Source organism: Euleptes europaea, chromosome 18 (assembly GCF_029931775.1).
Source record: "Euleptes europaea isolate rEulEur1 chromosome 18, rEulEur1.hap1, whole genome shotgun sequence".
Classification (NCBI taxonomy): domain Eukaryota; kingdom Metazoa; phylum Chordata; class Lepidosauria; order Squamata; family Sphaerodactylidae; genus Euleptes; species Euleptes europaea.
In genome coordinates, this window is record NC_079329.1 from 16,447,420 (window position 1) to 16,715,874 (window position 268,455).

Here is a 268,455-nt window from a genome sequence, read left to right on the forward strand (position 1 = left end):
TCACCACCTTTCACTGGGCTCTTGGAATAAAGCCTGGGCTACTGTGGGAACAGGATCCCCACTGACATTTAAGGGGCGACTTCAAAAAAGGTCACCACTAGGAGCAGCCATGTCAGACGGACATGAGGACCTGATAAACTGGTGCTGGGAGTGCTAAAGGGCTTGTTAGGCAGTTAGGAGAGTTGGATTGTTAGTCTTCAGGTGTCTCCTTACTGGGAAGATAGGCAGAGTCTAATGGAGGCATTTACATTTTAAATTTTCCATGGGAAATCTTTGTGGGGCTTTCATTATTTCCGCTTTATTAATTGCTCCTTATTGTTCATCTCAGGCCTTAGAATAATGATATAGCATTTAGGGGAAAATATGCATCCCAGTAAACCAGCACTAGAGGCTAAGATGGAGAAGATCTCCACAGCCACCATGGATTTCCCTTTGCTGCTCAGGTACGTTGGCACAAAGGACAGCCAAACACTGCAAAAGACCAACATGCTGAAGGTGATAAATTTTGCTTCATTGAAACTGTCAGGTAATTTCCGGGCAAAGAAAGCCACAATCAAGCTGAGAATGGCAAGGAATCCCAGATAGCCTATCACACTGTAAAACATGGCAGCTGAACCCACATTACATTTCAATATGATTTCCTCATTCCTTGAGTGCATGTCTGTGTCTGGGAATGGAGGGGAAGTAGCTAGCCAAAGAGTACAAATCCCTGCTTGAATCATGGAACAGAAAGAGACAATAGAATTTGCTGTTCTTCTCCCTACCCATTTCTTCATATGAGATCCTGGTTTGGTAGTCACGAATGCCAGAACTACTGTGATTGTTTTGGCCAAAACAGTGGAGAGGGCTACAGAGAAGATGATACCAAAAGTGATTTGTTGGAAAAGGCAGGACACCTTCCCAGGCAGCCCGATGAAAAGGAAAGAGCAGAGGAAGCAGAGCAGGAGAGAGATGAGGAGGGTGTAGGTAAGGCTCCGGTTGTTGGCTTTGACAATGGGAGTGTCCTGGAACTTCATGAATGTTCCGATCACCAAAGCTGTGATCAGAGAAAAAGAAATAGACAATATAACTAAAATAATCCCTAGAGGTTCTTTAAAAGAAATGTAGGTTATAACTTTGGGAATGCACTGATTATGGTCCTCATTTGAATAATGGTCATCTGGACATCTGACACAGGCATCCATGTCTGAAAAAAAGAAAAGAAATAGGTGTTCAGAGCCTTTAATCAACTGTTTTGGCAAAAGAGTTCTATAATTTTAACAGCCAATAAAAAGACTGATTTTGTGTTCATGAAGTTCATAAATGAAATTGCGTGCGTTACGACAAGCTAGTATAATTTAGTTTCATTTAACATTACTGAGTTCAAGTTATGAATTCCCTGATTCAGATATCACCTAAGCAGCTCGTATTGAAATGTATCTCTGCCCTAGCCAGAACATGTAACGTGGCTTTAATATTGCAATAATAATGCTGACCTAATCTGCCATATTATTATAATACTTACTGGCAAAATGATATATAATTGTGAAGAAATGTTGTTATGGGTTTCTTGATGGTTTAAAAAAGCAAAAACAAAGAAAACAAATCCCGGTTTCTTTCAATGAACGGATGGGATGTGAGTTGTGTAGGATGCAATCCTAAACATGCTTTCTTGGGAGTGAAGCGCTCCATTAGGATCTCTCTAAATTGGGTCAGTATAAACAATGCAGCAAATGCAGTAAGATAATGGACATTGTGAAAAATAAATCACAGCTCTCCGTCAAATTCAGATTCAAATTCAAAAACCTTTATTGGCATAACAAGTCGTTCAAAGCATTCCAGAATTAGTCAAATGATAAAACATCAATATCAAAATCTATATCAATAAACATGGATGAAACAGGGTATGCCGGAAAGCAGCGAATATAAGGTATATTTAGAAAATGAGTATCTAAAATAACAGAAATAATACCTATTGGATTTTTTGTTTGAGCTTTATCATTAAAGCTTGCTTCAAAAACATGGCTACTATTTCTGTAGTTTCTGGGTCGTTCATTCATTAGGAGTCTAAACAGAAAGTGGGGGGAAGAATTCCTGTCCAGAATTAATGGCATTAAAAATTTAGTGCGTAGGCCCACTAGCATTTCACACTCAATAAAATATGATGAATGGAGTCTATCTGATTCAAGCCACAACCACAAATTCCCCTTTCCAAAGGGGTACCACTAAATCTCCCAAATAAAACTGCCGATGGGAAGGCGTTTAATCTAGCTAGCATAAAAGCCCTGCGGAGGGAGGGATCACTTAGAAAAAAGAAGTAACCCTGAAGCAATCCAAAATTGGCAGAAAGACCCAATTTGGATGAAGAACAAGATAAAGGAGTTGTAGGGAGAATTGTTTGTCTTTCATGGTCAAGTAGTTTTTGCTTAATAACTCAAAAAATTGTTTGGCTGTCCAACATCAATAAATTGTCTATATCTAATCCCAAGGTTTTCAGTTCGTGTGAGATAAGAGTGGACCACTCTGTATCTGCAGCTTCTTTTAATAAAAAAAGGGGTAAGGCGATTTTCATTTGGAAAAAAAATGTATCTTAATCCAATATTTAAAAGTTAAGAAACAAGCTTTGGTCTCTAAAGTCATCATTCCAGTTTCACTAAGGATAGATTGGAATGGGACGCAACTAGGAAGTCCTAGTATTTGGCGGAGGAAGGAAGTCTGTACAGCTTCCAAGTTTTTATTTAATGCTTCTATCCAGACAGGTATTCCTTACAGTAATCACGCCAAAATCTTAACCGTAAAAATGGGACTAGCTGCAGGTACATATTGGTTTCCTTTTAAGTAAAAAAATCATTTAATCTGTGATGCTGAACATTTAGCTAAATTGATGACATTATTTCCGTGAAATGTCCAAGTTAAATTGTAGTTAAAAGTGAGACCCAAGTATTTAAAAGTCTTGACCTGCTCTATTGGTACATTGTCAATGGACCATTTTGAAAGGTGCCAGCTTTTAGTGAAAACTAAAATTTTGGTTTTGGCATAATTAATTTGCAATTTGTTATGTTTGCAATAATCAGCGAACAATTGTAGATGTCTTAATAAGCCAACTCTTGTAAAAGATAAAATAGCGGCGGCAGCATAATGTAACAATGGAATTTTTAAAATTTCAATCTTAGGGGAATGACCATCAATTAAGTTAAAAATCTTTGGGAGATCGGCTAAAAATAAATTAAAAATATGCGGGGCTAAAACGCAGCCTTGTTTCACTCCTTTTGAGGTGGGAATTTTAGGTGTTAAGTGGCCTTCATCCGAGAATTTGACCTGGCAAAAGGTACCTGTATGGAGTTGTTTGATGAGATATAGAAGACGGGGATCCATGTTCAGGGACTCTAATTTGTTCCAAAGGAGGTTCCGATCAATTGAATCAAAAGCTCCTTTTAGATCTTTGAAGGCAACATATAACTTTTTTGTGCCTGATTTCATATATTTTTTAACTTGGCAAGATAAAAGACAGTGATCCACTGTGGAACATCCTTTTATAAATCCAATTTGTTCAGGACCAATGATTGTATTGTCATGTATCCATTTAACTAGTCGTTGTTCTAGATATTTGGCATAGATTTTAGATATAATACTCAGGAGGCTGATAGGGCAATAGTTTTCGGAACAGTCTAATCCTCCTTTTTTATAGATTGGTATTATTATTGCACTTAGCCAATCTTCAGGAATAGAACCAGAATTGTTAATGGTGATAAATAGTTTTACTAATGGATCTATCCACCAGTCTGCATTTTTTTTTTTAAAGAGTTCTGGAGGCAATGTGTCCAAACCTGGAGATATCCCAGATTTTAATTTCAAAATTATATCTTTTAAATCCTCTGGTCTCACTGGTTCCGGCTCTCACTCAAAGACAACAGGGTTTGTGCTTGCTGAAAATGAGAAAGGGACCTTGGGGTTATATTGGATAGCTCAATCAAAATGCAAACTCATGATAGAGGTTTATACAATTATTCATGGGGCAAAGTGCGTGGATAGGGAGAACTCTTTTCCCCTCCCCTAAATACTAGAACTTGATGGCATTTAATTACCTTGATGGGCAGAAGAGACTCAACGAACAAAAAGAAATCCTTCTTTATGTGACAAGTGATTAAATATGGCCAGAGCATATAGGGATGGACACAAGCACAGAGGGATTTAAAAGTGGATTTGACAATTTTTGGAAGATAGACCCATCAGTGGCTAGTTGCCATAGTGACTCATAGAACCTCCATGTTTAGAGGCAGTGAACTCTGAATACCAGTGCTGGGAGGTAAGATTTGTGGAAGGCATTGGTCTCTATGCGTTGTGCTTGGCCCTTCAGAATATCTATTTGGCCACTGAATGAGTCAGGATTCTGAACGAGATGGATGACTGTTATGATGCTGTATGAGTATGCCTTATTGAGTAAACTAGGACATCCCTTAAAGAGTGCCTGCTTAGTGTTGTTCCCCTAGTGCCAGTGTGGTGTAGTGGTTAAGAGCGGTGGTTTGGAGTGGCGGAGTCTGACCTGGGTTTGATTCCCCAATCCTCCACATGAGCGGAGGAGGAGGTTAATCTGGTGAACTAGATTTGTTTCCACACTCCAACACATGAAGTCAGCTGGGTGACCTTGGGCAAGTCATGCTCTCTCAGCCTCACCCACCTCACAGGGAGTCTGTTGCGGGGAGGGGAAGGGAAGGTGATTGTAAGCCGGTTTGATTCTGCCTTAAGTGGTAGAGAAAGTCAGCATATAAAAACCAACTCCTCCTCCTCCTCCTCCTCCTCCTCCTCCTCCTCTTCTTCTTCTTCTTCTTCTTCTTCTTCTTCTTCTTCTTCTTCTAGTTGCAGTGATGGGTAATCTCCATCTTTGTCTGCACTAGGGTATACTTTCCTTTTCTTGCTTGATTTATTCAGATCTTTTGATGTAGTTGATCATGATTTTTTTTAGACTTTAGCAAATATGGTTTGGGTTACTCGAGGACTGCTTTTGATGTTTCCAGTAGAGACACTGCAGTCTTTGCATAGCATTCAGCATTTATGTAACTATACTAGTTACTTATGCATGGTCAGTTCTCCACTGGATCGTGATCTTTTTTTCTCAACATTTGAAATAATACACCCACCAGAATGAAATGTGTTCAAGAGAAATATTCTAGAGAATTGCGTCTGAGATAAATATTTGGTTCAGAATTTCATTTTCAAGGAGGAGAGCTAAGGATTGGTTCATTTTCCCATCCCACCACTGTCTTAATTTGTGGGAATCATTATTTTAGGGTAAATAATTGAGCTGTCTTTACATCCTACCTATCTGGTCAGAGATCATCTCTTCTGGACATGCAGCACAATCATAGCAGCAAAATTTATTTCCCTTCTTCTTTTTCCTGATGTAGCCTGGATAGCAGTTGTCATTGCACAAAGAACGGGGCAAAACCTGTAATTGAATATAAAGGACAAGTGACTCATGAAGAAAATGTACACTAAAAATGATTGGTATTGAGGAAGTGGACTGCGGCATGGAATTAGTATTCCAAGGAGCTGAGAATATAGGCTTCCATTGAGCAGTGAGTTGTGTTTTGTCCGGTAATTTCCAGAAATCAGGTGACGTACATGATTATTAACTAATGCATGCTGTGTAACTGATGACCATTAACTGCTTTGCTGAAACTGGTGGCCAGAGAGAGAAAGAGAGATTGATAAAGTACATTGAAAACATAAATTTAAAAAAAATAATATCATGATTTCTAGTTGGAAAGTGGGATTGTGCACCTCAGAAACACATCCACTCCTCTCCAAATATACATTTGACACCAAATTTGCTGTATGGATGAAAAGATCTGCATTTCTGTCCCACCTGGTTGAAGCTTCCATGCCAGACAATTAGATCATCATTGAGGGATAACTCGTGGCCTTGCAGAGCCTGAGGGTCCAGCCTTCCCACCTTTTCTCTAACAAAAGATCCATTTGAGAAAGTGATCCAGTTGGTAACATCAAAAGCTTCCACCAATTCTCCATTTTTATTAAAATGCACAAAATCCCCAGCACTGTTGTTGAAGAACACGCTCCTTAGAAAGTGATGGAGCTGTGAGATACAAAAGAAAGGGATATTTCACAATGAAATGAAAATATCCTGGATGATTCTGATCACTTTACTATGTATAGCAGTAGTCCTTAGATTACAAAATGTATTGCAGTTTGCTTGTTTCTTTGTTTAATTGAATCATTCTAATAAAGTGATTTTTTAAATTCAACATGTCATTCTTAGGAAACCACAAAGAGGGTTCAATCTATCATGATTTTTTAATGCAGTCTTGTTCAAATCTCCTCCTTGGTATAGCCCCTATCTCATGCTCTCCAAAAATGACTTTTTGGGTGGTCAGAGGGTACCCAGCATCCTTGTCACCAGCAGAAAGGCTGGTTAGATCCAGTCTATCCAATCCAGACACAGAAACCTCTCACTGTATAATTTTGGGGTTGTTTGTTCCATATCTCTTAATATATAAGTAGTTTATTCTGAAAGCTAGCCCTTCATATTTATGAAGAACAATACCTGACACCTCCCTGATAAGTCTAAGGGAAAAGGTACATATGGATTGATATCAAAGGTTATACAGTCGAGCCAGATTCAATTCTCATTTTAATTTTTATAAGTAGCCTTTTGTTTTGTTTTTCCTTTTAGTTGGCCATTGATGATAGAAAATTATGTGTTAAATGGTGGGGGTTCACAATTATATATAGGACTATCAACTCGTGGTTGAGAAAATCCTGGAAATTTTGGTAAAGTGCCTGTGGATGATGCAGACTGAATAGACAATACTAACTTTAACAGACTGATCCTCTCATTCAACAGAAATTCTCTTTGTGAGTTAGCCTACCAGTTAGGCATTTGTCATAGATGTACAATTACCTGCCATGGCTGCAAATTCTCAAATGCCTTCCTGCCTCCTTCACTCAACCTTCTGTGTTTTAACCTGGATAAGTAGAAAGCATTCAAAGAATGTGCTACAGCATAGGCAGCATTATAGACATTGTAGCTGTGGCCAACCATTCTCATTTCAAACAAAATCCCAGGAAGCTTCTCCAGCTTCTCTTCCCCAGTGCACATCTTCTCATTCTCCTCAAGAGGATTGGAATTTCTCAAAGAACAGCTGAAGGCTTGCTCCCAAAATTCCTGAATAAAACCATCTCCTGGATCCCAGAAAGGTCTTATGATCTGAAGGAATTTTTGGAATCCTGGGGGCTGATTGGAGTGAACTGTAAATGATATGGCACCATGGAAGATTTCTATATCCCAAAACTTTTGTATGGACAGAGATTCAAAATCCCAGTGGGATGTAACAATCCACACTTTACCACCAAGGGGCAAGTTTTCTGACACATGGAGCAACATTCTCAAAGTGTGCATTGTTGGAGGCTCTCCATAGACAACGTATGCAGTAGATTTGCTCTCTACCAGAAGGGGAAATTGTTTCAGTAACTCATAAAGCAATATAATAAGTTCATCCTGATAGCTCCTTTGTGGTATTCTTAATATAAAAGAAGAGCAGATGAGATTCTGTGAAAGCAAGGAAACCATTGCCTCTAAAAATCTATCCCCATTATCATTATCAACAGCTATGAGACCAATCCATGACCATCTGAAATGATGAAGTAAATGTACGATTCCTATGTACTGATACATTTCGTCTGGGACCATTTGGTACAAAGACGGGAATAGCATTTTGTAATCTTGCCTTGAGAAAAATGATCCATACACAAGCTGAAAGAGATTGCATAAGTATTTTTGACATGGATTACAACAAAATGTTTGATTATGTTTCAAAGGTGTGAAAACTCCCTGCCACTCTATCAAATGGCCTACCTGTGGGATGTTGTAGAGGTATAAAAAGGTGGCCATGTTGACCGAGGTTTGAGGGAGAAGCCCTCCAATGACAGCCATCATATTTTTCTGACTGTCACATTTAAAATTGGGAACAAAACTCTGGTGTGAGGAAAGCAGGCTCATCGTGGCCTTATAGGTGACCTGTGCAAGGTAGTTGCAGTTCAGGATGTGAAAACCCAAAGTGATGTTCGGCAGGATTCTAGGATTCTCATTTATCTCTTTTATAGCAAATACAAAGGCCAAGAGGAATTGGTAGTGCTTTACCATGGACCTGCAGTGTCAAAATAGCAAAGTATAACCTTATAAAATATTATTTTGTTAAAAGAAATAACTCAATAAAATGCATATTATATGCATAAACACACAAAAAAGAGAGAAAACAGACTTTGTCTTTGAAGTACCAAGGGACATGATCCTGTGTGTAGTTCTGCCTCACCAGCCCCATAGGAAACTACATGCTTAATTCAAGCATGAGCTTGTGCAAGAGAACTTCTCAATAGACTTTGTCCAACAATCCACTGAAGAAAGCAAAGAATGTGATGGTCACACGGAAACATCTTCCAAGATGTGTAATAAAGTCAAAAGTATGTCTTACAGAGGCTCATTACTCAACATCCATTTGGGCTGGTGAAGGAAAGAGGGAGAGTTTGAAATCAAGAAGATGTGAGCAACCATCTGGCCAATGAGAAGATCACCTGGCTGATAAAATTCATGAGAAATAGGAAGGGGATCCTCCTTTTTGGAGCAAAGAATAGAATGTGTCTTGCAGACAGTATGACCCAGCAGTAGAAGCACAAGCAATATGATTAGCACCATCTTGATCTTGAATCTCTTCACCAGAAGGCAAGTGAAACAAAGTCACAGTATGAATCTAAGTGGAGAGGGGAGAGATGCAAATATTTAATGGAGTTTCTGCTTTTCAGTGTAAAATCCTATACCTGGAAAGATAATCTGGGGGGAAAAGCAAGATATCACATTTAAATGTCTGGATTTTTGTGTAAAGGCAATGCCATGGTTGAAAAGACTGGCAGAGAGATCCCTATCTGTAGACTAAATTCTAATCAAAAATGTGAGCTTTTTATGCAAGCCTTCAGGTGTGATGGTGGTTGTATTACTAGATGCCTCTGGCAATCCTTTGGTCAGGTAACCAGTAATTTTCACAATAATGGAGCAGATCATGACTTCCCAATGGATTAGCCTCTGCTGCACCATAAAACATGCCAGAAAACATTCTCTCTCTGCCCAGATGTACCAGCTTGCCTCTGGGGAGTAAGATATCTGCTGCCACTAACTTACGTGGAAGAGTTTCTGCCATGTTGAGCAACACAATCAGAATGTACAGGGTTGGAGGCTCTCCATATACACCATTAGCATTGGCTTTGCCCTCCAAGAAAACACAATATTGTTCCTCCAATGCAGTGTAATAAGGTCATCTATGAAAGTCCGTTTTGCTCATCTTATTGAGAAGGAATAACTAGGGCTCTGCATATCGGGTTTACCAAGCCACAAAGAAACCCAAATCATGTCATCTTGGATTTTTTGGGTTTAATTGCTGATGAAAAAGGGAAAAGAGGAATCCTGGCAAAGCCTGATAACCCCTTCCCGAATAACCCGAATAGGTATTTGGATTTTTTGGGTATGGCTATTCCCCTTTAGATCTGTGCTGCACACCTTCTCTGGAGCTGGAAAAAGCCCGCAACACAGATCTAGAGCACTTCCACACCGCACCGATTTGTGGGAGCTCGCTTGGTATTGATTTAGATCCATGCTGCCAGTGTTGGCAGCATGGATATAAGCGAAGCCTGCTTAGGAAGCAAGCCAAAACAATGAAAATGATAGAGGAGATGTAATGGGCTGGTCTCTGCCATGCCACCACACACAGCAAAATGGATAGAAATGTTTGTTTCCCTCACCCCCCCAAAAAAATCTGGTGTTCCTTTTAATTCGTCCTTTGATGTTTAAACTATAGGAAGTTGTGCGTGGCCGGCTAAATAGAGGCTGGAGTTGTCATGTTACATTCAAATGGGCCAGTCAACATTATAAATACAATTGAACAGAATGGGATGGGCATGGGAAGTTTATATGGATAAGAACTGTTAATGCAGGCCACATGGTATAAGAACATGAGAACATAAGAAAAGCCATGCTGGATCAGACCAAGTCCCATCAAGTCCAGCAGTATGTTCACACAGTGGCCAACCAGGTATCTTTTAGTCCTAAACAGTATCTACCTCACACGGTGTTCTTAGTTTAAATTGAATAACCCCATGAACTGAGCCACATGGAGGAAGGGTAGAATATGGGTGTGAAAAATTCAAGATGTCCACTCTCCCTATCCAAGGAGAAAGGGTAATTGGTGGCCTTGCTGACATCCTCTAGTGAGTGGATGCACAAGATGAGTTTTGAACTCGGTGTCTTGCATTTCAAGCTTCAACAGCAGTCAACTGGCATTGGAGGAACACTTTCCCAGAGGAGGCTTAAAACTCTACCTAACCCCCCCCCCTTATTCATTCCAATTGAAAGAATAAAGGACATTGAACCAATGAGTTGATTAATATTTTTAAAAGTTTATTTTCTGCTTTCTCCTTCCCATTCACCATGATCAAAGAAATGACCTTATGAAGCATCGCAGTCATCATCATCATGATCATCACCAAAACAGAAGCTGCACAATTCGTGTTTTGTCACTATCGCTTATTCAATGGAAAGCATGCAACTTTTTTTCTGCTCTCTATGTGAGAGCAGGATGCTTCTACATCAGCCTTCAGACATCAGTGGTGACATTTCCTTGCTGTTGTTATTAAACTTGGCTTGGTGTGAGAAACAGCAGCTGCACCCAAGGAGGTTGGTGGCTGACTTTGGCTCAGTCACACAGTTTCAACAACACTGATTTCACAGGCTGTTGTATGTGTGTGTATAATTCACTACAGGATTTGCTTAATATGCATGAATGTATATACTGAAATGGATACACTCTAAAAAATACAATTCTTATTGCGGCCCTGCGAAAGCTGGATATCAGAATAAAAGTATATATGAACAGCAATTTAATGACAAAAATTATACAACAAATGCATATTCATGACAAGCATTCAATATACAACATATTAATATATTATACAGGTATAAATACACATGCCCTGACCTGGATGGCCCAGGCTAGCCTGATCTCGTCAGATCTCAGAAGCTAAGCAGGGTCAGCCCTGGTTAGTATTTGGATGGGAGACCACCAAGGAATACCAGGGTTGCTGTGCAGAGGAAGGCACTGGCAAGCCACCTCTGTTAGTCTCCTGCCATGAAAACCCTAAAAGGGGTCGCCATAAGTCGGCTGCGACTTGAAGGATCTTTACACACACACACATAAATACACATATAACAGGTTTCTAGGTGAACAGAAATTTGGAAAATAGGCCTTCATCAGATATTGATGACAGTGTTCAGAAATGTTCATGCTTTCCAGACCACCCTTAAATTGCCGAAAACAATGTTGACCTAAGTGATACCTGAATCTAATGAGATATTAAAATATGCCAATTGAGAGAATCAGCCAAACAGATTCTTAGTGATGACACAACTTTCCTTTTTTCAAGAATCTCTGATTCATGTAAATATATATGTAGAGAAGTCAGGAGGGGGCACAGCTGTGGTGGTGTTTTTCCTCCAACTCTTCCCCCCACCAAATCATGAAAGTGGGTTCCTTTGATTCCCTGTGACCTCCACAATCACTGGGAAACTGGAACCTTCCCAATGGGACCTCCAGCTTGATGTCTCAGCCTCTTCACTGCTGAAGACTCAGAGGTGTCCTGCCCAGCCCGGCATCACTGCCTTTCCTTGGGCTTCTGGCATAAAGCCTGGACTTCTCTGGAGGCTTCACAGTGTTACTCTATACCCCAACCACAAGAGGGAGTTCAGAAAATTCCTGCCTGTTGGGAGAATGGTAAGCCAGACCATCCCACTGTTGCTGCCTAGGATATCACCAATGGGACTCCTACTTGATGTCTGTGCCTCTTTGCTGAACCAAGCTTCTGAGTCAGCAGTCCTGCTCAGGCTTTCATCACCACCTTTCACTGGGCTCTTGGAATAAAGCCTGGGCTACTGTGAGAACAGGATCCCCACTGATGGGGTTGACATGTAAGGGGCGACTTCAAAAAAGGTCACCACTAGGAGCAGCCATGTCAGACGGACATGAGGACCTGATAAACTGGTGCTGGGAGTGCTAAAGGGCTTGTTAGGCAGTTAGGAGAGTTGGATTGTTAGTCTTCAGGTGTCTCCTTACTGGGAAGATAGGCAGAGTCTAATGGAGGCATTTACATTTTAAATTTTCCATGGGAAATCTTTGTGGGGCTTTCATTATTTCCGCTTTATTAATTGCTCCTTATTGTTCATCTCAGGCCTTAGAATAATGATATAGCATTTAGGGGAAAATATGCATCCCAGTAAACCAGCACTAGAGGCTAAGATGGAGAAGATCTCCACAGCCACCATGGATTTCCCTTTGCTGCTCAGGTACGTTGGCACAAAGGACAGCCAAACACTGCAAAAGACCAACATGCTGAAGGTGATAAATTTTGCTTCATTGAAACTGTCAGGTAATTTCCGGGCAAAGAAAGCCACAGTCAAGCTGATAATGGCAAGGAATCCCAGATAGCCTATCACACTGTAAAACATGGCAGCTGAACCCACATTACATTTCAATATGATTTCCTCATTCCTTGAGTGCATGTCTGTGTCTGGGAATGGAGGGGAAGTAGCTAGCCAAAGAGTACAAATCCCTGCTTGAATCATGGAACAGAAAGAGACAATAGAATTTGCTGTTCTTCTCCCTACCCATTTCTTCACACGTGATCCTGGTTTGGTAGCCATGAATGCCAGAACTACTGTGATTGTTTTGGCCAAAACACTGGAGAGGGCTACAGAGAAGATGATACCAAAAGTGATTTGTTGGAAAAGGCAGGACACCTTCCCTGGTTGTCCAATGAAAAGGAAAGAGCAGAGGAAGCAAAGCAGGAGAGAGATGAGGAGGGTGTAGATAAGGCTCCGGTTGTTGGCTTTGACAATGGGAGTGTCTTGGAACTTCATGAATGTTCCGATCACCAAAGCTGTGATCAGGGAAAAAGAAATAACCAACATAACTAAAATGATCCCTAGAGGTTCTTTATATGAAAAGTAGGTTATAACTTTGGGAATGCATTGATTATGGTCCTCATTGGAATAATGGTCATCTGGACATCTGACACAGGCATCCATATCTAGAAAAGAAAAAAAGAAGAAATAGGTTCTATAATTTTAATAGCCAATAAAAAGCCTGGTTTTGTGTTCATGATGCTCAAAAATGAAATTGTGTGTGTGTTAAGAGCTAGTATGATTAAGTTTCATTTAACACCACTGAGTTCAAGTTATGTATTCCCTGCTTCAGATATCACCTAAGCAGCTCATATTCAAATGTATCTCTGTTTGAGCCTGAACTTTTAATGTGGCTTTAATATTGCAATAACAATGCTGACCCAACCGGCTTTTTCAGGAATGGCAAATCTGGCTTTGCCAACGTCCCGAATTTTGTGGACTTGGTAAACCCAATGCCGAATTTTACAGAATCTCCATTTTCGGTATTTTTCTGGTTCAGTTTTTACCGAATGAACAGCCCTACCTTCATGTTTAGAGACAGTGAACTCTTAATACCAGTGCTGGGAGGCAACATTTGAGGAAGGCATTGGCCTCTATGCCTTGTGGTTGGCCCTTGAGAATATCTATTTGGCCACTGACTGAGACAGGAATCTGGACGAGATGGATGACTGATATCATGCAGTATGAGTATACCTCATAAACTGGGACATTTATTGAAGTGTACCTGATTAGTGTTGTTCCCCTAGTTGCAGTGGCGGGTGATCTCCATCTTTGCCTTCACTAGGGTATACTTCCCTGTTCATCTTGCTTGATTTATACAGATCTTTTGATATGGTTGATCATGATTTATTTTAGACTTTAGAAAATATGGTTTGGGTAACTCGAGGACTACTTTTGATGTTTCCAGTAGAGACACTGCAGTTTTATCACATCATTCAACATTTCTGTTAATAAACTAGTTACTTAAGCATGCTCAAGCCTCCACTGGATCTTGATCATTTTTTCTCAACAGTTTAAATGATGCACCCACCAGAGTGAAATGTGTCCAAGAGAACTATTCAATAGAAATGTGTCCCAGATAAATACTTGGTTCAGAATTTCATTCATCAGGGAGGAGGGCTAAGGATTTGTTTGTTTTCCCACCCACCCCCACTAGATCTTGTATTGTGGGAACCATTATTTTACGGGAAATAATTGAGGTCTCTTTGCACCCTACCTATCTGGTCAGACATCATCTCTTCTGGACATGAAGCACAATCATAGCAGCAAAATTTCTCTCCTTCCTTCTTTTTCCTGCTGTAGCCTGGATAGCAGTTGTCATTGCACACAGAACGTGGGAGAACCTGTCATTGAATATAAAAACAAGTGACTCATGAAGAAAATGTACACTAAAAATGATTGTTATTGAGGAAGTGGACTGTAGCATGGAATTAGTATTCTAAGGAGCTGAGAATATAGGCTTCCATCGAGCAGTGTGTTGTGTTTTGTCTGGTAATTTCCAGAAATCAGGTGACATACATGATTATTAACTAATTCATGCTGTGTAACTGATGACAATTGAATGCTTTGCTGAAACTGGTGGCAAGAGAGAGAAAGAGAGACTGATTAAGCACATTGAAAAGGTGAATTCAAAAAGTTAAAATCATATCATGATTTCTAGTTGGAAAGTGGGATTGTGCACCTCAGAAACACATCCACTCCTCCCCAAATATACATTTGATACCAAATTTGATGTACAGATGAAAGGATCTGCATTTCTGTCCCACCTGGTTGAAGCTTCCATGCCAGACAATTAGTTCATCATTGAGGGTTAACTCTTGGCCTTGTGGAGCCTGAGGGTCCAGGCTTCCCACCTTTTCTCTAATGAAAGATCCATTTGAGAAAGTGATCCAGTTAGTAACATCAAAAGCTTCCACCAATTCTCCATTTTCATTAAAATGCACAGCTTCCCCAGCACTGTTGTTGAAGGACATACACCTTAGCAAGTGATGGAGCTTTGAGATATAAAAGAGAGGAATATTTCACAATGAAATGAAAATATCCTGGATGATTTTGGTCACTTTATTATATGTAGCAGTACAGCCTTATAATTCAAAGTACATTATAGTTTGTTTCCTTTTTCAATTGAATCATTCCAGTAAACTGTTCTTTTTAATTCAACATGTCATTCTTAGGAAACCACAAAGAGGGTTCAATCTATCCTGGGTTTTTTACACAGTCTTGTCCAAATCTCCTCCTTGATATAGCCCCTATCTCATGCTCTCCAACAATGACTTTTTGGAGGGTCAGAGGGCACCCAGCATCCTTGTCACCAGCAGAAAGGCTGGTTAGATCGAGTCCATCTAATCCAGACATAGAAAACTTTCACTGTATAATTTTGAGGGTGTGTTTCATTTCTCTTAATAGATAAATAAGCTTATTCTAAAAAGCTAGCCCTTCATATTAATGAAGAACAACCCCTGACACCTCCCTGAGAAGTCTAAGGGAAAAGGTACATATGGATTGATATCAAAGGGTATACAATCGAGTCAGATTCTATTCTCATTTTAATTTTTATAAGTAGCCTTTTGGGTTTTTTTTCTTTTTAGTTGCTCATTGATGGTATAAGATGATGTGTTAAATGGTGGGGGTTTGCAATTATACGTAGGACTATGAAATCATGGTTGAGAAATTCCTGGAAATTTTGGTACAGTGTCTGTGGATGATGCAGACTGAATAGACAATACTGACCTTAACAGACTGATGTTCTGATTCAACAGAAGTTCACTTTGTGAGTTAGCCTACCAGTTAAGAGTTTGTCATAGATGTACAATTACCTGCCATGGCTGCAAATTCTCAAATGCCTTCCTGCCTCCTTCTCTCAACCTTCTATGTTTAAAACTGGATAAGTAGAAAGCATTCAAAGCATGTGCTACAGCATAGGCGGCATTATAGACATTGTAGCTGTGGCCAACCATTCTCATTTCAAACAAAATCCCAGGAAGCTTCTCCAGCTTCTCTTCCCCAGTGCACATCCTCTCATTCTCCTCAAAAGGATTGGAATTTCTCAAAGAACAGCTGAAAGCTTGCTCCCAAAATTCCTGGATAAAACCATCTCCTGGAGCCCAGAAGGGTCTTATGATCCGAAGGAATTTTTGGAATCCTGGTGGTTGATTGGAGTGAACTGTAAAGGATATGGCACCATGGAAGATTTCTACATCCCAAAACTTTTGTATGGACAGAGATTCAAAATCCCAGTGGGATGTAACAATCCACACTTTACCGCCAAGTGGCAAGTTTTCTGACACATAGAGCAGCATTCTCAAAATGGGCATTGTTGGAGGCTCTCCATAGACAACATATACAGTGGATTTGCTCTCTACAAGAACGGGATATTGTTTCAGCAACCCATAAAGCAATATTATAAATTCATCCTGATATGTCTTTTGTGGTATTCTTAATATAAAAGAAGAGCAGATCTGATTCTGTGAAAGCAAGGATACCATGGCCAGTAAAAATCTATCCCCATTATCATTGTCAACAGCAATGAGACCAATCCATGACCATCTGAAATGATGAAGTAAATGTACAATTCCTATGTACTGATTCATTTCATCTGGGACCATTTGGTGCAAAGAAGGGAATAGCATTTTGTAATCTTTCCTTGGGAAAAATGATCCACACACAAGCTGAAAGAGAATGTATAAGTATTTTTTGACATGGATTAAAACAAAATGTTTGATTATGTGTCAATGGTGTGATCTCTCCCTGTCACTGTTTCAAATAGCCTACCTGTGGTATGTTGTAGAGGGATAAAAAGGTGGCCATGCTGACAGAGGTTTGAGGGAGAAGCACTCCAATGACAGCCATTGTATTTTTCTGACTATCACATTTAAAATTGGGAACAAAGCTCTGGTGTGAGGAAAGCAAGCTCATCGTGGCCTTATAGGTGTTCTGTGCGAGGTAGTTGCAGTTCAGGATGTGAAAACCCAAAGTGATGTTCGGCAAGATAGCAGGATCCTCATTGATCTCTTTTACAGCAAATACCAAGGCCAAGAGGAACTGGTAGTGCTTTACCACAGTCCTGCAGTTTCAAAATAGCAAACCAAAACCTTAAAAAAAATATTCTGTAAAAAAAAAACCTCAACAAAACACACATTATATGTATAAAGAGGAGGAAATGCAAGAAAACAGATTTTAGACTGATGTCAGCCAAAATATCTGAAACCCAATTTGGAAAAGATGAAGTCCTTTATTCTATGGGTGAGATCCATCCAGGTGTTCCACTTTTGAAAATGGGGAGTTCCCTTTAACCACTCAAAAAGGGGATTGTGAAACAATCATGGACAAAAGCCATATTCAATGGAGAGTTGTACTATGTAGAAGCATTGGACTGGACTGAGGAAGAAAACCTGCTTGGATCTCATCCTATGTATGCTGCTTATGACTATGCCATCAGGTTTTTAAAAACAATATACAATAAAATAGGGTCAGCCCAATCCAACTAAATCATAGTGAAGAGAATACAATTACTATATAAATCACGACACTGGTGGAAAATACAAAGAGGAACCCCACAACAATCAACGAACTCTTGTACACTTGGCAGCAAAATCCAGACATATGTAAGCAATTCCAGACGTACGTAAGCAAAGTTTTTCCCACATTTCTCACATTACTTCTATTGTAATGCAGTCACCTAAGATATTATTATTCTAAATCTCAAATGATAACATGTACCAGCTCATACAGACAATCTTTTGTTTGCATTTATGAATATAAGGTTTTCTGTGACTCACTTCCAACTGTGATTTCAATGAGAAAACTAGGTTTGCCCTTGGGTGATGTGTAGGAGGCCCAGAACTAAGCAAAGAAAATTACCAAAGCAAAAATGATATGAATAATAAGCCATAATGGTATTTAGTATTGGATGGAGGCAATTGGTGAAAGAGAGAGGAGGGGGCAAAGACAAGAGGAAATGCTGTGATGCAAAAACCTGTCTCTGAACTAACAAGAGACATGATCCTGAGTGTAGTTCTGCTTCACAAGCCCCATAGAAAACTACATGCTTAATTCAAGCATGAGTTTGTGCAAGAGAACTTCTCAGTAGACTTTGTCCAACAATACACTGAAGAATACAAAGCAAAGATTGTGATGGACACGCCCAAAATCCCAAATGTATTCTGTAATGCGTGAGAAAGTAAAAAGTATTTCGTACAGAGGCTCTTTACTCAACATCCATTTGGGCTGGTGAAGGAAAGAGGGAGAGTCATAAATCAAGAAGATGAGAGCAACAATCTGGCCAATAAGAAGATCACCCGGCTGGTAAAATTCATGAGAAATAGGAAGGGGATCCTCCTTTATGGAGCAAAGAATAGAATGTGTCTTGCAGACAGTATGACCCATCAGTAGAAGCAAAATCAATATGATTAGTGCCATCTTGATCTTGAATCTTTTCCCCAGAAGGCATGCAAAACAAAGTCACTGTATGTATCTAAGAGGGGAGGGGGAAGATACAAATATTTAATGGAGTTCAGTTTCTGCTTTTCAGTATAAAATCCTACACCTGGAAACATAATCAGGAAAAAGAAGCAGATATCACATTTCCACATCTGGATTTCTGTGTAAAGAGAATGTCATGGTTGAAAAGACTGGCAAAGAGTTCCCTGTATCTAGACTGAGTTCTAATCAAAATGTGGGTTTTTTTATGCAAGCCATCAGGTGTGATGGAGGTTGTATCCCTAGTTGCCTCTGGAAATCCTTTGGTCAGGTAACCAGTAATTTTCACAATAATGGAGCAGATCATGACTTCCCAATGGATTAGCCTCTGCTGCACCATAAAACATGTCCAGAAATGTTCTCTCTCTGCCCAATGAGGCATCTCTTTCCAGATGTACCAGCTTTCCCCTGGGGAGTAAGATAACTTCTGCCACCAACTTATGTGGAAGAGTTTCTCCTGCTAAAAGGATCTGTACTTCTAGCACACTTTAGGCTCCTCCCAGATGCCACATCTCCCAATTCATCCATATTAGCTACCATGGGGATAACCTATTGCAATTTTGAGCTTTAGGGTTTGTGAGCTTGACCACCCCCCATCCCTTTTATCATTCTTTGGAAAGAAGAACTGAATTAGATGTATTGTGGTTACCGAGATATAAGAACAATTAATAATTAATAAGAACAATGAATAAACAAATAAAAAGAGTGAACATGGTCTGTATAATCATCAGGCTGAGGAAACTCTGTAAATATGCACTCTTTGATAGGCTACATTGAATCTTCTCAACAATGAAAAATTCAAAAGTCAGCGGGCTGATGATATTTGTCAAGAAAATGCATTACCAAAGGAGCTTCAAAATTGAGATTCGTCATTGTATTACGACGTTTGGACAGCCCGTGTTTCAAATGACATTTTGTTGCTTCCACATAAAGATATTACATGGGAATATTAAAAAGTAAACAACTTTAGCAAATAAACAGAGAAATGATTTATGGTGAAAAGTTGTGGTTGTTGTTGTTGTTGTGGCTGAGTAGATGAGTAAAGGTCCTAATCTGAGCCTGGGCACAGTTAACACATCCATTGCACTTAGCATGACCCTTCAAACTAGGCAAAGCTTCTGCTGCTTTCAAATCAGCACTTCGTCTTCTACTTTATTGAACCATTTGAAAGTTTTTACACAGAGCTAGTGTGGTATAGTGGTTAAGAGAGGCAGTCTCAAATCTGGAGAACTGGGTTTGATTTGCCACTCTGCTACACATGAATCCTGCTGGGTGACCTTGGGCTAGTCACAGTTCTCTCAGAGCTCTCTCAGGCCCACATACCTCACAAGGTGTCTGTTGTGAGGAGGGGAAGGGAAGGTCATTGTAAGCCACTTTGAGACTCCTTAAAGATAGCGAAAGCAGGGTATAAAAAACCAGCTCTTCTTTTAATATTTTAATGGATGTGATAAATTTTGCAGATTTGTTGCGTGGTTGAATAGCCTACATCCTACTGTTGTGGGTTAGCCTGCTGACACCTCCTCAGATGAGGTGGTGGGGAAAGGAGTCAGTTGCAGCCCCGGGCTGATAACAGTCACAAGTAAGAGCTATAAAGAGCAGTCACAAGTAAAAGCTATAACAGAGAAACAGTTGCAGGCAGAAGCTCCTGCACTGTGCTCTCAGCCCTCTAGCGCAGGAACTCAAGCCCTGCCTGAAACCCAGCAGCTGTCAGTCTTACCTTTAGGATTGCCAGAACCTTTGGAATAATAAAGGAGGCATCTATGAAGGGAATGGCAGGAAAGATCGCAAAGTGGTTGCTGGCTCAGTAGAGATCAATCCCTAACAGCAATGCTGAGGCAGTGCTGATGAATGACACCTGGCTTGGAATGCCGGAATAGCCTAATTAACTACAGCTGGCTTATCTCTCCTGCCAAGTTAGTTTCCTATTTAAGCAGCTAGCAAAGAAAAGCTAGTGTGGGAACAATGTGTCAACACCCGTGCCATGGCTGCCTTTGTTTCCATGCTGCACTTTGGACTCTCAGTGAACCTGACTCTTCTGGACTGGACTTGACCCACAACTTTCAGATTTGCCTTCTACTGCTTAACACCTTACACTTTATCTGGGTTTGAACTTGGACTGCGTCCTCTGACCACGGTGTCTGTCTCCTGACAAAGCGAACTGCCTGACTCTGGACACCTACTATTCTCTTTTGGACACATTTGATATATATCAAGCCTTTCACAAAGCCTCCCTCTGTGTGTGTGTGTGTGTTATGAGCCATCAAGTCACTTCCAACTCATGGCAACCCTATGAGTCAATGTCCTCCAAGTCTTTAACAGTCTTGCTCAGGTCTTGCAAACTGAGGGCTGTGGCTTCTTTTATAGAGTAAATCCATCTCTTGTTGGGTCTTCCTCTTTTCCTGCTGCCTTCCACTTTTCCTAGCATGATTGTCTTTTCCAGTGACTCTTGTCTTCTCATAATGTAATCAAAGTACGGTAGCCAACATATGTTTTTATGTCTTCATGTGTCTGTTGTGAAAGGGAGGGGGCGGCTCTGCTTGCTCAGTGCTAGATCTTATTCCAAGATACTGAAATACTGGACAATTTTACCAACTATTTTGTCAGATTACACAGAGGAGCCATTGAAATTCATAAACATTAGCACAACTTTAACAGAAAAGAGTCACACAACACGGATAACCTACAAGAACCGATAAAAGCCTTTGACAATAGTTTTTCTTTTCTTTTTTTGCTGAGAATATGAGTAAAGGTCTTAATCTGAGCTGCCTGGGCACAGTTAACACATCCATTGAACTTAGCATGACCCTTCAAACTAGGCAAAGCTTCTCCTGCTTTCAAATCACCACTTCTTCTACTTTATTGAAAATTTATTGTTCAGAGCTATATGGTATAGTGGTAAAGAGCAGCAGACTCAAATCTGGAGAATTGGGTTTGATTCCCCACTCCGTCACATGACAGGCGGACTCTAATTATTATTATTATTTATTTAATTTGTACCCCACCCCACCCCAGCCGAAGGCAAAAGACCAACATGCTAACTCTTCTGGACTGGACTTGGCTCATGCCTTTCAGATTTGCGTTCTAGTGCTTGACACCTTAGACCTTATCTGTGTTTGACCTTGGATTGCTTCCTCTGACCATGCTGTCTGTTTCCTGACAAAGCTAATCGCCTGACTCTGGACACCTAGTATTCTCTTTTGGTCACATTGGTATATGTTCTTGAAGGTCACTTATGTATCAAACCTTTCACAAAGCCTCTGTGTGTGTGTGTGAAGTGCTGTCAAGTCGCTTCCAACTCATGGTGACCCTATGAATCAATGTCCTCCAAAATGTCCTGCATTAACAGTCTTGCTCAGGTCTTGCAAACTGGGGGCCATGGCTTCCTTTATAAAGTCAATCATCTCTTGTTGGGTCTTCCTCTTTTCCTGCTGCCTTCAACTTTTCCTAGCATGAATGTCTTTTCCAGTGACTCTTGTATTATCACAATGTAATCAAAGTACAATAGCCTACAGATATATTTTTACGTCTTAATATGTCCGTTGTGAAAGGGAGGGGGCGGCTCTGCTTGCTCAGTGCTAGATTCAGCCCTTACATTCTTTAATTCTTTCTCTTTATTAACTGCAGCTTGTTGTTCAGCTCAGGCCTTAGAATAATGATGTAGCATTTAGGGGAAAAAATGCAGACAAGTAAACCAGCGCTAGAGGCCAAAATGGAGAAGATCTCCACAGCCACCATATATTTCCCTTTGGTGCTAAAGTAAGTCGGAATGAAGCACAACCACACGCTGCAAAAGACCAACATGCTGAAGGTGATAAATTTGGCTTCATTGAAACTGTCAGGTAACTTCCTGGCAAGGAAAGCCACTATGAAGCTGACAACAGCCAGGAAGCCCAAATATCCCAAGGCACAATAAAACATTGCTGCTGAACCTGCTCGACATTCTAATATGATTTCCCCATTCAGAGATTGCATGTCCATATAGAGAAAGGGAGGGGAAGTACTTAGCCAGATAATACAAATAGCTGCTTGAATAAAGGAACAGCAAAATACTACCAAATTTGCTACTCTTTTCCCCACCCAATTTCTCATTCCTGATCCGGGTTTGGTGGCTACGAATGCCAGAACCACAGTGATGGTTTTGGCCAACACACTGGAAAGGGCCACAGAGAAGGTGGTTCCAAAAGCAGTTTGTTGGATAAGGCAGGTTACTTTTGCAGGCTGTCCGATGAAAAGGAAAGAGCAGAGGAAGCAAAGGATAAGAGAGATGAGGAGAACATAGGTGAGGTGCCGGTTGCTGGCTTTGACTATGGGCGTCGCTCTGTTTTTTATAATGATTCCAAGCACAAAAGCCGTAAGCAGAGAGAAAGAAGTTGCCAATATAATCAAGACGATCCCTAACATTTCTTTGTAGGAGAGGTAGCTTACATCTTTAGGAATGCATTGGCTTTGATAGTGGTTGGGGTAGAGCTCTTCTGGACATTTGACACAAGCATCCACATCTTAAAAAGAAAAGAAAAGAAAGGTCTGTTAAAATATTTCATGATGACACTAACATATGAACCAGTGAGGTGCCATTATGTGGACTAGCTAATGAGTCTGTAGGTTCTATAGAGCAGTTGTAAAGCAATATCAGATAAATGCATCAGTTATCAGTCCCTGATAATTTTTCTAAGTAACTTTGTGAATCATTTAGTACAGTGGAAGTCTATTGACTGCACAGGATTATGCAAGGGAAAGGACAAATGAATTCCCTCTATATCCCAGACTGTAATCTGACTTTGGGCGAAAACGCATGGTCGCTTTATCCTCCTTTAATCCCTGTTTCAGCCAAGGTTTCAGCCAGGATCGAAATCATGTGTTTTGCCTAATGTGCGTTTGATCCTGGCTAAAACAGGGATTAAAGGAGGATAAAGCGACCATGCACGTTCGCCCTTTGATTACTTTCATTTTATTGAACATTCCCTGTTACGGCCAGTGATTGATAGATATCTCAGTACATTGTGTTTCCTACCTTCCTGTTCTGAGATCATCCCTTGTGGACATGGAACACAATCATAACAGCAAAATTTCTCTCCCTCCTTCTTCTTCCTGCTGGAGCCAGGATGGCAGGGGTCATTGCACACAGAAATAGGCAACACCTGTCAGGAAGCATAACAACACAGGACTGAAGCTGCCTTATACTGAATCAGACCCCTGGTCCATCTAAGCCCGTATTGTCTACTCAGACTGGCAGCAGCTCTCCAGGGTGTCAGGCAGAGGTCTTTCACATCATCTACTTGCCTAGTCCCTTTAACTGGAGATGCCAGGGTTTGAACCTGGGACCTTCTGCATGCCAAGCAGATGCTCTACCACTGAGCCCTGGCCCATCCTCCATCAAAGGAAACACATACTTTAGATATATGTTTAATGTTTGTTTGCAGAACTCCTGTGATGACGTATCGCCCAAGCAGGAATTTGCTTTATGCTGCTGAGACGAGCTACTGCCTTGCCTTGTGAAGTTTTCAAAGCTCATGGTGTTGTAAGTAAGGATTTGGAATGGCTTATGTCTGAAGGAAGTGTTTGTGTGCAATTCACAGATGTATTTGTGTGTTGAAGTAGTTTCTTTGAAAGGGATGGTGTATACTTGGGTGAGTGTGGGGTTGGGGTGTCACAAGGGTATACTCTTTTAGGATCATTCCTCTTCCCATTCATTTTGTTTATTCTTCCACATGTTCCTTTTAATTTTCTTCAGTGTCCTTTTCCATATTGATTCAGTCTTTGGAGAAGAGCTGCCTTTCATTTGGCATTTGTTGTTGTTGTTTATATGTCCTATTCAGTAGAATTTGAGTTTTAATACTGATATACATGGAGAGGTGAGAAGGGTTCTATGGTAACTGGTAGTTTAATCAGTATTGCATTAGTGAACTAGATTATCAGTTCATTAATCTGAATTGATATTTCCACCAGGCAGGATTTATGCTAATATTATGTTGAGCTGGTGGTTTAGCCAAGCAGATGTTATGTTACAGTGAAAGCAGAGCTTGTATTATAATCACTTCATAAACAAATTTTGAGGTTAAAAAAAAAGAACTCTGATGGCTTGAGGGCCAGCGTGGTGCAGTGGTTAAGAGTGGTGGTTTAATCTGGAGAAGCAGGTTTGATTCCCAACTCCTCCACATGAGCGGTAGACTCTAATCTGATGAACCGGGTTGGTTTCCCCACTCTTACATACGAAGCCATCTGGGTGACCTTGGGCTTGTCACAGCTCTCTTAGAGCTCTCTCAGCCCCCATCTACCTCACAGGGTGTCAGTTGTGCGGTAGGGAAGGGAAGGTGTTTGTTAGCTGGTTTGATTCTTCCTTAAATGGCAGAGAAAGTTGGCATATAAAAACCAACTCTTCTTCTTGAATGGACCCTTGTCTGACTCAGCCATCTGAAGCTATGTCTCACCTGATTAAAGCTTCTATGCCACACTATTAGATCATCATTAAGCATCAGGTCTTTTCCTTCCGGAGCCCGGGGATCCAATTGTCCAACTTTGACTCTAACAAAAGAGCTGTTTGGGAAAGTTACCCAGTTGATAATATCGAAACCTTCCACTAATTCTCCATTTTCCTTAAAATGCACAGTGTCCCCGGCACTGTTGTTGAAGGACATGCTCCTTAAAAACTGATGGAGCTAGGTTGGAAGAGAAATGGAAGATAGGACTACTAGACATGGAGATGGTTACAATTCCTTGCATGATCTTGATCACTTTACAGCATATATAAATCCTGCCTTAACAAACCAAAAACATAATGAAAAGAACCATTAAAATAACTCATAACCCCTTAATTTCTCAAACAACTGAGAATAAAATTTAACAGCACAAACCTCATGTGTGTGTGTAAAGTGCCGTCAAGTCGCAACCTATTTATGGCGACCCCTTTTGGGATTTTCATGGCAAGAGACTAACAGAGGTGGTTTGCCAGTGCTTTCCTCTGCACAGCAACCCTGGTATTCCTTGGTGGTCTCCCATCCAAATACTAACCAGGGCTGACCCTGCTTAGCTTCTGAGATCTGATGAGATCAGGCTAGCCTGGGCCATCCAGGTCAGGGCACAAACCTTATACTGAAGCATAATTTGATAGGCATAGAGTAATTTGCAGGAAGAAAATTTTGGCTACAATTCCTTACTACCAAACAAGAATTGTCCTGGGATCTACCTGAAGGGCTGTATCCCAGCTTCTTTGATTGTTTCTTTCACTTCTAAAAACTCAAGATGGCACAACATTGTAATATCATCTCAATGGCTTCTGCTCAGCCTGAACAAATGTTCTCTAAAAGAATTAAAACTGCTAAGCCAAGAGGATTAAAGTTTAACTTAAGCCAGAAGCACACCCCTTGGTGCCAATTGCATGCTTCAAGTGACACCCTCCCTGACTCTATTCTGAGGACAGCATTAGAAATGCAGCATAGGAACTCAGATATAGATCTTAGAAAAGTAGAATGAATTGTTTCTTTGAAATGTGGTGTTGGAAGAGAATGTTTTGGATAGTGTGTACAATTGTAAGAATTTACAAAAAATAAATGCTCAAAAAATCAAATGTTATAATAGTACCTGTTTTGGCCAAGTTATGATTTGCTCGTGTTCTCAAAAGAATAGGGGAGCGGGACACCAACAGTGTGGCATGTCCCTTCTGTTTATCAAAATGTGTCATGTAGCAGTAAGTAAAGCTTACTAATTGGACACTTTTGGAATTTTGAGATAAGTTAATGAGCACTAAATTGAGGCTATCTTACTTTGGTCACATTATGAGAAGACAAAACTCACTGGAAAAGACAATAATGCTAGGAGAAGTTGAAGGCCGCAGGAAAAGAGGAAGACCCAACATGAGATGCGTTGACTCTATAAAGGAAGCCACAGCCCCCAGTTTGCAAAACTGGAACAAGGCTGTTAATGATAGGATGTTTTGGAGGATATTGATTCATAGGGTCGCCATGACTTGGAAGCAACTTGATGGCACCTAACACACACACACATGGTCTGAAGTGAATGGTAACTGTGGGGAAAATGTAACATTGTGGTCACATATTCATCCTTCTAGGACCCAATACAACCAGTCGATGCTTGATAGTTTAGTCAGCTTTTACAAATAAAATTGTGTCACAGACAGTCAATTACCTGCCATGGCGGAACATTCTGAAATGCCATCTCCCTTCCATCAACCAGTCTTCTATATCTATATCTGGATACATAGATATCATGCAAAGCATGTGCCACCGCATAGGCGGCATTGTAGACATTGTAGCTGTGGCCAGTCATGCTCATTTCAAAGAGAATTCCAGGAAGGCTTTCCAGCTTCTCTTCTCCAGTGCAAATTGTCTTGCTTTCCTCCTTCTTTTTATAAGGCATCAACAAACAGCTGAATGCCTGCTCCCAGAATTCCTGGATAAAGCCATCACCTGTTGCCCAGGAGGGTCTTATGTTTTGAAGGAATTTTTGGAAGCCGGGTGGCTGATTAGAATGAACTGCAAAGGATATGGCCCCGTGGAAGGCTTCGGTGTCCCAAATCTTTTCAATGGATAGAGATTCAAATTCCCAGTGGGAAGTAACAACCCATATTTTACCTGGAAGTGGCAATGAAACCAATTCTCCCAACGAAAGCAACATTCTCAAAATGTGCAGTGAAGGAGCTTCTCCATATACAAAATATACAGTGGCTTTGCTCTTCACGAGAACTAAATATTGCGCCTGAAACTTATAAAACATCAGGAATGCTTCATCCTCATAGGTCCTTTTTGGCATTCTAAGTACAAAGGAATAACAGATCTTGTTCTGGGAAAGCAAAGGGACCACTGACTGTAAAAATCTGTCTCCATTGTCATTATCCACAGAAATGAGCCCAATCCATGTCCATCTGAAATACTGAAGTAAATGTACAATTCCCCTGAACTGATAGTCTTCATTTGGGACCATCTGATATAAAGAAGAGAATAGCATTTTGTCATCTTGCACTGGGGAAAATGATCCATAGGAGAACTGAAATAAATAAAAGAAGCATGTTTTCCAGACAGCTTTAAATGCAGTGTTTGATTATGTATTAAAGGTGTGCATTTCTGAAACCCTGTGCATATGGCCAACCTGTGGAATGTTGTAGATGGACAAAATGGCGGCCATGTTGGCAGTGGTTTCAGAGACTAGTCCTCCAATGGCAGCTATGAGTTTTTTCTGTGGGTCACACATGAAGTTGGGAACAAAGCTCTGGTGTGCGGTAAGCAGGCTTAGAGTGACTTTATACATCATCCTTGGGAGGTAGTAGCCATTGAGGATGTGAAATCCCAAAGTGATATTTGGTAAAATGTTAGGAGACTCGTTCATCTCTTTAACAGCAAACACCAAGGCCAAGAGATATTGGTAGTACTTGATCACTGATCTGTAGGGCAATTGATCAATAAAGAGTAGTAAGCATTCATCACAACAGCAGGCTATAGAATTTGTGAGAGTTGAGCAGAATGTCTGGTAGAATCCAACCCACAATCTTGATAAGTTTCATTCACCCGCTTATTTGTTTAGTTAGTTATTTGGTTATTTATTTACTGTATATATGGTCTTTCTGTCTTGCTGATACTCAAAGCAGATTGCACTGTATAAATGGACAGCATTTTATACAAACAAACAAACAAACATATAATAAGAACAATATAGGCTGATACAATCAATATGAGGAGATATCGAACGGAAAATGTACGAGGACTTGGATTATTGAGATCTGAGAGAACATAACGTATTAGGCATGATACAGAGTGTGAATATAATAAAGAAAAATGGTATCCCATCAGTAGACGACAATCAAACAATAATAGGGTGATACATGCAAAAAACAAATAATACGTCCTATCCATAGTGGTATAATCCACAGTCCCTTTATAAAGCACTTTCCTAAATTATTCTGTTATAGCTTAGCCCTATCAACTTTATAGAAAAGCTCTCCTGAACAACTCTGCTTTGCATAATTAGCAGCACAACAGAAGCTTGGGTGCCTTCCTGATCTCCTCTGGCTGGCTGTTTCACAAGGTAGGGGCAGCAACAGGTGGTTGTTGATCTTGACTGCTTGCTGGGTGGCAGAAAGACCAGAACAGATGAGTAGAGCTGTTGTAGCAGAATATAGGAGGAGAGGCGGTCTTGCAGATGTGAGGGTCCACAGCCATGAAGGATTTTTAGTTGACAGTCAGTACCTTGAAATGAACCTGGTAGCTGACAAGCAGCTAATGGAATGACTACAGAATAGGTGTAATGTACATGTCCCATATAGAGCCTGATAACTAAGCTGTGGCATTCTGTACTAGTTAGAATCTCCAGGTTGACTTCAAGGGCAGACCCATTTAGAGTGCATTACTGTAGTCTAATCTCAGTGTTACCATGGCATGGATTCAGTTGGCTAGACTGGCTGAATCAAGGTGGGGGGGCCATCTTTCAGGCTTCATGAAGTTGGAAGAAAGCATTTTCTTTCATCTGCATTAACTTGGTTTTGCACCAGTAATGCTGGATACAGTATAACTTCTAGGATCTTAACTGTCAGCAAGGATCAGCTGAACTGCAAAGTACATTACCCTTCAGGGACTCAGTCATCTCAACTGGCATTATTTCAGTTTATCAGGATTCATTTTGCTTTTTCTCTCTTAGCCATTTAACCACAGCAGTCAGGCAGCACTCAGTCAGAAGTGGGGGTGTGCCACTTCTGTGCATTTCCCCCATGTTATTCTGGATGCTGGCTAAACACAAATCCAGAAAATGTGGGCAAAATGTACAGGGAGAGCCAGGTGACCTCTGACGGTCAGAAAATGCAAGCATAATCAAAGCAAAGTCCCGATGTTGGTGGGGCGACCGCAAGGAAACAGCCATGCATGAACGGCCAGGGCGTATATTTGGAAAATCAGGAAGAATCACTGCACCAACAAACACAACAAAAGAAGTACACAAGAAAGTGAGGTCCGTTCAAGGTAGCATAAACTTTTAAAGGCAGTGGAGGAAGTGTATTGGCTGAATGAACCCAGGTAAGATATTGCTAATGAGTACACTGAGGAGCCTTGTAAGATTCAAGAAAAGTATGTTCATTTAAAAGTAACATTAAGAAAAAATCCAAGCATTGTATTTTGCCTGGGGGCAAATTCACCCTAATATAGAACCCTACATTAACATATTTTCAGTCTTCACTGGATCCTGAAAGTGTAGCAACACATGAGGCTGACCTTGTCATTGTAAAGATATTTATCACTCAAATAGAATCAACATGGAACTGGGATTTGGTTTGTCTGCTCCAGTTGTGGCTTCATTGTGGGTTTTTCCCATTGAAATCATAGCGAAAGACTTTGGATTAAGCATGGATAATTCATGAAAACTGTAGTCAGAATAAAACATGGCAGCATTTTGATACGTAAAACATTATTAAATGGTAAATTATGGAAGGGTGGAGGTGACTTGGCCAGGACAAGGATGAAGGGAAAAGGTAAGAGGCAATCAAATGGTCTTCATAACTAAGGTCACAAACCTGTGTGTCATTCTTCTTTACAAACCTCATGGAAGTCCACAGATTCAATTCACTCGCATAGAGCCTGCACAAGAGAACTTCCCAGTGGATTGTATCTAACAAAGCCCCACTGTCTTCCATTATGCTATCTCTTTTAATGAGAACTCATCAGGTATGATTATGACTTCTTCTGACTTTTTTTCTTTGTGAACAAGCCAAGGAGAGAGATAAAAGAAAGAAATTCTTACATAGGCTCTTTAATCAACGTCTCCTTGGGCAGTTCCAGGAAAGAAGGAGAACCATGCATCATGAGAATATGAGCGACAATCTGACCGATGACAAGATCACCCGAATGATAGAACTCGTGAGCGATCGGAAGGGGGTTATCACAGATGTCGCACTGGGAATGCATCTCGCAGACAGTAGGACACAGCAGTAGAAGGAGCAACACAGCTACCAGTGTGGTGTTTATGACAAAACTTCCCTTCCAGAAGCAAATCTCCATGTTGCCTTGCGGCGCAGTATCTGGCTACTGTCACTTGTGTGGTGTCCTTTCTTGACAGGCAGATAATGGAGGCGATGCTTTCCACCAAGGGATCTGCAGCAGCTGTACAGTAGGCAAAGATTATCCCTTTTCTTCTTAGCTTTCACTGTACCTTACCTACAAGTTTCTTGTGTGTTAGAATGAAGTGGATGTAGCAGGATCTGAAAGATTCCTCAACACTCGTGTTGATTTTTGCTGCGATAGACTAGCCCACTGGAACTATGTGCTGCTAAAGAAATAGCTGGTGGCAGGATCACAACATGTATGAAAACTTTGTAAAAAAAAACCTTTGTTCAACAGAAGATGTACACAAGAGAGATTGTTAGTGACTATGTGTTTTAGGATGTACAGTTTGTCACTCTGAGAAGCCTTAGGTTATGTGTAGGGTGGTTACCAGTAATGTATTTTTGTGTTTAAAAATGGTGAAAGTGCCACCTTGATAAACAGTACCACATGAAAGTCTAACAGAGCCTTGCCTGTCCCTTAAACTACTTCTGAAAAAACACGAGAGGTTTTATAATGTTGTTCTGTTATGGATCTTGTGGGTTTTGCTAGCGGCCCTGGAAATCTGTGGGGTATTAAAAAAAAAAAGAAGGCAGTGATTTGATAATTATGGAGATAATTTAGTCCCCAGTGAGTTGGCCTCTGCTGTGGCATCATACATGACAAAGTTTATAGGATTTTTTTCATCTGAAATGGTACTAGAATTCTTTTTCCTTTTGAGGTAGTGTGAAGAAAGCTGCACATAGCTTGCTAAGGATGTGGAGTGGACATATTCATGGAGGAGAATGGTATTCATGGCTACCAGTCAAAATGGATACTAGTCATGATGCATACCTATTCTCTCCAGGATCAGAGGAGCATGCCTAATAATATTGAGTGCCGTGGAACACAGGCAGGACAATGTTGCTGCAGTTGCCTTGTTTGTGGGCTTCCTAGAGGCACCTAGTTGGCCACTGTGTGAACAGACTGCTGGACATGATGTTCCTTGGACTGATCCAGCATGGCCTTTCTTATGTTCTTATGTGCCTTACAGTATAACTGTATGGCCCAGCTAGCATGAGATATATATTTAAACATAGTGGACTATGCATGGCATTTTTACATGGGTAACCCCTTTACCTGTTGCTCCCATCTCCTCTGCTGTTGTCTTAATCCAGGTGACAGGATGTTGTGAGGATAACTCCATTTACAAAGCTCTATGGAAGAAGAGTGATCTACGGGTGTGATAAAAGTATGAGACCTCAATCACATTTTTAGATGAACCATTTTGTTGTAATTCATATGCCAATTTGAATGGATGTTTATTTATTTTGTTGTTCTCACATGCACACCAACAATTGGAAAGTGTGGCAAATCAGCATTTGATCTCAGAAATACATTGCCAAATGTCCACTTAGTGCCATGTGATCTTCCTTGCTTCAGTGCATTTCACATATTGCAGCTAAAGATGTTGATGGAGTGCTAAGAAATAAGTGGGACACCACTCGCATGCTGTACCAATTTTATGAGCCCCCATTTTTCTTCCATTGGGGGCCCATATAATTGGACTCCCTGACCCAATCTTTACCCACCTTGTGGGTTCTTCTAAGGAGAGTCACCAGAAGCTGGGCTGCAAATTTGGTGCCTCTGCCTTAAAACACAGCCCCCCCCTCCTCGAGCCCTTGAAAGATTCCCCACAAGCAATAATGGAAGGCTTTCAAGTTAAAATCCCCTAAACCCCCCCCCCCCATTGCTTGATATGTGCACTCCAAAGACCAGTACCCCTAAGAACATTACAAAGACTAACCGTGCAATTCTGAAGGGCGGGGGGGCAGGAGCTGCTTTGGAGCCGCCGTACCCCCGCACCTGTGTCCATGCCACTTGTACCATCCAAAGCGTATGGTGATTTACACTGGCTCTGAGGAGTAACCAGGCAGTGCAAGCCTCATGTGCCAGTGCTGCCTCCCCATAAATGTTTTTTTCTGGCACAAGTGCTCACACCAGCATACAGGGGGCTTTCCCAGGGGCGGAGATGCCTGCAGGCAGCTTCCAAAGCCGTTTCGATGTGGGAACAAGCCATTTTTGTGGTGTGACCCTGTGGCGTGACCCCGTGAAATTGGTGGTGTGACCCCTTGAAACTCAATGGGGGAGTTTCACAGGAATTTTTTATTTTGTTTATGGTTTATGGTCCAGGAAGCCTCTCAGGAAGCTAGGGTTGTCAGGTCCCTATTTGCCGCTGGTGGATGGTTTTGGGGGAAGAGCTTGAGGAGTGCAGGGTTTGGGGAGGGGAGGGATGTCAATGCCATAGAGTCCAATTGCAAAAGTGGCCATTTCCTCCGGGTGAACTGATCTCTATCGGCTGGAGATCAGTTGTAATAGCAGGAGATCTCCAGCTACTACCTGGAGGCTGGCAACCCTATAGGAAGCAGTGCTATCCTTGGCTGTCCCCGAACTACACTTGCCTTCAGGATTGCTATGTATGTCTTAAAGAAAAAATGCCTCTGTATGTGTACAGAGGGTCTTTGGACTGTAATAGAAGCTGACAGGATACAAAAATAGAGAAAGACTAATTATTTTGTGCATTATTTTTAGAAAATGCTCCATCGTTTCAGTTTAACATGCTCCATATCATACAACAACCATCAAAATCCATCCAAAGAGAGATTTCTTGGAAATACAAGTTACCCATCTCAATGCTCATTTGTACCCTATGAGACTGGCCAATGTCTTTTGATGATCATGGCAGTTTCCCATGACAGGAAAAACAAAACACCCAAGAGGCAATTGGTACAGTGGGATAATTAATTTTAATTAAGTTCTGAAACCCCTACACATTTTGCATGTGTTTCATCAGGGAAATCTAAAATATTATCATTTGAGCAGTTCCCACAACAACAGAGTTTGAGAACTCTGAAGATATGAGTCTATTGTGTGAACAATTACACAGGGGGAAAAACATATAGACTGAGTGAAGCTTAAATGTTTTTCTTCTTTCTTTGTATGAACTGCTCTCTCTTGTTCATCTCAGGCCTTAGAATAATGATGTAGCATTTGGGTGAAAAAATGCACCCCAGTAAACCAGTGCCAGAGGATACGATGGAGAAGACCTCCACTGCCACCATGTATTTCCCCTTAGTGCTCAAATAGGTTGGAAGGAAGCACAGCCAAACACTGCAAAAGACCAACATGCTGAAAGTAATAAACTTGGCTTCATTAAAAATGTCAGGTAACTTCCTGGCAAGAAAAGCCACTATGAAGCTGACCATGGCCAGGAAGCCCATGTAGCCCAAAACAAAGTAAAACATGGTAATCGACCCTTCATTACATTCCAGTATGATTTTCCTTGACAATGAATGCATATCTTTATCTAGGAATGGAGGGGAAGTACTTAGCCACAGAATACAAGCAGCTACTTGAATAAAGGAAAAGGAAACCACTACAGAGTAGGCCATTCTTTCCCCTATCCATTTCCTTACTCTAGATCCTGGTTTGGTGGCCATGAAGGCCAAAACCACAGTGATGGTTTTGGCCAGCACACTAGAAAGGGCCACACAGAAGATGATGCCAAATGAAGTTTGTCGAAGTAGACAGGTCACATCTTGAGGCTGTCCAATAAAGAGCAAAGAGCAGAGGAAGGAGAGAAGAAGGGAGATGAGGAGAATGTAGGTGAGGCTCCGGTTGTTGGCTTTGACGATGGGAGTGTCTTTGTACTTTATGAAGGTTCGAAGCACCAAAGCTGTGACCAGAGAGAAAGATATTGCCAACACAACCAAGGTGATCCCCAAAGGTTCTTTGTAAGAGAGGAAGCTTATATCCTTAGGAATGCACTGGTTTTGGTGGTAGTTTGCAAAGCAATCATCTGGACATTTCACACAAGCCTCCATGTCTGAAAAAGAGAAACAGCTGTATTTTTCATTACTTTGAACAACATCTTGGGAGAAAGAATCTCATAATTTTGGAACAGCAGATTGGAACCTCAAGTCTTGTTTTCTCCAAGTACATAATGAGCATGTGGGCTGTTCTGAAATGGTATAGGACAAAACTTCTTTAAAATGTTAGTTATGTATCGGGAACATCCTGATTTTAATGGGTTGGATCCAACCAGCTTTTCTGCTCATGGAAAAGGAAGGAGAGGTCCCCTTCACACATGAAAAAAGGCTATGTGGAAGATCATAAGATTTCTATGGACAGAAGTCGTGTTGGACGGGGGTGAGGAGGACAATTGGGTGAGATTAAGTGAAAAAGTTGGCTGGATAAAAATATTTTATGTTGCTGTATTCAGCAAGCAAATGCTTGTTACTATAAGCCACCTTGCCAACATGAGCACTGAAACAGGCCCGGTGATCATTTTAAAATAAATATATCCAGCAAATTAAAAGCTATTTGAACAGGACCATGGTACATTCAGTTTGCCAAGGCCTGACTGAGGAATGCTATGTCTAGATCAGTGGTTCCCAAAGTGGGCAGTACCACCCCCTGGGGGGCAGTAGGATTACCTAGAGGGGCACTAAGAGGCAAGGGGGCCGCAGGGGGGTGCTAGAGGTGGGCCCCTTCAACTGTGTTGTTCACTAATTTACAATAGATCAAGCTATGGCTCCATGCTGGCAAATTTGGTGGAAACTATCAGAATTTTTTCCCCAGACTTTGAAGAGCTGGGACCACTGGATCAAGTTCATCAGTTTTGTTGAATAAATTTCAACTAAAAAGTTTTAATTTGATTTTGAATAGATGTACAATTACTTGTTACTGTTTTGAAATCTTGTTATTATCTTCTTTAGTGCATCATGCACACCCCTATCTTGAATAATGTTTTTTATAGGATAGCGTAGGGGGCGCTGGGGTTGAGTTTGTGGAACCAAGGGGGCGGTGGCCGAAAAGGTTTGGGAACCACTGGTCTAGATCATAAAACTGAAACCATTACAGCATTTGGTCGGGGGGGGGGGATATTATACCTTGCCAAAAGCTGATGTTTGTAGACTTTGATGAGCATAACAGAAATTTATGCATGATAATCTCCTTAATCTAAAGGCAGAATCAGTGAGCAGCAGGTTTTCCCAGTCCCTGTGTGGCCCCCCATTGTATTAAATTTACTGAACATGATATATTATCGAAAATGTTTGACTCCTCTGTACATTAATTATCCTACCTATCTGGTCAGAGATCATCTCTTCTGGACATGGAGCACAATCGTAGCAGCAAAATTTCTCTCCCTCCTTCTTTTTCCTGTGATAACCAGGACGACAGTTGTCATTGCACACAGACAGAGGCAGTACCTGGCAGTAAACAAAGAAAAGAGGATATTATTGCACTGTGCACAGCAGAATATCCCAATTAGTTGCTACAATCATGGCCACAAAATGTAATCTTTTGCTCGATATCAAACGTATGTTTTCTGAAATCCTGTCATGAAATTATTAAGATGTTTGTGATATTTTAGCACAATGAAAGTCAAGAGGCACTAAAATGGTTTCCTAATTGGTGACAATTCCTCATCCCCACCCCCCAACAAAAGAACAGGAAAATAGTCATTTTGATAAGAATCCATGAAAAGTTATCATGATCTGGATAGTGGGACTATGCAGTTTGGCAAGCCAACTCCCAAATTCCCTGTCATAAATGAAAGCAACTCAGCAAATGCTAAAAAGGTTCCCTCCCTATGAATAAAAGATGCAGGCATCTGCAGCTGTACCCCACCTGATTAAAGCTTTCATGCCACACAATTAAGTCAGAATTAAGGGTTAATTCTTGCCCTTGATGAGCCTGAGGATCGAGTCTTCCCACTCTGACTCTAACAAAAGAGCTGTTTGGGAAAGTTATCCAGTTGGTAACGTCAAAACCTTCCACCAATTCTCCGTTTTCATTAAAATGCACTGTGTCTCCAGCACTGTTGTTGAAGGACATGTTCCTCAGATAAAGATGAAGCTATATTGTAAGAGGAGTGACCATTAGGGAAAGTTAGTTGGTTAAAAAAATGCAATGCAATTTAGAGTATTTTACAGCGCATTCCTGAATGGAATGCCTGCGCCGGGCTTAGGAGGCAACCCAGCAGCGTTACTCCTAAGGAGGTTTCGGCACCACCAAAACCTCTACCCGGCGCCAAAAACCCGTGCAACCTATGCCAGCAAAAAGCAAAAAGCTGGCGTATCTTGGCAAAAAAAAAACGGTCTTGGGAGGCTGACTAACGTTGGCCTCGCCCCCCGGCCAGCGCCGTTACGCCCCAGGAACGCCTCCCAGGGCGTCGGAACGTCTCCCCGGAATGCCTCCCCCGCTCGCCGCTGTGGCCTATGCTGGCAGATGGAGGCGAGCAGGAGGGGGCGGCAGCCGGAGACAGGCAGCCGGGCCTGCACGCTTGCACTGGGGCTACTCATGCTGGCGTGTGCCTTCCAGGCACTGGCGGTGTGGGCCCTTGCACCGCATGCGCCGTTGCCGGTCTCCTAAAAGCTTTCAGCATGGCTGCCGGCACATTTGAGGAATTCGCTGTTAATTAAGTTAGATTAGTTCATTGTGTGTAGCAATTCTGCTTTACAATATACAGTAAAAACAGAACAATGAATCACTGAGACCTGCTCAGCAACCCCATTCTTAACACATCTATATAAAGATGCATACAACTCCTCAGAAAACTATGGGTGTCAAAACCGACTGTCTGTTTCAGTATGGGAATGGAAGTTGTAATGCAAAACATGAAGGACATCCATGCTAGGACCTCCCCCACACACCCGTTTTGCATTGGAAGTCACTTTTGGAAGTCATAGTTATATAGTGTCGCTATGTTAGTTTGGCCCTGGCCTGGATAACCCAGGCTAGTCTGATCTTGTCAGATCTCAGAAGCTAAGCAGGGTCAACCCTGGCAGGAGTTTGGATGGGAGACCTCCAAGGAATACCAGGGTCGTGACACGGAGGCAGGCAATGGCAAACCACCTCTGAACGGCAACTTTATGGCACTTTACAAACAAACAAGTACCTGCCATGGCTGTACATTCAAAAATTCCAGGTGGCCTCCATCTTTGAATCTTCTTTGCATGGTTGTGGATATATAGATGGCATGGAAAGCATGTGCCACAGCATAGGCAGCATTGTAGACATTGTAGCTGTGGCCGGTCATGCTCATTTCAAACAAAATCCCAGGAACAGTCTCTAACTTCTCCTCCCCAGTGCAAATTCTCAAGTGTTCTTCTTGCATGTTGGAAATTTTCAATGAGCAGCTGAATGCCTCTTCCCAAAACTCCTGGATAAAGCCATCTCCTTTTGCCCAGGAAGGTTTTATCATCTGAAGAAACTTTTGGAACCCCGGTGGCTGATTAGAGTGAACTGTTAATGATAAGGCCCCATGGAAGGTTTCTGTGTTCCAGATCTTTTGAATGGACAATGATTCAAATTCCCAGTGAGATGTGACAATCCACACTTTACCTCTAAGAGGCAATTGTTCTGATGCAGAGAGCAGCATGCTCAAAATTTGCAGCGTCGGAGGCTCCCCATATACAAAGTATACATTGGCTTTGCTCTCCACAAGATGTGAATATTGTTCCTGCAGCCCTAAAAGCAACATTAAGGTTTCCTCCTCGAATGTCCTTTTGGGTATTCTTAGAAGAAAGGAATAACAAATTTTGTTCTGTGAAAGCAAAGAGACCACAGACTGTAAAAACCTGTCCCCATTATCATTATCCACAGCAATGAGATCAATCCATGTCCACCTGAAATGGTGAAGGAGACGCACAACTCCCATATACTGATAGACTTCGTTTGGGGCCATCTGGTACAAGGAAGGAAATAGCATCTTTCCCCCTTGCGCTGGGGAAAATGATCCAAAAGTGAACTGAAAGAAATTGTATAAGAATTATTGAAATCAACGAGAAGACAATTTTATGGCTGTGAAATCTCAATACCGTCAAGTATATGGTCTACCTGTGGGATCTTGTAGATGGCTAAAATCCTTGCAATGCTGGTAGAGACTTCAGTCATAAGTCCTCCAATGACAGCTATAAGATTTTTCTGGGTATCACACCTGAAATTGGGGATGAAGCTCTGGTGTGTAAAAAGCAGGCTGAGAGTGGCCTTATAGGTCATCTTCAAAAGATAGTAGCAATTGAGGATGTGAAATCCCAGAGTGATATTTGGTAAAATGTCAGGATTCTCATTGATTTCTTTTACAGCAAATGCCAAGGCCAACAGGTATTGGTAGAACTTTGTCACTGACCTGAAGTGAGAGACATAGCCTCTTGAACACATCAACCCCATTAGTCATACAGCTGCCATGTTGATACATTTCACCAACTGTTAACTTTGCCTTGCGACCCCTCTTAAAATTCTACTGCATGTCACAAGAACTAAAAACTGCAAAAATCTGCTTCTAGATTCCGATGTTTGGAAGATGTTTTCTTTTTTGCCATGCGGTAAAGCAACCTCTCCAGGCTTTCTATTCAGCTGGGCTCAATAAAAGGAAGACTATATAACAATATAGGTCATATCAAGGCATTGGCTGGGATGCAGATTACATTTTCCATCAGTGGAATAAAATTTTCCAGCTTCTCCTCTACAACTGCAGCCCACTGATCTACATGAAATGTTGCTTTTGGAGGATAGGGGACCCTGAGGAACAACATGGGGGTCTGCACCAAGAACGGGGAACCAGTAGCCTTTGCAATGTAGTCTGCATTCAAGCGAGTCTGAATTGTTCATTTCTATCATCTAAATCTCAGTGAAGGGAAGACATTGACAGTGTGAGACAGAAAGAAAATACAAAATCCTTACATTGGTTCCTTGATCAACATCTCTTTGGGTTGTTCCTGGAAAGAGGGAGAGTCATGCAAAAAGAGGATGTGACTGACAATCTCGCCGATTATTAGATCGCCTGGCTGATAGAATCCATGAGAAATAGGAAGGGGGTCATCGTGTACAGTGCAAATAGTCCCAGGACTCTTACACACAGTGTGACCCAGCAGTACAAGCAGCAGCATGATCATGATCATCCTGATCACAAGCCTTTCCTTCCAGATGCAGATTCCCATGTTTCCATCTGCAGCACTATCTGGCTAGCATCGTTGTCATTCAGCCTTCCTCAGGTTGCAAAGAACTCTGCTGGTCTTCAGTTGACAACCTTGGCCTAGGAAGAAGATATAATTCAGAGACACAAGAAGAAGAAAAAGGAGGAGGAGGAGGAGGAGAAGAGTTGGCTTTCATATTCCACGTTTCTCTACCTTTAAGAAGTCTCAAAGTGGCTTACAATCACCTTCCCTTCCCCTTCCCACAATAGACACCATGTGAGGGAGATGGGGCTGAGAGACTATCCCAAGGTTACCCAGCTGGCTTCATGGGGAGGAGTGGGGAAACGAATCCAGTTCACCACGTTAGAGTCTACCAATCATGTGGAGGAGTGGGGAATCAAGCCTGATTCTCCAGATTAGAGTCTGCCACTCCTAACCACTACACCACACTAGCTCTCAGATGGTCAAAAAGTAACAGAAATGATTTGTGTAACGCAGCAACAGGAGTACTGCTGCAGAGATCACTTTTATGTCCTTACTGTCTTATCTGAGGATGAATACTCATGTTTTGGCCCAAAGTGAGTTTGCTTTAAACAAAACTCTAATATAACTAAGAAACTGCTTATCATTAACTTTGCCTGGGACTACAAAAAAGCTAAGTGAGATTTTTTAACCAGCAATGCCATACAGTCCACTCTCCAAAGCAGCCATTTTCTCCCGGTGAACTGATCTCTGTAGTCTGGATATTAGTTGTCATTCCGGTGGTAACCCTAATTCATTGGTAGATGTGTGTATAAGAACGGTGAATGACGAATCAGTATGGAAACATACTCTAAAATGTAAATTAGAAGTAGAACCAGCAGCATAGGTCTCTCTCACGTCGACTGTCTCATCAAAATGTGGGTTTAATATAAGATGTGTCCCATTCAGTTGTTGATGGTCTTGCTAGCAGCCTGTGGGATTCTTTGGTGGCATGAAGAGAAACTATAATTCCTATAATGATAGAAACCAGTAATTTGGCAATGACATCTCCCTAGTGGTTTGGCCTCTGTTGTGCCATCACACTTGACAAAATAGTTGAGGAAAATGTACTCTTCACAGGGGCGTGGGTCAGTAACCCTGCCTCAGTTTTTGTTGGTTGGTTTTTTTGCTCCTAAAAGGATAACATGAAGAAAGTGGCAGGTGACTGAGCTGGAACATACTGGCATGCTAGTGCTACACTCAACTGAGCCAGTGAACATGATGAATCATTGGGCTACAGGGGTTAGAGGACTGAACCAGGATTTGGGAAATTCCGGTTTGAATCCCTCATCTGCTATGGTAGCTAATTCAGTTACCTTGGGCCAATCACTACCTCTCAGCCTAACCCATCTCACCAGGCTGTTGTTATGAGGATAAAATGGAGATAGGAGAACAATGTTGTAAAAATTAGTAGGTCCACATTGGAGGAAGAGCTGGGTATAAATATATTAGACCATCAGTTTGTGGCAGGTGTATCTCATCCACATATACAGCCATGAGCCTGAGAATTTGCCAGGATGATCTTGGGAGTGGCACTGCTAAACGTGAAAGGAATCGGAACATCTTCATCCATGCAATCCCCAGAAACCTCCACCCCCCTGCTTTTTGCATTGGAAACAATGGTTGTCTGTGGCAGGCATAACTTCTCTGAAAATAAAGCTAAGTTTCTCAAAATTAGCCACTTGCTTCAGAGTAATCATGGGTGTTGCAATCCTTCTCTGTTAGCACTGCCAGGTCCCTCTTTGCCACCGGCGGGAGATTTTAGGGGTGGGACCTGAGGAGGGGTGGTGTTTGGGGAAGGGAGGGACTTCAATGCCATAGAGTCCAATTGCCAAAGCAGCCATTTTCTGCAGGTGAACTGATCTCTACTGGCTGGAGATCAGTTGTAATAGCAGGAGATCTCCAGCTAGTACCTGAAGGTTGGCAACCCTACGGTCCGTAGAAAATTTGACCCCTTTTGTTTCTTTTTTGCTGTGGAAGCTATGGTTGTCTGTGGCAGGCACAACTCATCTAAAACTACATCCAGGAGCCTCAATAATTGGTGGCCAATTCTCAGACACATAGGACAAAAACACATGGTCGCTTTAGCCTCCTTTATTCCCTGTTTCAGCCAGAATTTAGCCAGGATCGAAAGCATGTTCGGCAAAACGCATGCGTTCGATCCTGGCTGAATCCTGGCTGAAACAGGGAATAAAGGAGGCTAAAGCAACCATGCGTTTTCGCCCATAGCTTTATTTTCTGATGAGTTATGCCTGCCAAATTAGCTTCCATTGAAAATAGCAAGGGGGCAGCAGTTTGTTGCAATGATCTAAGCAAGGACATTGTGGTCCCCTTCATCCTTCCATAATCATCCTGATGATGGGAGCCAATTTTGAGTGCACCTATAGTATGCATTACCACAAGAAACCAGATGAATAACGCTTGGAGCGTCTTCTAAGAAGCTGCTCGAAATCTACTCAGAACACTCCTTGTTTATAGGTTTCCAGAATCTATATATAGAATAATAGAATAATAGAATCATACAGTTCTACCCTGGTAGAATAATAGAATCATAGAGTCGGAAAGGGACCACTGGGGTAATCTAGTCCAAACCCCTGCACAATGCAGGAATTTCACAACTACCTCCCACACACACACCCAGTGATCCCTACTCCATGCCCAGAAGATGGCCGAGATGCCCTCCCTCTCATGATTTGCCTAAGGTCATAGAATCAGCATTGCTGACAGATGGCCATCTAGCCTCTGCTTAAAAACCTCCAGGGAAGGAGCACTTACCACCTCCCGAGGAAGCCTGTTCCACTGAGGAACCGCTCTGTTAGAAATTTCTTCCTAATGTCCAGATGGAAACTCTTTTGATTTAATTTTAACCCGTTGGTTTTGGTCCAACCTTCTGGGGCAACAGAAAACAACTCGGCACCCTCCTCTATATGACAGCCCTTCAAGTACTTGAAGATGGTTATCATATCCCCTCTCAGTCTTCTGTAATTCCCAACTGGAGCCACAATGGGGGGTGGGGAGATGGGACTCCCCTCTGCAAGTTTCGTGGCCCCCACTTGTTTCCCTTAACAGTGGTTCTTCCTGAGAGGGCTCACAATCTTATCTCATAGTTTTGGAGGCACAGACAAGATCATCCATGCGTATGTTTCTGTTAAAATTATATAAATGTTCTGTTAATCTATTCTTGCTATGTCCAATCATAGTTATGAGTATCAGAGCTGGTGATTAAAACCTGCTGTAGCTTTCTTCACCAACTTCTGATTTTGCTAGTATTTTCATATGAGCAGAAAGGAAAATGTCTAGCCTGATTTGGGGGCTTTTATATGAACTAGGTGGCCCGGCTTTTAATGTTATGGACCTAGATGTTATTGCCTTCTAATATCTGCAGACCAAAGTGTTACCAGTGGGAGAGGAACATAGGCTAGTTGTATGGTGTGTAGCCAGTTAAAAGCTATCTTGGTAAATGGTTAAATAGTCAATGATGAGGTCAAAGTTCAATTCATGAGATTGTGTTAAGAGTGCACAGTCCAGATCAATTTCCTGGGATCAGTTACCTCTTAACTAAGAGCCAGCATAGTGCAGTGGTTAAGAGTGGTGGACTCTAATCTGGAGACACGGATTGGTTTCCCCACTCCTCCACATGAAGCCTGCAGGGTAACCTTCGGCTAGTCACAGTTTTCTCAGAACTCTCTCAGCCATGGCTCAGTGGTAGAGCATCTGCTTGGAATACAGAATGTCCCAGGTTCAATCCCTGGCATCTCCAGTTAAAGGGACTGGGCAAGTAGGTGATGTGAAAGACCCCTGGAGAGCTGCTGCTGGTCTAAGCAAATGGTACTGACTTTGATGGGCCAAGAGTCTGATTCAGTATATGGCAGCTTCATTTGTTCATTTGTACCCCACAAGGTGTCTGTTGTGGGGAGAGGAAGGCAAGGCAATTGTAAGCCAGTTTGACTCTCCTTAAAAAGGTAGAGAAAATAGGGGTATAAAAACCAACTCTTCTTCTTTTAAATGTGAACCTTCTTTTCTACCCATACCTTTAGAGGCTAATAGATGGGGCTTTTCTTTGTTTTAAAATAATGTTTAATATGAATGACATTGGATTTTAAATATCCTGGGATTTATAAAATGGGCTCTTAATTCTGAACTACTCATACGCAATGTACAGTAAAGGGGTAGGGTGCAGTTTCTGCCTGTTCAAAGGTTCAAAGCCATTGTTAACATCACATATGAAAACACTCTGAAGGTTTTCTGTCAGCATCTCAGCATGAAAAAGTCACACAGAAACTAGAGGAAATAGGAAACTTTTTCCTTCATTGCCCAGGTCTGCTCTCATTGTTTATGTCGCTGCCTTGGCCACCAGCTGTGATGCTTCCTTGTTGATACGATTAACTGGGACTGTAAAAGAGGCAGCAGATGTGTCCAAGGAGGGTCTCTTGGCTTTCAATCCCACCTACTGAACAACTGGTTACTCAGCAAAGTTTGCTCCTAAGTTTAGAATACACACTTGCACTTGCTGGAACTGGGATAATTGTCTCTAATTGCAGGGGCCTGGTTGAATTAGTCCTTTAGGGAGATGACCATTCTAACACATTCATTTTCAAGTTTAAAAAAAAATAGGTTGCTAACTCAATGCAGACCACAATTTTCCATCCATGTTTTTCAAAGACGGTCATTGCCTAGGTCCCGCTGGACCTACGCTAAGATGAAGGCTGCCTTCCAGATTGCATTGTATGCCAAGAAAAGAAAAGAAAAAGAAATTGACCAAACAATTGGAGGGAAACAAGGAAGATTTACACATAGATTCTTTTACATTGTTTTCTTCTTGCCCTGTTGTCAGTAAAATGATATAAACAATAGTTAGTCGTTCTTTAGGCTTCTGGGTTTTTGCCATACAGACACTAAACAGAGATTACTTTAACTTGGTCACTAGGGCTGTTGATTCGGTTCGGTCTGAACTGAAAAACAGCCGAATTTCCCGCAATTCGGTGGTTTTTTGGTTCGGACGAACCGAACTCAAAAAGGGGGGGGGAAACCGGGGAGCCGAATTCGCTGAGTTTGGGGTGTTCCCGAATAAATTTGGCTAATTCGGCCTCTTTAAACCAGCTGGAAGGCGCAGATCTGTTTCCCCCCCTTTGGAGCAGATTTCTTGCCAGCCCCCCGCCAGCCCTGTCAGGAGTCCCGGAAGGGCTGGGGGGGGGGCTTTAAATAGATCTGTGCCTCCCAGCCGGGAGGCACATATCTGTTTGAAGACCCGCTGCGCGCCCTTTAAATAGATCTGTGCCTCCCGCCGGGAGGCACAAATCTATTTAAAGCCCCCCCCCCCAGCCCTGCCGGGACTCCCGACAGGGCTGGCGGGGGGCTGGAAAGAAATCTGCCAGATGAGGGATTTGAACCTGAATTTCCCAAATCCTGGTTCAGTCCTCTAACCCCTGTAGCCCAATGATTCATCATGTTCACTGGCTCAGTTGAGTGTAGCACTAGCATGCCAGTATGTTCCAGCTCAGTCACCTGCCACTTTCTTCATGTTATCCTTTTAGGAGCAAAAAAACCAACCAACAAAAACTGAGGCAGGGTTACTGACCCACGCCCCTGTGAAGAGTACATTTTCCTCAACTATTTTGTCAAGTGTGATGGCACAACAGAGGCCAAACCACTAGGGAGATGTCATTGCCAAATTACTGGTTTCTATCATTATAGGAATTATAGTTTCCCTTCATTCCACCAAAGAATCCCACAGGCTGCTAGCAAGACCATCAAAAACTGAATGGGACACATCTTATATTAAACCCACATTTTGATGAGACAGTCGACGTGAGAGAGACCTATGCTGCTGGTTCTACTTCTAGTTTACATTTTAGAGTATGTTTTCATACTGATTCGTCATTCACCGTTCTTATACACACACCTACCAATGAATTAGGGTTACCACTGGAATGACAACTAATATCCAGACTACAGAGATCAGTTCACCGGGAGAAAATGGCTGCTTTGGAGAGTGGACTATATGGCATTACTGGTTAAGAAATCTCACTTAGCTTTTTTGTAGTCCCAGGCAAAGTTAATGATAAGCAGTTTCTTAGTTATATTAGAGTTTTGTTTAAAGCAAACTCACTTTGGGCCAAAACATCAGTATTAGTATTCATCCTCAGATAAGACAGTAAGGACATAAAAGTGATCTCTGCAGCAGTGCTCCTGTTGCTGCGTTACACAAATCATTTCTGTTACTTCTTGACCATCTGAGAGCTAGTGTGGTGTAGTGGTTAGGAGTGGCAGACTCTAATCTGGAGAATCAGGCTTGATTCCCCACTCCTCCACATGATTGGTAGACTCTAACGTGGTGAACTGGATTCGTTTCCCCACTCCTCCCCATGAAGCCAGCTGGGTAACCTTGGGATAGTCTCTCAGCCCCATCTCCCTCACATGGTGTCTATTGTGGGAAGGGGAAGGGAAGGTGATTGTAAGCCACTTTGAGACTTCTTAAAGGTAGAGAAATGTGGAATATGAAAGCCAACTCTCCTCCTCCTCCTCCTCCTCCTCCTTTTTCTTCTTCTTGTGTCTCTGAATCATATCTTCTTCCTAGGCCAAGGTTGACAACTGAAGACCAGCAGAGTTCTTTGCAACCTGAGGAAGGCTGAATGACAACGATGCTAGCCAGATAGTGCTGCAGATGGAAACATGGGGATCTGCATCTGGAGGGAAAGGTTTGTGATCAGGATGATCATGATCATGCTGCTGCTTGTACTGCTGGGTCACACTGTGTGTAAGAGTCCTGGGACTATTTGCACTGTACGCGATGACCCCCTTCCTATTTCTCATGGATTCTATCAGCCAGGCGATCTAATAATCGGCGAGATTGTCAGTCACATCCTCTTTTTGCATGACTCTCCCTCTTTCCAGGAACAACCCAAAGAGATGTTGATCAAGGAACCAATGTAAGGATTTTGTATTTTCTTTCTGTCTCACACTGTCAATGTCTTCCCTTCACTGAGATTTAGATGATAGAAATGAACAATTCAGACTCGCTTGAATGCAGACTACATTGCAATGGCTACTGGTTCCCCGTTCTTGGTGCAGACCCCCATGTTGTTCCTCAGGGTCCCCTATCCTCCAAAAGCAACATTTCATGTAGATCAGTGGGCTGCAGTTGTAGAGGAGAAGCTGGAAAATTTTATTCCACTGATGGAAAATGTAATCTGCATCCCAGCCAATGCCTTGATATGACCTATATTGTTATATAGTCTTCCTTTTATTGAACCCGGCTGAATAGAAAGCTTGGAGAGGTTGCTTTACCGCATGGCAAAAAAGAAAACATCTTCCAAACATCGGAATCTAGAAGCAGATTTTTGCAGTTTTTAGTTCTTGTGACATGCAGTAGAATTTTAAGAGGGGTCGCAAGGCAAAGTTAACAGTTGGTGAAATGTATCAACATGGCAGCTGTATGATTAATGGGGTTGATGTGTTCAAGAGGCTATGTCTCTCACTTCAGGTCAGTGACAAAGTTCTACCAATACCTGTTGGCCTTGGCATTTGCTGTAAAAGAAATCAATGAGAATCCTGACATTTTACCAAATATCACTCTGGGATTTCACATTCTCAATTGCTACTATCTTTTGAAGATGACCTATAAGGCCACTCTCAGCCTGCTTTTTCCACACCAGAGCTTCATCCCCAATTTCAGGTGTGATACCCAGAAAAATCTTATAGCTGTCATTGGAGGACTTATGACTGAAGTCTCTACCAGCATTGCAAGGATTTTAGCGATCTACAAGATCCCACAGGTAGACCACATACATGACGGTATTGAGATTTCACAGCCATAAAATTGTCTTCTCATTGATTTCAATAATTCTTATACAATTTCTTTCAGTTCACTTTTGGATCATTTTCCCCAGCGCAAGGGGGAAAGATGCTATTTCCTTCCTTGTACCAGATGGTCCCAAACGAAGTCTATCAGTATATGGGAGTTGTGCGTCTCCTTCACCATTTCAGATGGACATGGATTGATCTCATTGCTGTGGATAATGATAATGGGGACAGGTTTTTACAGTCTGTGGTCTCTTTGCTTTCACAGAACAAAATCTGTTATTCCTTTCTTCTAAGAATACCCAAAAGGACATACGAGGAGGAAACCTTCATGTTGCTTTTAGGGCTGCAGGAACAATATTCACATCTTGTGGAGAGCAAAGCCAATGTATACTTTGTATATGGGGAGCCTCCGACGCTGCAAATTTTGAGCATGCTGCTCTCTGCATCAGAACAATTGCCTCTTAGAGGTAAAGTGTGGATTGTCACATCTCACTGGGAATTTGAATCATTGTCCATTCAAAAGATCTGGAACACAGAAACCTTCCATGGGGCCTTATCATTAACAGTTCACTCTAATCAGCCACCGGGGTTCCAAAAGTTTCTTCAGATGATAAAACCTTCCTGGGCAAAAGGAGATGGCTTTATCCAGGAGTTTTGGGAAGAGGCATTCAGCTGCTCGTTGAAAATTTCCAACATGCAAGAAGAACACTTGAGAATTTGCACTGGGGAGGAGAAGTTAGAGACTGTTCCTGGGATTTTGTTTGAAATGAGCATGACCGGCCACAGCTACAATGTCTACAATGCTGCCTATGCTGTGGCACATGCTTTCCATGCCATCTATGTATCCAAAACCATGCAAAGAAGATTCAAAGATGGAGGCCACCTGGAATTTTTGAATGTACAGCCATGGCAGGTACTTGTTTGTTTGTAAAGTGCCATAAAGTTGCCGTTCAGAGGTGGTTTGCCATTGCCTGCCTCCGTGTCACGACCCTGGTATTCCTTCGAGGTCTCCCATCCAAACTCCTGCCAGGGTTGACCCTGCTTAGCTTCTGAGATCTGACAAGATCAGACTAGCCTGGGTTATCCAGGCCAGGGCCAAACTAACATAGCGACACTATATAACTATGACTTCCAAAAGTGACTTCCAATGCAAAACGGGTGTGTGGGGGAGGTCCTAGCATGGATGTCCTTCATGTTTTGCATTACAACTTCCATTCCCATCCTGAAACAGACAGTCGGTTTTGACACCCATAGCTTAGTTTTCTGAGGAGTTGTATGCATCTTTATATAGATGTGTTAAGAATGGGGTTGCTGAGCAGCTCTCAGTGATTTTACTGTATATTGTAAAGCAGAATTGCTACACACAATGAACTAATCTAACTTAATTAACAGCGCATTCCTCAAATGCGCCGGCAGCCATGCTGAAAGCTTTTAGGAGGCTGGCAACGGTGCATGCGGTGCAAGGGCCCACACCGCATGAGTAGCCCCAGTGCCAGCCTGTCTCCGGCTGCCGCCGCCACCTCCTGATCGCCTCCATCTGCCAGCACAGGCCACAGCGGGGAGGCATTCCGGGGAGACGTTCCGACGCCCTGGGAGGCGTTCCTGGGGCGTAACGGCACTGGCCGGGGGGCGAGGCCAACGTTAGTCAGCCTCCCAAGACCTTTTTTTTTTTTTTGCCAAGATACGCCAGCTTTTTGCTTTTTTGCTGGCATAGGTTGCACGGGTTTTTGGCGCCGGGTAGAGGTTTTGGTGGTGCCGAAACCTCCTTAGGAGGTAACGCTGCTGGGTTGCCTCCTAAGCCCGGCGCAGGCATTCCATTCAGGAATGCGCTGTAAAATAATCTAAATTGCATTGCATTTTTTTAACCAACTAACTTTCCCTAATGTTCACTCCTCTTACAATATAGCTTCATCTTTATCTGAGGAACATGTCCTTCAACAACAGTGCTGGAGACACAGTGCATTTTAATGAAAACGGAGAATTGGTGGAAGGTTTTGACGTTACCAACTGGATAACTTTCCCAAACAGCTCTTTTGTTAGAGTCAGAGTGGGAAGACTCGATCCTCAGGCTCAAGGGCAAGAATTAACCCTTAATGCTGACTTAATTGTGTGGCATGAAAGCTTTAATCAGGTGGGGTACAGCTGCAGATGCCTGCATCTTTTATTCATAGGGAGGGAACCTTTTTAGCATTTGCTGAGTTGCTTTCATTTATGACAGGGAATTTGGGAGTTGGCTTGCCAAACTGCATAGTCCCACTATCCAGATCATGATAACTTTTCATGGATTCTTATCAAAATGACTATTTTCCTGTTCTTTTGTTGGGGGGTGGGGATGAGGAATTGTCACCAATTAGGAAACCATTTTAGTGCTTCTTGACTTTCATTGTGCTAAAATGTCACAAACATCTTAATAATTTCATGACAGGATTTCAGAAAACATACGTTTGATATCGAGCAAAAGATTACATTTTGTGGCCATGATTGTAGCAACTAATTGGGATATTCTGCTGTGCACAGTGCAATAATATCCTCTTTTCTTTGTTTACTGCCAGGTACTGCCTCTGTCTGTGTGCAATGACAACTGTCGTCCTGGTTATCACAGGAAAAAGAAGGAGGGAGAGAAATTTTGCTGCTACGATTGTGCTCCATGTCCAGAAGAGATGATCTCCGACCAGATAGGTAGGATAATTAATGTACAGAGGAGTCAAACATTTTCGATAATATATCTTGTTCAGTAAATTTAATACAATGGGGGACTGCACAGGGACTGGGAAAACCTGCTGCTCATTGATTCTGCCTTTAGATTAAGGAGATTATCATGCATAAATTTCTGTTATACTCATCAAAGTCTCCAAACATCAGCTTTTGGCAAGGTATAATATCCCCCCCACCAAATGCTGTAATGGTTTCAGTTTAATGATCTAGACCAGTGGTTCCCAAACCTTTTGGGCCACCGCCCCCTTAGTTACACAAACTCAACCCCAGCGCCCCCTACCCTATCCTATAAAAAGCATTATTCAAAATAGGGGTGTGCATGATGCACTAAAGAAGGTAATAACAACATTTCAAAACAGTAACAAGTAATTGTACATCTATTCAAAATCAAATTAAAACTTTTTAGTTGAAATTTATTCAACAAAACTGATGAACTTGATCCAGTGGTCCCAGCTCTTCAAAGTCTGGGGAAAAAATTCTGATAGTTTCCACCAAATTTGCCAGCATGGAGCCATAGCATGATCTATTGTAAATTAGTGAACAACACAGTTGAAGGGGCCCACCTCTAGCACCCCCCTGAGGCCCCCTTGCCTCTTAGTGCCCCTCTAGGTAATCCTACTGCCCCCCAGGGGGTGGTACTGCCCACTTTGGGAACCACTGATCTAGACATAGCATTCCTCAGTCAGGCCTTGGCAAGCTGAATGTACCATGGTCCTGTTCACATAGTTTTTAATTTGCTGGATATATTTATTTTAAAATGATCACCGGGCCTGTTTCAGTGCTCATGGTGGCAAGGTGGCTTATAGTAACAAGCATTTGCTTGCTGAATACAGCAACATAAAACATTTTTATCCAGCCAACTTTTTCACTTAATCTCACCCAATTGTCCTCCTAACCCCCATCCAACACGACTTCTGTCCATAGAAGTCTTATGATCTTCCACATAGCCTTTTTTCATGTGTGAAGGGGACCTCTCCTTCCTTTTCCATGAGCAGAAAAGCTGGTTGGATCCAACCCATTAAAATCAGGATGTTCCCGATACATAACTAACATTTTAAAGAAGTTTTGTCCTATACCATTTCAGAACAGCCCACATGCTCATTATGTACTTGGAGAAAACAAGACTTGAGGTTCCAATCTGCTGTTCCAAAATTATGAGATTCTTTTTCCCAAGTTGTTGTTCAAAGTAATGAAAAATACAGCTGTTTCTCTTTTTCAGACATGGAGGCTTGTGTGAAATGTCCAGATGATTGCTTTGCAAACTACCACCAAAACCAGTGTATTCCTAAGGATATAAGCTTCCTCTCTTACAAAGAACCTTTGGGGATCATCTTGGTTGTGTTGGCAATATCATTCTCTCTGGTCACAGCTTTGGTGCTTCGAACCTTCATAAAGTACAAAGACACTCCCATCGTCAAAGCCAACAACCGGAGCCTCACCTACATTCTCCTCATCTCCCTTCTTCTCTCCTTCCTCTGCTCTTTGCTCTTTATTGGACAGCCTCAAGATGTGACCTGTCTACTTCGACAAACTTCATTTGGCATCATCTTCTGTGTGGCCCTTTCTAGTGTGCTGGCCAAAACCATCACTGTGGTTCTGGCCTTCATGGCCACCAAACCAGGATCTAGAGTAAGGAAATGGATAGGGGAAAGAATGGCCTACTCTGTAGTGGTTTCCTTTTCCTTTATTCAAGTAGCTGCTTGTATTCTGTGGCTAAGTACTTCCCCTCCATTCCCAGATAAAGATATGCATTCATTGTCAAGGAAAATCATACTGGAATGTAATGAAGGGTCGATTACCATGTTTTACTTTGTTTTGGGCTACATGGGCTTCCTGGCCATGGTCAGCTTCATAGTGGCTTTTCTTGCCAGGAAGTTACCTGACATTTTCAATGAAGCCAAGTTTATTACTTTCAGCATGTTGGTCTTTTGCAGTGTTTGGCTGTGCTTCTTTCCAACCTATTTGAGCACTAAGGGGAAATACATGGTGGCAGTGGAGGTCTTCTCCATCGTATCCTCTGGCACTGGTTTACTGGGGTGCATTTTTTTACCCAAATGCTACATCATTATTCTAAGGCCTGAGATGAACAAGAGAGAGCAGTTCATACAAAGAAAGAAGAAAAACATTTAAGCTTCACTCAGTCTATATGTTTCCCCCCCCCCGTGAAATTGTTCACACAGTAGACTCATATCTTCAGAGTTCTCAAACTCTGTTATTGTGGGAACTGCTCAAACAATAATATTTTACAGATTTCCCTGATGAAACATATGCAAAATGTGTAGGGGTCTCAGAACTTAATTAATTAAAATTAATTATCCCACTGTACCAATTGCCTCTTGGATTTTTTGTTTTTCCTGTCATGGGAATCTGCCATGATCATCAAAAGACATTGGCCAGTCTCATAGGGTACATATGATCATTGAGATGGGTAACTTATGTTACCAAGAAATCTCTCTTTGGATGGATTTTGATGGTTGTTGTTTGATATGGAGCATGTTAAACTGAAACAATGGAGCATTTTCTAAAAATAATGAACAAAATACTTTTTGTCTTTCTCTATTTTTGTATCCTGTTAGCTTCTATTACAGCCCACCGTCCCTCTGTACACATACAGAGGCATTGTTTCTTTAAAACATACATAGCAATCCTGAAGGCAAGGGTAGTTCGGGGACAGCCAAGGATAGCGTTGCTTCCTATAGGGTTGCCAGCCTCCAGGTAGTAGCTGGAGATCTCCTGCTATTACAACTGATCTCCAGCCGATAGAGATCAGTTCACCCGGAGGAAATGGCCACTTTGGCAATTGGACTCTATGGCATTGACGTCCCTCACCTCCCCAAACCCTGCACTTCTGTAGCTCTTCCCCCAAAACCACCCACCAGTGGCAAAGAGGGACCTGGCAACCCTAGCTTCCTGAGAGGCTTCCTGGACCATAAATAAAATAAAAAATCCCTGTGAAACTCCCCCATTGAGTTTCAAGGGGTCACACCACCAATTTCACAGGGCCACGCCACAGGGTCACACCACCAAAATGGCATGTTCCCATGTCGAAATGGCTTTGGAAGCTGCCTACAGGCATCTCCGCCCCTGGGAAACCCCCTGTATGCTGGTGTGAGCACTTGTGCCAGAAAAACATTGATGGGGAGGCAGCACCGGCACATGAGGCTTGCACTGCCTGGTTGCTCCTTAGAGCCAGTTTAAGTCACCATGCGCCAATATCCATGCCACTTTGGATGGTGCAAGTGGCATGGACACAGGTGCTGGGGTTACGCCGGCTCCAAAGCAGCTCCAGCCCCCACCCCACCACTTCAGAATTGCACGGTTAGTCTTTGTAATGTCCTTAGGGGTACTGGTCTTTGGAGTGCACATATCAAGCAATGGGGGGGGGGTAGGGGATTTTAACTTGAACGCCTTCCATTATTGCTTGTGGGGAATCTTTCCAGGGCTCAAGGAGCGGGGGGGGGCTGTGTTTTAAGGCAGAGGCACCAAATTTGCAGCCCAGCTGCTGGTGACTCCCCTTAGAAGAACCCACAAGGTGGGTAAAGATTGGGTCAGGGAGTCCAATTATATGGGCCCCCAATGGAAGAAAAATGGGGGCTCATAAAATTGGCACAGCATGCGAGTGGTGTTCCACTTATTTCTTAGCACTCCATCAACATCTTTAGCTGCAATATGTGAAATGCACTGAAGCAAGGAAGATCACATGGCACTAAGTGGACATTTGGCAATGTATTTCTGAGATCAAATGCTGATTTGTCACACTTTCCAATTGTTGGTATGCATGTGAGAACAACAGAACAGTAATCCTAAGTGGCCTATTCCTAGGTTTGTAAATTAACTGAAGGTCATGCATGGAAGTTGGCTTGCCCTCACATCTAAACCTTCCCACACCTCACAGTGCAGATTATTTCTCAATTGATCCAAACATTTTTTTATTCTGCCTTTCTACAATTCAAGGGGCTGAAGTTGATGTAAATAAACATCCATTCAAATTGGCATATGACAAATTGGCAGACAGTGCAGAGGGTCTTGCCAGCCCTCCGCCAGCCCTGCCGGAAGTCCCGGCAGGGCTGGGGGGGGGTCTGGAAACCCTCTGCCGGGAGTCCCGGCAGGGCTGGGGGGGGGGGGGTTGAAAACCCTCTGTGCTGTCTGCGCAGACAGCGCAGAGGGTCTTGCCAGCCCCCCGCCAGCCCTGCCGGGAGTCCTGGCAGGGCTGGGGGGGGCTTCAAATAGATCTGCGCCTCCCAGCTGGGAGGCACAGATCTACTTAAAGCCCTCCCCCCAGCCCTGCCGGGACTCCTGGCAGGGCTGGGGGGGTATGGAAACCCTCTGCGCAGAGGGTCTTGCCAGCCCCCCGCCAGCCCTGCCAGGACTCCTGGCAGGGTTGGGGGGGGGCTTCAAATAGATTTGTGCCTCCCAGCCGGGAGGCGCAGATTTATTTAAAGGGCCGCCGCGCGCCTCCAGGGAAGCTCCAGCTGGGAGGCGAAGATCTGTTTAAAGGGTCCCCCGTGCGCCTTCAGGGAATCCCCCTGAAGGCGCGTGGGGGGGCAAATTTTCCCCCAAACTTCGGATCCCCCCGAATTTCCGGGGATCCGAAGCGGGGGAGTTTGGACTTTGGCACGGCCCGAATAAAAACAGGCCGAATTTTGCTGAAGCCGAACTATACCGAATTTTTTTTCAACAGCCCTATTGGTCACTACTCCAAACTTTGCCCTTACTAGCTGTTTTCTTTATTTTTATTAAGGTGTTTATGTGAGAGATTAGGGTTGCCAACCTTCAGGTACTAGAACGATCTGATACAATAACCAATGCTGAAATATATGTAGTTAAGCAATCAAATAGCAGCACCAACGCTCATATAATAACAATACAGTACATTGACTGGATTCTCACACTATAAAGTAAAATTTACTGAAAAACTCAGATATCAAAACTCTTTGTAAAGCATATGAATTGCAATAATAATATAAATCCAGAACAGAATATGTAGGTTACACCACCGTAAGGCTAAGAAAACATAATACAACCCTATTGTATCATTTGGACTTGTTTTTGGACTTGGGGTGACGCAACCCTTCTTGGATCCTAGCTTGGACCTTTCTCTTTGGTTAGAATTATTTTTGAGGTGGTGTAACCCTTATATTATGTTTTCTTAGCCTTACAGTGGTGTAACCCTCCTCAGGTTCCACCCCAAAAACCTCCCGCTGGTGGCAAAGAGAGACCTGGCAACCTTATGTACCAGGTAGAAAAAGTTTTAAACTTCCTGCTTCCTGCTGCTTTTCGCCCAGTAGTCGGATTGGCTGGAAATTTGCTGCCTGCCCCCTTCCCTCATTCTGGCCTGTGATTGGCCCGGCGAGCAGACTCCCATCAGCCAGGCTGATGCTGGATGGGTGACGTGGACGTTGGCCCGCCCCTTGAGCCTATTTAAGGCCTCATCACCCGGCCACTCAGCCTTGTTTCGGAAAGCAGCAGACCCACCCTCCCACCGTTTTATTAATGGTAGTTGTTAGGTATTTTGTCAAAGCTTGGACGGTTTTGGGCATCGGGGTGGATCCAAGTTAGGAAAAATGGCCTGAGTGCCAGCTTTCCCCCTTTTTGGGACCCCCATAAGGGATCTTGGGGTAGAGTCCTTTCATGGATTCCCAGCTCAGTGGCTGTCATTTGGCTTCACTCCAGGTGGTGAAGGGATCACTTAGAGATTTACATCCTAGTGGAAGCACTAGTGCGCCATTCTGGTTGCTCCCCAACACTCGGGTTGGGGATCATTTCATTTCCTGACAGGGTAGTCAGCCGATGCCAGGATCCGTCCCCATGCCTCGCCAATGCTCCATCCTGTTGTAATCAATAAAGCTGTGGCCTTTGTTCAACCCACTTTATTTGTGTGTTATTTCTTCATAATTTCCATTGCAGAACTGCTCTTGACCTGGGACCACAACTTAATAAAGGTTCAGGAGTAGTGAGTTACTCAATAAAAATTTGGGAATGGGCACATACACTCAAAAGTTACATTTTGCCTCATGTGAAGGTGTGTTTTCAGACTCAGGATGTTTTGGTATTGTCAAACACAATGAACTCTGGCACCACAATTTATTTTATTTTATTTTATTGCCACTATGGGATCTTTTTTACCACAGTATAGTAGATTTTTTGTCTTGGGGTAGAAATTTAAAGCCCAAAGGCAATATGTATAGGTTTCTTTTAGGTGGTTTGAAGAATAAGGGTAGCTAATCAGAATACCTGATTTTAAGCATTATTCATAAGGCGACTTCTTGTGTTAACCTGTGGCATCAGCACTGAGTGTTTAGCTGCTGGCAAAGATGGATTTCAATAATCATCAGACATTAGCAGATGCTATTTCTTAGAGCCATATCATAATATGCTTTATTAATTAATGACTACCGACCAAGAACATTTTTGGTCATTTGGGAACATTAAAAAAAAATCAAAAGTTGTCCAAAACGGGTATAATAACAGGGTTTTATTTTTAGCTTGTTTTTCCTTAAATCATTACATTTGCATGCACATATATTGAATTAATTTGTGCCCATTTCAACTGCCAATTGAGACCAAAAACAGCTCAGTCAGTACCATATAATTAGGAGGATGTGCCACAGTCATTACACTTGTGTGTTGTTGTTGTTTTGACACCACATTTCCAGGGGCCAAGAAAAAAATATCACTGCATATAAAATCCCCATGTATCAGCAGGACTTGGATGTAAAGAAGCAGGGATTCAAATGCTTTTTGCTTCCTCAAAGTTCTTTCTGGGCAGAAGAATGGATTTTAAAATGAGGCTTGGGTCCCCTGCCCATTCTTTTTAGGTTTTTTTTTTTTTTTTTTTGTAAATGAATTTTGGCTCAGCACTTGGAGTTACATGGCGGGGGACTTCTCTCTCCAAGAAAGAACTACAGCCAATTACAAAGTGACATTTCAGGGGGCAGGGACTGAAAAGCTTTTTGTTCTAAGCTTGGAGACTGCTGGTGAATAGCTTCGCAAGAAGAAAGTGTGGTCCAGCCAGCGAGCAACGAACCTTAGGTAAAACTCCCATATGGAAGTGACTTAAGTCTTCTCTGCTAATTCCCCAAACCAAAATGGAGATAGCCCAATTGGTGGAACTGTTTCAGGCATAGTTCATGGATGCAGCTATTTTCCTTTTCCTTTTATCCCTTAGAAGCTCCTTGATCAATTGATCTTGAGCAGCATATATCTAGTGTTGGAGGGATATAAGGACTGAAACAAATCTTGCCACTGACAATGTAGCCACAGTTATTTTAGAGGGGGTTAATTCTTAAAAGAAAGTGAGTCTGGTCAGAGCAGTAGCCAGTTTGTCCAGAGGGGAGAACATAAGAAGGAGTTGAACTTGTATTGTACAGAGTGATGAAGGTGAAGTGGGGGTGGGGGGAAGGAGCCATTAACTGAACTTTCTGCTGACATTTCCTTATAGATTAAACTTTGCTCAAGCACACCCCCAGATCTATTTACTGATCCAGGAAAAGTCAGAACAGAACTAATACTGATAACATACCACATGCCAACAGACATCTGTGAATGGGGGAAATGTTGATCACCAGGAAGATCTTGGTAGTATTGCTGCTGCTTCTATTGCTGGGCCATGCCGTATGCAAGAAACAGTCCATTCCTTGCACCACAGCTGTTGATCTTCTTCCTATCCCTCATGCATTTTATCAGCCGGGTGACCTGATTGTTGGTGCGATTGTTTCTCAAGTCTTCTACGTATACGACACTCCCTCATTCAAAGATCATCCTGCCCAGTTGTTCGTTTCTGAACCTATGTAAGACATTCATTCATTTTTTTCACTATTCATTTATTTAGCTAAATCATCAATGTGTATGGTCTTTTTAAACAGTAAAGGAAGATAAACTCTTGTCTTGTGAACAGATAATTTATACTTTGATACGTGGAAGACAACAGAAGGGAGGTTAATGCTAAAGGGGAAGAAAGAGCTTACCTTTCCATTGCCTTAGCCAGCGTGGTATAGCGGTTAAGAGCGGTGGTTTGGAGCGGTGGATTCTAATCTGGAGAACAGGGTTTGATTCCCCACTCCTCCACATGAGCAGTGGACTCTAATCTGGTGGACTGGGTTGGTTTCTCCACACTTACACATCAAGCCTGAAGGGTGACCTTGGGCTAGTCACAGTTCTTTCCAATCTCTCTCAGCCTCACCTACCTCACAAGGTGTCTGTTGTGGTTAGGGGAAGGGAAGGTGATTGTAAGCAGGTTTGATTCTTCCTTAAGTGGTAGAGAAAGTTGGTATATAAAACCCAACTACTACTACTACTCCTCTTTCTTCTTCTTCTTCTTCTTCTTCAAGAACTAAAGGGTTGTGCTTCCATACAAACCTACTTGGCCACAGCAAATACACTGCTTCAGATAACTTCAGTTTCTAATGTTAGAAGGGCGGCAATATGAGAAAGGGCCTTGTCTGTTGTGGCACCAAAATGATAGAATTCCCTCCAGAAAGGTACCGTACATCTTTCCCCCTCAGTAGTTGTCTTCCACCAGCAGCTGAAGACCATTCTGATTTGTCTGGCATACCCTTACTGATTCTTCTTCTTGCTTGTTTTTAATCATCAGTGTGTCCCTTTTAACCCTTTGTTGGCTTGAGGGCCCTAATTTGGTGAAAAGGCAGCATGCAAATGTTGTAAAATATATAAATGGATTAACAAATGAATAAAACAAATATTGCTCCCTCCTGAGAAACTTCTTATACTCAGGTGCAATAATTTACATTATTGCACATTTCATCTTGATTACAACAGCAAAAGGAAATAGTCAGACTACAACCATAACCCCCTCCCCCAAAGAAAAAAAAACCTACCCAAAGATGAATTTCATTGTTGCATTTCATACTGCTGATAGAAATAAGATTCAGGTGTTGACTTCTTAATTCCTCACCAAAAGCTGAAGTTAATTTCATTCCGATTGAGTAACCATTAAGATTGATAAATGTTTGGATATTGATTATGCTCATGTGTAATCATCCCAAACCAATTGGAAAATAGCACTTTTCATGGGAATATACATAATATAAAGAAGCCTTTCTTATTTCAGTGGCTCCCATATTCCCTGTTAATAGACAATTGCCTGAAATAAGATCACTCTACAAGATTATGGAGATACTTTCCAATCTATAGAATGCAGAGCTTTGACATAGACTGATCATGGTTAAGTTGACCCTACTGCTATAATCATAATGGCATTTTGTAGACGCAGATAAACACTGTATATATTCCATGGCATTTGAGATAAATATTATCACCTTTTAGTAACAAACCACTGTTAGAAACACAACTAAAAGGGGCTTAAAAATATTGTCAAAGGCTTTCACGGTCAGAGTTCATTGGTTCTTGTAGGTTATCCGGGCTGTGTGACCGTGGTCTTGGTATTTTCTTTCCTGACGTTTCGGCAGCAGCTGTGGCAGGCATCTTCAGAGGAGTACATTGTCCTTCAGTGTTACTCCTCTGAAGATGCCTGCCACAGCTGCTGCCGAAACGTCAGGAAAGAAAATACCAAGACCACGGTCACACAGCCTGGATAACCTACAAGAACCAATAAAAGGGGCTTGTTTGAAAGTAAGGAAGCATAGTGTGATTAAGGAGCTTGTTGTAGGAAGGAGGGATATTAATGAAAGGCATCTTTTTGTTGTTGGGCTACCAATCAATCTAATCTGTAAATCTCGTTATAGTTCGGTGCCAAAGAACTACCAGCACAATTTAGCCTTGGCTTTTGCTGTAAAGGAGATCAATGGGAATCCCAACATCTTACCAAACGTCACTTTGGGCTTCCACATCCTCAACAGCTACTTCAATGCAAGGATGACCACTAAAGCCAGCCTGGGCTTGCTTTTTTCACAGCACAAGTTTGTCCCCAGTTACAAGTGTGACACACAGAGCAATCCAATTGCAATCGTTGGAGGACTGAGTTCAGAAACGTCCGCTGAAATTGCCACCATGGTCACCATTTACAAGATGCCACAGGTAAGTCATCTGCACAGGGCTATGGAAATTCCACCTGCTTTGACACACAACTGAATGGTATGTTTCACTCTAATGGAGTAAAAATGTATACATTTTCTCAGATCACTTATGGATCGTTTCCCCCAGTGCAGGACAGTAAATCATTTCTTACTTCCATGTATCAGATGGTCCCCAGTGAAGCCAGTCAATGTATGGGATTTATCCGATTATTTCACCACTTCCGATGGACGTGGACTGTTCTGTTTGCTGCAGATGATAACAATGGGGACAGGTTCTTGCAGGTCATGGTGCCAATGCTTGCTGGGAATGGCATCTGTTTTGACTTCACTATAAGATTACGAAAACATATTTATTTTCAAGATGTGGTAAATGTGCATTTAAAGCAGCTGGAATATCTGATTGTTCTCACTCAAACCAAAGCCAATGTGTGTTTTGTATATGGAGAAAACTCATCCATGCTCAATTTGAGAATGTCATTATTTTTCGGAACCTTCTTTTCATATCCTCCCCTGCATAAAGTGTGGATTGTCACATGCCACTGGGACTTTGAATCCGTTTCTTTCCAAAGGGCTTGGGATGTAGAACCCTTCCATGGTGCTCTATCCCTTGCTGTTCACTCCAATCAACCACCTGGATTTCAAACATTCCTGCAGTCCATAAGCCCTTCCTGGACAAAAAGAGATGGTTTTATCCAGAGCTTCTGGGAGCAAGCCTTCAGTTGTTCACTGAAACTGTCCAGTGTCCAAGGCGACAAGGAAATGTGCACTGGTACAGAAAGGCTGGATTCCATTCCAGTGACCCTGTTTGAAACTAGAATGACTGGCCACAGCTACAGTGTCTACAATGCTATCTATGCAGTGGCACATGCTTTGCATGCCATCTATATTTTCAGATCGAGACACAGACAAATGGAAGTAGTAAAGAGACTAAAGTTTCAGAATGTGCAACCATGGCAGGTAATTTTGTTTCAAAGACGCCATGCTATTTTCACTGCAGATAGACTTTTCGGCTGCAATCCTGAAGGGGGGGGGTGAGCAAAGCTCCTTAGGAGCCCGCTAATTTTGGGTTTATTCTCAGTTCATGTTTGTCGATATGCACAGCCCTACTCATGACCAAGAAGGCCCTTTCTCAGGTTGCAACCCATGTAGTCTCAGATGATGGGGGTACCCAAAGCAGGGCCTCCAAAGATTACCATAGTAGTCAGGTAGGTTCATATGGCAGGAAGCTATCCTCAAACTGCATAAGGCTTTAAAGCTCTGCATCAACACCTTGAGTCAGGCCTGAAGGCAAATTGGGGGCCAGTGTAGCTTGACCAAGACTGGAGTGATAGGGGCCTTACGACTCACTCCAATCAGCACTCTGGAATCAGAATTCTGCCCCAGTTATACAGAATGGATTCTCATCATGGTCATTGACATGTAGTGCACATTGTTTCAGTCTAATCTGGATGTTGTCGATCAAACAATCCTGCACTTTCCTACAAACTAAAATGACTAAATTGAGGCTATAGTACTTTAGTCACATCATGAGGTCATAAGACTCACTGAAAAAAACCAGAATGCTAAGGAAAGTTGAAGGCAGCAGAAAAAGAGGAAGACCCAATATGAGATGGATTGATGCAATAAAGAAAGCCACATCCTTCAGTTTGCAAGACCTGAGCAAGGCTGAAAATGATAGGATGTTTTGGAGGTCATTAATTCATAGGGTTGCCATAAGTTGGAAGCAGCTTAATGGCATATAACACAGAATCTAGATGTTCCAGGGCATGCATCACAGTGGCAAAATATTTTTTCCCAGGAAAGGAAAGGTACTCCCAGTGACCTCCCTCTCCAGCCTATCTAGGAGCCCAAGTCCAACAGCACCCTCAACATATGAACCAACTCCTTTAGGTAGAGTGCAACCTCATCCATGTCATTGCCAGCTTCCAGGTGGGCCCAGTTTCACAAAGGATAATTTCCTCTAGAAAAAAACGGCTGCTTTGGTGGCTTGACTCTATGGCATTATACCCCTCTGAGGTCCTTCCCTTCTGCTTTGCTAATGGACAATGTTTTATTTTCTCTAAGGGATATGGAGGCAATGAACTCACAAATGTTGAAGGAAAACAGAATTTACTAAGACAGGTTCAGAGGATGACTCTGTTGCTCTGCAATAGATCAGCTAGATGAAAGTCCAGTAGAACCTTAGAGACCAACAAGAATTTTGGAGTATAAGCTTTTGAGAGTCAAAACAACCTTCTTCGGATGTGACAAAGGGAGTTTTGGCTCTCAAAAGCTTATACCACAAAATTTCTTGTAGATCTCTAAGTTGCTACTGGTCTCCAACTTAGATTTTAGTCCACAGAAGAAAGTCACATCTACAGAAGACCTGGTAGAATAAGATAAGATGCTTAGACCCTTCAGCTGTCAGCACTGTTCCACAGTTTCACACTGTGCTGAGGTTCAATTCTTACAACTAACTCCCAAGGCTTTATACACTATCTTAAGATCCTTTAGTTTCACCTATGCTTTTAATGACACATGAGCGACCTTGACAAGAGTCATACATCTCAGAGCATCCCGATGAAGAGGTCAACCTAGTGTGCGGCTGCTGTAAAAAAGGCAAATGCCATACTGGCCATAATTAGATGAGGAATAGAGAATAAAACTGCTGATATCATACTGCCCTTGTACAAATCTATAGTTTGGCCACACCTGGAATACTGTGTATAGTTCTGGTCACCACACCTAAAAAAGGATATTACAGAGCTTGAGAAGGTGCAGAAAAGAGCAACCAAAATGATTAGGGGACTAGAGCAACTGACCTATGAGGAGTGGTTAAACGCTTAGCTTGGAAAAAAGGCAGCTAAGGAGAGACATGATAGAGGTCTATAAAATTATGCATGATTTGGAGAGAGTGGACAGGAAGAAGCTTTTCTCCCTCTCCCATAATACTAGAACGTGGGGTCATCTGCTGAAGCTGGAGGGTGATAGATTCAAAACTGATAAAAGGAAGTATTTCTTCATACAACGCATAGTTAAATTGTAGAACTCCCTGCCCCAGGATGTGGTGATGGCTGCCAACTTGTAAGGCTTTAAGAGGGGAGTGGACATGTTCATGGAGGAGAGGTGGATTCATGGCTACTAGTAAAAACTGATACTAGTCATGATGCATACCTATTCTCTCCAGGATCAGAGGAGCACATTAGGTGTTGCGGAACACAGGCAGGATGGTGCTGCTGCAGTTGTCTTGTTTGTGGGCTTCCTAGAGGCACTTGGTTGGCTACTGTGTGAACAGACTGCTGCACTTGATGGGCCTTGGTCTGATCCAGCATGGTTTTTCTTATGTTCTTATGTTCTTAGGGCCAACTGATTAGATGTTGTATGTGACAAGCGTCCTATGTAGATATTTGTGCTCTCTTCTACTCCCATACCAGGTGCATGACTTTAAAGGAATAAACTATACTACCCCCCACCTCAGTACAGCAACTGCAGCTACATGCAAAGCAGAGATAAGTATTAAGGACTGCAAGGCTTCAGGCCTACAAGGTAACTCAGACACAAATGGGGAATGGTGGCACACCACCTGATCCCTCCCAATGACAATTCTCTTCCTCAGTTTCACTACACCCTTTCCAAACCCCACCCTCCTCAGGTTCTTCCTCCAGAATAAGAGACACCTTAAAGATCAATCCTTCCCCTCACTAGTAACACCTACATTTGTTTGGGATAAAGTTTTGGCTGTTTCCACAGCCTCCCTGGGATCGACTGGAAGCATGAGATAGAGCTGGAGATAAATGGGAAATGTGGTGCCAAGCACAGATTTCTTGAATCTAGACCCTGCACTACAGGAGATATATATCTGGAGCAACCCCACTGCTCCTTCAGGTCCTCAGAAGATGATGTTGACAGGAGAGCAGATTCATATAGTAGTAGACTGTCCTTATGTACCCTCGTCTTAGAGGTCTTTATAGGCAATAACTCTCCACTAATTTCTCTCTCTGCTAGCTGCATTATTTTCTAAGGAGCATCATGTTTAACAACAGTGCTGGAGACAGTGTGTGTTTTGATGAAAATGGACAACTGAGAGCTGTTTTTGATCTTACAAACTGGGTAACGTTCCCAAATGGATCTTTTGCCAGAGTAAAAGTGGGAAGGCTGGATCCTCAGGCTCTTCCAGGCAAAGAGTTGACCCTGAATGATGATCAAATTGTGTGGCACAGAACTTTTAACCAGGTGAGCCATAGAGGCAGATTCCTGTATAAAAGACTTAGGAGAGTTACACGTCATCTCTTTCATAGCTCTGCCTACCCTTGCCATATGGGTAAAGATCTAAAAAAACTGACCTCAAGGGCTTGATTCTACCACCTTTTCTACTGGTGAAAAAGGCTGGCTCCACAGGCTCCTCAAGACAAAGTGCTGACTCTTAATAATGATCAAATTGTGTGGCACAGAACCTTTAACCAGGTGAGCCATAGAGGAAGATTCCTGAGTGTATAAAATAATTAGGAAAGTTACATGTAAACTCTTTTTGACTTCTGCCTGCCCTTGAAGTATGGGGGTGAAGGTTAGAATATGTTTGATCTCATGGACTGAATCTAGCCATCTTTAGTGCTGGTGAAAAAAGGGGTACCCTTGGACCATCCAAAAAAGGCTGTGATGGGGATGATGGGACATGTACATACAAAAGCCAAATAAGATGGAGACTGTAGTAAGAGACAGAGTGAAAAAAGCTTCTTTCACTTTTTGTTGCTCTTACCAGTGTAGCGGGAAACCCGGGTTCGTGGGGGGTAAAAGAGACCTGAGACTGTTATCAAGAAAAACAGTTTTTATTGGCAGCTGGGCTCAGCTGCTATCAATAGGCTTGAAAAACTGAGCCCCGATTGTACTGGGGAAGACACTTTTATCCAAATCCATACTCTAACAGACCACGTCAACATTCCATGGTTATCAGGTTGTTTTACAAGACTGGAGCCCTTAGAGCTCCAGCGGTTACATCCAGTTCTCGTAATTGTTTAGCGTTCACCATGACTTTCCATGACATTTCCCCTAGTAGCATACACACACAGAGCTAGCTTGTATCCAGGCAGACCTCTCCCCCTAGATACAGGGTTTGTATCCAGGCTAATATTTTCCTCTGCTGCCACACCAGATTTATCAGCAGCAAATTATGACTGTGGACCATGCCAATGTTTTGGGACATTTGAACCTAGAAGTAGGAATTAAGGGATGTTATCTGGATGGCTTTAATTTATCCTTATGGATAGGTCTTAGAGGGCTGCTGCTGGAGAACAGTTGTCATCAATATGGGACTTGTTTTCTGGGGTTCCACAGAACTGAGTCTTATCCACCATGCTATTCAGTCACTAGGTAAAGCCTTTAGGAGAAATCATTCATGGCTTTAGGATTTAGATAAGAAAAGGCAAACAGATGATTGGTGCAGTAGGGAAAAAATCATTTATTGACAACCCCTGTGCATTTTGCTTTGCTTAGCTGTTGAGGGAACATCTGGCAACACTGATATGCAGAGCCCCCTGAAGAAGCATAGGCAAAAAGCACAGGGGTTGTCAAGGTCAAGAAATGATTTTTTCCTGACCTTCACTGACTCATTGAGCAACCTAGTGGTTATTTTGGATTGAGCATTTTTGCAGGAGAAGCATGGTAATTTTTGTGTGTGCCGTCACAGCTGACTTATGGTGACTCCATAGAGTTTTCATGGCAAGAGACATTCTGATGTGGTTTGCCATTGCCTGCTTCCATGTCATAAACCTGGGGTTCCTCGGAGGTTGCCCGTCCAAATACTAATCAGGGTGGCCCTTTCTTAGCTTCTGAGATCTGATGAGATCAGGCTAGCCTGGGGCACACAGCTGCAAAAATGCATTCTTCTAACTTCATTTAGTCCAGCCTTTACCTTGACTCAGCTGATCTAGCCACATAGATACATGTTATGGTTACATCAGCACTAGACTACTGTTATGCACTCTACATGGATCTGTCCTTAAAGTCAAAACTCCAGGCAGAACAGAAAACTACAGTCCAGTTATTATTGGGCACTAGACAGAACATGTATGTCACACCCATTGTATTACAAAGGGTATTGTTTATATCACCTTGCTTTTACTGCATTGCCTTGTACCTTTGTAACTCACTTTTTTCATTATGGTATGTCATGCCTAAGACAAAGTTTGTTGTGGTTGCTATTGTGGTTTGTATTGTTTCCAGTTCTGTAACCCTAGTCCTATTGCATCCAATTGTCTGATCGATGGTTCAGGAAGTTATCACATGCACAATTCTCCTTTCTGACAATTATCAAGCAAGTAAGTGCTCAAAATCTCCTCCATACAAGGAGAACTCTATGTTGCCACCTTTCCATATCAACCGTGCAAGTACTGCAGCAATAGTATTTGTTCTCAGTGAATATGTAAAAAAAGGTAAAGGTCCCCTGTGCAAACACCAAGTCATTCCTGACCCATGGGGTGATGTCACATCCCGACGTTTACTAGGCAGACTTTGTTTTACAGGGTGGTTTGCCAGTGCCTTCCCCAGTCACCTTCCCTTTACCCCCAACAAGCTGGGTACTCATTTTACCGACCTCGGAAGGATGGAAGGCTGAGTCAATCTTGAGCCAGCTACCTGAAACCAACTTCCATTGGGATCAAATTCAAGTTGTGAGCAGAGCTTAGACTGCAGTACTGCAGCTTACCATTCTGCGCCATGGGGCTCTTACCAGTGAATATGTACTGGATGCTAAACATCATTTTTGCTTATGGACAGGTGGTGCCCGTTTCTGTCTGCAGTGAAAGTTGTCATCCGGGCTATACCAGGAAAAAGAAGGAAGGGGAGAAATTTTGCTGCTATGATTGTGCTCAGTGCCCAGAAGGAACCATTTCTCAGGAGAAGGGTACGATACAGAAAATATACAGATTTCAGTCATATCCAATAAGATGATAAAAAGATTATGGTTCCCATTCTGTGATCTAGGGGGAGTAGGAACAGCAGCCTCTCACTTTTCTCCTCTTTGAATAAAAAGCTTCCATGTCATCTTGAACTCAGAAATGATCTGTGAAAATCAAGTTGCAGCCCATGGAATTTGTCTTTTGTTCGTTCTCAAAGTGATATATGTAGCGATGTCTGATTTCCAGTGGGTTCAGTTGATGTCATAATCACACTTTATACCACTGATTCATCAGTGATCAAGGGGTATTATCCAAGCCATTCATAAGAGTTCATACCTAACAAAGCATATCTGGTTAGACCTCAACTAGAGTACTGTGTTCAGCTTTGGGCACCACAATTTAGGAAAGATGTAGACAAGCTGGAACGTGTCCAGAGAAGGGCAACAAAGGTGGTGAGGGGTCTGGAGACCAAGTCCTATGAGGAAAGGTTGAAGGAGCTGGGTATGTTTAGCCTGAAGAGGAGAAGACTGAGAGGGGATATGATAACCATGTTCAAGTACTTGAAGGGCTGTCATATAAAGGAGGGTGCCGAGTTGTTTTCTGTTGCTCAAGGTCGGACCAGAACCAACGGGTCGAAATTTAATCAAAAGAGTTCCGTCTAGACATTAGGAAGAATTTTCTAACAGTTAGAGCAGTTCCTCGGTGGAACAGGCTTCCTTGGGAGGTGGTAAGCTCTCCTTCCCTGGAGGTTTTTAAGAAGAGGTTAGATGGCCATCTGTCAGCAATGCTGATTCTGTGACCTTAGGCAGATGATGAGAGGGAGGGCATCTTGGTCATCTTCTGGTCACTAGGGGTGTGGAGGGGGGATTTCGTTGTGAATTTCCTGCATTGTGCAGGGAGTTGGACTTGATGGCCCTGGTGGTCCCTTACATCTCTATGATTCTATGATTCTATATTACATACAAACTCGAGTCATGCACAATATGCATTTGTACATGTACATTATTGTTTCCCCATGTAAGCAATTTTTGGCTCCGTTATGTAGCCCTTACCCTGACCTGGACAGCCAGGCTGACCTGATCTCGTCAGATTTCGGAAGCTAAACAGGGTTGACCCTGGCAAGTATTTGGAGTGGGGACTGCCAAGGAATAGCAGGGTCATGATGTGAAGCAGGCAATGGCAAACCAAATTTGAATGTTTCTTGCTTTGAAACGCCCCCCCCCCCCCCCAGGGGTTGCCAAAAGTCAGATATGACTTGATGGCAAAAAAAAAGTCTCCCCTAGGGTGTGGTGTAATAAGCCTGATCTCAGGATTAGTGACAAAATGACTAAGAATGGCAGAGACATTGTGAAATGCTAAGGACACAGGATTAAATTGTAAATACCCCAAGGCGGCAAACTTTTCTAAAAAATAGTCCATTGTTTGCTTAACTGGCTAAGTAGGTTGGGGAATCCATGCCCTTGGTGTCAATCAAACATTTAGTTGTTTGGGAGGGAAGCTGCAGGAGGGGAATGGGTTCAGCACCATTCAATTCAGTTAATACTCATGCTTGGATAAACAAAGCTACTGGTTGAAGCCAAGGAGATGTTGCCCAAAGATGATAGTCAGAGCTGCCTTCATTGCAGCTTGCACTTAAAAGTGAATAGTTGGATGATACAGATCAGCCATTTAGTGAAAACTACTGTATCCCAGGTAATGCTGTCTCATGTCTTTGGGATGGATTTGCTGGTCAATTATAACTCTTCTATTGCCAAGAGTATAACTTGCCAAAGGCCACTGAGTTCATTCATGGCTGAGATTAAATCTGAATGAAGGGCAAACCACAAATTCATTTTGAATAGCAAGATTTTTTTAAAAAAAGACCTTACAAGTTTGTAACACATGGATGAAACTCCTCCTTTCCTTATATCACTTCTCAAAAACAACCATTCCTCTGAAGCCCTTCTTTGAAAATAATAACTATTAAACATTTTATGAATTTTCTCTAAGCATTGATCACAATCTTGAGATATTAAATAACTCCTTTTTTTCCAGACATGGATGCCTGTGTCAAATGTCCTCAAGACCGTTATGCCAACAACAACCAAAATCAATGCATCCCCAAGGTCCTAAGTTTCCTCTCTTACAAAGAACTATTAGGAATCACCCTGGCTACATTAGCTATTTCTTTCTCTTTGATCACAGCGTTGGTGCTTGGAATTTTCATAAAGCACCAGGAGACTCCCATCGTCAAAGCCAACAACCAGAGCCTCACCTACCTTCTCCTCATCACCCTCCTTCTTTGTTTTCTCTGCTCCTTGTTCTTCATTGGACAGCCTGTAAAAATGACTTGCCTTCTCCGGCAAGTTACTTTTGGCATTGTCTTCTCTGTGGCCCTTTCCAGCATGTTGGCCAAAACCATCACTGTAATTTTAGCATTCGTGGCTACTAAACCTGGATCCAAGATAAGGAAGTGGGTGGGGAAAAGGATGGCAACTTCTGTTGTCCTTTTCTGCTCCTTTGTTCAAACAGTTATTTGTGCTCTTTGGCTAAGTACTTCCCCTCCATTCCCTGATATGGACATGCACTCACTTTCAGACAAAATCATACTGGAATGTAACGAGGGCTCTGTTACCATGTTTTATCTTGTCCTGGGCTATATGGGCTTCCTGGCCATTGTCAGCTTCACTGTGGCTTTCTTTGCTAGAAAGTTACCTGAGAGTTTCAATGAAGCCAAGTTTATCACCTTCAGCATGCTTGTGTTTTGCAGTGTTTGGTTGTCCTTTGTTCCAACCTACCTGAGCACCAAAGGGAAATCCATGGTGGTTGTGGAGATTTTTTCCATCTTGGCCTCCAGTGCTGGCTTACTGGGTTGTATCTTTACCCCTAAATGCTATATCATTGTTCTGAGGCCTGGGCTGAACAATAGGGATCAATTAATGAGGAAGAAAGTGACAAAAACATAACATTATTTTCTACTCCCAGACATATTCCTTCAAAATGTCAGGAAATGACACTTGCGTATGCTACTTGTAGAAAATTGTGACAGTTACACTGTATTGCTTCGTCATTGGAAGGAGATTAAAGGGTGGTTCAGTGTCATGAAATATTTTCAAAAAAGGTCAGAAATTGTGTAATGCATAATGGGCAGAATCCCACCAGCCTTTCCGCTGCTAAAAAAGCAAAAATAAATCTTCTCTGATCACCCCAAAATGGTATGCTGTTGAAAAGCCATGTGAGTTGGAGACTGTCATATAGAAGGGAAATTGGTAAAATTAAATGAAAAACCTACCTGGATCCAACCCACTGTCTAGCCTCGCATTATAAAGTGAGATAGGGTTTTCTTTCATTTCTCTTTGCAGAACTTCAGCCCTTGGGTAACTTCAGCCCGTGCGATTCTTTTATGTCACACACCACACAGGGGTGCTTTAGCAGAGTATAGGAAGGTTTGGGAAGATATTTTCTGCCTCTGAGCATCTTTAGAGTGAAATTTTGTAGAACCTCCCTTTCTGCCCCTCCTTTCTTTGAATTTCTTTTTTTTTATCAAAATGAAATTGTTTTAGAAACAGACTTCATATTCCTAAAAAAGATTAAATTAAAGGCATTCTTGGATTTCAGGGGGAAACTGGGAAGATAAATTCTCTTAACAATGCTATTTGGTGACAAACTGTTTCCCTGTTTGGAATACAAAGAATCCTGAACCTCATCAAATTATTGGCTGACTGAAACCTATGTGATGACTAGGGTTGCCAACCTCTAAGTGGTGGCTGGAGATCTCCTGCTAATTCAGCTGATTCCAGGTAGGGTTGCCAACCTCCAGGTAGAAGCTGGAGATCTCTTGCTATTACAACTGATCAGCAGATAGAGATCAGTTCACCTGGAGAAAATGGCCACTTTGGCAATTGGTCTCTATGGCATTGAAGTCCCTCCCCTCCCCAAACCCTGCCCTCATCAGGCTCTGCTCCCCAAACCTCCCACTGGTGGCGAAGAGGGACCTGGCAACTCTATCTCCAGGTGATAGAAATCAGTTCCCCTGGAGAAAGTGGTCACTTTGGCAATTGGACTCTATGGCATTCCCCCCTCCAAACCCACCCTCCTGAGACTCCACCTGCAAAATCTCCAGGTATTTCCGAACCCAGAGCTGGCAACCCTAGGGATGACATTGGTTGGGAGGCTTTGATGATGAAACTTGCCTATCTGTATTGAGTCACAGCCCCAAGTTTTGCCTAGATAATGAGTGATTTGCAGCTCTTCCTTCAACTTATACTTACCTCAACACAACTCTGGTCACTTTTGCCTTAAGTGACTTTTGTTCTTAAGTGACATCTCCCCAGACAAATCAAGCCCAGCCCCTGCAATTACAGATAATTGTTACTATTTCAGCAACTGCCAAATGGGGCTGGTATCGGGCATGCAAGCATGCTTTGCCATAAACCTAGCCTGTAAGGCAGTTATTACGTAGATAATGCCAGAAGTTTAGAGGGCAGCTCGTCAGATCATGGGATGCGACTGCCGCTTCTCGCATTCTCCAACTTAATGACATCAAGCAATCAAATATCCCAGCAGTGAGCTGAAGACAGTCCCAAAGCATGAGCTGAAGAGAACCAAGAAGAAGAAGAAGAAGAAGAAGAAGAAGAAGAAGAAGAAGAAGAAGAAGAAGAAGAGTTCATTTTTATATGCTGACTTTCTCTAGCACTTAAGGGAGAATCAAACCTTCCCCTCCTCTGCCCACAACAGACACCTTGTGAGGTAGGTGGGGCTGAGAGAGCTCTAAGAGAGCGTTGACTAGCCCAAGGTCACCCAGCTGGCTTCATGAGTAGGAGTAGGGAAACCAACTCAGTTAAACAGATTAGCATCCACCGCTCCAAACCACTGCTCTTAACCACTACACCATGCCGGCTGGTGGTTTTCATATTTTATTCAGTGTGTATATGTATACATGTGCAGCACTGCAAACCAAATAATGCTGCAATGTTTGACAGTATTTGAACCTTTCTGATAATATTTTGGTGATCTTTGTGTGTTTTGGGGGAAAGAAACAATATTCCATAGTTCTCTTCTTTTGCAACCAAACACTGACCAGCTAACGCTATACATGGAGAGGAGATTCTGCATCTGGATGGAATGTTTACTCAACAGGATGGCGCTGGTACTGCTGTTGCTGCTTCTGCTATTGTGTGGTACTGTATCTAGGAAACATTCCATTAACTGCATCACAGATGTTGATCCTCTTCCTCTTCCTCATGAGTTTTATCAGCCTGGGGACCTTGTCGTTGGTGAGATAGCATCTCAGGTCTTGTATTTGTATGAAACTCCCTCTTTCAAGGAGCAGCCCACACAGATGTTGATTAATGAACCTATGTAAGGAATTATTTCTTACTCCTCTTATTAATTTATGTTTTGACCAGAATGTTCATAGATCTTTAAGAGCTTTTAGGTACTCACCCATCTGCAATCAGACCTAGCAAAACAATAAGGGACGACCATTCATGGGAGCATAAATGAATGAAAAAAAAAATACATTAAATATTTTATATTTTAATTGTACACTGTCTCGAAAAGGAATCTGAAGCAGCAGCAAGGAAGTATCCTAAATAACTAAATAAATGCCTTCATTCCAATTACAAGTCTTAATTTTAGTAGGACCACATGTATTTTTGCCCTGTTATGTAGACCCAATTACAGTGAATTTTGAGTGGAAATTGGAGGGGGGGCATGGTATTTTGTCACACTAGAGAAGAATGATGTGCCCATTTATTTGTTTGATTGTTTATTGCCATCATGTTTCAGCCAACCTAGGGTGACCCTGTAGGTAAGAAGATGTTCACAGGTGGTTTGCCATTGCCTGCTTCCATGTTATGACCCTGGTATTCTTTGGTGGTATCCAACCCCACAACTCCAGGCCTTCCTAAAGGATTCATTTTCTTTAGTCTGTTTGTCTAGGCTTCAGGCTGGCTATGGGAGGAAGATATCATTGGTGGCTTTATCCAATGATCTCTCTCTCTGAATGCAGACAAGTGTTGTGCCTCTTTTTGCTCTTATTGGAGTCATCAGCAGCTTTTGATATCATAGACCAAGGCCATCTTGTTGAGGCATTTGGAGGTAGAATGGCCTCTGCCTCAGAAAGTCAGGAAGGCTCCCACACTTCCATCATCCTGCAGAGAGTGCAAAATAGAAATGCACACGAGGACATTTTTATGAAAGGATTAGAACTGGGAAAGGGCCATAGCTCAGTGGTAGAGCATCTGCTTGGCATGCAGAAGGTCCCAGGTTCAATCCCTGGCATCTCCAGTTAAAGGGACTAGGAAAGCAGGTGATGTGAAAGACTCCTGCCTGAGACCCTGGAGAGCCACTGCCAGTCTGAGTAGACAATACTGACTTTGATGGACCAAGGGTCTGATTCAGTATAAGGCAGCTTCATGTGTTCACATGTTCAACTGTAGCAGAATAGAACAGTGCAGTAAGGTGACTTTATAATGGAAGAGGATGCAGGATTGCAGCATTATCTACTGTAATGATTATTCAAGATATTATCCTGCTTTTACTACATTGGCCTCTTGTAATTCCACTTACTACATTGTTTATACTAAATATTGTCTTAGGCTATTTGTTGTTGACATTGTCCTTAAATTCTGTTTTGTTCACTGCATGCCTTATGCTGTACTTTGCTTTTCTTCTGTAACTCAACTTGATTCTCAGCAAGAATAGTAGGCTGAAAATAATGTAAATCAATAAATAAATATGAATAAATTAATAATCAATCAGCAGCTCATTCACTCAATGCTGGAAAAGACTGTTATTCTTTATTTATCAAGCCAACTTGTAACTGTCATTGTAGATCAGTGCCCAAGAACTACCAACACATTTTGGCTTTGGCATTTGCCATAAAAGAGATAAATGAGAATCTCAACATCTTACGAAACATCACTTTGGGTTTCCATGCCCTCAACAGCTACTACAATGCAAGGGTAACCACTAAAGCCACCCTGAGTTTGCTTTCCACACAACCAAGGTTTGTCCCCAACTTCAAGTGTGGCATAGAGAGAAAACTGATAGCTGTTATTGGAGGACTGGATTCTGAAACCTCAGTCAATGTAGCCACCATTATTGCCAACTACAAAATGCCACAGGTAGGCAACGCACATGGCTAAAAGGAAATCACCCATCTTTGGCATATGATTGAATATTCTGTAGAAATACCTCTGAAATGAAATAATGCCAACATATTTTCTTCCAGTTCACCTACGGATCATATTCCCCAGCACGGAGTGACAAAACACAATTCTCTTCCTTGTACCAGATGGTCCCAAAGGAAGTCTATCAATACATGGGAGTTGTCCGCTTACTGCAGCATTTCAGTTGGACATGGATTGGGCTCTTAGCTGTGGATGATGACGGGGTGACAGGTTTTTCCAAACCATTATACCACTGCTGTCCAAAAATGGCATCTGCTTTGCCTTTGCTCTAAAATTACCAAACTGACTTATCTGAATGATTTGACAGACTTGGTTGTAAAGCAGGCAGAAAGGTCTTTGGTGCTTTTTGACAACAAAGCTAGCGTTTGTTTTCTATACGGAGAACCACCATCTCTGTATGTTCTGAGACTGTTGCTTTTCCTATTACCCTTACTTTCATTTCAACCAGTACACAAAGTATGGATTGTTACATCCCAATGGGATTTCAGATCAGTGTCCTATCAAAGGAATTGGGATATTGAAAGCTTCCATGGTGCCATATCCTTCACTGTTCAGTCCAAAGAACCATCAGGATTCCAAACATTCATTGAAGCCATAAACCCTTCCTGGGAAAAAGGAGATGGTTTCATCAAGAACTTCTGGGAGCAGGCATTCAGCTGTTCACTGACATTTCCCAACATTCATGCTGACAGCCAGAACATTTGCACGGGGAAGGAGAAACTGGAGAACCTTCCTGGGATTTTGTTTGAAATGAGCATGACTGGTCATAGTTATAATGTCTACAATGCTGCCTATGCTGTGGCATATGCTTCACAGGCCTTTACCTTATCTAGATCCAACCACAGAAGACAGGTAGAAGATCAGCTTCTGTTTTGGAATGTGCAGTCATGGCAGGTAATTCCATCTCTATGTGAAATTAGGTGGATCATGAGAGGGAGGGCAGGAAAAGTTGGAACAGTTCTTGGCTCTCATGGCCCTTTGTTACATACCTGGGGTAATGCCAATCACCACTATGGGATAAGGAAGCAATTTTCCACCAGGCTAGATTGGCCAGAGATCCTGGAGGGTTTTTTGCCATCTTCTGTGCATAGAGCAGGGGTCACTGGAAGTGTGGGGGGAGGTAGTTCTTAATTTTCTTCATGTACAGTGGGTTGGACTAGATGACCCTGGAAGTCTCTTCCAACTATATTTTGATCATTTTATAGGGTGATTCAGCTTCATGAAAGAATTTGGTTGTATCAGCCACAAACCTTTGTTTATAACTAATCACTGTTTTCTTACATGACTATGTACAAATGTCAGTCTCAGGCATTACCCCTAGTATCCTGCAAGCAAACTCATCCAGACAGGTAGATCTGAAGCAGTAATACTTTATTAGGAACTAAAAAGCAAAATAAAAGAACTGACTGCACGCAGGCAGGTGAGGTTAGCAATGGCGACCCAGTACAGGTTACCTGCCTAAAAGCATTAGGACTTGAGCATAAAATAACCATTGCTAGGCAAGAGCGAGATAAGCAGTTCCCATGAGGAAAGACAAAACACGCCACAGCTGTGATAACCGGTACTAACGAAGTATACACAGAAGCTTCCAAACCTGGGAACCAAGGTCTTGACTTGGGGCCAGAACTCGGCCTGAACTCCTGTCAAGCGCCTACCTGGATCTTGTGTTCAGTGAAGAACCTGACAACAAAGAAGAAAATGCCAGTGTTTCAAGAAAATAAAAACCATATCTATAGGAAGTGATCTGGATCTTGGCAAATTGAATTATTTCAACTTATTACTTGCCTTTTGTTCATTTTTTCCCCTTACCGATCAGCTGAATAATCTTCTAAGGAACATCACGTTCAACAACAGTGCTGCTGATGCCATGTATTTTAATGAAAACGGGGATTTGAAAGCTGGTTTTGATATTACAAACTGGGTAACTTTTCCAAACGGTTCCTTCATTCGAGAAAAGGTGGGAAGATTTGATCCTTGGGCTCCTCCAGGCAAAGAATTAACTCTTTATGATGATCAAATTGTGTGGCACAGAACATTTAATCAGGTGAGATACAGAATTATATTTGCTGAACCAGTTTTAAAGGGAGTGGGGCAGAGCCCGCCCCAGTCTCCCCAGCTGGCCACCCCCATGACCCAGGCCTCCCATAACACTTACAGGATCCGTGCTCACAATAAAGGCACAGAGACAGTAGCTGGATGAAAATGGCCACAACTTTATTGTTACAGCAGTAGGCATTGGCATGGCATTGGGGTGTGATCCTTAACATCGGCTCACCCAGTGAAGGCCAGTGAGGCAGACCTCCCAGCTCGCTTGCTGGGAGCAAATGAGATGGCAGTATCTGAACCCATGTGGACCGAAGCCAGCTGTGACAAGATCTGTCTTGTTTTTTGATGGCACCAGTTATTTTGAAATGGATGTATTCACAGATTTGGCCACACTGAGAATTAGATATACTGATGTTGATCTGACCATTGAACATATTTTTCTCTGCCATAAAAAGACTTCTGTATTCCATCCATTATCATCTATTTATCATCCTCTAACATCTTTGGGGATTTGTCAGTCCATCAGTAATATATGGCACATGAATCCTGTCAATAATTTACCAAGAAAAAATAAACTCTGAGTTGCTACAAGGTATTTATTTATTTAGATCTTGCAACCTGGATTCATGCCAAGCTAGCATCAAGACTAAACTACTGCAATGCACTTGACACATGTTTCCCCTCAAAGTCAATTGAGAGATTCTAGGTAGGTCAAAATGTTGCAGCTGGGTTATTATCAGGAGCAAGGTAGAACATGCACATCACTCCCATCCTGCAGTTACTACATTGGCTGCCCATCAATCACCAAGATTTTTTTTACTATCACCTTCGCAGCCTTTGTCTCTCGTATCTGAGGGGACTGCCTCTCTCCCTGTACTCTGCCATGTCAACTTCGCTCATCCCAGCAGGGCTTTCTGCAGGTACCATTCTGCAAATTAGTAAAGTCACATGAACACATGAAGCTGCCTTATGCTGAATGAGACCCTTGGTCCACCAAAGTCAGTATTGTCTACTCAGACCAGCAGCGGTTCTCCAGGGTCTCAGGCCGAGGTCTTTCACATCACCGACTTGCCTAGTCCCTTTAACTGGAGATGCCGGAGACTGGACCTGGGACCTTCCACATGCCAAGCAGATGCTATACCTCTGAGCCACGGCCCCTCCCCAAGTTGATAACCATCACTTCTGTTCTGGCCCCACCATTCTCTGTTGTGGCCCAAGATCAACCAAGGGAGCCTTTATGGCAGACTTATTCAACCAAGGTAGGAAAGCTTCCACACTCCTTGCAAACTATGCAAAATGAAATTATTCAAAAGGGCTTTTTGCACAGGTAAATAGAATTGTGCTGTAATGAAATGGGTAGAAAGTTGTGTTGGTAAAGGGATAGGGACTGTGACCTACACCATTGTATTGCTACCTAACACTGCAGGGATGTTCCAGACTTGGTAGTTACTACACCGCTTAACATATCATGTTAAAAGCTCATCCTTTGTTTCAGCTCTGTTTGAGATTTCTGTTTGTATTTAGATTTTGGTAGTCCAAACCCTATTGTATTGCTCACTGGATGGCCCATCCTGCTGGTTGTCTTGAGTCTCAGTGAGAAAGGTTGACTATAAATCACCAAGTAACAACAACAACATTACTACTACTAATAATAATAATAACAATAACAATAATTTACTATTTCACTCCCCCCAAGCAGTTATAACATTCTCCTTTCCTCCATTTAATCCTCAAAACAATGCTGAGAGGTTGATTAGGCTAGAGAGAATGACGAGCCCTAGATCAACCAAAGGTTTGCAGTGTTATTCGAACAAGGGTTTCCTAAATTCTACTCTAACAATCTAGCACTATACCTTGTTGGCTCTTCAGTGTTGCTTTTTTTGCCGATTTGCAGTTCCTAATGCACAGGTTGCGACTGCTAATCTCCCTTTCTGTTCATGGACAGGTTCTACCACTTTCCGAGTGCAATGAGAAGTGCCTTCCTGGCTATAGCAAGAAAAAGAAGGAAGGAGAGAAATTTTGCTGCTATGACTGTGTCCCATGTCCAGAAGGGATGATTTCTGAGCAGATGGGTAGGTGGAACAATGCCAATCAGATATTCTAATATGATATATTCCAAAGGAACAATGTAACAATGGTATGTACCTAGGGTTGCCAGCTCTAGGTTGGGAAATACCTGGAGATTTTTGGGGTGGAGCCTGATGTGGGCAGGGTTTGGGGAGGGGAGGGACTTCAATGCCATAGAATCAAATTGCCAAAGTGGCCATTTTCTCCAGGTGAACTGATCTCTATCTCTATCGGCTGGAGATCAGTTGTAATAGCAGGAGATCTTCAGCTGGAGATTGGGGGGGGGACCTGAAGAGGGTGGGGAAGGGAAGGGACTTCAATGGGGTATAATGCCATAGAATCAACCTTTCAAAGTGGCCATTTGCTCCAGGTGAACTGATCTCTGTCGCCTCTTAATAGACTAGTCTCTTTCTATTAAAGTAAGGTTTCTTTAATAACCATGATAATATTCATGATCAATATCCAAACTTTCAAAATCCCTTTTCCTTTTTCAAAGTCTTCAAATATTTCAACATATTTTTTTTTTGCAGACCTGGATAGCTGTACCAAATGTCCACAAGATCACTATTCCAATTATTACCAAAATCAATGTGTTCCCAAGGATATAAGCTTCCTTTCTTATGAAGAACCAACAGGTATCATCTTGGCAACCTTGGCTATTTCTTTCTCTCTTGTCACAACTTTGGTGTTAGGAACATTTGTGAAGTACCAGGAGACTCCCATAGTCAAAGCCAACAACCAAAGCCTTACCTATATTCTTCTAATCTCCCTTGCCCATTGCTTCCTCTCTTCATTGCTGTTCATTGGGCAGCCTGGAAAGGTGACCTGCCTTCTCCGACAAACTATTTTTGGCATTGTATTTTCGGTAGCTATTTCTAGTGTGCTGGCAAAAACCATCACTGTGGTTATGGCTTTCATGGCTACCAAACCAGGCTCTAGGATAATGCCATTGGTGGGCAAAAAACTAGGGTATTCTGTTGTCCTTTCCTGTTCCCTTGTTCAAGCAGGCATTTGTGTTCTTTGGACAAGTACTTCTCCTCCATTCCCAAATAAGGACATGCATTCACTGAAAGGGATAATCATACTGGAATGTAACGAGGGCTCAGCTGCCATGTTTTTCTGTGTCCTCGGCTACATTGGGTGCCTAGCCATTGTCAGCTTCAAATTTGCTTTCCTGGCCAGAAAGTTACCTGACAGTTTCAATGAAGCCAAATTTATCACATTTAGCATGTTGCTCTTTTGTAGTGTTTGGCTGTCCTTTATTCCAACTTATGTGGGCACCAAGGGAAAATCCATGGTGGCTCTGGAAATCCTGTCCATCTTAATCTCTAGTGCTGGCTTACTGGGTTGTATTTTTTCTCCCAAATGTTACATCATTGTGCTCAGGCCTGAGCTAAACAACAGGGAACTACTAATAAAGAGGAAAAGATGAATAGCAAACAAGTTGGTCTCTGTATTCTTTCACATGAACTCTCTTTAAATGGTAGAGACCTACAATTCCTAAGGCTGCTTATCAAAAACTATGGCAATTAAACTTCTATGGAACTGATTTACATTTGTCATGGAATTTTATTCTTTAAGCTGAAAGTCAACAATATTTTTTTTAAAAAATGCAGAGTGTCGCCACAGGTATTTATCAGAGTTTCATCGCCCTTTACTTAAGTGATCTCGCATCATTCCCTATCTGCTGTAAACATTCATTAAAAGGTGGAGAAACACATCTATTTGGAACTATGGTTGTTAATATACCATGATGGTTCACCTTTAACCCTCCAACAGCAATTTTCAACATGGCCAAATCTATGAATACTTAAATCTAGAGACTGGAGCCATGAACAGACAAGACAAGTCTTTCTACAACCTGAAATATTTCCCCAGGTTAGCAGAAAAATCAGATATAATATTTTTTTAAAAAGTGAGAAGACCCCCTAGACATTATAGAAGCAGCACCTGCAGCTTTAAGAAATAAATGCCCTCTCAAAATCATTCTAGGGATGGGAGGAAACCATAATAGTATTGCCAGCATACCAGGATTGGTTTCTATCAGTAAAAGCCAGGGGAAGGAATGGAAAATCAGGACCAGGACCAGCAGCAACCACTGAGCAACTTGACATTGAACCAGCTCCATGGCTACCCAGGCCCAGCTTCTTGCTACTATTCAACACCCCCATGAAAACCAGTATGGTGTAAGGGTCACATTTCAGACTAGTCTCTGGGAGACCCAGTAGTAGGGCTGCCAACCTCCAGGTAGTAGCTAGAGATCTCCTGCTATTACAGCTGATCTCCAGCCTATAAGGATCAGTTCCCCTGGAGGAAATGGCCGCTCTGGCCATTGGACTCTATGGAATTGAAGTCCCTCCCCTCCCCAAACCCTGCCCCCCTCAGGCTGTGCCCCAGAAACCTCCCGCTGGTTGCAAAGAGGGACCTGGCAACCCTACCCAGTAGGGTTCCAACCTCCAGATACTAGCTGGTGATCTCCTGCTATTACAACTGATCTCCAGCAGATAGAGATCAGTTCACCTGAGAAAATGGCCGCTTTGGCAGTTGGAATCCCTCCACTCTCCAAACTCCACCCTCAGGCTCTGCCCCAAAAACCTCCCACCGGTGGTGAAGAGGGTCCTGGCAACCCTAAGACCCAGGGTCAAATCCCTACTCTGCTATTGAGGATCACTGGATAACCTTGGGACAGTCATACACATTCAGCCTAACCTGATTTACATGATTATGATGAGGATAAAATGGAGGGGAGAACAATTATGTAAGCTCTTTTGGATACCTATTGTGGAAAAAGGTAAATGAAACAATACAAGTAGCTGAAGATGGGGAGCAGATAAAGGAAGTCTGATTGGTAGATGTGAAGCAGAAAAGGAAACAAGAGAAAAGTGATTATATGGGGATTGCCAGGAAGAGGAAAAGTGGAAATAACATGGGGAGGTGCACAGTTGGCAAATGAGGTGCCCCTGCAAATCTTGTGGGTTCCCCACTATGCAACAGAGCCCGGTCTGGCAGTGGCACTGTACAACTGGGCCAAGGTTTTCCTGAGGAGAAGCCGACCGGGGGAGAAAAGGAGGAAAACTTGAAGATGAAGGGCTGATATAGGTAGCTTGGCTTGTGGGTGGGAAGGAGAGAACAGAACAGGGAAAAGAGAGTGACTATTGGAGTCTTCGGCTCGTTGTTTTCCCGCCTTTTTTGAATTCGGTTCCATCCGAACTAGGAACCGCCGAATTGGGGAAAATTTAGCTGTTTTTCGGTTCTGGACGAACCAAATTGACAGCCCTACTGTCAACCTCCAGGTACTAGCTGGAGATCTCCTGCTATTACAACTGATTTCCAGACGATAAAGATCAGTTCACCTGGAGAAAAATGGCTGCTTTGGCATTTGGACTCTATGGCATTGAAGTCCCTCCCCTCCCCAACCCCCACTCTTCTCAGGCTCCACCCCCAAAACCTCCCACTGGTGGCAAAGAGGGATCTGGCAGCCCTATTCATAAGGTGACCTCATGGGTTGGTCTGTGGCATCAGCATTGCTACTTGCAAAGACAGATTTCAGTCATTATCAGACATGTCTGGCTGCCCTCGACCAGGGTCAGGCCTTTCTCTGCACTGGCCCTGGCCTGGTGGAATAGCCTTTCAAATGAGACCAGGCCCCTTAGGGAATTCCACAGGGCCTGCAATACTGAGCTATTCTGCCAGGCTGTGGTTGAGGTCAGCTGCAGTCTTCTCCATCAACGCTGGCCTCCCAATGCCTCCTTTCCTATGTAAATTACTCTTGTGTGTTTGTGAGGGGGTGGGTGCTGACTGGTTATCTCTGCTGCTGTTTTATATCACAATAAGTGCACCAACATGAGACTTTATGGGGCAGATTTTTTATTCAGGAATGTTTTAATATGATGGAATGGTGTTGTGTGCCGCCCTGAGCCCAGCTTTGCTGGGGAGGGTGGGATAAATATGAATGTAATAAAATAAAAATAAACAAATAAATTCGCAGATGCTATTTCTTAGAGCAATGCATTACTTATTAATAACTTTAGACCAAGTACATTTTTGGTCCTTTGGGAACACTAGAAAAATCAAAAGTTTTCCAATACAGGTACAATTACAGGGTTGCCTTTTTAGCTTGTTTTTTCCTTAAATGATGATATTTGCCTGCACGCATATTGAATTAAATTGTGCCCATTTCGACTGCCAGTTGAGACCAAGGACAGCCCAATCACTACTACATAATTAGAAGGGTGTGCCACAGTCATTGCCCTTTTTTTCTGCTAGACAACACATTTTCAGGGGCCAAGAAAAACATCACTGCATATAAAATCCAAATGTATCTGCAGGACCTAGAAGCAGGGACACATCAGGCTCTGTCAGGCTTTTTTGGTCATCATTTCTACTTTGTGTATATATTTAGGTATTTTCCCACTGATTCCTCCACACATTTTTACAAAAAACAAAAAACAAAAAAACAAAAACAAAACATACACACACACACAAGCTGAGTAAAAGTTGGATCCAACAAGAGTCGCTGCTAGTGACAAGTCAGGAGGTATCTTCTTTGACCAGGGAGAAAATATAAGGGCCATACCAGTCACTAAAAGGTAAAAAAAAATAAGGCCAAGGTCAATGGTGCAAGTAAATTAAAATTATATTTTATTACTCAGCTAAAAAACTCTCTTGCTTTGCTGCTGTTGAAGAAACACCGGAAGACTAACAGATTCCCCTGAAGAAGCTCACTGGCAAAAGACGTAGGGAACTTTTAGCAGAGTAACAGAACATAAATTGAACTCTGCACGCTTGCACCATCAGCCTTGGCCTTACCTTTTATCTTACTGGACCACATATAAAGGATATGTTAGGAATCACAGGACCTGCATGGCAACAGACATGTGAGGAGGGGGTTGTGGTATGGATGCAATTGGATGAAGTTGAGTGGAAAAACTAGCTTCATCAAGCATCATCTCAGCACAGGCTAGAGTCTACTCATTTGCTCAGCCTCTCATTTCCACTTCATTTTGGGGGGGAAATTTGTCATCATTGTTTTATCTACTAACACGCATGCAAACCACATTACTGTGGTGTCTCTTATAAAAAAAAATTGGGAGGGGAGGAGGGGAGAAACTCATTGCATTGTTTTGACTTTGGTCACTATTCTGCTTCTTAGACCATCAAAGGTTAGTTTTCCAATTTCCAACTTAAAAAGAAAATTGTTTTTTAAGATTTTAGCCCCTATTTTTTCATAGAATCATAGAGTTGGAAGGGATCACCAGGGTCATCTAGTCCAACCACCTGCACAATGCAGGAAATTCACAACTACCTCCCTCCCACACTCCCAATGACCCCTACTCCATGCTCAGAAGATGGCCAAGGTGCCCTCCCTCTCGTGATCTGCTTAATGTCATAGAATCAGCATTGCTGACAGATGGCCATCTAGCCTCTGCTTAAAATCCTCCTGGGAAAGAGAGCTTACCACCTCCTGAGGAAGCCTGTTCCACTGAGGAACCACTCTAACTGTTAGAAAATTCTTCCTAATGTCTAGGCAGAAACTCTTTTGATTTAATTTCAACCCATTGGTTGTTGTCCGACCTTCTGGGGCAACAGAAAACAACTCAGCACCCTCCTCTACATGACAGCCCTTCAAGTACTTGAAGATGGTTATCATATCACCTCTCAATCTTCTCCTCTTTAGGCTAAACATACCCAGCTCCTTCAACCTTTCCTCATAGGACTTGGTCTCCAGACCCCTCACCATCTTTGTTGCCCTCCTTTGGACACGTTCCAGTTTGTCTACATCTTTCTTAAATTGTGATGCCCAAAACTGAACACAGTACTCTAGCTGAGGTCTAACCAGAGCAAAGCGATACCATCACTTTGCATGATCTGGACATTATACTTCATGCCCAGACATAGTTCTTGGTTACAGCTATTTTAAAGGGGGGTGATTTCTTAGCAGAAATTTAAACTGGGCATTGCAACAGCCAGTTCAGAGAGAATAAAGTAAGGGAGAAAAGTATATTGTACAAAATGATGGAGGAGAGAAAAGGATCCCTTAACTGAACCTTCTGCTAACATTCCCTTATAGGTTAAAGTTGGCTCAAGCACAACCATAAACTCATTGACTGGTCCAGGAAAGTAAGAACAAAACTAACACATGCTAACAAACATCTGTGATTGGAGGAAAAGTGGTTCATGAGAGAAATGCTGGTACTGCTCCTGTTGCTGCGTTTATTGCTATGCCATGCCACATGCAAGAAGCATTCCATTCCTTGCACCCCACCTGTTGATCTTCTTCCTATCCCCCATGCATTTTATCAGCCTGGTGACCTGACTGTTGGTGGGATTGTTTCTCAAGTCTTGTACGTACATGACACTCCCTCATTCAAAGAGCACCCTGCACAGTTGTTCATTTCTGAGCCAATGTAAGATATTCATTTGTATTCTTTTTACCACTTATTTATGTTGTTCAATCATCAATCTGTATGGTAGTTTGTTTTTAAGTAAAGGAAGATTAGCTCTTAAAAAGTAAGGAAAGATTAGCACATGTGAGTGCATAGCCCAATCAAAAAATGAAGGGAGAAATATTAGTACATATTTTGGCCAATAGAATGGTGACTGAATTGATCGGTCTGGGAGAATCTTTCAAGGATGTGCAATAACCCTCCTTGCACCCCCAGAAATCATATCAGTGGAGCACCATAATGGACATGATTACACACAGAGCTATAAATCATAGTTACAACAGAAAAAGGGAATTGACAGTGGAGGTCAGGTCTGGCATCCCACTTGCCCCCCCCCCTTCCACATAACATGCTCAAAAGTAAATTTCATCATTTCATTGAACAGTGACCCCCAAAATAACAGTCAGACGTTATCAGTTCCTTGCCAAAAATGGAATATAATTTCATTCAGCTTAACTGCACTGTAAGATTGATAAAAAGGGAATTTCTAGATCATCTGTAATCATTCTAAACAGTTTCAAACAATTAACACTTTGCAGAGGAATATATCCTATGAAGACCCCTTTCTACTTTCTGTTGCTCCCTTACTACTTAGGGTTGTGGAAAAATAAATAATTTGGTAGATTTTGGGTTTATTGGGCCTGATTGTTTTTTGTAAACCTGGAATGAGCTGAATATCTATACTGGTAAAAGGGTATTTTGACTTAACCCCCCCCCCAAATGGGTCTATTATATTCTATGGGGATTTTTTTTCGAAGTTCCTGTGGGGGCATTTTTGGAGGTAGAGTCACCAAATTTGCAGCGTGGCTACAAGGGACTCTCCTTAGATGGTCAGCAAAGTTTGGTGAACTTTGGGATGGGGATCCAATTTTATGGGCCAGTGAAGGGGTCGCCCCCATCCTCCAGGCACTTGCAAGGCGAGCTGTCCATCAGTTTTCAGGTTCAGAAGTTCAACATTGCCAAGGACTGGCACCTCAAAGTCTGGGGGCTCACTTCATATTTGGGGAGCAATGGCATAATGTCCATGCAAATTAGCTTCCAAACAGAGGGAAAAGGCTTAAATGTAAGAAAAAAAAGGCATGGAAAACATTTCTTTTAATGGCAAATGACATCCTGCAAGCAGTCCTTTATTATAGTAATCAAAAATCTGATTTCAAGAGATGGTCACAATGTGGGGAAATGAAGCCACTACTCAGGGCAACCTTCTTTTTGAAAGCAGGTTTTCAATGGGGGGGGGGGCTGTGATATCGGAGCCAGCCGAAGTCTCGACCACAGGGACTGTCTGAAGGAGATTGCCCATCCATGTAGGAAGCCTGGTGGTGTGAGCAGCTGTTGAAGCCAGCTCTTTTTAGTTGGAAAGTATATCCCTCCAGAAAGGACTGGTGAACCCTGTCTTCTACATACCATTTGTACTTTATCCAGATCAACCCACTGAATGGTTGGTCAGACCAAGTTGGCTCTGTCTAAATGACCTCTACCTAAAAACTATGGGGCCCTAACAACACCAGTAAAAAAAAAGAAAAGAAAAAGATAGAAAAAGGGGATAAAGCACAGAGCCGTGCATCTGAGCAAAGATGAATAGCCAAACCCGAAAAAGCTAAATAACTATTTGGCTTTTTTGGGAATCGCCTATTCCCAAAATTGACAACATGGATAATTTTGGGTTTGTTTTCAGTTCAGGTATATCGATATGCACAACCCTAGTACTATCTGTTAACAAAACATTTTGTGAAATAAGGTCGCTCAATATTTCTGTACAGTTTCAACTTTTCAGTCTTTAAAATGAAGACCTTTGATGTAAGCTGATCATGGTCACATAGGGATTTATGCAATATTGATCATTCCAAATGACCTCTGCATTTTGCTCATGGTGTTGAGTTAAAAACAATGACCTCTGAATAGCAAACCATTGTTTAAAAAACAACAACTAAAAAGGGCTTGTTTTAAAGTAAAGAAATGCATAGTGTAACAGGAAGGAAAGAATATAAATATGAAGAATTAATGAAAGGCATATTTTTATTCTTTGATAATCAAGGTAGCCTTTAACTCTCATTATAGATCAGTGTCAAAGAACTATCAGCACAATTTGGCCTTGGCTTTTGCTGTAAAGGAGATCAATGGGAATCCCAACATCTTACCAAACATCACTTTGGGCTTCCACATCCTCAACAGCTACTGCAATGCAAGGATGACCTCCAAAGGAACCCTGAGTTTGCTTTCTTCACAGCACAAGTTTGTTCCCAATTACAAGTGTGACACACAGAGCAATACAATTGCAGTCATTGGGGGACAGAGTTCAGAAACGTCTCTCCATATCGCCAACACAGTCGCCATGTTCCAGATGCCACAGGTAGGCCATCCATACAGGATTATGGGAATGCTACTCCTTTCACATGTTTGAATGGTATGTTTCTTTCTATCTAAAAAAACTAAATATACTTTTTTCCAGCTCACTTATGGATCATTTTCCCCAGTGCAGGATAACAAATTACTATTTGCTTCCATGTATCAGATGGTCCCCAATGAAGCCACTCAATATAGGGGATTCATCCGATTATTTCATTACTTCCAGTGGACATGGACTGTGCTGATCGCTGTAGATGATAACAACGGGGACAGGTTCTTGCAGACCGTGGTGCCAATGCTTTCTGAGAGTGGCATCTGTTTTAATTTCACAGCAAGAATACCACAACAGGCTTACTTTCAAGATCTGGTAGATGTGTTTGTACAGCAGCAAAAGCATATTACTGTTTATGCTCACACCAAAGCCAATGTGTGTTTTGTATATGGAGAAAACTCGTCCATGTTCAGCTTGAGACTGTTGTTGTTTATAGGTCCCTTCATTTCATTTCCTCCCCTGCATAAAGTGTGGATTGTCACATGCCACTGGGAATTCGAATCTATTTCTTTCCAAAGGGCTTGGGATGTAGAAACCTTCCATGGTGCTTTATCCCTTGCCGTTCACTCCAATCAGCCACCAGGATTCCAAACATTCCTGCAGTCCGTCAGCCCTTCCTGGGCAAAAGGAGATGGTTTTATCCAGAACTTCTGGGAGCAGGCGTTCAGTTGTTCACTGAGGGATCCAGATGTTCATGGGGACAGCAAGAAAATGTGCACTGGCGAGGAGAAGCTGGATTCCATTCCACTCATTTTGTTTGAAATGCACATGACTGGCCACAGTTACAATGTCTACAATGCTGTGTATGCAGTGGCACATGCTTTGCATGCCATCTACATATTCAAATCTAAATATAGGACAACTGAAGAAGTAAGGCGGCCAGAGTTCTATAATCTGCCACCATGGAAGGTAATTGTATCATAAAGACATCCTCCTATTTTCAGTGCAGACGTCAATTAATTTTTTTTATTTTGAATATTTGAATATTCTGAATATTTTGTTTCAGTTTAAACATCTGTGTTGCATACCTCCATTTCAAGATGCTGGAATTATCTTACCAAACGTAAGCCCAATAAAGGCACAATATACCTAACATACAAAAATAATAAAGCCCAATGAAACAGCATGACAGGAGATACATTGCCGTTTCACCCCCTCCCTGCTTTTAACCGCAAAATATTTGCTGTTCTGAATTATTTTTTTTGGTTCATTCTTTCCATCTGCTTACACATAACAGCAAAACAATCAAATAAAAGCAGGTTATCGATAAAATCTTTAGCCTGAGAGACTGCGAAAACAAAACTTCTTGAATGATTGCAGATGTGGAGCCAAGCACACTTATTTTGGGTCGGACATCCAGAACCCAACACTACAGTGGGGGAAAGGACCAATATCTGGTCCTTCCCCCCCCCCTTAACTCTGTCAGTGAGTGAGCACAGATCAGATCCTCTGAAGATCAAGATGACTAGAGAGCAGGGTCATGTGTTGGTTAGGCTTTTCTTTAGGTAACCTGGTCTTAGTTAATTGGGGTTTTTACAGGTAAGAACCATTAACATATTGCATTCTGCTTCAACCAATCTCCCAGCCTGTGTAGACCTCTGTTATTCACTACTGCTATTGTGCCCAATGTATGTACAACCCAGGAGCAAGTTTCTCGCTGGAATATTAGCTAGGTTAAGCCTTTATTCTGATAAAGAGTAAATGATATGTCTTCTATTGGATGTTGATGATCATATAACTTACAATGGCACTGTATGGCCTGGCAGCAAAGAAAATAAAGGCCAAGGCTATCTCTTCAAGAGCAGTTATGTAAAACTGATTTTGTTTGCGGTTGTTGTTTGCATTGTTTTATCAAAAGTAATTATTTTAAAGTTGCTTATGTTTTTGTAATTCCAGTTTTATAACTTGAGTTTTATTATGTATATTTAGACTATAATGTGTTACATTTGCTGATGGTGTTTTGTAATGGCCTATGGCCTATACAAATCCATTCATTCATTCATTCATTCCACTACTGCTAGTGGATAGATGATAATACTACTTCACCAGAAGAAATTTCTGAACAACCTCCTCATGGAGAGCCACACAGAGTGCATTACATCTTACTTACTGGCAAGCAATTGAAGCATCAACCAGTTGTGACCAAATGATGCCTCTAAGGGCAGGGTCATACCTGGTGGACCAGTCACAATTGGTAAAAAGGACCTATGAACTACAGAGTTCTCAGCCTCAATTTGGCAACACACCCAAACTGTGACTTAATCCTTTGGGAGAGGAGCGTAAACCAGTCCAGAAAACACTAATTCCTCAAACCCAGATTTGCCTAATTATCAATGTAGAGCTCCACTGCCTTCTCTGGACTGTCACAGACATTTTTCTTGTATCCACAAATAACATTCAATGATTTTAGCCTCTCCACAACAATTCCACTAAAGTCATTGCCATGTAAATTGTACACTGTTTGGTTAAGACGTACAAGCTCAGAATAATCTATTCATACTTTGCGATCTTTGCAAAGATCATCGTAATTATTTCCACATTTGTGTGCTATTTCCTCTCCATTAGCTGAATTATTATCTAAGGAACATCATGTTCAACAACAGTGCTGGAGACACGGTGTGTTTTGATGAGAATGGAGAACTGAAAGCTGGTTTTGATCTTACAAACTGGGTAACGTTCTCAAATGGATCTTTTGTGAGAGTAAAAGTTGGTAGACTGGATCCTCAGGCTTCTCGAGGCAAAGAGCTGACCCTTAATGATGATCAAATTATATGGCACAGAACCTTTAACCAGGTGAGACATAAAGTCAGCCTCTTGAGTGTATAATTAGTAGAAAAAGTTGTATGTCATCTCTTTTAGAGCTCTGCCTGTCCCTCACATATGTGGAGAGGTCATAATAAGCATTTGACCTCATGGGTTGGAGTCAACCAGCTTTTCCAGGGGTGAAAAAGGTAGGATGAATTCTGTTTACCCACCCAAAAAGGCTATAATGAGTTTATGGGATCTGTCTATATTCCCATGTGGGAACTGGGCTGTAGTAAGTAGTGGACTTGGGCAAGATTGTGAGAAAATGTACTACCTCAAACTTTTTCTCTCAAAGTACTGTCTTCCCAACCACTTAATTTCCTTTTCTGCTTATGTGCTTCCACCACAAAAGCTAGTTTAACCCTTCTAAAATCATTTCCATTTTAATTGTGCTAAAATGCCACAGAAGTATTCATCTTATTTAATGATATTTTTTTCCTGAAAGCAAACAACTAGTTCCAGTGGTCTGCACAGATTTTATCTTTAACATCCAATAATATTTAAGGTTGAAGGTCCTCAAACACCATGGCCATTTTATTGGTAATCTGTATCAGTAATTGTTGTTATCAGTAATTTATTGCATGTGTAATTCTCTCTACTGACAATTATCAGGTAAGAAAGTACTCAAAATCACCATACGAGGAGAATCGTATCATGGAACGTTTCCATATGACCAGTACTAGAGCAGCCAGAATTTGTTCTCAATGAATATGTGCATGATGTTAATGGTCCCTTTTGCTTATGGACAGGTGGTACCCCTTTCCGTCTGCAATGAAAATTGTCATCCTGGCTACAGCAGGAAAAAGAAGGAAGGGGAGGCATTTTGCTGCTACGATTGTGTTCCATGTCCAGAAGGAACAATTTCTCAGGACAAGGGTAGGACTCACAACGTATGGAGTTATAATATTAAGTATATTAAGTTTTGCAGTCTATGATCTTGAAAGAATTGGAACACCAGCCAATCACTGTTTCTCCTCCTTGAATAATATGATTATCAAATGTTCTCTTGAACTCAGAAATGATCTCAGAAAACAACAGCAACAAATTATAACCTAAGGAATTTGTCTCTCCTTCTTTCCCAAAGTGGTATAACTTTGCTTATTATCAGATTTCAGCACAGCATCTGTCAGGTTTTTGTAACCTGCACCTCTTGCTGCTGTTACTTGCTCTACATTTGGATGCTCTTCAAGACTGTTCATACATGGTTGCAAAGTTCTATAACTGGGAGCTGTTGACACTTTTCAGATGCTACACTCAGTGTTTATTAGAAAGTCCACCACCATGCCAAGACCTTCCTGACATGTGTGGTCAGGTACTTCAAAAACCACCGTCCCTGTGACAGTGTTATGCCACTTACTCAGAAAATCGGGGCGTGATGTCAGAGCTCTCTAGGAATCTTTCAAAATTCTTTGTTTTACTATAGAGTTTCCAGTAATTCCTAGAGCAGCATGATATCACGCTTCGTTCCCCCCAGAAGTGATGTTAAGGAGCTGCAATTAAGCCCCTTGTTGTCTCCACTTTCCCCAAACTTCCATAACCCTACTTAACCCTGAATTAGGAATGACAGTAATAGCATGGACTGCTAAGAACACACATAGGACAAAACACTGAGTATCTTGAGGAAGCTAACTTTCCTAAAAAACAGACCATAGTTAGCTTTTGGGTTAGGGAATCAGCACCCTTGGAAGAAAACCCTTTAGTAGTTTCGGTCATAAGTTGTAAGAGGGAAATGAGACATGGCACCTTTCACCTAATTACCAGTCTATTATAAAGAAAGCTGATGGCAACACCAGCCAAGTTTTAAGCCAGGTTTGTGTTGCCAAAAAGTTGATAGTCCATGCTCTGCCTTTGTTGCAGCTTGCATATAAAAGTTAAGTGGGGGGTGGGGAGTTAAGAAAATAGTTGAATGATGCAGATCAGTCGTTTAATAAGATCTAGGTAAACTACAGTGCATTCCTAAGGAGAGTTGCTCCAGTCTAAGCCTATTCATTTCAAAGGGCTTAGACTGGAGTAACTCTCCTTAGGAATGCACTGCTAGGATGGCTAAATTTTCACCAACAAATCCCAGGAGCTTGGAGGGATGGACCCTGGGAGGGAGAATGCTAGTGAGGCTGTTACATCATAGCATCACCCATGGGGTGCTCTATAAATTTTCCCTGTCTCTATGATACAGACCATACCGTTTAGGGGGCATTCCTGGAACATTGAAGATGGTCACGTAGAAGTGATGTCAAAGCATCTGCAATACTGTCAAACAGCAGGCAACTGGCAACCCTAAATTTAACCCATTATAATGCTTCATGTCATTCGGGGGGATCATTCTGGTACAAGTATAATCCCTCTGTTATAGAGAGAGGGCTTAGATAATAGCTGTCCAAAGGCCACTTTGCGAATTTATAACTGAGATAAGATGTGACTGGAGGCCTCCCTGGTTCATGACTATACCCAGTGCATATCAACCATTCATTTGGAACACCAAGAAATAAAAAGAAGCCTCACTATTTCAGAACACCTGCATGAAACCCCTCCCTTCTTAATATCACATCTCAAAAATAGCCATTTCTCTGAAATAACTTCTTTCTCTGTATGTTCCTCAAAGTCTTGAGACATTAAATGACAATTCCTTTTTTTTCCCCAGACATGGATGCCTGTGTCAAATGTCCACAAGGCCATTATGCCAACAACAATCGAAATCAATGCATTCCCAGGGTCCTGAGTTTCCTCTCTTACAAAGAACTATTAGGAACCACCTTAGCTATATTAGGTATTTCTTTCTCTTTGATCACCATGTTGGTGATTGGAGTTTTCATAAAGAACCAAGAAACACCCATCATCAAAGCCAACAACCGGAGCCTCACCTACATTCTCCTTGCCTCCCTCCTGCTTTGCTTCCTCTGCTCTTTCCTTTTCATTGGACAGCCAGGAAAGGAGACCTGCCTTCTCCGGCAAACTACTTTTGGGATTGTCTTCTGTGTGGCCCTTTCCAGTGTATTGGCCAAAACCATCACTGTAGTCTTAGCATTCATGACTACCAAACCAGGATCCAAGATAAGGAAATGGATTGGCAAAAGAATGGCCAATTCTGTAGTCTTTTTCTGCTCCTTTATTCAAGTTGGCATTTGTACTCTTTGGCTAAGTACTTCTCCTCCATTCCCTGATATGGACATGCATTCAGTTACAGAGGAAATCATCCTGCAATGCAATGAGGGCTCTGCTATCATGTTTTACTGTGTCTTGGGCTATATGGGTTTTCTGGCCATTGTCAGCTTCATAGTGGCTTTTCTTGCCAGGAAGTTGCCAGACAGTTTCAATGAAGCCAAGTTTATCACCTTCAGCATGCTGGTCTTTTGCAGCGTTTGGTTGTCCTTTGTTCCAACCTACCTGAGCACCAAAGGGAAATCCATGGTGGCTGTGGAAACTTTTACCATCTTGGCCTCCAGTGCTGGATTACTGGGTTGTATCTTTTGCCCTAAATGCTATATCATTGTGCTGAGGCCTGAGCTGAACAATAGGGATCAATTAATAAGGCAGAAGAAAGTGACAAAAATATAACATTATTTTCTACTCCCAGACGTATTCCTCCAAAATATCAGGAAAGGATACCTGCGTATGCAACTTGTAGAAAAGTGTGACAGTTACCCTGCATTGTTTCATAATTGGAAAGAGATTAAAGGGGTGGTTCATTGTCCTGAAATACTTCCAAAAAAAGAATTGTGTAATGCATAATGGGCTAAATCCAACCAGCATTTCCGCTGCTAAAGTGATATAGTGTTGACAACCTCCAGGTGGGCCTTGAAGATCTCCCAGATTTACAACTGATCTCCAGAAGACAGAGATCAGTTCCCATGGGGGGAAAAATGGCTGCTTCATAATCTATGGTGTTATACCCCACTGATGTCCTTCTTCATGTTCCACTTCCAGATCTTCAGGATTTTCCAAACCCAGAGTTGGCAACCCTACTTCAGTAGCATACCACACAAGTAAAGTTAATATAGTGTCCCAAGTCAGCATGTATATAAGTGATTGGGACTGATCCAAGTTGGGGAAAATGACTTGTGTGATTGCCTTCCCCTTTTGGGGGGATCCCTATAATGGGTCTTGGGGTGGAGTCCTTTCATAGATGCCTAGCTCGGGGGCAGTTGTGTGACTCCACTTGATGTGGCGAAGGAAGCATTTAGAGATTTCCTAGTGGAACCACTAGTTCGCCAATCCGGTTGCTCCCTCAACACTCAGGTTGGGGATTGTTTCATTGCCTGACAGGGTGGTCAGCTGATGCCGGGTTCCATCCCCATGCCTCGCCAATGCTCCATCCTCTTGTAATCAATAAAGCTGTGGCCTTTGTACAACCCATTTTATTTGTATATGTGTTATTTCCTCATCATTTTCATCGCTGAACCACTCTTGCCCTGGGAACGTAATGAAGGTTCGGGAGTAGTGAGTTACTCAATAAAAATTTGGGAAGGGGCACATACACTCAAAGGTTACATTTTGCCTCATGTGAAGATGTGTTTTCAGACTCAGGATGTTTTGGTATTGTCAGGCAGCAATGAATTCTGGCACCACAATTTATTTTATTTTATTGCCTCTATGGGATCTTTCTTTTTACCACAGTACAATGGCATTTTGTCTTGGGGTAGAAAATTCAACTCGAAAGGCAATATGTATAGGTTTCTTTTAGGTAAGTTTGAAGATTAAGGGGTAGCTAATAAAGAATGCCTGATTTTAAACATTATTCATAAGGTGACTTCTTTTGTTTGCCTGTATCATCAACATTGAGTGTTTAGCTGCTGGCAAAGACAGATTTCAATCATCATTAGACATATCTGGCTGGCCTCAACCAGGGCCCGGGTTTTCTCTGCCCTGGCCCCAGCCTGGTGGAATAGCCTTTCTAATGAGTCCAGAGCCCTTAGGGAATTCTGCAGGGCCTGCAAGACTGAGCTATTCCACCAGGCCTGTGGTTGAGATCAGATACAGTCTTCTCCATCAATGCTGGCCAACCCACCCTCTTTCCTATGTATATTACTATTGTGTGTGTGTGTAGGGGTTCTGATTGGTTATCTCTTCTGCAGCTTTATATCACAATAAGTGTGCCAACGTGAGACTTTATGGGGCAAACGTTCATTCAAGAATATTTTAATAAAACTGAATGATGTTTTTAAATATGTTGTGTGCCGCCCTGAGTCCAGCTTTGCTGGAGAGGGCGGGATATACATTTGTTAAAATTAAAATAAATAAATTAGCAGATGCTATTTCTTAGAGCCATACCATAACATGCTTTACATATTAATGAATATAGACCAAGTACATTTCCAGTCATTTGGGAACATTAAAAAAATCAAACGTTGTCCAAAACAGGTACAATTATAGGGTTTTAGTTTTAGCTTGTTTTTCCTTAAATTATTACATTTGCATGCATGCATATTGAATTAAATTGTGTCTACTGTGACTGCCAATTGAGACCGAGGACAGCTCAATCAGCACTACATAATTAGGAGGGTGTGCCAGAATCATTAGAATTGTTGGGTTTTTTCCCCTGCTAGACAACACATTTTTAAGGGCCAATAAAAAATATCACTGCATATAAAATCCCCAAGTATCAGCAGGACTTGGATACAAGGACAGACAGGGCTCTGTCAGGCTTTTTTCTGTCATCATTTCTACTTTACACATATATTTAGGTATTTTCCCACTGATTCCTGCACACATTTCAACACCAACAAAAAGTGCACATGCTGAGTAAAAGTTGGATCCAACCAGAGTCACTGCTTGTGACAAGTTAGGAGGTATCTTCTTTGACCAAGGAGGAAATAAAAGAGCCACACCAGTCACCAAGAGGTAAAAAAATAAAATAAGGCCAAGGTCAATGGTGCAAGTAAATTAAAATTATATTTTCTTAATCAGCTAAAAAAAAAATCTCTTGCTTTACTCCTGTTGAAGGAACACTGGAAGACTAACAGATTCCCCTGAAGAAGCTCATTGGCAAAAGACATCAGGAACTTTTAGCAGAGTAATAGAACATAAATTGAACTCTGTTGCACCATCAGCCTTGGCCATACCTTTTATCTTACTTGACCACATATAAAGGCTATGTTAGGAATCACAGGACCTGCATGGACAACAGACATGTGAGGAGGGGGTTGTGGTATGGATGCAATTGGGTGAGGTTGAGCGGACAAGCTAGCTTCGTCAAGCATCAACGGAGCATGCAACTGGGTGAGGTTGAATGAAAAAGTTAGCTTCATCTCAGCACGGGCTAATCTAGAGAGCCAGTGTGGTGATCTGGGGAACCGGGTTTGATTCCACATGAGTGGCGGAGGTTAATTGGTTAACTGGGTTGGTTTCCCTGCTGCCACCCCTGAAGCCAGCTGGGTGACCTTGGGCAAGTTACTGCTGTTAGAGCTGTCTCAGCCCTACCTACCTCACAGTGTGTCTGTTGTGGGGAGGGTAAGGGAAGGTGATTGCAAGCCAGTTTGATTCTTCCTTAAGCGGTAGAGGAAGTCAGCATATAAAAACCAACTCCTTCTTTACACATTTCTTCAGCCTCTCACTTGTGCTTCATTGGGGGAAAAGTACATCATAACAGTTTTATCTACTAACACACATGCAAACCACATTACTGTGGTGTCCCTTACAGGGGGTGTTTATGGGGGGGAGAAACTTGTTGCATTGCTTTGACTTTGATCAGTGTTCTGCTTCTTAGACCATCACAGGTTTGTTTTCCAATTTACAATTTAAAATGAAAATAATTTTAAAGATTTTAGCACCTACTTTTTATGCCCAGGTTTAGTTCTTGGTTACAGCTATTTTAAAGGGGGCGATTTCTTAGCAAACGTTTAAACTGAAATTGCAACAGCCAGTTCAGAGAGGATAAAGAAGGAAGAAAAGTATATTGTACAGAGTGCTGAAGTAGGAGAGGAAAGGAAAGGATCCCATAACTGAAACTTCTGCTGACATTCCCTTATAGGCTAAAGTTAGCTCAAGCACAACCATAGATTCATTGACTGGTCCAGGAAAGTCAGAACAAAAATAGCACATGCTAACAAACATCTGTGAATGGAGAAAAAGTGGTTCATGAGGGAAATGCTGGTACTGCTCCTGTTGCTGCTTTTATTGCTCTGCCAAGCAACATGCAAGAAGCATTCTGTTCCTTGCACCCCAGCTGTTGATCTCCTTCCTGTTCCTCATGCATTTTATCAGCCTGGTGACCTGATTGTTGGTGAGATTGTTTCTCAAGTCTTATATGTACATGACACTCCCTCATTCAAAGAGCAGCCTGCACAGTTGTTCGTTTCTGAACCTATGTAAGTTATTCATTCATATTCTTTTTACCATCTATTTGTGTTGCTAAATAATTGAACTGAATGGTGTTTTTTTTAAAGTAAGGGAAGATTAGCTCTTGTCTTGTGAACAGAAAATTTATAATTTGATGCCTGGAAGACAGCAAAAGGAGCAGAGGGAGGTGGAGTGGAGAAAAGGGGAAGAATGAACTTGTACCTTGGCATGTACTTTGGCTTTGTAAATATCTAAAGGGTCATGCATGAGACTTCACAGAAGAGGGACATTTTGAGGTCTGGGAAGCATTTAGAAGCAAAAGGAACACCATGTCAACAGTGGTTTTCTGTGGAAGAAGAGACAGTTGTATTGGCTCAGATTGTGAGGCTGGAAAAATGAAGACTAGAGGCAGAGATATACCAGAGTATAGTAATGAAGCATTATGAGAGGTAGGGAAACCATGAAGGATTATGAGGATAAAGATGAGATAAGTATTTTGGATCCAGAAGATGAGCAGTAACCAACATAAAGAAATCAGGAATATCATTAATAGTAGAATGGATAAGAAGAATAAGTGACTTTGGTGACAGACTGCTGGTTGAAGATAGGAGTCCAGGTGTGACAACCAAAGACTAGAGAAAAGACTTCTACAGTCAAGGCAAAAAAGAAACAAATTAGTCAGACCATGTAAAATATATACGGATATGAGCTTGTGAAAATGGAATTTTGCTTCTGCAGTTGTGTTCCCTGTAAGGCAATAAGTTTATGTTGCATTCTGTTCACTGTTTATAAAGTATTTTTTTAAAAATGCCACAAGTTCATTAATGACCATTTGGGCAGTGGATGTTGTTGTCTCAACCCTTGCTAAATTTTTAAATTAAGTGCTGGACCTTATTGGTTGGGCAGTTCATTGGCAAGCCTATGGGAAGGTTCAAGGGGCAAACCATACAACCATAAACGTTGTGCTGTTATCCAACCATCCTAGCCAAGGTGACTTGGGATGAACTAGTTGCTTCAGGGCCTCATGCATGAATTTTTGAGGTCCTCTATGATTGGCTTGCTAAGTTACCTTCTTTGGCTTTTTCTGTTTCTTCTTGTCATGGGATAGGAAGGAATAAATAGGCCTGGTCTAAGTAGGCCATTCATTTTAAAGGAATAGGAAGGGTTGTTCGTAATGAGAGCTAATTGACAAGCACCCTGAGCCAACGGGCATGATCAAAGGAGTCATTCATGAATAGCCCATCATTCATCCCTACTCATTTCATTGGTTTAGCTTTCCGAGGAAATTTGGGGGTTGTCTTCTTTAACCTAAACACATGTGAGCTCATGGCCCCATCAAAAGTTGCAGGGAGAAATTTTAGCACAGATTTTGGCTAATGGAATGGTGGTGGCTGAAATGATCAGTCTGGGAGAATCTTTCAAGGATGTGCAATAACCCTCCTTGCTCCGCCCAGAAATCTCCATATCAGTGGAGTACCATAATGGGCATGATTACACAGAGAGCTATAAATCACAGTTAAAACAGAAAAAGGGAATTGACAGTGGAGGTCAGGCCTGGCATCACAATTGCGGCACCTTCCACATAACCTGCTCAAAGGTAAATTTCATCATTTCATTGAATAGTTCCACCAAAAATGCCTGTCAGATGTACACTTCCCAGTTCAATCAATAATGTATTTGCCGTCATAGACCATCAAATAAAGTGAATTTACATAGTTAAATAGTATAGGGTAAAACAAATACAAAATTGATTTGCTGTTAAAATGGATAAAAATGGCAAAATTATCAAGATACATAGCTATTTAATATCAAAACAAATACTAAATATGGGTAAAATTTGCCAAAGACTGAAGATAATTTCATTCAGCTTAACTACACTGTAAGATTGATAAATGGTAAATATCTAGATCATCTGTAATCATTCCAATCAGTTTCAAACAATCAGCATTTCGCAGAGGACTAGATCCTATGAAGACCTCGTTCTCATTTCTGTTGCTCCCGTACTACCTGTTAACAAAACATTTTGTGAAATAAGGTCACTCAATATTTCTGTACAGTTTCAACTTTTCAGTCTTTAAAACAAAGACCTCTGATTCTCTGAGGTAAACTATTAATGGCCACATAGGGATTTATCTAATATTCATCATTCCAAATGATCTCTGTATTTTTCTCATGGCATTGAGGTGAAAATGACCTCTGAATAACAAAACATCATTATTTAAAAAACAACTAAAGAGGGCTAGTTTGAAAGCAGACAAATTCATAGTGTGATGAAAAAGCTCCATGAAAGAGGGGATATAAAGTTGAAGAATTAATGAAAGGCATATTTTTATTCTTTGTTAATCAAGGTAGACTTTAACTGTCATTACAGATCGATCCCAAAGAACTATCAACACAACTTGGCCTTGGCTTTTGCTGTACAAGAGATCAATGAGAATCCCAACATCTTACCAAACATCACTTTGGGCTTCCACATCTTCAACAGCTACTACAATGCAAAGATGACCTATAAAGCCACCCTGAGCTTGCTTTCTTCCCAGCACACGTTTGTCCCCAATTTCAAGTGTGAGACACAGAGCAATCCAATTGCAGTCGTTGGAGGACAGAGTTCAGAAACGTCTATCCATATCGCCAACACAGTCGCCATTTACAAGATGCCCCAGGTAGGTCTTCCATACAGGGCTATGGAAATGACACTCCTTGCACATGTTTGAATGGTATGCTTCATTCTATCTCAAAAATATATATGCTTTTTTCCAGCTCACTTATGGATCATTTTCCCCAGTGCAGGATAACAAATTGCTATTTGCTTCCATGTATCAGATGGTCCCCAATGAAGCCACTCAATATATGGGATTTATCCGGTTATTTCATTACTTCCAATGGACATGGACTGTGCTGATCGCTGTAGATGATAACAATGGGGACAGGTTCTTGCAGACTGTGGTGCCAATTCTTTATGAGAGTGGCATCTGTTTTAATTTCACAGTAAGATTACCACAACAGACTTACTTTGAAGATGTGGTAGATGTGCTTTTAAGGCATCAAAAGTATTTTACTATTTACACTCACAGCAAAGCCAATGTGTGTTTTGTATATGGAGAGAACTCATCCATGTTCATTATGAGACTGTTGTTGTTTCTAGGTCCCTTCATTTCATTTCCTCCCCTGCATAAAGTGTGGATTGTCACATGCCACTGGGACTTTGGATCCGTTTCTTTCCAAAGGGCTTGGGATGTAGAAACCTTCCATGGTGCTCTATCTCTTGCAGTTCACTCCAATCAGCCACCAGGATTCCAAACATTCCTGCAGTCGGTAAGCCCTTCCTGGGCAAAAGGAGATGGTTTTATGCAGTACTTCTGGGAGCAGGCATTCAGTTGTTCACTGAGGGATCCAGTTGTTCATGGGGACATCAAGAAAATGTGCACTGGTGAGGAGAAGCTGGATTCTATTCCACTCATTTTGTTTGAAATGAACATGACTGGCCACAGCTACAATGTCTACAATGCTGTCTATGCAGTGGCCCATGCTTTGCATGCCATCTACATATTCAAATCTAAATACAGGACAACTGAAGAAGTAAGGAGTCCAGAGTTCTATAATCTGCCACCATGGAAGGTAATTGTATCATAAAGACATTCTCGTATTTTCAGTGCAGACGTCAATTAATTTTTATTTTATTTTGAATATTTGAATATTCTGAATATTTCATTTCAGTATAAAGATCTGTGTTGCATACCTCCATCTCAAAATGTTGGAAGTAGCTTACCAAACATAAGCCCATAAAAGCGCAGTATACCTAACATACAAAAATAATAAAGCACAATGAAACAGCATGACAGGAGACACATTGCCACTTTTTTTTTTTGCTGCTTTTAGCAGTTTGAGTGCTCTGAATGATTTTTCTGGTTCATTGGATCCATCTGCTTACACATCACAGCAAAACAAACAAATAAAAGCAGGTTATCGATAAAATCTTTAACCTGAGAGACTGCAAAAACAAAACTTTCTTTCCCAACCAACTGAATGATTGCAGATGTGGAGCCAAGCACAGTTATCTTGGGTCGGACATCCAGAGCCCGGTACTACAGGGGAGAAACGAGCCGATATCTGGTCCTCCCCCCTCTTCACTCTGTCAGTGGATGCACACAGATCAGATCCTCTGAAGATCATGATGACTGGAGAGCAGGGTTATGTGTTGGTTAGGCTTTCCTTTAGCTAACCTGCCCTTAGTTCATTGGGGCTTTTATAGGTAAGAACCAGGAACATATTGCATTCCACTTCAACCAAACTCCCAGCCTGTGTAGATCTCTGTTATCCACTACTGCTATTGTGTTCAATGTATGTACAACCCAGGAGCAAGTTTCTCGCTGGGATATTAGCTAGGTTAAGCCTTTATTATGATAAAGAGAAAATAATATGTCTTCTATCAGATGGTGATGATCATATAACTTACAATGGCACTGTATGCCCTGGCAGCAAAGAAAATAAGGACCAAGGCTATCTCTTCAAGAGCAGTTATGTAAAACTGATTTTGTTTGTGGTTGTTGTTTGCAATGTTTTATCAAAATTAATTATTTTAAAGTCATTTATGTTATTGTAATTCTAACTTTATAGCCTGACTTTTATTATGTATATTTATGCTATAATGTGTTATATTTGCTGATGGTGTTTTGTAATGGCCTACGTATGGCCTATACAAATCCATTCATTCATTCATTCCACCACTGCTGGTGGATAGATGATAATACTTCTTCACCAGAAGAAATTTCTGAACAGCCTCCTCATTGTGAGCCACACTGAGTGCATTACATCTTACTTACTGGCAAGCAATTGAAGCATCAACCAGTTGTGACCAAATGATGTCTCTAAAGGCAGGGCCATGCTTGGTGGACCAGTCACAACTGGTAATAAGGACCTATGAACTACAGAGTTCTAAGCCTCAGTTTGGCAACTCACCCAAACTGTGGCTTAATCCTTTGGGGGAGGAGTGTAAACCAGTCCAGAAAACACTAATTCCTCAAACCCAGATTTACCTAATTATCAATGTAGAGCCCCACTGCCTTCTCTGGACTGTTGAAGACATTTTTCATGCTTGCACAAATAACATTCAATGATCTTAGCCTCTCCACAGCAATTCCACTAAAGTCATAGTCATGTACGTTGTACACTGTTTGGTTAAGATGTACAAGCACAGAATAATCTAGTCATACTTTGCCATCTTTGCAAAGACCATCGTAATTTTTTCCGCATTTGTGTGCCATTTCCTCTCCATCAGCTGAATTATTTTCTAAGGAGCATCATGTTCAACAACAGTGCTGGAGACACTGTTTGTTTTGATGAGAATGGAGAACTGAAAGCTGGTTTTGATCTTACAAACTGGGTAACGTTTCCAAATGGATCTTTTGTGAGAGTAAAAGTTGGTAGATTGTATCCTTGGGCTTCTCGAGGCAAAGAGCTGACCCTTAATGATGATCAAATTGTATGGCACAGAACCTTTAACCAGGTGAGACATAAAATCAACCTCTTGAGTGTATAATGAGTAGAAAAAGTTGTATGTCATCTCTTTTAGAGCACTGCCTGCCCCTCACATATGCGGAGAGATCATAATAAGCATTTGACCTCATGGGTTGGATTCAACCAGCTTTTCCACTGGTGAAAAAGGTAGGATGAATCCTCTTTGACCACCCAAAAAAAGCAATGATGAGTTTATGGGATCTGTCTATATGAAAGCCATGTGGTACATGTGCTGTAGTAAGTAGTGGACTTGGGCAAGATTGTGAGAAAATGTATTACCTCAAACTTTTTCCTCTCAAAGAACTGTCTTCCCAACCACTTCATTTCCTTGTCTGCTTATGTGCTTCCACCACAGAAGCTAGTTTAACCCTTCTGAAATCGTTTCCATTTTAATTGTGCTAAAATGCCACAGAAACAGTCATAGTATTTAATGATTTTTTTTCCTGAAAGGAAACAACTAGTTCCAGTGATCTGAACAGATTCATCTTTAACATCCAACAATATTTTAGGCCGAAGGTCCTCAAAGACAATATCTGTGGCCATTGTATCGGTAATTTGCATCAGTAATTGTTGTATCAGTAATTTATCACATGTGTAATTCTCTCTATGACAATTATCAGTCAAGAAAGTACTCAAAATCACCATATGAGGAGAATTGTATCATGGAACGTTTCCATATGACCAGTACTAGGGCAGCCAGAAGAGCATTTGTTCTCCGTTAATATGTGCTTGATGTTATTGGTCCCTTTTGGTTATGGACAGGTGGTACCCCTTTCCGTCTGCAATGAAAATTGTCATCCTGGCTATAGCAGGAAAAAGAAAGAAGGGGAGGCATTTTGCTGCTATGATTGTATTCCATGTCCAGAAGGGACAATTTCTAAGGACAAGGGTAGGACTTACAATATATGGAGTTGTCATTCATAATATTAAGAAGTTTTGCAGTCTGTGATCTTGAAAGAATTGGAACACCAGCCAATCACTGTTTCTCTTCTGTAGATAATATGATTTTAAAGGGGTTCTCTTGAACTCAGAAATTATCTCAGAAAACAACAAATTATAACTTATGGAATTTGTCTTTCCTTCTTTCCCAAAGTGATACAACTTTGCTTATTATAAGATTACAACATAGCATCTGTCAGGTGTTTGTAACCTTCACCTCTTGCTGCTGTTACTTGCTCTACATTTGGATGCTCTTCAAGCCTGTTCATACATGGCCACAAAGTTGTATAACTGGAAGTTACTGACGCTTTTCAGATGCTACACTCAGTGTTTATTAGAAAGTCCACCACCTTGCCAAGACCTTCCTGATATGTGTGGTCACCATGCTGTCTGAAAGGGGCAAAGAATGGATTTTCAATATGGGTACATTAGACTTTAGCGGGGGAAATTACTCTTAAGAAGTGCTGGCCCATGGCCTAACCTGAGGCACTTTTGTGGCCATGTGGCTGGGGAGGAAACAAAGGGGAAATATTTCCCCATCAGCTCCTCGGAGACTACAGAGAGCTGTAGTGGTTTTTGGTGATGGCAGCTTGGCTGGCCAAAGGTAAAGGTAAAGGTCCCCTGTGCAAGCTCCAGGTCATTCCTGACCCATGGGGTGATGTCACATCCCGACATTTCCTAGGCAGACTTTGTTTACGGGGTGGTTTGCCAGTGCCTTCCCCAGTCATCTTCCCTTTACCCCCAGCAAGCTGGGTACTCAATTTACCGACCTCAGAAGGATGGAAGGCTGAGTCAACCTTGAGCCAGCTACCTGAAACCGAATTCCGTCGGGATCGAACTCAGGTCATGAGCAGAGCTTTTGACCGCAGTACTGCAGCTTAACCTTGGGTGGCCAAGGTCAGGGTTAATTAGGCCAAGGGTTGTGAGTCTCCCACTGTGGCAGGAAACCTCCCAAGAGCAACCACTGCTTCTGACCACTGCTCTGCTGGCTAGCAGGACAAAACACTGAGTATCCTGAGGCAGCTAACTTTCCTAAAAAACAGTCCATAATTTGCTTGTGGGTTTGGGAATCAGCACTCTTGGATCAAAATCCTTTAGTAGTTTGGGTCATAGGTTGCAGGCTGGAAATGAGACATGGCACCTTTCACCTAATTTCCAGTCTATTATAAAGAAAGTTGATGGTAACACCAGCCAAGTTTCAATCCAGGATCATGTTGTCCAAAAGCTGATAGTCCATGCTCTGCCTTTGTTGCAGCTTGCATATAAAAGTTAAGGTGGGGGGGGAGTTAAGTAAATGATGCAGATCAGCCATCTAATAAGATCTAGGTAAAGTAGGGTTGCTAAATTTGCACCAACCCATTCCAGGAGCTCGGAGGGATGGGCCCTGGGGAGGGAGAATGCTAGTGAGGCTGTGACATCATAGCATCTCCCATGTGGTGCTCTGGAAATTCTTACTGTCTCTACGATACAGGCCATACAGTTTAGGGGGCATTCCTAGAACACTGCAGATGGCCACATAGAAGTGATGCCACAGCATCTGTCATACGGTCGAACAGCAGGCAACTGTCAACCCTAAATTTAACCCATTATAATGTTTCATGTAATTGGGGAAGTGATTCTGGTACAAGTATAATCCCTCTGTTATAGAGAGAGGGCTTAGATAATAGCTGTCCAAAGGCCACTTAGCGAATTTATAACTGAGATAAGATGTGAATGGAGGCCTACCTAGTTCATTACTATACCGAGTGCATACCAACCGTTGATTTGGAACACCAAGAAATAAAAAGAAGCCTCATGATTTCATAACAGCTGCATGAAATCCCTCCCTTCTTAATATCACATCTCAAAAATAGCCATTTCTCTGAAATAACTTCTTTCTCTGTATGTTCCTCAAAGCCTTGAGACATTAAATGACAATTCCTTTTTTTCCCCCAGACATGGATGCCTGTGTCAAATGTCCACAAGGCCATTATGCCAACAACAATCAAAATCAATGCATCCCCAAGGTCCTAAGTTTCCTCTCTTACAAAGAACTATTAGGAGCCACCTTAGCAATATTAGCTATTTCTTTCTCTTTGATCACCGCGTTGGTGCTTGGAATTTTCATAAAAAACCAGGGAACACCCATTGTCAAAGCTAACAACCGGAGCCTCACCTACATTCTCCTTGCCTCCCTCCTGCTTTGCTTCCTCTGCTCTTTCTTTTTCATTGGAAAGCCAGGAAAGGTGACCTGCCTTCTCCGACAGACTACTTTTGGGATTGTCTTCTCTGTGGCCCTTTCCAGCGTATTGGCCAAAACCATCACTGTAGTCTTAGCATTCATGACTACCAAACCAGGATCCAAGATAAGGAAATGGGTTGGGAAAAGAATGGCCAATTCTGTTGTCCTTTTCTGCTCCTTTATTCAAGCAGGCATTTGTACTCTTTGGCTAAGTACTTCTCCTCCATTCCCTGATGTGGACATGCATTCAATTACAGAGGAAATCATCCTGCAATGTAATGAGGGCTCTGCTATCATGTTTTATTGTGTCTTGGGCTATATGGGCTTCCTGGCCATTGTCAGCTTCATAGTGGCTTTTCTTGCCAGGAAGTTGCCAGACAGTTTCAATGAAGCCAAGTTTATCACGTTCAGCATGCTGGTCTTTTGCAGTGTTTGGCTGTCCTTTGTTCCAACCTACCTGAGCACCAAAGGGAAATCCATGGTGACTGTGGAAATTTTTACCATCTTGGCCTCCAGTGTGGGCTTACTGGGTTGTATCTTTTGCCCTAAATGCTATATCATTGTGCTGAGGCCTGAGCTGAACAATAGGGATCAGTTAATAAAGAGAAAAAAATGATGCATATATACTGTTATTTTCTACTTTCAGAATATGGTTTCCAATGGGTATGGGGATGTCCTGGTGATATGGACTGCAACCTACTGGTGGATGGGCTTTGGGGATGAGAGTGATCTCAGTGGACAATAATGCTATGGAGTCTACCCTCCAAAGCTCCAAAAGGGATTCTTTGTCTGTGGTCTAGATAACAGTTATCATTCAGAGAGACTGTATTTCAGATGTATTTCTTCAAAATGTCAGAAAATGATAGTTCCATAGTCTCCTTATAGAACATTTTGACAGGTACGCTATATTCATTGAACATCTGAAGGAAGTGAGGAGGATGGCTCAGTTTAACAAAATATGTCCAAAAAAGGACCAGATAGTTAATAAGGACAAGTTGTCAGAACCACCAAGCTTTTCTGCTGGTAAAAAAGTAAGGAGGCATGTTCTTTGACTACTTACAAAAGGCTATAGTGGGAATCATGGCCCTGAATGTCTAAAAAGTATGTGAGATATTGGCTGTCATAACGAAGAGAATTAGGTGAGATTGAATAAAAACCATTGAATGTCATCCAGCCCAATGTCAATTACGGCATAACTATCCCAAGACAAGTTTGCCAGGCCTAGCCTGGCCTAGCCTGGCCTAACCTGGCAACAGCAGAAGACTGGGTGGGGTGATAACATGGGGGCAGCCATCAGTGATGGTGTGACATCATTTCTGGTTTTCCTTGGATTGAAATCCTTCATCTCTAGTAACCATCAAAAACTTTATGGCTTTAACGAGATGTTTCCAGTGATTCATACTGAAGTGTGTCATCAGTACAGATGTTCCAAGAAGTGACATCATGGTGTTGTTGACGGTGATTTTTTAAAAGAAATATTTGCATTTCAGATGAGGTATGCCTGATACAGAAGGTAGACTGATGGATCCTTTGATGCTTCCTTACTAGAAGGAGGGCCCACTCTTGTTCACTCAACTTGCAAACCCTGTAGGACACTGGGCTTATGATAGGAAATTGGAAAATTCTAGTACAGGCCATCTCCAGAACCTTCCATTTCTCCCCCCCCCCCACCTTCCGCCCACGGGAAGCTGTGGTTAACTGTGGCAGGCATAAAGCCTGATCCTTTAAAACTGTCCACTGGCTTCAGGATGATGGTGGAGCCACAGTGCCAAAAATAAAGAGAATGATACCATCATGGCACAGATTAGCACTATAACTTTCCTCTGCTATTGGAAGTGGAAGCAAAGATTTACTCAATAGAAGCCAGGAAAGTACAGGCAGCACATACAGGGAAGGTGGAAACTAGCCATTAATGACAGAACAAATGTGATTTAGAAGAAGAAGAGTTGGTTTTCATATGCGGGCTTTCTCTACCACTTAAGGGAGAATCAGTCCAGCTTACAATCACCTTCCCTTCCCCTCCCCACAACAGACACCCTGTGAGGTAGGTGGGGCTGAGAGAGCTCTTAATAGAGCTGTGAGTAGCCCAAGGTCACCCAGCTGGCTTCATGTGTAGGAGAGGGGAAACCAACCCAGTTTACCAGATTAGCATCCACCACTCAGGTGGAGGAGTGGGGAATCCAACCCAGTTCTCCAGATCAGACTCCACAGCTCCAAACCACTTCTCTTAACCACAACACCACTACAGTACACTATACTCTTTCTGAAAGCTGGATGGTAAGACATTATCTACGTGATGTGGTGGCACATGATCGGACAGTCGACCGTATCATTAAATTTGAATTTGATATTGTCATCATCTACCTCACTTCTTTTCTAGAATCTGTCCCATCCTAAGGGATCCTGGTAGAAGCATGCCTACTACTTCCACTTCCTCAGTAATATTGTACATCACCAGGGCAGTGAGGAATAAAACTGTGCTTCTGTATGGGTTGGTGGAGGAGGGGAAAATTGATCTGGCTTGCGTGGCAGAGTCCTGGTTGAATGGAATTGATGGGGCATATCTGTCTCAGTAAACTCTGCTTAGTTATGCAGACCTTCATCAACTATGCCACAGAAGCTGGGGAGGTGGGTGGCTATCATCTTCCATGAGTCTTTCCCCTGTCAGAGATACCCCATGCTAACAATAACTGGAATGGTAAAAACAGATTCCACATTCATCCTAAAAGTTCAAGTTTCCATCATCAGATATTATCAGGTGATAATGCTTACATCCCAACCATGTTAATACAAAATAAGAATTCAGCTGATACAGTGTAAGTAGTCAAAAACGGTCAGCATCTGGCAGTCAATAAATTTTAATGTATAACAAATGTACAAGGTTATACTTTCAATCATTCAGCTATATTTAAACAAGTAAATTACAATTCAACAATGATAGTGTTATTTTCACACATGGAAAAAGTCGCGTAAAAAATCTTATTTACAGCTCATGAATAATAAAGGTAAGTACAGTTCATATGTAGAAGCAAAGTCTATGAAATGATCATCCCATGAGCAGAACAGGTTCCTGGTGGATATTTTCCTGTTTCAATGACTTCATCAGCCGCTGAAGCATGGATGCGGTGATCAATAATATAGTTGTATTATTTATTGCTTTGTATAATTCTAGAAAAACCGGCGGCGTATTTAACAAGTGTCACAGACAAATGGCTTACTTATAAATCAGCTCATAATTTCTAGTGATCACCCCATCCACGCTTGAGCAGCTAATGAAGGCATTGAAACAGGAAAATATCCACCGGGAATCTGTTCCGCTCATCGGATGATCATTTCATAGGCTTTGCTTCTACATATGAGCTGTACTTACCTTTATTATTCATGAGCTGTAAATAAGATTTTTTACGCGGCTTTTTCCATGTGTGAAAATAACACTGTCATTGTTGAATGGTAATTTACTTGTTTAAATATAGCTGAATGATTGAAAGTATAACCTTGTATATTTGTTATACATTAGAATTTATTGACTGCCAGACGCTGATTGTTTTTTGACTACATCCCAACCATGACAAGCTTTACTTATTAATTCGTACAGACCAAGTGTATTTTCTGGTCATTTAGGAACAGCAGAAAAATCAGAAGTTGTCCAAATCATGAACAAAGACAGGGTTTCATGCTTTAGCATGTTTTCCCCTTAAATTATTACAATTGCATGCATACCTATTGAATGAAAGTGTGCCAACTCCAGTTGCCATTTGAGACCAAGGCCAGAACCATCAGCACCACTATAATTAAGAGGGCATGCCATAGTCATTACAGTTATTTTCCTATGAGATAACAAATTTCCAGAGGTGACTACAAAAAAATAATCAGTTCATATAAAATCCCCGTTAATCAGCAGGGCTTGGATGTATGTTCGGAGGGGGCTCTGTCAGTCTTCTATATCATCATTTCTAATTTATATGTATAGGTAAGGTACTTTGCCCCTAGCCCTGATTTGAATGGCCCAATCTAGTCTAATCTTGACAGACCTTGGAAGCTAAGCAGGGTTGGCTCTGGTTAGTCCTAGGACTAGAAACCATCAAGGAAGTCCTGGATTGGCCTGCAGAAGCAAGCAATGGTAAACCACCTCCAGTCATCTGCCTTGTAATCTCTTTTCCACCACCATCATTTCCCCATTGGTTCCCTCATGCATTTTAACAACATGAAAAATGCCTAAGTCGAGTAAAAGTGGGATCCAACTATAGTTTCAGCTGGTGAAAAGTAAGGAGGAATCATTTTTGACCACACATAAGGGCTATGTTGAGAATCATGGGACCTACATGAACAAAAGGCATGTGAGGTGGGGGCCGCAATATGGAGGGAACTGGGTAAGACTGAGTGAAAAAGCCAGCTGCTGGATGCAACTTCAGTTCAGCATTTAATCATTCTTCTTTTACCCCAAAGACTCTCACTTCTACTTCATTTTGGGGGGGAAATAAAGATGATTGTAAAAATTGACTACCCTACTGTGGTGCATTTCAAAATTTTGGGAGGTAAGGGGTGGAGAGAAACCCAATTAATCGTTTTGACATTTGTCACGTTTCTGCAATGGATAAGATGGTCAAAGGTTTGTTTTCCAATTTACATTTTAAAAAGAAAATCAGTTTTAAGCATTGTTCTTGGATGCAGCTATTTTAGAAGGGGTTATTTCTTAAAAGAAAGGGAGTCTGGCCAAAGCAATAGCCATTTCATCCAGAGAAGAGAACATAAGAAGGCACAGAACTTGTATTGTACAGAGTGATGAAGGTGAAGGGGGGGGGGGGGAAGGAGACATTGACTGAACATTCTGCTGACATTTCCTTATAGATTAAACTTTGCTCAAGCACATCCACAGATCCATTTACTGATCTAGGAAAAGTCAGAACAAAACTAATGCTGACAACATACCACACACCAGCAGAAATATGTGAATAGAGGAAATGTTGATCACCAGGAAGATCTTGGTACTACTGCTGCTGCTTGTATTGCTGGGCCATGCTGTATGCAAGAAACATTCCATTCCTTGCACCACAGCTGTTGATCCTCTTCCTATTCCTCATGCATTTTATCAGCCTGGTGACCTGATTGTTGGAGAGATTGTTTCTCAAGTCTTCTACATATATGACACTCCCTCATTTAAAGAGCAGCCTGCACAGTTGTTTATTTCTGAACCTATGTAAGCCATTCGGTCATACTCTTTGTACCTTTTGTTAATTTAGCGAAATCATCAACGTGTACAGTTTTTGTAAAAAGGGAAGGAAGGTTAGCTGTTTTCTTGTGGACATCAAATCTATAATTTGATGCAGGGAAGATCACAAAAGGAGCATAGAGAGATGGTTTAAGAGAAGGAGCAAGGGGAAGAATGAGCGTATCTTTCCATGACATGTACTTTGGCTGAATAAACATCGTCAGGGTCATATCTAAGCCATGTCTGAAGGCAGTGAAACAGCTGACACTGTGGTCATCTGGGAAGCAGTTCGAGCCAAAGGGAACACAATGGAAAGGGTCAAGAGGAGCAAGAGACCTTTCTTATTTCAGTGGCTCACATTAACTGTTAATAAAGCAATTCCTCAAATAAGGACACTCAGTGGTCTTTTATGCATGGCTGGTTTACTCGCCATCACCCCTCCGATTACTTCTGGTCTTTGTGTTGATTATGCATCGACTTCTGGTCGCCTCGCTCTCCCTCTGCGTTTCCCCACATTTTGCCATGTTTCAGAGACCTGTGGGCAAAACATGGGAAACACATGGGAAGAGCAAGACTACCTATGATGGTCAGAAACAGCATGCATAATCAATACAAAAAACTTTAGTCGTCAGAGGGGTGACAGCAAGTGAAACAGCCCAGTATATCTGTACAGTTCAGTCTTTAAAGGGCAGAACTAGGAAGCTAATCATGGCTACGCAGGCACATCTACAGTAGTCATAATTCCATGTTACACGTACGAACAGCTACAGTATTTTTTCCCCATGGCACTGAGATCAATATCCACTGTTAGAAGCACAACTGTAAAGCACTGAGATCAATATCCACTGTTAGAAGCACAACTGTAAAGGGTGTCTTTAAAAAGTAAAGAAGCATAGTGTGATCAAGAAGGTTCTCTAAGAAGAAGAGATATAAATATGGAAAATTAATGGAATTAATGCTGTTTGGTTATCAAGTTCATCTATAATCCCAATTATAGATCAGTACCAAAGAACTACCAGCACAACCTGGCCTTGGCTTTTGCTGTAAAGGAGATCAATGGGAATCCAAACATCCTCCCAAACATCACTTTGGGCTTCCACATCCTCAACAGCTACTATGTCGCAAAGATGACCTCAAAAGCCACCCTGAGCTTGCTTTCTTCACAGCACCTGTTTGTTCTCAATTTCAAGTGTGACACCCAGAGCAATCTGATTGCAGTCATTGGAGGACAGAGTTCAGAAGTGTCTGCTGATATCGCCACCAAAATCGTCATTTACAAGATACCACAGGTAGGCCATCTGTAAAGGGATACACTCCATACAATAGTGTGGAAATTTCATCCCATTGACACATGATTGAATGGTATGTTTCATTCTATCTTAAGAAATGCCTATTTTTTTTCCAGCTCATTTATGGATCGTTTTCCCCAGTGCAGGGTAACAAATGGCTAGTTTCTTCAATGTATCAAATGGTCCCGAATGAAGCCATTCAATACATGGGATTTATCCACTTATTTCAACACTTCAGATGGACCTGGATTGTGCTAGTCGTTGCAAATGATGACAAAGGGGACAGGTTCTTACAGATCGTAGTGCCAATGCTCTCTGAGAGTGGCATCTGTTTTAATTTCACAGTAAGATTACCACAACAGAGTTATTTTGAAGATATGATGGATGAGCTTTTAAAGCAGGTGGAATATTTAAATGTTCTCACTCAAACCAAAGCCAATGTGTGTTTTGTATATGGAGAAAATTCATCCATGTTCAGTTTGCGAATGTTGTTGTTTTTAGTAACCTTCATTTCATTTCCTCCTCTGCATAAAGTGTGGATTGTTACATGCCACTGGGATTTTGAATCAGTCTCTGCCCAAAGGATATGGGATGTAGAAACCTTCCATGGTGCTCTATCTCTTGCAGTTCACTCCAGTCAGCCACCAGGATTTCAAACATTCCTGCAATCTATAAGTCTTTCCTGGGCAAAAGGAGATGGTTTTATCCAGACCTTCTGGGAGCAGGCGTTCAGTTGTTCACTGAGGAATCCAGATATTAATGGGGACAGCAAGAAAATGTGCACTGGTGAGGAGAAGCTGGATTCAATTCCAGTCGTTCTGTTTGAAATGAGCATGACTGGCCACAGCTACAATATCTACAATGCTGTCTATGCAGTGGCACATGCTTTGCATGCCATCTACATATTCAGATCTAAACGTAGGACAACTGAAGAAGGAAAGAGTCCAGAGTTCTATAACGTGCAACCATGGCAGGTAATGTCTTTTCAGGCTGTGCATCACAAAGGCATTCTGCCATTTTCTCAGCAGACTTAAATTATTTATTGATTACATTTTGAATATTTTATACTGCATATCTGAACGTCCAGTTTTGAAATAGCTTTCCAAACATATCCCCAATAAAGCGCAGTATGCGTAACATAGAAAAATAAGAAAGAACAATGAAATAGTATCAATAAGCAGATGGAACCAATGAACAAAGAATCATTCACAGCCGGCAACAATATGTAGGTAAACTGTTAAAAGCAGCAAAAAATTCAATACACATAAAGTACCTAAAATAATTAAAATAACAATATAACATACTAACAAATATTTTATACATTACAAGCAAAATAAACAAATAAATAAAAGCAGGATATCAATAAAAGTTTTCATGTGAGAGACTATGAAAATAGCAGTGTCTTCTCCGACTTCTTAAAAGATTGAAGGTGTGGTGCCTAGCACAGTTCTGTTGGCTGGGTCACAAAGAGCCTGATGTTACAGGAGAAAAGCAATCAAAGCATTGACAATCATGACCAAATGAAGCCTCTGAAAGAAGGGTCATACATAGTGCACTGGTCAAAAGTTGCAAAAGGATCTATGAATTATGGAATTCTAGGTCTCGATCTTTGCGGCACCCAAACTATGACCCTAATCTTTTGGAGGACGATTTTGACCCAGGCAAAAATAGGCTAATTTCTCAATCCCAACTTTGCCTTATTATCAATGAATACCAATACTGTCTTCGTAGGAATGTTTATTGAAGTTTTCCTGGAGGCACAAATGACATTGAATTATTGTAGCCTCTCCACAAGAATTCATCTGGAATTGTAATCATTTAAGCTTTCTACTAGGGCTGTGTGTATCAGTAAACCGGAAACAAATCCAAAAATATCAATTTTTGGGTTGCGGGGAGTTTAATTTTGACTGAATGCTAAAAACTAGGAATCTGAACAAAGCTGGATATGCGATTCCGGAATAGATATTCTGCTTTTTCGAGTTTTGGCTATTCGCCTTTTCTCAGATGCATGGCTGCTCCTGTTTTTCTATCTTTGACTGGTTTTGTTGGGGCCCTTTTGAGATAGGGTTCATGTAATCGGAGCCAGCTATCCAGGTCCATCACCCAACAGAAGAATACTCTGGATAGCAGAAGGGTCATTAAAGGATGGGGCTCAACCAGTCCCATCCAGAAGAATATACCCTCCAACTAAAAGCACCAGTTAAAAGCACCAGTCTGAAGAAGAATCCCTCACCCGCATGGATGAGCAATCTCCTTCAGAATAGCCACTTAGGTCGAGACTTCAGCTGGCTCCGATATCACCACCACCACCCTTATGAAAACCTGCTCTCAAACTGAAGGTCACCCTGAGTAGTGGCTTCATTTACCCTCGCTTCATTTACCCATCTCTTGAACCTGAAAACCAATTGACAGCTCGGCTCTCACAAACAACTAAAATGGGGGTGACCCCTTTGCAGGCCCACAAAAGGGGACCCCCAACTTCACAAAACACTGGTGTCCATCTAAGGAGAGTCCCTTGCAGCTACATTGCAAATTTGGTGACTCTACTTCAAAAAAAGCCACCCCCCAGGAGCCTCAAAAATAAATTTCATAGACTATAATAGACCTGATTTTTTTTTGAGAAACCTGGAAAGAAAGCCAAAGACCCATTTACCCATAGAGGTATTGAGCTTGTTCTGTTTCCACCACCACCCCCCAAAAAAAAAACCAGGCCAGTACACTTGACCCCAAAATTTAACAGAATTTTTTTTGGCCTGCCTACCTTCAATCAGTCCATATGCATCAGCCAGAATTGCGTATTTATACATTGCCATCTTTGCAAAGACCATTGTAATTGTTTCAGCATTCAAGTGCCCTTTTCTTTCCATTTCTTTCTCCACTAGCTGCATTATTTTCTAAGGAGCATCAGTTTCAACAACAGTGCTGGAGACACAGTGTGTTTTGATGAAAATGGAGAACTGAAAGCTGGTTTTGATGTTACAAACTGGGTAACATTCCCAAATGGATCTTTTGCCAGAGTAAAAGTGGGAAGGCTGGATCCTCAGACTCTTCCAGGCAAAGAGTTGACCCTGAATGATGATCAAATTGTGTGGCACAGAACTTTTAACCAGGTGAGCCATAGAAGCAGATTCATGTATAAAAGACTTGGGAGAGTTACATGTCATCTCTTTCATAGCTCTCCCTACCTTTGCCGTATGGGTAGAGATCTAAAAAACTGACCTCAAGGGCTTGACTCAACAACCTTTTCTACTGGTGAAAAAGGCAGGTAGAATCCTGTTGGACCACCCAAAAAGGCTATAATGGGATTATGGGATATGTCCATACAAAATCCATTTGGGGTGGGGGCTGTAGTAAGGAAGTAAAATAGGCAAGACTGGGTCAAAATCTTCCATCACAAAGTTTATCTCAAAAGTTCCTCTTCCCAACAGTTTGATTTCCTTTTCTGCTCTGGCTCCAACCATAGAAGCCAGTTGTGTGTTGTTTTATAATTCTATGCAGGCCATTGGCTGTAAAAACAATAAACAGAAGCCAGTTGTAACTCTTTTGAAATAAGTTCTGTTTTAATTTTGCTAAAATGTCACAGTATAATTCATGATATTTAATTATTTCTTTCCTGAAAGGAAACCACTAGTTCCAGTGGTTGACACAGATTCACCTTTAACATCCAACTAAATATTTTAGTAATTAAGGCAAGTATACTGAAGGAGGGTATCTATGGACCACTGTATCCATGATTTATCACACATTCAGTTCTCTTTTCTGACAATTATCAAGCAAAAAGGTGTTCAAAATGTCTTCCATACAAGGAGAACTCTATGTTGTCATCTTTCCATATCAACAGTGCAAGAGCTGCCAGAAAAATATTTGTTCTCAGTGAATATGTCCTTAATGTGAATTGTCCTTTTTGTTTATGGACAGGTGATACCCCTTTCTATCTGCAATGAAAATTGCCATCCTGGCTACAGCAGGAAAAAGAAGGAAGGGGAGAAATTTTGCTGCTATGATTGTGCCCAGTGTCCAAAAGGAACAATTTCTCAGGACGAGGGTAGGATATACAATGAATGGATATGTCATTCATAAGAGTATATTAAGCAAAACTGGAATAATGATAGGCTACACAGTCTATGATCTCAAAGGAATGGCAACACCAGCCACTCACTGTTTCTCCTCCATTAATAATGAGATTGTCCAGGCTTCCCTTGAACAAAGAAATGATCTGGGGGAGGAGGGGGTGAATGTTATAACTTAAGGAATTTATCTTTTCTTGTTTCCAAAATGGTATAACTACACTGGTAAGATTCCAACATAGTAACCCTCAATCAAGTATTTGTAACCTGCAACCCTAGCTCTGCATTTGGATGTCCTTCCAGACTGTTCATACCTGGCCCCGCACCAACATCCCAGGAGCATTCCCGGGGCATTCTGGGAGTGGGGGTGGGCTGTCTTTAGGCAGATTCCAAACCCCTTTTGCCCTGGGAATACCTCCTGGGATGGTGGTGGTCTTACGTTACCTTTTGAAGTGGCGCAAGCCCGTTTTCCCCATGGGGTAAAATGCCTTTTTTCCTTTTTAAATTTCAGAATCAAAGGCTTTCCCTCCCCCCCCCCTCCAAGGTGGCTGGGAAGCCTCTGAGGAGGCTTCTCAGTTCTGTCCTGGCTGATATGGTTCGCCCTCCCCCAGGAATGCGCTGTATGGATCTCCTTCAAATTGGCTCTAAAAAGAGATACGTTTTTGCCTCCTCTATGTTGCTTCCTGGGATGTGATATAAGAAATAGTCCTGATTTTGGGATTACTTACATCTGGGGTTGGCCAGGTTGCCTCCTAACTGCAGTTCTCGCTGCTCACCACAGCTCTGTTACATGGTGGGAGAAAAAAAAATTAAAAAATCGCTGTCAGCACAATGGCATTATGTCACTTCTGGAGAAAACTTTGAAGTGACATCATGACATTCAGGAAGCACCAGAATTCCTCTGGTTTTACCACAGAGTTTCTGGTTATACCTAGACGCGCATGATATCCCTTTTAGGTTTTCCCAGAAGTGGCATTATACATTGCAAGGACACCCTCCTGATCCCTGTTCCTCCCCGGAGTCCAGCTGTTTTATGACTCCTTTCTTTACACATTGACCAAAGTCCTGAGATATTAAATCCCTTATTTTTGCAGATATGGATGCCTGTGTCAAATGTCCACAAGACCATTATGCCAACAACAACCGAAATCAATGCATTCCCAAGGTCCTAAGTTTCCTCTCTTACAAAGAACTATTAGGAATTACCTTAGCTGTGTTGGCTGTTACCTTGGCTACGGTCACAGTGTTGGTGCTTGGAATTTTCATAAAACAGCAGGAGACACCCATCGTCAAAGCCAACAACCGGAGCCTCACCTACATTCTCCTTCTCTCCCTTCTTCTTTGCTTCCTCTGCCCCTTGATCTTCATTGAACAGCCAGGAAAGATAACCTGCCTTCTCCGACAGACTACTTTTGCGATTGTCTTCTCTGCGGCCCTTTCCAGTGTATTGGCCAAAACCATCACTGTAGTCCTAGCCTTCATGGCTACCCAACCAGGATCCAAGATAAGGAAATGGGTTGGGAAAAGAATGGCCAATTCTGTTGTCCTTTTCGGCTCCTTTATTCAAGCAGGCCTTTGTACTCTTTGGCTAAGAACTTCCCCTCCGTTCCCTGATATGGACATGCAGTCAATTACAGGGGAAATCATCCTGCAATGTAATGAGGGCTCTGCTGTCATGTTTTACTGTGTCTTGGGCTACATGGGCTTCCTGGCCATTGTCAGCTTCATAGTGGCTTTTCTTGCCAGGAAGTTGCCAGACAGTTTCAATGAAGCCAAGTTTATCACTTTCAGCATGCTGGTCTTTAGCAGCGTTTGGTTGTCCTTTGTTCCAACCTACCTGAGCACCAAAGGGAAATCCATGGTGGCTGTGGAAATTTTTAGCATCTTGGCCTCCAGTGCTGGCTTACTGGGTTGTATCTTTTGCCCTAAATGCTATGTCATTGTGCTGAGGCCTGACCTGAACAACAGAGATCAATTAATAAGGAGAAAAAAGTGATGAGTATGTAACTGCCACTCATGTGGAGGAGTGGGGAATCAAACTTGGTTCTCCAGATCAGACTCCACTGCTCCAAACCAGCACTCTTAACTACTATACCACACTGTCTCTTTCTGCCATGAAAGGGCCTCTGCCATGAAAAACAGCCTCAGAAACCTAATTATGTTGGCATTAGGCTGACTTTTTTTTAACCCAAGCCATTTAATGTATTGGGCTAAAGAAGAAAAAAGTGATAATATGTTAGGTGAAGTGTCAAGATTGTCTAAAGGTTGGCATGAGCAAAGATCTTGCATATTTCTCACCAGAGTAGGAAGTTAGAAAAACAACCCTATATGCAAACAATGTCAGGTAGGACTAACATTATATCAGTTTTGTTTTTAAAATTGGGGCAGTTTGTATGAGATTTGTAATGTGCTCGGTTTAAAAGATATGTTTTCCATTTTTTCAATATGAAAATAAAAATTACAGCGTTACTAAGTCACAGAACTACTGAGTTATTCAATATTCAAATGGAGAAGGATGTATATACTCTAAGGAAACATTCTGCCTCATGTGGAATTTTTTTTGGGGGGGGGGAATCTTTTCAGCTACAATACAATGGAATTTTATCTTGGAGTAGAAATATAAACCCAAGGGTAATATGTGTAATCCATTTTATGTTGCTTGAGGGTTAAGGGATAGTTAATCAAAATGCCCGATTTTGAGCATTATGCATAAAGTGAGCTCATGGGCTGATCTATGGCATCATCACTGACTGTTTAGCCGCTGGTACAGATAGATTCCAAGGTCATCATAAAAGTTCAAGGTTCCATCGCCAGCACATTAGCAGACAATCATGCTTCGATCCCTACCATGACAAGCTGTACTTATTAATTATTACAGAACAAGTGTATTTTCTAGTCATTTGGGAGCAGCAGAAAAATCAGAAGTTGTCCAAACCAAGCACAATGACAGGGGTTGATGTTTTAGTTTGTTTCCCCCCCCCCAAATTATCATAATTGCATACATACTTATTGAATGAAATTGTGCCAGTTTCAATTGCCATGTGAGACCAAGGCCAGAACCATCAGCACCACTATAATTTGAAGGGCATGCCATAGTCATTACAGTGTTTTTCTTACTAGATAAGAAATTTCCAGAGGTGATTACTTAAAAAACCATTTCATTTAAAATCCCCATAAATCAACAGGGCTTGGATGCATAGATATTCATTCATTCATTCATTATAATTTATTGCGGTCCTTGACCAGAATTACAAAAGGATGCATAGATGAAACAGGCTCTGTCAGACTTCTATATCATAATTTCAAATGTATCTTTATATATAAGGTGGTTTGCCACTAGCCCTGACCTGGATGGCCCAGACTAGCCCACCCTCGGCAGATCTTGGAGGCTATGCAGGGTTAGCTCTGGTTAGTCGTTGGACTTGAAACCACCAATTCCAGGATTGCTCTGCAGAGGTAGGTAATGGTAAGCCACCTCCATTCATCTCTTGCCTCGAAACCCCTTGGTGGTCTATATAAGCTGGCTGAGACTTGACAGCACTTTCCACCACCACCATTTCCCCATTGGTTCCCCCATGCACTTTAACAACATGAAAAACACTTATGCCGAGTAAAAGTGGGATCCAACCAGAGTTTCAGCTGGTGAAAAGTAAGGAGGCATCATCTTTGACCAGTGACCACACATAAAGGCTATGTTGAAAATCATGGGACCTACATGAACAAAAGCCATGTGAGGTGGAAGCTGCAGCATGGAGGGAACTGGGTGAGACTGAGTGAGAAATCTAGCTGGATCCCATTTCAATCCACACTTAATCTCATGGTGTAGTGTTGAAGTGTGGTGGTTTGGAGCAGTGGACTCTGATTTGGATTGATTCCCCACTCCTCCACATGAGTGGCAGAAGCTAATCTGGTGAACTAGATTTGTTTCCGCACTCCTCCATATGAAGCCAGCTGGGTGACTTGGCTAGTCACAGCTCTGTTAGAGCTCTCTCAGCCCTACCCACCTCACAGGTTGTCTGTTGTGGGGATGGGAAGGAAAGGTGATTGTAAGCCAGTTTGAGATTCCCTTAAGTGGTAGTCAGCATAGAAAAACCAACTCTTCTTCTTCTTCTTTTCCCCCTTAGACTCTCACTTCCACTTCTTTTCCCCCTTAAACTCTCCCTTCCAAGACTCTTACTTGGATAGTAAAAATTTACCACCTTACTGTGGTGTATTTAATAGGTGTGGGACGAGAGGGGTGGAGAGAAACTCAATGCATCATTTTGACATTGCTCACTTTTCTTTGACTTAGACCATCAAAGGTTTGTTTTCCAATTTACATTTTAAAAAGAAAATCCAGCAACTGGATATAGGGCCAAAGCTTACATGGTGTAAAGGTATTTAGGGCCAAACCTTACATGGGGAGCAGGGTACTGCTGCACAAAGCTGGGCCTGGAATGCAAGGCTTTGGACTCCACCTTTGTGTTCTGTGTAAGCCCTGGACACTGTCGGACAGTGATGGGTTGCTTGCATTTCATTGACTTTGTAGGTGGGAACGGCTGAGAAAAACAGGGAGTAAATAGCCGTTATTTTAAAATGAAAATCCATCTAATTTGGAAACCAAGGCTTCTTTAAGTTTTCAAAAAGGAGTTCATCCTGTAAAAGCTGGTATAAAAGATCCTGTACCCAATCCTCTTGAAAGTTTAAGTATTCCGTGCTAATTCCCCCAACCAAAACAGAGTATGACTTATTGGGATAACAATTTCAGGCATAAAATATTGTCGAAGGCTTTCACTGTCAGAGTTCATTGGTTCTTGTAGGTTACAAGGTCACATTGTCCTTCAGTGTTACTCCTCTGAAGATGCCTGCCACAGCTGCTGGCGAAACGTCAGGAAAGAAAATAGCAAGACCACGGTCACACAGCCCGGATAACCTACAAGAACCAATTTCAGGCATAGTTCTTGGATGCAGCTATTTTAGAGAAGGGTTATTTCTTAAAAGAAAGTGAATCTGGTCAAAGCAACAGCCACTTTGTCCAGAGAGGACAACATGAGAAGGTGTAGAGCTTGTATTGAACAGAGTGATGAAGGTGAAGATAGGGGGAAAGGAGCCATTAACTGAACCTTCTACAGACATTTCCTTGCAGATTAAACTTTGCTCAAGCATACCCACAAATCCATTTACTGATCCAGGAAAAGTCAGAACAAAACTAATACTGATAACGCACCGCATGCCAGCAGACACCTGTGAATGGAGGAAATGTTGATCACCAGGAAGCTCTTGGTGCTGCAGCTGCTGCTTGTATTACTGTACCATGCCGGATGCAAGAAACATTCCACTCCTTGCACCACAGCTGTTGATCTTTTTCCTATTCCTCATGAATTTTATCAACCTGGTGACCTGATTGTTGGTGAGATTGTTTCTCAAGTCTTCTACGTATATGACACTCCCTCGTTCAAAGAGCAGCCTGCACAGTTGTTTCTTTCCGAACCTATGTAAGCCATTCATTCATACTTTTTGTACCATTTATTCATTTAGCGAAATCACCAATGTGTACAGTATTTTTAAAAAGGAAGGGAAGGCTAACTCTTGTCTTGTGGGCATCAAATCTATAATTTGATGCAAGGAAGACAGCAAAAGGAGCAAAGGGAGGTGGTTTGAGAGAAAGAGCAAGGGGAAGAATGAGTGTATCTTTCCATGGCATGTACTTTGGCTTAGTAAATATCTAAAGGGTCATGTCTAAGACTCCACAGAAGAGGGTGATTTTAAGGATGGATCTGAAGGCAATGAAACAGCTGACACTATGCTGATTTGGGAAGCAGTTTGAGCAAAAGAGAACATAATGGAAAGGGTGATAGCATGAGGGACAAAAGATCTTTGGATGGCTCATGTTGCGAGGCTGGAAAAATGAAGACCAAAACCAGAGATTTACCAAGGTATGGTAATGAAGAGTAATGAGAGTTAGGGAGGTCATGTAGGAGTATGAGGGTATAGATGAGAGGCCGTATTGGATCCAGCAGATGAGAGGAATCCAGCATTATCCGTAACGTCATCACAAAAGAAGAATGGATGAGAAGAATAAGTGATTTTGGTGGACGAGTGTTGGCTGGAGATTGGGGCCTAGGTATAACAACCAAAAACAGGGAAGCCATTTTTGTAGTCAAGACAAAGAAGGACACAAACATGGACCAAGATGGACCAAGGGGTTGTCAAGAAAGGGAGATATTTTTCCCAGCATTGCAATAGGCATGAAATATGTAAAATATATATGGACATGTGATTGCCAAAGTGGATCCAACTTCTTTTATGCATGGCTGTTTCACTCACCGTCGGGTCTTCGTGTTAATTATGCATGGTGTTTCCAACCTTCAGAGGTCGCCTCAGTCTCCCCCTGCATTTCCCCGTGTTTTGCCTGCGTTTTCAGAGATCTGTTTTATCTCGAATTTGGAAACAAGCAAAATTGGGGGGGGGGGGACAAGGGGGGGAATGAAGCAACCTCTGACGGTCAGAAATGGCATGCATAATCAAAACAAAGAGCCAAGGTCATCAGAGGGGTGACAGCGAGTGAAACAACCATACACAAAAGCCCAGTATTTCTGTACAGTTCAGTCTTGAAAGGGCAAAGCTAGATGGAAGCTAATCATGGTCACATAGACGGATCTCCATTATTCATAATTCCATGTTGCGGACCCAGGGCCAAGGTCGGGGAGCCGCCAAAGGACCATGACACGCTGATAGCTTAAATGTCAACTTTACTTGCAATGATAAATTTTACAGAACGATTTCAACAAGCAAAACATATTATTAGAAACATTGATGATAAGATTTGGAGTGGAATATAGGATTGGCCACAACTCCTTAAAAGTAATTGGTATAGCAGGCTGGGCTGGATTTACATCAGGCCAACCCCAATGTGGCTCGATATGCTAGGCCTGCTTGCAGTGCTCCCACTGCGGTCCCTGTACCTTCAGCCGAGCTGCGGAACACCATGGTGTAAACCGTTGGGTGCTGTTCTACCTTTGGCATTGTGGTGCTCATTTTACCAACTTATTTAAGTTACCGCAATGCCCTCCACTGCTCTGACAAGGCATCCTTACAACTTGAGCAATTGCAGGTTCCTATCCCCTTCAAATCCAGCCCAGAACTGCCTGCCCGCCTGAGTTGTGACGAAACATGTAACTATAGGGAGTGGAGGTGAGTGCCACGACCTGCGGAGCTCTGACGGACCCGGCGCCTGGCTCCCTGTTTTATGCTTGGGGGGTGGACCTGAGTGAAAACTTCACTCAGGTATCCCCTGAAACTTCCCCCTACCCAAATATGGGGGGACCTAATCATTGGCCCCTATAACAGGCCAGGGGGCTGCCTATTGGCTAGGTTCCCCCGGTGCTGGTGTGAGCGCCCGGGCACGCGCTCAAGTCTGCTGCCCAGCCACGTGCCGGCCCGCCCACGCACATGGGCCCCCGGTTGTCCTGCTGGCGTCTCCCCGGGGCCTGGATCCACAACCCAGGCTCCAGGTAAGAGCTGGAACCTACTCTTACGCACACAACAGTATTTTTTTCATGGCTCTGAGATAAACATTCACTGTTAAAAGCACAACTGTAAAGGATTACTTTAAAAGTAAAGCAGCACAGTGGGATCTAGAAGCTCCTTTAGGAAGGAAGGGTATAAATATGGAGAATTAATGGAAGATATATTTTTGCTGTTGGGTTATCAAGCTCATCTCTAACTCCCATTATAGATCAATACCAAAGAACTACCAGCACACCCTGGCCTTGGCTTTTGCTGTAAAGGAGATCAATGGGAATCCCAACATCTTACCAAACATCACTTTGGGCTTCCACATTCTCAACAGCAACTATGTGGCAAGGATGACCTCGAAAGCAACCCTGAGCTTGCTTTCTTCACAGCACAAGTTTGTCCCCAATTTCAAGTGTGACACACAGAGCAATCTGATTGCAGTCATTGGAGGACAGAGTTCAGATGTGACTGCTGATATTGCCACCACAATCATCACTTACAAGGTTCCACAGGTATGCCTTCCACACAGGGATACACTCCATACAATGTTGTGGAAATTGCACGCCATTGACACATGATTGAACAGCATATTTCATTCTATCTGGAAAAAAAATGCCTATTTTTTTCCAGCTCATTTATGGATCGTTTTCCCCAGTGCAGGATAACAAATGGCTAGTTTCTTCTATGTATCAGATGGTCCCGAATGAAGCCATTCAATCCATGGGATTCATCCGCTTATTTCAACACTTCAGATGGACGTGGATTGTGCTAGTTGTTGCAAATGATGACAAAGGGGACAGGTTCTTGCAGGTCATAGTGCCAATGCTCTCTGAGAATAGCATCTGTTTTCATTTCACAGTAAGATTACCAAAACAGAGTTATTTTGAAGATTTGGTGGATGAGCTTTTAAAGCAGCCGGAAAATTTAAATGTTCTCACTCAAACCAAAGCCAATGTGTGTTTTGTATATGGAGAAAACTCATCTATGTTCACTTTGAGAGCGTCATTGTTTTTTGGAACCTTGTTTGCATTTCCTCCTTTGCATAAAGTGTGGATTGTTACATGCCACTGGGACTTTGAATCAGTCTCTGCCCAAAGAAATTGGGATGTAGAAATCTTCCATGGTGCTCTAGCTCTTGCAGTTCACTCCAATCAGCCACCAGGATTTCATACATTCCTGCAATCTATAAGTCTTTCCTGGGCAAAAGGAGATGGTTTTATCCAGACCTTCTGGGAGCAGACATTCAGTTGTTCACTGAGGAATCCAGATGTTCATGGGGACAGCAAGAAAATGTGCACTGGCAAGGAGAAGCTGGATTCAATTCCAGACATTCTGTTTGAAATGAGAATGACTGGCCACAGCTACAATATCTACAATGCTGCCTATGCGGTGGCACATGCTTTGCACGCCATCTACCTATTCAGATCTAAACGCAGGACAATGGAAGAAGGAAAGAGTCCTGAGTTCTATTATGCGCACCCATGGCAGGTAATAGCTTTCCAAACAGTGAGTCACAAAGGCACTCTGCTATTTTCTCAGCAGTCTTCAATTATTTATTGATTATATTTTGAATACTTTGTACTGCTATCTCAATGCCCAGTTTTGAAATGGCTTTCCAAACATACCCAATACAAGAACAGTATGCCTAACATACAAAAATGAGAAAGAACAATGAAACAGTTACAATATCAATAGGCAGATGGAACCAATGAACAAAGAATCATTAAGAGCAAGCAACAATATGTAGATTAAAAGCAGTCAAAAACTGTTAAAAGCAGTCAAAAAATTCAATAGTGGTATAAAGTGCCTAAAATAATTAAAATATCAGTGTTAAATACCAGTAAATATTTATCAATTCCAGCAAAATAAACAAACAAATAATAAACAAACAAACAAATGCAGGACATCAATAAAAGCTTCCATGAGAGATACTGTGAAAATAAAAGTCTCTTCTCCTGCTTCTTAAATAATTGAAGATGTGGTACCTAGAACAGTTCTTCTGGTTGGGACATCAAGAGCCTAGCATTAGGATAGAAAAGGACCAATATCTAGATCATCCCTCCTTTGCCAGGGAGGGCACACAGATCAGGACCTCTGAAGATCATGTTCACTGGAGAGCAGGGTTCATGAATTGGTTAGGAGATCTTTTAAGTAACCTGGTGTTAGATCACTGGGGGCTTTATGGGTGAGAAATAGCAGCACATTGAATTCTGCTTCAACCAGCGTGGTAGCAAGCGCAGATCCTTGCTAGCCACTACTGCTTGTGTACTAGCTGCTTTTCTGGATCACAATAAAATTCTGAACATCCTTCAGAGGCAGATCCACATACAGGTCATGACATCTGACCAACCTGCAAGCAATCAAAGCATTGTCAATCATCACCAAATGAGGCCTCTGAAGGCAGGATCATACATGGCACACCAGTCAAAATTGGCAAAAGGATCTATTAACTACAGAGTTCTGGGTCTCAATCTGTTGAGATACCCAAACTGTGTCCCTAATCATTTAAGCTTTTTAATTATTTAGTCAACTTGTATCAGCCAGAATCGTGTATGTATACTTTGCCATCTTTGCAAAGACCATCGTAATCTTTCCAGCATTCGAGGGCCCTTTTCTTACCATTCCTTTCTCCACTAGCTGCATTACTTTCTAAGGAGCATCATTTTCAACAACAGTGCTGGAGACACGGTGTGTTTTGATGAAAATGGAGAACTGAAAGCTGGTTTTGATCTTACAAACTGGATAACGTTCCCAAATGGATCCTTTGCCAGAGTGAAAGTGGGAAGGCTGGATCCTCAGGCTTTTCCAGGCAAAGAGTTAACTCTAAATGATGATCAAATTGTGTGGCACAGAACTTTTAACCAGGTGAGCCATAGAGGCAGATTCTTGTATAAAAGACTTAAAAGAGTTACATGTCATCTCTTTCGTAGCTCTGCCTACCCATGTCATATGGATAGAGATCTAAAAAAACTGACCTCAAGGGCTTGATTCAACAACCTTTTCTACTGGTGAAAAAGGCAGGCGGAATCCCCTTGGACCACCCAAAAAGGCTATAATGGGACTATGGGATATGTCCATACAAAATCCATGTGGGGTGGGGGCTGTAGTAAGGAAGTAAAATAGGCCAGACTGGGTCAAAATCTTCCATCAAAAAGTTTATCTCAAAGGTTTCTCTTTCCAACAGTTTGATTTCATTTTCTGCTCTTGGCTTCAACCCTAGAAGCCAGTTGTAACCCTTTTGAAATAAGTTCTGTTTTAATTTTGCTAAACTGTCACAGTATAATTAATGATATTTAATTATTATTTTTCCTGAAAAGAAACCACTAGTTCCAGTGGTTTGCACAGATTCACCTTTAACATCCAACTAAAATTTTTAGAACTTAAGGCCAGTATACTGAAGGAGGGTATCTATTGGCCACTGTATCCATAATTTATCACACATTCAGTTCTCTTTTCTGACAATTATCAAGCAAAGAAGTGTTTGAAATATCCTCAATACAAGAACTTTATGTTTTCATCTTTCCATATCAACAGTACAAGAGCTGCCAGAATAATATTTGTTCTAAGTGAATATGTCCTTGATGTGAATGTCCTTTTTTTTTATGGACAGGTGGTGCCCTGTTCTGCCTGCAATGAAAATTGTCATCCTGGCTACAGCAGGAAAAAGAAGGAAGGGGAGAAATTTTGCTGCTATGATTGCACTCCATGTCCAAAAGGATCAATTTCTCAGGACGAGGGTAGGACACACAATGAATGGAGATGTCAATCATATTAAGAAAAACGGATATAGTGATAGGTTACACAATCTATGATCTTAAGGAATGGGAACACCAGACACTCACTGTTTCTCCTCCATTAATAATGAAATTGACCAGGCTACCCTTGAACAAAAAAGGGATCTGGGGGAGGAGAGAGTAAATGTTATAACCTAAAGAATTTGTCTTTCCTTCTTTCCCAAATGGTATAACTACACTGGTAAGATTCCAACATAGCAACCCTCAGTCAAGTGTTTTCAACCTGCAGCCCTAGCTCTGCATTTGGATTTCTTTCCAGATTGTTCATACATGGCTGCAAAGTAGCAGAAATGGAAGCTACTGACTCTTTTCAAATGTTATACCCCATGTTTATTGGGAGGACAACAACAATTCCAAGATCCTACTGACATGTGTGGCCACAGTGTTGTCTGAAAGTGGCAAACATGGATTTTCACCTTTGGTACATAGGAACCCAAACCCTGAAACATCAGTGTTTGTATAGCATGTCCAAAGTAGTATGTCCATGCAAAATCCACATGTTGCCCTTTCATGCAACACAGTGACTCCACATGTCATGAAGCTCATGGGATGATGAGATTCCCTCCATTGCATTTAGAATTCAATCCCTCTGCCTTCATGGGGAATTGATCTGAGAATATTCCATCTAGGTTCTCCACTCCAAGGAGTAGTTCCTGAGAACACACAGTAAATGAGCCATAACTTCCCTTTGCTCCCCAAATTTTTTTTAAAGAAACTCTCATTCAATTCCTCTGGTTACCTGCTGCCCTTTAAAAGGGTTTACACATTTTTTCCATCATGCCAATGAAGACTGCAGTCACTATGAGAAAAATATAACTCTTAATAAGTGCAGTGTCACATATTTTTGCCAACTAAGTAATTGGAACATATGGGATTTGACACAGTATATCATTCCTAACCACGCGTTCCTAGGGGGGTGGCGAGTCCTCTTAGGAAGGAGGTGTGACCTCGCCACCATCATAAGTGAGTCTAATCACGCAAGTAGACGCACTTACGCTGGCTGCAAGGGCAGTTCCACCAGTGCCCAAGTGCCGGGGAGCTGGGCCATGCCCCTCTGCTGGTGCGGTCTCTCCATGGCGCAGGCCACAGCAGAGAATTGCCACGTCAGCGTGGGGGCATTTCCTGGGCATTCCCGGGGCAGGCCGGGGGGAGGAGCCGTCGGTTGGTGGCTTCCTGTCCCTGTTCGTCCCATTACGGCAGCGCCATGAACAGTGTTGCTGCATCTGCTTCTTAGCAGACACAGCCTCGCTGTTTTCAATGGGGCGAAAGGCCCCGTTAAATGGCTTTTTTTGTTTTGTTTATCGGCATACGGGAATGGCATTAGGCGACGGCTTGCCTGCGCCTTCTCCCCACCGTTCCCATACACCAGTTCTCAGCAATGGGCGGTAAGGTTCATTGTCATTCCCCTCCCCGCATGTAACTGAAGAAAAAACGCAATATGACGCCAAAACCAAATCCCTCTGACCATCTACCTTTTCACATCTGGTTCAGTGTAATAATACTGTATTTTGCTTGTGATCCATTCAGAAGAACTCAGTTGGCTTGATTTTCAATACATGAGAACTTCAAATATCAAGACATTAGAAATAACTTGCCTGAAACTACCTTATGATATAATCTGCCATTAAAAAAAATTACTGTGTCTCAAATCACAAAAATGCACCATTAAGAGGTAAGTGGCAGCTACTGTAGGGGTTACTCACTAATATACACCCAATAAAGCCCTAAAAGGACAAAGTTGTAGCATCCCTTTTCTATACATTCTGGGGCATTCTGCATAAAAAGAAAAAAAAAGATTGTTTTGAATTTTTCTAAAATCCATGTAATGCCAATTATTCTCTGCATTAGTTTATATCCCATTTTCTTTGCTGAGATAAAGAACGGCTGTTATTATTTTGGAAATTGTTTATTAATCTAAAATGTCAGCGTCCTAAGAAGACACACTTCTAGAAATGTGTCTGGGTGTATTGTGCCAAAAGGAAGTCCAACTGGGGTGCTAATTTCCCCCATACTTTTTCTTAAGAGTATAAACTCAAGAGATTGTTTGGGAAAGTAATGGAAAGCTCCATAAATTGGGGTACAGTACAGTGAAGAATCAAATGGTGGATCCATATTTCACTGAAAATACATTTTATTTAAGCTTTGCATTAATCCCTAGAGAATAATTTGTACTTGACACATGGATTTAATCATGCAAGAATCTGAAATTAATTGTGAGAAATCACTGGTTGAGCTAGGGGGAGGAGTGTCTCACAGGGCAAAAACGCATGGTCGCTTTATCCTCCTTTAATCCCTGTTTCAGCCAGGATTCAGCCTGGATCGAAGGCATGCGTTTCGCCTAATGTGAGTTCGATCCTGGCTAAAACAGGGATTAAAGGAGGATAAAGTGACCGTGCGTTTTCACCCACAGAGAAGTTTATCAGCAGCCTCTACTCTTCCCTTGCTTTCCCTCCCAAATTCACATTTCAATCAACATGAGATTGACTAGTAACTCTTAAGGGCCAAGCATGAACTCTTTGGATCTCCTTCAAATTGGCTCTAAAAAGGGATATGTTTTTGGCATCTTCCATGTTGCTCCAGGGATGTGATGTAAGAAATAGTCCTGATCTTGGTATTACTTATGTGTGGGTAAAGTGCCATCAAGTCGCAGACGACTTATGGTGACCCCTTTGGGGGGTTTTCATGGCAAGAGACTAACAAAGGTGGTTTGCCTGGTATTCCTTGGTGGTCTCCAAATACTAACCAGGCTGATCCTGCTTAGCTTCTGAGATCTGACGAATCAGGCTAGCCTGGGCCATCCAGGTCAGGGCTGGGATTACTTACCTGTCTCCTACCTGCACCCCTTGCTGTTCACCATGGCTCTGTTGGATGGTGGGAGAAAAAATACATTTAAAAATCACTGTCAGCACAATGGCATGATGTCACTTCTAGAGAAAACTTGGAAGTGATATCATGCCATCCAGGAAGCACCAGAAATGCTATGGTTTTACCACAGAGTTTCTGGTTATACCTAGAGGAGCATCATATCCTTTTTAGGTTTTCCCAGAAGTGACATTACACCATTGCAAGGACACCCCCCTTTATCCCTGCTCCTCCCCAGAGTCCAGCTGTTTTATGACTCCTTTCTTTAGATCTTGACCAAAGTACTGAGATATTAAATACCTTATTTTTGCAGACGTGGATGCCTGTGTCAAATGTCCAGAAGACCATTATGCCAACAACAACCAAAATCAATGCATTCCGAAGGTCATAAGTTTCCTCTCTTACAAAGAACTATTAGGAATCACCTTAACTGTGTTGGCTGTTACCCTGGCTGCAGTCACAGCATTGGTGTTTGGAATTTTCATAAAGCACCAGGAGACGCCCATCGTCAAAGCCAACAACCAGAGCCTCACCTACATTCTCCTCGTCTCCCTTCTTCTCTGCTTCCTCTGCCCCTTGATCTTCATTGAACAGCCAGGAAAGATAACCTGCCTTCTCCGACAAACTACTTTTGGGATTGTCTTCTCTGTGGCCCTTTCCAGTGTATTGGCCAAAACCGTCACTGTAGTCCTAGCCTTCATGGCTACCCAACCAGGATCCAAGATAAGAAAATTGATTGGGAAAAGAATGGCCAATTCTGTTGTCCTTCTCTGCTCCTTTATTCAAGCAGGCATTTGTACTCTTTGGCTAAGTACTTCTCCTCCATTCCCTGATATAGACATGCATTCAATTACAGAGGAAATCATACTGCAATGTAATGAGAGCTCTGCTATCATGTTTTACTGTGTCTTGGGATATATGGGTTTCCTGGCTAGCGCCAGCTATATTGTATCTTTCTTTGCTAGAAAGTTACCTGAGTGTTTCAATGAAGCCAAGTTTATCACTTTCAGCATGTTGGTCTTTTGCAGTGTTTGGTTGTCTTTTGTTCCAACCTACCTGAGCACCAAAGGGAAATCCATGGTGGTTGTGGAATGTTTTTCCATCTTGGCCTCCAGTGCTGGATTACTTGGTTGTATCTTTGGCCCTAAATGCTATATCATTGTGCTGAGGCCTGAGCTGAACAACAGGGATCAATTAATAAGGATAAAAAATTGATGAGTATATAATGTTATTTTCTGCTTTCAGAATAAAGTTTCCAATGGGGTTGGGAAAGTCTTGGAGAAATGGAGTGCAATGTGGGGTTAATGGGCTTTGGGGATGAAAGTGACCTCAGAGGGTGATCCATCCTCCAAAACTGCCATTTTTTCCAGGGGATTCTTTTGCTGTAGTCTAGAGAACAATTATAATTTAGGGAGATCACCAGGGCCTGTCTGGAGGCTGGCAACCATATTTCAGATGTAGGTTCTTGTAGGTTATCCGGGCTGTGTGACCGTGGTCTTGGTATTTTCTTTCCTGATGTTTCGCCAGCAGCTATGGCAGACATCTTCAGAGGAATAACACTGAAGGACAGTGTCTCTCAGTGTCAAAGTGTGTTGGAAGAGTAATTTATATAGTCAGAAGGGGGTTGGGTTTGAGCTGAGTCACTGTCCTGCAAAAGTATCAAACGTAATGTGCTAATCATTGTCCTGTAAGTATCAAGGTAATGAGCTAATTAGGGTGTGGTATGTTAATGTGAAACAATTGTATCCTTGCACATTACGTTTGATACTTTTGCAGGACAATGACTCAGCTCAAACCCAAAGCCCTTCTGACTATATAAATTACTCTTCCAACACACTTTGACACTGAGAGACACTGTCCTTCAATGTTACTCCTCTGAAGATGCCTGCCACAGCTGCTGGCGAAACGTCAGGAAAGAAAATACCAAGACCACGGTCACACATCCCGGATAACCTACAATAACCTATGAACTCTGACGGTGAAAGCCTTCGACAATATATTTCAGATGTATTTCTTCGAAATGTCAGAAAATGATAGTTCCATACTCTCCATGTAGAAAATTTTGAAGGTACACTATATTCATTGAACATCTAAAGGAAGTGAGAGGGTGGTTCAGGTTCATGAATTTTTTTCCAAAAAACGACCAAATACTTTAAGTATCCTCATATTTGGCCATCTTTGCTATTAGAATATAAGATGAGTGTGTGTGTTTCACAATGCAGAGAGAAGTGGCTCTAGAAGCTTTTTCAATAGGACATTATTTCCTTCAGAGAAGTGCACAGTATCCTCTTAGACTTACAGTTTTATGTCTGTTAAACGAAAGGGCATCTGCCATGAAAAACAATCCCAGAAACCAAGTTATGAGGGCATTGGGGTGATTTTTTTTTTAACCCGAGCAATTTACTGTAATGGGCTAAAGAAGAAAAACACCATGATATGTTTGTGGTGAAATGTCAGGATTGTTAGAAGGTGGGCATGACCAAAGAGCTTGCATATTTCTCAACACAGTAAGAAGTCAGAAAACTATTTCCATATGCAAATGATGTCAGGTATGACTAACTTTTTATCAGTTTTTCTTTAAAATTTGGAACATTGTATTAAATTTCTAATGTTTAGGTTTAAAACATGTTTTGCATTTTTCAAAATGAAAATAAAAATGACAGCAATACAAAGTCACAGAACTACTGAGTTATTCAATATTCAAGTGGGGAAGGATGTATACACTCTAAAGAAAAATTCATGTGAGGTTGTTGTTTTTTGTGAGGGAAGAATATTTTCTGCTACAATACAATGGAATTTTATCTTGGAGTAGAAATATAAACCCAAGGGCAATATGTGAAATCCTTTTTAGGTTCTTGTAGGTTATGTGACCGTGGTCTTGGTATTTTCTTTCCTGACGTTTCGCCAGCAGCTGTGGCAGGCATCTTCAGAGGATTAACACTGAAGGCCAGTGTCTCTCAGTGTCAAGTGTGTAGGAAGAGTAATATATAGTCAGAAGGGGGTTGGGTTTGAGCTGAGTCATTGTCCTGCAAAGTATTAAAGGTAATGTGCTAATCATTGCCCTGTAAGTATCTAGATAATGTGCTAATGAGGGTGTGGTATGTTAATGTGAAACCATTGTATCCTGAAGTGATCTGTTAACATGTGGGATCCAAAGCTAATCCGCATGGCTATTGTGGACTGTAGTCTTTGTTAATCTGGAGGTTTTCAGGACAGGAAGCCAAGCCTTATTCATTCTTAAACTCTCTTCTGTCAAAGTTGTGCTGATGTTTATGAATTTCAATGGCTTCTCTATGCAATCTGACAAAATAGTTGGTAGAATTGTCCAGTATTTCAGTGTCTTTCATCAGCACATTTCATTTCTGGAATAGTTGTTTGCTAGCAGTGCGTGATTTAGATGATTAAGTTCTTCCTTGAGAGTCTGTGGTTCACAGATCCATCTTGCACGGTCCATTAATGTTTTGATTATTCCTCTTTTCTGTCGGGGGTGGTTGTTGGAGTTTTTGTGTAAATAGCAATCTGAATGAGTTGGTTTCCGGTAGACCTTGTGACCTAACTGAACGTTGGTTTTACGGATGACAAGGTTATCAAGAAATGGGAGTTTACCCTCAATTTCTTTTTCTATGGTAAACTGAATGTTTGGATGGATATTATTGAGATGGTTTAGAAAGTCCATTAATTTTTCTTCACAATGGCTCCAAATAGTAAATGTATCATCCACGAACATGAACCAGACTGTAGGTTTGTAAGGTGCTGATTCTAATGCCGTCTTTTCAAAATATTCCATGTAAAAGTTTGCTATTACTGGACTGAGAGGACTTCCCATAGCTACTCCATCAATCTGTTCATAAAATTCTTTATCCCATAGAAAATAACTTGTTGTCAAACAATGGTGAAATAAGGCTGTTATAACTTCCGGAAAAATCTGGTTAATCAATGAGATTGTGTCTTTTACTGGAACCTTGGTAAAGAGGGATACAACATCAAAACTGAATAATATATCCTGTGGGTTGAGTCTCAATGGACTGATTTTGTTGATGAAATGAGTTGAATCTTTGATATAAGAAGTGGTTTTTCCGATGTGGTCCTGTAGGAGGGTGGTCAAATATCTAGCTAATTCATAAGTTGGGGAACCAATGGTGCTCACGATGGGTCGGAGCGGGACGGTATCCTTATGAATTTTAGGTAGTCCATATAATCATGGTGGTTGTGCTTCTGTCTTGCATACTTTTTCAGTGTTACTCCTCTGAAGATGCCTGCCACAGCTGCTGGTGAAACGTCAGGAAAGAAAATACCAATACCACGGTCGCACAGCCAGGATAACCTACAAGAACCGATGAACTCTGACCGTGAAAGCCTTCGACAACCTTTTTAGGTTGTTTGAGGGTTAAGGGATAGTTAATAAAAATGCCTGATTTTGAGCATTATGCATAAACTGAGCTCATGGGCTGATCGGTGGCATCATGACTGAGTCTTTAGCCTCTGGTAAAGATAGATTCCAAGTTCATCATGAAAGTTCAAGGTTCCATCGCCAGCACATTAGCAGACAATCATGCTTCGATCCCTACCATGACAAGCTGTACTTATTAATTATTACAGACTGAGTGTATTTTCTGGTCATTTGGGAACAGCAGAAAAATCAGAAGTTGCCCAAACCCGGCACAATGACAGGGGTTGATGTTTTAGCTTGTTTTCCCCCTCAAATTATTACAATTGCATGCATACTTATTGAATGAAATTGTGCCAGTTTCAGTTGCCATTTGAGACCAAGGCCAGAACCATCAGCACCACTATAATTAGGGCATGCCACAGTCATTACAGTGGTTTTGTTATCAGATAAGAAATTTCCAGAGGTGATTACTAAAAAAAACCCCACTTCATGTAAAATCCCCATAAATCAACAGGGCTTGGATGCATAGATAAAACAGGCTCTGCCTGTCTTCTATGTCATCATTTCAAATTTATATGTAAAGTGGTTTGCCAGTAGCCCTGACCTGGATGGCCCAGACTAGCCCACCCTCAGCAGATCTTGGAGGCTAAGCAGGGTCGACTCTGGTTAGTCCTTGGACTGGAAAGCACCAAGTCCAGGATTGCTCTGCAGAGGTAGGCCACCTCCATTTGTCTCTTGCCTTGAAACCCCTTTGTGGTCTACATGAGTTGGCTGTGGCTTGACAGCACCACCACCATTTCCCCACGGGGTTCCCCCATGCATTTCAAAAGCATGAAAAATGCCTACGCCAAGTAAAAGTGGGATTCAATCAGAGTTTCAGCTGGTGAAAAGTAAGGAGGCATCATTTTTGACCACACAAAGGATTTGTTGAAAACCATGGGACCTACATAAACAAAAGCCACTTGGGTGAGGCTGAGTGAAAAAGCTAGCTGGATCTAATTTCATTTCAGCACAAATTCAGTTTTGTTGGCCCTTTATTTGTCCCAGCAACTGGATATGCTATGAGGTGTATAGGGCCAAAGCTAACAGGGGGAGCAGGGCACTGCTGCACAAACCTGGACCTGGAATCCAAGGCTCTGGACTCCACCTTTGTGTTCTGTGTAAGCCTTGGACACTGTCACACAGCGATGGGTTGTTTGCATTTCATTGACCTTGTAGGGGGAGAGGCTGAGAACAATAGGGAGTAAACAGCCTTTATTTTAAAACAAAAATCCATTTAATATGGAAACCAAGGCGTCTTTATTTAAGAGTTTCCAAAAAGGGGCTCATCCCATAAAAGCTAGTATCAAAGATCCTGTATCCCAGCCTCTTGCAAGTTTGAGTCTTCCATGCTAATCCCCCCAGCCAAAATGGACATTATCTTACAGGGATAATAATTTCAGGCATAGTTCTTGGATGCAACTATTTTAGAGGGGGTTATTTCTTAAAAGAAAGTGGGTCTGGTCAAAGCAACAGCCAGTTTGTCCAGAGAGGACAACATAAGAAGGCATAGAACTTGTATTGTCCAGAGTGATAAAAGTGAAGGGGGGGAGGGACTATTAACTGAACCTTCTACAGACATTACCTGACAGATTAAACTTTGCTCAAGCACACCACAGATCCAGGAAAAGTCAGAACAAAACTAATACTGATAACACACCACATGCCAGCAGACATCTGTGAATGGAGGAAATGTTGATCACCAGGAAGATCTTGGTACTGCTGCTGCTGCTTGTATTGCTGGGCCATGCCGTATGCAAGAAACAGTCCGTTCCTTGCACCATAGCTGTTGATCTTCCAATTCCTCATGCATTTTATCAGCCTGGTAACCTGATCATTGGTGAGATTGTTTCTCAAGTCTTCTATATTTATGACACTCCCTCATTTAAAGAGCAGCCTGCACAGTTGTTTGTCTCCGAACCTATGTAAGCCACTCATTCATAATCTTTGTACCATTTATTCATGTAACAAAATCATCAACGTTTACATTATTTGTAAAAAGGAAGGGAAGGTTAGCTCTTGTCTCGTGGACATCAAATCTATAATTTGATGCAAGGAAGACAGCAAAAGGAGTATAGAGAGGTGGTTTGAGAGAAAAAGGGGAAAAATTAGTGTATCCTTCCATGACATGTACTTTGGCTTAGTACATATCTAAAGGGTCATGTCTAAGACTCCACAGAAGAGGGTGATTTTAAGGATGGATCTGAAGGCAATGAAACAGCTGACACTATGGTGATCTGGGAGGCAGTTAGAGCTAAAGGGAACACAATGAAAAGGATGATTGCCTGAGAGACAAGAGACCTTTGGGTGGCTCATGTTGTGATGCTGGAAAAATGACTACCAGAATGAGAGATATATCAAGGAATTGTAATGAAGAGTAATGAGAGGTAGGTCGGTCATGTAGGAGTATGAGGGTATAGATGAGAGGCTGTGTTGGATCCAGCAAATGAGAGGAATCCAGCACTAAAGTACTAGGGAAGTCATCACAAAGGAAGAATTGCTGAGAAGAATAAGTGATTTTGGTGGAAGAGTGCTGGCTGGAGATTGGGGCCTAGATATAACAACCAAGAACAGGGAAGACATTTTTGTAGTCAAGACAAAGATGGACCAAAACATGGACCAAGATTGTTCACCAAGGGATTGTAAAGAAAGGGAGGTATTTTTCCAGCATTGCAATAGGCATGTAATATATATGTGGACATGAGCTTACCAAAGTGGATTCAAGTTCTTTTATGCATGGCTGTTTCACTCACTGTTGGGTCTTTGTGTTGATTATGCATGCCGTTTCTGACTGTCAGAAGTCACCTCGCTCTACCCTTGCGTTTCCCCTCATTTTGCCTGCGTTTTCAGAGACCCGTTTTATCACGAATTTGGAAACATGAGCAAAATGCAGGGGAACGGGGCGAGGAGCGAGGCAACCTCAGACGGACAGAAACAGCATGTATAATAGCCTTCATATATAATAGACTTCAAAGGCCTGAAGTCGTCAGAGGGGTGACGGCGAGTGAAACAACCATGCATAAAAGACCACTATTTCTCTACAGTTCAGTCTTTAAAGGGCAGAGCTTGGATGGAAGCTAATCATGGTGATGTAGCGCATCTCCAGTATTCATAATTCTGTGTTACATGCACGAACCGCCACAGTATTTTTTTTTCATGGCACTGAGATAAACATTCAATGTTAAAAGCACAACTGAAAAGGGCTATTTTAAAAGTAAAGAGGCATAGTGTCATCACGAAGCTCCTTTAGGAAGGAGGGATATAAATATGGAGAATTAATGGAAGATATATTTTGGCTGTTTGGTGATCAAGCTCGTTTATAATTCTCATTACAGATCACTACTAAAGAACTACCAGCACAACCTGGCCTTGGCTTTTGCTGTAAAAGAGATCAATGAGAATCCCAACATTTTACCAAACATCACTTTGGGCTTCCACATCCTCAACAGCTACTACAGTGCAAAGATGACCACTAAAGCCACCCTGAGTTTGCTTTCTTCACAGCACAATTTTGTTCCCAATTTCAAGTGTGACACCCAGAGCAATCTGATTGCAGTCATTGGAGGACTGAGTTCAGAAGTGTCTGCCGATATTGCTACCACAATCACCATTTACAAGATACCACAGGTAGGCCACCCATACAGGGGTACACTCCATACTGTGGTATGAAAATTTCACACCATTGACAAATGAATGAATAATATGTTCCATTGTATATTTTTTAAAAAATCATATTTTTTCCAGCTCATTTATGGATCGTTTTCCCCAGTGCAGGGTAACAAATGGCTAGTTTCTTCTATGTATCAGATGGTCCCAAATGAAGACATTCAATATATGGGATTTATCCACTTATTTCAACACTTCAGATGGACGTGGATTGCGCTGGTTGTTGTAAATGATGACAATGGGGACAGGTTCTTGCAGATCATAGTGCCAATGCTTTATGAGAGGGGCATCTGTTTTAATTTCACAGTAAGAATACTGCAACAGAATTATTTTGAAGATATGATGGAAGAAATTTTAAAGCAGCCAGAATATTTAATTGTTCTTGCTCAAACCAAAGCCAATGTGTGTTTTGTATATGGAGAAAGCTCATCCATGTTCGGTTTGAGAGTGTCGTTGTTTTTAGTAACCTTCATTTCATTTCCTCCCCTGCATAAAGTGTGGATTGTCACATGCCACTGGGACTTTGAATCAATATCTATCCAAAGGAATTGGGATTTAGAAACCTTCCATGGTGCTCTATCTCTTGCAGTTCACTCCAATCAGCCACCAGGATTTCAAACATTCCTGCAATCTATAAGTCTTTCCTGGTCAAAAGGAGATGGTTTTATCCAGCCTTTCTGGGAGCAGGCGTTCAGTTGTTCACTGAGGAATCCAGATGTTCATGGGGACAGCAAGAAAATGTGCACTGGTGAGGAGAAGCTGGATTCAATTCCAGTTGTTCTATTTGAAATGAGCATGACTGGCCACAGCTACAATGTCTACAATGCTGCCTATGCAGTGGCGCATGCTTTACATGCCATCTACATATTCAGATCTAAACGCAGGACAACTGAAGAAGGACAGAGTCCAGAGTTCTATAATGTGCGACCGTGGCAGGTAATGTATTTTCAAACTATGCATCACAAAAGCATTCTGCTATTTTCTCAGCAGTTTTCTATTATTTATTGATTATATTTTGAATATTTTGTACCGCATATCTCAACGTCCAGTTTTGAAATAGTTTTCCAAACATATCTCCAAGATAAGCACAGTATTCCTAACATACAAAAATAAGAAAGAACAATGAAATAGTATCAATAAACAGATGGAACCAATGAACAATGAATCATTCACAGCAAACAACAATATAGAATCATAGAATAATAGAGTTGGAAGGGACCACCAGGGTCATCTAGTCCAACCCGCTGCACAGTGCGGGAAATTCACAACTACCTCTCCCCCACACCCCCAGTGACCCTACTACATGCCCAGAAGATGACCAAAATGCGTCCCCTCTCATCATCTGGTTAAGGTTATAGAATCAGCATTGCTGACAGATGGCCATCTAACCTCTTCTTAAAAACCTCCAGGGAAGGAGAGCTTATCACCTCCCAAGGAAGCCTGTTCCACTGAGTAACCGCTCTAACTGTTAGAAAATTCTTCCTAATGTCTAGACGGAAACTCTTTTGACTTAATTTCAACCCATTGGTTCTGGTCCAACCTTCTGGGGCAACAGAAAACAACTCGGCACCCTCCTCTAAGTGACAGCCCTTCAAGTACTTGAATATAGTTATCATATCCCCTCTCAGTCTTCTCCTCTTCAGAGTAAACATACCCAGCTCCTTCAACCTTTCCTCATAGGACTTGGTCTCCAGACCCCTCACCATCTTTGCTGCCCTCCTCTGAACACGTTCCAGCTTGTCTACATCTTTCTTAAATTGCGGTGCCCAAAACTAAACACAGTACTCTAGGTGAGGTCTAACCAGAGCAGAGTAAAGTGATACCATCACTTTGCGTGATCTGGACACTATACTTCTGTTGATACAGCCCAAGATCTCATTTGCCTTTTTAGTTACTGCATTACACTGCTGACTCATGTTCAGTGTTTGGTCTACTAAGACCCCAAGATCCTTTTTGCACAACGGCAGCTTCCTGTCCCCGTTTGCCTCTTTATGCCAGTGCGGGGAACAGTGTTGCTGTTTTCAATGGGGCAAAAGTCCCCGTTAAATAACAAAAAGCTGTGAAACGGGTTTTTTTGTTTGTTTAATGGCATACAGCGAACAGCGTTAGGAGATGGCTCACCTGCACCTTCTCCCCACTGTTCCTGTACGCCACTTCTCAGGAATGGGCGGTTTGGGTGCGATCTGTCAACCAGTTACAGATCCACTTATCTGTCATAGGATCTAAACCACATTTTCCCAATTTGTCAACTAGAATGTTATGTTGAACCTTATCAAAAGCCTTACTGAAATCAAGATAAACTATATCAACAGCATTCCCCTGATCCAGCAAGGTAGTACCTTTCTCAAAAAAGGAGATAAGATTAGTCTGACATGATTTGTTCTTGAGGAAGGAAACCCATGCTGATTTGGGTTAGTGATCAGATCCATCCTTTCTAAATGCGCAAGGACTGACTGTTTGATGATTTGTTCAAAAACCTTTCCCAGTATTGACATCAAGCTGATGGGTCAGTAGTTACCTGGATCCTCTTTTCCCCCCTTCTTGAAGATGGGGAGAACATTTGCCCACCTCCAATCTTCTGGCACATCACCTGTTCTCCAAGATATGTAGGTAACCTATTAAAAGCAGCAAAAAATTCAATAGTGACATAAAGTACTTCAATTAATTAAAATACCAATATAACATTTAAAAAGTAAAGGTCCCTTATGCAAGCAGCGGGTCATTCCTGACCCATGGGGTGACACCACATCCCAACGTTTACTAGGCAGACTTTGTTTACAGGGTGGTTTGCCATCGCCTTCCCCAGTCATCTTTCCTTTACCCCCAGCAAGCTGGGTACTCATTTTACCGACCTTGGAAGGATGGACGGCTGAGTCGCACTATATTTCCCCCCTTTTACTATACAAATCCAATGCCTCTGTGACTGACATAATGCCTTTTTTACTAAGCGACAGGGACCCCAAGGCTACATTGTCAGTGGCAAGATTTGTTTCAGTCCTTATATCCCTCCAACACTAGATATATGCTGCTCAAGATCAATTGATCAACGAGCTTCTAAGGGGTAAAAGGAAAGGAAAGGACGGCTGAGTCAACCTTGAGCCGGCTACCTGAAACCAACTTCTGTTGGGATTGAACTCAGGTCATGAGCAGAGCTTGGACTGCACTACTGCAGTTTACCACTCTGCGCCACAGGGCTCTATACCAATATAACATACTAACAAATATTTTATACATTACAGAAAAATAAATAAATAAATAAAAGCAGGATATCAATAAAAACTTTCACGTCAGAGACTGTGAAAATAGAAGTGTCTTCTGAGGCTTCTTAGATGATTGAAGATCATCTGCCTAGCAGTTCTTTTGGCTGGGTCATGAAAAGCCTGACATTAGATGAGAAAAGCAATCAAAGCATCAACAATCATGACCAAATGAAGCCTCTGAAAGAAGGTTCATACATGGGGCACCAGTCAAAATTGGCTAAAGGATCCATGAACTACAGAATGCTGGGTCTCAGTCTTTGAGATACCTTAACTATGATCCTAATCTTTGGGGGGATGATTCTGACCCAGGCAAAAATAGACTAATTCCTCAATCCCAGCTTTGCCTTATTATCAATGAATACCAATACTGTCTTCTTAGGACTGTTTATCGAAGTTTTCATGGAGGCACAAATGACATTGAATTATTGTAGCCTCTCCACAAGAATTCATCTGGAATTATAATCATTTAAGCTTTCTACGAAGGCTGTGTGTATCAGTAAACTGGAAATAAATCCGAAAATATCCATTTTTTGGTTTTTGGGGGGGTTAATTTTGACCGAATACTAAAAACCGGGAATCTGAACAAAGCTGGATAGGTGATTCCTGAATAGATATTTGGCTTTTCCTAGTTATGGCTATTCACCTTTTTTCAGATGCATGGCTGCTCCCATTTTTCTATCTTTGACTGGTTTTGTTGGGGCCCTTTTGAGGTAGGGGTCGTGTCATCAGAGCCAACTATCCAGGTCCATCACCCACCAGAAGAATAATCTGTATAGCAAAAGGGTCATTAAAAGACGGGGCTCACCTAGTCCCGTCCAGGAGAATATACCCTCCAACTAAAAGCACCAGTTAAAAGCACCAGTCTGAAGAATAATCCCTCACCCGCATGGATGAGCAATCTCCTTCAGAATAGCCACTTTGGTTGAGACTTTGGCTGGCCCCGATATCACCACCACCATCCTTATGCTCTCAAATTGAAGGTCACCCTGAGTAGTGGCTTTATTTACCCTCACTGTGACCATCTCTTGCAACCAGATTTTTTATCTGTATTAAAGGACTGTTCACAGGATGCCATTTGCCACCAAAATGTTTTCTGTGATTTATATTTCTTGCATTTAAGCCATTTTCCTCAGTTTGGAAGCTAATTTGCATGGACAAAATGCAAAGCGATCCAGATACAATTGGAGCCCATAGATTCAGAGGCATTAGCCTGGCAGTTGGCTCTTTCCTCCAGGCCTCAGCAATACTGACCTTCTGAACCTGAAAACCAATTGAGAGCTCGGGTCTCAGGGGGCGACCACTTTGCAGGCCTATAAAATTGGACCCCCACTTTACCAAACATTGGTGTCTAAGGAGAGTTCCTTGCAGCTACACTGCAAATTTGGTGATTCTACATCAAAAAAATGCCTCCTCCCCCTGGAGCCTTGAAAATAAATTCCATAGAATAAATTCCATGTTCCCAAATTTTGGGGGGAAATGCGGAAATAAAACCAAATATCCATTTTCCAGTATGGATATTAAGCTTACTTTGGTCCCCCCCACAAAACAATGAGCCAGTAAACCCAAACCCAAAATTTACCAGAAAAATGTTTTTGCACACCCCTACTTTCTACTTATTTAGTCAAAATGTATCAGCCAGAATCGTGTATTTATACTTTGTCATCTTTGCAAAGACCATCATAATCATTTCAGCATTTGAGTGCTTTTTTCTTATGATTTCTTTCTCCACTAGCTGCATTATTTTCTAAGGAGCGTCAGTTTCAACAACAGTGCTGGAGACACAGTGTGTTTTGATGAAAATGGAGAAGTGAAAGCTGGTTTTGATGTTACAAACTGGGTAACGTTCTCAAATGGATCTTTTGCCAGAGTAAAAGTGGGAAGGCTGGATCCTCAGGCTCCTCCAGGCAAAGAGCTGATACTGAATGATGATCAAATTGTGTGGCATAGAACTTTTAACCAGGTGATCCATAGAGGCAGATTGTTGAGCGTAAAAAAGAATTAGGAGAGTTACATGTCATCTCTTTCATAGGTTTGCCTACCCTTGTCATATGGGTAAAGATCTAAAAAAAATTGACCTCAAGGGTTGGATTCAACCACCTTTTCTACTGGTGAAAAAGGTAGGTAGAATCGCCTTGGACTACCCAAAAAGGCTCTAATGGGATTATGGGATGTGTCCATACAAGATCCGTGTGGGGTGGAGGCCGTAGTAGGGAAGTGAAATAGGCAAGACTGGGTGAAAGTTTTCCATCTCAGTTTATCTCAAAAGAACCGTCTTCCCAACACTTTGATTTCCTTTTCTGCTATTGACTTCAACCATAGATGCCAGTTGTAACCCTTTTGAAAAAGTTCTGTTTTAATTTCGTTAAAATGTCACAGTATAATTCATGATACTTAACTTTTTTTTCTGAAAGAAAACCACTAGTTCTCGTGGTTTGCACAGATTCCCCTTTAATATCCAACTAAATATTTTAGTACTTAAGGCCAGTATACTGAAGGAGGGTATCTATAGGCCACTGTATCCATACTTCATCACACATTCAGTTCTCTTTTCTGACAATTATCAAGCAAAAAAAAAAGTGTTCAAAATGTTTTTCATACAAGGCAAACTCTATGTTGTCATCTTCCATATATCAACAGTACAAAAGCTGCCAGAATAATATTTGTTCTCAGTGAATATGTCCTTGATGTGAATCGTCCTTTTTGTTTATGGACAGGTGGTACCCCTTTCTATCTGCAATGAAAACTGTCATCCTGGCTACAGCAGGAAAAAGAAGGAAGGGGAAAATTTTTGCTGCTATGATTGTGCCCAGTGTCCAAAAGGAACAATTTCTCAGGAAGAGGGTAGGACATACAATGAATGGAGATGTCATTCATAAGAGTACATTAAGCAAAACTGGAATAATGATAGGTTACACATGGTTTCCCTTCCAAACTCATATTTCAATCAACATGAGTTTGTTTAGTTACTGTTAGAGGCCAAGCATGAACTCTTTGGGCAAATTCCTGAGGGGCCAAAATGGCTTAGGAGGAGGCGTGACCCCTACGCTGCCCCCTTGGACCACCGTGACAACATGGCCCTCAGATGCCGCTGCAACCTCCTGCTGGCAAGTCCCCGCACCAATGTCCCAAGAGGTGTTCCCGGGGCATTCTGGGGGGTGGAGCTGTCTTTAGACAGATTCCAAACCCCTTTTGCTCTGGGAATACCTCCCGGGATGGTGGTGGTCCTATGTCACCTTTTCAGGTGGTGGAAGTCCGCTTTCCCCATGGGGGAAATGCCTTTTTTCTTTTTTTAAATTTCAGAATCAAAAGCTTTTTCCCCCCTCAGAGGTGGCTGGGAAGCCTCTGGGGAGGCTTCTCAGTTGTTCTGTCCTGGCTGCCATGGTTCGCCTCCCCCCTCCCCCAGGAATGCGCTGTATGAATCTCCTTCAAATTTGCTCTAAAAAGGGATGTTTTTGCCTCCTCTATGTTACTCGTGGGATGTGATGTAAGAAATAGTCCTGATCTTGGGATTACTTACGCCTGAGGTTGGCCAGGTTTCCTCCTAGCTGCACCTCTTGCTGCTCACCCCAGCTCTGTTACATGGTGGGAGAAAAATAAATTTAAAAATCACTGTCAGCACAATGGCATCATGTCACTTCTAGAGAAAACTTTGAAGTGACATCATGACATTCAGGAAGCACCAGAATTCCTATGGTTTTACCACAGAGTTTCTGGTTATACCTAGAGGAGCATGATATCCCTTTTAGGTTTTCCCAGAAGTGGCATTAAAACATTTCAAGGACACCCCCCTTATCCCTGCTCCTTCCCAGAGTCCAGCTGTTTTATAATTCCTTTCGTTAGATATTGACCAAAGTACTGAGATATTAAATTCCTTATTTTTGCAGATTTGGATGCCTGTGTCAAATGTCCAGAAGACCATTATGCCAACAACAACCGAAATCAATGCATTCCCAAAGTCCTAAGTTTCCTCTCTTACAAAGAACTATTGGGAATCACCTTAGTTGTGTTGGCTGTTACCTTGGCTGTGGTCACAGTGTTGGTGCTTGGAATTTTCATAAAGCACCATGAGACTCCCATTGTCAAAGCCAACAACTGGAGCCTCACCTACATTCTCCTTCTCTCCCTTCTTCTTTGCTTCCTCTGCCCCTTGATCTTCATTGAACAGCCAGGAAAGATAACCTGCCTTCTCCGACAGACTACTTTTGCAGTTGTCTTCTCTGTGGCCCTTTCCACTGTATTGGCCAAAACCACCACTGTAGTCTTAGCCTTCATGGCAACCCAACCAGGATCCAAGATAAAGAAATGGATTGGGAAAAGAATGGGCAATTCTGTTGTCCTTTTCGGCTCCTTTATTCAAGCAGGCCTTTGTACTCTTTGGCTAAGTACTTCCCCTCCATTCCCTGATATGGACATGCAGTCAATTACAGGGGAAATCATCCTGCAATGTAATGAGGGCTCTGCTGTCATGTTTTACTGTGTCTTGGGATACATGGGCTTCCTGGCCATTGTCAGCTTCATAGTGGCTTTTCTTGCCAGGAAGTTGCCAGACAGTTTCAATGAAGCCAAGTTTATCACCTTCAGCATGCTGGTCTTTTGCAGCGTTTGGTTGTCCTTTGTTCCAACCTACCTGAGCACCAAAGGGAAATCCATGGTGGCTGTGGAAATTTTTACCATCTTGGCCTCCAGTGCTGGCTTACTGGGTTGTATCTTTTGCCCTAAATGCTATATCATTGTGCTGAGGCCTGAGCTGAACAATAGGGATCAGTTAATAAGGAGAAAGAGGTGATGAGTGTGTAATATTATTTTCTACTTTCAGAATAGGGTTTCCAATAGGGTTGGAAAAGGCCTGGAGAGTTGGGGTGGATCCCGGGGTGGACGGGTTTTGGAGATGTGAGTGACCTCCATGGATGATAATGCATTGGAGTCCACCCTCTAAAGCTTCCATTTTCTCCAGGGCATCCTTTATCTATAATCTAGAGACTGGTTATAATTTAGGGAGATCTCCAGGCTCCGCCTAGAGGTTGGAAGCTGTATTGTAGGTGTATTTCTTCATAATCTATCATTTTCTGATAGCTCCATACTCTCCTTGTAGAAGATTTTGGCAGGTGCACTATACTATAGAACATCTGAAGGAAGCAAGGGGGATTGTTCAGTTTCATGAAATATTTCCAAGAAAGGATCAAATACTTTTTTTAAATGTCCTTATATTTGGCCAACTTTGCTATTATAATGTAAGATATGTGTGTGTGTTTCAGAATCCAGAGAGAAGTGGCTCTAGAAGTTTTTTTCCCCCTGCTTAGGACATTCTTCCCTTCAGAGCAGTGCACAGTAGCCTCTTATCACTTACCACGATGGTTGCCAACCTCCAGGTACTTTGGAAAATTCCTTGCGGAAAATATATCGCAACACGCAGCCACTCAAAATAGTTTCTTTTTGTATTTCAATACACCCAATTTACAAGGTTACAATTTATACCGCTAGTGAAAAAAAACACAGTTTTTTACTACACTTTGAACTTCTATTGTACATAAAAATTATGCCCACTAAGTGTGTCTCCAAACATTATCACTATAACGCTTTCAAACACCAAGGAATTGGAACAAACTAATTTTCCTGTCGGCTGCTGCAGTCCGCCGCGTCAAGGATGCACTCGCTGCACCGGTCAACTGACCATAGCTATCCAATCATGCAGCGTCCTCCGGAGTTTCTGTGTTGCTGTTAACTCTTGCTTGTACGGCAACTGCTGCTGACATGTATATTGCTCACAGAGGAGTTTTTGTTCCTGCAAACACTATCCAACAGACGCAGTTGCGCCGCGATGTAGGCACAATTGCACCACAACGTCGTGACAAGATCCTGGGATTTTTAAATCTTGTTTCGCGGGTATAAATCTTTTTGCTTCTTCGGACTTATGTAGCTTGCATCTGAATGCAATTTCGCAGTTCCTAGTAATAGACTTTTAGTCAGCTGATGCTCTAGGCTGATCCTGTATTGAGCAGGGAGTTGGAATAGATGGCCTGTATGGCCCCTTCCAACTCTATGATTCAATTATTCTTTTTCTGTCTATGCTCATCCCTGTACACTGTGTGCAAACCCTTCCCTAAGCTTCAAAGCCATCTCTCATTGGGAATACTAAATCAGTACATGTGGATCCTGGAAGCTCCTCCTGGTTCCAGCAGCACCTATGTGGTCAGTTATGCTTAGGGTTGCCAGCTCTGGGTTGGGACATACCTGAAGATTTTGGGGGGTGGAGCCTGAGGACAGCGGGGTTCGGAGAGGGGAGGGACTTCAATGCCATGGAGTCCAATTGCCTAAGTGGCCATTTTCTCCAGGTGAACTGATCTCTATCAGTTGGAGATCAGTTGTAATAGCAAGAGATCTCCAGCCACAACCTGGAGGTTGGCAACCCTACTTATACTGCCAAATGCACAAGCACAGATACATTAAAGTTACTGCTGCAGAGTTCTTAAATGTACATTAAAAGGGAGTACATATTGGCTGCCATGGTGGCAGCCCTGACTTCTCTCTCTTTAACAGCGGCGTGATCTGCAGTTGTTATCAAATGATAATGAGAAGGAATCTCCAGGCCAAAAATAATGTTACAATCCAGACCTGCCTTGCTCTTCTAGTCAACTGGGAACAGGAGCAAAACCAGCTGTTGGGCACCCACAATTATTATTTCATGCCGGGTTTAAAAATGTAATTATACCTTTAAAAGAACTTTTAAAAAAAACTTGTATATACCCATCCCCTCTGAATTGAATCATGCCATTTTCAAATTGCCAATTATTTGCAAGGCTGGTTGCCCTAATCACTCTGTAACTAGGAGGGCTTGTCACAATCAAAATGACTGCTTTTTTCTGGTACCCATTAGATCTCCATATTTCGCAAGCAACAAAAAAGGACACATTTGAAAGATGTTATAAATACCTCACACGTTGGAAAGGATTGGATGCTGGGATAGATAGGGCTGTGTTGTTTTTAATCATTTTTTTTTTAACTTTAACCATATATTGTTTTTCATACATTTATTGGCTGATATATTCTTTGATTCTAATCTCTTTGCTTTTCTTAATTAACTCTCTGCTTCTAGGCTTTTCATTGTGAAAAATGTCAATCCTAAATGATGCATCATGGTTTAATTGTTTAAACTCCTTGGAGGGGCAGCAAGATAAAAACGTATTAAATAAATAAAACAAATACTATTTTTCCCACACCCAGGCAGAATTATCGATAACTGTAGATACATAGCTATTCTTGTGAGTGTTATTTTCTCCCAAGAAGATTGGACCCCGACAGCAGCTAGTTCATCCTGAAACGAGAAACTGCGTTTACATCGTTCGAAGATATTGAAGGACAAGAGGTAACAAAATGACCCATTATTAACTGGGCAACAGGAAATCCCTTACAGGCTCTTCCCAACCATTAACAACGGATTCATCCACTGTTTAAGGAAAGCTGAACCAAACGAATACTAGCCAAGTAATGCTGTAGATGGAAAGAAGAACGTGTCTGAGAAGGGAAAGTTCTGTCATTAGAATGGCAATGAAACTGCTGTTTCTTCTCATATTGCTGCCTTGGGCAATATGCAAGAAGCATTCCATTCATCGCCCCACAAACGATGACCCTCTCCCTATTCCTCATGAATTTTTCCAGCCGGGCCTCTTTATCATTGGCGGGATTGCCTCTCAGGTTTTCAGCTTCCACCATGCTCCCAGTTTCAGAGAGCCACCAGCACAGATGTTAATTAATGAACCTATGTAAGGATTGTTTTTCAACTTCCTTGTATCATTATTTATATAGCATAGCACTTTGGAGGGTATAAAATGTGTCGGGTCTCTACCTAGAAAACCGTAAAGTCCAAAATGTGAGCTCAATGAGACCGAGAAAGGTGGAAAGGTAGGTGGATAGAGAGTGATACACGTATGTTCATTCCAGCCATATGTGTTTAGGCTTTATTTTAGTAGGGCAAGGGAAGGAAGGAGTGGTGTGGGAAAAGTGGGTTTTGAGGAAGGAAGTTTTAGAAGGGAACTTTATGCATGTATCTTGGGATACATGGCTGAACAAAAATCCAACAAGGAAAAGAAGGAGGGAACCAAATTCCTTATGATGGCTGGGGGTAGTGTACCTGAAGAACTGCTAGTCGGAGACAGGGCTGTATCTCAAATAGAACATGTAGGTCCTCAGTATGATAACACTGAAACTATCAATTATATGAACATGGAGTGTCCTCTATTTAATGAGCTGAGGGCTCATTAATAGAAATTATTCTTTGACTGTCTTTGGCAAAAATTTATAGGGGCAATAATTCAATACCAAAAGAATAACACCAAGTAAAGCATTTTTATTCCTTTATTTTGTGCTCAAGGATATAGTTTTATGAGCAGTACTAGACAGATGCTAGATGCTAGATAGATGACAGACAGACAGACTAGATAGATGATAGATGATAGATGATAGATGATAGATGATAGATGATAGATGATAGATAGATAGATAGATAGATAGATAGATAGATAGATAGATAGATAGATAGATAGATAGATAGAGCTGTATCAGGCTATGGGAAGGAGAAATTACAAGCTGGCTTTGAAGATCAGGAAAATAGACTCAACATAGATCTGGGAGTGGACAGGAAGCCACTTTTGGTAGCATCTTGGTTTGCATCTTGAGATGGAGAGGTGGTATGTCATATCCCAGTCTCATTAGATCTCAGAAGCTAAGCATGCTCAGTACTTGGGAGATGTTAGGCATGCTCCCAAATTAAAGCAGCCATTATTTGTATATAAAGGTGATGTCTTGTCATTCTAAAGGATTTGAAAATAAGATCCATTTTCATGTAGTGATAACAAGGGTCCAGAAGCATAACTTCAAATCACTGAATGTAATTCTACACAATTTTAATAGAGTTCAACATAAGTACATTTTCTGTTTCTCAGTTAAACAGCCCGTGAATCTCATTGCAGGTCAATGCCAAAGTACTACCAGCATATCTTGGCCTTGGCATTTGCAGTAAAAGAGATCAATGAGAATAACATCATCTTGCCGAACTTCACCTTGGGTTTCCACATCCTCAACAGTTACTATACTGCAAGGATGACCTATAAAGCTAGCCTGAGTTTGCTTTCTACACAAAAGAGATTCATACCCAATTTCAAGTGTGATACAGAAAACAAACTGGTAACAATCATTGGAGGACTGGACACTGACATCTCTGCCAATATGGCCACCATCTTGGCCATCTACAAGTTGCCCCAGGTAGGACATTGCCCAAAGTCTGTGGAAATTTTGAATCTAAGGAAAATAATTTCACATTCTGTTGTAGCGTTCCCTGAAATATCAATATGTTTCTTTCAGCTTACTTATGGATCACTTTCCCCAGCTCAGGGGAACAAAATGCTTTTCCCTTATTTGTATCAAATGGCTCCAAATGAAGCCTTTCAATACATGGGTGTTGTTCACTTACTTCACCATTTCAGATGGACATGGATCGGGCTTGTAATTTTAGACGACGACAATGGTGATAGGTTTTTGCAAAGTCTGATACCAACATTATCTGAGTACGGCATTTGTTCTGACTTTACAATAAGATTCCCACCATTAACTTATCTGGAAGAGGAGGCAGACTTGCTTTTGCAGCAACCAGAAAACTATGCCATTCACAATAACAGCAAGGCTAATGTATATATCATATATGCACAACCTATACCCATGTTTGTTCTCAGAGTGGCGCTGTGTGCAGCCCCCTTTATTTCACTGCCGCCGGTGCACAAAGTCTTGATTACTACATGCCACTGGGATTTTGAATCATTTCCAATTCAAAGGTTTTGGGATGTAGATGTTTTCCATGGTGCCGTATCATTCACAGTCCATACAAATCAGCCACCTGGATTCCAAAACTTCCTTCAGGACATTAATCCTTCTCGGGCAAAAGAAGATGGTTTTATTCAGAACTTCTGGGAGCAAGCGTTCGATTGTTCTCTGAGCAATTTAACGGTACATGGAGACAGCAACGCAGCCTGTTCTGGCAATGAGAAGTTAGACTCGATTCCTGTGACTTTGTTTGAAATGAACATGACTGGCCACAGCTACAGTATCTACAATGCTGTCCATGCTGTTGCACATGCTTTGCACGCTATTGGCGTATCAGGATCCAGTGGTAGAGGATTGGTAAAAGGAAAGAAAGTGCAGCCATGGCAGGTAATTAAACCAAAACACAAATAAAACTATTTGTGAAGCAGATTGTCATAGAATCGAAGAGGTCAATGGAGCTGTGCCTTCTTTGTACCCTTAAAAGAATTCTTTGTGCCCTTAAAATCACGGGTTTGGATTCCCCCCCCCCCATCAAGTCACAGTTAACCTATGGCGACCCCTGGTGGAGGTTTCAAGGCAAGACATGTTGTGAGTGGTTTGCCATTGCCTGCCTTGATGACACAACCCTGGTATACTTTGGTGGTCTCCCATCCAAATACTAGCCAAGGTCAGGGCTGAGAGTGTATGACTGGCCCAAGGTCACCCAGCAAGCTTCCATGGCGCAAGTGGGGATTTGAACCTGATCCTAGTCTGACACCTTAACCACTATACCACACTGGCTCTCTTGGGGTTGGATAGCACAAGCTATTCTCCTGAAAAAAGGGAGGAGGAGCCATTCTGAGGGCCACAAAGGTTATGCCATGGATTCTGGTGCCCACATGAACAAAAGCTACATAAGCAGGGATTGCACTGAGGAGAAGATCTGGGGGAGGCTGAGAGGGAATACTGGTCACTCATTTGTTTTCACCTTTACACCTGTAACCACTAGAAGAAATTATAAATTTCTAGCCAAAAAAATCAACATATAAATGTTAAGATAAATAAACGTCTGTTAAGCTGGGACACTGCCAAAGCTATTCAACACATAATTGGATAATAAGAAGAGTTGGTTTTTGTACCCCGCTTTTCTCTACCTGTAAGGAGTCTCAAAGTGGCTTACAATCGCCTTGCCTTCCCCTCCTCACAACAGACACCTTGTGAAGTAGGTGGGGCTGAGAGAGTTCAGAGAGAACTGTGACTAGCCCAAGGTTACACAGCAGGCTTCATGTGCAGGAGTGGGGAAACCAACTCAGCTCACCAGAGTAGAGTCCAATGCTCATGTGGAGGAGTGGGGAATCCAACCCGGTTTTCCGGATTAGAGTCTGCTACTCTTAACCCCTACACCACACTGGGTCTTTTCCTCCATTGCCTTTTCATTGACCCTTTCTTCTATTGCCTCCCTCAACTAGCTTCACCACTTTTTAAAAAGCATTATGTTCAACAACAGCGCCGGAGACACCATCTGTTTTGATGACATTGGAGAATTAAAGACTGGATTTGACCTTACAAACTGGATAACTTTCCCAAATGGTTCTTTTGTAAGAGTGCAAGTGGGAAAACTCGATCCTTGGGCTCCTGCAGGCAAAGAGCTAACTCTTTATGATGATCTAATTGTGTGGCACAGAACCTTTAAGCAGGTAAGACATAGGAATCAGATGCTGGATCCTGTGAAAGAACTGAGAAAAGTTCCGTGAACGGAGAAAAATGATCTATTTCAGAATTCAACCTTCTGTTTAGGTGATGTGGTGGGTCTCAGCACACCTTTGATCTTGTGAGTCTCTATAGTTCAAAGTTCATTTATTTAATGCTCATAGACCAATCAGTCATGAGCATAGGGAAAAGGTACACTATTAAACAGCGTAATAATTAAATCTATAAGCTCAGATATAGGAATTACATTTACAGCTTTCATAAAATGTCATTAAAAGTTTAGATATACAAAATTGTACAGTTTATAATTTAGGAATATCATTTAATGCCATAGACATAAATTTTGCAACTGCCCGAGTCACGTTTGGGTCTGTGTCTACTAACAGCTTAACTACAAGTTCCTGTTTTTCAATAAGTCTCCATTTTTCTTGATGTTGATATCTGTTAATGACTAGATCCTGCCCCGTTCAGTATGCAATGACCACTGCCCTCCAGGGTACAGCAAGAAAAAGAAGGAAGGAGAGAAATTTTGCTGCTACGATTGTGATCCATGTCCCAAAGGGATGATCGCTGAACAGAAAGGTAAGAGAGAGAGAGAGAGATAAATAGTTAACCAAATTTGAGCTCAGTTAACCAAATTTGTTTACACGGGTTTTCATACCACGCTGTTCTTGCAATTGGGAACCCAAAGTGGCTCACAACATCAGCCTCCCCTCCAGCATTTTATCCTTGCAACAGCCCTGCGAGGAAAGTTGAGTGAATAGTGAGGGACTGGCCCAAAGTCCCGCACCAAGCTTCCATGGCATGGTTGAGTTTCAAACCTGGGTCCTTCAGATCCTAGCCTCACCACTACTTTTTATTCCTTTATTCCATTCTTTATGCTTGTGGACCAACTGGTCATAAGCAAAACAAATTCAGTACATTCCATAATACATAAATAATAATACATACAAAAATACACAGTACAGTTAAAAAGAGGTATCATTAAAAACCATAGATAAACAGGACAGTTAAAAAGTACCATCTAAACAGTACAGTTAAAAAGAGGTATCATTAAAAACCATAGATAAAATTTTTGCCACAGCGAGGGTTACATTTGGGTCAGTATCAGCCAATAACTTTGCAACTATATCTTGCTTTAGGGCAGGCCCCCACCTCTGAATTTATATTGTGATCCATTTGTCCCTGGCAAGATCATGCTTTTTACAATCCACAAAAAATGCCAAACAGTGTCCAAACTCCCTGATCCACTATCACAAAGTAACTCGGAAAAGGGGACCCCTGAAAATCTGCCTGCTAACTCCCCCAATGGCAGTGCATTTAATCTGGCCTTGGAAAAAAGCAATCTGTGCCTCACCACTACACAAAGCTGACCTTCTGACTTGTATTCTATACCTCTGTGTTATTCTCCTCCTAGATGATGGTCAGTATCTTGTAAAATAATTCAGCGATTCTTTCTTTCAGATATGGATGCCTGTGTCCAATGTCCAGGAGATCAGTATGCCAACAGCCACCAAAACCAATGCATTCCCAAAGAGATAAGCTTCCTATCCTACAAAGAACTTTTAGGTATTGTCTCTGCCCCATTGGCGATTTCTTTCTTTTTGATCACAGCATTGGTGCTTGGAATCTTCATAAAGCATCGGGACACCCCCATTGTCAAAGCCAACAACCGAAGCCTCACCTACGTTCTCCTTGTCTCCCTCCTCCTTTGCTTCCTCTGCTCCTTGCTCTTCATTGGACGACCTCGGAAAGTGACCTGCCTCCTTCGGCAAGTTGCTTTCGGCATTGTCTTCTCTGTGGCCCTTTCTAGTGTGTTGGCCAAAACCATCACGGTGATTCTCGTATTTGAGGCAACTCAACCCGGATCTGTAATAAGAAAATGGGTGGGGAAAAGGATGGCAAGTGTTATTGTCCTTTCGTGCTCTCTTATCCAAGCAAGTATCTGTAGTCTTTGGCTAATTACATCCCCTCCGTTCCCTGATAGGGACATGCACTCAGTGACAGGGGAAATCGTACTGGAATGTAATGAGGGCTCTGCTACCTTTTTTTACTGTGTCCTGGGATACATGAGCTTCCTTGCTGCTGTCAGTTTGGCTGTGGCTTTCTTGGCCCGGAAATTGCCTGACAGTTTCAACGAAGCCAAGTTTATCACTTTCAGCATGTTGGTCTTTTGCAGTGTTTGGTTGTCCTTTGTGCCAACCTATCTGAGCGCTAAGGGGAAATCAATTGTGGCTGTGGAGATCTTCTCCATCTTGGCCTCCAGTGGAGGCTTATTGGGATGCATCTTTTCTCCTAAATGCTACATAATTATTATGAGGCCTGAGATGAATAAAAGGGAGCAGTTAAGAAAGACAAAATATTAAACTATTTCAATTTCTCCCAGAATTCTGCTTTGGTATTTATTTCCTTTAAATGACACTATTTTGTGGTGTTAGAAATGGATGCTCATCTGAATGAAGCAACATCCTGAATCAGTGGGGCCTGAACAATAATTGGTAGGTAGATTAGGGATATGCAAAACAAATGGGAGAATTCTAATTTAGGTATATTGGACCCTATATTTTTCAGGATTCCCAACTATTCCCGAATTCCCATACTGGTATGGGTTTTGGGGGGGGGGGATTTAGGAAATTATACCCCACTGAAGTCCATCCCCAAACATCACCTTCCCCAATCTTAATCCCCAAATCTCCAGGAATACCCAAGGCATAGAGTGAGATCATCTGCCCCACACTCTAATACTTAGTAGCTATGGCCCCATGATTAGATAGGAGGAAAGCAGTTAAGCTCGAGAGAGAAACATTTTCATGCTTCTGAAGAATGGATGTAAAAACTGAGTAGACACTGATCTTATATGCATGGGTTGGATCTCCCTGCTTGGACCTGGGTTCATCACACATTAAAGTAACCTGGGTTGGGGGAAACTGTGTGCATTGGCTTGAATGATCAGGGATGAAACTGTGTGCTAATTGAACCATGAATACAGAAAAACAGTCTCCCAAGCTCAAATCAAGTCCCACGTCTTTAAATGCTGCTCTGTAATTGACTTTCTTTGCAGTGCTCCCCGTGAGAGAAGACTTCCTTCCCCCCAAACCCAACTGCCGCATAAAAAAGCATTTTAAGAACAAAAAACAAAAAATGGAGCAATCTGAAAGAAGGGGGTGAGAAATCTAAGCCTTTCTTTTGCTCAGAAAGAGCTCTGAGGTAGCAGGAAGCAGGAAGCACTTGAATCCCCACCTCTTTACACACGGCTTTGTGATTGGCTGTGAGAGAAGCCAATCTTCTGTTTTCCCCTGTTTACCCATTGCATGCTGCTCTGAGGAGGGGGTTGGAAAAGGGTGGGGCATGATGGCGCAGGGAAGCTCAGCCCAAGCAAGGAGTATGCACACTCTGTGACTCCGGAATGAGCCAGGATGAACGGTTTAATTCAGGCCAGAGGAAGAATGGGAAAAGCCGGGGGGGGGGGGGTTGCGTCGAAACAGTGTTGAGCTTCCAAGAAATGAGATAATGTGCATACTGAAAAAATTGATCCTGGCTGAAACGGGGAATAAAGGAGGTTAAAGCGACCATGCATAAAACATCAAAGACAACTTTTGTTTTGGCTCTTACTCCTCTGCATTTCACTGCACTCTGATCTGCCAACATCGCCAGACAGTGATTATTTATCAGATCATGGACAGCTGAACTTGCTCCTTTCTGTAGACCAGGAGTAGGCCATACTGAGTTTTCCACCCCTTTGGGGAACATTTACAAAACCAAGTAGAATTATGGGTTTGGGGGTCACTCCGTCTCACTAAATCCCCCCTTCCTGCAGGTTCCCATCCAATTAACATTTGTCCATGGAAGTCACATGATCCCCAGAATAGTCTTTCTGATTATTAAAGGGGACCTTCTTCTTTTCTTTTCTTTTCCACCTGCAGGAAAGGCAAAATTCTTTTCTGTGTCTGTCTGTGAACGTGGATTTCAAAAGCAATAATAATTGTTGCTAAAGTTCCAACATTTCCATATGCTTGTTGAATTAAATGATCATGTAGTGGCATTGCCAGCTGAGCCTGAGGCCACTGAAATTGCCATCTAAGTCAGAGGGAGTGTCATTGTCAAAATTACTGTTTTTCATCTACTCAAGTGATTTCTAAAGGCTACTAGTCAACAAAACAAATTACAACATCAGAAAGATTTTTTTTTTAAAAAATGCACGTACTGATAAGTATGGGATGTAGTGACAGGAAGAAGAAGAGGGCCATATTTACTGATTTACTGAAGAGTTGGTTTTTATATGCCAACTTTCTCCACCACTTAAGGAAGAATCAAACAAGCTTGCAATCACCGTCCCTTCCCCTCCTTACAACTGTGAGGCAATTGGGGCTGAAGAGCTTTGACTCGCCCATGGTCACCCAGCTGGCTTCATGTATAGGGGTGGGGAAACATATCCAGTTCACCAGATTAGCCTCCACCACTCATGTGGAGGAGATTAATTGAGCAATGACACATTGCTTCTGAGAGTCCCTTATCGGCAAGGCATTTCTAGCAGCACGCACCAGGGCAGATGAGCAAGGAAGTCGGACCTTATTTGCCATCAGGATGATGCTGATACTATTGTTGCTTCTCGTGCTGCTGGCTCACATTGCAGGCAAGAAGCATGTCATTAATTGCACTGCAGGCCATGACCCTCTGCCTCTTCCTCATGAATTTTACCAGCCAGGTGACCTTATCATTGGTGGGATTGTCTCTCAGGTCGTCAATGTCCACAGGTCTCCCAGTTTCACAATGCAGCCAGCACAAATGCTGTTTAGTGAAGCAATGTAAGGAATCCCTTCCAGTTCCTTTTCTTATTCCTTACTTTTTCAAGAGCCCTCAACAGGACTTCATAAGTGGCAAGGTAGAGGGTACCAGTTATGTGTTCCCTTAGCACATTGGTTCTCAACAAGGGGGGGATTGTCCTAGGGGGATTTTAGGGTTCTGGGGGGGGATTGGGACCACTATTCAGTAAAGTGTGATGTCTTGTAGATTATGTACAATCTGTAAGATGTTAGTTTTTTTTTTTTAGTTAAACTATCTTGGGAAGGGGGAATTATATTCCGAACAATGGTGAAAGTGGGGAATGGAGCAAAAAAAGGCTGAGAAGCACTGCCTTAGCAGTTCACAAACTAAACTTTGAAGGAAGGGATATAAAAGATGGAGGAAAGGGGTATGTTGGGGTAAATGTGATAACTATATTAGATAATTAGACATGCATATTTCATAATTGTATATGGCCTTTCTATGTTGTTTTTAACTTGGTTCATTTTTGTACATAGAGGGTGCTTTTTTGTATACTGGGGTAAATGTGATGACATACCACTTTACATCGGGTTAGTTTTAGAAGGGAAAGGGAAACAAGAATTTTACCAAACTTTCCCTGGAAAAGGTATGTTTTGAGAAGGAATGAGAATTACAACAGGTGAGTATTTTGGGAGGAAGTTCCAAGAAAAAGAGGAAAGGGTGAAAAAGTGGAGGAGAGGAAGGCTTGGGAGGAAAGTTATCTCAGACAATTTGTTCATGGAATGCCTGCAAGAAAATAACTGGGGAAAGGTAGTTAAGAGTGTTGCATAAATATATGTGGCAGATACACACAGAATATTGTATACAGTTCTGGTCATTATATATCAAAAAGAAATCTAAGCACAGGGAACAGTGCAGAACACAGCAGTCAAAATGATAAAAGGGATTAGAGAAGGAGGAAGAGGAGGAGGAAGAGGAGGAGGAAGAGGAGGAGAAGTTTTTATATGCCAACTTTCTCTACCACTTAAGGGAGACTCAAACTGGCTTACAATCACCTTCCCTTCCCCTCCCCACAACAGACATCCTGTGAGGTAGGTGGGGCTGAGAGAGCTCTAACAGTGCTGTGACTAGCCCAAGGTCACCCAGCTGGCTTCATGTGTAGGAGTGGGGAAACAAATCCAGTTCACCAGATCAGCGTCCAGAGAGCACCTTCCCTGTGATGGAAGGGTAAGTAGTTGGAGGCTAGTGTACAGAAAACATGACTGCAGAGGAATGTGAAATGTGCTTTATAAAATCATGCAGGAGGTAGATCCAGCCAACTCTTTGTCTAATGGAAAATGGAGGAGGACTCCCTTTTGACTACACACAAAGGCTTTGCAAGGGATCATGGATCATGCATATAGCAAAGCTTGGCAACAGTAATGTAAAGAGTTGGGTGAGACTCAGTGTACTTGATTGGCAGGATTCAATTCAGTGGAGACAGTCAATAGAGAAAACTTTTTCTTCCTTTCCTATCATACTAGAGCTCCAGGCTACCAAAGTCTATAAGTAGCAGATTCAGGATAGACAAAAGGATAGACTTCTTCTCTCAAACAATAGTTCATTTGTGGAAGTGACTTTTAAGGGAAGTAGCTAAGTTGCTTGCTCTGTTGTCTATAGAGGAGAAGTCCATCAACTGTGATTTGACACAATGGTTAAATCCATTTTCTATACTCTGAATAGCAGTGTTGGGCAGTAAAAACAAGGGAAGCATTGGTCTCTATGCCCTGCTTGTTAGTCTTCAGATGATTATTGCATGGCCTCTGTGTGAAGCATGATGGTGGACCAGATTGAGCATTGGTCTGATCGAGTGTAGCAGATCTTATATTCAAATGTGGCTTGGGTAAACACCGTTGGACTCTCATTGCAGCTCAGTGCCAAAGAACTACCAGCATAACTTGGCCTTGGCATTTGCAGTCAAAGAGATCAATGAGAATCACAGCCTCTTACCAAATGTCACGTTGGGTTTCCACATCCTCAACAGCTACTATGTCCCAAGGATGACCTACAAAGCCACCCTGAGCTTGCTTTCCACACAGCGGAAGTTTGTACCCAATTTCAAGTGTGTTACACAAAACAAACTGATTGCCATCATTGGAGGACTTACGACGGACATCTCAGTCAGTGTGGCCACCCTCGTTTCCCTCAACAAAATGCCACAGGTAGGAATGTAAATTCTACACCATTGATAGAGAATTTCCACATTTTATTACGATCCTTTAGAAAACATGAACTTGTTTTTTTCCCAGATCACTTATGGAATATTTTCCCCTGAGTATGGTGACAAAAAGCTATTTCCTTATCTGTATCAGATGGTCCCAAATGAAGACTCTCAATATATGGGAGTTGTCCGTTTACTTCGGCATTTTAGATGGACATGGATTGGGCTTGCGGCTATGGATGATGATGATGGGCACAGATTTTTAGAAACCATGATGCCAGTGCTTGCTGTAAATGGCATCTGTTTTGCCTTCACAATACGATTGCCAAAAGTAAGATATCTAGAGGAGGCAATGGACCATTTTTTTGGACGATGGGATGTTTACACAGTTCACAGCAAGGCAACAGCAAATGTATATTTTGTATATGCAGAACCTGCATTTGTGTTTATTTTGAGAATATTCTTGTTTCTAGCACCTTTTCTTTCATTGTCGCCAGTGCATAAAGTGTGGATTCTTACATGCCAATGGGATTTTGCATCATTTTCCTTTGAAAAGAATTGGGATATAGAAAGTTTCCATGGGGCCATATCCTTCACGGTGCACTCCAATCAGCCACCTGGATTCCAAGATTTCCTTCAGGACATCAATCCTAGTGAGGCAAAAGGAGATGGTTTCAGGAGGAACTTCTGGGAGCAGGCATTCGGTTGTTCACTGAAAAGTTCAGATATTCTTGGGGACAGCAGCAAAACCTGCACTGGCAAGGAGAAGCTGGAGAGCATTCCAATGATTTTGTTTGAAATGAGCATGATGGGCCACAGTTACAACATCTACAATTCTGTCCATGCTGTGGCACATGCTTTACATGGTATCTACATCTCCAGATCCAAGCATAGAAGACTGGCAGAAGGAGGGAAAGGGCAACCATGGCAGGTAATTACATCGCTAATATACAACACAATAATTAATACAGATTTCAAGAGGACGATGGAAGCCACCCGTTCAGTATCCTTTAGAGCAGGGGTTCCAAATATGATTCCTACGGATGGAATGGTGCCCATCGTCTAGACATTAGGAAGAATTTTCTAACAGTTAGAGCAGTTCCTCAGTGGAACAGGCTTCTTCGGGAGGTGGTAAGCTCTCCTTCCCTGGAGGTTTTTAAGAAGAGGTTAGATGGCCGTCTGACAGCAATGCTAATTCTATGACCTTAGGCAGATCATGAGAGGGAGTGCATCTTGGGCATCCTCTGGGCATGGAGTAGGGGGGAGGTAGTTGGGAATTTCCTGCATTGTGCAGGGGGTTGGACTAGATGGCCCTGGTGGTCCCTTCCAACTCTAAGATTCTATGATTCTAACACCTTTCCTGGCACCCACCAAGTGTTTTTAGAAAGTTGATGTGGCCAGGGGGGGAGGGATGCCCATCAGGGCTTCTGATTGGCTACTGGGGATTTGTTTGGTTGTGCAGATTTTTTAAAAGTTTCCTTGGCAGCTGCTCAAGGATCTTCACAGCATGAATGCAGGAAAGTTGTTTGCATATAAGAAAATATTTTTAACAATATGTTTGTTTTAAAGGGCATCCAGTCAAACAAAGTAACACCTCATTGACTTTTTGTTCTCCCCCCCCTCTCTCCACTAGATTCATCATTTTCTTTTTTAAATTATTATTTTTATTATTTTCATTTTTAAAGGGTACAGAAAAAAGAGGGAAGGAAAAAACAAATAGCGAAGGAATATCATTTCATTCCGTGTCCGTGCCCATAGTAACCCGCTTTCCCATTCTTACCCCAAGCTGTGGTCTCTCATAAAAGTGCAAAATGTAGATAGAAAATCTTAACTCATATTCCTTCATTTATATTCTATACATCATCATTGGTCAACCCACTTTACTTGGGATCTTTTATATACTTAAACTATTATATATTCAAACTTCAACTAGTATCCTTTTGCTAAAGCCCACCCCTATAGTATACATACAGACATCAGTTCTATGTTGTGTAGCTTTTCTAAATTTGACGTAATCATTCATTTCATAAATGTATTTTATCATACATATCTATCAAAAAACAATTGCCATCTCTTCTTGTAATCATCAATCGGCTTTCTAGATTCATCATTTTCTGAGGAGCATCATGTTCAACAATAGTGCTGGAGAGACTCTGTCTTTTCATGAAAATGGAGAAATGAAAATGGGGTTTGATGTGACAAACTGGGTAACGTTCCCTAATGCCTGTTTTACTAGAGTAAAAGTAGGAAGGTGGGATCCTTGGGCTCCTGCAGGGAAAGAATTAACCCTCAGAGATGATCAAATTGTATGGCATAAAACCTTTACACAGGTGAGACATAGAAACAAATGCTTTCATCTATAAAAAGGGGGGCTCTATTTTTTCTATTTCAAACATCTGCCTGTCCTTTAGGAGACTGATAGGACAGTAAATCTTTGATCTTGTGAATTTCTGTTTAAAATGGTTGTCTTCATTGAAGCGTATGGGGATCTGGGCAGACTGTTTTTAAGGATAGAGGCACCAAATTTCCAGCATAGCTGCTGGTTAGTCTTCTTACAAGAACCCCTGAGTTTGGCAAAGATTGGGTCAGGGGGTCCAATTGGACCTGACCCAATCTTTACCAAACTTAGGGGTTCTTGAAAGGAGTCACCAGCAGCAATGCAAATTTGGTACATCTACCTTAAAAACAGGGGGGGGGGGGCAGATCCCCACAAAGATTTCCCATAGAATATTATAGGCTGAATTTTTTTAGATATCCGGGGGAGGGGGAGCCAGGGAAAAAACCATATCGGCTTTTTTTTTTTTGAAATATCGAAAATCTCCAGATTAGGGTTGCCAACCTCCAGATAGTAGCTGAAGATCTCCTGCTATTACAATGGATCTCCAACCGATAGAGATCAGTTCCCCTGGAGAAAATGGCCGCTTTGGCGATTGGATTCTATGGCATTGAAGCCCCTCCCCTCCCTAAACCCCACCCTCCTCAGGATCCACCCCCAAAACCTCCCACCGGTGGTGAAGAGGGACCTGGCAACCCTACTTCAGGTCCAGTATATCCAATCCCCCCCCCCCAATTCCAAATGTATTTTGGGTGCACACCCCTAAGTCCCAGTGCAGATTTTCTCAGTGTTCATCTCCCTTTTCGATTTATGGACAGGGCTTGCCTGTTTCCATGTGCAATGACAACTGCTATCCGGGCTTCAGCAGGAAAAAGAAGGAAGGACAGAAATTTTGCTGCTATGATTGTGATCCTTGTCCAGAAGGAATGATCTCTGAGCGGATGGGTAAGAAACATAATACACAGACAATATTAGGCTATAACAGAAGGTATTCAGTCTGCTGGCTGTGCTCTCAGCAGGTACTCAGCACCATCTGATGTTTTTTAGATTATATTTTATACTGCTGAGAACTGTATAGCTGTTTTTTTTAAAGTAGTATTATGATTTGTATGTCAATTTTAGGAGCCCTGTGGCGCAGAGTGATAAGCTGCAGCACTGCAGTCCAAGCTCTGCTCACGACCTGAGTTCGATCCCAACGGAAGTTGGTTTCAGGTAGCTGGCTGAAGGTTGACTCAGGAAGGTTGACTCAGCCTTCCATCCTTTCGAGGTCGGTCAAATGAGTACCCAGCTTGCTGGGGGTAAAGGGAAGATGACTGGGGAAGGCACTGGCAAACCACCCCGCAAACAGTCTGCCTAGTAAACGTCGGAATGTGATGTCACCCCATGGGTCAGGAATGACCCAGTTCTTGCACAGGGGACCTTTACGTTTACCTTTATGTCAATGTTGTTACTCACTCTGAGCCTGGCTTCGGCCAGGGAGAGTGGGTTAGAAATCTAAATGAATGAATGAATGAATGAATGAATGAATGAATGAATGAATGAATGATGCTCATTCTGGCCATCAAAGATGTACAGGGTTCGCAAACATCTCTTGCCTTTAATTTAATTTAATTTTTTGCAATCCTAAACTCTTTTCCTGACTGTAAGCTTCACTGAGTAGACTGGAGTAGGATTCTGAGTAGACCTCCTTAGGTTTGCTGTGAAGATTGATAACCAACCTCCATAAATACTCTAAATAAATCATTAAAATGTCACTGAATTACAAGAAAACAACTAATGGTTTTGAAAAACATGTGAACTGAAACCTGAAATATAGTATACATATTATAATCTGGGGTGGGCTTTTTATTTCTTGGTTGCATTTATTTAATGTCTACAATTCTTTGGATTTTCCAGGAAAATCATTTCAGAGAGCAGTGAATCAGGTTGTTCTTGGCTGAATTATAAGCCATTACTCTGCAATGGGATCCAGAACTTCATTCAGAGTTTTAAGAATAAAATAAAAGCCATTTTTACCACTTTGAGACATCTACATAATACCCCTCCACATCTGGACTCAAATACCTTCTTGAAACCAATGTTTTCCTTGGAATCAATTCCACATCTCATCCACTATAATAAAATGAAAAGTGTTGCTATGTAATGTAGAACAAATTTATTGTATATTGGTTCTGGTAGGTTATCCGGGCTATGTAACCGTGGTCTTGGTATTTTCTTTCCTGACATTTCCCCAGCTGCTGTGGCAGGCATCTTCAGAGGAGTAACACTGAAGGACACTCCTTCAGTGTTACTCCTCTGAAGATGCCTGCCACAGCGGCTGGCGAAACGTCAGGAAAGAAAATACCAAGACCACAGTTACATAGCCCGGATAACCTACAAGAACCAATGAACTCTGACCGTGAAAGCCTTCGACAAATTTATTGTATACTTGGGCCAAAGTACTAAAAATTTTAAATCTTTTTTTCCAGACATGGATGCCTGTATGAAATGTCCACAAGATCAGTATTCCAACAAACACCAAAATCAATGTGTTCTCAAGGACATAAGCTTCCTCTCATTCAAAGAACCTTTAGGAATCATCTTGACTGTGTTGGCTATTGCTTTTTCCCTAATCACAGCTATGGTACTCGGAATCTTTTGGAAGCACCAAGACACCCGCATCGTCAAAGCCAACAACCGGAGCCTCACCTACATTCTCCTCCTCTCCCTCCTGTTATGTTTTCTCTGCTCCTTGCTCTTCATTGGACAACCTAGGCAAGTGACCTGCCTTCTCCGGCAAACAACATTTGGCATTATCTTCTCTGTGGCTCTTTCTAGTGTTTTGTCTAAAACCATTACTGTGGTTCTGGCATTCATGGCTACTAAGCCAGGATCCACAATGAGGAAATGGGTGGGGAAAAGACTAGCCAATACAATCGTTCTTTCTTGCTCCTTTGTTCAAGCAGGACTACGCAGTCTTTGGTTAAGTACCTCCCCTCCCTTTCCAGATGTAGATATGCACTCACTGCCAAGGAAAATCATACTGGAATGCAATGAGGGCTCAACTGCCATGTTTTACTCTGTCCTGGGTTATATGGGCTTCCTGGCCATTGTCAGCTTCATGGTGGCTTTCCTAGCCAGGAAGTTGCCTGACAGTTTCAATGAAGCCAAGTTTATCACTTTCAGCATGCTGGTCTTTTGCAGCGTCTGGGTGTCCTTTGTTCCAACATACTTGAGTACAAAAGGGAAATCCATGGTGGTTGTGGAGATCTTCTCCATCATAGCTTCCAGTGCAGGCTTACTGGGGTGCATTTTTTCCCCAAAATGCTACATCATTGTACTAAGGCCTGAGCTGAACAACAGGGAGCATATGATAAAGATGAAAAATTGAAGAGAATATTCAACTTGTACTTGCCATTTTCTCTAGTATGTATTTTTAAAAAAAATTATATGTACGTTTCTTGGGTAAATAAAAGGCTGCTACTTTCTTTATGTACAGCAAAAGGATCCACGATGTATACTAAAACTGATAAACTGCAACTCAGCTTTCAGCACAGATAAGAGTCACTGCCAGCACCTGGCAGAGTCAGGCACTCTGTCTTCATTCCTACATAGGCAACTCCATCCTGACTCAAAGTCTGTGAAATGTTCAAGCTTTTTCTTGCCAAATATCTATAATTGTTTGTGAGAGACATGCCATCCCTCTTTCCACTGGTCTTGGAACTTGGTTCTCAAGCTGCAGCTTTGCTTTTCCAACCATGGATCCACCAAGAGGCCACAGGGGATTGCCTAGAGCATCAGAGGTGGAGAGATGTCAATCAGCCCAGCTTCCCCTACTCCCCCCCCACACACACACACACAACCGTCCCTGTCTGGTCACTCTCCTGCAGCACTGGGATCTGTCCCAGGAGGCATCAGCATCCCCAGTGGTCACCTGCTGGACAGCCTGATCCCTCCTCTTCTCCATCTGTTAAGGAGGTGTCACAGTGGACAGGTGGAGGTGGGTCTGTCCTAGCCCTCTTTCTCCTTTCTTCCACCACCCTCACCGCCTTACCTCACCTGAACACGGGAGGACGAGGAGGCAGGTAGCAGCTTTCTGCTATGCTTTGTAGGGCAAAAAAGGTGGGCATGGCTGCATCCCAACCCACCATTAGAGGAGCATGTAGAGTACTGCCATGTCCTGCTGCTGGACCTCACCCCACCACTGGGGCACAAGGAGAGCAGGCAGACACTTCTCACCATGGCCCAGAAGCAAGACATGAAAGGGAGCTGCCATGTTCCCTCCTCCCAGTAGCCTGGAGGGGCACAGCTTGCACACCCTAGGTGACCATTGTCTGTTGTCTGTGTATCCCATGACTAGGGTTCAATCTGCAACTGCCTAGGCATTCCAGAAGAGGGTAGGAGGTCATCCACCCTTTGGGTACCTTTGTGAGGCTGTGGAAGTGAGTTGCTTTGCAGAGCTTTTGTGGGGAGGTTGATTCTTGGCCCGAAAAACTGGGTATCAGTTATGGCTGTTAATGCAACTTTTTATATTCATATGGGTATCAACAGCATTTTGTTAACTGGATGTTACCCACCTTGGGCTTATAAACATTTAAAATACATACATTTGTGTTGAGGATTGTGACAGCCTTGAGAGGGTGCTATTCCAGTAGCACCGAGCCAAATAAGCTTTCAGATAGGCTCTCTTCACCATCTAATTCATAACTTAGGGCAGGGTGTCAAACTTGAGGCCCGAGGGCCAGATCCAGCCCCTTAAGAACCCTTATCCAGCCTGCAAGCCAATTGAGGCAGCCACCTCCCCAGTCCCAATCTGGGCTGTTGAGCCCACTATGGACTCGCCAGCCGAGTCAGCCCCACCCCCAGTCCTGAGGTGTCAATGATCAAATACTGTTAAATAAAAGAAAATACTGTAAGAGTATTATTGTTCTTCTTCAAAATTGTTGGTTTCCATCTACCTAACAGATTTCACAGTTTTGATGCTGGCTATCCAAGATAGGAAGAAAGTAGATTCCTTTGAAATGTGGTGTTGGAGGACAGTATTACGGATACCGTGGATTGCCAAGAAAACAAATCAGTGGGTTATAAATCAAATCAAGCCTGATCTGACCCTAGAAGCTAAAATGACTAAACTGAGGCTATCATATTTTGGTCACATTATGAGAAGACAAGAGTCACTAGAAAAGACAGTCATGCTAGGAAAAGTTGAGGGCAGCAGGAAAAGAGGAAGACCCAACAAGAGATGGATTGACTCGATAAAGGAAGCCACAGCCTTCAGTTTGCAAGACCTGAGCAAGGCTGTCAAAGATAGGACATTTTGGAGGACTTTGATTCATAGGGTCACCATGAGTCGGATGTGACTTGATGGCACTTAACACACACACAATCCAAGGTAATTTACACTGAATAGGTAACCAGCATTGATCTCAAGTGTGGTGTCTGACATCATCCCAGTTAGCAGCCTGTCAAGATTGTTCCCAATTATAACATTAAAAAACTAAGCAAAACAGGCAACTTTTGTTACAGTATATTCAGGTGCTTGTTTAATTAAATGGTCCTAGTGTTAAATTGCCGACTACGCCTCCAGCCACTGCAATCACCATCTAATTAAAAGGGAGTATCATAACCAAAATTATTGGTTTTGAGCTACCTAATAGACTACCAGCGAACAAAACAAATTACTGTATCTGAAAGATGCTATAAAATCCCCCAACACTGAAAAGCATTGAATGTAGGAAAATGCTAGCTTCTGCTCATCTGCTGTTTCATAATTCCCACTTTATTTTTTTAATTAAAGTATATTCCCTTTCATTTGTCTCTCATACATTTTAACAACAATTTGCTTGCATTGAAAGATCACTTCTTTTTCCTCCTTATTCTTTAAGTTCGAGGTAACTTAAAAAAAAGACTATTAGCTAACGACTATGACTGTCACAAAAACCTAGTGCTGGACACAGAATGATTTACATAGAAATGGTCATCTGAACATGGTAGGAAAAAGGTTTGTCATCACAATGATGCTGATACTGCTGCTGCTTCTCATTCTGCTGCCTTGTAATGTATGCAAGAAACATTCTATTAATTGCACTGCAGATGATGATCCTCTGCCTATTCCTCATGCATTCTACCAACCGGGTGACCTTATCATTGGTGGGATTGTCTCTCAGGTCTTCAGCTTCCACAACACTCCCAGTTTCACACTGCAACCTGCACAGACATTGTTTAATGAACCCATGTAAGGAATGTTGAAGTTATAGAAAAAACAAAATGTGAGAATGATATTGAGGCGGGGTTAAACAGAGGTGGAATGAGGTTTATTCCTGTTACATATGCTTGGACTTAATTTTAAAAGGGGAAGGGAACAAAGCTTTGTGCGAAATTGTTCACAGAAAAGGTGTGAGTGGAAGAGAAATTTCAGGGAAATTGGAAATAATGGAAACAACAAAAGCTATGGATACTGTGGCAGGGGTAAGAATGGGAGGAATCTCATTACATTCCAGCCCCCAAAACATAGAGTTAGTGGTGTGAGAATAAGGGAACCAAAGGTCATGCCAGGTTTTTCATAGAACAGGGATGTTTTCAGGATGAACTTGAAGAAACCAGGAGGTGGTTCCATGCTAGTGTACTGGCATTAAAGACCAAGGAAAAGAGGCAGCAGGTGTGAAAGGGTGGATAGGAAGTCTTTGAAAGAAACTTTACTCTCAGGCAATTTTTCCATAAATTCCCTCAAATGCTGCAATAGTTTATTCTATCCACAGTTGTCACCTCTGTAATGTTGCTTCCTGTTTAAGGACTTGATCATCTATTACACTCAAAACTTAATTTTAACACTGTCCAGTTTATTTGAATATACCTGCAAAAATAATCCACAACCTGGACAATGTTTGCAGACTACCTGCATATGGAAACCCCCACACTTGGACCACCCAATGATGCCATGTTTCTTTTTTCATTGCCTGCCCACAATCCTGTGCAGAGAGGTGCCAAGCCTCATAACCTTACCCATTACATCAGAGAGTCAGCTAATGCTACCCAGCACCAAAGGAGCCTTGTTCGACCACTTTGGCTATAACAGCCAATCTTATGTTGGATTGGGTAACCTCCCTTCATCCTTCGGTGCCTCCAGGTACTAACCAACTTTCTGTATCCACGTTGCCACTACCCACATTCATTCAACCAATGCAGATAAAGTTTGACCAATAATAAAACCAGGCCTCATTAATATTAACCAACTGAAGTTCCACATGTGCAGGTAGGAGCAGCAAGACATGATGCTTTGATATCAATACAAAGGAAAGACAATTGTGCTTTTGGGAAATGGAATGCTCAATGGATGGTTACCATGATTTCGTTCCATTTGCTTTTGCAATTGTTTCAGGAGAGAATAGGGAAACAATTGTTTCCCCTTGGAGAAAGCAGAAAGCAAGGAACATTTTTTTGGTGATTCCTCTTGCACAATGAATGTTGCCCATGCAGAAATCTTCTATGGGGTTCAAGTCTTTGTTTTCAATAGACTGAATACATATCTTGGTCAGTCCAATATACTATCCTTTTGTATTTTAATTTTAAAAGAAACCTTTTTTTAAAAAAAAAACAGCACTTGTAGTTTATCCTGAGATGGAGGTAAGCATTATAACATGAGAACTACTGCAAAACAAAGATCTGTTAAATGCACAACTTAATACGATGATGCAGGGCGCAAAGGCACTCACTATTTGGTACCAGAAGATATCACAGAAATTACAGACTAGTTACCCTAAAGTCTGTTCCAAGTAAATTAGTGGAAACAGTTAATTCAAGATAGAATTACTAAGTACATAAAGGAACAAGCAATACTGAGAATGAACCCTCATGGCTTCTGTAAGTAGTTCTATGTCACCAGCAGTTTGGTGTTCTTTGGGAGAGAATGTGGGCATGGATCCTTAGTAGTCATTATCTTCATGGGCTTCCAAAAAGCGTTTGAAAAATTCTGTGATGAAAGGCTCCTGAATGAAAGGCATTATAAACCAGTTAAATGACAGGAAATTGGAGTATGTGAACAGTTCACACAATTAGCTCCCAAAAGGACCAATAAGGTTATGGGACCAACATGAGCAAAAGACATGTAGAACAGAGGCTACAGTAAATAGAGTACTGGATGGGACTGAGTAAAAAAGTTGGCTTGATGAATCCATAGATTCTCTCTGTCCCACAATATTGTGTGGCAGATCTTATGTTCAAATTTTGTTTGATTCAACGCCCTTGGATTCTCATTGCAGGTCAGTGCCAAAGAACTACCAGCAGAACCTGGCCTTGGCATTTGCAGTAAAAGAGATCAATGAGAATCCCAATCTTTTACCTAACACCACATTGGGTTTCCACATCCTCAACAGCTACTATGTTCCAAGGATGGCCTACAAAGCCACCCTGAGCTTGCTTTCCACTCAGTGGAAGTTTGTACCCAATTTTAAGTGTGATACAAAAAACAAACTCATCACAATCATTGGAGGACTTACCGCTGACATTTCAGTGAACATAGCCACTGCCATTTCCATCTACAAGATGCCACAGGTAGGAAATTCCTCAAGGAATATGGAAATTCTACACCTTTAACAAAGAATTGCACATTCTGTTATAATCCTTTAAAAATTACCAACGCATTTCTTTCAGCTCACATATGGAATATTTTCCCTGGAGCATGGTAACAAAAGGCTACTCCCTTATCTGTATCAGATGGTCCCAAATGAAGCTTCTCAATATATGGGAGTTGTTCGCTTGCTTCAGCATTTTAGGTGGACGTGGATTGGACTTTTAGCTATGGATGATGACAATGGGGATAGATTTTTGGAAACCATGGTACCATTGCTTACTGAGAATGGCATCTGTTTTGCCTTCACGATAAGGTTCCCCAAAATAACTTATCTGCAGGAGGCAATAGACTTGCTTTTGGAGCAAGGGGATGCTTTCACTGTTCACAACAGGACAAAAGCTAATGTATATTTTGTGTATGCCATACCAGCATTTGTATTTTCTTTGAGAATGTTGATATTTCTAGCACCTTTTGTTTCACTGCCACCTATTCATAAAGTGTGGATTCTTACATGCCAATGGGATTTTGCATCCTTTTCCTTTGAAAAGAATTGGGATATCGAAAGTTTCCATGGGGCCCTATCCTTCACTGTTCACTCCAATCAGCCACCTGGATTCCAAGAATTCCTTCAGGACATCAGTCCTACCTGGACAAAAGGAGACGGGTTCATACAGAACTTCTGGGAGCAGGCATTCACTTGTTCGCTGAAAAATTCACATGTTCTGGGGGACAGCAAAAAACCCTGCACTGGCAATGAAAAGTTGGAGAGCATCCCAATGATTTTGTTTGAAATGAGCATGATGGGCCACAGTTACAATGTCTACAATGCTGTTCAAGCTGTGGCACATGCTTTACATAGCATTCACAACTCCAGATCCAAGTATAGAAGACTGGCAGTAGGAGGGAATGTGCAATCATGGCAGGTAATTACTCCTTCATGACACACAACTATTAGTAATTTTGACTGTCCCAAGAAGATGATTATTGACATTTCAGTATCCTTTAAAGCATTCCTCTGAAACTGTGTTTGCTCAGTTTATTCCCTGGTCCTGTCAATTTTAAAACTGTTTTTAACCTTGCTGTGTTTTCTTTCTTTTTTTTTCTTTAAAAAAAAAAACCATCACAGCATCAATTTACAAATAACTAGTAGGCAATTGTCATCTGTTTAGTTTTATGCATACTATTGGAGTATCTAAATAATTCTTAAAATATGAAAGAAAATGAATCCCAGAAAATGAAATGGAGAATCTTGTGGAAGAATGCTGTGTATTCTTTCATTGTTATATTTATTACTGCCTGGGCAGTTGTTTTTGTCATACTGTTATGGCCTTTGGTCTGACGCAGTAAATTTTACCTACCTACCTAAACTGTAGTCACTCATTGTTGCACATGTTGTACGAAAGATAATAATTTCTTCTCAAGATGCATACTTGCTCCTACATCTGTAACAACATTGAACAAATAATGAAGTCCATGCTACACATAATCAACAAACGTCAAAGTATAAGAGAAGTCATATAGGACTTCTTAAGCATGCAGATAGCAAAGGTTACAGTGCAAACCTGAGCAAAGTAACTTCCTTTGAAGCACATTGAATTCAATGGACCTTGAAGGTTGTCACTTTATAGTGCTAATCAACAACTCCTTCTTTCCCCCCCTGTCAACTAGATCCATCATTTTCTGAGGAGCATCGTGTTCAACAACAGTGCTGGAGACACTCTGTCTTTTCAGGAAAATGGAGAAATGAAAACGGGATTTGATGTGATAAACTGGGTAACGTTCAACAATGGCTCATTTGCTAGAGTACGAGTGGGAAGATTGGATCCTTGGGCTCCTGTAGGGAAAGAGTTAACCCTTCGAGATGATCACATTGTGTGGCATAAAACCTTTACGCAGGTGAGACATAGAAGCAGAGGCTGAACTCTGTAAAAGAATGAGCACGGGCATCTATTTTGTGTATTTTTTTGGAGATAGAGTCCCCAAGTTTTGGAGATAGAGTTCCCAAGTTTGCAGTGAGGCTGCAAGGGGCTCACCTTCGATGGTCAGCAAAGTTTGGTGAACTTTGGGGCAGGAGGTCCAATTTTATGGACCTGCAAATTTTATGGACCTTGCCACCATCCCCCAGGCATTTGCAAGCCGAACTGTAGATCAGGTTCAAATGTTCTGTGTTGCTGAGCACTGGCCTAAAGAAGCAATGCCAGGCTGGTGCCTCAAAGTCTGGGGTCTGCCTTCATTTCTGGGTTGCTTTGCATGATGTCCATGCAAATGAGCTTCCAAACAGAGGAAAAAGGCTTAAATGCAGGAGAAATAAGGCATGGAAAACATTCCTTTTGGTGGCAAATGACATCCTGTGAGCAGTCCTTTATTGTGGTCATGAAAAATCTGATTCAAAGAGATGGTCACCGTGCAGAGAAACAAAGCCTCTACTCGGGGCAACCTTCAGTATGACATTGTTCTGAAAAAGCTGAGTATGAAAGATAAGAGGTCTCATCAATATATATTATCCATACAAATTTCAAAATTTCTTTATTATCATGTTCCTTTAATTTAATCAGTATCGATTAGAATGAATGTCTCCTTTAACATAATATTTTTTGAAATTAAAGCCTGCCTTCTTGTTTCGTGAGCAGCTTTTGCCTTAGGTTTCACCAGAAGTGTATTGGTCAGGGGGCATAAAAATACCTTTGGAGGCAGGGTCATCAGGTGCCTATCATAGCAAATGCCTTTCTCATTGAACAGTTCCTGGTGCCGGGATTCATTCATTCTGTGTTTCTTTCTGTCTGTGTTTGATTTTCATAATACGATAGTTGTCATCTATCTATCAATTAGTCTGATTTGGCTTAAGATGGTCAGCATCATTCTCCTTTCTGACACTAATCTGGAAAGAGAATGTCAGGGTCCTGTTTCATTTAAGGAGAGCTCTGTGGTGGCATCTTTCTAGCCTTACATTCCCAATGTATATTTTCTCTGTACTCATCTCCCTTTTTGGTTGCTGGACAGGGCTGGCCTGTTTCAGTGTGCAATGAAAACTGCTATCCGGGCTTCAACAGGAAAAAGAAGGAAGGACAGAAATTTTGCTGTTATGATTGTGATCCATGTTCAGAAGGAATGATCTCTGAGCAGATGGGTAAGAACATCATCCTGAGACTTTCCCCATTAACTGAAATGGGAGTCACTCCTCAAAACTCATGTTTTCCATAGAATCTGTGACATTTCACAGCCACCCTCCCTCATTAATATCCTTCTTCCCATATTGTTGACAAGAAGGAGGGAAAGGAAGGAGGAATGGCTGCTTTCTGAAAGCTAACCTTTGATCCCATGACCAGTGGAAGCTTTGAATTAGGTTAGCCTTGGCTGACAAGAAGCCACTGCTTTGCAGGAGGACGGTTGAATACGGAACTTCATTCAGAGCAGCCACAATAACACAGAAGGTGCTTTTATTACTTGGAAGTATCTATATACAACTCCTCCCCTTTGTCACTACAATCCTCCTCAAAACTCATGTTTTCCATAGAATCTGTGACATTTCACAGCCACTGTAATAAAACAATGATAATAGCTGTTACAAAACTTTGAACTCTCCATAGACTTGGGATAAAGGCTTGGAATATTTTGATAATTGATACTCTTTTTTTGCAGACATGGATGATTGCATCAGCTGTCCACAGGATCAGTATTCCAACAAACACCAAAATCAATGCATTCGCAAGGACATAAGCTTCCTCTCATTCAAAGAACCTTTAGGGATTATCTTGACATGGTTGGCTATTGCTTTTTCCCTAATCACATCTATAGTACTCGGAATCTTCTGGAAGCACCGGGACACCCCCATCGTCAAAGCCAACAACCGAAGCCTCACTTACATTCTCCTCCTCTCCCTCCTGCTTTGCTTCCTCTGCTCCTTGCTCTTCATTGGACAACCTAGGAGAGTGACCTGCCTTCTCCGGCAAACAATGTTCGGTGTTGTTTTCTCTGTGGCTCTTTCTAGTGTATTGGCTAAAACCATTACCGTGGTTCTGGCCTTCATTGCTACCAAACCAGGTTCTAGGTTGAGGAAATGGGTGGGGAAAAGACTAGCCAATTCCATTGTTCTTTTGTGCGTCTTTATTCAAGTAGGACTTTGCAGTCTTTGGTTAAGTGCATCTCCTCCATTTCAAGATACCGATATACACTCACTGACTGGGAAAATCATACTGGAATGCAATGAGGGCTCAGTGGCCATGTTCTACTCTGTTTTGGGCTACATGGGATTTTTGGCCATGGTCAGCTTCACGGTGGCTTTCCTAGCCAGGAAGTTACCTGACAGTTTCAATGAAGCCAAGTTCATCACTTTCAGCATGTTGGTCTTTTGTAGTGTTTGGGTGTCTTTTGTTCCAACCTACATGAGTACAAAGGGGAAATATATGGTGGCTGTAGAAATATTCTCCATTTTGGCTTCCAGTGCTGGCTTACTGGGGTGCATTTTTTCCCCAAAATGCTACATCATTGTGCTGAGGCCTGGGCTGAATAACAGAGAACACATGATAAGGATGAAAATTTGAAAGAGCATTTAAATTGTATTAGTAATTTATTTTCCTGAGTACTTCTTTGAAACACCAAAATGCAACTATTATACACAGACTCCTAATAAAGACAGCAATATAGGGGGGTCAATAAAAAGCCGCTGCCTTCTGTACAGCAAAATGATCTGCAATGGGTATTAAAACTTTTAAACTTTCAATAAGACTTAGTGCCACTATTAACACATGGTGGATGGGAGCCTTCTGTTTTTCTTCCTAGATGGGCAGCACTGCCCTACCTCAGAGTCCATAAACAGTAAAACTCCTCTTGGCTGACATTTACAGCTGTATGAAGGAGACATGTCATTCCTCTTCCTCCTACCCACAAAACCAGCCGCTTTGCTCTTCCCAGAATGATATATATATATATCTCTCTCTCTCTCTCTCTCTCTCTCTCTCTCTCTCTCTCTCTCTCTCTCTCTCTCTCTCTCTCTCTCTCTCTCTCTCTCTCTCTCTCTCTCTCTCTCTCTACATATAGATCTATGTGGAGTTTCTGTGTTTGATATTTCTTCTCTTTTGCTATGTGGGTGTTACCCACCTTGGGCTTATATGTTATGGTCTCCTATGAGGGCCCAAAGCTACTCTGGGAAACCCCACAAGGTGTTTAGGACTGGAGCTAGTATGCAAAAGATGGAACAGTGCTGTATAGCCAGGGACTAAAAGGGGTCTCCTGGCATCCATCTTGGTTGTGCCAAGGAGGCAGAAAGCTGACTGGCTGAATCCAGGAATGTTGTACCATACTCTCCCCTGAAAGGTACGTTGCTGCTTTTCCATGAAGACAAAAGAAGACAAGGACAAGTCTTTAGCATTTCTATAGTTATCCTGCAGTAGATTGCATACATCCTGCCAGTTCTCATCAACTCTGTTCAGATGTACCCCTAATCCTATCCGGTAGCCAGCCCAGCCCTCTGACTCACTTCTTCCAGACCTCACCTTAATTTCCAATTCTATAACTCAATGCTTAGATTCTTAAATCTCAAGTTCCTAGACATCATTTCTGATGACCTTATTCACTGCACCCTCTTAATCCAATATCGAGCAATCAAGCCTTTGTCACTGGCAATGACCAGCCATTTCAAGACATTGCCAGTCATATCCGCCAGCTACATTTAGGGGTATAAGTATAGCCCCATTGGCCATAGTAAAACTTCAACCACTTTCCTGGATCCAAATGATACTTGCATGTATCATTTTCCTTGCCAGTAGTGCTGGTTGCTTCTTGCTTTCTTGCAGCTGACTCTATCTGGGACCTTGCTCTTCAGGAAGGTAACTATAAACCCCCAGACCCTTTTATCCTTGTGACTACCCCCTCAAACCTTTGCTTTCTTAGTTCCTCATGTGTTGGGAATTTTGTGTGTGTGCAACAAATTTGATTACTTTTAATAAAATCCTTAAAAATCATAAAATGTTTCATTACTGGGACTCTTTTCATTGGTTTGCTCATCTAATGCATAAATTGGTTCAAAGATCCCCACGCCAGCCTCTTGCAAAGTTCTGTCTTATCTCCAGCTAATTTCTCCCAATAAAAAGAGATCCCTGTGCTTGACATAACAGATTAGAATTTTGAATAAATGCATTTGAATTGGCTATTTCTGACAGCCTTAAGTGGTTTATTGGTCCATTAGCACCAGGCCCAGTTAACCCTGATGTTGATCGCTTTTATCATCTAATAATCAGTGCAATCCAAAGGGGGAGTAGTTTAGCTTTATCTTTCATGACCTGGTTGTAAACTTTTATGATTTCTCATAGATGAGAAAAGCAGATATCTTTTTCTGTGCACTTATCAGGCACGTGGGAGGAAAGGAAGAATTGGCTCAGGGTCCCAGAAGGATGCAGGTTTGTTTGAGGGGGAAAGAAAGTCCTACAGATTTCATGATCTCCTTATTGAAACCCATGGGAAAGTGATTTGTTTATTTACAAACTATTTACTAAAGCATCTCTCTCTCTCTCTCTCTCTCTCTCTCTCTCTCTCTCTCTCTCTCTCTCTCTCTCTCTCTCTCTCTCTCTCTGTATATATATATATATGTGTGTGTGTGTGTGTGTGTGTGTGTGTGTGTGTGTGTGCATTTGAGAGAAAGTTTCCAGATCTCATGATGCCCTTAGTTAAGTCAATGGGAGATTAATGGAACAAAACAAGATGAAACTTTAGAATGAGTAAAAGTGGCCTGATCGAATCAGAGCTCAAATTAGCACCTCTTAAAAAGATGCAGAGGCATCTCACAGGTCACTAATATCACTCTTCCAGTGCCAAGAATGCTCAGAGATATGTCTGAAAATGACCAGCTTACAGTAACCTCCATGTGGTAGCTGTCTGGGAACACCTACCAAGCCAAAGAACACCCACCCTCTCCTATTGTTTACTGAACAATCAGACAAACAGACTGAGCAGCCAACAAAAGAAAATGTTCTCGGTAATCATCACATGTTAAGCTCCAATAGCCTATGAACTCTTTTCATGCTTTTTAGATAATCTCTGAAAGGGGTGCAAAAATTATTTCTTTTTTAAAATCTGCTCTGTGCAGTATCTCTGAACACAACAAAAACATGATTGTCCCAATATAATAAATTCTAACTGGATTTCATCAAGTTTGATATAATCATTACCTAATGTTGACCTACATCCATAGAAAAATGATGCTTTTCTGCATGCAAAAGACTTGAAATCCAACATTTGTCAGTCTTGTTTTGAGTGCAACACCATGGGTCACAATTTTGATGTTGGCAATCCAAGGTGATGTACATTGAATTGGTAACCACCATTGACCTCAAGTGCGGTGTGTGACCTCATCACAGCTGCCTGTCAAGATTGTTCCCAAGTGTAACATTAAAAAAAAACTAAGCAAAACAAGCAACGTTTGTTACAGTGTCTTCATGTGCTTGTTTAATTGAATAGTCCAAGTGTTAAATTGCCACCAAAGCCTCCAGCCACTGCAACCACCACCTAACTAATAGGTAGTCTCAAAATTATTGGTTTGCAGCTACCGAATAGAGTGGCAGTGAACAAAACAAGTTACTGTATCTGAAAGATGCTATAAAATCTTCCAACTCTGAAAGGCATTGGATGTAGGGAAAGGCTGGTTTCTGCTCATCTGCTGTTTCATAATTCCCACTTTACTTTTTAATTAAAGTATATTCCCTTTCATTTATTCTCTCATACATTTTAACAACAATTTGCTTGCATTGAAAGATCCCTTCTTTTTCCTCCTTATCCTTTAAGTTCCAGGTAATTAAAAAAAAAGACTATTAGCTGAATGACTATTGACTGTAAAAAAAAACACCTAGTGCTAGACATAGAAAGGGTAATCTGATTGTGGTAGGAAAAAGTTTGTCATCAGGACAATGCTGATACTGCTGTTGCTTCTCATTCTGCTGCCTCATAATGTTTGCAAGAAACATTCTAGTAATTGCACTGCAGATGATGATCCTCTGCCTATCCCTCATGAATTCTACCAACCGGGGGACCTTATCATTGGTGGGATTGTCTCTCAAGTCTTCAACTTCCACAACACTCCCAGTTTCACACTGCAACCTGCACAGATGTTGTTTAATGAACCCATGTAAGGAATTCTTTAAAACTCCTTTCATTATGTTTTAATAGAGAGAGTGCTATGACTATACATGTCACTTTAGAACACTGGTTCCCAACCAGGGACCCCCAGGGGTCCGCTAGAACTAAATTAAGGTCCGCGAAACAAAGTTATAAACCCATAATAAATTAATATTTTCAATTAAAAGTTCTCTAATATAAAAATATATATTCAAATATTATTCTAAGTTTAATGTTTAACTAACAGTTATGATTAGTTTATTTTCAAATTCTCACAATTTTTATTTTGAACCTTGGGGTCCCTGCACCGAACAAAAAAGTCCTAGTGGTCCCTGGTCAAAAAAAGGTTGGGAACCACTGCTTTAGAAGGTACAAGATATTTCTTCCCTGAGGTGTTTACAGTCTAAATGTTGAAATAATAGAATAAACAAAATGAGGGAAGGGTATTGAGGTGGGGATAAGCAGAGGTTACACTGCTATTCCATATGCTTAGACTTAATTTTAATAAGGGAAGGGAACACAGCTTTGTGCCACATTGTTCATGGAAAAGGTGTGAGTTGAAGAGAAATTTCAGAGAAATTGGAAATAACGGAAACAACAAAAACTGAAAGATATGGTGGTAGGGATAAAAAGGGGAGGAATCTCATTGCATTCCAGTACCATAAACATAGACTTAGGGGTGTATGAATAAGGGAACCAAAAGTCATGCCAAATTTTTTATGGAACAGTGATATTTTCTGGATGAACTTGAAGAAACCTTGAGGTGGCTCCATGCTTGTATACTGGTATTAAAGTCAAAGGAAAAGAGGCAGTAGGTGTGAAAGAGTGGAAGAGAGGAAATCTTTGAAAGAAAGTTTGGACTCAGATACTGAGAATGAACCCTCGCAGCTTCTGTAAGGAGAAGTTCTATATAACCAGCTGTTTGGTGTTCTTTGAAAGAGAATGTGAGCATGGATCCTCTATAAACATTATCTTCTTGGGCTTCCAAAAGGCTTTTGAAAAATTCTGTGATTTAATGCTCTTGAATGAATGGAATTATAAACCAGTCAAATGACAGGAAATTGGAGTTACATGAATAGTTCTCACAATTAGCTCTCACAAGGATCAGTAAGGCTATGGGACCAACATGAGCAAAAGATATGAGGAACAGGGGCTATAGTAATGGAAGAACTGGATGGGACTGAGTTAAAAAGTTGGCTAATTGAATCTATAAAAGTGGATAGAGAGAACTTTTTTATTCTGTCCCACAATATTCACACACAATGGTAACCAGTGATGTTCACGGTCAGCTGATTGAGGACGGACAAAAGGAATTATTTCTTCACTCAAACATTAATTAACTTGTGGAAGTAAAATTCCAAGGATGTCATTAAGCTGCATCTTTAGTTGCCTTTAAAAGGGGATGAGACAAAGACATGGAGGATAAGTCCATCAACTGTGATTCATCACAATGGCTAAATCAAACTCCATGTGATGGTAGTGTAAAACACTAGTGATGGTAGGTAAATACAGGGGGAGTTTGGGCATCTGTGCCATGTTCGTAGGTAGATCATTAGAGGAGTTTGTGTGGCAGATCTTATGTTCAAATTTTGTTTGAATCAATACTCATGGACATTCATTGCAGGTCAGTGTCAAAGAACTACCAGCATAACCTAGCTTTGGCATTTGCAGTCAAAGAGATCAATGACAATCCCAATCTCTTACCTAATGCCACGTTGGGTTTCCATATCCTCAACAGCTACTATGTTCCAAGGATGACCTACAAAGCCACCCTGAGCTTGCTTTCCACACAGCGGAGGTTTGTACCAAATTTTAAGTGCGATACAAAAAACAAACTCATCACAATCATTGGAGGACTTACTGCTGACATTTCAGTCAACATAGCCACTGTCATTTCCATCTACAAGATGCCACAGGTAGGAAATTCCTCGAGGAATATAAAAATTCTTTAACAAAAAAAATCACATTCTGTTGTAATCCTTTAAAAAATTACCAACACATTTCTTTCAGCTCACATATGGAATTTTTTCCCCAGAGCATGGTAACAAAATGCTATTCCCTTCTCTGTATCAGATGGTCCCAAATGAAGACTCTCAATATAGGGGAGTTGTTCGCTTACTTCAGCATTTTAGGTGGACGTGGATTGGGCTTATGGCTATGGATGATGATAACGGGGTCAGATTTTTGGAAACCATGGAACCATTGCTCACTGAAAATGGCATCTGTTTTGCCTTCACAATAAGATCCCCCAAAATAACTTATCTGCAGGAGGCAATAGACTTGCTTTTGGAGCAAGGAGATGCTTTCACTGTTCACAATAGGACAAAAGCTAATGTATATTTTGTATATGCAGAACCTGCATTTGTATTTGTTCTGAGAATGATGTTGTTTCTAGCACCTTTTGTGTCATTACCACCTTTGCATAAAGTGTGGATTTTTACATGCCAATGGGATTTTGCATCCTTTTCCTTTGAAAAGAACTGGGATATCGAAAGTTTCCATGGGGCCATATCCTTCACCGTTCACTCCAATCAGCCACCAGGATTCCAAGAATTCCTTCAGGACGTCAGTCCTACCTGGGCAAAAGGAGACGGTTTCATACAGAACTTCTGGGAGCAGGCATTCGGCTGTTCACTGAAAAATTCCCATGTTCTTGGGAGCAGCAGCAAAACCTGCACTGGCGATGAGAGGCTGGAGAGCGTTCCAATGATTTTGTTTGAAATGAGTATGATGGGTCACAGTTACAATGTCTATGATGCTGTTCATGCTGTGGCACATGCTTTACATGGCACACACATCTCCAGATCCAAGCACAGAAGACTTGCAGAAGGAGGGAATGTGCGACCATGGCAGGTAATTACTCCTTCATGAAACACCACTATTATTTATTTACTTACTTACTTGATTATGGATTGCTGGAAAAGAAACTGATAATGATATGTGCCTAATACAAAAGTCCAAGTTCTCCCCATGGTATCCATTATTCAAATCGAAAAAGCTGTTCTCAAATTGTTTAACCGAACTTTTGGCCCCAGGGTTAAGGAGAGCATTTACAATGGGCACAATTTCAAATGATGCCTTCAGCTTATACCCATGGTAGATATTCAAAAATTCCCCATAATCTAAGGCTATGTCCGTGTTCCACAGGTTCAATAGAGGATCTCCCACATATTTTGTTTAGTTGCTCATTTTATGACTCCATTCGTTTTAAGTTAACCCAGCATATCCCAGATGTATTAGATACAGTTGAAGGCCGAGTTAGATTTTTAATGGCAGACGTTAATTCTAAGATCACCCTTAGTGTGGCTTTTTTTATCATGTTAGCATCTAAGTTAAGGAACAAATTTGTTGAAAATTAGGCTCCAAAGCTGCCATAGAAATAATATCTTAGGGGAACTATAATGTTTAAATCAGCAATAATATGTACCGTATATATGTGACTGTAACATTTTAAAAATTTTATTAATGAAATTCTGGGTGTTGGAGGTTATATATTTTGTTTTGTTTTAATCTGAACATTGTTAAGGTCTGTGACTAAATCATTAATAACATTGATAGTAATACTTATTTATTTATTATTTGCATTTCTATCCTGCTCTCATTCCCAGCAAGCTGGGCTCAGAGCAGGTCACAACATGATTATAAAAACATCATTTAAAACATATATTAAAACAAACTTTAAAACTCATAAATCATACTACAATAAAAGCAATAAAAGCAAGATGGCCTTTCAAGTCTAATTCACAGCCACTGGACCATCCAGGTCAGTAGTGGACCCCCAACCAAGTTGGGGGGGATGAGGATGGGGAGGCCAGCAATTCATGATAGTGGAAAGACTATTAATTTAGCTCGCCCCAAGTTAATGGAAATTGACACCTTGCAGCCCATTCTTGAAGTGGGGTAGATCTGCAGATCCTCAGAGGCTTCCCAGTTGCCGAATATAAAATAAGTATCCCTTCAAGGAACTTAGCAACTTATTGAAATTGTCTGTGTGACCATGTATATTGGAAATTTATTATCCTGATCCAGGAAGTTATGAAATGGAAATTTTGTATGTGGTTGCTTGTTTCATCCCAACGGGAGAATTGTATCAAAAGCCTTAAATGCTGTAATTTAAGTCAAGTTGGCATATTAATGTGGAAATTAACGTGACTGAGGAAGACTTGAAACGATCGTATCCCTTTCTACTCATTCTTCGTTTGAAGAAGTCGACCTTGGATTGATCGTTGCTGTATCACCTTTTAATCTTACCTTGTACATACTTATCTTTAGATAGTTTGTTATATGCTTGGTTGTACATTTTGTGTTCAATATATTTCACTGTTAAGCCATGCTATCTTTAGTCTTTTCTGCGCTGTTTCTAACCCTTGGGAATAGTGCAGAGGTGTTTATTTTTGGTTGCTCAAATATAAAATAAAAGCAGTTACAAAAATAAAAATAGTGAACATGACCCCATAGCAGTCAGCACTGTTTTAGCTGTCAGGAGAGAAAGTTCCTTTAAGATATTATTGGAATCCCTGGAGTCCACCTCTTCGGCTTCCGACAAAGATGTTAGAGCTTCAATTTGGTCTTCCCGCTGAGTATTATGTCGAGGGGCCACCGAGGGGGTGCTAGGATAGCATATCGGTTTGAAACCGAAACAGTATACTCAGTAGTATTAGCAGAAATAAAATAGTCCCCAATCTTGTTTTGCTTGCTTGCAGGGGTAGAGCTTATGTCCTCTGAGTCACAAGAGCATTTTCCAGCCCCCATTAAAATGTGTCTGATTTTTTTTTGGGGGGGGGGGGACTTATTACAGCCTGAGAATGTTGATTAACTTTAAAACTTCAGACCCAGAGGCTTCCTGACTCAGTCCAAACAGAGACTACAGCACAATACACAGTCCAAGCAGCTGCCCCATAGAGAATAAATCTCAGGGCGCTGAGCTCCTGTCTACTTGATTGTAACGGCCTTTGGCTATATGCAATCAATCTGTACCTACCTACCATAGCAGTCAGCAAGGCTACGACTCCAAAAAAAGGTGGCATAGCAACACTGCTGCTCGAGGGGTGTCCTGGGGCAAAAATAATATTTTCTTCCCCAGATGCCTATCTGTTCCTACATCTGTAATGACAATGAATAAATGAGAAGGTTCATTCTATACATAATAAAAGTATAACAGATAATAATAAAAGTATACATGTAAAAGTATAACAGAAGTAATATGGGAATTGTTAAGCATGGAGATTGCAAAGGTTACAATACAAACCTGAACAAAGTTACATTCTTTGAAGCTCGTTGAAGTTAATGGACTTCTAAGCGTGTCACTCTGCTTAGGACTATAGTGTTAATCAACACCTCATTAATTTTTTCCCCGTCAACTAGATCCATCATTTTCTGAGGAGCATCGTGTTCAACAACAGTGCTGGAGACACTCTGTCTTTTCAGGAAAATGGAGAAATGAAAAAGGGATTTGATGTGATAAACTGGGTAACGTTCGACAATGGCTCTTTTGCTAGAGTTCGCGTGGGAAGATTGGATCCTTGGGCTCCTGTAGGGAAAGAGTTAACCCTTCAAGATGATCGCATTGTGTGGCATAAAACCTTTATGCAGGTGAGACATAGAAGCAGAGGCTGAACTCTGTAAAAGAATGAGCAGGGGCATCTATTTCATGTATTTCAGACTTCTGCCTGCCTTTTTGGTGATTCAAAGGACACAGTAAACTCTGGATCTTCTGCATTTCTCTCTAAGACACTGCTCTAAAACATAATATAAATTTTGATTTACACTGTGATGGTTCTAAAACTTACACATATATTATAAAAATACATCTGAAAATGTTGAGTATGAAATATAATTTTTAATAATGTCCATTTCATTTAATCGGTAGTAATTACATTAATTTAATTAATGTCTACTTTAATATAATTTTTTGGAAATTAAAGCCTGCCTTCTTGTTTTGTGATGAGCTTTTGTCCTGATGAGTCATGTGAAAACACGTCCTCAACCATTTTAGTAATTCTGCCCATCTGCCCCTAATGATACTTGAAAGAGAATGTTAGGGTCCTGTTTCATAGAGGGAGAGATCCATGTTGGCATAATTGTTCTATTGATTCAGTGTACAGCCTGCCACTCTTAGATTCCCAATATATGTTTTCTCTGTGATCATCTCCCTTCTTGGTGTATAAACAGGGCTGGCCTGTTTCAGTGTGCAATGAAAACTGCTCTCCGGGCTTCAGCAGGAAAAAGAAGGAAGGACAGAAATTTTGCTGCTATGATTGTGATCCATGTCCAGAAGAGATGATCTCTGAGCAGATGGGTAAGAACACCTTCCTGAGACTTTCCCCGTTAACTAAAATGGGAGTTGCTTCTGAGTAGACCTGCTATTTAGACACTACCTTTCTCCCCAATAACCATCTCTCCTTCTGCATTCTCTGGGGATGGGCATGGAAGTCAGAGGGGATGAGAGGCCTCCCAAGTAGGATTGCCAACCTCCAGGTGGTGGCTGGAGATCTCCTGCTATTACAACTGATCAGTTTACAAGAGATCAGTTTACCTGGAGAAAATGGCGGCTTTGGCAATTGGACTCTGTGGCATTGAAGACCCTCCCCGCCAAACCCTGCCGAGGTGGGCAGGGTTTGGCGGGGAGGGTCTCCAAAACCTGCCACCACAAGAGATCTGCAACCCTAGCCCAAGCGCCATTTTCTCCAGGCTAAACTGATCTCTGTAATCTGATCAGTTGTAATAGCAGGAGATCTCCAGCCCCACCTTCATATAAAAATGCTAGGAATACAGAACTTTACTCAGCCTCCTTAAAAGCATGACATCCAAAGGACAGAGAATTGGAGACTGACTGGGAGAGCCGACATAGCACAGGATGTGATGTTATCACATCTTCAAATCATCCCTCATTAATATCCTTCTTCCCATATTGTTGACAAGAGGGAGGGAAAAGAAGGAAGAATAGCTGCTTTCTGAAGGCTAACCTTTGATCCCATGACAGTTGGAAGCTTTGAATTAGGTTATTCTTGGCTGATGTGGAAGCCACGGCTTTGCAGGAGGACGGTTGAATACGGAACTTCATTCAGAGCAGCCACAATAACAGAGAAGGTGTTTTTATTACTTGGAAATATCTACATACAACTCCTCCCCTTCGTCACTACAATCCTCCTCAAAACTCATGTTTTCCATAGACTCTGTAACATTTCACAGCCACTGTAATAAAACAATGATAATAGCTGTTACAAAACTTTGAACTCACTCTCCATAGACTTGGGATAAAGGCTTGGAATATTTTGATAACTGACCCTCTTTTTTTTGCAGACATGGGTGCTTGCATCAGCTGTCCACAGGATCAGTATTCTAACAAACACCAAAATCAATGTGTTCGCAAGGACATAAGCTTCCTTTCATTCAAAGAACCTTTAGGGATTATCTTGACATGGTTGGCTATTGCTTTTTCCCTAATCACAGCTATGGTACTCGGAATCTTCTGGAAGCACCGGGACACCCCCATTGTCAAAGCCAACAACCGAAGCCTCACCTACATTCTCCTCTTCTCCCTCCTGCTTTGCTTCCTCTGCTCCTTGCTCTTCATTGGACAACCTAGGAGAGTGACTTGCCTACTCCGGCAAACTACGTTTGGTGTTGTCTTCTCTGTGGCTCTTTCTAGTGTATTGGCTAAAACCATTACCGTGGTTCTGGTCTTCATTGCTACCAAACCAGGTTCTAGGTTGAGGAAATGGGTGGGGAAAAGACTAGCCAATTCCATTGTTCTTTCTTGCATCGTTATTCAAGTAGGACTTTGCAGTCTTTGGTTAAGCAAATCTCCTCCATTTCAAGATACCGATATGCACTCACTGCCAGGGAAAATCATAGTGGAATGCAATGAGGGCTCAGCGGCCATGTTCTACTCTGTCTTGGGCTATATGGGATTTTTGGCCATGGTCAGCTTCACGGTGGCTTTCCTAGCCAGGAAGTTACCTGACAGTTTCAATGAAGCCAAGTTCATCACTTTCAGCATGTTGGTCTTTTGTAGTGTTTGGCTATCATTTGTTCCAACCTACATGAGTACAAAGGGGAAATATATGGTGGCTGTAGAAATTTTCTCCATTTTGGCTTCCAGTGCTGGCTTACTGGGGTGCATTTTTCCCCCCAAATGCTACATCATTGTGCTGAGGCCTGAGCTGAATAACAGAGAACACATGATAAGGATGAAAATTTGAAAAGAGCATTAAAATTGTATGTGTAATTTATTTTCCTGGGTAGTTCTTTGAAATGCCAAAATACTACAATTATACACAGACTCCTAATAAAGACAGCAATGTAGGTTTTGGGGTTCAATAAAAGGCCGCTGCCTTCTGTACAGCAAAATGATCTGCAATGGGTATTAAAACTTTCAAACTTTCAATGAGATTTAGTGTCACTATCATCACATGGTAGATGGAAGCCTGCTATTTTCCCTCCTAGATGGGCAGCACTGCCCTGCCTCAGATGTTGTCCAACATGTACAGCTATGGGAAGGAGACATGTCATTCTTTTCCCTCCTACCCACGAAACGTTGTTACCAGCCAGTACCTTTGCTCTTCCCAGAATGATCTGTTATTTCTTTGGGAAATCATAAAGGTTTAGAAACAGAAACACCCCATTTCACACACACACACACACACACACACACACATATATATATATGCCTGATGTTCACTTCTTTTACCATCTAATCATCAGCGCAATCCAAACCTGTTTGTGAAATTTTATGATTTCCACATGAGAAAAGCAGATATATTTTTCTGTGCACTTATCAGGCACATGGGGGGAAAGGAAGAATTGGCTCAGGGTCCCAGAAGGATGCAGGTTTGTTTGAGGGGAAAAGAAAGTCCTCTAGATCTCATGATATCCTTACTGAAACCCATGGGAAAGTGATTTGTTTATTTACAAACAATTTACCAAAGCATTTCTCTCTGTCTGTCTGTCTGTCTGTCTGTCTGTCTTTCTCTATCTCGGTATATATGTGTGTATGTGCATGTGAGAGAAAGTTCTCCAGATCTCATGATGCCCCTAGTGAAGTCAATGGGAGAGTGATGGAACAAACCAAGATGAAGCTTTAACATGAGTAAAAGTGCCCTGATCAAATCAGAGCTCAATTAGCTCCTCTTAAAAAGATGCAGAGGAATCTCACAGGTCACTAATATTAGTGCAGAGAATGCTCAGAGATATGTTTGATGATTACTAACTTACAGTAACCTCTATGTGGTGGCTGTCTGGGTACACCTACCAGACCAAAGAACACCCACATGCTCCTATTGGTTACTGAACAATCAGACAAACAGGCTGAGCAGCTGACAAAAGCAAATGTTCTCGGTATTCATCACATGTTAAGCTCCAATAGCCTATGAACTCTTTTCATGCTTTTTAGATAATCTCTGAAAGGGGTGCAAAAATTATTTCTTTTTTAAAATCTGCTCTGTGCAGTATCTCTGAACACAACAAAAACATGATTGTCCCAATATAATAAATTCTAACTGGATTTCATCAAGTTTGATATAATCATTACCTAATGTTGACCTACATCCATAGAAAAATGATGCTTTTCTGCATGCAAAAGACTTGAAATCCAACATTTGTCAGTCTTGTTTTGAGTGCTACAGCATGGGTCACAATTTTGATGTCGGTAATCCAAGGTGATTTACATTGAATTGGTAACCACCATTGACCTCAAGTGCGGTGTTTGACCTCATCACAGTGAGCTGCCTCTCAACTAGGCAAAACAGGCAACTTTTGTTACAGTGTCTTCATGTGCTTGTTTAATTAAATGGTCCTAGTATTAATTTGCCACCAAAGCCTCCAGCCACTGCAATCACCATCTAACTAACAAGGAGTGCTATATTCAAAATTATTGGTTTGCAGCTACCAAATAGAGTGGCAGTGAACAAAACAAGTTACTGTATCTGAAAGATGCTATAAAACCTCCCAACTCTGAAAAGCATTGGATGTAGGGAAAGGCTGGCTTCTGCTTATCTGCTGTTTCATAGTTACCACTTAATTTTTTAAATTAAAGTGTATTACCTTTAATTTATTCTCCCATACATTTTAACAACAATTTGCTCACACTGAATGGTCCCTTCTTTTTTCTCCTTATTCTTTAAGTTCCAGGTAATTAAAAAAAAGACTATTAGCTAAATGATTATTGAGTGTAAAAAAGAACCTAGTGCTGGACACAGAATGATTTACATAGAAACGGTAATTGTAATGTGGTAGGAAACGTTTTGTCATCAGAACGATGCTGATACTGCTGCTGCTTCTCATTCTGGTGCCTCATAATGTATGCAGGAAACATTCTATTAATTGCACTGCAGATGATGATCCTCTGCCTATTCCTCATGAATTCTACCAACCAGGTGACCTTATCATTGGTGGGATTGTCTCTCAAGTCTTCAACTTCCACAACCCTCCCAGTTTCACACTGCAACCTGCACAGATGTTGTTTAATGAACCCATGTAAGGAATTCTTTAAAACTCCTTTCATTATCTCTTCGTATAGAGAGTGCTATGAATATACATGTCACATTAGAAGGTACAAGATATTTCTTCCCTGCGGTGCTTATAGTCTAAATGTTGAAATAATAGAAAAAACAAAATGTGAGAAGGATATTGAGGTGGGGATAAACAGAGGTGGAATGAGGTTTATTCCTGCTACAGAAGCTTAGATTTAATTTTAAAAGGGGAAGGGAACAAAGCTTTGTGCAAAATTGTTCACCGAAAAGGTGTGAGTGGAAGAGAAATTTCAAAGAAACTGGAAATAACGGAAACAACAAAAACTGAAGTATATGGTGGTAGGGATAAAAAGGGGAGGAATCTCATTACATTCTAGTCCCAAAAACATAGAGTTAGTGGTTTATGAATAAAGGAACCAAAGGCCATGCCAGATTTTTCATAGAACAGGGATGTTTTCAGGATAAACTTGAAGAAACCTGGAGGTGGTTCCATGCTAGTGTAATAGAATTAAGGTCCAAGGAAAAGAAGCAGTAGGTGTGAAAGGGTGGATAGGAAGTCTTTGAAAGAAAGTTTATTCTCAGACAATTTTTCCATAAGTTCCCACAAATGCTGCAATAGTTTATTCTATCCACAGTTGTCACCTCTGTAATGTTGCTTCCTGTTTAAGGACTTGATCATCTATTACACTCGAAACCTAATTTTAACACTGTCCAGTTTATTTGAATATACCTGCATAAATAATCCACAACCTGGACTGAGTTAACCGAGAATGGCCAATGTTTGCAGACTACCTGCATATAATACCCCCACACTTGGACCACCCACTGACTCCATGTTTCTTTTTCCATTGCCTGCCCACAATCTTGTGCATGGAGGTGTCAAGCCTCATCATCATTACCCATTACATCTGAGAGTCAGCTAATGCTACCCAGCACCAAAGGAGCCTTGTTAGACCACAATCTTATGTTGGATTGGGCAACCTCCCTTCATCCTTCAGTGCCTCCATGTACTAACCAACTTTCTGTATGCAGGTTGCCACTAACCACATTCGCACAACCAATGCAGATAAAGTTTTACCAATAATAAAACAAGGCCTCGTTAATATTAACCCATTGAAGTTCCACATATGCAGGTAGGTGCAGGAAGACATGAATACAAATAAATAAATAAATAAATACAAAGGAAAGACAATTGTGCTTTTGGGGAAACTGAATGTGCAACAGATGATTACCATGATTTTGTATCATTTGCTTTTGCAATTGTTTCAGGAGAAAGTAGGGAAACAATCATTTTCCCTTGGAGCAGTGGCAGACCTACATTTTTGGGGCCCTGAAGCTCGAACTGTTATGGGGGCCCTTTTGCAACCAGCAACAATAGGGCAACATCCAGCAAAGTCCTAAGGGCCTTGCTGCCCTTGCAAGGACCTTGAAGCCCAAATGGTGGAGAACAGGGTGGTGAGGTGGAGTCCTTGAAATGGGCCATACAGTGATGAAATAAAACTATAGAACTATTAAGCCATGCACCAATAAAGGATTTGAGGATCCAGCTGCCAAAATGTAGGCTGTGAATAGATTCTGGTGAGCTCAGTGAGCCCATACAGCTGGGGGTTTGAGCACTGCAAGTCCCTGAGAAAATTTTGAAATTTGACCAATTACAGGGACATTTTCTGGCCATATGAAATGGGTATTAGAGCATATTCTAAAGTCAATATTAAGTACTTCAACCCATTGGCTTATGATTCTGTCACTAAAAAAACTCCATCAATTTTGTTGAGAAATTCATTCATTAAAAAAAGTTGCTTCGGGAGGGCCCTCCAGGATTAGGGCCCCTGAAGCTTAAGCTTCATTAGTTTCACAGTAGATCCGCCTCTGCCTTGGAGAAAGCAGAAAGCTTTTGTATTTTATTTTAAAAAAATAAAAATACAGCAATTGTAGTTTATCCTGAGATGGAGGTAAGCATTATCACCTGAGAACTGCTGCAAAACAAAGATCTGTTAAATGCACAACTTAATGTGATGATGCAGGGCACAAGGGCACTCACTGTATATGAATGGCTCCAGATGATATCACTGAAATTACAGACTAAAGTCTGTTCCAAGTACATTAGTGGACACTGTTATTCAAGATAGAATTACTAAGTACATAGAGGAACAAGCAATACTGAGAATGAACCCTCATGGCTTCCGTAAGAAGTTCTAGATCACCAGCGGTTTGGTGTTCTTTGAGAGAGAATGTATGGCATGGATCCTTAGTAGACATTATCTTCATGGGCTTCCAAAAAGCTTTTGAAAAATTCTGTGATGAAAAGCTCCTGAATGAAAGGCAATATAAACCAGTTAAATGACAGGAAATTGGAGTTTGTGAACAGTTCACACAATAAGCTCCCAAAAAGACCAGTAAGGTTATGGGACCAACATGAGCAAAAGACATGTAGAACAGAGGCTACAGTAAATAGAGTACTGAATGGGACTGAGTAAAAAATTTGGCTTGATGAATCCGTAGATTCTCTCTGTCCCACAATATTGCGTGACAGATCTTTGTGTGGCAGATCATATGTTCAAATTTTGTTTGATTCAACACCCTTGGACTTGCATTACAGGTCAGTGCCAAAGAACTACCAGCAGAACTTGGCCTTGGCATTTGCAGTAAAAGAGATCAATGACAATCCAAATCTTTTACCTAACATCACGCTGGGTTTCCACATCCTCAACAGCTACTATGTTCCAAGGATGACCTACAAAGCCAGCCTGAGCTTGCTTTCCACACAATGGAAGTTTGTACCCAATTTTAAGTGTGATACAATAAACAAACTCATAACAATCATTGGAGGACTTACCGCTGACATTTCAGTCAACATAGCCACTATCATTTCCATCTACAAGATGCCACAGGTAGGACATTCCTCAAGGAATATGAAAGTTTTACATATTTAACAAAAAATTGCGCATTCTGTTGTAATCCTTTAAAAAATTACCAAAACATTTCTTTCAGCTCACTTATGGAATATTTTTCCCAGAGCATGGCACCAAAATGCTGTTCCCTTCTCTGTATCAGATGGTCCCAAGTTATAGTAAATAATTATTGTTTCAAAACAAAGAATTGCACATTCTGTTGTAATCCTTTAAAAAAATTACCAACACATTTCTTTCAGCTCACTTATGGAATATTTTCCCCAGAGCATGGCACCAAAATGCTGTTCCCTTCTCTGTATCAGATGGTCCCAAATGAAGACTCTCAATACAGGGGAGTTGTACGCTTACTTCAGCATTTTAGGTGGACATGGATTGGGCTTGCAGCTATGGATGATGACAATGGGGACAGATTTTTGGAAACCATGGTACCATTGCTCACTGAAAATGGCATCTGTTTTGCCTTCACAATAAGATTCCCCAAAATAACTTATCTGCAGGAGGCAATAGACTTGCTTTTGGAGCAAAAGGATGCTTTCACTGTTCACAACAGGACAAAAGCTAATGTATATTTTGTGTATGCAGTACCGGCATTTGTATTTTCTTTGAGATTATGGTTGTTTCTAGCACCTTTTGTGTCATTGCCACCTGTGCATAAAGTGTGGATTCTTACATGCCAATGGGATTTTGCATCCTTTTCCTTTGAAAAGAATTGGGATATCGAAAGTTTCCATGGGGCCCTATCCTTCACTGTTCACTCCAATCAGCCACCTGGATTCCAAGAATTCCTTCAGGGCATCAGTCCTACCTGGGCAAAAGGAGACGGGTTCATACAGAACTTCTGGGAGCAGGCATTCACTTGTTCACTGAAAAATTCACATGTTCTTGGGGACAGCAACAAAACTTGCACTGGCAATGAGAAACTGGAGAGTATTCCAATGATTTTGTTTGAAATGAGCATGATGGGCCACAGTTACAATGTCTACAATGCTGTTCATGCTGTGGCACAAACTTTACATGGCATGCACATCTCCATATCCAAGCACAAAAGACTGGCAGAAGGAGGGAATGTGCAATCATGGCAGGTAATTACTCCTTCATGACACACCACTATTGTTAATTTAGACTGTCCCAAGAAAATGGAAATTGACATCTCAGTATCCTTTAAAGCATGCCTCTGAAACTGTAATTGTTCAGTTTATTCCCTGGTCCTGCCAATTTTAAAACTGTTTTTTAACTTTGCTGTGTTTTTTTAGGGTTATACATATCAATAAACCCGAACCAAAAATAAACCCAAAATTAGCTGTTTCAGTAAATTTCAGGATTCGGGTTTTCGAACTTCAAAACCTAGGGATAAAACCAAAGCCGAATAGGTGATTCGCTTTTGCTCAGAGGAATGGCTCTGTGATTTCTCCCCTTTTTCTTTTCTTTTCTTTCCTTTCCTTTCATTTCCTTTTTTTCCTTTTTTTCTTTTGACTGGTTTTGTTCGATGGAGATTGTGTAATCGGAGTCAGCTTGGTCTAACCAACTTACCAGGTATATCACCCAACAGAAGACTAGTCTGCAAGCAGAAGAGTCATCAAAAGACGAGGCTTACCATGCCCCGTCCGGAGGGATATACCCTCCAAATAAAAAGAGCCAGCTTCTACAGCTGCTGACACCACCAAGCTTCTGAAGGAGATTTCTTCATCCATATGGATGAGAAATCTCCTTCAGACAGCCCCTGTGTTTGATACTTTGGCTGGCTCCGATCCCACCCCCACCCCCCGAAAACCTGCTGTCAAACTGAAGGTCAACCTGAGTAGAGTCTTTGTTTCCCCATATGATGACTATCTTTTTGAATCATATTTTTGATGACCACAATAAAGGACTGCTCTCAGGATGCCATTTGCCACCAAAAGGAATGTTTTCCGTGCCTTATTCCTCTTACATTTAAGCCCTTTTCCTTCATTTGGAAGCTCATTTGCATGAACATCATGCAAAGCGACCCAGAAACAAAGGCAGACCCCAAACTTTGAGGCACCAGCATGGAATTACCTCTGTCCACAAGTCCTCAGCAATACTGAACTTTTGAACCTGATGGACAGCTCAGCTTGCAAATGCCTGGGAGATGGGGGTAACCCCTTTTCAGGCCCATAAAATTGGATCCCCTGTCCCAAAGTTAACCAAACTTTGGTGACTCTATCTCCAAAAATGCCTCCCAAGGAGCTTCGGAAAAATCCCCATTGACTAGAATGGGGCTGAATTTTTCAGGAAATCCAAAAATAAACAGAATAACCAAATGTACTGGCATGGGTATTTGGCTTATTTTGGGTTTACTGAAAAAATTGGGCCAAAAAAACTCGAACCTGAAATTTACCTTCCCCCCCCCCCCACAACCCTAGTTTTCTTTAATTATTATATTTATTACTGCCTGTTTTTGTTATACTGTTATGGCCTTTGACCTGACAGAGTAAATTTTACCTACATACCTACCTAAAACTGTAGTCACTCATTGTTGCACATGTTGTGCCAAAGATAATAATTTCTTCCCAAGATGCATACCTGCTCCTACATCTGTAACAACAATGGAGAAATGAGGGAGTCCATGCTACACATAATCAACACACGTAAAAATATAAGAGAAGTCATATAGGACTTGTAAAGCATGCAGATTGCAAAGGTTACAGTTCAAACCTGAGCAAAGTAACTTCCTTTGAAGCCCATTGAATTCAATGGACCTTGAAGGGTGTCACTTTATGGTACTAATCAACAACTCCTTCTTTTCCCCCCGTCTTCTAGATGCATCATTTTCTGAGGAGCATCATGTTCAACAACAGTGCTGGAGATACTCTGTCTTTTCAGGAAAATGGAGAAATGAAAACGGGATTTGATGTGATAAACTGGGTAACGTTCGACAATGGCTCTTTTGCAAGAGCACAAGTAGGAAGGTTGGATCCTTGGGCTCCTGCAGGAAAAGAGTTAACCCTTCGAGATGATCGCATTGTGTGGCATAAAACCTTTACACAGGTGAGACATAGAAGCAGAGGCTGAACTTGGTAAGGACACGGTAAACTCTGCATCTTCAGCATTTCTCTCTAAGACACCGCTCTAAAACATAGTATAAAGTTTCGATTTATACCATGATAGATATAAAAAATACACAATATAATACCAATGCTTGCAATGTTCTGAAAATGCTGAGTATGAAAGATAAGATGTCTCATCAATATATATTATACACACACATATCAAAATTTCTTTATTATCATGTTCATTTAATTTAATCAGTATTGATTAGAATAATTTAATGAATTTCTGCTTTAATGTAATATTTTTGAAATTAAAGCCTGCCTTCTTGTTTCGTGAGCAGCTTTTGCCTTATGAGCCATGTGCAACACTTCTGCAACCATTTTAGTAATTCTGCCAATCAGCCTCTAACTACATTTTAAAAATGCACACAAATCCTGTTACAGGTACCCTTGCAGGGGATGGAAACCCCAGGTAATTATACTAATGATAAAACATCCAAAGTTTCATTTACACCCAACCTACAGAGCTATACACTCTCAGGTTTCACCAGAAGTGTTATGGTCAGGGGCATAAGAATACCTGTGGAGGCGGAGTTATCAGGTGCCTATCATAGCAAATGCCTTTCTCATTGAACAGTTCTTGATGCCAGGATTCATTCATTCTGCATTTCTTTCTGTATGTCTTTGATTTTCATAATAAGATAGTTGTCATCTATCTATCAATTAGTCTGATTTAGCTTAAGATGGTCAGCATCACTCTCCTTAATGATCCTAATCTGGCAAGAGAATGTTAGGGTCCTGTTTCATGGAAGGAGAGCCCTGTGTTGGCATCTTTCTATTCTTACATTCCCCATGTATATTTTCTCTGTGCTCATCTCCCTTTTCTGTTTACGGATAGGGCTGGCCTGTTTCGGTGTGTAATGAAAACTGCTATCCAGGCTTCAGCAGGAAAAAGAAAGAAGGACAGAAATTTTGCTGTTATGATTGTGATCCATGTTCAGAAGGAATGATCTCTGAGCAGATGGGTAAGAACACCTTCCTGAGACTTTCCCCATTAACTAACATGGGAGTTACTTCCGAGTAGACTTGCTATTTAGACCCCACCTTTCTCCCCAATACCCATCTCTCCTTCTGCATTCTCTGTGGATGGGCATGGAAGTCAGAGGGGATGAGAGGCCTCCCAAGTAGGATTGCCAACCTCCAGGTGGTGGCTGGAGATCTCCTGCTATTACAACTGATCTCCAGCCGATAGAGATCAGTTCACCTGGAGAAAATGGCCGCTTCGGCAATTGGACTCTATGGCATAGAAGTCCCTCCCCTCCAAACCCTGCTCTCCTCTGGCTCCACTCCAAAACCTCCCACCAATGGCAAAGAGGGAGCTGGCAACCCTAATCCCAAGTTGCCATTTCCTCCAGCACAATTCATCTCTATAATTGGGGGGATCAGGTGTAATTCAGGGAGAACTCCAGGTCCCAACTTCATATAAAAATGCTAGGAATACAGAACTTTACTCTACCTCCTTAAAAGCATGACATCCAAAGGACAGAGAATTGGAGACTGACTGGGAGAGCCGACATAGCATAGGATGTGATGTTATCACATCTTCAAATCATCCCTCATTAATATCCTTCTTCCCATATTGTTGACAAGAGGGAGGGAAAAGAAGGAAGAATAGCTGCTTTCTGAAGGCTAACCTTTGATCCCATGACAGTTGGAAGCTTTGAATTAGGTTTAGTCTTGGCTGACTTGGAAGCCACGGCTTTGCAGGAGGACAGTTGAATACGGAACTTCATTCAAAGCAGCCACAATAACACAGAAGGTGCTTTTATTACTTGGAAATATCTATATACAACTCCTCCCCTTTGCCACTACAATCCTCCTTGAAACTCATGTTTTCCATAGAATCTGTGACATTTCACAGCCACTGTAATAAAACAATGATAATAGCTGTTACAAAACTTTGAACTCACTCTCCATAGACTTGGGATAAAGGCTTGTAATATTTTGATAATTGATACTCTTTTTTTCCAGACATGGATGATTGCATCAGCTGTCCACAGGATCAGTATTCCAACAAACACCAAAATCAATGCGTTCGCAAGGACATAAGCTTCCTTTCATTCAAAGAACCTTTAGGGATTATCTTAACATGGTTGGCTATTGCTTTTTCCCTAATCACAGCTATGGTACTCGGAATCTTCTGGAAGCACCGGGACACCCCCATCGTCAAAGCCAACAACCGAAGCCTCACTTACATTCTCCTCCTCTCCCTCCTGCTTTGCTTCCTCTGCTCCTTGCTCTTCATTGGACAACCTAGGAGAGTGACCTGCCTTCTCCGGCAAACAATGTTCGGTGTTGTTTTCTCTGTGGCCCTTTCCAGTGTATTGGCTAAAACCATTACCGTGGTTCTGGCCTTCGTAGCTACCAAACCAGGTTCTAGGATGAGGAAATGGGTGGGGAAAAGACTAGCCAATTCCATTGTTCTTTCGTGCGTCTTTATTCAAGTAGGAATTTGCAGTCTTTGGTTAAGAGCATCTCCTCCATTTCAAGGTACCGATATGCACTCACTGCCAGGGAAAATCATACTGGAATGCAATGAGGGCTCAGCTGTAATGTTCTACTCTGTCTTGGGCTATATGGGATTTTTGGCCTTTGTCAGCTTCACGGTGGCTTTCCTAGCCAGGAAGTTACCTGACAGTTTCAATGAAGCCAAGTTCATCACTTTCAGCATGTTGGTCTTTTGTAGTGTTTGGGTGTCCTTTGTTCCAACCTACATGAGTACAAAGGGGAAATATATGGTGGCTGTAGAAATATTCTCCATTTTGGCTTCCAGTGCTGGCTTACTGGGGTGCATTTTTTCCCCCAAATGCTACATCATTGTGCTGAGGCCTGGGCTGAATAACAGAGAACACATGATAAGGATGAAAATTTGAAAGAGCATTTAAATTGTATTAGTAATTTATTTTCCTGAGTAGTTCTTTGAAATACCAAAATTCAACTATTATACACAGACTCCTAATAAAGACAACAATATAGGGTTTTTTTTGGGGGGGTCAATAAAAAGCCACAGATTTCTGTACAGCAAAATGATCTGCAATGGGTATTAAAACTTTTAAACTTTCAATGAGATTTAGTGTCACTATCATCACATGGTAGATGGAAGCCTGCTATTTTCCCTCCTAGATGGGCAGCACTGCCCTGCCTCAGAATCCATAAACAGTAAAACTCCTCTTGGCCAACATGTACAGCGGTGTGAAAGAGACATGTCATTTTTTCCCCTCCTACCCACGAAACTTTGTTACCAGCCAGTACCTTTGCTCTTCCCAGAATTATCTGTTACATTTCTGGGAAATCATAAAAGTTTAGAAACAGAAACACCCCATTTAATACAAACACACACACACACATATGCCTGATGTTGACTTCTTCTACCATCTAATCATAAGAGCAATCCAAACATGTTTGTTAACTTTTATGATTTCCCAAAGAGAAAAGCAGCTATATTTTTCTGTACACATATCAGGCATGTGTGGACCAAGGAAGAATTGGCTCAGGGTCCCAGAAACATGCCTGTTTCTAATGATCTCCTTATTGAAACCCATGGGAAAGTGATTTGTTTATTTACAAACAATTTACCAAAGTATTGTCGAAGACTTTCACGGTCAGAGTTCATTGGTTCTTGTAGGTTATCTGGGCTGTGTGACCGTGGTTTTGGTATTTTCTTTCCTGACGTTTCGCCAGCAGCTGTGGCAGGCATCTTCAGAGGAGTACACTGTCCTTCAGTGTTACTCCTCTGAAGATGCCTGCCACAGCTGCTGGCGAAATGTCAGGAAAGAAAATACCAAGACCACGGTCACACAGCCCAGATAACCTACAAGAACCAATTTACCAAAGCATCTCTTTCTGTCTCTGTCTGTCTGTCTCACTATCTATCTTTCTCTATCTCTGTATATATCTGTGCACATGAGAGAAAGTTCTCCAGATCTCATGATGCCCCTAGTGAAGTCAATGGGAGAGTGATGGAACAAAACATGATAAAGATTTAACATGAGTAAAAGTGGCCTGATCGAATCAGAGCTCAAATTAGCTCCTTTTTAAAAGATGCAGCGAAATCTCACAGGTCACTAATATCACTCTTCTAGTGCCAAGAATGCTCAGAGATATGTTTGATGATAACCGACTTACAGTAACCTCCATGTGGTGGATGTCTGGAAACACCTACCAGGTCAAAGAACACCCACATGCTCCTATTGTTTACTGGACAATCAGACAAACAGGCTAAGCAGCTGACAAAAGAAAATGTTCTCGGTATTCATCATATGTTAAGCTCCAAGAGCCTATGAACTCTTTTCATGGTTTTTTAGAAAATTTCTGAAGGGGGTGCAAAAATAATGTCTTTTTAAAAATCTGCTCTGTGCAGAATCTGTGAACAGTAACATAAACATGTCTCAATTTAATCAACTCTGACTGGATTTCATCAAGATTGATATAATTGTTACCAAGTGTTGCCCTATGTCCGTATAAAAATTGTGCTTTTCTGCATACAATAGACTTGAAAGCCAACATTTGTCAGTCTTGTTTTGAGAGCTACAGGATGGGTCACAATTTTGATGTTGGTAATCCAAGGTGATTTACATTGAATTGGTAACCACCATTGACCTCAAATGTGGTGTGTGACTTCATCACAGTTAGCTGTCAAGATTGTTCCCAAGTATAACATTAAAAAACCAAGCAAAACAGGCAACGTTTGTTACAGTGTCTTCATGTGCTTGTTTAATTGAATGGTCCAAGTGTTAAAATGCCACCAAAGCCTCCAGCCACTGCAACCACCATCTAAATAACAGGGAGTGTCACATTTAAAATTATTGGTTTGCTGCTACCCGAATAGAGTTGCAGTGAACAAAACAAGTTACTGTATCTGAAAGATGCTATAAAATCTCCCAACTCTAAAAAGCATTGGATGTAGGGAAAGGCTGGCTTCTGCTCATCTGCTGTTTCATAATTCCCATTTTATTTTATTTTTTTAAATTAAAGTATATTCCCTTCCATTTATTCTCCCATACATGTCAACAACAATTCAGATTGAATGATCCCTTCTTTTCCTCCTTATGCTTTAAGTTCCAGGTTTTTTTTTTAAAGACTAATAGCTAAATGACTATTGACTGTAAAAAAAACTAGTGTTGGACACAGAATGATTTACATAGAAACGGTAATCGGAATGTGGTAGGAAACGTTTTGTGATCAGAACGATGCTGATACTGCTGCTGCTTCTCATTCTGCTGCCTCGTAATGTATGCAAGAAACATTCTATTAATTGCACTGCAGATGATGATCCTCTGCCTATTCCTCATGAATTCTACCAACCGGGTGACCTTATCATTGGTGGGATTGTCTCTCAGGTCTTCAACTTCCACAACACTCCCAGTTTCACATTGCAGCCTGCACAGATGTTGTTTAATGAACCCATGTAAGGAATTCTTTAAAACTCCTTTCATTATCTCTTGAGAGCCAGTGTGGTGTAGTGGTTCAAAGCGGTGGTTTGGAGCGGTGGATTCTATTCTGGAGAATGGGGTTTGATTCCCCACTCCTCCATGTGAGCAGCGGAGGCTAATCTGGTGAACCAGGTTGGTTTCCCCACTCCTGAACATGAAGCCAGCTGGGTGACCTTGGGCAAGTCACAGCTCTCTCAGCCCCACCTACCTCATAAGGTGTCTGTTGTGGAGAGGGGGAGGGAAGGTGATTGTAAGCCATTTTGATTCTCCCTAAAGTAGTAGAGAAAGTCGGCATATAAAAACCAACTCTTCTTCTTGATCTCCATATAGAGAGTGCTATGACTTTACATATCATGTTAGAATGTATAAGATATTTCATCCCTGAGGTGTTTACAGTCTAAATTTTGAAATGATAGAAAAAACAAAATGTGAGAAGGATACTGAGGTGGGGATGAACAAAGATGGAATAAGGTTACATTCCCATTCCATATGCTTAGACTTAATTTTGGTAAGGGAAGAGAACTAAGGTATGTGCCATATTGTTCATGGAAAAGGTGTGAGTTGAAGAGAAATTTCAGGGAAATTGGAAATAATGGAAATAACAAAAATAGAAGGTTATGGTGGTAGAGATAAAGAGGGGAGGAATCTCATTGCATTCCAGTCCCATAAGCATAGACTTAGGGGTGTATGAATAAGGAAACTAAAGTTCATGCCAAATATTTAATGGAACACGGTTGTTTTCTGGATGAACTTGAAGAAAACATGAGGTGGCTCCATGCTAGTGTACTGGTATTAAAGTCCAAGGAAAAGAGGCAGCAGGTGTGGAAAAGGGGGAGGAGAGGTAATCTTTGAAAGAAAGTTTCTCCTCAGATACTGAGAATGAATCCTCATGGCTTCTCTAAGGAGAAGTTTTATGTCACCAGCAGTTTGGTGTTCTTTGAGAGAGAATGTGAGCATGGATCCTGTGTAGACATTATCTTCCTGGGCTCCCAAAAAGCTTTTGAAAACTTCTGTGATGGAAGGCTCCTGAATGAAAGGCATTATAAACCAGTTAAATGACAGGAAATTGGAGTTACATGAATAGTTCTCACAATGAGCTTCTACAAGGATCACTAAGGCTATGGGACCAACATGAGCAAAAGACATGAGGATCAGGGGCTATAGAAATGGAAGAACTGGATGCGACTTGAGTTAAAAAGTTGGCTTAATGGATCTATATAGTGGTAAAAGTGGATGGAGACAACTTTTTTACTCTGTCCCACAATATTCACACACAATGGTAACCAGTGATATTGATGGGCAGCTGATTGAGGACAGACAAAAGGAATTATTTAATCACTCAAACATTAATTAACTTGTAGCAGTGAAATTCCAAGGATGTCATTAAGCTGCATTTTTGGTTGCCTTTCAAAGACGAGGAGATAAAGACTTGGAGGGTAAGTCTGTCAACTGCGATTCACCACAATGGCTAAATCAAACTCCATGCTTGGAATGCTAGTGCTGGTAGGCAAAAAAAAAAAAAAAAAAAGAGGGAGCTTGGGCATCCATGCCATGCTTGTAAGTAGGTCATCAGAGGGCTTTGTGTGGCAGATCTTACGTTCAAATTGTGTTTGAGTCAATACTCATGGACTCTCATTGCAGGTCAGTGTCAAAGAACTACCAGCATAACCTAGCCTTGGCATTTGCTGTCAAAGAGATCAATGTCAATCCCAATCTCTTACCTAACACCACATTGGGTTTCCACATCCTCAACAGCTACTATGTTCCAAGGATGACCTACAAAGCCACCCTGAGCTTGCTTTCCACACAACAGAAGTTTGTACCCAATTTCAAGTGTGATACAAAAAACAAAATGATTGCCATCATTGGAGGACTTACTGCTGACATTTCAGTCAACACAGCCACTATCATTTCCATCTACAAGATGCCACAGGTAGGAAATTCCCCTAGGAATATGAAAATTTTGCACCTTTAACAAAGAATTGCAGATTCTCTTGTAATCCTTTAAAAAATTACCAACACATTTCTTTCAGCTCACATATGGAATTTTTTTCCCAGAGCATGGTGGCAAAATGCTATTCCCTTCTCTGTATCAGATGGTCCCAAATGAAGACTCTCAATATAGGGGAGTTGTTCGCTTACTTCAGCATTTTAGGTGGACATGGATTGGGCTTATGGCTATGGATGATGACAATGGGGACAGATTTTTGGAAACCGTGGTACCATTACTTACCGAGAATGGTATCTGTTTTGACTTCACAATGAGATTCCCAAAACTAACTTATCTGCAAGAGGCAATAGACTTGCTTTTTAATCAAAGGGATGCTTACACTGTTCACAATAGGACAAAAGCTAATGTATACTTTGTGTATGCAGAACCTGCATTTGTATTTGTTCTGAGAATGTTGTTGTTTCTAGCACCTTTTGTGTCATTACCACCTGTGCATAAAGTGTGGATTCTTACATGCCAATGGGATTTTGCATCCTTTTCCTTTGAAAAGAATTGGGATATCGAAAGTTTCCATGGGGCCATATCCTTCACCGTTCACTCCAATCAGCCACCTGGATTCCAAGAATTCCTTCAGGACATCAGTCCTACCTGGGCAAAAGGAGATGGTTTCATACAGAACTTCTGGGAGCAGGCATTCGGCTGTTCACTGAAAAATTCACATGTTCTTGGGAGCAGCAGCACAACCTGCACTGGCGATGAGAAGCTGGAGAGCGTTCCATTGATTTTGTTTGAAATGATCATGATGGGCCACAGTTATAATGTCTACAATGCTGTTCATGCTGTGGCACATGCTTTACATGGCATGCATACCTCCAGATCCAAGCACAGAAGACTTGTAGGAGGGAATGTGCAACCATGGCAGGCAATTATTCACGGCACACCACTATTATAAATTTAGCTTGCCCCAAGTTGATGGAAATTGACATCTGATAACCCATCCTTTAAGGGGGTGGGTAGATCTGCATATCCTCAGAAGCTTGCCGGCCACCAAATATAAAGTGGAAGCAGTTACAAAAATTAAAAAGGGAAAATCCCCCCATAGCAGTCATCAAGGCTATTCCACCAAAAAGGTGGCATAGCAATGCTGCTGCTCAAAGGCGTGTTCCAGAGCAAAAGGGGTTAGGAAGCTGGCTAATATCAGCTCTGCCCCTTGGAATGCTCCCCCCATGCTGGTGTAGGCTTCCACTTACAGAATTTTGCTGCTGGCATAGCAGCAATGGCAGCGGAATCCCATGCAGCAGCATAGCTTACCGGCTCCAGTGTGAATGCACCCTGTGCGAGCGTAAGTGCCCCTTATCCCGGGATAATTGGACACTTACATCGGTGTGGGGTCGCGCCAGCCCCTCAGCTGATTCACCCTCCCTTCAGGATTGCAGCCTCAGTATCCTTTAAAGCATTCCTCTGAAACTGCAATTGCTCACTTTATTCCCTGGTCCTGTCAGTTTTAAAACTCTTTTTAACCTTGCAGTGTTTTCTTTTAATATTATATTTATTACTGCCGGGGCAGTTGTTTTTGTTCTATTGTTATGGCCTTTGGCCTAACACAGTAAATTTTACCCACCTACCTACAGTACCTCCCTGAAACTATAGTCACTCATTGTTGCACATGTTGTACCAAAGATAATAATTTTTCCCCAAGATGCCTATCTGCTCCTACATCTGTAATGTCAATGAAAAAAGAGAAGGTCCATTCCATACATAATTAACATATGTAAAAGTATAACAGAAGTAACATAGGACTCGTTAAGCATGGAGACTGCAAAGGTTACAGTGCAAACCTGAGCAAAGTTACATCCTTTGAAGCTCGTTGAAGTCAATGGACTTCTAAACATGTCACTGCTTAGAACTATAGGGTTAATCAACACCTCGTTAATTTTTTTCCTGTCAACTAGATCCATCATTTTCTGAGGAGCATTGTGTTCAACAACAGTGCTGGAGACACTCTGTCTTTTCAGGAAAATGGAGAAATGAAAACTGGATTTGATGTGATTAACTGGGTAACGTTCAACAATGGCTCTTTTGCTAGAGTTCGAGTGGGAAGATTGGATCCTTGGGCTCCTGTAGGGAAAGAGTTAACCCTTCGAGTTGATCACATTGTGTGGCATAAAACCTTTACACAGGTGAGACATAGAAGCAGAGGCTGAACTCTGTAAAAGAATGAGCAGGGACATCTATTTCGTACATTTCAGACTTCTGCCTGCCTTTTTGGTGATTCAAAGGACATGGTATACACTGGATTTTCTGAATTTCTCTCTAAGACACTGCTCTAAAACATAATATAAATTTTTGATTTACACTGTGATGGCTATAAAACTTACACATATATTATACAAATACTTGCTATGTTCTGAAAATGCCGAGTATGAAAGATACATTTCTTTTAATCGTGTCCATTTCATTTAATCGGTAGGGATTACATTAACTTAATTAATGTCTACTTTAGTATATTTTTTTGGAAATTAAAACCTGCCTTCCTGTTTCCTGATGAGCTTTTGCCTGATGAGCCATGTGAAAACACTTCCGCAATCATTTTAATAATTCTGCCCCTAATGATATTTGAAAGAGAATGTTAGGGTCCTGTTTCATAGAGGGAGAGCTCCATGTTGACATCATAGTTCTATTCACAGTGGGTCGCCGTGTTAGTCTGTCTGCAGTAGTAGAAAAGGGCAAGAGTCCAGTAGCACCTTAAAGACTAACAAAAATATTTTCTGGTAGGGTATGAGCTTTTGTGAGCCAGAACTCACTTCTTCAGATACAGCTAGAATGTGAATCCATCTGTCTTTAAGTAGAGGAGAGTGAATTCAGACAAGCATTCGTATGTAAATGTTAACAGTATGTAAATGTGAATAGCAGGCGTGATGGGATTAGGTGTGGTATGCAGAAGAGTCTGTGATGTCCAAGGGAGAGATGGGTGTGGAGAAATCAGCATTGGTAATGAGCCATGAATGCAAGGTCTTTATTCAGCCCAGGTAAATGCATTGACTTTAGTTTGAATACCAACTGTAATTCAGCAGTTTCTTTTTGCACCCCCTTCAGAGATTATCAGCCTGTTTGTCAGATTGTCCATGAAACAACAGGAGCACATGGGTGTTCTTTGGCCCGGTAGGTGTACCCAGACAGCCACCACATGGAGGTTACAGGAGCAGCCCATTCCTGAGCCTTTTGACGGCCAGGAACGACATGGCTGGGGCGCCGCTGCACACCTTCAAAAAGGTTACCAGGCCTCTGAAAGGCTTCAAAAAGCTTTTTTAATTTGAAAAAAAATGGGGCATTTCTCCCCATTGTGAACAGAAAGGCTGCGCCAGGAAAAACCTGGTGCAGCGATGCTGTTCCTGGCTTGGAGAGGCTGTGGTAGCTAACATCCCAGAGAGACTGCACCACCAGGCTAGCTGGGGGCAGCTCCACAGTGCTCAGGGACCAACAGAACTGTCCCTGCCACTAGCGTAAGTGCCTCTTATCATGGTGGGGTCACACCACCTTCTAAGTCCAGTTGCCCCCCAATCTCAGGAATGAGTCCTAAGTCGGTCATCATCAAACATATTTTTGAGCGTTCTCGGCACTAGAAGAGTGATATTAGTGACTTATGAGATTTCTTTGCATCTTTTTAAGAGGAGCTAATTTGTGCTCTGATTCGATCAGGCCACTTTTATTCATGTTAAAGCTTCATCTTGTTTTGTTCCATCACTCTCCCATTGACTTCACAAGGGGCATCATGAGATCTTGAGAACTTTCTCTCACATGTATACATATACAGAGAGGAGAGAGAGAGAGAGAGAGAGAGAGAGAGAGAGAGAGAGAGAGAGAGAGAGAGAGAGAGAGAGAGAGAGAGCAGAAGCTGAACTCTATAAAAGAATGAGCAGGGGCATCAATTTCATGTATTTCAGACTTCTGCCTGCCTTTTCGGTGATTCAAAGGACACAGTAAACTCTGGATCTTCAGTAGCTCTCTCTATGTCACCACTCTAAACCATAATATAAAGTTTCAATTTACACTGTGATGGGTATAAAAATTACACATATACTATACAAATATTTGCAACGTTCTGAAAATGCTGAGAGTGAAAGATAAGAGGTCTCATCAAAATATATTATCCGCAAACATATCAAAACATATTTATTATCATTCTCAATTTAATCAGTACTGATCACATTAATTTAATGAATGTCTACTTTAATATTTTTTTAAAAAAGTTAAAACCTGCCTTCTTGCTCTGTGAGCAGCTTTTGCCTTATGAGCTATGTGCAACACTTGTGCAACCATTTTAGTAATTCTGCCAATCTGTCCCAACTACATCTGAAATGTAAAAAGTGGCGCATGAATCATGTAACAGGTACCCTTGTAGGGGATGGAAACCCCAGGTAATTAAACTAATGCTAAAACATCCAAAGTTTCATTGACACCCAACCTACGAAGCAATAGACTCTCAGGTTTCACCAGAAGTATTATGGTCAGGGGGCATAAGAATACCCTTAGAGGTAGAGTTGTCAGGTGCCTGTCATATCAAACCCCCGTTGTCATTGAACAGTTCCTGATGCCAGGATTCTTTCTTTCTTTCTTTCTTTCTTTCTTTCTTTCTTTCTTTCTTTCTTTCTTTCTTTCTTTCTTTCTTTCTTTCTTTCTTTCTTTCTTTCTTTCTTTCTTTCTTTCTTTCTTTCTTTGATTTTCCTAATAAGATAGTTGCCATCCAACTATCTAGTAGCATTTGGCTTAAGATGATCAGCATCACTCCCCTTTCTGACACTAATCTGGAACGAGAATGTTATGGTCCTGTTCCATAGAGGGAGTGCTCCATGTTGGAATCATTGTTCTATTGATTCAGTGTACAGCCTGCCATTCTTACACCCCCAATAGATATTTTCTCTATGCCCATCTCCCTTTTTGGTTTATGGACAGGGCTGGCCTGTTTCAGTGTGCAATGAGAACTGCTATCCAGGCTTCAGCAGGAAGAAGAAGGAAGGACAGAAATTTTGCTGCTATGATTGTGATCCATGTCCAGAAGGGATGATCTCTGAGCAGATGGGTAAGAACACCTTCCTGAGACTTTCCCCGTTAACGAAAATGAGAGTTACATCTGAGTAGACTTATTTATACCCTACCTTTCTCCCCAATACATTACAACCATCGCCCCTTCTCCATTCTCTCACAACCTCCCTCTAAGGTAAGTTAGGCTGAGAGTGTGTGACTGGCCCAAGGTCACCCAACAAGCTTCCATGGCGGAATGGGGATTCAAACCCATGTCTACCAGACCCCAGCCCAACAGCCTAACCATTACACCATGCTGCTACAGACAAGATGTTCCATTAATCAAATACAATGATGGTTTCCATGATCTGTGATTGGCATGGTCTGCAGACATCTCCTGACTGTTTCCTTCATCTCTTTACTATTCCTCTCAGTGCAATCCTAAGGTCCCAAGAATAGACTTGATTAGGCCTCTGTGTAGACCTCCTTAGGCTTGCTCTGTAAGACTTCCAAAACTAAGTTGGAGGGGGGGGACACACAAAGAACTCAAGAAACAATGAGAAAACAAGCAACTGGTTTGGAAAATCTCAACACAGACATAGAATATAACATATTTTATAATGTGAGGTCTTTTAAAAAAAATCAGGGTTGATTAGTGATGTTACATTATTGCAGTGCAAATCCAAAAAGAGTTACACCCTACTAAGCCTGTTGACTTTAGTGGTTGCAATTATGAATGTTTATGGTTACCTAAAATTTCCAAAAGTCTTTCAGCTTCCATTATTTCTTTAAAAGCCTGGGGGGGGGGTGTTTGTTTGTTTGGTTTTCTTTTTGCTTTTTGCATATCTGCATTCATTTTCTTAACCCGGTTGAGCTGACTAAATAGATTCTTGGTAAGAGCAGTGTGCTTTACCGTATGATCAATTCACTTCTGTAGCTAAGGTTGCTGACACTGCTGATTGGGAAATGCTAGAGGTGTGGGCATGGTGGCTGGAATGATGGAGTCTGGGTAGGGGAACTGAAGTCAGAAGGGATGTCATACATCCCAAGTTGCCATTTCTTCCAGCAGAACTTAACTCTGTTGTCTGGGGATCCGTTGTAATGCAGGGAGAACTCCCGACCCCACCTTCATGTGAAAGACCAGGAATACAGAACTCTACTCAACCTCTTTAAAAGAATTACATTCAGCGGTCAGAGAAAAAGAGGCTGATTGACAGAGCTGACATAGATGCAGAAAGTCATGTAATCACAGCTTAAAATTGTCCCTCGTTAATACCTTTCCTCCCATGTTGCTGACGAGGGGGAGGGAAAAGTGGGGGGAATAGCTGCTTTCTGAAGACTGCCCTGTGATCTCATGACCAATACAAGCCCAGAATCAGGCTGGTCTTGGTTGACTTGATGTGTGTCTGTATAAAGTGCCAACAAGTCACAGCCGACTTATAGAAACCCATTAGGGTTTTCAAGGCAAGAGATTAACAGAGGTGGTCTCCATTGCCTTCCTCTGCATAATGACCCTGGTATTCCTTGGTGGTCTCCCATCCAAGTACTAACCCTGCTTAACTTCTGACATCTGACAAGATCAGGCTTGCCTGGGCCATCCAGCTCAGTGTGGTTGACTTAACAGCTACTACTTTGCGAGAGTATAGCAGAAACCAGAACCTCATTCAGAGCATCCACTATAACACAGAAGATTTTTTTTTCCAGTTTGAAATATCTACATAAATCTCCTCCACTGCTTCAGTGTCTCCTCAAAACTCATGTTTTCTATAGAAACTATGACATTTCATGGGCGCTGTAATAAAACAATGATAATAGCTGTTACATAGCAGTCAACTAATTTCCCATCGACTTGGGATAAAAGCTTGGAATATTTCAACTATTTTCTTTTCTTTTTTCAGATATGGATGCTTGCATCAACTGTCCACAAGATCAGTATTCCAACAAACTCCAAAATCAATGTGTTCACAAGGACATAAGCTTCCTCTCATACAAAGAACCTTTAGGAATCATCTTGACATGGTTGGCTATTGCTTTTTCCCTAATCACAGCTATGGTACTCGGAATCTTTTGGAAGCACCGGGACACCCCCATCGTCAAAGCCAACAACCGAAGTCTCACCTACATTCTCCTCCTCTCCCTCCTGCTTTGCTTCCTCTGCTCCTTGCTCTTCATTGGACAACCTAGGAGAGTGACCTGCCTACTCCGGCAAACTACGTTTGGTGTTGTCTTCTCTGCAGCTCTTTCTAGTGTATTGGCTAAAACCATTACCGTGGTTCTGGCCTTCATAGCTACCAAACCAGGTTCTAGGTTGAGGAAATGGGTGGGGAAAAGACTAGCCAATTCCATTGTTCTTTCTTGCATCGTTATTCAAGTAGGACTTTGCAGTCTTTGGTTAAGCATCTCACCCCCTTTTCAAGATACCGATATGCACTCATTGCCAGGGGAAATCATACTGGAATGCAATGAGGGCTCAACAGCCATGTTTTACTCTGTCCTGGGCTATATGGGTTTTTTGGCCATGGTCAGTTTTATGGTGGCTTTCCTAGCCAGGAAGTTACCCGACAGTTTCAATGAAGGCAAGTTTATCACTTTCAGCATGTTGGTCTTTTGTAGTGTTTGGGTGTCCTTTGTTCCAGCCTACTTGAGTACGAAAGGGAAATCCATGGTGGCTGTGGAGATTTTCTCCATCTTAGCTTCAAGTGCTGGTTTACTGGGGTGTATTTTTTCCCCAAAATGCTACATCATTGTGCTGAGGTCTGAGCTGAACAACAGAGAACACATGATGAGGATGAAAATTTGAAAAGAATGTTAAAGTTGTATACATAATTTATTTTCCTGTATAGTTCTTTGAAATACCAAAAAAAGTACAATCATACACAGACACTGAATAAAAAGAGCCATATAACGTTGGAGGTAAATAAAATGCCACTTTCTGTACAACAAAATGACCTGGAATGGGAATTAAAGCTTTAAAACTTTAAGTGAGATGGGCAAACCATTCCTGAAGGGGGAAGCAGTTAGTCAGTGGCCAGAAATAAGAGAAATAAATGCTTTTAAAAACAAAATGTTAACTTTAATGAGGTTACACCAGCTATTTTGGTGGCATAGCCCTGCTGCGGAATGGAGGGGCATTCCCAGGAAGCTGCCTAAAAGTAGCTCCGTCCTCAGGACTAGGTATGTGCATGTCAATAAACCCAAACTGAAAATAAACCCGAAATTAACCATTTTTGGTAAATTTCCAGTTCAGGTTTACCAAATGCACAAACCTAGGGAGAAAGCTGAAGCCAAATATGCAATTCTGGGAAAAGCCAAATAATTATTCAGCATTTTTTTGGTCCTGGGGGGGGGTGTCATTTTTCAAGGTAGAGCTCCCAAATTCACAGCATAGCTTGAAGGGACTGACCTTGCACAAACCCCAATGTTTTGAGAAGATTGGGTCAGGGGTCCAATGTTATGGGGTTTGGAAGGGGTTGCCCCCCTCCTCCATAGACAACCATTGTGAAGTTTGCAATGGTTGTCTATGGAGGAGGGGGCCAGCCTCTTCCGAACCCCATAAAATCAGACCCCCTGACCCAATCTTAACCAAACGTTGTGGGTCATGCAAGGAGAGTCCCTTGAAGCTACGCTGTGAATTTGGGGGCTCTACCTCCAAAAATACCATCCAGGAGAATTTTAAATTTACTTACCTTTTTAGACTTGATGTCAATAATGGCCGCCAGTCTGCTTCCTCCCTCCCTCATGGTCGATTGCAAGGTTGCTGTTAATTATGGGAAATTGAGTTTTCCCACACTTGTAATTGCTGCTTCCAGAACGACTCCAAGCATTGCCTCCTTAAACACAGGCAACAACTTCTGCTCTCAAGGAAGTATTTACCACTCCCTTACCCACTCAGCCAGTACCCTCTGGCATCTTTTATCAACCAGGGCGGGCAAGATCTGGACCATTTACTCTGCCCAGATGGTTGAATATCTGCCTTCTTATTCATCCCAGCTTTTGAGTCTATGTTTCTCATTTGATGTTTCAAGATTTTTACACTGCATTGAAGTGAACTCCAGGAGACAGAATCTTCACATTGCTATTTTTAACTTGTACATGTTTAAGCTGCCCAAAATTGGGAATGCTGAAGGTTGGCCTTTTTATGACAATAGGGGCAAATATAGAAGGGATTATTTGTAAACAAACAAATAAAAAAATAAATCCTTTCTAATGACATAATCTCACATCTTGCTTTCCATAGTGGCTATTCCTTACAAGCAGGGGAATAGTGGTCAAAGCCTGTCCCTGTTGCTGCCCTGCAGCAATTTCTATTCTGAGGTTCACTACCACTGAACATGGAGGAGCTATACCTCATTTTCATTTCAATGCCCAGGATATAAGAAGCTTTATGTCTCTTTCCTGAGACTGAACAGCTTCCCAGAACTTATTTGTGTACTATAACTACATCTGGGAGACATACTGCCATGGAAGCTTTCTGGGTGACCTTGGGCCCATCAAACGTTCTCAGCCTAACCTACCTCCCAGCGTTGTCATGAGGATAAAACATAGGAGAGGAGAATGATGTAAGCCATTTTCTCCTCATTCTGCAAAAGGTGTAGTATAAAGGAAACAAATAAATAAATACATAGTGATTTTTTTAAAAAGACCATCTTCCAGAAAAATGCAAAGGATCTGAGGGAAAGGGCCATTTGAATTGTTCCTTCCTGGCTCATTTATTTGTCAGAATGAGAATACACCTACATGTGAAAACAAACAAGAACATAGCAAAGAAAATGATCAGGTGTAATAATGATTTTTTTTAAAAAATTGCAAGTATCCCGTGATGATTTTTATCCAATGCTGCTCGCAAACAACAACCACCCACCCAAATAAATAGACTGCAGTCATCCATGGTTATTTTCCTTTAATTAATTCAATAACATATTTTTAAAATAGGGAGACTTCAGAAGGATCTGTGGACTGTCAAAGGCAACTACTATAGGAACGATAAGCAGTTCCTTCAATTATTTTTTTCCTTTTGAGCCATTCCTTACTGTTCATTTTAGGCTTTAGCACAATGATGTAACACTTTGGGAAAAACATGCAACCCAACAACCCAGCACTGGAGGCTAAGATACAAAAGATCTCCACAGCTACTGTGTATTTTCCTTTGGTGCTCAAGTAGGTTGGAACAAAGAACAACCAAACACTGCAAAAGAACAACATGCTGAAAGTGATCAACTTGGCTTCATTGAAACTGGCTGGTAACTTCCTGGCGAAGAAAGCTATGATGAAACTGGCAACGACCAGGAAGCCCATGTAGGCTGAGCCAGAGAACAGAATAGTCGTGGACCCCTGATTACATTCCAAAATAATTTCTTCCATCACTGAATGCATGTCAGCATCTGGGTATGGGGGAGAGGTTGTCAACCACACTGCACAAATGCCTATTTCGATAAAGGAGCAGAAAATAACAATGGAACTAGCTATTCTTTTCCCCACCCATTTCCTCATTCTAGAGCCTGGCTTGGTAGCCATAAACGCGAGAACCACCGTGGTAGTTTTGGCCAACATACAAGAAACAGCTGTTGAGAAGATTATGCCAATGGCAGCATGGCGAAGGAGACATGTCTCATTTCTAGGTCGGCCAATAAATAATAATGTACAGAGGAAGCCCAGCAGGAGGGAGATGAGAAGCGTATAGGTGAGGTTCCTGTTATTGGCTTTGACTATGGGAGTGTGGTTGTGTTTCACAAATGTTCCTAGTACCAGAACCGTGATGAAAGAAAATGTTAACGTTCCAGTGGCTAGACCAATGCCCAAAGGTTCTTCGTAGGACAAGAAGGTTATAACTTTGGGGATGCATAAAACATGGTCCTTATCTGGATAGTAATCATCTGGACATTTAAAACATTCACCTATGTCTGAAAAAAAAAGTAGTCATTATACAGAAGTACCATGCTTTAGTATTGTTTAAGAAATAACTACAGTATTCCATTCTGTAATGCTCTTGTGAAAAGTAGCCATCTGTTCAGCGTATAATGGCAGGAATTGTACACCCTCGAGGCAAAATAAAGAATGCAAGGAAGGAAGAGTGATGTCAGATTCTTCTTGCCTGTCCATAACAATAACAACTACACTTAGTCCTGACTAGGGGTGTGCACCCAAAACAAATTCAGTATTTTTTTTTTGGATTTGGGTATAATACATGCAAAAAAAATTGGCAAATTAAAAAAAAAACCTAAAGAGCTTTAAAGAGCCATTTGACAGCAGCCAAAAAAGCCAAAAAATGCCCCCCAAAACAGCTTTTTCAGCTTTGGCTTTTTTGGCTGCAATCAAATGGCAACTTTTTTGGTTTGGCATATCCAAATGCACACTCCTAGTCCTGCCCCTAACACATTTTTCCATTGACAACTGATGACAGGATGTACATTTCACACCAACCATTTCCTAAGCATGTCAAAACATGACAGAGGTTTTGCTAGATGTTGTAAAGAAGAAGTGGCGAATTGGATACAGGGCTGCAATTTTTCACAGTGATCATGTCTTTCTTGTGCTGTGTAGCTCCACCCTGAGTTTTCTTTCAAGAATGAACGTCTCTGTAGGATTAGGCTGGATGTGGTGACAAAACACCACCTTGAGATGTGCACAAGAAGTCAGTACAATGTAGATTACTGTCATCTACACCTTTAGGAGTGTGTGAGCAAACCTATTCTACAACAAAAAAGCACCAGACATTTCTTTATCTGAACTACTGGAACTGGGCTCTGGAAGTGGCCATGAGATCTTAATGCTGAAATAAGATATGGCTAGTCACTAAAACAGGTTATTTTATACTATGACTGAGAGCCTCAGTAAAAGGGAGAAACTCTATTCATCCTGAAGACATATCTTTGTTCTTAAAATATTGCCAGTATTGCAGTGCAGTGACTATGTGGCATTTTGTATTTTTCTGCGTATTAATTAAATGAACCCTTTATTATGCTCACATGTATGAGCACACACAAACACACACACAGACACACACTGCTATGCAGGGTTGCCAAGAATCATCACAGGCCATCAGAAAAAGATGCCCTTCAGACCCCCACCCCAAAAAAACCTAGTCCCAGCCCAAATGTCATACTGATACAAACAACATCACTTTTCAAGATCATCAGGCCCCTTGAACACAGCTCCAGAAGTATGTTCTCCTAGTCATTTTCCGTCATGACAGCCCTACTCCGATGGAACAGCAACCGACATTTCAACTATCGACAAAAAATGACGTTGAAGCAATAGGTTTAAAAAATCTCCATGTGTACTCTGTTTTTGACATACATGTTTCTTTGGCTCACACCCTGATAACTTTGATGGCACTACAACTCTCACCATTTTGGCCAGATACCATCCCTTGTGAACATGGAGTGCAATCATAGCAGCAGAATGGCTTCCCTTCTTTCTGCTTCTTCCTGTAACCTGGATAACAGTTGTCATTACACACAGAAAGGGGCCGTACCTAATACAATGGATGAAAGAGGAGAATGTTACTCTTCAGATGAATGACATTGGAATCTTTAAATTTCGGGAGAGAATTTTCGGCAAGCAATCAGATCTTGTAATTTTCTCAAACATAATAGTTGTTGAGCCATACAATTGTTGAGCCATACAATGTTCACTTTCAGATTAGACTACTGCAATGTGCTCTATATAGGGTTACCCCTGAAGATGCTTTGGAAACTGCAATTGGTCCAGAACACGGCGGCTAGACTAATGACCAGATTTTCCCGTTTGGTTCATATCACTCCAATCTTGCAGCAACAGCACTTGCTCCCAATTAGTTTCTGGGGCCAATTCAAGGAGTTGGTTTTGAGTGATAAAGCTCTAAACGGTCTGGGACCCTCATGCCTCCAGCCTCTCCTGATATGAACTCTCTTGCCCCCTTAGGTTTACATCACAGGGCCTACTGCAAATGCCTGGTCCAAGAATAGCCCTTTTTGTTATCAACTTGGGCAAGGGCCTTCTTGGTGGCTGCCCCTGCCCTCTGGAACCAGCTCCCTGAGAAGGTTCATTCCCTGCAGGACGAATTAAGGTTCCAAAGGGCATGCACGGCTGCCTTGTTTTGTGCAGCATTTAATCAGCTAAGAGAATGACAGCCCATGCCTGACCTGAAAGGACAAAAGTCCTTTGGAGGCCAGGAAAGGACTGTGCCTTCATGAGTGGCACGGCCACTGGCAACCAAGCCACTTACACTGTCCAGGTTGGTATGGATGCCAGAGGGGGGGCCTGAACACCGGTCTCCCAGCACTGCTGCAGCACTGCCACCCAGGGACACCAGCTGGGCCTTCCGCCAGCTTCCCACCAGTGCAAAGCCCTGCACTGGCATCCAGGGGGAGCATTCCCAGGGCATGCCGGGGGCGGAGCTGCCAATAGGCAGCTTCTTGTCCCCTTTCGCTACCTATATGGTTGTGTTCATTTTCAGTTATGATGGGAAGCTGGCACAGCCACACTGTTCTCAATGGGGCAAAATGCCCCATTTAAAAAAGAAAAAGCCTTCGAAAGGCTTTTTAAAGCCTTTCGGCAGTTGGGGAACGGTTTTCGAGGTGCCACAGCGGCCCCGGCTGCCGAAGGCTCAGGAATGGGCTGCCAGTGAGCTCACTGACTGTCCGGAATTGTTCCAAAGCTGATGACAGATTGAATTTTAATTAGAATCTGTTTTATTGTATTTATTTGAAGTTCTAATGCTTTGTTGTGTATGTTATGAACTGCCCCAAGTCCTCTGTTGAGAAAAGAGTGCGGGTTATAAATCAAATAAATAAATAAACAAGTCTAGCACATTTCTGAAAGTGTCTTCATTCAAGTCGTACCTGGTTAAACCCACTGTGCCACGTAATGGCATTCTCGTTGATGGTGAGTACTTGGTCTGCAGGAGTCTTGGGATCTGTACTTCCGACTTTCACTCTAAGAAAGGACTGGTTTGGGAATGTGAGCCAATTGAGAACATCAAATCCTGCTACTAAGTTCCTGTTCTTGTCAAAAGAAACGTTGTCCCCCGCACTGTTGTTAAATGAGACTCGTCTCAGAAAGTAGTGGAGCTGGATTCAAAAGGAAAACATTTTTAAAGGTAAACAGAACCTTTCCCGCCGACTTAGAAATATCTGCCCTTCCTGGATATCATCTTAACTTTGTACTGAATATAACTAGTAGGGTTGCCAGGTCCCACTTCGCCACCGCCGGGAGGTTTTTGGGGTGGAGCCTGAGGAGGGCATGGTTTGGGGAGGGAGGGACTTCAATGCCACAGAGTCCAATTGCCAGAGTGGTCGTTTTCTCCAGGTGAACTGATCTCTATTGGCTGGAGATCAGTTGTAATAGCAGGAGATCTCCAGCTACTGCCTGGAGGTTGGCAACCCTACCTATATGGTTGTGTTCATTTTCAGTTAGGATTCCTTCTCAAATGAATTTCCTGTCAATTTGACAAAATATTCAAGTATACTGCCAGAACCATACAAACACACAAGTGCCGATAGCCAGAACCGTATGTCAGTGGGTGTTCACAGAATGTGGACTTTCTAAATGGTGATGTATTCCATTCCCAGCACATTTGCCAACTAACAACCACACAGTTAATACATGAGCCAGCTGGAGATCTCCTGTTATTACAACGGCTCTCCAGGCGACAGAGATCAATTCCCCTGGAGAAAATGGCTGCTTTGGAAGGTGGACTCTATGGCATTATACCCCACTGAAGTCCTTCCCCTCTCCAAACCCCACCTTCCTGAGGCTCCACCCCCAAAATCTCCATGTATTTCCTAACCCTGAGCTGGCAACCCTAACCAGCTGTCAGGTTCAAATATTGAGATCCTAACCTCCCACAACTGCTGATTTTTAAGCTTTGTCCTCGATCCTTCTATCGTTGCTCTGCTTTGGGAGCTGGATGAATACATGGCATGTAAAGCATGGGCCACAGCATAAACAGCATTGTAGAGGCTGTAGCCTTGGCCAGTGGTCATTTCAAAGATATGCTCAGGGAGGTTCTCCAGTCTCTCCTCTCCAGTGCAGCCCTTCATATTCATATTGCTCAGAACAGAATCTGGAACAGCACAGTCAAATGCGTATAACCAGAAGTCCCTGATAAAACCATCTTCCTTGACACCTGAAGGCTCTCTGCTCTTCAGAAACTGTTGGAAACCACGAAGTTCATTGGAGTGAATTGCCATTGATACGGCACCATGCAAGGTTTGTATATCCCAATTCCTTCTATTGGGAAAGAATTTTAACTCCATCTGGGCTGTCAGAATCCACACTTTACCTTTCAGCCTTTGTGTGATGTTGAACCAACTTAGCAACCATCTGAAAACTATCATGGAGTGACTGTCTCCATAGAAGAGGAGTACATTGGCTGTTTTGTCTGTGGGTGCATTGTGCAGTTTCACCCACCATTTCTCAATTTCCCCCCAGTTGTTAGCAACAATTAAACTGGAACAGGATTCAATGAAAGCAAAACAGATGCCATGTTGGGAAAATACTGGATACACCATCTGCACAAACCATTCTGATTTTACACCAACCACAAAAATGGCTCCAACCCATGTCCATTTGAAATGGAGAAGCAATTGGAGAATCCCCATGTACTGATGAGTTTCAGTTGGGACCATCTGGTAGAAGGAAGGGACTTGGGTATCATCGAACATCACTGGAGCAGAGCCATACAAGAGCTAAAAATAGATTTTTAAAAAAGAAAAGAAACACAAAAATGAAACTGTTATATGCATATGTACTCACTGATGCAGCGTAATCAATATACCTAATTTTCAACACGGCCCCATCGGTAGATACTTAAACCTAGAGACTGGAGCCAGGAATGGACAAGACAGATACCCAAGGTTTGCAACAACAACAAAAAAAGGGTTAACCTCCCCCCCCCCAAAAAATAGAAGCAGGGTCTGTAGCTTTAAGAAACGAATGCCATCTCAGTGGGCATTGTGGGGTGGATGGGCGAACATAACAGTTTTTCCAGCTTTCAAGCTTTGGTTTCTGCATGTTTGTAAATAAAGCATATACTGCAAAAAAGAAAAGAAAAAGTCTCCAGTCCCCTGTCTCCTCCAAATAAGATCAAACCAAGTACATCTTTTCAAAATTAAAGAATCATATGTATTGCTTACACACACACGTACATACACAGAGAGTTTTTTTATTTATGAGCAACCAGTAAATTGTTCAAAATTACATGAAATGTAGTCTCTCTGTTTCCATACTACAAAGTCACATCTGGAAGGAAAGGGACAGTATAAATGCTGTCACACCACACATACATCATACCTGTGGAACCCTGTAGATGTCCAAAACATTTGTTATATGGTGGGAGTTTTCTGAGCCAAGTCCCTCAATGATAGCGGTGACTTTGTCTTGGATGTCACACTTGTAGTTTGGGACGGGTCTGTTCCTCGTGGAAACAAGTTGCATTGCAGCATGGTACGTCCACCTTGCACTCAAATAGCTGTCATAGATATTGAATCCCAGAGTTATGTTAGGTAGAATCTGCAGATTTTCATTTATTTCCTTTATTGCAAAAACCAAAGCCAAGATGTGCTGGTAATTTTCAGTCATTACACTACCAAAAAAAAGATTTTCATTAATTTTCAGGGTATAAGCTTTCAGGAGTCAAATCTCCCTTCATCAGATACCATTTTATACAACACACATCCATTTCTTTTTTTAAAAAAATTATTCATTTTTAGAGGGGACAGAAAAAGAACGGGACAGAACAGATAGGGAAAATTTCAGTATTGTGTCCGTGCCCAGGATAACCTGTCTTCGTCATCTTACCCCAGAATGATATCTCTAATAGCAAATATTAAATCTAGCATGTCATTTGCACCTCTTAGATACATCATTTCTATTCTCTATTTCATCCATTGTTACTAAAAAGCTATTATAACTGCGAACTTCAACTGGCAACTGATTCTAAATTCCCATTATAGTAAATCTGAGCCCAATATTAGAAGCACTAAAATCACATCTGTCTAGCATAACTTAACTCTGATCGCACATATCATGAACATAATCATATCATGCATATCTATCAAAGAATGGTTGCCATCTCTGCTTGTAATTGCAATCATAATAATAATAATCAATCAGGCAAACATGCATCCTTTTCATTACAATAATTGACAATATTTCAGGATGAAGTCAGCCTTTTCTAGTATGATGTGCCTGTGAATGCACTGACATGTGTGGAATGGCCAGATTTTGGAAGCTAATTAGGCTTGATACTTGGATTGGAAACCACCAAGGAAGACTCTGCAGATGAAGGCAATAGACAACCACCTCTGCTTCTCAGACAACCCTTGCTGGGGTTGTCCTAAGTCTTTTGCAATTTGATAGCACATCCATCCATACACAGAGCAGTCTTCAGACTTCTGACACCCGCAGTGCAATTCTGTGCAGAGTCACACTGTTCTGAGTCTACTGACTTCTTAAGTCAATTGACTTAGAAAGATGTAACTCTGCATAGAATTGTACTGCAGATCTACTATATCAGGAAGGTCTGCATTTCAGGTTGTACCCATTTGTCTAGAGCACCCCATCAGAAAGCCCTATTGTATGTGCTTGCAAGATCTCCAAATGAATGGGCCTGATCAAAGAATATTCTCCTGTCCCTCTATGGAGATTACCTGGCACCTATCATGCCATTTTATGAGCCAGCGTGCTGTAGTGGTTAAGAGCGGTGGACTCTAATGTAAAGAACAGGGTTTGATTCCCCATTCCTCCACGTGAAGCCTGCTGGGTGACCTTGGGCCAGTCACAGTTCTCTCAGAGCTCTCTCAGCCCTCCTACCTCACAAGGTGTCTGTTGTGGGGAGAGGAATGGAAGGAGAGTGTAAACCGGCTTCATTCTCCTTAACAAAGGTCGAGAAAGTCAGGATATAAAAACCAACTCTTCTTCTTCCATAGAATCCAGAGTGGGTAGGGGCAGATTCCATGGTTGAGACTCAGAAGTGGGGGAATAGTAGGAGTAGGTTTAAAACAAGGTCTTGCAGGACAGCAGATGTGCAATCCAGGCCAATCGGCACTGGGTTTCAAACCTACACATTCTATTCAAATATTATACTTCTAACTGGACCTCTAGTGCAAACTTCTTGAAGTTTCTATTTTTTCCATTAATCAATTAAATTAATAAATAATCAGTTATGCCACTGTTCTGAGGCTGCAAATCCTAACAGTTTACTCGTCTAGCCAAATCCATGAGACCCAGTGAAAGTTCTACCTCTTATGTTTCTATAATGCATTTCAAGTACACTTCAATCACAAAATTGCATCTTGGCCCCTTTTGAGAAGCATCGTAGCAGAAGGGATCAGAGTTCCAGGGCTAGAATGCATCTTAAAATCCTGATGGTGTGAACTTCATTGCTTGAATTGCTGCCTACGCCTACCATATAGTTGGCCTCTTTGTGAAAATAACCTAGAGCATGGGGGGAAAACAATCCTTACATCCATTCTTCAGATAATATTCCACCAGGTCGTTTTTTGAAGGATTTTGGAGTTGTGAGAACAAATGTCTGAAAAACAATGCCGCCGATGATGAGATCTCCTGGTTGGTAATACTTGTGGAGGATCGGATGAGGGTCCCATACCTCACATTTAACACCATGAGTCTCGCTCACCACATGAGGCAGGAGCAGCACAATGACCACTGCTATCATCACCATTCTGAGTACAAATCCTCCCTTTGATTCCTGTATTCGCACCTATAGCACCCTCACTAAAGTCTCTGGGATTGCTATGGCCTGACTTGAACGACTGGTCCATCTGCTGACAGGCTGGAGGCAGGATTATGTACAGCATCAGAAATCAAACTGATGTATCTTTGTTTGTATTTCATCCCTACCTCGTTTTACACTGGAAGAAGTTGTATTTGTAGTCTCCGCCATATTTCCGTGTCACTTTTGTTATTGGATGCTGGAGCACCACAAGGGATCTAGCAGCTGGCAGAATAAATTACAGCCCTTGAAGAAATTTCAGGAGGCTCAGGTCAAAGTTGCGTACTCTCTGTGGTATTGCTGAGATTGTACTAAACTATTATCTTCCTCTGAGTTGGATAGCCATGACCAACAGCAAAGCCAGCAATTAGACCTTTCTCTGGCATCAGAGTGGGAATGCAAATTGTTAGACTGTTCTTACTGTCCTGTGTGAGGATATGGTAACATTGTTAATGGCTGTGATATATTGCTTTTCCATTGGCACCAGGCTTTCCATCTACTCCTGTCATAAGAGCATGGGGTACATCATCACTTCCTTTTTACAGTGATTTATGTAGTAGTTCATAGTATTCTAGATGGCTACAGCAACTAGGCATGCTGGAAACGACACAGCAAACATAGTGAACATAGCATGTTGAATATAAGTGCACTCAAGTTGAGATGTTTATGGGCAATCTAAAATGTCTGTAAGACTGCTGTGTTCTCCTCATTTCCCTTTCCCAGAGGATCAGGGAAAACAAAATTGTGTTGGGATAACCTCTTGCTTGATCACTAGGGTTGCCAGGACCCCCCCATCCTCTGGCATGAGGTTTTGGGGGCGGAGCTGGGGTGGGGATCACACATACACGTGCGGCGATCATATCACTTCCAGTATACACCCTGAAGTGCCACATCGTGATGGGCTAGCATTTGGGGGGGGAAGTTGGGTGGTAAAGTGGCCCATCACAATGCTTCACTTCTGGGTATAACCAGAAGTGATGTAATCGCATGGGTGCATCCATGCATGGGTGCGATCCTCGCTCCTGAGTAATTGCCCATCAATCCAAGCAACCAGCACCAGATTCACACTGCCCTTTGAGCACTTTTACCCACCCCTTTGGACTGCATGGTTAGCCTTGGGCATCTCACATGACGTTGCCTTATACTGAATCAGACCCTCGGTCCACCAAAGTCAGTATTGTCTACTTATACTGGCAGCAGCTCTCCGGGGTCTCAGGCTGAGGTCTTTCACATCACCTACTTGCCTCGTCCCTTGAACTGGAGATGCCAGGGATTGAACCTGGGACCTTCTGCATGCCAAGCAGATGCTCTACCACTGAGCCATGCCCCCTCCTCCAGCATCTGTCTTAAAAAAGTTGCAGTCTTAAAATTCTGATAGTACTAATGAATGAATAGTGAGCTTCATTCTTTGAACTTAGACCAACAAACCAGACAGGAAAGCTTCAGAAAGTTTAGCTTTTATTGAAAAAGGAAATAGTTCTCTTTATGGTAAGGTTAACTACAGAGTTTAATTGCACTTCTGTGCAATCAGAAGGGACTTCAGCCTGTCACCAGTTATGTGCTAGCATTTGGGCAAAACTAGGTTTTTGCCCAAAAGGAAGCGTGACCGTGGCAAAGCACTGATGTAATTTCCAGCCGTGCCGTAAATTACATCAGTTGTGCTGGCAACGCTAGACACATCAATGAGGATTACAGGAGGTGGCTGGGTGCATGGAACAGGGTGCAAGGCAAGGTGAAAAGAGCCTATCCCAACACAGCTTCATTGAATCTGATCCACTGTGCAGAGAGAGATATTACTGTGCACTCCTCTCTATAAAACAAATGCAGACAGTACAGAAATTTTTCAGCCCTGAAAAATTATTCCACACTAGCCAGATAATGCAAGAAGGAGAAGGAGGAGGAGGAGTTGGTTTTTATATGCCAACTTTCTCTACCACTTAAGGAAGAATCAAACTGGCTTGCAATCACCTTCCCTTCCCCTCCTCACAACAGACACCCTGTGGGGCAGGTGGGGCTGAGAGAGCTCTAAGAGAACTGGGACTAGCCCAAGGTCACCCAGCTGGTTTCATGCGCTAGAGTGGGGAAACAAATCCAGTTCACCAGATTAGCCTCCACTGTTCTTGTGAAGGAGAGGGGAATCAAACCCGGTTCTCCAGATCCAAGTCCACCACTCCAAACCACCCTTCTTAACCACTAGCCAGTCTGGCTCTCAACACTAAATGTCTCGGCAGACATTTAAAAAGTTTTTTTAAAAAAAAAAAACACGAAATGTCTCTTTACTCTGTGAAGTGGATTCAAATTCCCACTTCACCCATAATTCAGTTGCATTTAAAAGGCTGTGAAAGCCATTTGTTAGCACCCATAGTTGTGAATATGAAAGGTTGGTTTTACCAGGTGTTAAAGGGATAACTAAACCAGACTAAGAGACTTTGAATATTTGTGTTTAATAAGACCTCATGAGTTGGGTTTGTCACATCATCTCTCTGCCCATCTAGATATCTGTCTGGTATATGAATGGAATTTGGATTTTTAAAAGTTGTGCCAGTCAGTGCTCATTTCCTGACATTATGCCAGTTTTAAATTCTAAATTCAGCCACAACCTTGGCAATCAGAAGGCAATAAAGGACGTTTATTATACCCAATGAAACAGAAAATCTATCCTTTTTCATTCTGTTCAATAGCCCTGAATTTACAGAATCAAACTAGAATTTCTTTGTGTCAGTCCTTTGCTGGTTCAGGCCTGATCCCTTGACATGACTTTGCTTCTATTGCTGGTTCTGGCTTGGCTCTGGCTCCGTGTCAAGCGACCTTGGTTCACATGCCTGTAAATACTGTGAGTACTTCCCTTCCGGCAGCTGCCTAGTTGTTTGGTCTTCGCTTCATGAGAATTCTTATCTCGGGGTTACCTCATTGTGTTTTCCTTTAGTGGCTAAAGTGCTTTTAAGCTAGAGCTTTCCCTATTGTGCTCATTAGCAACCTCAACCCGTTTCCATGCAGTCAGACCTTATATTCACCTTTTTGCTCCTAATAAAGTATACTGCTTCAGGATCGCCTGCTTGAGTGTGTTTACTGTTGGGATGCTACAGGTGATCGCCTGAGCCTGACACTTTGGCTGCCATGAGTTCATAGTGCCATCCTGAGAGTGCCTACCTGGGAGTAAGGCCCATTGAATAAAATAGGACTTACTTCTGAGTAGAGCTTCTCCCATAGTATGGAAGTTTAAAAGGGCATACAGCCACAGCTTTATCTAACTTTTTTCCCATCTAACTTTTGCTTCATTATAATTGGCTTGCGGGTTAAGGCAGGTGACTGCGGCAGAGTTAGCCTGAGCCTAATAGTCCATGGGCACTTTCTTAATGCCATCCATCAAAGGAGTAATTGCTAGCTATTTTATCACAAGTGCGGTCAAAACAAAGGCAGCTATGCTAAGGAAGTGATTATCTCCATCATGATTGTCAAAATTACTGTTTTCCTTCTACCCAATAGATTTTCAGAGGCCACTGCTGAGCTAATCAATCACTGCATCTGCAACCGGCCATTAAAAACCCCACATTTTGATCGACACTGGAACTAAGAACGTGAAGGGCTCTGATCATCTTCTTGTATGATTTCTTCCAGCTATTTGGTTACAATTTTTAACAAGAGAAATGCATGCAGTGGGCAAAACCCCAATGTTCCCCCCCCCTCAAACTAGCCAATGACTTTCAGTTTCTTTGAGTGCAATGTTGTTAATAAAAGAGGTACTAACTAACAACCACATGCCACCATTTTCCGGAAGTGTCCATTACTCTCCCTTAAACGGATGATTTGCAACCCTTGGCACATTGGCCAATATCCTCCAGCTCCATTATCCCAGGGACTTTTTTGTTTTGTTTTTGCTAATTTACATTTATTTATTTTTACCAAAAGAAATATGATTAAAACTTCTCGAGACACCTGAGCAGCTACGAGGCTTTTTTTTAAAGAAAAGGAATAAAATTAGACCAGACCCGAACCACAATTTATTCATCCTGACTTGATAAAATCAGTGGGGACAGTGTTTACACACACTTTAAAAAAACCATAACAAAACTGGTGCTAGCCGAATAATGCTGTTGATGGAGAGATGATGATCTGCATTTGGAGAGGAAGTGTGACCATCAGGATGGTGCTGGTTCTAATTCTGCTGTTTCTGGTTTTACTGCTGTGTCATACTGTAGGCAAGACACATTCTATTAACTGTCCCATGTGTAAAGACCCCCTGCCTATTCCTCATGAATTTTATCAGCCAGGCAATCTTGTCATCGGTGGGGTTGTCTCACAGGTCTTCATCGTACATAAGACTCCCTCTTTCATGGAACAGCCCACAAACATGGAGACTAGTGAACCAGTGTAAGAAATTCATTTTCTTTCTTTCTATAAAATGTTCAGATCCTGATAACTGAAAACAGATAATGAAAAATTAAATCAGGTCGCTAAATTTTGTTCAGTAGCGATCAAAGTCCGCTTTGCAAGGTTGAGTATAATTAATAGTTCCAAACCGTAAAGTGTCACAATTAATGTTTTATTTAATATAGAAACTATTTTATTTTTGATACAGTTAAGTGCCTATTGCTTTTGTCTTAAATCTATGTATTGTTTTATTGGCGTATGCTGTATTAATACTCTAATCTGATCTCCCCATAGATCAGGCGAATGTTCCAAATATCTCTAATTTTAGATACAAACTTTTTATTTCTGATACAGTTAAATATCTATTGTTTTTATCTCAAATCTATATATTGTTGTTTTATTGGCATATGCTGTATTAATAAATCTGATTCTAATCATGAAAAATAAATCCATCATTGTTGATTTATTTTTCACTACCGTTTGGCACAATCTATGGAAAAATTCTACAATCCCTCTAATGGAAACTGTGCAGAAGAAGCAGAGGATTGTGTGCCCTTAGTTTTTTGCTGCATTGATCCTGTGCTTTCAACAGGTCATTCCTTAGCAAATTTTGCCTCCATCTATCCCAGCTTCATCCAGTTCAGTTTGTGCATGTTTCTTTCGATGTTTTATCTCATAAATATCAACAGGGGTCTTTCCAGGCGTCTCATCCTCTCATTGCCTTGTTTAAATTGGGATATTTGTCCTATATTTAATGAACTGAGAGCCAGTGTAAATAATCCTTTATTTATAAATACGGAAAGGTCCAACGAGGCATCTCATGGTACAAAGGCACAGGTCACATGGCTGCTATCAGATACAAATGATTCTGTTACTATGTGGCAAAATGTATAGAGGCAATAATCAAATACCAAACGAATAACACTAAGTAAGGCATTTTTTTATTCCTTTATTTTCTGCTTAAGGCTTTAGCTGTATGAGCAATACGAGAGAGAGAGAGAGAGAGGGGGGGGGGAGAGAGAGAGAGAGAGAGAGAGAGAGAGAGATGCTTTAGTAAATAGTTTGTAAATAAACAAATCACTTTCCCATGGGTTTCAATAAGGAGAGAGAGAGAGAGAGAGAGAGAGAGAGAGAGAGAGAGAGAGAGAGAGAGATTGGGAGCATGCAGTGTGGAGCCACCACCAACACTGAATCTTTGGCAAGTGTGATAACACACATTTTCAACCACAACCTTGCCCCTTCTTTAGAGTTTCAATAATTTGAACTCATTTACAATCATGTATAACCCATCCTTTGGGTACCATTGTTTGGGGGTGCTCTTCTTAAACAGTGATGAGTTTGCAGGATCCTGTGAGGCTCATCTAAGTATTTTTCACTTGTAATAAATTCCCTGAATTCATTGTTGCATCAGAAGCCCTTTTAGCACTTTCATGTGTATCCAGTTTTAGTCCAGAGTTGTTCATATCAAATTCCTTATGATTGTGAAAGCAATTTCTGTTTCTTTGTTAATCTCATTGCAGTTCAGTAACAAAGAATTACCAGCACATCTTAGTCCAGGCATTTGCCATAAATGAGATCAATGAGAATCCCAACGTCTTACCCAACATCACTTTGGGTTTCCGCATTCTCAACAGCTACTATGTTGCAAGGATGACCTATAAGGCCACTCTGAGCCTGCTTTCCATACAGCAGAGGTTTGTCCCCAACTTCACATGTGATGCCAAGAAAAATATTATAGCTGTCATTGGAGGACTTCTTTCTGAAACTTCTGCAAATATGGCATCCATTTTATCCACCTACAAGATCCCACAGGTATGACAGATATATGGAAATTCAACTTGGTTACATATCTAAAGATTCTTTTTAAGCCATCTGAAAGTAACTATATATTTACATTGTGTTAAATTGTGGAACCCCAGGATGTGGTGATGGGATGGCTGCCAACTTGGAATGCTTTAAGAGGACATGTTCATGGAGGAGAGGGGTATTCATGGCTACTAGTAAAAATGGATACTAGTCATTATGCATACCTATTCTCTCCAGGATCAGAGGAGCATGCCTATTATATTAGGTGCTTTGGAACACAGGCAGGATAATGCTGCTGCAGTTGTCTTGTTTGGGGGCTTCCTAGAGGCACCTGGTTGGGCACTGTGAGAACAGACTGCTGGACTTGATGGACCTTGGTCTGATCCAGCATGGCCTTTCTTATGTTATTTTCAGCTCTCAATTGGATCTTTTTCTTCAGTGCTTGACAACCAAATGATATTCTCATCCTTGTACCAGATGGTCCCAAATGACGCCTATCAGTACCTGGGGGTTGTCCAGTTACTTCTTCATTTTAGATGGACATGGATTGGCCTCATCGCTGTGGATGATGACAGTGGGGACCAGTTCTTGCAAACAGTGGTGCCAATGCTTTCTCAGAATGGCATCTGTTATGCCTTCACACTAAGAACACCCAGAGATACTTACATGACTGATGTGAGAGATTTATTTTTTAAAAGTATACAGAAATATCCAGTACTTATTGAGAGCCAAGCCAATGTATATTTTGTGTATGGAGAACCTTCGTCCATGCTTGGTCTGAGAATGTTGCTGTTACTAGCACCCTTCTTTGCATTACCACGTGTGAGTAAAGTGTGGGTTGTTACATCCCACTGGGACTTTGAGTTCGTCTGTTTCGAAAGTATTCCAGAAATAGAAAACTTCCATGGTGCCATATCCTTTGCAGTTCACTCCAATCAGCCACCAGAATTCCAACAGTTCCTCCAGGTGATAAGCCCTTTCTGGACAAAAGGAGATGGTTTTATCCAAAACTTCTGGGAGCAGGCATTCAACTGCCAGTTAAAAATACCTAGTGAGCAAGAGGAAAGTAAGACAATCTGCACTGGAGAGGAGAAGCTGGAAAGCCTTCCTAGTGTTCTGTTTGAAATGAGCATGACTGGCCACAGCTACAATGTCTATAATGCAATCTATGTAGTGGCGCATGTTTTGCATTCCATGCATGAATTCATATCTAAATCCAAAACACTAGGAAAAGGACAGAGGCCAGGGTTGCTGATGCTGAATTTTCAGCCATGGCAGGTAACTAGTACCACCAAAAGGGTATTCTGATTTTATAAAACAGGAAAGTTTATCATCAGGAGAGGAATAGGATTCTGTCCTCTACTTAATCCTCAAACCATTCTGTCAAAATCATGGAATTTGAGATTTGCTTTGATTAAGTACTATCAACTGCAGGATACAATAATGGTTTCATTTATAATTTACCACAGGCAAATTACGACGGAGTTCTTGCAGGTGGGGGGGAATGATAACATTTGATTGATTGGATGAGACTGCTTTTCAACCAAGTAATTCAATGATGAAACCATCATGTCAATTTGAAAAACACAAAACTCTATATCAAACCAAATTTAAATCTGCAGTCTACAACTAATAAAATGTTTACAAAATTAACTTCCTTATTTCTACATCAGCAGAAACATCTTTAAAGCCCTCACCTAATCCCTGGATCCTGTATCAATTTCATAATAAAAGATTAACAGCACGTTCCTGAAAGGAGGCAACCCAGCCAGGCTCAGGAGGCAACCCAGCGGCGTTGCCTCCAAAGGAGGTTTTGGCACCTTCAAAACCTCAACCCGGCGCCAAAAACCCATACAAAATTAACCTCCTAATTCCTGCATCAACAGGAATTTAAAACCCTCACCCAATCCCTGGATCCTGTATCAATTTCATAATAAAAGATTTAATGATCCAAGAGTAAAAGCAAACAAAAAAAATCCTGTTCTGCCATAGAAACTATTTCATACTAGCAGGCAAAATTAACTGACTATCTGATGTCAGAGTGGATGGAGGAAAGCATGGGATAAGAGGCTCCCTCACTAGGGTTGCCAACCTCCAGGTAATAGCTGGAGATCTCCTGCTATTACAACTGATCTCCTGCTGATAGAGATCAGTTCCCCTGGAGAAAATGGCCGCTTTGGCAATTGGACTCTATGGCATTGAAGTCCCTCCCCTCCCCAAACCCTCCCCTCCTCAGGCTCTGCACCAAAAACCTCCTGCCGGTGGCAAACAGGGACGTGGCAACCCTATCCCTCACATACTCCAGACCAAGACAAAAAAAGACTTTTAAAAATATTTGCCAGGACCTTGAACCAGCAAATACAATGTCAAACAAGAATAATCCAGATGTAGGTAAATGAGGACTCTCAACATTGTATTTTTACTTTGGGTCATTTTATCATTCAAAACAGCTTCATCACTTTCTGAAGAGCGTCTTATTCAACAATAGTGCAGGAGACACTTTGCATTTTGATGAACATGGAGTTCTGGTTTCTGGTTTTGATGTCACCAACTGGATAACTTTCCCAAACGGCTCTTTTATCAGAGTAAAAGTTGGAAGAATGAATCCTCGGGCACCTCCAGGAAAAGAGTTGAGCATTAGTGATGACCAAATTGTCTGGCACAGAAGCTTTAACCAGGTGAGACATAACCGCAGATTTACTTAAGTTTTTAAGAAAGTTCCATTGTAACCGTCTCAGTTCGTTTCAGTAAGGCTGGGGTAGCATTTTTAAATGACATTTTTTCTTTGATGCTCTGTAAAGAAGTAAGAATTGTTCCTAAATATTGTCTTCTTCCCTCACACCAGGAAAGCACAGTAGAATGTGATGTCTACTTTTTTCTTCAACAGGATTTCATCTTTAAACAACAAACATTTTTTCCCCACAGAAAAGGCCTTTTCTCAGTCTCACCCACCACACTTCTTGCTGGTACTTCTCACATTTTGGGATAACTTCTCCCTGCTGTTTATTTTGTACAGGTTGAGTACCCCTTATCTGGACTGCTTGGGACCAGAAGTGGTCCATATTTCAGATCTTTCCATTTTGTAATTTCTGCATATGCATAATGAGATATCTTGGGGATGATGGGATCCAAAATCATTTCTGTTTTATATACACTTTATACACATAGGCTAAATCTAATTTTAAACAATCTTTTAAATAATTTTGTGTACATTGAACTATCAGAAAGCAAAGGTGTAACAATCTCACCAGAATACCTATATCAGCTGTTAAACAAGAGCAACAACAAACAGCAAACTAACTGACAACGGCAGGCTTTCAGTCTCCATCTACAATGCTGTGTACACTGTATTTTTTATATTTTAGGTGAGAGAAAACATTGAGAGAAGGCAGCATGGATCTGTCTGCATGCCAGCTTGAAGGGTCCGGTTTATGGATCAGTCCGCATATGGGATACTCTACCTGTATATCATGCATAAAACAACAACGTAGTGAGGATCCATTCATTGCCTCTGAAGAAGTAGGCTCTAGTAGACAAAAGTATATCTGGAATAACATTTTGTTAGTCTTTAAGGTACTGCAAGGCTGTTTTTGCTGCATCTTACTAACACAGCTAACCCTATGGCCCTGTCACTAAAGACCGTGTCTACCCCTCACAAAGACCTACTCCAAGTAGAAAACACAACGGCTCTCTCCCTCTTCACTTTTGTTAATACTTAAGTCTTTCTGATTTGCTGCTTTCAATTTTTTTGGACCATATGTGTGAATATCTCATTCCCTAATGAAGCACATTTCTATCTTTTGTGGTGCTGTTCTAGTAGGGTTGCCAACTGTCAGGTACTAGTTGGAGATCTCCAGCTATTACAACTGATCTCCATCCAATAGAGATCAGTTCCCTTGGAGAAAATGGCCGCTTTGGTAATTGGACTCTACGGCATTGAAGTCCCTCCCCTCCTCAAACCCCAAAAACCTTCTACCGGTGGTGAAGAGGGACCTGGCAACCCTATGTTCCAGCCACACACAATCTGTGAGGTCATCATTCCATGGCAACAGCTGACTTTTGTAAACCAGCTATTCGTAACACCATTTCTGGACACTAATCACCCTTCTTGTTTATGGACAGGTACAGCCCATATCTGTGTGCAATGACAACTGCCATCCTGGCTACAGCAAGAAAAGGAAGGAGGGAGAGAAATTTTGCTGCTATGACTGTCTTCCATGTCCAGAAGGGATGATGTCTGAGCAGAAAGGTAGGAGACATAATGGACAGAAATATCAAACATATCCTATAAACAGACCCTAGTCAGTAGAAAAGATACAGTGATGTCTTGCACAGCCTGTGATCGGAAGAAACTGGGAACACCTGCCATTTTGTTTCTCCTTCCAAGTTAAAGAGATACCCAAGCATTAGGCAGATGATGAGAGGGAGGGCATCTTGGCCATCTTCTGGTCACTAGGGGTGTGGAGGGGGGAGGTAGTTGTGAATTACCTGCATTGTGCCGGAGGTTGGACTCGATGGCCCTGGTGGTCCCTTCCAACTCTATGATTCTAGTGTTCCCTTGCGTTCATCCTTAGTCAAGTTATATCAACTTTTTGCAAACTGTGAGGGGATGGGGTCAAAGCCTTCACTGCAGTGAGTTTGCATCTTGCCTGTTTGGTGCAGGCAAAAGTGCCCACCCCATCTCTCAACATTGAGGCCAGCTGGGCTGAGTTCAGGGGTTTCTGTCTGGCCTTACAATGGTGGGAGGGGATGGTTTATGTTACCCCTGACCTTCCCAGTGTGGTGTAGTGGTTAAGAGCAGTGGGCTCTAATCTGGAGAACCGGGTTCTGGAGAGTGGCCCACGCCAACCCCCACTTGCCTCTCCCTTGGTGCAATTGCCAGCCCTGTTTTTTGTAACTGAAAGGCAATACTTGCTGTGGTTTAATCTCCAGATTCTTTGCACGAACATCTAACAATATCTTGCACTAGCATAATTTCATCCCATTCTTCCTCTAAGGGGCTCAGAGTGAGGCACATCATTTTGACAACTTTGTGAAGTATGTTAGTCTGTGACAGAAACTGGCCCCCAAGTCCCCCTCTAGGTTCTTGTAGGTTGTCCGGGCTGTGTGACCATGGTCTTGGTATTTTCTTTCCTGACGTTTCGCCAGCAGCTGTGGCAGGCATCTTCAGAGGAGCTGCTGGCGAAACGTCAGGAAAGAAAATACCAAGACCACGGCCACACAGCCTGGATAACCTACAAGAACTGATGAACTCTGACCATGAAAGCCTTCGACAATATTTTCCCCCTCTAGGGTTGCCAATGCCGGAGTTCTCCTGCTATTACAACTGATCTCCAGCCAATAGAGAACCTGGAGGAGACAGGTAGGACATAAGATTAATCAATAATAGATGTTAGTCAACATTTTTAATTTTAAAAACTCTTCATTTTGCAGATGTGGATGCCTGCGTCAAATGTAAGCAAGATCAATATCCCAACAAAAATCAAAATCAATGTATTCCCAGGGACATCAACTACCTCTCTTACAAAGAACCTTTGGGGATTGTTTTAGCCCTGTTGGCTATTTCTTTATCTCTGCTCACAGTCATAGTGATCGGAATATTTATGAAGCACCAAGACACCCCAGTTGTCAAAGCCAACAACAGAAGCTTCACCAACATTCTCCTCATCTCTCTCCTGCTTTGCTTCCTCTGCTCCTTGCTTTTCATAGGACAGCCTGAAAAGGTGACCTGCCTTCTCAGACAAGTGGCTTTTGGCACTGTCTTTTCTGCTGCACTCTCCTGTGTCTTGGCCAAAACCATGATTGTAGTTTTGGCCTTTATGGCCGCTAAACCAGGATCTGGAATGATGAAGTGGGTGGGGAAAAGAATGGCAAATTCCATTCTCTTTGGTTGCTCTTTTATTCAAGCAAGCATTTGTACTCTTTGGCTAAGTACTTCTCCCCCATTCCCAGATATGGACATGCATTCAGTTAATGGGAAAATCATAATGGAATGTAATGAAGGTTCAGCTGCCATGTTTTACTTTGTCTTGGGCTATATGGGCTTCCTGGCCATTGTCAGCTTTATAGTGGCTTTTCTTGCCAGGAAGTTGCCAGACAGTTTCAATGAAGCCAAGTTTATCACCTTCAGCATGCTGGTCTTTTGTAGTGTGTGGTTATCCTTTGTTCCAACCTACCTGAGCACTAAGGGGAAATACATGGTGGCCGTGGAGATCTTCTCCATTTTAGCCTCAGGCACTGGTTTACTAGGCTGTATATTTTTCCCTAAATGCTATATCATCGTTCTGAGGCCTGAGCTGAACAACAGAGAGCAATTAAGAAGGAAGAAAAAATGAAAAAGATATGTTTGGGTCTGTATTTTGCAGTTACTAGTGGCATATGCCTTCAGACCACTCAGAGATGGACTTATGTAATACTTTTGATGTAAAAAACCCTTTTATTATTACTGATATATTTACAGCCTATTCCTGAGGGAAGGGGCTGCATTGGTGGCTGGAGGAAGCACCATCACGCTGCCTCCAAAGGAGGATTCTGCCCCCCAATGAAGCCCAAATCCTGTCCTTACCTTGGAGGCCCATGGAACTGCTCCATTGGGTTCCATGGGGATATGCCACCTTAAAAGGTGGTGTATCTCGAGGTAAGGGCAAAGGGGTGTGACCAGCCCGAAAGGGCTTAGAAGGCCACCTAAAGGCAGCTCCTCCCCTGGACCAGCCCGGGAATGCCCCCTGGGAGGATGGCGCCATCAGGATGCCGGCGTGAGGCTGTGCCGGCGTCCTGGGGCTGCACTACTGTGCTGCTGAAGCCAATGTCCATGCCCCAACACCAGCATCCGTGCCAGTCGCAGTGGGGCAAGTGGCCCCATCAGTGGCGCAAGCGGTGCATACACCAGCACGGGCACTTCCACGCCTCCTAAGCCTTTTTGTCCTCCCAGGTCAGGAATGGGCTGTTCGTTGGTCATTTCAATGTAGTTTGTTCACATTTGTATCCTTAGAAAAGTATCATTCCAAAGGCTTTTAGTCGGAAACCATCATGATTACAGTAGTTTGGAAATGTTTCAAGTTGGCATTTCCTTATTCTATTATTCTATTTTTATTGGTCTTGAACTGGAGTAAATAAATCTATTTATTATTTATTCTATTAAATAAACATGTTCTTTTTATAATGAGAAGAAATAAAAGGGCTGCACCATTCAAGGGAGATTTAAAAAAATAAGCCCAGGGCCGATGGTGCAGAAGAGGTAAAAATATATTTTATTACTCAGTTAAAATTCCCTACGTGTTTAGCCCAAAAGGCTTCTTACAGTGGTTTTTCAAAGAAGAATATAAGATCAGTAGCCAAAGTGGCCTTGTGTTTTATCTCCTGTTCTTTTTATAATGGAAGGCATTTTACTGGCGCTTGAAAGAGGTCATTGTTCCCGGGTGGGCACAGGGGTTTTGTACCCTATACAGAGAGATACATTTAAAGAGCAGACACATCCGTGCACTTCCTAGAAGAGAATGGCAGCATTACAGAAAACAGAAGAGTACCCTTTTATTTTATTATGTTGTTCTTCTCATTCTTGATATATTCCATATTCTGCCTTTCACATCTGGCCCAAGGTGTCTTACAAACATGACCAGTAGGTAAAGTTAAAAATACATTACAACATAAAACCAAAAAATATCCACTCATCAGAGAAAGATCTTGGAAGTCTTGCAATGGGGTATTCAATAATAATGACAGTAGAAAAGAGAAAGAGTCCAGTTGCATCTTAAAGACTAACAAAATTTCTGGCAGAGTATGAGCTTTCATGAGTCACAGTCACAAAAACTCATACCCTGCCCGAAATTTTGTTAGTCTTTAAGCTGCTACTGGATTCTTTTCTTCTGCTACAATCAGACTAACATGACTACCCATAATGAATTATAATGACATTGATTAATAAACCTAGAAATGGCTTTAGGCAGAATGTACCTCACCAAGAAAGGGGGGGTAAAGGGAGAAACTGCTGAGAGGAGTGCAATTGGACCTGGGTTAGTACAGGGAGAGGCAGTGCTTCAAAGACATAAATGTCACAGATATATTATGTTGTGAATTTCAGCAAATAAAAATGTTTTACAAATAAATGTGGCTTAAAGCTACAGACATTCCTTTTATCATTTTCAAATATTTAAAAAAACTGCTTTTTTAGGTTTCACATTTTTCTGCAAACCTGGGGCCTTTTTCAAGTGTGTAGAAAGATCTGTCTTGCCCATTCACAGCTTTAGTCACTGGATTTAAGTATCCAAAGATTTGGCTGACTTTGCTATAAGAATATAAGATAATTAAAGGGGGGAACCAGAGACAATCAGATACATACAGTAATAACAGAAGAAGAAGAAGAAGAAGAAGAAGAAGAAGAAGAAGAAGAAGAAGAAGAAGAAGAAGAAGAAGAAGAAGAAGAAGAAGAAGAAGATGGTTTTTATATGCTGACTTTCTCTACTACTTAAGGAAGAACCAAACCAGCTTACAATCACCTTATCTTCCCCTCCCCACAACAAACGCCCTTTGAGGTAGGTGGGCCTGAGAGAGCTCTTAAGAGAACTGACTAGCCCAAGGTCACCCAGCTGGCTTCATGTGGAGGAGTGGGGAAAATAACCCAGTTCACCAGATTAGAGTCTGCCACTCATGTAGAGGAGTGGGGAATCAAACCCGGTTCTCCAGATTAGAGTCCACCACTCCAAACCACCTCTCTTAACCACTACACCATACTGACCACATAATTTTTTTAAAAGACTCCACTAAACTGCAAAACTAGGATGCATTTCCTAACAGCACTCCTTTGACCCAGTGCCAAACAAAATTAATGTAGGCAATATGTGAATCAGTCTAGGGAAGGTATTCCACTATCTGACAGATACCCTCACACATGTTGGCTTGCAACCAGAGATTCACAACTGGAATCATAAATGGACCTAGTGTAATTATGCTTATACAAGTTCTTATATAACAACTAGTGCATTCATCCCTGTATATTATAGTGCCAAGAAATTGGTTGTACCACATGTTGTGCAAACAGAAACACAAGGGGGCATTAAAAGTTTGACTTAGGCATGTAAGCACTTGTCCCAACGACAACCAAAAGCCACACCAGGAGACTTAGTAGTCCAAAAGAGTTGGTTTAATGGTATCACAGGCAAGCAGAGCTTAGAAATCCAAAGACAGCAATGGGGGAAAATGGCATGCCCTTGATAATATAAGAACATTGAAAAAAGCGTTCAGCAATACAGTCTCATGAGATTACTTCAAACAGTCTAGAGGCATCCCAGCTCCCACGGGCACCAGCTAGCTTCAAAGGGAACAGGAATGCAGTTTAGGGAAAACAGTCCTTGAACAATCCTTGGAGAAAAGTCTGTGAGAAAACGAAACTAATTGAGACACAGCGAGTAGGCCTGACAAGGCAAACTGTTATGGTGGTCTTTTCCTTGCATGTCCGTTTGGGCGAGAGCTCCAGAATTTTTTCACTGGATGCAGCTTGTTGTGTTTCAGAGATGTAGAATGCCCAGCAACATCATTAGGGCTTGTCATGCCCTCTATACAATCTTCCCTCCCATGTGAATTTCCATAGTCTTTCTCCATTGTTTATCTAGGAGAGCACATTTTCTCCTCAGGGAACTACCATTGCTGGAGCTACGCTACACTGTCTAGCAATGCCCTTTGGTGGCTAACCTAGCGAGCAACTGTCTTCTAAGAACCACCTTTGCTCCACAGATATTGGGAAACCATTTCACATGATGAAAGGTGTTAATACTCCCTGCTAGGCACTGGCAAGAAAAAATACAGGACCTTGGAGCCCTCATGGTATAGTGGCAGACCCTAATCTGGAGAACCAGATTTGATTCCACACTCCTTCACATGAAGCCTGCTGGGTGACCTTGGGCTGGTCACAGTTCACTCAGAACTGTCTCAGCCTCACGTACCTCACAAGGTGCCTGATGGGGGTGGGTGGAAGGGAAGGTGATCGTAAGTCACGTTGAGACTTCTTTCAGTAGAGAAAAGTGGAGTATAAAAGCCAACTCTTCTTCTTCATCATCTGGACCTATGCAATAGAAGGATTCAATTGTACTGAAGGTAAGATCCTTTCTGCCTCATAGCTCCAAAACTGGGTTATTGGAGCCCTCTCCTCAATATTACCCCCCATTATGTATGTCTCATGGCATTCAGTCCTACATTAGTTTTGACTGCTCATTGCTGCTTTCTATCATTTTCATGTTTTTCACAAGAGAGGGTAGCAGAGCCGGTGTTGAGTCAGGATAGCTTAATAACTATAATGTTCTGTTCTCTTTTGTTTTGAATTAATAATTACAACCCCAAACAGAAAAGAAATAGAAAATGTAACAGCCATGGATGGTGACAAGTCTAGACATAAGCATCTTTAAAAGGTTTCCAAATTACTAAAAATATATCCATACATAATTGTCATCTATATGCCATACATTCAAATATTGATATGGTTGTAAAGTCCTCAATCCACTGGGTTATGAGAGCTGTAATATAAGACTTTTAGCAACATAAGGGCGCTGAGGGCCCTTTTTCATTGACTTAACAGAGCCTCCAGGAGATGGGCAAATAGTTCAAAAGTACATAAGCAAGCTCAAGGATCAGTGACAATCTAATACAAAAGTAATATGGGTAATTATTTCCTCCCAAAAAAACTGAATAACTGAACAGGTCCAAAGCATACTTTTAATAGATGTGTCTTCTAAGTTACAATGCTAGCAATTAGAAACTTTACTTAGTCCTTTACTAAAAAGACCTGCTGGTGTACAGTACATCTAAAATGTAATTTTTTGTTGAATAAGTAGTAGTTTATGATCCATAGAAACAACCAGTATGAAGTTTAGGGGCATCTCCTATTGCTCTGGAAAACAGAGCAATCTAGCTCCTTATTTCATTCATTCCTGAGACTTTGGATATCATATTTATTCCAGGGACTGTAATATTGGACAGGAAACAAGGATTCTGGGAGACCTGAATGCAAATCTCATATAGTCCTGTAGTTCCCTCAGATTAATCATTATCCTACATTATCTCACAGGATTGTTGTGCGGATCATAATTGGGGAATCCCCATGTATGCTACTACTGATTCCTGGATGAAGAGTGAAAGACAAATGTCAGTTGAGGGGGATTAAAATTTTGATTTTTAAACCCCAGTTAATGCTGTTAAAAATCATACAAGTCAGTCTTCTGGGTGATTTCTTTTATTGTGGATGATCTGATTTTATTTCATCTGTCCTACAAACAGACTTTATTGAATTTGGGGTATAATCCATGGGGATGTTCTGTTGCACAAGCCCCAAAAAGAAATAAGTACTTAGGAGCAGTCCAGTGAATAAACATAGATAACACGAGGCCCTGTGACAAAAGCCATCTGCTCCCAGTTCATCTTTTTATCTGTGTCATATTTTTTAATATGGACCTCAGCTGTAAATGCACTTTGAAAGAGAGTAAGATCACACTATCTTATGCAAGTATCTTTTAACCATTTTGTTATATCTCAAATATTTATATTTTTACACACTACCGTACATACAGTGATTTTATGCCAATAAAGGATGATATGTCTCACTAAGAGTCAGATCAATAACAAGTCTTTTTTAAAACTATTATGTTCACAGTAAGTAATGCTAAATTACAGACAAATTTTATAAGAAGGCCTCCACTGTAGACTCTGTGGGTTCAATTCAGCTGTCAGGAAATCCACCTTCTGTTACTGGAGACTAGAATTCAAAATTAACATAATGTACTTCCTTTGCAGTGTGATTTATCTCAAGTGTAGGTCATCCAAAGACTTGAACACATGAAGCTGCCTTATACTGAATCAGACCCTTGGTTCATCAAAGTCAGTATTATCTATGCAGATCGACAGCAGCTCTCCAGGGTCTCAGGCAGAGGTCTTTCACATGACCTACTTGACTGGTCCCCTTAACTGGAGATGCAAGGGGTGGAACCTGGGACCTTCTGCATGTCAACCAGATGCTCTACCATTGAGCCATGCCTCCTTCTTTACTTCCACAGGTACTGGTAATGCCAGAATGGAAAAATAATGTATCTAAAAGATGAAAGTTTTACAGGGGAAGAGGCATATGAAGGCTGACAATCCTTCCTCTGCTCTTGAGGAAGCAATCCTAAGAAGGTCTACTTAGAAAGAAGTCCCATTTTATTCAAGAGGGCTTTTTCTTAGGGTTTCAGTCTGTGCCCCACTCCCTGCAACTCCAGTCACAGTGCCACCTCCAATTCCCGTAATTAAACCTGACTCCCAAATTGTTACAACTCATTCTAATGAATCTGACCTATATTTAAATTACATATGAACTGCTAGCTACAGAAACATTAAACATACAAATTTAAAATAGCTTGTTCTGGAAAATTGTGCAACTAACTATGAGAACTATTAACGGAAATCAAAACATATGAAGTAAAAAACCCGCAAGAAAACTACACTTGCCCATTTTAATGAAACACATGATAATGGAATGAAAGCAAACTTAGCATGTTGTGACTGAGGGGAAGAGGGAGGGAAGGGGGAGAGGGATTCCCCCCAGCCTTTTAAAAATGGTGGTGGGGCTGAAACAGCCTGATCCACTTTGGGCGCCCTTTAAAATACTGACATTTTTTCAGAAGAAAAGACCAAAAAAAGTACCGATAAGATATTTTCCAGGGGTTTTTCAGTTTGGCTTTGTTGAATGCACACCCCTATTTGGGTCTACCTCCCCAGAGAGATTTGTCTTTCTCCCTCTGTCATTGTCATCCACCAGTGGGTGAACACATTTTGTTTTATTTGGCACACCCCAAATAACTGTTATTGGCTCTCCTTGTTTTTTGTGTTGGCTGTGTCTGTGTGTGTGTGAGAGAGAGAGAGAGAGAGAGCTTGTATGTGTGTGTTAAATATTTTAATATTCTTATGTTCACTGCATGGGGATGCTATTTGGGTAGAAAGGTGGCATAAACAAGTTATAAATAAATAAATAAAAATAAATGAATTCACCAAGCGTTGGATGGTCATGTAACTACCTCTCCTCCTTCCCAGATGGATCTTGGGCAAGCCAACTACAAGCGGAACCAGAGTACTGTGCAAGAGTTCATCTTGGTGGGATACCAAGCATATCCTGCCCTCCTCTTCACGGTCTTCCTGGCCACATACACAGCCATACTACTGGGCAATGGTCTGATTGTGGTGGTGACAACACTGGACCCTGCCTTACACTCTCCCATGTACTTCTTCCTGCGTAGCCTGTCTGGATTAGAGATGTGTTACATTTCCGTCACTCTTCCTATGATGATGGCCAATCTGGTGTCTGGGGATCATTCCATTTCTCTGTCTGCCTGTGCCTCACAGATGTTTTTCCTGCTCTTCCTGGGGGGGGGCTTCCTGCTGGCGGCCATGGCCTATGACCGCTATCTTGCCATTTGCCGGCCTCTCCACTATATGACAATCATGAGCCATAGAACGTGTGTAGGGATGGTGGCAGGCTCCTTTGCCATCAGCCTCCCTGTGCATTTATTCCAAATTGGAATTGTCTTCTCCTTACCTTTCTGTGGATCCAACAAGATTGACCATTTCTTCTGTGAAAGCCCACCACTACTCAGCCTGGCATGTGCTGACATTTATTCCAGTGAGGTGACTTTGTACACTGACAGTACCATCTTTCTTATAATCCCTTTTATCCTCATTTTAGCTTCTTAAGTACAAATCACCAAGGCCATACTGCGCATGCCATCAGCCACAGGACGCCAGAAGACCTTTTCCACATGCTCATCCCACCTGACTGTGGTCATTCTCTTTTACGGCTCTGCAATGATTGTGTACCTGCGTCCCAAGACCCCAGAGTCTGTGAAGGTTAACAAGTTGCTCTCCCTGCTATACACCATCATCATTCCCCTTTGCAACCCTCTTATTTACACCTTGAGAAACCGGGAGGTAAAGACTGCCTTTAGAAGACTATTAGGAAGAAAAAGACCTTTGGAAGTGGGCACAGGGATGATGGGCTGAGTCAAGAGGGCTTTTCTACGTAGGCAATGGAGTTGCATTGTACTAAATGATTCACAAAGTTAACTTGCATAAATTATTAGGGACTGTGGTCTGTACAACTGCGTTTAGTTTGCTGTAACAAGGATTAAACGATGTATTTTTTGCATCATGTAATGTGTCATGTTAAGATTTATACTTTGCTTCAGTTTTGTTTTTAGACTTCTGGTTGGTTCCACAACCCAAGTCCTGTTGGATTGTTTATTGAATGTCCTATCTATCAATTATATTGACTCCCTCTGTGTAATCCACCTTAAGTCTAAGTGAGATAGGTGGACCATAATTAACATTAATCAATAAACCAATAACATAAATAAATAGGGTTGCCGGCTCCAGGTTTGGAAATACCTGGATATTTGGGGGTGGAGCCTGAGGAGGATGGGATTTGGAGAGGGGAGGGATTTCAATGCCATAGAGTCCTATTGCCAGAGCAGCCATTTTCTCCAGGGGAACTGATCTCTGTCACCTGGAAATCAGTTGTAATAGCAGGAGAGCTCCAGCCAGTGCCTGGAAGTTGGCAACCCTATAAATAAACAACAGCAGAAAACTTCACTATGTAAAAACATAAAACAATCTCAGTCTGACAAGGTTCCAAAAGGAATTAAGTTCAGCAGCCTGTAAATCACTCAGAGGAAGGTATTGATTAAGTGCAAACATGGTGTGTTTCTGTGATACTGAAAGACCAGCAACACCCGAGGGTTGGTCATGGCCCCTTGCCCGTTCTTCCCACTCATTAATTTAAAACTATTTCTTTCTCTATTATTTATCCAAGCAAGCCCATTTTCCCCACTGGGATCTACCTGCCACTGCGAGAGCTAATGTTCAGGAAATCACTGAGGTGCCTAACAATGCCCGTTGGTGGCTGAGTTAGCAAGCAGCTGTTCTCTATGAACAGTTCTCACAATAGGACAAAAGCAATAACTCCGTTTCACAAAATAAAGGCGGAGTGCTCCCTGATACATGCTGGCAAGAAAAATACAGGACCTCAGCTGCGCCCGTGCATCAGAACGATTCCATTCTAAAGAAGGTAACATCCTTTATTTTCCATAGCAATGAACTGGGGTTCGCTTGGACCCCCTCCCAATGAACCTGTCTCATGGCATTCAGTCTTATACCGGTGTTATCTGCTCATTGCTCTTCCAGGTTTCTCTGAAAATTCCCCATGTTGAGCCAGGCTAGTCTAGCAGCTGTGATGTGGCACGTTTATTTCAGCACAAATCTTACTTAGCCCTGACGTTTGGAGGTTGGCCTTGGGCAAGTCATTGGCATAAGTTTTCTCACAGGGTTGTTGTAAAGGTCATTAACTGGGGAAAAACCACGTTATGCTACTTTGAGCTTCATGGATGAAGGGTGGGATAGGAATGTCAGTAGAGAAGAAAATGAAGATTTAGTTTTAAACTGATCCTGTGCTGTTAAAAAACAAATCAGTCAGTCTTCGAAGGAATGTCTATCACTGCAAATGAATTGATTCCTATTCCTATGAATTGATGTTATCAAATCTGGTGTATAAACTACGGGGGAGTTCTCTTGTACCAGCCTCATTGCAATGGGAAAACTAATGAGTACTTGGGAGTATGTACCATTGAAGTCAATGGCTTACTCCTGAATAAGCATGCATAAGACTGGGATCCAGTTCCTCTGTGTCAGATTTTAATACAGACCTCAGTATTACAGGCTTCACTTGATCTTGAAAGAACAGTCCAATAGCAAGTCCATTTTATTTATTTTAATACCCGGATTTTATAAGAAGGTTCCCTATTGTAGCCTCTTGATTTAATCCAGCTCTGAGAAAACCCACATTCCACTACAGGAGAACAGGCTTTGAATTTACAGAATGTACTCCATTGACAGTATGATCTGTCCCATAGTTTAAGGCTTCCGGAGACAGTTTAACTTGCAAATGTTCTAGCAATGCCGGAATGGGAAAGAACAATTGAAAATATAAAACTGCCTTAGGGAAGGGGAACAGGAGCACTGACAATGCTGTCGGCTCTGCTTCTGAGGGAACAATTCTAATCGGGACTACTTGGAACTAAGTCCCATTTCATTCTATAGTACTTACTCCCAGGAAAGTATTCATAGGAGTTCAACATGTGCCCCAATTCCTGCACTTCTTCAGCCATTCCTGCTAATCAATATGCAGTGCGGTCCTAAACGATGTACACACAGAAGTAAACCCCGTTGAGTGCACTGGGACTTAGAAGAAGAGTTGGTTTTTATATGCCGACTTTCTCTACCGCTTAAGGGAGAAGCAAACTGGCTTACAATCCCTTCCCCTCCCCACAACAGACACCCTGTGAGGTGGGTGAGGTTGAGAGAGTATGACTTGCCAAAGGTCACCCAGCTGGCTTTGGTGTAGGAGTGGGAAAACAAATCCAGTTCACCAGATTAGCCACCACCGCAAATGTGGAGGAGTGGGGAATAAAACCCGGTTCTCCAGATCCAAGTCCACCACTCCAAACCACCGTTCTTAACCACTAGCCAGTCTGGCTCTTACAAGAAAGTGTGCTTAAGATTGCAGTCTTGGGAAGCAATAGTAAGCAGGTGGGCACTGAAATACATCCCAAGTTATTCACTTGGGCTCAGTCTCAGGAAAAGTAGTGTTAGGAATGTCACCTAGGGTCTACCAGCATAAAAATCAGCACATCTTCTATGTGGATTAGAAGTGCCAGATGTGCAGGAAAGCCACTTTCTTCCAATGGCAATGGGAGATTGAGAGAGGGCTAGAGACGGGGTTCTATTGAGTGGGAGTGGAAATACCATCTGCCCCTTTTGAGTTTCTGAGCCTTTAGAATAAGCTGTTCACACATTCTCAGCTCTTTCCCAGTAATCAGTATGGGCTAAAACATATTTCCATTTGATAAAATGTCAAGTTTCTCAGTATTCTAGGTAAGGACCAGTTACAACATCTGATGGGGTAATGCACAGCTTCCCCACCAGGCTGCCCAGCACTCTACCTTGAATGTTGGGGTGAGTGAATTGTAGGATCCTTTTGTGGGAATCCTCATACTTGAGTGTGGAGCTGGGGAGAGACTGAAGGTCACTGACAAGTTAGTGAATACATGCACAATCTGTGTACAGTGTATGCTTAGGAGGTCATTTACATCCTTCCTTCTTGCTGTTTTTCTATGAAAAATCATGATCCCTAACAAAGAAAGTTATGGTGTAGAATGCTGCAGCCAATGTTGACAGTAGTGGGTCATAAGACCATATTACTCCAGTCTTGTTCCGTCTCCAAAGAGGCAATACTCTTGTTTCTACCTCTCTTCCTTTCCAGATGGATCTTGGGCAAGCTGACTACAAGCAGAACCACAGTACTGTGCAAGAGTTCATCTTGGTGGGATACCAAGCGTATCCTGCCCTCCTCTTCACGGTATTCCTGGCCATATACACAGCCATACTACTGGGGAACGGCCTGATTGTGCTGGTGACAACACTAGACCCTGCCTTACACACTCCCATGTACTACTTCTTGCGTAGCCTGTCAGGACTAGAGATGTGTTACATTTCCGTCACCCTACCTAAGATGTTGGTCAATCTGGTGTCTGGGAATCATTCCATATCCCTGCTTTCCTGTGCCTCACAGATGTTTTTCCTGCTCTTCCTGGGTGGGGCGGAATGCTTCCTGCTGGCGGCCATGGCCTATGACCGCTACCTTGCTATTTGCCGGCCTCTACACTATATGACAATCATGAGCCATAGAACGTGTGTAGGGATGGTGGCAGGCTCATTCGCCATCAGCCTCCCCATGCAGTTGGTCCAAATTGGAATTGTTTTCTCCTTACCTTTCTGTGGATCCAACGAGATTGACCATTTCTTCTGTGACAGTCCACCACTACTCAGCCTGGCATGTGCTGACATTTATTCCAATGAGGTGGCTTTGTACACTGAGAGTATCATCTTTCTTATAATCCCTTTTATCCTCATTTTGGCTTCCTATGTACAAATCGCCAAGGCCATACTGAGCATGCCATCAGCCACAGGACGCCAGAAGACCTTTTCCACATGCTCATCCCACCTGACTGTGGTCATTCTCTTTTACGGCTCTGCAATGATTGTGTACCTGCGCCCCAAGACCCCAGAGTCTGTGAAGGTTAACAAGTTGCTCTCCCTGCTATACACCATCATCATTCCCCTTTGCAACCCTCTTATTTACACCTTGAGAAACCGGGAGGTAAAGACTGCCTTTAGAAGACTATTAGGAAGAAAAAGACCTTTGGAAGTGGGCACAGGGATGATGGGCTGAGTCAAGAGGGCTTTTCTACACAGGCAATAGAGTTGAATTGTACTAAATGATTCACAAAGTTAACTTGCATAAATTATTAGGTACTGTGGTCTATACTACTGTGTTTAATTTTCTGAAACTAGGATTAAACGATGTATTTTTTGCCCCATTAAATGTGTCAATTTAACTTATGCTTTGCTACAGTTTTGTTTTTAGACTTCTGGGTGGTTCTCCAACCCAATTCCTATTGTATTGTTTATTGAATGTCCTAACTATTAATTATATCAACTCACTCTGTGTAATCCACCTTAAGTATAAGTGAGAAAATAGCATTAATCAATAAACCAATAACAAACAAACAAACATACATACATACATACATACATACATACATACATACATACATAGGGTTGCCAGCCCACGTTTGGGAAGTACCTGGAGATTTGGGGGTGGAGCCTGTGGAGGGTGGGATTTGGAGAGGGGAGGGACTTCAAAGACATGGAGTCCAATTGCCAGAGCGGCCATTTTCTCCAGGGGAACTGATCGCTATCACCTGGAGATCAGTTGTAATAGCAGGAGATCTCCAGACAGGCCCTGGAGGTTGGCAACCCTATAAATAAACAACAGCAGAAAACTTCACTAACTGTGTAAAAACATAAAACAATCCCAGTCTGACATGGTTCCAAAAGGAATTAAGTTCGGCAGCCTATAAATCACTCAGAGGAAGATGTTTCATAAGCTCAAACATGGTGTGTTTCTGTGATACTGAAAGACCAGCAACACCCTAGGGCTGGTCATGGCCCCATGCCCATTCCTCCCTCCCATTTGATTCTCCTTAGTTTAAAAGTATTTCTTTCTCTGTTATTCATCCAAGCAAGCCCATTTTCCCCACTGGGACCTACCTGCCACTGCGAGAGCTAATGATGAAGAAATCACTGAGGTGCCTAACAATGCCCTTTGGTGGCTGAGTTAGCAAGCAGCTGTTCTCCATGAACAGACTTTACAACACAGACAAAGGCAACACCACCATTTCACATGATAAAGGCTGAGAGCTCCCTGATACACGCTAGCAAGAAAAATACAGGACCTCAGCTGTGCCCTGAGTCAGAACAATTCCATTCTAAAGAAGGTAAGGTCCTTTATTTTCCATAACAATGAATTTGGGATTAGCTTAGACAACCACCATCCCCACACGCATCTGTCTCATGGCATTCAGTCTTAAACCCGGTGTTGGCTGCTCTTTGCTCTTCCAGTTTTCTCTGAACATTCCCCGTGTTGAGCAAGGCTAGTCTAGTGGCTGTAATGTGGCACATTCATTTCAGGAAGACCTGAGCACAAATCTTACTTAGCCCTGATGTTTGGAGGTTGGCCTTAAACGAGCCATTGGCCTAAGTTTTCTCACAGGGCTGTTGTAAAGATGATTAACTGGGGGGAAACCAGGTTATGCTACTCTGAGCTTTTTGGACGAAGGGTGGGATAGGGATGTCAGTAGAGGAGCAAATGAAGATTTTGAGATTTAAATTGATCCTGGCTGTTAAAGAACAAATCAGTCCATCTTTGAAGGAATTTCTATTGTTGCAACTGATTTGATTTCATTTCTTTTGTCCTATGAATGAATGTTATCAAATCTGGTGTATAATCTACAGGGATCTCTTGTACCAGCCATATTGCAATAGGGAAAGAAATAAGTACTTGGGAGTAGGTCCCATTGAAGTCAATGGACTATTCCTGACTAAGCATGCATAAGACTGGGATCCATGATAACTATGCATTTTATCTTGTCAGGCTAATACAAATCCATCTGCTCCCAGTTCCTTTTTTTAAATCTGTGCCAGATTTTAACACAGTTCTCAGTATTACATGCGTCAGGGTATCTTGAAAGAATAGACCAACAGCAAGTCCTTTTGATTTATTTTAATACCTTGATTTTATAAGAAGGTCCCCTAATGTAGACTCTAGATTTCATTCAGCTATGAGAAAACCCACATTCTGTTACAGGAGAACAGACTTTGAATTTACAGAATGTACTCTATTGACAGTATGATTTGTCCCACAGTTTAAGGCTTCCAGAGACAGTTTAACTTGCAAACATTCTAGCAATACTGCAATGGGAATGAATCATTTCCTTTTTTCCTTTTATCCCTTAAAAGCTCTTTGATCAATTGATCTTGAGCAGCATATATCTAGTGTTGGAGGGATATAAGGACTGAAACAAATCTTGCCCCTGACAATGTAGCCTTGGGGTCCCTATCGCTTAGTTAAAAAGGCATTATGTCAGTCACAGAGGCATTGGATTTGTATGTTAAAAGGGGGGAAATATAGTGCAATAATGAACCATTTAAAATATAAAACTTTCTTAGGGAAGAGGAACAGGAGCGCTGACAATGCTATCGGCTCTGCTTTTGCGGGATAAATTCTAATCGGGTCTACTTGGTATTAGGTCCCATTTCATTCTGTAGCACTTACTCCCAGGAAAGTATTCATAGGATTTCACCCTGCACTTCTTGAGCCATTCCTACTAATCCATATGCAGTGCAGTATTAAACCATGTATACACAGAAGTAAATCCCATTGAGTTCATTGGGATTTACCAGGAAGTGTGCTTACGATCACAGTCTTGGGGAGCAATCCTAAGCAGGTGGGCACAGAAATACGTCCCCATGTTATTCAGTTCGGCTCAGTCTCAGGAAAAGTAGCATTAGGAATGTCACCTAGAATCTACCAGCATAAAAATCAGCACATCTTCTATGTGGATTAGAAGTACCAGATGTGCAGGAAAGCCACTTTCTTGAATTGTCAATGGGAGATTGAGAGAGGGCTAGAGACTGGACACTATTAGGTGGGAGTGGAAATCCCACCGGCTCCTTTCTAGTTTCCGAGCCTTTAGAATAAGCTGTTCACACATTCTCAGCTCTTTCCCAAGAATCACTATGTACCAGAACATATTTCCATGTGATATAATCTAAAGTTTCTTAGTATTCTAGGTTAGGGTCAATTACAACACCTGAAGGAGTAATGTACAGCTTCCCCACCAGGCTGCCCAGCACTCTAACTTTAATATTGGGGTAGGTGAATTGTAGGATCCTTTTGTTTGAATCCTCATACTTGAGTGTGGAGCTGGGGAGAGACTGTAGGTCACTGACAAGTTACAGTGAATACATGTACAATCTGTGTGCAGTGTAAATTTGATTTTTCTTGTCAAGGCTGGTGGGGGCCATTTACATCTTCTCCCTCTTCCTGTTCCTCTATGAATAATCATGATCCCTAATGAAGAAGGATATGGTATAGAATGTTGTAACCAACGTTGACTGCAGTGGGTCGTAAGAATCATATCAGTCCACTCTTGTTTGGTCTACACCAGCTCCCCATTTGCTTCCAGGCTTAATTCAATTCAGTGCTGCTATTGACTTTCAGAGGCCTATACGGCTTGAGGCCACAACACCTTAAAGACCACCTGCTCCCAGATGAACCTTCCTACCTACTCTGGTTATCTTCAGAGGTCCTGTTTCAGGTGCCCCTGCCCTGAGAGACTAGACGGCCATCAACCCAAGAAAGGACCTTGTTGGTTGTGGCACCAAAAATCTGGAACTAGGGGCGTGCACCAGTTTTTTGGGTATTTTTCGGATTCGGGTTTAATAGACCTGAAACATTTTCGGGGGGGAAAGGTGAATCCCCATACCGATATGGGTTTTTTCAGCTTTAAAAAAAATTAACGTCTATTGAACCCGAAAGCAAAATATTCCACACCACCTCCAAATTCTATGTGGGCCTCAGAAGTGGCAGGTGGCACAGAGCTAAAGTCTAAGCTCTAAACCACCTGCAACCTCCAAGACCCACACAAAGGCAGTAGAGTTCTGTGCCGGCCTGGCTGGTCAGCAGGTAAGTGAGAAGGAAGGGGGGAGGAGATATTCTCCCCCTTCTTCTTTTTTTAATGGTGGCAGTGCCGAAGCAGCCCAAAAAAAATGCGGGGGTGGGTGGGATGAGGATTATTCAGGATCCGCTTTTGGGATCCATTTGAATCATCAACATTTTTTCAGGAGGAACCCTCCCCCCCAATACCAATAAGGTATTGGGGAGGTTCATTTCAGCTTGGCCAAAAGTACACCTCTGTTTGGAACTCACTCCCCAAAGAGACACGTCTTTTTTCCTCTGTCATTGTCTTCCACCAGTGGTGGGAGACATTTTTGTTTCATTAGCCCCAATAACTGTTATTATATATTGTTGTATATAATTCTAAAAACTGTTTTGATTTTCAAATGATTTAATATTCTTATGTTCACCACGTTGGGGACCCTCTTTGGGTGGAAAGGTGGCATTAATAGGTTGTAAATAACTAAATGAATACCAGCACATGAACACAAAATATAGTTTTACCTTCAGTCTCCAAAGAGGCAATATTCATGTTTCTACCTCTCTTCCTTCCCAGATGGATCTCACGCAAGCCGACTACAAGCGGAACCACAGTACTGTGCAAGAGTTCATCTTGGTGGGATACCAAGTATATCCCGCCCTCCTCTTCACAGTCTTCCTGGCCACATACACAGCCATACTACTGGGGAATGGTCTGATTGTGGTGGTGACAACATTGGACCCTGCCTTATACTCTCCCATGTACTTCTTCCTGCGTAGCCTGTCAGGACTAGAGATGTGTTACATTTCCGTCACTCTTCCTATGATGATGGCCAATCTGGTGTCTGGGGATCATTCCATTTCTCTTCCTGCCTGTGCCTCACAGATGTTTTTCTTGCTCTTCCTGGGTGGGGCTGAGTGCTTCCTGCTGGGTGTCATGGCCTATGACCGCTACCTTGCCATTTGCCAGCCTCTCCACTATATGACAATCATGAGCCATAGAACGTGTGTAGGGATGGTGGCAGGCCCATTCACCATCAGCCTCCCCGTGCAGTTGGTCCAAATTGAAATTGTCTTCTCCTTACCTTTCTGTGGATCCAACGAGAAGAAAATGAAGATTTAGTTTTAAACTGATCTTGTGCTGTTAAAAAACAAATCAGTCAGTCTTCGAAGAAATGTCTATCATTGCAAATGAATTGATTCCTATTCCCATGAACTGATGTTATCAAATCTGGTGTATAAACTACGGGGGAGTTCTCTTGTACCAGCCTTATTGCAATGGGGAAACAAATGAGTACTTGGGAGTAAGTACCATTGAAGTCAATGGCTTACTCCTGAATAAGCATGCATAAGACTGGGATCCATGACAACTATGCATTTTATCTTGTCAGCTAATATAAATCTATCTACTCCCAGATTTTAATACAGACCTCAGTATTACAGGCTTCACTAAATCTTGAAAGAACAGTCCAATAGCAAGTCCATTTTATTTATTTTAATACCCAGATTTTATAAGAAGGTTCCCTATTGTAGCATTCTTTTTTTTTCTGGCTTTGATGGCAATTTATTGTTGTAAACCAAATACATTTTACCTCTCTATATATTGTAGCATTCTTGATTTAATCCAGCTATGAGAAAACCCACATTCCACTACAGGAGAACAGGCTTTGAATTTACAGAATGTACTCCATTGACAGTATGATCTGTCCCATAGTTTAAGGCTTCCGGAGACAGTTTAACTTGCACACGTTCTAGCAATGCCGGAATGGGAAAGAACAATTGAAAATATAAAACTGCCTTAGGGAAGGGGAACAGGAGCACTGACAATGCTGTCGGCTCTGCTTCTGTGGGAGCAATTCTAATCGGGACTACTTGGAACTAAATCCCATTTCATTCTATAGCACTTACTCGCAGGAAAGTATTCATAGGAGTTCAACATGTGCCCCAATTCCTGCACTTCTTGAGCCATTCCTGCTAATCAATATGCAGTGCAGTCCTAAACCATGTATACACAGAAGTAAACCCCATTGAGTACACTGGGACTTAGAAGAAGAGTTGGTTTTTATATGCCGACTTTCTCTACCGCTTAAGGGAGAAGCAAACTGGCTTACAATCCCTTCCCCTCCCCACAACAGACACCCTGTGAGGTGGGTGAGGCTGAGAGAGTGTGACTTGCCAAAGGTCACCCAGCTGGCTTTGGGTGTAGGAGTGGTAAAACAAATCCATTTCACCAGATTAGCCACCACCGCTCAAGCGGAGGAGTGGGGAATAAAACCCGGTTCTCCAGAGCAGACTCCACCTTTCCAAACCACCGCTCTTAACCGCTACACCAAGCTGGCTCTTACAAGGAAGTGTGTTTAAGATTGCAGTCTTGGGAAGCAATAGTAAGCAGGAGGGCACTGAAATACATCCCATGTTATTCAGTTGGGCTTAGTCTCTGGAAAAGTAGTGTTAGGAATGTCACCAGCATAAAAATCAGCACATCTTCTATGTGGATTAGAAGTGCCAGATGTGCAGGAAAGCCACTTTCTTCAAGTTAGTGAATACATGCACCATCTGTGTACAGTGTATGCTTGTGGGGCCATTTACATCCTTTCCTTCTTGCTGTTTTTCAATGAAAAATCATGATCCCTAATGAAGAAAGTTATGGTGTAGAATGCTGCAGCCAGTGTGGGTCATAAGACCATATCACTCCAGTCTTGTTCCATCTCCAAAGAGGCAATACTCATGTTTCTACCTCTCTTCCTTTCCAGATGGATCTTGGGCAAGCTGACTACAAGCAGAACCACAGTACTGTGCAAGAGTTCATCTTGGTGGGATACCAAGCGTATCCTGCCCTCCTCTTCACAGTCTTCCTGGCCACATACACAGCCATACTACTGGGGAATGGCCTGATTGTGCTGGTGACAACATTAGACCCTGCCTTACACTCTCCCATGTACTTCTTCTTGCGTAGCCTGTCAGGACTAGATATGTGTTACATTTCCGTCACCCTTCCTAAGATGATGGTCAATCTGGTGTCTGGGGATCATTCAATATCCCTGCTTGCCTGTGCCTCACAGATGTTTTTCCTGCTCTTCCTGGGTGGGGCGGAATGCTTCCTGCTGGTGGCCATGGCCTATGACCGCTACCTTGCTATTTGCCTGCCTCTCCACTATATGACAATCATGAGCCACAGAACGTGTGTAGGGATGGTGGCAGGCTCATTCGCCATCAGCCTCCCCATGCAGTTGGTCCAAATCAAAATTGTCTTCTCCTTACCCTTCTGTGGATCCAACGAGATTGACCATTTCTTCTGTGACAGTCCACCACTACTCAGCCTGGCATGTGCTGACATTTATTCCAGTGAGGTGACTTTGTACACTGAGAGTATCATCTTTCTTATAATCCCTTTTATCCTCATTTTGGCTTCCTATGTACAAATCGCCAAGGCCATACTGAGCATGCCATCAGCCACAGGACGCCAGAAGACCTTTTCCACATGCTCATCCCACCTGACTGTGGTCATTCTCCTTTACGGCTCTGCAATGATTGTGTACCTTCGCCCCAAGACCCCAGAGTCTGTGAAGGTCGACAAGTTGCTCTCCCTGCTATATATCATCGTCATTCCCCTTTGCAACCCTCTTATTTACACCTTGAGAAACCGGGAGGCAAAGACTGCCTTCAAAAGACTTTTAGGAAGAAAAAGACCTTTGGAAGTGGGCACAGGGATGATGGGCTGAGTCAAGAGGGCTTTTCTACGTAGGCAATAGAGTTGAATTGTACTAAATGATTCACAAAGTTAACTTGCATAAATTATTAGGGACTGTGGTCTATACTACTGTGTTTAATTTTCTGTAACTAGGATTAAACGATGTATTTTTTGCCTCATTAAATGTGTCAATTTAACTTATGCTTTGCTACAGTTTTGTTTTTAGACTTCTGGTTGGTTCCCCAACCCAAATCCTATTGTATTGTTTATTGAATGTCCTATCTATTAATTATATCAACTCACTCTGTGTAATCCAGCTTAAGTATAAGTGAGAAAATAGCATTAACAATAAACCAACAACATACATACATACATACATACATACATACTGTACACACATAGGGTTGCCAGCCCAAGTTTGGGAAGTACCTGGAGATTTGGGGGTGGAGCCTGAGGAGGGTGGCATTTGGAGAGGGGAGGGACTTCAATACCATAGAGTCCTATTGCCAGAGTGGCCATTTTCTCCAGGGGAACTGATCTCTGTCACCTGGAGATCAGTTGTAATACCAGGAGATCTCCAGGAGGTTGGCAACCCCATAAATAAACAACGGCAGAAACAATCCCAGTCTGACATGGCTCCAAGAGGAATTAAGTTCGGCAGCCTGTAAATCACTCAATGGAAGATGTTCCATAAGCTCAAACATGATGTGATTCTGTGATACTGGAAGACCAGCAACACCCTAGGGCTGGTCATGGCCCCTTGCCCATTCCTCCCTCCTATTTGAATCTCCTTGGTTTAAAAGTATTTCTTTCTCTGTTATTCATCCAAACAAGCCCATTTTTCCCACTGGGACCTATCTGCCACTGCGAAAGCTAATGTTGAAGAAATCACTGAGGTGCCTAACAATGCCCTTTGGTGGCTGAGTTAGCAAGCAGCTGTTCTCTATGAACAGCCTTTACAACACAGACAAGTGAGAAAATAGCATTAATCAATGAACCAATAACATACATACATACATACATACATACATACATACATACATACATACATAGGGTTGCCAGCCCACGTTTGGGAAGTACCTGGAGATTTGGGGGAGGAGCCTATGGAGGGTGGGATTTGGAGAGGGGAGGGGCTTCAAAGACATGGAGTCCAATTGCCAGAGCGGCCATTTTCTCCAGGGGAACTGTTATCACATGGAGATCAGTTGTAATAGCAGGAGATCTCCAGCCAGGCCCTGGAGGATGGCAACCCTATAAATAAACAACAGCAGAAAACTTCACTAACTATGTAAAAACATAAAACAATCCCAGTCTGACATGGTTCCAAAAGGAATTAAGTTCGGCAGCCTGTAAATCACTCAGAGGAAGATGTTCCATAAGCTCAAACATGGTGTGTTTCTGTGATACTGAAAGACCAGCAACACCCTAGGGCTGGTCATGGCCCCTTGCCCATTCCTCCCTCCTATTTGATTCTCCTTAGTTTAAAAGTATTTCTTTCTCTGTTATTCATCCAAGCAAGCCCATTTTCCCCACTGGGACCTACCTGCCACTGTGAGAGCTAATGTTGAAGAAATCACTGAGGTGCCTAACAATGCTCTTTGGTGGCTGAGTTAGCAAGCAGCTGTTCTCCATGAACAGACTTTACAACACAGACAAGGGCAACACCACCATTTCACATGATAAAGGCTGATACACGCCGGCAAGAAAAATACAGGACCTCAGCTGTGCCCTGAGTCAGAACAATTCCATTCTAAAGAAGGTAAGGTCCTTTATTTTCCATAACAATGAATTTGGGATTAGCTTGGACAACCACCATCCCCACACGCATCTGTCTCATGGCATTCAGTCTTATATCCGCTGTTGGCTGCTCTTTGCTCTTCCAGTTTTCTCTGAACATTCCCCGTGTTGAGCAAGGCTAGTCCAGTGGCTGTAATGTGGCACATTTATTTCAGGAAGACCTGAGCACCAATCTTACTTAGCCCTGCTGTTTGGAGGTTGGCCATGAACAAGCCATTGGCCTAAGTTTTCTCACAGGGCTGTTGTAAAGATCATTAACTGTGGGAAAACCAGGTTATGCTACTCTGAGCTTCTTGGACGAAGGGTGGGATAGGGTTGTCAGTAGAGGAGCAAATGAAGATTTTGAGATTTAAATTGATCCTGGCTGTTAAAGAACAAATCAGTCCATCTTTGAAGGAATTTCTATCGTTGCAAATGACTTGATTTCATTTCTTTTGTCCTATGAATGAATGTTATCAAATCTGGTGTATAATCTACAGGGATCTCTTGTACCAGCCATATTGCAATAGGGAAAGAAATGAGTACTTGGGAGTAAGTCCCATTGAAGTCAATGGACTACTCCTGACTAAGCATGCATAAGACTGGGATCCATGATAACTATGCATTTTATGCTAATACAAATCCATCTGCTCCCAGTTCCTTTTTTTAAATCTGTGCCAGATTTTAACACAGATCTCAGTATTACATGCTTCAGGGTATCTTGAAAGAATAGACCAATAGCAAGTCCTTTTGATTTTAATACCTTGATTTTATAAGAAGGTCCCCTAATGTAGACTCTGGATTTCATTCAGCTATGAGAAAACCCACATTCTGTTACAGGAGAACAAACTTTGAATTTACAGGATGTATTCTATTGACAGTATGATTTGTCCCACAGTTTAAGGCTTCCAGAGACAGTTTAACTTGCAAACATTCTAGCAATACTGGAATGGGAATGAACCATTTCCTTTTTTCCTTTTATCCCTTAGAAGCTCTTTAATCAATTGATCTTGAGCAGCATATATCTAGTGTTGGAAAGATATAAGGACTGAAACAAATCTTGCCACTGACAATGTAGCCTTGGGGTCCCTATCGCTTAGTAAAAAAGGCATTATGTCAGTCACAAAGGCATTGGATTTGTATGTTAAAAAAGGGGAAATATAGTGTGATAATGAACCATTTAAAATATAAAACTTTCTTAGGGAAGAGGAACAGGAGCGCTGACAATGCTATCGGCTCTGCTTTTGCGGGAGAAATTCTAATCGGGTCTACTTGGTACTAGGTCCCATTTCATTTGTAGCACTTACTCCCAGGAAAGTATTCATAGGATTTCACTCTGTGTCCCAATTCCTGCACTTCTTGAGCCATTCCTACTAATCCATATGCAGTGCAGTATTAAACCATGTATACACAGAAGTAAATCCCATTGAGTTCATTGGGACTTACCAGGAAGTGTACTTATGATCGCAGTCTTGGGGGGCAATCCTAAGCAGGTGGGCACAGAAATACGTCCCATGTTATTCAGTTTGGCTCAGTCTCAGGAAAAATAGTATTAGGAATGTCACCTAGAATCTACCAGCATAAAAATCAGCACATCTTCTATGTGGATTAGAAGAACCAGATGTGCAGGAAAGCCACTTTCTTAAATTGTCAATGGGAGATTGAGAGAGGGCTAGAGACTGGATGCTATTAGGTGGGAGTGAAATCCCACTGGCTCCTTTCTAGTTTCCGAGCCTTTAGAATAAGCTGTTCACACATTCTCAGCTCTTTCCCAGGAATCACTATGTACCAGAACATATTTCCATGTGATATAATCTCAAATTTCTCAGTATTCTAGGTTAGGGTCAATTACAACACCTGAAGGAGTAATGTACAGCTTTCCCACCAGGCTGCCCAGCACTCTAACTTTAATATTGGGGTAGGTGAACTATACGATCCTTTTGTGGGAATCCTCATACTTGAGTGTGGAGCTGGGGTGTGGAACTGTAGGTCACTGACAAGTTACAGTGAATACATATACAATCTGTGTACAGTGTAAATTTGATTTTTCTTGTCAAGGCTGGTGGGGGCCATTTACATCTTCTCCCTCTTGCTGTTCCTCCATGAATAATCATGATCCCTAATGAAGAAGGATATGGTATAGAATGTTGTAACCAACGTTGACTGCAGTGGGTCGTAAGAATCATATCAGTCCACTCTTGTTTGGTCTACACCAGCTCCCCATTTGCTTCCAGGCTCAATTCAATTCAGTGCTGCTATTGACTTTCAGAGGCCTATACGGCTTGAGGCCACAACACCTTAAAGACCACCTGCTCCCATATGAACCTTCCTATCAACTCTGGTTATCTTCAGAGGTCCTGTTTCAGGTGCCCCTGCCCTGAGAGACTAGACGGCCAGCAACCCAAGAAAGGACCTTGTTGGTTATGGCACCAAAACTCTGGAACTAGGGGCGTGCACCATTTTTTTCTGTATTTTTCAGATTCGGGTTTAATAGACCCAAAACATTTTGGGAAAACAAAAACAAAAAAAAGGCGAATCCCCATACCGATATGGGTTTTTTCAGCTTTAAAAAAAATTAACTCCTATTAAACCCGAAAGCAAAATGTTCCACACCACCTCCAAATTCTATGTGGGCCTCAGAAGTGGCAGGCGGCACAGAGCTAAAGTCTAAGCTCTAAACCACCTGCAACCTCCAAGACCCACACAAAGGCAGTAGAGTTCTGTGCCAGCCTGGCTGGTCAGCAGGTAAGTAAGAAGGAGAAGGAAGGGGGGAGGAGATATTCCCCCCCTAGTTTTTTTATTGGTGGCAGTGCCAAAGCGGCCCAAAAAAATGCAGGGGGGGATGAGGATTATTCAGGATCCACTTTTGGGATCCATTTGAATCATCAACATTTTTTCAGGAGAAAACCCCCCCCCCATACCAATAAGGTATTGGGGAGGTTCATTTCAGCTTGGCCAAAAGTACACCTCTGTTTGGAACTCACTCCCCAAAGAGACACGTCTTTTTCTCTATGTCATTGTCTTCAACCAGTGGGGGAAGACATTTTTGTTTCATTAGCCATACCCCCAATAACTGTTATTATATATTGTTATATATAATTCTAAAAACTGTTTTGATTTTCAAATGATTTAATATTCTTATGTTCACCACGTTGGGGACCCTCTTTGGGTGGAAAGGTGGCATTAATAGGTTGTAAATAACTAAATGAATACCAGCACATGAACACAAAATATAGTTTTACCTTCAGTCTCCAAAGAGGCAATATTCATGTTTCTACCTCTCTTCCTTCCCAGATGGATCTCAGGCAAGCCGACTACAAGCAGAACCACAGTACTGTGCAAGAGTTCATCTTGGTGGGATACCAAGTATATCCCGCCCTCCTCTTCACAGTCTTCCTGGCCACATACACAGCCATACTACTGGGGAATGGTCTGATTATGGTGGTGACAACATTGGACCCTGCCTTACACTCTCCCATGTACTTCTTCCTGCGTAGCCTGTCAGGACTAGAGATGTGTTACATTTCCGTCACTCTACCTAAGATGATGGCCAATCAGGTGTCTGGGGATCATTCCATTTCTCTGCCTGCCTGTGCCTCACAGATGTTTTTCCTGCTCTTCCTGGGTGGGGCTGAGTGCTTCCTGCTGGGTGCCATGGCCTATGATCGCTACCTTGCCATTTGCCGGCCTCTCCACTATATGACAATCATGAGCCATAGAACGTGTGTAGGGATGGTGGCAGGCTCATTCGCCATCAGCCTCCCCATGCAGTTGGTCCAAATTGGAATTGTCTTCTCCTTACCTTTCTGTGGATCCAACGAGATTGACCATTTCTTCTGTGAAAGCCCACCACTACTAAGCCTGGCATGTGCTGACATTTATTCCAGTGAGGTGACTTTGTACACTGACAGTACCATCTTTCTTATAATCCCTTTTATCCTCATTTTGGCTTCCTATGTACAAATCGCCAAGGCCATACTGCGCATGCCATCAGCCACAGGACGCCAGAAGACCTTTTCCACATGCTCATCCCACCTGACTGTGGTCATTCTCTTTTACGGCTCTGCAATGATTGTGTACATGCGTCCCAAGAACCCAGAGTCTGTGAAGGTCGACAAGTTGCTCTCCCTGCTATACACCATCATCATTCCCCTTTGCAACCCTCTTATTTATACCTTGAGAAACCGGGAGGTAAAGACTGCCTTTAGAAGACTATTAGGAAGAAAAAGACCTTTGGAAGTGGGCACAGGGATGATGGGCTGAGTCAAGAGGGCTTTTCTACGTAGGCAATAGAGTTGCATTGTACTAAATGATTCACAAAGTTAACTTGTATAAATTATTAGGGACTGTGGTCTGTACAACGGTGTTTAATTTTCTGTAACTAGGATTAAACTATGTAATTTTTTGCCTTATTTAATGTGTCAATTTAACTTATGCTTTGCTACAGTGTTGTTGTTAGACTTCTGGTTGGTTCCCCAACCCAAATCCTACTGTATTGTTTATTGAATGTCCTATCTATTAATTATATCAACTCACTCTGTTGTAATCCACCTTAAGTATAAGTGAGAAAGTAGCATTAATCAATAAACTAACAACATACATACATACATACATACATACATGCTGTACATACATAGGGTTGCCAGCCCAAGTTTGGGAAGTACCTGGAGATTTGGGGGTGGAGCCTGAGGAGGGTGGCATTTGGAGAGGGGAGGGACTTCAATACCATAGAGTCCTATTGCCAGAGCGGCCATTTTCTCCAGGGGAACTGATCGTTATCACCTGGAGATCAGTTGGAATACCAGGAGATCTCCAGCCGGGGCCTGGAGGTTGGCAACCCCATAAATAAACTACGGCAGAAAACTTCACTAACTATGTAAAAACATGAAACAATCCCAGTCTGACACCTTCCAAGAGGAATTAAGTTCGGCAGCCTGTAAATCGCTCAATGGAAGATGTTCCATAAGCTCAAACATGATGTGATTCTGTGATACTGGAAGACCAGCAACACCCTAGGGCTGGTCATGGCCCCTTGCCCGTTCCTCCCTCCCATTTGAATCTCCTTGGTTTAAAAGTATTTCTTTATTATTCATCCAAGCAAGCCCATTTTTCCCACTGGGACCTACCTGCCACTGTGAAAGCTAATGTTGAAGAAATCACTGAGGTGCCTAACAATGCCCTTTGGTGGCTGAGTTAGCAAGCAGCTGTTCTCCATGAACAGCCTTTACAACACAGACAAGGGCAGCACCACCGTTTCACATAATAAAGGCTGAGTGCTCCCTGATACACACTGGCAAGAAAAATACAGGACCTCAGCTGGGGCCGTGCATCACAACAATTCCATTCTAAAGAAGGTAGCATCCTTTATTTTCCATAGCAATGAACTGGAATTTGCTTGAACCCACCCCCACCCCACCCCCAAAAAATGCACCTGTCTCATGGCATTCAGTCTTATACTGGTTTTGACTGTTCATTGCTCTTCCAGTTTTCTCTGAACATTCCCCATGTTGAGCCAGGCTAGTCTAGAGGCTGTAATGTGGCACATTTATTTTAGGAAGACCTGAGCACAAATCTTACTTTGCCCTGACGTTTGGAGGTTGGCCTTGAACGAGCCATTGGCCTAGGTTTTCTCACAGAGTTGTTGTAAAGATCATTAACTGTGGAAAAACCATGTTATGCTACTCTGAGCTTCTTGAACGAAGGGTAGGATAGGGATGTCAGTAGAGGAGCAAATGAAAATTTTGAGATTTAAACTGATCCTGGCTGTTAAAAAACAAATCAGTCCGTCTTTGAAGGAATGTCTATCATTGCAACTGATTTGATTTGATTTCTTTTGTTTTATGAATGGATGCTATCAAACCTGGTGTATAATCTACAGGGAAGTTCTCTTGTACTGGCCACATTGCAATAGTGAAAGAAATTACCGGTAGTACTTGGGAGTAAGTACCATTGAAGTCAATGGCTTACTCCTGAATAAGCATGCATAAGACTGGGATCCATGACAACTATGCATTTTATCTTGTCAGGCTAATACAAATCCATCTACTAGCATTTCCTCCGTGCAAGATTTTAATACAGTCCTCAGTATTACATGCTTCAGTAGATCTTGAAAGAATAGTCCAATAACAAGTCAATTTTATTTATTTTTATACCTCAATTTTATAAGAAGGTTCCCCTAATGTAGACTCTAGATTGTATTCAGCTATGAGAAAACCCACATTCTGCTACAGGAGAACAAACTTCGAATTTACAGAATGTACTCTATTGACAGCATGATTTGTCCCATAGTTTAAGGCTTCCAAGGACAGTTGAACTTGCAAACATTCTAGCACTACCAGAATGGGAATGAACCATTTAAAATATAAAACTGCCTTAGGGAAGAGGAACACAAGCGCTGACAATGCTATCGGCTCTGCTTTTATGGGATAAATTTTAATCGGGTCTACTTGGTACTAGGTCCCATTTCATTCTATAGCACTTACTCCCAGGAAAGTATTCATAGGATTTCACCCTGTGCTTACAATCACAGTCTTGGGGAGCAATCCTAAGCAGGTGGCAAAGAAATATGTCCCATCTTATTCAGTTGGGCTCAGTCTCAGGAAAAGTAGTATTAGGAATGTCACCTAGGATCTACCAGCATAAAAATTAGCACATCTTTTATGTGGATTATAAGTACCAGATGTGCAGGAAAGCCACTTTCTTAAATTGTCAATGGGAGATTGAGAGAGGGCTAGAGGCTGGGTTCTCTTGAGCAGGGGTGGAAATCCTACCGGCCCCTTCCAAGTTTCTGAGCCTTTAGAATAAACTGTTCACACACATTCTCGGTTCTTTCCCAGGAATGACTATGGACTAGAACATATTTCCATTTGATCAAAACTTATGTTTTCCAGTATTCTAGGTTAGGGTCAATTATACCGTCTGATTACGCAATGCACAGCTTCTTCATGCAGGCTGCCCACCACTCTGACTTGAATATTGTGGTGGGTGGATAGCAGGAGCCTTTTGTGGGAATCCTTATGCTTGAGTGTGGAGCTGGGGAGACACTGTAGGTCACTGCCAAGTTACAATGAATAGATGCACAATCTGTGTACAGTGAATATTTGATTTTTCTTCTCAAGGCAGGTGGGGGCCATTTATATCTTAGCCTTCTTGCTGTTTCTCTATGAAAAATCATAATCCCTAATGAAGAAAGATATGGTGTAGAATTCTGCAGCTGGTGCTGACTTCTGGTGTAGAATTCTGCAGCTGGTGGGTCATAGAATCCTATCATTCCAGTCTTGTTCGGTCTATACAAGCTTCCCATTTGCTTCCAGGCTCAATTCAATTCAGTGCTGGTATTGACTTTCAGAGGCCTATACGGCTTGAGGCCACAACACCTTAAAGACCACCTTCTCCCATATGAACCTACTGCTACCTACCCACACTGGTCATCTGTTTCAGGTGCCCCTGCCCTCAGAAACTAGACTGCCAACAACCCAAGAAAGGACCTTCTTGGTTATGGCACTAAAACTTTGGAACTAGGGGTGTGCACCAATTTTTCCGGTATTTTTTTCAGATTCGGGTTTAATAGACCCAAATAAATTCGGGGGGTGGGAGGGAACAAACAAAATAAGACGGATCCCCATACTAATTTGGGTGTTGGTTTTTTTCAACTTTTTTTTGAAAACTTTACAGTCTATTGAACCTGAATGCGAAAAAAATCCACATCACCTCCGAACTCTATGTGGTTCTCAGAGGTGGTTAAGCTCTGCACCACCTGCCACATCCAAGACCCATATAATTCACATAGTATGGCCACAATATATTATTCAAAAACCTGTATTGAACATAGACAAAACTTATCCATGTAAACCTACACCCATGTGTTATCCCTTAGTGCAACTTATATATAACTTACAATATTACATGTATGAATTATTGGCTGTGAAGCCTAATAACACATCATCACAATTCTTATACAATTCTATACAAATATCCACTAATAGCATATAGACTTGTATAAGAATTGTGATGATGTGATATTAGGCTTCACAGCCAATAATTCATACATGTAATATTGTAAGTCATATACAAGTTGCACTAAGGAATAAACATGGGTGTAGGTTTACATGGATAAGTTTTGTCTCTGCTGCATATAGGATTTTGAATAACAGATTGTGGCCATACTATGTGAATTATATAGGATTGTTATAACATAGATAGGTGTGGTTTCATACTGAACATCCAAGACCCGCACAGAGGCAGCAGAGTTCTCTGAAGGCCTGGATGGCCAGCAGGTAAGTAAGAAGAAGGAAAGGGGGAGAGAATACTCCTCCCATTCTTTTTTTTCTTTTTTTTAATGGCAACAGGGCTGAAGCAGCCTGAAAAATGTGGAAAAAATCAGCTTTAGTCAGGATCCACTTTTGGGATCCATTTAAATCACCAACATTTTTTTTCATGAGACCCCCCACCCCCCCAAAATACCAATAAGGTATTGGAGGGGTTCGGTTCAGCTTGGCCCAAAGTACACTCCTGTTTGAACTCACTCAATGAGAATGTCTTTTCCCCTCCGTCATTGGGCGAAAACGCATGGTGGCTTTAGCCTCCTTTATTCCCTGTTTCTGCCAGGATTCAGCCAGGATCGAACGCATGCGTTTCGCCGAACGTGCGTTCGATCCTGGCTCAATCATGACTGAAACAGGGAATAAAGGAGGCTAAAGCGATTATGCGTTTTCACCCATTGTCTTCTACCAGTGGGGGAAGACATTTTTGTCTCATTTGGCATACCCCCAATAACTGTTATTATGTATTGTTATATATAATTTTAAATTATTAGGGACTGTGGTTTAATATGTTTTAATATCCGTATATTCACTACCTTGGAGACCCTATATGGGTGGAAAGGTGGCATAAATAGGTTGTAAATAAATAGAATTAATGAATGAATAACAGCAAATGAACACAAAATATAGTTTTATCTTCAGTCTCCATAGAGACAATACTCATATTTCTACCTCTGTTCCTTTCCAGATGGATCTTGGGCAAGCCAACTACAAGCACAACCATAGTACTGTGCAAGAGTTCATCTTGGTGGGATACCAAGCATATCCAGCCCTCCTCTTCACGGTCTTCCTGGCCACATACACAGCCATACTACTGGGGAATGGTCTGATTGTGGTGGTGACAATGTTGGACCCTGCCTTACACTCTCCCATGTACTTCTTCCTGCGTAGCCTGTCTGGATTAGAGATGTGTTACATTTCCGTCACTCTTCCTATGATGATGGCCAATCTGGTGTCTGGGGATCATTCCATTTCTCTTCCTGCCTGTGCCTCACAGATGTTTTTCCTGCTCTTCTTGGGTGGGGCTGAGTGCTTCCTGTTGGCAGCCATGGCCTATGACCGCTACCTTGCCATTTGCCTGCCTCTCCACTACATGACAATCATGAGCCATAGAATGTGTGTAGGGATGGTGGCAGGCTCATTCGCCATCAGCCTCCCCATGCAGTTGATCCAAATTGGAATTATCTTCTCCTTGCCTTTCTGTGGATCCAATGAGATTGACCATTTCTTCTGTGACTGCCCGCCCGTACTCAGCCTGGCATGTGCTGACCTTTATTCCAATGAGTTGACTTTTTATGCTGAGAGTACCATCTTTCTTATCATCCCTTTTATCCTCATCATGGTTTCTTATGTTCAAATCACCAAGGCCATACTGCGCATGCCATCAGCCACAGGGCGCCGGAAGACCTTTTCCACGTGCTCATCTCACCTGACTGTGGTCAGTCTCTTTTACGGCTCTGCAATGATTGTGTACCTGCGTCCCAAGACCCCAGAGTCTGTGAAGGTGAACAAGTTGCTCTCCCTGCTATACACCATCATCATTCCCCTTTGCAACCCTCTTATTTACACCTTGAGAAACCGGGAGGTAAAGACTGCTTTTAGAAGACTACTAGGAAGAAAAAGACCTTTGGAAGTGGGCACAGGGAGGATGGGTTGAGTCCTCCTTTTTAATTTCACTTATGCCATTGCTAGCAGCCTGTTTAAAAAATGGCTGCTATGCCATTAGCTGAAGCAGGCAAGTCACATTACACCTCATAGCATCAGCATAGGCCTATCAGGCCACCAGTATTTAACCAAACATATGGGTTGCCAGCTCCAGATTGGGAAATACCTGGAGATTTTTGGAGTTGGAACCTGAGGAGGGTGGATTTTGGGGATCGGGGTGACTTCAATGGTGTATAATGCCACAGAGTCGACCTTTCGACGTGGCCATTTTGTCCGGGTGAACTGAAATCTGTCGCCTGGATATCAGTTGTAATAGCGGGAGATCACCAGCCACCACTGGCATTTGGCATCCCTGGTTAGCCCTTCCAAAATGTATGTGGAAGTTTGTAACGGTGCCTTTTCCCATTGCATATAAATGTTATGTGTAAACTCCAGTAGGGGTCTTTAAGCCTTCTGTTCTTGGACCTGTGCATGTTAAATAAGACTCTGGTTTGAGTATGCTTGTTTTCAGTTTCAGACCCAAACCACTAGCAATCCCATGTCTGCAGTTACTCTCTGCAGTTACTCTCTGCAAGGAGATTTCTCCTTGTTCCTTCTGTTCCTTGTGGCATGACCAGCCTGAGGAGTTCAGGAAGGCTCCCAATCTCCTGGCTTTCCACAAACTATGCAAAACTGAATTATTCAAGAGGGCTTTTCTATGCAGGCAGTAGACTTGCACTGTAATAAATGATTCACAAAGTCACTTGCATACATTAATAGGGACTGTGGTCTATACTTCTGTGTTTAGCTTGCTGGAACTATGTAATTTTTGCATCATTCAATGTGTCATGTTAAGATTTATGCTTTGCTTCAGTTCTGCTTTTAGACTTCTGGTTGATTCCACAACCCTCATCCTAATGTATTGTTTTTTTAATGTCCTATCCTGTCAATTATGTCGACTCACTCTGTGTAATCCGTCTTTGAGTCCAAGTGACAAAGGTGGACTATAAATAATGTCAATCAATAAACCAATAACATGAATAAACAAAAGCAAATAATTTCACTAGCTATGTAAAAACATAAAACAATCCCAGTCTGACATGGTTCCAAAAAAAATTAAGTTGGGCAGCCTGTAAATCACTCAGAGGAAAGTGTTCCATAAGCTCAAGCAGGGTGTGTTTCTGTGATACTTAAAAGACCAGCAACACCCTAGGGCTGGTCATGGCCCCTTGCCCATTCTTCCCTCCCATTTGGATCTTCTGTCTCTATTATTTATCAAAGCAAGTCCATTTTCCCCACTGGGACCTACCAGCCACTGCGAGAGCTAATGATGAAGAAATCACTGAGGTGCCTAACAATGCTCTTTGGTGGCTGAGTTAGCAAGCAGCTGTTCTCTATGAACAGTCTCTATGAACACAGACCTGGGGAAACCACCATTTCACATGATAAAGGCTGAGTGATCCCTGACAGAGTAAGAAGAAGAGTTGGTTCTTATTTGCCAACTTTCTCTACCTTTTAAGCAGAATCACATCGCCTTACAGTCTCCTTCCCTTCCTCTCCCTGCAAAAGACACTTTCTTTCCACAAACAAAAAGCAGGCAAAGTTGTATCCAATTAGCTGGAAATTTTCCTTTTTAAAGCTATAAAACCAAAAGTTTTATCGGAGGGAGGTGGTGGTGCGTCTAGCCGAAATGACACATGTGCAGGTCCTCCCAAAAGACACCTTCTGAGGAAGGTGGGAAAACCAACCCGGTTCTCCAGATTAGAGTTCACCACTTTTAACCACTACACCACGCTGGCAAGAAAAATTAGGATGTCCGCTATGCCCGTGCGTCAGAATGATTCCATTCTAAAGAAGGTAACGTCCTTTATTTTCCATAGTATTGAACTTGTATTAGCTTGGACCCCTCCCCGCCCCATGCATCTGTCTCCTGGCTCTCAGTCTTCTATGGGTGTTTTCTGCTCATTGCTCTTCCAGGTTTCTCTGAAAATTCCCCATGTTGAGCCAGGCTAGTCTAGAGGCTGTAATGTGGCACATTTATTTCAGGAAGACCTGAGCACCAATCTTACCCAGTTCTGAAGTTCAGAGGTTGGCCTTGGACTAGTCTTTAGCCTAAATTGTGTCACAGCATTTGCTTAAGGATCCTTAACTGGGGGAAAACCACATTATGCTGCTTTGAGCTTTTTGGACAAAGGGTGGGATAGGAATGTCAGTAGAGAAGAAAATGAAGATTTAGAGTTTTATATGATCCTGTGCTGTTAAAGAACAAATCAGTCAGTCTTTGAAGGAATGTCTATCATTGCAAATGTCTTGATTTCATTTCTTTTTGTCCTATGAATGGATGTTATCAAATTTGGTGTATGATCTATAGGGAAGTTCTCTTGTACCAGACACATTGCAACAGGGAAATAAATGAGTACTTGGGAGTAAGTCCTATTGAGGTCAATGGCTTACTCCTGAATAAGCATGCATAAGACTGGGATCCATGATAAATATGCATTTTATCTTGTCAAGATAATACAAATCCATCTGCTCCCATTTCCTCTTTTTTATCTGTGCCAGATTTTAATACAGATCTCAGTATCACATGCTTCAGGATATCTTGAAAGGAAGTCCATCTACTAGCAAGTCAATTTTATTTATTTTAATAAATCAGTTTTATAAAAAGGTCCCCTACTCTAGACTCTAGATTTCATTCATGCGGACCATCTAGTATTGTTAGCCCGTAAACTTCCAGGTATAGTGAAATTTTTAAATGAGTTTATGATTATTGCACTAAAGAAGATTTAGAAATAAATTTTGGTAAAACTAAGGTTTTAGTCTTTACTAAATCTAAACTTAAAAGGGTGCATTTCT

The 268,455-nt window shown here is 41.8% G+C and overlaps 22 protein-coding genes and 3 pseudogenes across 22 annotated transcripts; 20 read left to right on the forward strand and 5 right to left on the reverse strand.

Annotated features, from left to right (window-relative positions):
- Positions 1-287: 287 nt before the first annotated feature.
- On the reverse strand, positions 288-7,996 carry LOC130490527 (vomeronasal type-2 receptor 26-like). Its single transcript, XM_056864351.1, has 5 exons — positions 7,853-7,996; positions 6,899-7,750; positions 5,846-6,073; positions 5,299-5,425; positions 288-1,186 (listed from the first exon to the last, which is right to left on the reverse strand). The coding sequence occupies exons 1-5, from the start codon at positions 7,994-7,996 to the stop codon at positions 288-290; spliced, it is 2,250 nt and encodes a 749-aa protein (XP_056720329.1).
- Positions 7,997-12,223: 4,227 nt separating this feature from the next.
- Positions 12,224-16,602, reverse strand: LOC130490528 (vomeronasal type-2 receptor 26-like). The gene is made up of 4 exons (XM_056864352.1): positions 15,814-16,602; positions 14,764-14,991; positions 14,214-14,340; positions 12,224-13,122 (listed from the first exon to the last, which is right to left on the reverse strand). Exons 1-4 carry the CDS (start codon positions 16,600-16,602, stop codon positions 12,224-12,226), a joined length of 2,043 nt encoding a protein of 680 aa, XP_056720330.1.
- Positions 16,603-22,072: 5,470 nt separating this feature from the next.
- LOC130490529 (vomeronasal type-2 receptor 26-like) lies at positions 22,073-30,375 on the reverse strand. Its single transcript, XM_056864354.1, has 6 exons — positions 30,212-30,375; positions 27,578-27,869; positions 26,618-27,475; positions 24,904-25,131; positions 23,487-23,613; positions 22,073-22,974 (listed from the first exon to the last, which is right to left on the reverse strand). The coding sequence occupies exons 1-6, from the start codon at positions 30,373-30,375 to the stop codon at positions 22,073-22,075; spliced, it is 2,571 nt and encodes an 856-aa protein (XP_056720332.1).
- A 1,321-nt stretch (positions 30,376-31,696) lies between these two features.
- LOC130490530 (vomeronasal type-2 receptor 26-like) lies at positions 31,697-38,727 on the reverse strand. The gene is made up of 6 exons (XM_056864355.1): positions 38,395-38,727; positions 37,454-38,305; positions 36,184-36,411; positions 35,636-35,762; positions 33,503-34,375; positions 31,697-31,794 (listed from the first exon to the last, which is right to left on the reverse strand). The coding sequence occupies exons 1-6, from the start codon at positions 38,725-38,727 to the stop codon at positions 31,697-31,699; spliced, it is 2,511 nt and encodes an 836-aa protein (XP_056720333.1).
- A 7,478-nt stretch (positions 38,728-46,205) lies between these two features.
- LOC130490531 (vomeronasal type-2 receptor 26-like) lies at positions 46,206-52,093 on the forward strand (annotated as a pseudogene).
- Positions 52,094-57,566: 5,473 nt separating this feature from the next.
- On the forward strand, positions 57,567-69,824 carry LOC130490532 (vomeronasal type-2 receptor 26-like). The gene is made up of 6 exons (XM_056864356.1): positions 57,567-57,802; positions 59,717-60,008; positions 60,110-60,373; positions 63,992-64,219; positions 66,758-66,884; positions 68,914-69,824. Exons 1-6 carry the CDS (start codon positions 57,567-57,569, stop codon positions 69,822-69,824), a joined length of 2,058 nt encoding a protein of 685 aa, XP_056720334.1.
- A 2,174-nt stretch (positions 69,825-71,998) lies between these two features.
- On the forward strand, positions 71,999-79,599 carry LOC130490533 (vomeronasal type-2 receptor 26-like). The gene is made up of 7 exons (XM_056864357.1): positions 71,999-72,219; positions 73,697-73,988; positions 74,096-74,264; positions 74,503-74,948; positions 75,871-76,098; positions 78,046-78,172; positions 78,698-79,599. The coding sequence occupies exons 1-7, from the start codon at positions 71,999-72,001 to the stop codon at positions 79,597-79,599; spliced, it is 2,385 nt and encodes a 794-aa protein (XP_056720335.1).
- Positions 79,600-86,801: 7,202 nt separating this feature from the next.
- Positions 86,802-93,368, forward strand: LOC130490534 (vomeronasal type-2 receptor 26-like). The gene is made up of 5 exons (XM_056864358.1): positions 86,802-86,963; positions 87,063-87,920; positions 89,577-89,804; positions 90,566-90,692; positions 92,455-93,368. Exons 1-5 carry the CDS (start codon positions 86,802-86,804, stop codon positions 93,366-93,368), a joined length of 2,289 nt encoding a protein of 762 aa, XP_056720336.1.
- A 4,180-nt stretch (positions 93,369-97,548) lies between these two features.
- On the forward strand, positions 97,549-106,817 carry LOC130490535 (vomeronasal type-2 receptor 26-like). Its single transcript, XM_056864359.1, has 7 exons — positions 97,549-97,604; positions 99,460-99,751; positions 99,849-100,706; positions 102,367-102,594; positions 103,368-103,494; positions 105,480-106,349; positions 106,684-106,817. Exons 1-7 carry the CDS (start codon positions 97,549-97,551, stop codon positions 106,815-106,817), a joined length of 2,565 nt encoding a protein of 854 aa, XP_056720337.1.
- Positions 106,818-110,726: 3,909 nt separating this feature from the next.
- Positions 110,727-118,326, forward strand: LOC130490537 (vomeronasal type-2 receptor 26-like). Its single transcript, XM_056864360.1, has 5 exons — positions 110,727-110,962; positions 111,972-112,263; positions 115,146-115,373; positions 116,182-116,308; positions 117,425-118,326. The coding sequence occupies exons 1-5, from the start codon at positions 110,727-110,729 to the stop codon at positions 118,324-118,326; spliced, it is 1,785 nt and encodes a 594-aa protein (XP_056720338.1).
- A 3,842-nt stretch (positions 118,327-122,168) lies between these two features.
- On the forward strand, positions 122,169-131,698 carry LOC130490538 (vomeronasal type-2 receptor 26-like). The gene is made up of 6 exons (XM_056864361.1): positions 122,169-122,245; positions 124,048-124,339; positions 124,458-125,315; positions 126,465-126,692; positions 127,438-127,564; positions 130,797-131,698. Exons 1-6 carry the CDS (start codon positions 122,169-122,171, stop codon positions 131,696-131,698), a joined length of 2,484 nt encoding a protein of 827 aa, XP_056720339.1.
- Positions 131,699-136,604: 4,906 nt separating this feature from the next.
- On the forward strand, positions 136,605-146,624 carry LOC130490539 (vomeronasal type-2 receptor 26-like). Its single transcript, XM_056864362.1, has 6 exons — positions 136,605-136,837; positions 138,248-138,539; positions 138,657-139,514; positions 143,571-143,798; positions 144,553-144,679; positions 145,723-146,624. Exons 1-6 carry the CDS (start codon positions 136,605-136,607, stop codon positions 146,622-146,624), a joined length of 2,640 nt encoding a protein of 879 aa, XP_056720340.1.
- A 3,269-nt stretch (positions 146,625-149,893) lies between these two features.
- LOC130490540 (vomeronasal type-2 receptor 26-like) lies at positions 149,894-155,706 on the forward strand. Its single transcript, XM_056864364.1, has 6 exons — positions 149,894-150,024; positions 150,805-151,096; positions 151,196-152,038; positions 153,100-153,327; positions 153,796-153,922; positions 154,805-155,706. Exons 1-6 carry the CDS (start codon positions 149,894-149,896, stop codon positions 155,704-155,706), a joined length of 2,523 nt encoding a protein of 840 aa, XP_056720342.1.
- Positions 155,707-162,430: 6,724 nt separating this feature from the next.
- On the forward strand, positions 162,431-166,009 carry LOC130490541 (vomeronasal type-2 receptor 26-like). Its single transcript, XM_056864365.1, has 3 exons — positions 162,431-162,634; positions 163,458-163,584; positions 165,108-166,009. The coding sequence occupies exons 1-3, from the start codon at positions 162,431-162,433 to the stop codon at positions 166,007-166,009; spliced, it is 1,233 nt and encodes a 410-aa protein (XP_056720343.1).
- Positions 166,010-170,304: 4,295 nt separating this feature from the next.
- Positions 170,305-175,728, forward strand: LOC130490542 (vomeronasal type-2 receptor 26-like). The gene is made up of 6 exons (XM_056864366.1): positions 170,305-170,390; positions 170,877-171,168; positions 171,268-172,110; positions 172,856-173,083; positions 174,188-174,314; positions 174,827-175,728. The coding sequence occupies exons 1-6, from the start codon at positions 170,305-170,307 to the stop codon at positions 175,726-175,728; spliced, it is 2,478 nt and encodes an 825-aa protein (XP_056720344.1).
- A 3,357-nt stretch (positions 175,729-179,085) lies between these two features.
- LOC130490543 (vomeronasal type-2 receptor 26-like) lies at positions 179,086-187,497 on the forward strand. Its single transcript, XM_056864367.1, has 6 exons — positions 179,086-179,303; positions 180,918-181,209; positions 181,367-182,146; positions 184,658-184,885; positions 185,465-185,591; positions 186,596-187,497. The coding sequence occupies exons 1-6, from the start codon at positions 179,086-179,088 to the stop codon at positions 187,495-187,497; spliced, it is 2,547 nt and encodes an 848-aa protein (XP_056720345.1).
- Positions 187,498-189,451: 1,954 nt separating this feature from the next.
- Positions 189,452-198,618, forward strand: LOC130490544 (vomeronasal type-2 receptor 26-like; annotated as a pseudogene).
- A 2,316-nt stretch (positions 198,619-200,934) lies between these two features.
- LOC130490545 (vomeronasal type-2 receptor 26-like) lies at positions 200,935-210,950 on the forward strand. Its single transcript, XM_056864368.1, has 6 exons — positions 200,935-201,152; positions 202,819-203,110; positions 203,211-204,023; positions 205,081-205,308; positions 208,082-208,208; positions 210,049-210,950. Exons 1-6 carry the CDS (start codon positions 200,935-200,937, stop codon positions 210,948-210,950), a joined length of 2,580 nt encoding a protein of 859 aa, XP_056720346.1.
- A 2,159-nt stretch (positions 210,951-213,109) lies between these two features.
- LOC130490546 (vomeronasal type-2 receptor 26-like) lies at positions 213,110-221,816 on the reverse strand. The gene is made up of 6 exons (XM_056864369.1): positions 221,599-221,816; positions 219,425-219,716; positions 217,972-218,820; positions 216,973-217,200; positions 215,498-215,624; positions 213,110-214,050 (listed from the first exon to the last, which is right to left on the reverse strand). The coding sequence occupies exons 1-6, from the start codon at positions 221,814-221,816 to the stop codon at positions 213,110-213,112; spliced, it is 2,655 nt and encodes an 884-aa protein (XP_056720347.1).
- A 4,402-nt stretch (positions 221,817-226,218) lies between these two features.
- Positions 226,219-234,379, forward strand: LOC130490547 (vomeronasal type-2 receptor 26-like). The gene is made up of 6 exons (XM_056864370.1): positions 226,219-226,238; positions 227,759-228,050; positions 228,459-229,322; positions 230,495-230,722; positions 232,167-232,293; positions 233,478-234,379. Exons 1-6 carry the CDS (start codon positions 226,219-226,221, stop codon positions 234,377-234,379), a joined length of 2,433 nt encoding a protein of 810 aa, XP_056720348.1.
- A 6,715-nt stretch (positions 234,380-241,094) lies between these two features.
- LOC130490548 (olfactory receptor 10AG1-like) lies at positions 241,095-242,057 on the forward strand (annotated as a pseudogene).
- Positions 242,058-245,370: 3,313 nt separating this feature from the next.
- Positions 245,371-246,339, forward strand: LOC130490549 (olfactory receptor 10AG1-like). Its single transcript, XM_056864371.1, has one exon. The coding sequence runs from the start codon at positions 245,371-245,373 to the stop codon at positions 246,337-246,339; it is 969 nt and encodes a 322-aa protein (XP_056720349.1).
- Positions 246,340-252,920: 6,581 nt separating this feature from the next.
- Positions 252,921-253,889, forward strand: LOC130490551 (olfactory receptor 10AG1-like). Its single transcript, XM_056864372.1, has one exon. It carries the CDS (start codon positions 252,921-252,923, stop codon positions 253,887-253,889), a length of 969 nt encoding a protein of 322 aa, XP_056720350.1.
- A 5,039-nt stretch (positions 253,890-258,928) lies between these two features.
- Positions 258,929-259,897, forward strand: LOC130490552 (olfactory receptor 10AG1-like). Its single transcript, XM_056864373.1, has one exon. The coding sequence runs from the start codon at positions 258,929-258,931 to the stop codon at positions 259,895-259,897; it is 969 nt and encodes a 322-aa protein (XP_056720351.1).
- Positions 259,898-264,643: 4,746 nt separating this feature from the next.
- LOC130490553 (olfactory receptor 10AG1-like) lies at positions 264,644-265,612 on the forward strand. The gene has a single exon (XM_056864374.1). The coding sequence runs from the start codon at positions 264,644-264,646 to the stop codon at positions 265,610-265,612; it is 969 nt and encodes a 322-aa protein (XP_056720352.1).
- The last annotated feature ends 2,843 nt before the right edge of the window (positions 265,613-268,455 follow it).

Excerpts from the sequence above, each read along its gene's own strand:
- LOC130490537 (XM_056864360.1), top strand. The coding sequence starts at position 110,727 with ATGTTGATCACCAGGAAGATCTTGGTACTACTGCTGCTGCTTGTATTG. Across the intron at positions 112,264-115,145 it reads TCATTTACAAGATACCACAG|CTGCATTATTTTCTAAGGAG; the intron begins GTAGGCCATCTG and ends TTTCTCCACTAG. Across the intron at positions 115,374-116,181 it reads GGCACAGAACTTTTAACCAG|GTGATACCCCTTTCTATCTG; the intron begins GTGAGCCATAGA and ends GTTTATGGACAG.
- LOC130490552 (XM_056864373.1), top strand. The coding sequence starts at position 258,929 with ATGGATCTCAGGCAAGCCGACTACAAGCAGAACCACAGTACTGTGCAA.
- LOC130490543 (XM_056864367.1), top strand. The coding sequence starts at position 179,086 with ATGCTGATACTGCTGTTGCTTCTCATTCTGCTGCCTCATAATGTTTGC. Across the intron at positions 184,886-185,464 it reads GGCATAAAACCTTTATGCAG|GGCTGGCCTGTTTCAGTGTG; the intron begins GTGAGACATAGA and ends GTGTATAAACAG. Across the intron at positions 185,592-186,595 it reads GATGATCTCTGAGCAGATGG|ACATGGGTGCTTGCATCAGC; the intron begins GTAAGAACACCT and ends TTTTTTTTGCAG.
- LOC130490540 (XM_056864364.1), top strand. The coding sequence starts at position 149,894 with ATGGCTGAACAAAAATCCAACAAGGAAAAGAAGGAGGGAACCAAATTC. Across the intron at positions 153,328-153,795 it reads GGCACAGAACCTTTAAGCAG|ATCCTGCCCCGTTCAGTATG; the intron begins GTAAGACATAGG and ends GTTAATGACTAG. Across the intron at positions 153,923-154,804 it reads GATGATCGCTGAACAGAAAG|ATATGGATGCCTGTGTCCAA; the intron begins GTAAGAGAGAGA and ends TCTTTCTTTCAG.
- LOC130490534 (XM_056864358.1), top strand. The coding sequence starts at position 86,802 with ATGACCTCCAAAGGAACCCTGAGTTTGCTTTCTTCACAGCACAAGTTT. Across the intron at positions 86,964-87,062 it reads CCATGTTCCAGATGCCACAG|CTCACTTATGGATCATTTTC; the intron begins GTAGGCCATCCA and ends ACTTTTTTCCAG. Across the intron at positions 90,693-92,454 it reads AACAATTTCTCAGGACAAGG|ACATGGATGCCTGTGTCAAA; the intron begins GTAGGACTCACA and ends TTTTTTCCCCAG.
- LOC130490535 (XM_056864359.1), top strand. The coding sequence starts at position 97,549 with ATGAAGGATTATGAGGATAAAGATGAGATAAGTATTTTGGATCCAGAA. Across the intron at positions 99,752-99,848 it reads CCATTTACAAGATGCCCCAG|CTCACTTATGGATCATTTTC; the intron begins GTAGGTCTTCCA and ends GCTTTTTTCCAG. Across the intron at positions 100,707-102,366 it reads ATAATCTGCCACCATGGAAG|CTGAATTATTTTCTAAGGAG; the intron begins GTAATTGTATCA and ends CCTCTCCATCAG.
- LOC130490551 (XM_056864372.1), top strand. The coding sequence starts at position 252,921 with ATGGATCTTGGGCAAGCTGACTACAAGCAGAACCACAGTACTGTGCAA.
- LOC130490542 (XM_056864366.1), top strand. The coding sequence starts at position 170,305 with ATGATGCAGGGCGCAAAGGCACTCACTATTTGGTACCAGAAGATATCA. Across the intron at positions 170,391-170,876 it reads TACCCTAAAGTCTGTTCCAA|GTCAGTGCCAAAGAACTACC; the intron begins GTAAATTAGTGG and ends TTCTCATTGCAG. Across the intron at positions 172,111-172,855 it reads GGAATGTGCAATCATGGCAG|ATCCATCATTTTCTGAGGAG; the intron begins GTAATTACTCCT and ends CCTGTCAACTAG.
- LOC130490528 (XM_056864352.1), bottom strand. The coding sequence starts at position 16,602 with ATGGTCCCAGATGAAATGAATCAGTACATAGGAATTGTACATTTACTT. Across the intron at positions 14,992-15,813 it reads AGAATTTGCAGCCATGGCAG|CTCCATCACTTGCTAAGGTG; the intron begins GTAATTGTACAT and ends TATATCTCAAAG. Across the intron at positions 13,123-14,213 it reads GATGATGTCTGACCAGATAG|ATATGGATGCCTGTGTCAGA; the intron begins GTAGGGTGCAAA and ends TTTCTTTTCTAG.
- LOC130490546 (XM_056864369.1), bottom strand. The coding sequence starts at position 221,816 with ATGGTGATGATAGCAGTGGTCATTGTGCTGCTCCTGCCTCATGTGGTG. Across the intron at positions 218,821-219,424 it reads ACATCTACAGGGTTCCACAG|CTCTTGTATGGCTCTGCTCC; the intron begins GTATGATGTATG and ends ATCTATTTTTAG. Across the intron at positions 217,201-217,971 it reads AAAATCAGCAGTTGTGGGAG|CTCCACTACTTTCTGAGACG; the intron begins GTTAGGATCTCA and ends TTTTGAATCCAG.
- LOC130490538 (XM_056864361.1), top strand. The coding sequence starts at position 122,169 with ATGAGGGACAAAAGATCTTTGGATGGCTCATGTTGCGAGGCTGGAAAA. Across the intron at positions 124,340-124,457 it reads TCACTTACAAGGTTCCACAG|CTCATTTATGGATCGTTTTC; the intron begins GTATGCCTTCCA and ends ATTTTTTTCCAG. Across the intron at positions 127,565-130,796 it reads ATCAATTTCTCAGGACGAGG|ACGTGGATGCCTGTGTCAAA; the intron begins GTAGGACACACA and ends TTATTTTTGCAG.
- LOC130490533 (XM_056864357.1), top strand. The coding sequence starts at position 71,999 with ATGGCGCTGGTACTGCTGTTGCTGCTTCTGCTATTGTGTGGTACTGTA. Across the intron at positions 72,220-73,696 it reads ATGTTGATTAATGAACCTAT|ATCAGTGCCCAAGAACTACC; the intron begins GTAAGGAATTAT and ends CTGTCATTGTAG. Across the intron at positions 78,173-78,697 it reads GATGATTTCTGAGCAGATGG|ACCTGGATAGCTGTACCAAA; the intron begins GTAGGTGGAACA and ends TTTTTTTTGCAG.
- LOC130490549 (XM_056864371.1), top strand. The coding sequence starts at position 245,371 with ATGGATCTTGGGCAAGCTGACTACAAGCAGAACCACAGTACTGTGCAA.
- LOC130490527 (XM_056864351.1), bottom strand. The coding sequence starts at position 7,996 with ATGAGCCTGCTTTCCTCACACCAGAGTTTTGTTCCCAATTTTAAATGT. Across the intron at positions 6,074-6,898 it reads AGAATTTGCAGCCATGGCAG|CTCCATCACTTTCTAAGGAG; the intron begins GTAATTGTACAT and ends TGTATCTCACAG. Across the intron at positions 1,187-5,298 it reads GATGATCTCTGACCAGATAG|ACATGGATGCCTGTGTCAGA; the intron begins GTAGGATGTAAA and ends TCTTTTTTTCAG.
- LOC130490545 (XM_056864368.1), top strand. The coding sequence starts at position 200,935 with ATGCTGATACTGCTGCTGCTTCTCATTCTGCTGCCTCGTAATGTATGC. Across the intron at positions 203,111-203,210 it reads CCATCTACAAGATGCCACAG|CTCACATATGGAATTTTTTT; the intron begins GTAGGAAATTCC and ends CATTTCTTTCAG. Across the intron at positions 208,209-210,048 it reads GATGATCTCTGAGCAGATGG|ATATGGATGCTTGCATCAAC; the intron begins GTAAGAACACCT and ends TTCTTTTTTCAG.
- LOC130490529 (XM_056864354.1), bottom strand. The coding sequence starts at position 30,375 with ATGCATTCCCAGTGCGACATCTGTGATAACCCCCTTCCGATCGCTCAC. Across the intron at positions 25,132-26,617 it reads AGAATGTTCCGCCATGGCAG|CTCCATCAGTTTTTAAGGAG; the intron begins GTAATTGACTGT and ends CTTCCAACCTAG. Across the intron at positions 22,975-23,486 it reads GATGATCTCAGAACAGGAAG|ATGTGGATGCTTGTGTCAAA; the intron begins GTAGGAAACACA and ends TTTCTTTTTAAG.
- LOC130490541 (XM_056864365.1), top strand. The coding sequence starts at position 162,431 with ATGTTCAACAATAGTGCTGGAGAGACTCTGTCTTTTCATGAAAATGGA. Across the intron at positions 162,635-163,457 it reads GGCATAAAACCTTTACACAG|GGCTTGCCTGTTTCCATGTG; the intron begins GTGAGACATAGA and ends ATTTATGGACAG. Across the intron at positions 163,585-165,107 it reads AATGATCTCTGAGCGGATGG|ACATGGATGCCTGTATGAAA; the intron begins GTAAGAAACATA and ends CTTTTTTTCCAG.
- LOC130490553 (XM_056864374.1), top strand. The coding sequence starts at position 264,644 with ATGGATCTTGGGCAAGCCAACTACAAGCACAACCATAGTACTGTGCAA.
- LOC130490532 (XM_056864356.1), top strand. The coding sequence starts at position 57,567 with ATGTTGATCACCAGGAAGATCTTGGTAGTATTGCTGCTGCTTCTATTG. Across the intron at positions 57,803-59,716 it reads TTGTTCGTTTCTGAACCTAT|TTCGGTGCCAAAGAACTACC; the intron begins GTAAGACATTCA and ends ATCTCGTTATAG. Across the intron at positions 64,220-66,757 it reads GGCACAGAACTTTTAACCAG|GTGGTGCCCGTTTCTGTCTG; the intron begins GTGAGCCATAGA and ends GCTTATGGACAG.
- LOC130490530 (XM_056864355.1), bottom strand. The coding sequence starts at position 38,727 with ATGGGGTTGATGTGTTCAAGAGGCTATGTCTCTCACTTCAGGTCAGTG. Across the intron at positions 38,306-38,394 it reads CCATCTACAAGATCCCACAG|TTCACTTTTGGATCATTTTC; the intron begins GTAGACCATATA and ends AATTTCTTTCAG. Across the intron at positions 36,412-37,453 it reads TGAATGTACAGCCATGGCAG|CTTCATCTTTATCTGAGGAA; the intron begins GTACTTGTTTGT and ends CTTACAATATAG.
- LOC130490539 (XM_056864362.1), top strand. The coding sequence starts at position 136,605 with ATGTTGATCACCAGGAAGATCTTGGTACTGCTGCTGCTGCTTGTATTG. Across the intron at positions 136,838-138,247 it reads TTGTTTGTCTCCGAACCTAT|ATCACTACTAAAGAACTACC; the intron begins GTAAGCCACTCA and ends TTCTCATTACAG. Across the intron at positions 144,680-145,722 it reads AACAATTTCTCAGGAAGAGG|ATTTGGATGCCTGTGTCAAA; the intron begins GTAGGACATACA and ends TTATTTTTGCAG.
- LOC130490547 (XM_056864370.1), top strand. The coding sequence starts at position 226,219 with ATGGAGACTAGTGAACCAGT. Across the intron at positions 226,239-227,758 it reads ATGGAGACTAGTGAACCAGT|TTCAGTAACAAAGAATTACC; the intron begins GTAAGAAATTCA and ends ATCTCATTGCAG. Across the intron at positions 228,051-228,458 it reads CCACCTACAAGATCCCACAG|CTCTCAATTGGATCTTTTTC; the intron begins GTATGACAGATA and ends TGTTATTTTCAG.